This window comes from Megascapheus bottae, chromosome X, assembly GCF_031878675.1.
Source record: "Megascapheus bottae isolate mThoBot1 chromosome X, mThoBot2.hap1, whole genome shotgun sequence".
Classification (NCBI taxonomy): Eukaryota; Metazoa; Chordata; class Mammalia; order Rodentia; family Geomyidae; genus Megascapheus; species Megascapheus bottae.
The window spans coordinates 28,498,926-28,784,208 of NC_143547.1; the positions used below are offsets into that span (position 1 = coordinate 28,498,926).

The 285,283-nt window shown below is 42.5% G+C and overlaps 5 protein-coding genes, 1 long non-coding RNA gene and 1 pseudogene across 14 annotated transcripts; 4 read left to right on the forward strand and 3 right to left on the reverse strand.

Annotated features, from left to right (window-relative positions):
• Positions 1 to 8,581: 8,581 nt before the first annotated feature.
• Positions 8,582 to 19,713, reverse strand: LOC150040663 (uncharacterized). Its single transcript, XM_090325686.1, has 6 exons — positions 19,330 to 19,713; positions 16,393 to 16,437; positions 11,894 to 12,130; positions 11,166 to 11,312; positions 9,706 to 9,800; positions 8,582 to 8,734 (listed from the first exon to the last, which is right to left on the reverse strand). The coding sequence occupies exons 3-6, from the start codon at positions 11,899 to 11,901 to the stop codon at positions 8,610 to 8,612; spliced, it is 375 nt and encodes a 124-aa protein (XP_090181812.1). The 5' UTR covers positions 11,902 to 12,130; positions 16,393 to 16,437; positions 19,330 to 19,713; the 3' UTR covers positions 8,582 to 8,609.
• A 21,966-nt stretch (positions 19,714 to 41,679) lies between these two features.
• On the forward strand, positions 41,680 to 50,680 carry LOC150040664 (ferritin light chain pseudogene; annotated as a pseudogene).
• Positions 50,681 to 61,230: 10,550 nt separating this feature from the next.
• LOC150040665 (uncharacterized) lies at positions 61,231 to 75,940 on the reverse strand. Its single transcript, XR_016533819.1, has 3 exons — positions 75,836 to 75,940; positions 64,350 to 64,419; positions 61,231 to 61,930 (listed from the first exon to the last, which is right to left on the reverse strand). It is a non-coding gene; the product is annotated as an uncharacterized LOC150040665 (long non-coding RNA).
• A 787-nt stretch (positions 75,941 to 76,727) lies between these two features.
• Positions 76,728 to 189,990, forward strand: Jade3 (jade family PHD finger 3). The gene is made up of 14 exons (XM_090325613.1): positions 76,728 to 76,840; positions 77,681 to 77,762; positions 92,542 to 92,627; positions 94,715 to 94,756; positions 138,744 to 138,801; positions 140,226 to 140,311; positions 151,982 to 152,139; positions 155,908 to 156,098; positions 159,684 to 159,895; positions 166,035 to 166,202; positions 169,874 to 169,990; positions 180,749 to 181,219; positions 185,466 to 185,583; positions 188,869 to 189,990. Exons 4-14 carry the CDS (start codon positions 94,754 to 94,756, stop codon positions 189,780 to 189,782), a joined length of 2,496 nt encoding a protein of 831 aa, XP_090181739.1. The 5' UTR covers positions 76,728 to 76,840; positions 77,681 to 77,762; positions 92,542 to 92,627; positions 94,715 to 94,753; the 3' UTR covers positions 189,783 to 189,990.
• A 15,777-nt stretch (positions 189,991 to 205,767) lies between these two features.
• Rgn (regucalcin) lies at positions 205,768 to 224,351 on the forward strand. 2 transcript variants are annotated; one of them, XM_090326084.1, is made up of 7 exons: positions 205,768 to 205,878; positions 206,410 to 206,587; positions 211,201 to 211,383; positions 217,743 to 217,958; positions 220,465 to 220,596; positions 222,314 to 222,468; positions 223,841 to 224,351. In XM_090326084.1, exons 2-7 carry the CDS (start codon positions 206,425 to 206,427, stop codon positions 223,889 to 223,891), a joined length of 900 nt encoding a protein of 299 aa, XP_090182210.1. In that variant the 5' UTR covers positions 205,768 to 205,878; positions 206,410 to 206,424; the 3' UTR covers positions 223,892 to 224,351. The 2 variants fall into 2 exon arrangements, with proteins under 2 accessions (XP_090182210.1, XP_090182209.1); XM_090326083.1 differs by having other exon boundaries at positions 205,769 to 205,878; positions 206,407 to 206,587.
• Positions 224,352 to 243,592: 19,241 nt separating this feature from the next.
• Positions 243,593 to 245,249, reverse strand: Ndufb11 (NADH:ubiquinone oxidoreductase subunit B11). The gene is made up of 3 exons (XM_090326531.1): positions 244,752 to 245,249; positions 243,903 to 244,033; positions 243,593 to 243,789 (listed from the first exon to the last, which is right to left on the reverse strand). The coding sequence occupies exons 1-3, from the start codon at positions 244,956 to 244,958 to the stop codon at positions 243,663 to 243,665; spliced, it is 465 nt and encodes a 154-aa protein (XP_090182657.1). The 5' UTR covers positions 244,959 to 245,249; the 3' UTR covers positions 243,593 to 243,662.
• Positions 245,250 to 245,483: 234 nt separating this feature from the next.
• Rbm10 (RNA binding motif protein 10) lies at positions 245,484 to 282,856 on the forward strand. 8 transcript variants are annotated; one of them, XM_090326526.1, is made up of 24 exons: positions 245,484 to 245,780; positions 247,567 to 247,708; positions 266,376 to 266,559; positions 268,323 to 268,553; positions 270,513 to 270,582; positions 272,397 to 272,470; positions 273,882 to 273,968; positions 276,408 to 276,468; positions 276,599 to 276,775; positions 277,252 to 277,412; positions 277,577 to 277,674; positions 277,789 to 277,876; positions 278,817 to 279,003; positions 279,113 to 279,252; positions 279,358 to 279,475; positions 279,564 to 279,655; positions 279,742 to 279,906; positions 280,940 to 281,089; positions 281,185 to 281,250; positions 281,331 to 281,519; positions 281,605 to 281,679; positions 282,184 to 282,290; positions 282,377 to 282,506; positions 282,589 to 282,856. In XM_090326526.1, exons 1-24 carry the CDS (start codon positions 245,711 to 245,713, stop codon positions 282,712 to 282,714), a joined length of 2,988 nt encoding a protein of 995 aa, XP_090182652.1. In that variant the 5' UTR covers positions 245,484 to 245,710; the 3' UTR covers positions 282,715 to 282,856. The 8 variants fall into 8 exon arrangements, with proteins under 8 accessions (XP_090182652.1, XP_090182653.1, XP_090182654.1 ...); XM_090326527.1 differs by having other exon boundaries at positions 277,252 to 277,409; XM_090326528.1 differs by lacking the exon at positions 268,323 to 268,553.
• The last annotated feature ends 2,427 nt before the right edge of the window (positions 282,857 to 285,283 follow it).

The following is a 285,283-nucleotide window of genomic DNA, read 5'->3' on the forward strand; positions in this document are numbered from 1 at the left end:
GCAGGACTCATCAGAACTTAAGGGGATGTCCAAGTCCTCATTCTCTTTTTGATGGGAGCAGAAATTCCTGGGTCAGCTGCTGTTGGGATATCTGCATTAGTCACAGGGGACAAAACCTTCAGAGAACTAAGTTCTCAAATAGAAACAGGTGGTAGCCTTGAGCTAAAGAGCTCAGGGACAGTGCTCAGGCCCAGAGTTCAAGTCTTATGACCTACAAACAATAAGAAAAAAGAAAAAAAGAAAATTCTCTTTCCTGACTGGAGATCCAAGTAGATTCTTTAGTTGAAGTGATCCTTCACAACCACTGAGGACTGGACGTAATCTTCATGAAACAGGGCGGTCTCTGCATGGCCCTAGGGGAGACTTGTTGCTTTTATGCTAATCAGTTGGGAGTTATGAGAAAAAGCCTTGCCCTATTTAGAAATAACTTAAAGGAGAGAGAAAAAGAAGACATGAATCACAGCTGTTATCAGTTCTATTTACTTGATCTCCCTGGCTTATGGCCTTCTTGGCCCAAGCATGCCCTTTGGCCCTCTTGTTCTTAGCCTTAACAGTAGGACTGTGTTTAATTAACTGCCTGTCAATTATGTTTTTTTTTAAAAAGAGTAAATGTAGTAAAGCTAATGGTCATAAGAAGTAACTATAACCCCTTGCCCCAGTGTGAATTCATGATATGACTCACTCACATAGATCCAGTGGGGGATGTAATAGGGATTATAAATTTCATCTTCTTAGAGTTTACTCTTAGCTTCTTTAGCTCCAGTTTGTTTTTGTGACTTCACCTTAAGAGGGCTGCACCCCACCCATCTCACTAGTTCCTCATAGTTTGGCATTTAAAGATATATGTAGCCTTTGTGTCTTTCTGCATAGTAGTGAGTTATAGAAATGATCATAGTAGTAGCCATAGAAATGCCATTGTAACTGTTGGATTGCCCCACTTATGGTTGCTTACTGAATTGTTTTAGCCTGTGTATACTTGCTTACAATATTGTTTTAGCTTCTGTAACTTCATGCCTGTCTTGCACTGTAGGAAAGAACCATTGCTTACTTACCTCCCCTGAGCAAGTAAAGGTTGGGGAGAGAGGGCTTTCTGCTTTAAAAGGGTCCATGATACCAGACAGGGAACTGCACTTTTTGGACACTGACTGTCCAGTGTAGTCTCAGCTGGTAATAAAGACTTTCTTTGGGCTGTATTCTGTGCCTAGTGGTCTTCCCTGGAGGTTTTCCCTACAGAACAAGAACTTGCCAATCATCTTGGTAGTAAAAAGCTAAGGTTGTCAAGTGGGGAGGGGAATAGTTTAAAATCCAAACCCCGGAGCTTGCCCTAGTGGTAGACTGCTTGCCTAGCATGCACAAAGACCTGGGTTCGATTCCTCAGTACCATATACATAGAAAAAGCCAGAAATGGTGTTGTGGCTCAAGTAGTAGAGTGCTAGCTTTGAGGGAAAAGCCCAAGAACAGTGCTCAGGCCCTGAGTTCAAGCCCCAGGACTGGCAAAAAAAATCCCAACCCCCTGTATCTGCTCAAAGCCTCAACTTGAAGTGTACTTGGGGCTGACACCAGCAACATTGATACATTTGTTTAAAAAAAAAGAACATTTGTAGGTCGGAGCTTATGTCCCCATTGAGAGCTGTCTAAAAGCCATTAAACTTCAGCTTTGTTAGGGTCACCAAAGACCAGATTTCCAAGGTAGCCAGGGGAAAGGCTTTCACATGCCCAGAACTCAGTCTCCTGTGTTGTTAGGATTACAGGTGTGAACCACTAGGTCCAGACTCTGCTAGGGCTTTTCCTGTCCACAGTTGCATTTGTGCTGTGATGACCCTATTTTAAGGCTTCCCATCATGCTTACAATTACAGGAGTGTGCCAGCAAGTGGCAGCAAGTTAAGTTCTCTAAGACTTTTTTATACTGGCTTGCCTTGAACCCCCATCTTAGCCTTCCAAATTGTCAGTGGCTTACATATAAGCCACTGGTATGTTGCTAGAAGTTATATTTTTGCTTGTGTATGAGTGGGTGCCTGGGAGTTTGTGTGCATGTGCTTCTGTGTGTGTGTATGTATGTTGTGTGTGTATGTATGTTGTGTGTGTGTGTGTGTGTGTGCATGTAGGAACTTAAAGCTTTCATGTTAATGACTGGCATTCTGAACTTCATCTCAGATCTGTCATTTTAGGGGTTTTTTTGGCAGTTAACTGGAGACAGGATTGTTTAAGACTTCTGCTCCAGCATGCTCTATCCTTCATGCTCTATCCTTCATTTCTCAGCCTCCTGAATAGTTATGATTACAGGCATGAACTGCCAGTGCCTACCTCATTTTATTTGTCATGGATTAAATTGTGAAGTATATTTGAAAATCAGTAGGTGCTACCTACAATCCTACTAAAATCTGAGATACCCAGTTTGAAGGCAGCTACAAAGGAAAATCCATGAGACTCCAATTTCCACCTAAAGTGCAAAAAGAAGTGGAGCTGTGGCTCAAGTGGCAGAGGACTTGCCTGAGCAAAATAGTAAAGAGGCAGTGCCCTGACCTCGAGTTCCAGCTCTAGTACCAGCAATTTAAGATAAAATATAAACCTAAATGTACTTTAATGAAAAAAAAGAGTTAAACTGGCACATCCTTACTATAGAATGTCATTGAGCTGGAAAAGGAATGAACTGATATTAGGAAAATCTCAAAGTTGTATTGGGATTGGCCTTTGACAACTGTGGATAGTGGAGAGTTTGTGTTCTGCCATGTTCTGTGACAAAGGGGTGGAGAGAAACACAGACTTCCAGAAAGCTAGCTTTCCTCAGAATGAAGTGGACCCAAGGGAGAGGAGGGGCTCAGTGTTGGTGACCCACCACCACTGTGAACCAGCCATGTCCTCCACTGGTAGGAGCATGGGTCTGGGTGGTGGCCTTCCAGTATTGGAGAGCCACAATTCACCCATTTCTCTATCTGGTTTTGTGGCTTCCATGATCATCACCACACTTGTAGTGCCATCTTCAAAGTTTTGCAGTCTCAGGGAAATTCCTAGGACAGCATGGTATGGAGGGCTCTCTTTCACACTGGGAAGCAGACCTGTACTTAGGCTTTTGGGCCCCATACCTTGTGTAGTAAAAAAAAGAAAAAGATTTGGGTGGTTTATTTTTGAGAATGTTATGTTTTGTTTTTGTTTCTTTTTGCTTTTATTTTGGCCTTTCCTCTCTTTGTCTCTTCATGTGGACCAGGTATTTGAAAGGGCAGACGGTAGCAAAAGTTGTACTGTGCAGATTGTTGATATGTGATTATAGGAGAAACTGATACCTGGGATGGGAAATGGAATTGTAGATTCACCTCCCTTCCCTCCAGTTCAGAACCTGTTTCTCCTTTCAAATATGTGATTGTACTAGCTCTTTTCATATGAAAGAACTCTTCCTTATTTAAATAAAAAAGTTAAAAAATGAAAGAAAATCTCAAAGAATTGTTACTCACTGACTAAAAGGATATCAAAAAAGTATGATTCCAGTTCTCTAATATTCCCAAATGAGAACATTACAGAGATGGTGAACATGTTAGGGCTGCCAGGTGACTGTGACTCTAACTGTGGCAACAATGACTGTGGTAGGGAATCTACACATGCAGGCAAAATACATAGAATTACATGCACAGATCCAGATAGGAGTGCATGAATTTTAAATAAGCACTGTAGATTGTACTAATGCCATTCTCTTGATTTTGACACTGTTCTTAACTATATTAGATATAAACTTTGGGAAAAATTTTAGGTGAAGGGTAGGTGGGACCTCTCTGTATTATTTTGTTTTTTATAATTCCCTTCAAAATAAATTCAATATAATGACATGAAGTGTCTTAAATGCTATGAATATTTTATAATTCATATATCAGCATATTTTATTAAATGAAACTCAACTTTCATATGGAAAATAGGAAAAATACAAAAGAGCCTAATGTTATCATGAAACTGTTAATGATAATGAGTATATGTGAGTTCCTTGTAATGGCATAAGCTACATTGACAAAACTCTGTTTTTCTTTGCCCTTCTCTGTGTATGTGTCTCTCTCTGTCTGTCTCTCTCTGTTTCTGTCTCTCTCTCCCCCTCATTCTTTCTCTCTCCTCAGCCTTGAAGTAAAGGTTTTCCAAATAATTTGTCTAGTTTCCCTTAGATAATCTTAGATGATCCAAAATAATCATTCCACTACTGTAAATCAACTGATTAATGGGTATTTTATTAAATATAACCACTATACCTCTAACTGTAACACCTGTATCAGTGACTCATTGGGAGAAAACTAACAAATTGACATGAAAAAGCACTCACATCCTCAAGCATGTGGCTTACAAAGGGATTCTTGGGTTGCTAATTGTCCCTTGGTTTTATTACAGGCTCTCCAAGCCTCAAGCACCACAGTCAAGAGTGTGCTTCGAGGTTTTATGCACGCACAAGCCCTTTTCCTACCTTTTGAGTCCACTTGGAGCAAGTGAAGCAGGGTTGGGTTTGGACAAGACTAAGGCTTAGGCATCTGCACCTGGTGGTGTCTGGAGCCTAGTTGGACTTTCAGCTCATAAGTAAGCCTCGCTGTTCCCTGCCCCACCATAAGAGGAGCAGGAGATCAAAGCTGAAGCACAGAACCCAGCTGTGAGCTGGATCAACAGGGCAGAGCCTAGACAGGAGGCACTGGATCCCCAAATCAGTCCTGCAGAAGAGAGCAAGGATGGCAATAATACAGGCCAGGCATAAAAGTCTCTCAGATTCTTATCTCCAGTTAGACAGCCAAAGGCTGGAAGTACAGCTAAGGTTCATGTGGCACAGTGCCCTCTCTGAATAAAAAAGAGCTAAGGGACAGCACCTGGCCCTGAGTTCAAGGCCCAATCCTGGCACAAAACAAAAACAGACAGAAAAAAGAAACAGAGTTAGACAAACTGTGTGACATTTAGCAAAAAAAATACCTAAAGTAAATTTGTTAAAGATAATGATAAACTCTAGGTTATTTTAAAAACCTGATATATGGGCACTTGGAGCTCATGACTATAATCTCAGATACTCAGTAAGCTGAGATATGAATGGTGATCTTTCAGACCAGGTAGGAAAGTGAATGAGACTCTTATCTCCAATTAATCACCAAAAAAAAGAGTAGAGCTGTGAGTCATGTGGCACATTGATAACTTGAGCAAAGAAGTTCAGGGACAGCATCCAAGACCTGACTTAGGCCTCAGTACTGGCATAAAAGAAAACACACACACACACACACAATAAAACCATGAGTGATCTTGTTTTCATTAGATTTGCCATTCTTCACTTACTTCACAAGTATAATATTGTGTTTTTTCCACTTGTGGCCTATCACAGGTTAATCAGTGATTAGATGTTCATAGGCTTTCCTGCCCAGACTGACTTGAAATCATTATCTTCAGATCTCAGCCTTCTGAGTAGCTAAGATTACAACCATGAATCACTGGTAGTTCCCATTTCTTTGCATTCTTTTTTGAACAGAGTCTGAAAGATCCATTCCCTCCACAATGGAACCAGTACTATCAGCATCACCTTGAAACTGGGTGGACCCTTGTGCCCCACTCCACATCTGCTGACTACTACTTACTAAAAAATATTCATGAAACTCATGTGTACATTAAAGGTTGAAAAGCCCATCCTCTTTTGTTAGTCTTGAATCGGGATTCAGATATATTTATATTCTGAAGATCAGGAAAAGGTATATATATATATGTAATATTTGTATTAAATTCTTCACAACTCAGCCATAAATCTTAATAACTTGTGTAATTCCTCCCTTCATGTACTCTCCTTGATTGGGTTTGCAATGAAAAAAAACAAAACAAAATGATACTGAATTTGCCCAGAATTCAACTCAAGTGAAAACAAGACTTACCTTTCTTCATCCATTGTGGGTGAAAGGGTATAAATAATTAATGTCCATTTGTAGAACAAATAATCAAAGCTTAACAAATGAAATAGAGAACAGGATTTGTGGCCTATAATGTATCCTCCCTACTGATTGTGATGTTTCTGCAGTAAATGATATTCTGATTGTTCTTTCAGAATTAAATGTTAACCACAAGACTCATAGTAGGTGTTCATTGTTAAAGGCTCTTGTTTCCCCATTGTAAATTTTGTATTTGTGACCATCACTTTAAAATTTTTATTAATACTTATCCCCAAAATTTATTATCAACATATACTTTAAACTTTAAATTATTTATTAAAATAACCACAAAATGAACTGTACAGGAACTTTACTACAAACATAAGTTATGCACTCAATATGGCCTTTCACTATGCTTTTGCTCTGTCCCTCCTACCCCTTTCTAGCCAGTCTACATGTTTCCTAATAATCTCTGTTGAAATATACATTCAGGAGGGAGATGCCTGAAACACGTTTTGCTTTCTTTAAAGCATTCAGTATGCACATATAAAATCTAAACTCTACCTCATTTGCCAAATGTATATATTTTTTCTGTCAGTTTAAACATGAAATCTCTCCCTTGCTCATGTCTTGGTCTCCACTATTTGAACTATGCATCCAGTCTGGCTTTTTGACAGTTATTTTAGAGTTGAAGGCTAATAAACATTTCTCCCAAGACTGGCCTCAAAATACAATCTACCATATTCACAGCCTCTTAGTACACAGAATTAAAAGCAAGAGCCAACAGCACAAATCAACAATATAATAAATTTGAAAATGTGAGTACAAACTAGCTTTTGAATTAAAATAACATTGTGAGAAAAACAAACATACACAAACTTACACACAGCATATAGCTTCAAAAATACTCCAACCTTCAAAGTTTACATGTCTGCAAGATATATTGTCTGGTAAACAGTATCACTTTTCCCAGAAATTTTAACATAGATTACTTTGGGAATTCTCAAGGAAAAAATGCTTTCTTAGAATAGGCTTTGTTTTCCTTTGCGGTACAGATCCCTCAACACTCTCACACGTACTCTGATACTTTCTCAGTCTGATGGATTGTTTTTTGTGACAAGTCAGGGAAGGCTGATACCACAAGACTTCCAAAACGCTGCTCATATGCAAGGGTGTTTTGGTGTCCTCTAACATGGCAGTGGTCCCTGAGAATTTCTAACAGCAAGGAAATTTATGGGATCTCTAAACAGGGTGAAAGAAGAAGACCATACTTTGCTCTATAAGCTTTCCCACAATGAACACACCTCAAAAGTGGTTCTCTAGATGTTTATTTTCAGGTGTCTCTTAAGATTGGATGGTAGGCTAACAGTATTTCAATGGTGACCACGCAGAGTATTTTTCTGTCTTATGTGGCTTATACACATTAAGGAGAGAGCAAAACAGTTTTGAATGATTTAGCACTCATTGCAGGGAAGTCATTTTTACTCTACTGTGTATTATCTTATGTCTAGTAAGATGATCACACCTATGAAAAGCTTTTCCACATTCATTACATTCATTCATATTCGTGTGTGTGTATGTGTGTGTGTGTATGTGTGTTTAATTGTATTTTATTGATGGGATGATGTAAAGAAGGATTAGTTACATTCATCAGGTAGTGGGTATGTTACTTCTTGAACACTGATAGCCCAATGTTTTTCTCCCAGTTTCCCTCACCCCCTTGCAATCATCTTGTTTTTCCATTCATATTCTTTTTGGTCAGATTGAGATGATTTGTGTTATCTCAGAAGAACGATATAGCTAAAGGTTTTCTTATACTTGGGGCATTCACAGGGTTTCTCCCCTGTATGAATTGTGAAATGTCTCTTAAGTTTTTACCTTTAGCTGAAGCATTTTCTACAACTATGACATTTATGTTGTTTGTTACTAGTGTGGAATTTGAGATGAAACGGCAAAACTGTGGGACACAGGGACATTCTCTAACATTAACTACATTTTAGTAATTCCCTTTGGCTATGGGATTCTCATGTTCTATGAGTTGTATGAATATATTTAGGAGTTTCCCACATTTTCTGCATTTATAAATTTTTGCTCCTATCTGGTTTCTATCCTGCTCAGCTACAAAAGAAATCATGCCAGAGGGATTTGTATCTATTATTCTCTTTGGATCTTTCCTCATTATAAATTCTATATTTTGTGCCTACCATGGGAGGAATCTCCAGGATCAATCTCAGAGTCATTCTAGGAATAGTTTTGCTCTCCACTACACAGGGTTACATTCGGGAGGAATGTGTCCATGTGTTGGCTCCTCCTTGATGTTCAGTGTTTCTGGCTGCAAACTATTTTGAGTAAGTTGTAATGGTTGGGATGTAAGGGGACTCGTCCTACCTGAACAGAAACCTTGAAGGATGTCTCTTTCCATTCTATCCTGTTCTTCATTCTCACTAAGCATGATGGGTTTGCTAAAGTAAAATACTACGTCACACAAGTTCTCATAGTTCTTCAACATCACTTCCCTATACAACTTTTTCTGTTCTGAACTCAGTAAAACCCACTCTTCCTTGGTAAAATCTAGGGACACATCCTCAAACCTTACTGAGCTCCAGAAGGGATAGTGTGTGGTTTCTGCTTCTGTGAACATCGCCTGTTGTATATTAACAGGGGGTTCAGCAGACAGAGACAATACAGTGGGTGGAGTGGTATCTGCCATCTGTCAGAAAGTAAGTACACTCACACAGAAACTAGGACAACTAGGACACTGGCACTGTGTGCTTCAATGATCCGTTCAGGCAAAGTCCCATACACAGAAAGCCACAGGTCATCAAGGGCAGGGCTCCACTCAGGCTGCTGCTTGTATACTTTCCAGTGTGCTTGCCTGTGAAAAATAGAAAGAAAGAGGCTCTCAGCACATATGAATGTGTATAATGTTGTGAGTGCACTTTAGTCAGTGTCACCTCCCACCTTAGATGCACCAGCAGAAAGCATTTAAGGATATTTCAGTTTACATTTTTAAATGATGTGGAGATACAGTAGCTACTTACATGTCAGTATTTGTGTTGAGTTTTGTGTTCGCAATCCTTCAGCAATTAAATAAGCATGACTACTATTCATGTTGCTATAATTGAAGAAACTGAAACTTTGACAGGTTATGTAAGATGCCGCTGGCTGAAGAAACATTATACAAAGAGTCTGGATCCAATGACAGAGAGGGAAATTTAACTCTAAAACTCCTACTTGCAACTACTCTGCTAGACTTCTCAGAAGAAAAATAGTCAAATTCCAGCTGTGTCCTGAGCACCTGCTAGAGTAGCCAGGCATTCTCTTAGTGTTTGACATAAACTCAACTTTTTACCTGTGCCAGTTGAAATGGCAGAAACTTAGCTTAAGAACCTCCTTTATTCATGGGAAAATATTTTGAGATGGGGCACTGGAGGTCTATTTAGTTATGACGTCAACAAGACTTAGTATATATTTTACTAGGATGTTCTAGAGATGGTATGAATTCTGCCAAGATCATCCATTTCCATGATGTCTCGGGGAAAGACCCTTGATCATCCTCTAGAGCTATGGCCTCAAACTCCAGTAGGCACCCATGAGACTGGTGACAGCCATCTCCTGTGCTGGAGAAGCCTGTCCTGTGCTGGAGAAGCCTGAGGCCAACAACACCAAATTCTCAATCAGAATCCTCTATGAAGCTGATAAGAATAATAAGGGCTACAGAAAGAGAATAAACGAAAAGAATATTTCTTCCAAAGCCCAGGAACTTCCATTTCTAGGCATAATGACTACAAAGGGAAGGCTGAGCAAGAGGTTATTTACTGATAAAAGATAGAGACAAGCACTCACTCTTTTTTTCCTCTGAAAATTCAGCCTTCTGTGGCTGTGGTTGTACAGCTGTGGAATCTTCCCAATCCAGATGAATGTTCCCTTCAGACAAGGAGCTGGGAAAAAGAGTAAAGAGCTTTTCAGATGCATTTCATCCAAAGACCAACATTCTAAGAGCCTGTTAGTATGTGATATAAGGGGTACCCCAATGTCTGCACTCTTCAATGATACAGAGTCAGAAAATATCAAATATTCCTAGAAATATATATATGTATATATATATATGTGTCAAAAATGTTACAGTGCTTACATGCAGGTGTTGACTATGCAAATCAATGACTGTGAAGGAATAAATCAAAGACAGCAACAATGACACTATACTAATCAAGAGGTTCAAAACATGAGCCGGCCACAGTGACTCACACCTGTAATCCTAGCTACTCAGGAGGCTGACATCTGAGGATCATGGTTCAAAACCAGCCAGGGCACTAAGACTGTAAAACTCTTATCTCCAATTAACCACTAGAAAATGGGAATTGGTGCTGTGGCTCAAGGGGTAGGACAGAAGTCTTGAGCTGAAGACCTCAGGGACAGTGCCCAGGCCCAGAATTCAAGCCCCACGATGGACAAAAAAAAGGTTCAAAACATACCCCCAACTCATTCTTTTGCTATTGAAACAAAATAGTACAGTTAGAGTCCATCTCCAAGACTGATCTTGGAGCCCGTGGGTCACAGAAATAATTCTCCATAATAAGGAGACTGAGATCTATTTATTTTTTTATTCAAGGCTACTGCTCTGCTACTTAAGCCCTGTCTCTACTTTCTACTTGATTGGGGGTTAAATGGAGTCCAAGGGACTTTCCTTAATGGGCTTCACTCCAACCATAATACTCAAATTTTAGACACCTAAAGAGTAAGTTTACAGATGTTGAGTACCACCCACGTTGTAAAGGTGATCTTTAAATCGTGCTCCAAATTTTATGCTCTGATAATATACCAAGAGAACAGCTCAGTGTCTCTACCACCCATCCTCTTGTTTTCATGGCCTCATCCTGTATGCTGGGTTCCACTCATACTTTTTTGACTCGATCAGTCTTCTATCATGGTCTTGCATTAAAGGGATTATATAATTTCTTCCTCCTGGACATCTCCTATTGTATGGGAAAAGAGCACCCATGTGCCCGCACACTCCGGCTCATGCCTGTAATCATGAGATCCAAGGATCATGGTATGAAGGCATGCCGGGAAAGAAAATATCCATGAGAGGCTTATTTCCAGTTTCCACTAGTGAATGGGCAATGGAGCTGGTGATCTAACTGGTAGAGTGCTAGAACTAAGTGAAAAAAAATACTCCAGGGACAACCCACAAGCTGAGTTCAAAACCTATGAACAATTTAAAACCAAAAAAAAACAAAACAAAACTAATAATACCCATCAACCCTGGACCCCCAAAACTGCAGTTTTCATTCAATCTTCTTTACCTGATGGCGTCTTCAAAGGACCACGTGAGGACCGGACCTGTGGACTCGGCAAGGCAGCCAACAGCCAGGCGACAACGTGGTGGGCACCCGCACTGCCAGCGGAGATCTCGGGAGCCCTTAGGCCTCTGCGCCCCCCGCCGGCGGCGTCTGTGGAGGACCAAGGCCCAGAATCAGCGCGCACGCAATGTCTCCACTCCCCGTCCCCACACGACCCTCCCTCCTCTCGGGGTGCATTCGCTGAGGGGCCCCAGGTCCCCACGCGCCCTAGGGACATCCTTTCCCCTCCACCGCCCCGCGGCTCCGTCCAAGAGCCAGCCGCACCCCAGTGGCTCCAGGCCTAGGGCCGAGACGCCTTCTCCCCTACGGCTGCCATCCGGGGGTCCTGACAGGAACCCCGACGGCCTAGCCCGCAGCGCCAGAAGAGAGTCTCCTCCCCACTCGAACCCCGCTCCCACACAGCCCCTGGTCACCGCTCTTCTCTCCCTGCCCGCGTCTTCAAACGACCCACTGAAGTTCAGGCCTCTGGAGACTTCGCGCGGCCGACAATCAGGCGGCAATTACCTCAGCGCTCAGCACTGCCGGAGAAGACCACGCCCACCTTTAGCGCCCCCGCCGGCGCCTGCGCACTATGCAAGCCAGGCTCACGATCCTACGCACACACATGCGTAGTCAGGACCCTGTAGATAATCTAGATGCCCGGATTTACGACACTCCACCCTGCCACTTACCTTCCCATGTACAGTGTGATGGACCAATCACAGACAGGAGGTGGAGAAATGAGGGGTTGAGGCTGTGCACAGATTCAGTTGTGTACTCACAACCCAGCACTGTACCACTGGATGCACATTCCCAGTCCTTTCGTTTCCTTAGGATTTCCATAATGTTTCACAATTATTCTTGAGCTGACTTCTGCTTTTGTATGAGTGAGAGTTGTACCACCATGACAAGCCACTCTGTCTGTGTGCCTGGATGCAAGAATTTTCTGCCTCAGTTTTACTTTCTTCTTTTTAGTTGATATTATTGTATATTGGTCCATGCAAAAAATACACACAACCACTTTTTGGAAAGACTGATTCTATACCATACATTTGCTTGGCTTTCCCTCCTCCCTCCCATATCTATGTCATGGGATTGGGTACCATAGAATAACCACTTTAACAAACACAGATCAATGTAAAATACAGTTTCACTCTGTCACCAATTAATTCTGGCTAGACTTCTGTCTCCATTTGGTGATATAGCTGGGTGGATGAACTGAATTCTTCCATTCATACTGCATTTGCTGATATTCTGGGGGAGGGCCCATGGTGACAAGCATTCTGGGCTTTCAATTTCCTCTTACACAGCCTGGTGCCTGTATCTTAGGAGTGGGAGCCGTAAACACACCCCAAAGGAGAATACGACAGGTCATTTTGCACAACTACTGGTACACATAGATAACCAGAGAAGATTCCACATTGTCTGATCCTGGACCCCAGAGCAGAAGCCAATAACCACAGTTGAACACCTGCATCCTTCTCCCAAACATGCACTTTTCATCCCCTTCCTCTCCACATGGTGGCACCACCAACAGACCAAGGAATGAATCTCTGGATCTGGTTTCTGGCAAAGCAATAAGGCCATTTCCTCTTCTCTCTTGTTTCCAAGTCAGAACCCTGTGTGGCTGCTACCTCTAGCACTCAAAACAGTCATGTGCAGACAATGCAGGTAACTGGTCACCTCCAAAATTACTGTTGTGGCACAAAAGGACCTGAGACTCTCATCTCCAATTAACCTCTAGAAAATGGGAAGTGCAGCTTGGCTCAAGAATAGGGCAGTAGCCTTGAGGTGAAGAGCTCAAGGACAATTGCCTGGGCCCAGGGATAGGGCAATAGCCTTGAGATGAAGAGCTGAAGGACAGTGCCCAGGCCGAGTTAAAGCCCCATGACCCACAAAAAAAATTACCATTGTACCACAGATGCTACAGCACAGTCCCTTCGTGTTTCATTATAATTTTAATAAATTTAATATTTCCTCTAATTTATGATTCCATTCAAGCACAAAGGGCCTGGACACTCTGACAGCATTTGAGTGTGAATTTTGTGTGTGTACATGACTACATGTGTCTGAGTGGGGTGGGTGAATGTGAGACTAAGATTCATGGATTTACTCATTTCACTTAGCTTTCTTGCTTTGGGTGCTTTTGGTTTTTTTGATAAGATTGAGGCTAGGAGAAATTTGTCTTGCAGGTCACAAATTCTGAGTCCCTGATTTGGTTCCATAAATAGCTAAAATAATGAGATCAAGTCACCATACATAGCATAAACCTTATTGTGACAAAACACATCCTACAGAATATAATGGCAGCATCACAGACTAATCATAGAGTCTCAAGTCTAAAAGAACCTTTACTGGTTGAAACTAGCAAGTGAATGGGGAGTAGAGAATCTCATCTCTCCCTGTACAAATCACTAGCTAGGACTGAGTGGACTACCAGTGACAAAAGGCAGCCTGGAGAAATATTTTACTCCTGTACCAGTTGTCAATATGATCCAAGACTGAGGATGAGTCAAAATACAGAGGTGTATTCTATCAACTACTCTCATTAATACATACCCAGAGGTGATCACTTCCTGCCTCACCCCTACCCATAGAGGACTCACATACACAGATTTGGCACTTGAAACCTACTCTCAAAAAGTACTTGTAATCTCCCAGATACCAAGTCAACACTCACCTTCCAAGCACCTTCCCAAATAAGGATCCTACATCTGAACGTGACCCAAGGCCATCACTACTAGTCGATTGTTTCTGTCACTGTAGTGTCAGCAGAATCTCACGAGCTAAAGACTTTCATCATGTGCAGATGATGCAAGCCAATGTAATAGACCTCTCCCACCCCCATGCCCAATATTTCCATAGATGTGATGAGTGCTTAGAAGACCAAAATTGTACAAAATGTGCCAGAATTTCCTCATACCTGTCAGACTCCCTAGCATAGTGAGGAACCCATCACAGTCTGGTAGGCAGACAGAAATCAGATTTTTTGTTTGGAGTTGGGGTGGCAAGGATTCCATACTGTAGGTTGCACTCATAAGCTTACATGGTAACAGTTGGGTGATAGCCCCAACTGTTTATGGTTTATTTATATTTTGAATTCGATCTTCAAGTATTTCCTACACACCCTGATGTTTCCTATCAAGGCAGAGGTGAAACATAATGATGAATGCGTGTGTGTGCTGATGTATGGATGTATGTGCAATGCTCATAGGAAAGCATTCAACCATTTTCTTCCTCTTTCTGCTTTTTTTCTTGCTTTAAGAAGGCATCCAAACTGGTACTGGGGCTTGGTTCAAGGGTAGGACGGTAGCCTTGAGCTGAAGAGCTCAGGGAAAACGCCCAGGCCCAGGAGAAGGGTGGTAGCCTTGAGCTGAAGAGCTCAGGGAAAACGCCCAGGCCCAGGAGAAGGGTGGTAGCCTTGAGCTGAAGAGCTCAGGGACAGCTCCCAGGCCAAGTTCAAGCAACATAACCCACAAAATAAACAAACAAACCAACAAATAAATGAAAGAAGGCAACCAAGCTGAGCACCAGTGGCTCACACTTATTATCCTAGCTACTCAGGAGGCTGAGATCTGATTCAAAGCCTACCTGGACACAAAAAACAGAAGTGGGGGCCGGGAGTTTTGCCTAGTGGTAGAGTGCTTGCCTAGCATGTATGAATACCCGGGTTCGATTCCTCGGTACCACATACATAGAAAAAAGCCGGAAATGGTGCTGAGGCTCAAGTGGTAGAGCTCTAGCCTTAAGAAAGTCCAAGGATAGTGCTCAGGCCCTGAGCTCAAGCCCAGGACTGGCAAAAAACAGAAGTAGCACTGTGGCTCAAGGGGTAGGGTGTAGCCTTCAGCTGAAGTGCTCAGGGACAACGCCCAGACCCAGAGTTCAAGCCCCATGACTAACAGAAGAAGAGGAACAAGAGGAACAACAACAAAACAAGAATAAGTAGAAGATATCCAATTTCTTTCAACATTCTATCACATAGAAGAGGTGCTGTTTCCTTGTTGTGGAGACTGTGGGCAAGAAATCTTTCATCTGAGCTAGCTCCAAGCTTAGATTCCCACATCCACCTTTACTTCCCCATTACCTAAGAGAAGAGGAATGGGATACAACAGACATTAGAAACACCATTTTAACCACACAGGCCCTAGTGCCACCTGGGTCACTACAAACTAAATACAGACATTGGCTCTTCTGGGTGCAGAGGCAGCTGAGAGGACCTTGTTCCTACCTCAGGGAGCAGTCACCATGTTTCAGTTGGGACACCCAGTGCCACTAAGCAGCCTGTGGTCATTCTTTCCTCTTCTGTTTTCTGGAATCAACAACCAGTAACAAGCTGGAGCCTCAACTGTACCACCCATAGAGGGGAGGTGTCTTCTGCCCAAGTTCTAGCATTAGTGGATTTCTGGAATGACCCCAGACCCTCTGATCACATGACTTCAGAGTAGCAGCAATAGGTAGCCAGAGTTGGCACTTTATCCCTTCTCCCAACCAGTGCACACACATAGACCTAATTAAAAGTTTTCATCAGTCAGGCATGTAATCCTAGCTACTCAGGAGACTGAGATCTGAGGATCAAGGTTCAAAGCCAGCCTGGGCACAAAAGGACCCGAGACTCTTGTCTCCAGTTAACCTCTAGAAAATGGTAAGTGGGACTTGGCTCAAGGGTAGGGCAATATCCTTGAGCTGAAGAAGTCAGAGACAGCGCCCAGGTGGAGTTCAAGCCCCCGTGACCCACAAAAAAATCAACCCCATTTTCTGCTGGTATCTTCACCATACCAATCCCACAACTGACTCTCCAGGCACTCAGCTATGGAGCAGTTTCCTCCTCCTCAATGTCGTTAGCAATTCTCTCCTGAATGGAGAGATTCTTTATGCTCCTGCACAAGAGAATCCTGTAGGCAATGCATACAGGCCAGGTGTTGCCTCTGCCTGTCACTGTTACCATGTCAGAAGACACAAGACCAACCAGTACTTCCATACAATGTACCAGGGGATACTTGGGTCCCTCATCTTTCTAAGAAGAGCAGAGAATGGGGAAAGATAGTCTTTAATTATTCTTCTCTGAATGTCAATCTCTGGACTTGAAGTCAAGTACTAGACATTGTCTCAGAACTTTTGGGCTCTAGGAAGACCTCCACCACTTTCAGATTCTGTTGGCGGTTAATTGGAGATAAGTGTCTCAGAGGCTTACCTAATTTGTGTGGGCTTCCAAATTCCATCCTCCAATCTCAGCTTCCTGAAGTGGCAAGGATGACAAGCATGAGACACTGTGCCTGGCCAGTTAATTTATTTAAAGAAAACTCTTATTGATCACTCTTCACCAGCATTAGAAATTATCAATGGGGCCTTGAGTTTGGCCTAGTGCTAAAGTGCTTGCCTAGCAAGCACAAAGCCATGGATTCAACTCCTCAGTACCATATATATAGAAAAGGCTGGAAGTGGTGGTATAGCTCAAGTACTAGAGCTCTAGTCTTGAGAAGTCCTAGAACAGTGCTCAGGCCCTGAACTCAAGACCCAGGACTGGCAAAAAATAAAAATAATAATATACATTAAGGTTACATCGTGATGACTACACAAGCTGTTTTTCTGGGTTTTGTGGAACCAGTAATCCAAAATGAGAAAATTGACCCTACTTGTAAGGATTGAATTGGAGAAATGAAAAGTGTTCAAGTCAATGATTGTGAAATTTTGATCACTTATTTAGTTCCGAAATTGACAAAATCTCTAAGCTGATTTACTTTCCACAGACTGAATCTTAGATACTCTAAAATTCATCAGCTTTCCAGCTTAGCTGTTTTCTCCAATCAATTTGATTGAGCAGAAAGTTCTACTTTATAGACTTGGAGTCTTTGTGACACTCCTCCTAGGCTAATTTAGTGGGAGGGTGATCTGCTTTGTGTGTCACACTCTAAGGAGATAGCTGTTCCTGTAGCTTGGAGTTGCTGGGAGGAAGCTTGAGTGTGGGTGGGGTTGTGGCCTATCTGGGATCAGTGGCTTTTCCCTGAGGTCCTAGCTAATGAGACTCTTTGGCCTAGCCTGGAGTTTTAGTTTTCAACTCCTGCAGCCAACTAAACTAATTAGTAACTAAGTAGTGTATTGCAAATAAAACTCTCATGGATTTTCCTGCCCAGGTTGGCTTTGAAATATGATCTTCAGATCACATTCTACTGAACAGCTAGAATTTTGCAGTTGATAAAAGAACTGTATGCTAAGTGATTTTGTGTTTGCAACCTTTGTGTGTGCGCACAAGAGTATCACAGAGTGTGTAAGTTTAAAAAAATTGACATCTAATTCCATTCACTAATGGTTCATAACTGTAATCTGAGCTAATAAAGAGGCTGAAATCTCAGGACAAAGACCCAGAATCAGTCTGGGCAGAAAAGTGAATGAGATTCTTATCTCCAAGTAACCAGTACAAAGCTGCAAGAGAAGCTGTAGCTCACAGAGTGCTACTCTTAAGAAAAGAAAAAGGGGGGCTGAAGAGCTCAGGGACAGCTCCCAGGCCAAGTTCAAGCAACATAACCCACAAAATAAACAAACAAACGAACAAATAAATGAAAGAAGGCAGCCAGGCTGAGCACCAATGGCTCACACTTGTTATCCTAGCTACTCAGGAGGCTGAGATCTGATTCAAAGCATGCCTGGACACAAAAACCAGAAGTGGGGGCTGGGAGTTTGGCCTAGTGGTAGAGTGCTTGCCTAGCATGCATGAAAACCCAGGTTTGATTCCTCAGTACTACATACACAGAAAAGGCTAGAAGTGATACTATGGCTCAAGTGGTAGAGCTCTAGCCTTGAGAAAGCCCAAGGACAGTGCTCAGTCCCTGAGTTCAAGCCCCAGGACTGGCCAAAAATGGTTAAGCAGCAGTACATAGGCACAGGGTTATAGATACCATCTACAAACACAAATACCCTTAAACAATCTACAATTTGTTTGGCTCAGAAGGAATATATTCAATAGTTCTCATGGAAAGAGAAGGGTATTTTGTGTTTGGGTTTGTTTTGTGCCAGTAGTGGTGCTTAGAATCAGAGTTTGATCTCTGTCACTGAACTATTTTGTACAGGCTAGTGATCTACCACTTGAGCTACAGCTCTACTGCTGGCCTTTTGGTGGTTAAGAGGAGGTAAGAATCTCACTGACTCTTCAAATTGGTTTCAAATTGGGATACTTAGATACCACACTCCTGTGTAGCTAGGATTTGAAGCAGGACTCATTTGCACCCAGCTATCACATTAAAGTTAGAGAAGCTCATCCTATACTGTTAGGTCTCCAAGATCCAGAATCAAGTCTTCTTCAAAACCCATTCTAGAAAATAGTTCCGTTCAAAACAGAATTAAAAAAAAAAAGCTAAAGGGGCCAGGGATAGAGTGTTTGCCTAGCGTGCACAAAGACCCAGGTTCAATTCCTCGGTACCACATACATAGAAAAAAGCCAAAAATGGTGCTGAGGCTTAAGTGGTAGAGCTCTAGCCTTGAGAATGCCCAAGGACAGTGCCCAGACCCTGAGTTCAAGGCCCAGGTCTGGCAAAAAATGATGAAAATCCACATAAATATGATTTTGCCCAGGGCTCAACTCCTCTAATGAAAACAAAACTTACCTTACTTTATCCATTTCAGGTGACAGAGTCTTAGTAACTTTCTTGGAATTAGCATGTATTTGGAGAACAAACTATTATAACTTATGGGCATTCTGTACATAGTGCAGTACCTGAGGCCTATATTGTGTCCTTCATACAAAATGTGACAGTGTTGTTGTAAATGTTGTTCTGATTGTTATATAAGCATTAAAGTTCAACCACAAGACACACAGTAGGTACTGTGTGTTGCATCGCCCTTGCTTCTCCTCTGGAAAATTCATATCTGTGACTGTCACTTTTAAAACTATATTATTCTCCACATAAATTTTAAATTTTAGGTTGTTTATTAAAATAAACACAAATCTACCCCTTTACAGCCAGCCTACATGTTCCCTAGTAATTATTCTTAAAATATACACTCAGGAGTGGAACATGATATGATTACTTTAAAAACTTTTAATACACACATATAAAATTCAAATTCTAATGAATAATAAACCTTATACAATTTTTGTGGCAGTTTAAGCTCAAAATCTTACCCTTGCTCATACCTGGCACTCCTCCATTTGAGCCATGCATCCAGCTTGGTTTTTTGATGGTTACTTTAGGGATGAAGTCTACTGAACATCTGTTCCCAGGCTGGCCTCAAACTACAATCTTCCAGGTGTCAGACTCCATAGCAGTAAATTACAAGGGAGAATCACCAGTACGTATCCATTATATAACAAATTTTAAAACATGAACCCATGCACTCTATTTTTAACTAAAATGACATTGTAAAACACACACACATACCACAGATATAAATTCAAAAAGATTTAAAAATTCAATATTTACGTTTATCCCAAGGATATGTTATCTGCTGAGCAGTACCATTTTCCCTTGAAATTTTTCCATAGATTTCACTGGGAATTCTCAACACAAGTGTGCTTCTTTCTTTCTTTCTTTCTTTTTCTTTATTTCTTGGCCAGTCTTGGGGCTTGAACTCGGGGCCTGAGCACTCTCCTTTAGTTTTTTTCCTCCCAAGGCTAGTGGTTTTCCACTTGAGCCACAGTACCACTTCCAGCTTTTTTCTTTTCTTTTTTTCCTTTTATTTCTATTTTCCTTTTTATTTCTTTTTTTGCCAGTCCTGGGGCAGGAACTCATGGCCTGAGTATTGTCCTTGGGCTTTTATCAAGGCTAGCACTCCACCACTTGAACCATAGCACCACTTTCAGCTTTTTTTCTATGTATATGATAAGAAGGGTCTTAGTGCATGCTAGGCAAACACTCTACCACTAAGCCAAACTCCTGGCACCACATGTGTGCTCTCTTACTAAAGGCTTTGTTTCCCTATGAGGTACAAGAGCCCTGAACACACTCACATATACTCTAACACTTTTTCAGTATGGTGGAATGTTTTCTGTGACAAGTCAGAGAACACTGATACTGCAAGTTTTCACACAGCTCACATGTAAAGGGCTTTTCTCCAAGATGGATTTTTAGTTGTACTCTAAGATGGCAATGTTCCCTGAAGGATTTCTAAATGCAAGGGTCATTTATGGGGTCTCTATCCACTGTTAAGTTTTCTGTGTACAAGAAGACCGTGTTTTGCCCTACAGGCTTTCCCACAATGAACACACCCCATAGGTGGTTCTCTTGATATATACTTTCAGGGGTCTCTTAAGATTGAATGGAGGGCTAAAAATGTTTCCACTCTATGTTTCAGTCTTATGTGGATTATCTTATGTTTGATAAAGAATACAACAGTTTTTCTTCTTTTAGCACACACATTGAAGGGAAGTATTTTTTCCTCTAGTGTGTATTAGTTTATGTATGGTAATATGAGAACATCTATGAAAAGATTTCCCATATTCATTACATTCGTATTGCTTTTGTTCATAATAAATTATTTTGTGTTGTCTCAGAAGACACATAATTCTAAAGCTTTTCTTACACTCAGGGCATTCATAGGGTTTCTTCCCTATATGAATTGTGAAATATCTGTTAAGTTTGTACCTTGAGCTGAAGCATTTTCCACAACTATGAAATTTATGTTGTGTGTTACCAGTGTGGACTATGAGATGTGAATGCAAAACTGTGGGACACATGAATGTTCTCTCACATTGATTGCACTGTAGTAATACATTTCTACTATACTATTTCTCATGTTCCATAAGTTGTGAGAATGAACTGAAATTTTCCCACAGTCCCTGCATTCATAAGGCTTTGCTCTTATCTGGTTTCTATCGTGCTTAGTTACAAAAGAGATCATGCCAGGGGGATTGGTATTGCTATTGTCTTCTTTGGGTCTTTTATCATTTTTAACTCTATTATGTGGCCTACCAAGGGAGGACTCTCCAGGATCAACCTCTGAGTCATCCCATGACTGGCTTTTACCTCCCCTATTCATTTGCCTACTCTGAGCAATGGTAGCTTCTGTGCACAGGGCTTCACCAATAGTAGAACCTTCAGGAGGATTGTTTGCATGTGTTGACTCATCCTTGGTGTTCATTGTTTCCAACTGCAAACTATTTTGTGTAAGTTGTGCTTGTTGGGATGTAAGGTAAGTCATTGTATCTGCACAGAAACCTAGAGGAATTTCTCTGTCCATTCTCTTCTGTACTTCTTCACTCTGAATAAGCATGATACGTTGACTGAAGTAAAATACTAAATGACACAAGTTCTCATAGTTCATCAACATCACATTCCTATTCATATTTCTCTGTTCTGAACTCAATAAAATCCATGTCGGCCTGGTGAATTCTAGGGCACTGGGTTCATTCAGGCAAAGTCCCAAATGTAGAAAGCCAGAGGTCCTCAAGGGCAGGGCTCAGCTCAGACTTGTATACTTTCCAGTGTGCTTCCCTTTGGGGAAAAATAGACTCATAGCACATATGCAAGTGTATAATTCTGCGAGTGCAATTTTCTGAGTAAGTATAATCCTCTAAATGTGAAAAGATGTCTCCCCACCTTAGATGAAAAGCAGAAAATATTTAAGGATATCTGTGTTTAGGTTTCTGTTTTTGTTTTGTGGGTCATGGGGCTTGAACTCTGCCTGGGCGTTGTATCTGAGCTCTTCAGCTCCAGGCTACTGCCCTACCCTTGAGCGAAGCCCCACTTCCTGTTTTCTAGGGATTAATTGGAGATCAGAGTCTTGGGTCCTTTTGTGACCACGCTGGCTTTGAACCTTAATCCTCAGATCTCAGCTTCCTGAGTAGCTAGGGTTACAGGTGTGAGCCACCACACCCAGCTGTGTTTAGGTTTTAAAATGCAAAGCCCACAGTCTCATTTGAAATCCTCTTCTATGAAGGTGACAAAAAATAATGACTGCTAGACAAAGAAAAGAAATGAAACAAATGTTTATCCTAAAGCCTCGGTGTTTCTGCTTCTAAGCTTTATGACTATAAAGTAATGGCTGAACAAAAAGGCCATTCCAGACAGAAGATGGAGACAGGTACTCACTTTTTATTCCTCCTGAATGTTCAGCCTTCTGGTCTCTAGTTCAGCTTGCTGCTGCAAAATCTTCCCAATCCACTTGAATGATCCCTTTAGACAACAAACTGGAGAGAAGAGAACTCCTCAGCTACATTTACCCCCACCCCAAAAATGACAGCACCTGTAAGTATGTGAGACATGGGGTACACCAACATCTTTAACCTTCATCCACCACTACATAGGAAACAATGTCTCAAACATTCATAGATAGATAGATAGATAGATAGATAGATAGATAGATAGATCTAGATTATATATATATATATATATATATATGGAAGTTGTAATGTCTACAGATGATGAATACACAAAGCATTGGCAGTGAATGAACAGGTCAAAGATGGGAACAATATCACAAAAGTTAATATGATGTTCAAAACAAGATCCCCAATCATTTTCTTCATATCGAAGCAAATAATGCTTTTAGGTTCCAATTCCAAAAGTAAGCTTATAGCTTGTGGGTCACAAGAATAATCCTATTTCATAAGGAGGCTGAGATCTGGGGTTGAAGATGGAAAGCAGCCTGGCCAGAAAAGGCTGAGAGTCTTGTTTCCAATTAATCAGAAAGAAGCTTAAAGTGAATGTATAGTTCAAAACATGCACACAAATCCTCAAGTAAATAAGGCAAGTGGGAACTCAAGGCTCTAATTTCAAACGCATGTACCAAGACACAGAAAAATGAGAGTGAAACAATGTGCCAATGTCACAAAAGTTAGAGAATAATTGTACTTGCAATTAATTTTGCAGAAGAAACATTGAGAGGATGAAACAGAAACCAATACTTGTGCCTGTAGCAAGCATGCTGGGGTCCAATAAGGGAATACTAAAATGAAACTTTCAAAAAACTATTGGAAAAAGAGAAAGACGAATGGAATTTTTTACCTTTTATACAGTGTTGACTTATGAACTTAGTAAGTAGATTTGAATTTTAAAATGAATGCTAACAAAATAGGAGAAGTAGTGGGAAAGCAAAAGAGAAAGGAGTCTCAGAGGGTTAGGAAATAAAAGTCCAGGAATAGTTTTCCGAATACCACTTTGGACAGAGCCTCCTGAATGGCTCGGATTATAGGCATGAGCCATCAGCACCTGACTCTTCCATTTCTTTTCTTTTGAGGCAATTTCTTCTTATTTAACCCTGGTGGGCCCTGACCTCTCCATACTTTGTCCTTTGCCTTTCTGTCTTTAGGATTAATAGGTATGCACCAATACATTGATCAAACTAATTTCTTCATATGGCCTCAAACAACATTCCTCAGGGTCTTCACCTCAAGAGTAGTTATGATAGCAGAAGTTAGCCAAGCAGTTAAAAATAACAAAGCTAAAAACCACACAGACCCTAAGGAAACATAAGTCATAATATCACCAGAGATTAAGTGTGGTATAGAAACTTCCATCCCCTATGGATGCTGTATTCAGGTGGAAGAACTGTTCTTTATTTAGGGGGCAGTAGTTTCAGATGAGAGTCCTAGTGGCACCAAGAGCCTAGAATAATATTTTCCTAAAATACTGGCTACCATCATCCAAGAGCCAGCCTGAACCCAAATTACAGCATGTATCAGGGGGTACATACTACACAACTGCTCAAATCATTAGATAGCACAGGAGGAATCCAGACTGCCTGACCCCAGACCCCACAGAAGAAGCAGGTAACCACAGTTAGCACTTTAAACATGTTACCAAAGACAACTCAGTGATATCAGAAAATATCTCATACCTGGTTAACACCCTTCAGCACTCCCAGTGCTGGTCTCAGAAAATGCAAGTAGGGACTCCACAACCCTAACACAAATCCAATTGCCATGAATAGGAAGAGATGAGAATTCCAGATTTGCACACAGACTACCATCCACAGTTCCTGCCTCTCACTCTCCTAATTGAAGCGAGGAACCAAACACAGACTGAAGAACAGGAAAATTCTTGGCTTTAGGCTAGATACACATGAGACAGCACTGAATCATTGGACCTACACTCCTAATCCTTGAAGGTTGCATTACAGTATGAATAAGGTCTCACAATTCTCCCTAGGCAGCCTTGGGCTTCCAGTCTAGAGAAAGAAACAACAAAACACTGTATGTGTGTGTGTGCGTGAGTGTGTCTGTCTGTCTGTCTGTCTGTCTCTGTTTGTGTCTCTGTCTCTGTCTTTGTTGGACATGGGTAACAGATTCAGGGATTCCCCAACTCTCACTTGTCTTTCTACCTTGTGATGGTTGTTCTATCACTTGGGCCAGGCTGAGGCTGGGCCATCATTTGCTTTCATTAGCCTTTAACAAACATCAAGCCAAAGCAATTTTGCTCCACAACTTGCTAGGGTAACAGAATTGGGTTGCCACAGCCACCAGAAGCACCATTTGAACACCAGAGCTCCTACTGAAACATAATGCCACCCTGTCACTCCCTACTCAATAGGAACTACACACTTCAGCATTTTTTAAATAATGCCACCTGGCCACCACACACTCAGAAATCTTCAGTTCTCTTTTAGAAGCTGACACTTTATAAAGGAACCTCATTCCTGGTTTCAGAATTCATTAGCTGAGATTCAGAAGAAAATACTTAGTGATATCAAGAAAACTGGGGCCATATTTTTCTCCTCCACTAACTGGCAGCACCATGCATGATCAAAGTGGAAGCCCAACTTCACCAGACTGAAAGAAATATATTCTGCCCAAATGCTGACATCAGTAGACACCTGAAGAATCATGTTTGCCTTGCCCCAGGACCCTGCAGCAGACCAAGGAAGCCACACTTAGCACTTAAACCTGTTCTTATTCCCCTTTCTGTGCTTGGTGGCCCCATCAATAAACCAATCTGATGATCAATGTGCTAGATGTGTACATACTACTGAAAACAACTAGAAGACCAATTGTTCTATCCTATAAAGCCTGTGATCTGATGGGTGGTTAGGACGGCTGCCCCCGGCAGACAGTAGGAGTCTGTGCAGGTGGAGGCTCACCAGCCTTATCCATACCCCCAGCCCCAACCCCCTCACCATTTACCTTCCTCACACTGCAGAGAATTTACAACTCGGGATTTTCAAACATTTGTACACCAGGAATTCCTGTTAGTCCTCCTGTCAATTAGAATGAAGGACCACATAACAGGACAGAGATGAATGAATCTTTGGTTTGGGATTTTTTTGTTGGCTTGTTTTGCGAGGTATTTTTTTTGCCAGTCCTGGGCTTAGACTCAGTGCCTGAGCACTGTCCTAGGGTTTTTCTCAAGGCTAGAGCTCTACCACTTGAGCCATAACACCATTTCTAGCTTTTTTCAATGTATATGGTACTGAGGATTTGAACCTGGGCTTTGTGCAAGCTAGGCAAGCACTCTTACCACTAGACCAAACTCCTGGCTATTTTTTTTTGTTTTTTATTCAGTATATTCAGTTTTGTACCAACCAAGAACTGTACTAGTGAGGCTATATCCCCAGAACTTCACTGTTTGGGTAGAATTTAAACAAGATCTTATATTTCTGCCTTGGAGAAATTGGGCTTCTGGTGTTGGGATAGGAGAACCATCCCACAAAGCCACATTGGGTGTGTGCTGGTCCTGGATGGTGGATTCAGAGATTCACATACTCCACACAAATGCTTGGTTTTCTCAGATTTTTTGTTTTGTTTTGTTTTGGGAGGGGGAATTCTATCGATTGTGATATGTGACCAATACCTAAGACAGTTTTGGTTTTTGTTTTGAAAACTAAAGTCATGTTAAAATTTTCCAGGACTACCTAGTCTCAAGCAAAGATGCATCAACAGCGATGTTGCTCAGCTAACTTAAGAGGAACAAGCCAACACAGCTTACAGAATCATCATTTTAACATCACAGGCCCTACTGAAACTAATGCACTACTGAAACTAATGAATCTAATCCTCATCGACACAACAATATAAGTAGAGATAGAGACTTCAGATCTTTCATAAAGCTACAGGCAGGTGAGGGATCATGTTCCCCTCTCAAGGGCCATTAGCTGAAATTCAGTAGTGAGGCCCAATAGCACTAGCACACATACTTTCTTCCTCCCATGACAGCAAATAAGTCAGTGGGAATGTCAATTGGACCAGGCAGGAAATGCATACTCGGTCCACCTGTTGGCATTAATAGATATCTGGAGAAGAATCCACATCACCTGACTCTGGATGCTCCAACATTTGAGTTAACCATAGTTAGCACTTAAATCCTACTCCCAAAGAAGCACATGTAATCAAATCTTCCCTATCTGAAGGCGTCTTCAAAGGACCACTTGAGGACCAGACCTGCGGACTCGGCAAGGCAGCCAACAGCCAGGCGACAACGTGGTGGGCACCCGCACTGCCAGGGGAGATCTCGGGAGCCCTTAGGCCTCTGCGCCCCCCGCCGGCAGCGTCTGTGGAGGACCAAGGCCCAGAATCAGCGCGCACGCAATGTCTCCACTCCCCGTCCCCACACGACCCTCCCTCCTCTCGGGGTGCATTCGCTGAGGGGCCCCAGGTCCCCATGCGCCCTAGGGACATCCTTTCCCCTCCACCGCCCCGCGGCTCCGTCCAAGAGCCAGCCGCACCCCAGTGGCTCCAGGCCGAGGGCCGAGACGCCTTCTCCCCTACTGCTGCCATCCGGGGGTCCTAACAGGAACCCCGACGGCCTAGCCCGCAGCGCCAGAAGAGAGTCTCCTCCCCACTCGAACCCCGCTCCCACACAGCCCCTGGTCACCGCTCTTCTCTCCCTGCCTGCGGCTTCAAACCACCCACTGAAGTTCAGGCCTCTGGAGACGCTGTGTGGCAAACTGTGGGGCAGCAATTGCCTCGGCGCTTGGCACTGTCGGAGAAGACCACTAGGACCGTGAGGACCTCAACTGCCCTCGCTGGTGCCTGCATAGGATCCAGGCCAGGTTCACGACCCCAGGCATACACTCACGTCCTCATGACTCTCTCTATGATTTAGAAGCCTGGATTAACACACACTCCACCAGCACTCACTCTGGCCCCTCCTACCATGCACAACAAGGAACCAGTCACAGACAGGTGGAGGTGGGGACATGAGGGGTTGATGTGAGGCTGGAGATAGTCAGGTGTGTACTCACAACCCAGCACCACACCAGTGCATGCACACCCCAGGCCTTCTATGTTTCCTTAGGGTTTCCAGAATGGCTCACAATTATCCCTCAGCTGCCTTCTGCTTCTGTTTGAGCCCCTGTCGTAGCACCATGCCAATCCACTCTGAGTTTGCTGCGCTGGCCTGGGGCCTTGGATGCAGGGTTTTGCTGCCTCAATTTTGATGTCTTAGTATTAGAGGCTGTTTTAATAGCTTTGCCAACATACCACTATTTTTAGATAGACTAAATCTGGACCCTATATTTGCCTGGCCTTGCCCCAAACACAACGCATACGTGTGCGCACAAGCACACACACACACACACACACACACACACACACACACACACACACACACACCTACCTCTATGCCATGGGAGTAACTAGGATAAAAAGTGTTAGTACGACAGTCACCTGAAACACTACAACACAGGCCATACTGAAATATGATGCCACTGTGTCACCACAAATTAGTTCTGGCTAGAGCCTTCTGTCCCCATTTGGTGTCCACAGCCTCGTGATGGAACTACATTCTTCCTCTCCAGCGGCATTAGCTGAGGTTCAGCAGAGAGACCCCATGGCACCAACCGGTCTGGACTCATATTTTCATCCATAACTGACTGGGGGCATTATCTTAAAAGGAGTTGAAACCCAAACATTCCCCTTCCTTTCCACCTAGTGGCACCATCAACAGATCCAGGATTGAATTTCTGGTTCATGCCTCTGGCAAACAGCTAGAAAGCTATTTCTTGCTGCCAACTCAGTGCTTGTGAACACCTACAATCTCTAGCGCTCAAAATAGGTATCTGCAGACCATATAAGTGGCGGTTCAACAATGTTTAAATGCCCTAAGATTCAAGCAGTAGACCAGCAGAAATCCCTGACCCTCATTTTCCTACTTGGGGTGAGGGGCCAGTCAGAGAGAAGGACAGGGAGAAGTGACTGTTTTTTCTTTTTGGAGGGGTCATAGTTTAATTTAGAGTTGTACTCTGTACTGACCCTGTACCCACACAGCCCAGTCATTTGCATTGGGTTATATTTTGAATGGGGTCTCACAGTATTCTCTTGACCATTTGGAACTTCAAGTCTACCAAGAGGAGTACCACCATTCCAAGATGCTTTGTGTGTCTGGGCTGATTCCAGGTCTTGGATTCAGGGATTCCCCACTCTATCTTAAATTTCTTGTTTTGGAAGTTATCCTATTCCTTGAGCCATGACATCAGTACTCACTGACAATTGTGGGAGGAAACTGAGGAAATTTTTTACTTGGACATAGATAAAAGCAAGATTCACCCACATTGGCCTTTGCTCCAAAGTTATATAGTATACCAGGATTGGGCACCAAAACCAACAAAATAACATATGGACAACAGAAGATCTACTGAAACAAAATGCTACCTGACCGCCCTCCACATACTCAGTAGGCACTAGAGATTTTGGAATCCTTTTAGTATATTAAGACTGGTGCAAGAACCATGTTCCTCTCATGTGTATTAGCTGAGATCAAGTGGTACCTACTGGTGGTCTCAGAAATACTTTCCTTCTTAACTGGCTGGCATCCAAATTCAAGAATTAGATGGGGGCTGAGAATTTGGCCTGGTGGTAGAGTGCTTGCTTAATGTGCATGAAGACCCAGGTTCAATTTCTTGGTTCCACATATACAGAAAAGGCCAGAAGTGGTGCTGTGACTCAAGTGGTAGAGCTCTAGCCTTGAGAAAGCCCAAGGACAATCCTACTCCTTGATATTTACATGAATGTCCAGAAACAAGCACATACTAATCTTACTAGCACAACGATGTTCACTGCAGCATTATTTGCAATAGCTAAGATATGGAACCAACTCAGATGCCCTTCAGTAGATGATTGGATCAAGAAGATATGGTACTTATACACAATGGAATTCTAGGCTGCCATCAGAAAGAATGACATCACCCCATTCACAAGGAAATGGAAAGACTTGGAAAAAATCATATTAAGTGAAGTAAGCCAGACCCAAAGGAACATAGGCCCCATGGTTTCCCTCATTTGTAATAATTAATACACATCTAGGACTCTCCTAGTAGAGGATTACAATAACTCAAAACCTAGGTAAATAAGATCATATAGGATGAGGCTAAATAAAAGGAACTCCTGGATATGGAAACAGCTTTATCTTGTATGATTGTTATTAATATACTATGTTGTTTCTCTTCTCTTTTGGTGCTGTTTGGTTATTCTCATATTGTTACTGTATCTGACTTTGTCACCTGGTATATTGTATATATGTTTATTTATTTGAAATAGGAAAGGGAATGGGGAAACAAGATGATTGGGAGGGGGTGGGGGGAAGAAGTGGGGACAAAAGCATGAGAAGGTGTATCAATGTGTGAGAAGTAATGCGCCTACTATCTGGCAGATGTAACTGTAACCCCTCTATACATTACCCCGACAATAATTTTAAAAAGAAAAAAGCCAGCGTGGTAGCTCACACCTGTAATCCTAGTGACTCAGGAGGCTGAGATCTGAGGATCAAGGTACAAAGCCAGCCCAGGCACAAAAGGACCTGAGACTCTTATGTCCAATTAAACACTAGAAAACAGGAAGTGAGGCTTAGCTCAAGGTTTGGGTGGTAGCCTCCAGCTGAAGAGCTCAAGGAGAGTGCTCATGCCAAGTACAAGCCCCATGACCCACAAAAATAAAAAATAAAACAAATAATGAAATTTAAAAATAAAAAGAGACGAAAAGCAGGAAAAAAGGTTTATCTTTGCAATTGTTCTTCTTAATATACTATGTTATTTCTTTTCTCTTTTTTCTAATGGTTAATATCATGTGCTTACTGTATTTGACTTTGTTTCCTGGTATATTGTATATACGTTTGTTTATTTGAAATAGGGAAGAGGAGAAAACAAGATGATTGAGAGGGGTGGGGGAGGGAAACAGGGACAAAAACATGAGAAGTGTAATCAATGTGTGAGAAGTAATACACCCACTACCTGATCAATGTAACTGTAACCCCTCTATACATTACCCCAACACTAAAGTAAGAAAAAGCCCAAGGACAGTGCTCAGGCCCTGAGTTTATGCCCAAGAACTGGAAAAAATAGATGGAACCCGAACTGTAGCAAGCAAGAGGGACAGGGGTGTTCTGATCAACTACTGGAATCAGTGGACACCTAGAGAGAAACCAGAAGACCTAAGGTCAGGAACCCACAGCAGAAATGGATGGCCACATTTGGAACTTTAAACCTACTCCCAAACAGCAATTGCCATCCCACTCATCTCTACCTGTGGCCTCACCATGAAAAACCTGAGGAGCAGAATTGTGGACTACATGACAGGACAAAATACTAGGAGGCAATTCCCTCTACCTTAGTGGTACCAGAATAGAGCTTTTGTGCATTTTGGATCTATAATACCCCTAGCAGGCATCAGCAATCATTGCAGGTGAAATCTCACACCACCAATCCACCTTGCCTGCTCCTATGGAGTCTTTTGTAGCCTGGATTCAAATAGCTGTACAAACTCTGACACTTGGGCCTACATTCCCAATCCGTTTAGAGACCATTCAGAGACAATAGAACAGAGAGAAATACAGTATTTTTAAAGGAAGGGGGAGGAAATTGTTCTGTTTCAATTCCTAAGCCAACATTGTACCACTGGAGTGACACCACTGTTCATTACAGATTGAGCTGTATTTTGAATAAAGTCTCAGAATTTTCCTGACATCAGTTTTTGCTTCCAATCAAGCACAATATGCACCACTACTCTGACATACACTATAGGACTAATTAGCAATTTTCATTCCCACTTGCTGCTGCTGCTAACTTTACCATCCCAAGGGAGGAACAAATCCCACACCTGAGTCTCCAGGCAAACAGCTAAGAAGCAGTTTCCTCCTCCACAAATGTTGTTAGTAATTTCCTTGGGGAGGAGATCCCCCCCACAGAGAATTCTGTGGGGGATGCACACAAACCAGACATTCCTTCTGCCTGTCAATGTTACCATGCCAGGAGTCACAGGACAAACCAGGACTTTCATGGAATGGTGTCAGAGCAGAGCTTGCGAAATATATTTTTTGGGTCAGTCATGGGGCTTGAACTCTGGGCCAGGGCACTATCCCTGAGCTCTTCAGCTCAAGGCTACCACCTTACCTCTTGAGCTACAGCACCACTTCCGGTTTTCTGGTGGTTAATTGGAGATAAGCATCTCACAGTCTTTAGTGCCTGGGCTGGCTTTGAACTGTGATCCTCAGACTCAGCCTCCTGAGTAGCTACACTTAGGGAAGGATATTCTGTAATTATTCTTCTGTGAGTGCCATTCTTGGGACATGATGGCAAAGTCTGCACACTGTCCCAGAGCTTTTCTAATCAAAGTAGCTCTCTACCACTTGATCTACAGCTATACTTCTAGCTCCTATTTTTTTAAGATAAATATCTGAGGGATCTCCTATTTCAATCCACCTATCTCAGCTTCCTGAGTGGCTAGAATGACAGGCATGAGCCAACACACCTGGCTCAATTTTTGTAAAGAACAGAAAACTATTTAGTGCCAGGCACTGGTGGTTCATGCCTAAATCCTAGCTACTCAGGAGGCTGAGATCTGAGGATCATGGTTCAAGGCCAGCCTTGGCATAAAAGTCTGTGAGGCCCAGAATTCAAGCCCCACAACTGACAAAAAAAGAGAAAACTTTATTGACCAATCTTCACCATTATTTAAAATTAAGTAAATAATGTTCGATTCCTCAGTACCACATACATAGAAAAAAGCTGGAAATGGTGCTGAGGCTCGAGTGGTTGAGCTCTAGCCTTGAGAAAGTCCAAGGACAAGCCCAGGACTGTCAAAAAAAAAGAAAAAAGAAAAAAGGAAAGTGTGCAAGTCAATGAGTATAAAACTGTGTCAATCATTTAGGACAGCAGGCCCTACATAGTCAAAAATCTCCAAGCAGGGGCTGGGAGTTTGGCTTAGTGGTAGAGTGCTTGCCTAGCATGCACGAAGACACGGGTTCAATTCCACAGTACCACATACATAGAAAAAAACAGAAGTGGTGCTGAGGCTCTAGGGCTAGAGCTGTAGCCTTGAGAAAGCCCAAGGACAATGCTCAGGCCCTGAGCTCAAACCCACAACTGGCCAAAAATAAATATCTCCAAGCAGCTGATTCCTTTTCTACTGGCTGAGCCTTAGGTACCCTAAAACTCATGAGCTTTCAGAATGCACACTCCAATATTCTGATAAGTAATGGGTCACTACAGAAACTTTTCCAAGTCTAATTTGTTTTGTTTAGCTAATTAAAGGAAATCAAAATTTATATTAATTTGTTCACCTGATTGGTGAAGTTATTGGTAGTAAAATATATTCCCTTCAAAAATTTTTTTTCTTTTTTGCCCATCCTGGGCTTGAACTCAGGTCCTGGGCACTGTTCTTGAGCTTTCTCAATGCTAGTGCTCTACCACTTGAGCCAAAGCACCACTTTCAGCATTTTCTGTATATGTGGGTACTGAGGAGTTGAACCCAGGGCTTAGTGCATGCTAGGCAAGCACTCTACCACTAGGCCATGCTCCCACACCAGAAAATTTTTCTAACTACCTATTAAATTTACATTTCTATGGCAGAGGCATTTGGACCTAAAGTTTGTGGTCAGCCTGATACCTGCCAAGATCAAGGCCAGCATTAGCTGCCCAGGGACCCAGTCTCAAAAACAGAACAGGGGTCAGGGATGTAACAGAGTGATAGATAATTTCCCTGAAATATGGTGTGGTGTCCAGTACCTCGAAATAATCAAAATCTCCAAAAAATGTGAATGTGTTTTGGGTATACACACAAAACAATTGGGGTGGTCTTTCAACACAACAGTTAAAGACTGTTATTCTGATTAAGTAATGACTGAAAAAAAAGTCTACCTAACATTTAAAATACCTGTTCTTGAATACTGAGGAAATATAGCCTGGAAGTAAATATTCTTTTTTGAGAGGAAAAGCAACTCCAGAAAGCCTTTATTATATTTTGTGCCAAAAAAATCTATAGAGCACCAAAAGTATTACTTTCAAAACCAACATATGAAATTTACTTCATTAGAATATAGTTATTGTTTCATAACAGTAATGCAAAATGCAAGATTATATATATTTATATTATATATTTATATATATTAATGAAAAAATAATGCATTTCATCTCCCAGGCCAATACAGTTTCCATTCATAAAAAGCAATTACAAGTTGAGTGCATTAAACATTAGCCTCTTTTGCTAGCACCAACTCAGTTTTGTCTACATTATTCTATTTTATGAGGAACATCAATACTCCAGTATTTTTTGTGGCACTAATTATTTGTTCAGACTCAAGACCCCTAGCAAAGCCACTTGCTTTATCACTAGCATCTCTACTATTCTGTGATGTGCTATCATCAGATTCACTGTCAGATAAACCAGCTTCTTGAGGGTTTATAAAAGACTCAATTAACTCTGGACAATTTAAATATTCTTCCAGTTCCCAGGTATTATCAGCATCTGGATATCCCTTCCATTTTAGAAGCTATTCTAACTGGCCAGCTAATAAGTGCTGGTCCACTATTTTTTCTACTTCATATTCTTCACTCTCTGCTCCTTCAAATTCTTCGAAATTTCCATTCTGTTTCTTTCTTCTTTTCAGCTGTGTAGTTTCCTTAGAGGCCATTTTTTTGCCAGTCCTGGAGCTTGAACTCAGGGTCTGAGTTCTGCCACTTGAGCCACAGCACCATTTATGGCTTTTTCTATGTATGTGGTACTGAGGAATCAAACCCGGGTCTTCATGCATGCTAGGCAAGCACTTTACCACTAGGCCAAACTCCTGGCCCTGAAGGATAGTTTTTAATTGTAGATTTGAGGAGCTCTTATTAACCACCTCAGAGGCTCCAGGTTGTGATCCTGCAGCAACTCTGGCTCTCTAGCCTCAAGCTCCAGTCACCCCCAAGGGACTTCCGTTAAATTTCTATAGTAAGTTCTAGGAAAAGAAAAAAAAAACCAACAATCCAAATTAGTTGTGAAACTTCACACATCACCATGTCTGCAGGTCTAAAACTGTTCATCCATATGGCATCTCCCTTAGCTTCAAACTGGCTTCTGAGTAATAGACAAACAAAGCAGACCAGTTAAACACTGCCAAGGTGTTAAAAGCTAAATTGTTATTGGAAGCACAACCACAATATAGGCCAGGCAACTCCAAAAATATCCATAACAAGACACACATAAGCAATCTATCAAAATAAAGATTTTTAAAACTCATAGCATTTAGAGAGAAATATATATTATCTACAGAAGAACATTGATTAAATGCCACTATAGCACATTCCTCTTTTGAATTCAGAAAAGTCTGGAAGGAAATGGGATACTTTTCAAATGTAAAGAATCATCAACTCTGAATTCCAAGCTCAGGAAAATATACTTCAGGGATTGTGGGGAAATAGACATTATCAGATGACAGAAATTTTAGAAATGTGTCACTAGAAGATGTATCAATAATGAACATCTAAAAGAAATTCTCCATACAAAAAAAGGAACAATACTAGAAAGTGGCAGGAGGACCAGGTGTTTGGCCTAGTGGTAGCTTGCCTAGCATGCACAAAGACCTGAGTTCCATTCCTCACTACCACATACATAGAAATAGCGGGAAGTGGTGCTGTGGCTCACGTGGTGGAGCTCTAGCCTTGAGAAAGCCCAAGGACAATGCTCAGGCCCTGAGTTCAAGCACCAGGACTGGAAAAGAAGGAAGGAAGGAAGGAAGGGAGGAAGGGAGGAAGGGAGGAAGGGAGGAAGGGAGGAAGGGAGGGAGGGAGGGAGGGAGGGAGGGAGGGAGGGAAGGAAGGAAGGAAGGAAGGAAGGAAGGAAGGAAGGAAGGAGGAAGGAAGGGGCAGGAAACTTTAGAATGAAAACGAAGAAATAAGTAAAAATCAGGGTGAATGTAATTGACACATATGAGCTGGAAATGTAGCTTAGTGGTAGAGGGCTTACCTACCATGCATGAAGCCCTGGGTTCGATTCCACAGTATCACAAAAACAGAAAAAAATAGAAGTGGTCCTGTGGCTCAAGTGGTAGAATGCTAGCCTTGAGCACAAGAAGCTCAGGAACAGTGGCCAGGTCCTGAGTTCAAGCCTTAAGACTGGAAAAAAATACATATACCTACCCTTGTGTAATTGTAAATCCTGTTGAATTGTTGAAGGAAAAGTTGTAATACCATCTGATTTGAGGCTCCCTCTATATAAAACAAATAGTTAAGAAATTTATATCCAAGAGAAGGATTATGGGAATAAAATGTTAGAACAGCTGTCTAGTAAACACCAATCTCTGAGTTCAAATCTCAGTATCACCAAAACAAAACACATCCCCCCAGAAGGAGGATAAAAAGACAATCTAGGGGCCAGGATTTGGCCTAGTGGTAAGAGTGCTTGCCTAGCATGCACAAAGACCCGGGTTCGATTCCTAGGTACCACATACATAGAAAAACTTGGAAGTGGTGCTGTGGCTCAAGTGGCAGAGTGCTAGCCTTGAGAAAAAGCCCAAGAATAGTGTTCAGGCCCTGAGTTCAAGCCCCACGACTAGCAAAAAAAAAGGACAACCTATGTAAAAATACAGTAACTTCTATCTACTTTAGTAGAACTCAAAAATAACAAAAACAGTAAACTAGTTATATGTATATATTTTCATAACTAGAATGACAATAAAGAAAAGTATACAAAGTCTACTCAAAACACTAAATAGGGACTGGGAGTGTGGCCTAGTGGTAGGTAGAGTGCTTGCCTAGCATGCACAAAACCCTGGGTTTGATTCCTCAGTACCACATACACAGAAAAAGATGGAAGTGGTGCTGTGGCTCAATAGAGCACTGGCTTTGAGAAAGCTCAAGGGGTAGGATGGTAGCCTTGAGCTGAATAGCTCAGGGACAGTTCCCAGGCCCAGAGTTCAAGTTCCATGAGTGACAAAATAAAATTACAAAATAGCTAGCCAAAAGTGGGGCTGGTAGAGTGGCTCAAGTGTTAAAGTTTGGAGGTCTGGATTAAAACCCAACACTGCCATAAACTAGAAAACAAAGAGCTGTACATAAACCCCAAAATGATATTCATGCTAAATGGTCAAAATAAAAGCATGAAAAGTTATTCACAAAGTATTTCTTTTTTTAAGCCCCTATAGGATAAATGCTCTTCTACCTGAATCATGCCCTCAATCCAAAAAATAAAGTCTTTATAAATATAGTCTTTGCTCTGTACAGCAAAGTCTCTTGAGGAATAATAGCATAGACAAAGTATTAAAAGACAGAGAACACTTGGGCCGGGAATTTAGCCTAGTGGTAGAGTGCTTGCCTAGCATACACAAAGACCCCGGTTCGATTCCTCGGTTCCACATACATAGAAAAAGCTGAAGTGGTGAAGTGGCTCAAGTGGCAGAGTGATAACCTTGAGAAACGCCCAAAGACAGTTCTCAGGCCCTGAGTTCAAGCCCCTCGACTAGCAAAAAAAAAAAAAGGACAGAGAACAGTATATAGCATATAAACCTGAATTTTCAAAGGCCAGAATAGCTAAATATTTATATCAGATTTCTAAGAGGCCTCTCCCAGCAGTCACTTAGGATGTGGGATTCCTCTAGCAATAAGTCCTATGTTATAACATGAATGAATTTTTTTATCAGAGAAGCTTGGTATAAATTCAATTCCTGAGACATTTGTTAGGGATTAGTTATGTGGACATCCCTCCCTAGCACTTGATAAAATGTCAGATTCCTAGTTGGAAACCATAGCATAGACACAATGTTATACAAATGGCTTGAGAACCACTAAATCCTAAGTCAGATCTAGTGTGAACATTCTCCAAATCATGCCCATCCAGAGATTTGAACATTCTCCAAATCATGCCCATCCAGAGATTTGTATTACTATGAGGCATTTCAATGTAGAGCTGTCAAGCCTGCTGTGGTAACTCTTTTCCACACAACTTGGGAATCAAGAGATTTCTTATTTCAAGAAAAACACATTTGTGCAAACTATGCACAGTGAGCCACTCTGACCAGTTCGGCAAATGGTAAGACACTCCTAAAATTCAAATTCCTAAATGTTCAGAGGTTTTGCTCTCTTACACTTAGTCAGCATAACTTCCCACACTATTTTATGAGTGCATAATTACCCTAACAGCAACATGAGACAAAGACAAAACTGCAGACTTTTATTGTCCCTGAGCTCTTCAGCTCAAGGCCATCACTCTACCCCTTGAGCCACAGCACCACTTCTGGTTTTCTGGTGGTTAATTGGAGATAAGTCTCAATGACTTTCCTGCCTCCGCTGCTTTGAACTGCGATCCTCAGATCTCAGCCTCCTGAGTAGCTAGGATTACAGGCATAAGCCACCATGCCCAACTGAGAGTTATTTTTAAAATCAGACGTGAATGCTAAATTTTTTCAAATGTAATTTCTTAAACCTGTGGTGATTGCATTCAATAAATATTAGCTTTTGAATCAACTTTGCATAGATGGAATACAATCTGTATACGGATGGTCAAATTGATTTTTAAACCTTCACAGAGTTTATACTACTAATCTTTTGTTGCAGACTTTTGTGTGAAAGTTGATGGAAGGTGAGCTGGGAATGTGGCTTAGTGGTAGAGTGCTTGCCTGGCATGCATGAAGCCCTGGGTTCAATTTTTTTTTTAGTTTTTTTTTGTTTTGGTTTTGATTTTTGGTTCTGGTCCTAAAGCTTGAAGTCTTGGTATGGGCCTCTCTCTGATTTTTTCCCCAAGGTTAGTGTTCTACCACTTACTTGAGCCATAGCTCCACTTACAGATTTTTAGAAGTCAATTAGAAAAAGAAAGTAGCATGTTTTCAAACTGGGGTCCTCAGATCTCAGTCTCCTGTGTATTTAGGAATGCAGGTGAGAGCCACTGGCACCTGGCTTTGCTAATTTCTTTGTTTTCATTTTGGGGTTTTTTTTTGCTTTTTTTTTAAGATTAAGAGTGTTAATTCCTGACAAGAGTGCACATGTGCTGTGCTGTTGCTGTGCTGTGCTGTGCCATGTCTATTTTAGGCTCCTCTTCATATTTAGGATGACAGGAATTGGCCACCAGGTGGCAGCTCTCAGTTGCGTGCTCTAAAACTTTTCTACACTGACGGGCCTTGAAGCATAATTTTCCTCATCTCAACTTTCCAAGTAACTAGGCTAATACATGTGATCCACTGGAACCTAGCTTGCAGTTTTTGTTTGCGCTTGTGTGTGTGTGTGTGTGTGTGCAAGACTTTAAGCATTCACTTAACTCTTTTGTTAACAGAACAACAGCTCCAGTCTGTCTTTTTGGCAGTTAAAAGGTACTTGTGCAGACTTTTCTGCCCCAGCTAACTTCTAATCTCAGCCTCATCAGTAGTTAAAATTACAGGAATGAGTCACTAGTGCTTAGCTCATTTTATTTGTAGCAGATTAAAATGAGAAACACATTTGAGAGTCAGTGGCTCACATCTACAATCCTAGATAGCTATATGGAAGACCAAATTCTGAGACTCCCAGTTAGAAACCAGCTAGGAAGGAATGTCTATGAGATCCTTATTTCCAACTAACCAATAAAAAGCCAGAAGTGGAAATGTGGCTCGAGTGGTAGATCACTTGCCTGAACCAAACAGTGAAAGGACAGTGTCCTGCTTCTGAGTTCAAGCTTCAGTATTAGAGAGAGAAAGAAGGAGATGCAAAGGAAGGAAGGAAGGAGGGAAGGAGGGAGGGAGGGAGGGAGGGAGGGAGGGAGGGAGGGAGGGAGGGAAGGAAAGAAGGAAAGAAACAGATTCAATGTAAACAATGCAAATGTGCTTTAATAAGCAAAGAGTTAAACGGGTATATCCATACCAGTCATCTAGCAGTAAAAAGGTATGAACTGCTGTACTTGGAGAAATCTTAAAAAAAAAAGCTTAATGAGTAAAAAGATATACCAAAAAATGTATGAGTCCTCATTCCCAAATGAGAACATTACAGAGGTGGCAAACATGCTAGGGGTGCTGGGTGACTGTGACTCTAACTGTAGCAAGAATGACTGTGGTAGGGAATCTACACAAGCAGGAAAATTGCACAGAACTACATACACAAATCCAGATAGACGTACATGAATTCTAAATAAGCTATGTGGACTGCACCAATGTCATTATTTTGGATTTAATATAGTGTTCTAACTATATAAATATGAACTTTGGGGAAAACTAGCTGAATGATATGTGGTAAATATCTGCAATAAACTATTTTTACAACTCATTCCAAAATAAATTCAATATAATGAAGTGAGGCAAGTCTAAAATGCTACAAATGTTTTAGAATGCACCTATCAGTGTATTATGAAATGGAACTATTATGTTTAATATGGAAAATAGTCAAAAGACAAAGAGCCTATATTAATGTTCACTGTAAAATGGTTTATGAAATTGAGTATATGTGAGTTCGTCACAATTTCATAAGCTACATTTACAAACCCCCCTCTCTCTTCTCTATCGCCTCTCCTCTCTGTCTCTCCTACCCCCTTCCTCCTTTGGTCATCTCTACTCTGTCCTTAACCTCCCTCTCTCTTCTCTCCCCAACTCCCTTCCTTTCTTGGTTATCTCTCCTCTGACCTTGACCTCCCTCTCTCTCCTCTTTTCTATCTTATCTTTCTCTCCTTCCTCTCCCTGGTTCCCTTCCTCTCTTAGCCATTAGTCATCTGTCCTCTGACTGCCCCCCTCTCTGTCTCTCTGTGTCTCTCTCTCTGTGTCTCTCTCTGTCTCTCTGTCTCTGTCTCTCTCTGTCTCTGTCTCTCTCTCTCCATCCCTCCCTCTCCTTCCCTTCGTCCCTCCCTTCTTCCCCCTCCCTCGAGTTTGAAAAAAAGGTTTTGCAAGTGATTGGGCCAGTTTCACTTAGATGATCCAACCTAAACGCTCTACTTTTTCTTTTATTTCTTTTTTGTTGGTCGCAGAACTTGAACTCTGGGCCTGGGTTCTGTCCAAGAGCTCCTCAGTTTAAGGCTACCGCCCTACTCCTTGACTCACAGCAACACTTCCGGTTTCCTAGTGGTTAACTGGATATGAGTCTCACGTTTTTCGTTTTTTTTTGGGGGGGGGGGCGGTCATGGGGATTGATCTCTGGGCCTGGGCGCTATCCCTGAGTTCTTCAGCTCTCTTGAGCCAAGCCTCATTTCCCGTTTTCTTGAGGTTAATTGGAGGTAAGACTCTCACAGACTTTTTAGTGCCTGGGCTGGCTTTGAATCATGATCCTCAGATCTCAGCCTCCTGAGTAGGTGTGAGCCTAGTTTTAATCAACTGAATGGTAGTTGTTTTTTTAATATCAGCAACATACCTCTTCAGCAACACGTGGTCCAGTGATTCACTGGGAGAAGACTGACAGACTGACGTGGGAAAGCTCTCGCATCCTCAAGCAGTTGGCTTGCGAAGGGGCACTTGGGCTGCTAATCGCCCCTTGGTTTATTATGGGCTCTCCAAGCCTCAGGGACCGCAGCCAACAGCGCGTTTCGGGAGTTTTGAGACACCACAAGCCCTTTCCCTACCTTTCGAGTTCGTCGGGAGCAAGCGGAGCAAGGTTGGATTTCCACACCCGGGAGGCGTCTCCACCTCGTGGTGTCCAGCGCCCGCAAGGGAAGCCGCGCGCTTGCCCGCCCAGCAGGAGGAGCGGTGGAACCCACCTGAGGCGCCTCGCGCGGCTGTGGGCGGGGAAGTGGGCGGAGCCTGGGAGCGGGAGGCGCTCGCAACCTGGCTCAGCCCGCCAGAAGACATGCAAGTCTGCAGTGGTGATGGCGGCCGGCAGGTGGCGAGCAAACACCTTGTGAATAGTGGACAAGCATACAGAGTGGCATGCAGGTGGCTGGAGTGAGTGGGTAGTAGGTAGGTGTGCAGGGTTGCACGAGGCAAGCAGACCTGCGAGTGGCGGAAGGGCTGAGAGAAGGCCGGAAGGGGGTGCAGCCAGTCAGGTAGCATTGAGCAGGGTCGACAGGAGAGAGTGGTGTGTGCGTGATATGTGATGGAGGGGAGTGTGTGCATGTATGTGTTGTGGAGGAAGAGTGTATGTGTGTGATGGACAGTAGTGTGTATAGAATAGAGGTATGTGGGGGGCTGGTGTGGTAGTGGTGGTGGTGGAAGTGAGTGTGGAGGCCAAGGTAAGGGAGGAAAGAGGTGGAGCTTGGGAGGGCACAGACACCAGTGTTCCCTTTGCTTTTCCTTGAACCCCTTGCTGCTGCTGCTGCTGCTGCTGCTGCTGCTGCTGCTGCTGCTGCTGCTGCTGCTGCTGCTGCTGCTGCTGCTACCCGAAAAATCCTGCCCTCCACTGACAAAGCGACAGTCAGGCAGGGCACACGATGACCAGGTCAAGAGAGGACAGAACGTATGTGTATGTGCGGGGTGGGAGGGTCCCAATGGCGTCCGTGTGCATCTATGAGGTAGGTAGGGGCGTGCGGGAATATTAGAGGGCAGGTACAAGGAGGGGAGGGACGTGAACGGGCAGCGTGAGGATCAGTTATGACTCCTGAATGTACCTGCAGTGCAGGTTTCTAGGGCCTCGTGTGGAACTCCATGAGGCTCCAAGACTAATTCTGATTGTGGTTGGGGGATGGGCCAGGAAACTGGAGGACTAGAAGACAAATCAGAAAGACATTTATCAGCAAAAAGCTGGAAGTAGAAATGTGGCTCTGGGAGGTAGAGTCCCAGATTTCAGTAAGAAAATAAAATACCAAATAAGACCACAGGCACCGAGTTCAAGCCCCAATCCTGGCAAAAAATAAAGAAGGCCACTACTTTACAAAAATTAGCATACCATAACAAAAAAGGCCATTTTGCTTTATATATGGTGAAATTGTATTGGTATGGATTCCATAGAAAATCTAGAGATTCATATTCAAGGACATGTGCACACGTTACATACAGCCACATGCATAATAATATCTGTAGATTAACAAAGAACATGAATCGGATGACTTAGAGGAAGGGAAAAAGAGAATGAGTAATTTTAAATATTATTGCAAATACATATGAAAACAACATGAAGAATCTCAATGAAAGTTGTTATCACTAGGTGGAGGCAGAGAAAAATAAATTAATAATACATGCTACAGACTAAATAGCATAAATGATGTATTTGAATTTTGCTTCATAATAAGCTTGTGATTTTCTTTGGCCGTAGAGATGTATGTTTGGCATTTTCAGGTTTCAGCATTTAATTTTGGTTTTTTTCTTTTTTTTTAAGTGTGTAGAAAAGGACACAGCATGTAAAGATGTAGGCAGCTTCTACAACTTTGCAGATATTCAAATGGAGTATGAAGCAGTGGGACCAAGATGCTGGCATTCGGGTGTTTTCGACTTTTGTATGATGAGTTTAATACTATCACCTTTGGTGACTATCAAGAAAATTAGAGACAGGTACCAGTGGCTCATAATTATAATCCTAGGTACAGAAGAATTTGTAAACAGTTCAAATCCAGGCCAGGTGCAGAAGTTTCTAAGACTCTTATCTCCAAGTAGCCAAAAAAAAATGAAAAGAAAAGACAGTTGGAAGTAGAGCTATAGCTCAAGTGGTAGAGTGCCATCCTTAAGAGAAAAAGCTAAGGGATAGCACCCTGGCCCTGAGTTTAAGTGCCAGACACAGCACAAAAACAAAAAGGCAATGGAAAGTTAAATAAAACCATTTACCATGTGGTATTTAGCTAAGTAATAGCTAAAGTAAGCTAATTAAACTTGATAAACTTTCTAAGTTATTAATTTTTTTTACCAGTCCTGGGCTTAAGCTCAGGGCCAAAGGACTGTTCTTGGATTTTTCTCAAGGCTAGAACTCTACCACTTGAGCCTCAGCACCACTTCTGGCTTTTCCTAAGTATGTGGTACCAAGGAATTAAACCCAGGTCTTCGTGCATGCTAGGCAAGCACTCTACCACTAGGCCAAACTCCCATCCCCAGTAAGTTATTTTTTTAAACTTCATAGCCGGGCACTGGGAGCTCATGGCTGTAATTCTAGCACTCCGAGGCTGAGATATGAGAATCACCATTCAAAGCCAGCCAGATTGGAAAGTCCATGAGACTCATGAGAAATAATACGAGCAAAAAAAACTCAAGGACAGCACCCAGGACCTGAGTTGAAGCCTCACTACTGGCATATTTTTCAAAGCAAAAATCATGATTGATCTGATTTTCATTATCTTTTTCATGTCAAGTACTACTCAGGTACAGCATTTTTATTTCTTCAAAGAATTTTTTACCAAATCTACATAATGATAGCAATTTGCTAGAATCAGGGGAGAGCCTTACTAGATCAAAACTGTCTATTCTTGGAGCTGTTTTCTGGGCTGACCACACTCATTATGCAAGGGAAACTGTAACAGGTGATCCCAAATAATCAATTTAGAAGGTGTCACTGGGCTAATTGAACAGATACTGAGTAGGCCATTCTTAGCCATATGACAGCTCCTAGGGAAAATAGTCATCAGACACTGGTTTGTTGGTGGGTTTTTTGCCAGTCCTAGGCTTGAACTCAGGGCCTAAGCACTGTCCTTGGGCTTTCTCAAGGCCAGAGCTCTACCACTTGAACCTCAGCACAGTTTCAGGCTTTTTTTTTCCATGTATGTGGTACTGAGGAATCGAACCCGGGTCTTCGTGCATGTTAGGCAAGCACTCTACCACTAGGCCAAACTCCTGGCCCTGACACTGGTTTGTTTTCTTTATTCTTCCTCTGGTTTTTTCTTGTTGTTGTTGCTGTTTTGCTTTTGTTTTTCTTTTTGTTTTTTGTTTTTGCCAGTCCTGGGGCTTGAACTCAGGGCCTGAGCACTGTTCTTGGACTTTTTCAAGGCTAGAGCTTTATGAGCCACAGTACTACTTCCAGCTTTTTCTGTTCATGTGGTGCTGAGGAATCTAACCCAGGGCTTCAAGCATGGTTGGTAAGCACTCCAGGGCTAAACTACATTCCCAGCCCCACAGACTGATTTTTTTCTTGCCAGTCCTGGGCACTGTCCTTGGACACATGTTGCCCAAGGCTAGCCCTCTGCCACTTGAGCCACAGTGCCACTTCCAGCTTTTTCTGTTTATGTGTCTCTGGATAATCGAACCCAGGGCTTCATACATGCTAGACAAGCACTCTACCACTAGGCCACACTCCCGGCCCTTAAAGGAATTTACAATTCTGTTTGATAGAAAATTACCACTTGTAAAACTTCTATTTAGGATGAATATTTGACATGTATTCATGTATTTTCATGGTTAAATCATTCTGGAGTTATTCTCAAATGAACCTTTAACTGTTATATTGAACTGTGGATTTATGTACAGAAATCATGCTTTGTAAAACTTTTGACTTTTAGCAGCTTCACTGAGCCTAGCTTTGGGCTCACTGCTAACACTGCAATATTGCTTTTAGGAAAGCATTTTGTTCTATAAAGTCAATATGGTTTCATAAGGGCAAATAAACACTGCTGACAGGTTTTGTGTAACTTCCATGATAATATACCCACAATCTTTGCAAATAGTGGCCAGAGGGTGTTGACTTTTCTGTTAGTTAACCAAGTTAAGCATATGCTCCCTGTCTTGTTTGTATTATTAAACACCACTAATCTCAGCTAAAATGAAACAGTAATTTTGTTTAGTAAACTAAAACACAATGTTCTGTAAAGCTATAAATGAATTTTTTTCATTTTTCTATGGTATTTTAGCAAAAATGCAGGAATAGAACATGCAAGGGAGATACTAAATTAATATGATAACCAAAGCCTAAACCTTTGTATTGTAGTTAAATTGAGCTAAAGCCAAGAATGAATTGTCATTAAAATTGCTTGTTTATCTTCAAAATGTTCAATTGATTTTTAACTAAGTCATGCAATTATGGTTGTTTCTGTCACTTTGTGAAATAGTCAAAATCAGAATGTATGATATTTCTGAATAGGTTTTGAATTCATGAAAATTAGCAATGAATACTTAGGGGATTTTTGCCTCGTGTGGAGCTGTACCTCAAGTAGTAGAGTGTCAGCCTTAAGAAAAAAAGGTAAACAAAAGTGCCCAGTCCATGAGTTCAAGCTCTAGTTCACACATACAGATATACATGCTTACTCATGCACCTGAGCACAAGCAAGCACACACATCCTTTTTTTAAAAAAAAAAGAAAAAGAAAAAATAAATCCCATAACCTCTACAATTAATATGTGCTAATAAAAATATGTCCTCCAAAAAAACCTTTTTTGCCAGTCCTGGGGCTTGAACTCGGGGCCTGGGCACTATCCTTGAGTTTACTCAAGGCTAGAGCTCTACCACTTGATCCAAAGAACCACTTCTGGCCTTTTCAGTGTATGTGGTACCAGAGAATAGAGCCCAGGACGTTATAGAGGCTAGGTGAAGAGTCTACCACTAGGACAAGCTCCTGCCCCTCCCCCAAAAGCCTTTTTGGGGGTTGGGTATTGGGCTGTATTGGTTGAGAACATGCCCAAAACTCCACATGCTTCCCAATACTGCTAAACAGAAACATAATTTGATCTAAGGGACTTCCAATAGTAGGGTTCCTTTAGCTAAAAAGTCACATTTCTCTTTGAGGGAATACGTGCTAAGATAAGGATCCTCCATATTTAAAACAAGAACTGTGTTATACATTCAGGATTATACACATAGTCCTTATTTTTAAGATATTACTAAAACTACTATCATTTGTTTCTCATTTCTCCCTCTCCTTGCCCATAAAGCAGAAATATTGAAAATACAGATTTTGTTTCGTAAATAACATGGATTGCTTTTCATTTTTACTTATCAAGATTCTACATGGCCATTGAAAGTATTTAGAGCACTGGGAAGAAATATAATAGGATAATTTCTTATTGGATAATTCTCGGTATTTACAATTTGTTTCTCTCAGAAGGGATATTTTCAGGGGCTGGGAGTGTGGTTAGTGGTAGAGTGCTTGCCTAGTATGCATGACCCCCTGAGTTCTATTCCTTGGTACCACATACATAGAAAAAGCTGGAAGTGGTATTGTAGTTAAAGTGGCAGAGCTCTAGCCTTCAGCGAAAATGCTCAGGGACAGTGTCCAGGCCCTGAGTTCAGTTCCCATGACTGGCAAAAAAAGTGATTTTTTTTCTTTTTGCCAGTCCTGGGCTTGAGCTTAGAGCCTGAGCCCTGTCCTTGGACTGTCTCAAGGCTAGAGCTCTACCACTTGAGCCTCAGCACCACTTCTGGCTTTTTTCTATGTGTGTGGTACTAAGGAATCTAACCCAGGTCTTTGTGTATGCTAGGCAAGCACTCTACCACTAGGCCAAACTCCTAGCCCCAAGAAGTGATATTTTTAATAATTCTCTACTGAAAAGAAAAGAGGACACATGTACACATTAAAGGGTGTTTTGTGTTTTTATTTGCTTTGTGCTAGTCCTGAGGCTTGAAGTCAGATTCTGGACTCTATCCTGGAACTTTTTTGCTCAAGATAAGTGCTCTACCTCTTGAGCTACAGCCCCACTCTGGCCTTTTGGTAGCTCACTGGATATGAGTCTCATAGACTTTCCTGCCTATACTGGCTTCAAACTCCAATCCTCAGATCTTAGCCTCTTGAGTAGCTAGGATTTAGAAGGGGAAGACACAATTGCCTGGCTAAAGTTTGAATGGCTCATCTTACACTGTTAGGTCCCCAAGCTCCAGAATCAAATCTTCCAAACCCATTCTAGAAAGCAGTTTCTCACTCAGAACAATGAAAAGCTAAAGCATTGTATAAAGCTAAAGCTAGAACACTGTGCTATAGTTTGGATCTGGGATGATCAGCCTGAAGTAGTATTGTGGCTCAAGTGGTAGAGTGCTAGCCTGGAGCAAAAGAAGCTCAGAGACAGTACCCAGGCCCTGAGTTCAAACCCTGGGACTGGCAAAAAAAAGAAGGTACAGCAGCTACATACATGTCAGCCTCTGTGTTAAGCATTGTATGTCTTCAATCTCTCACCAAGTAAAAAAAGACGCTACTACTCTCCATGTTATTATGATTGTAGAAATTGAAGTTTTGACAGGTTAGCTAAGATAACTGTGCCAAAAAGATGTTAAGCAGAGAGTCTGGATCCAGCGCCAGAAAGGGCAGTTTAACTCCAAAATTCCCACCTGCAAATGCTCTGCTATATTTCTCAGCAGTAAAAATAGTCAATTATCAACTGTGAACTAAGCACCTGCTAGTATTCTAACAGGGACTCTCAGTATTTTACATAAACTGTCACTCAGCCTTCATATCAAAAGTGTGAAGACCATAGTGTCTGTCCCACTATACCAATGGAGGAAGCAGAAACTTAGGTCAAGGAAATGCAAATCAAAACAACTCTGAAATTTCATCTCACCCCACTTAGATTGGCCAAAATCTTAAATTCTAAGAACAAATGCTGGCAGGGATTTTGGGGGAAAAGAAATTCTCTTGCAATGTTGGTGGAAATGTAAAGTAGTACAAACACTCTGAATCACAGTCTGGAGGTTCCTCAAAAAACTAAGCATAGACCTTCCCTAAGTCTCAGCCATATTGCTCCTGGGAATCTACGCTGAACATCACAATCCAGGATACCATAGAGACACTTGCACATCCATGTTCATTGCTGCATCATTCACAATAACCAAATTATAGAAACAGCCCAGACGCCTTACAATGGATGAGAGGATCCAAAACATGTGGTACCTATACACAATGGAATTCTACACAGCCATTAGAAAGAATAATACTACGCCATTTGCAGGAAATGTATGGACCTGGAATAAATCATCAAGTAATACAAGCAAAAAACAGAGACACAGGGGCTGGGAGTTTGGCCTTGTGGTAGAGTGCTTGCCTTGCATGCATGAAGACCTGGGTTTGATTCCTCAGTACCACATACATAGGGAAAAAAAGCCAGAAATGGTGCCATGGCTCAAGTGGTAGAGCTCTGTTCTTGAAAAAGCCCAAGAGCCCAAGAACAGTGCCCAAGCCCTGAGTTCAAGGCCCAGGACTAGGAAAAAAACAAACAGAGACACACATGATACATATTTTCTCTCATGTATGGAAAGTAGATCCTAAATATACTGGGATATAATAACTTATACAGGACTCTAGTATATACATACAGTGAGGATAAAGGAGAATATTCTAGGAAGAACATAAAGGTAAAATGCCAATATCTATCTGACCATATAAAATAATATTTATCAAAATTAACTCAAGAAATGGAATCAAAAGTTTTTCTTCCTTGCTGTTTTCTCTTATCCTTATATTGTTTGTTCATTTATCTGTCTTTAGGAGGGTAATGAGGCATAGAACTGGTGGTACAAAAAATGAACAAATGCCAACAGTGGTATTCACTGGACACTATTTTTTTGCCCCTTCTGGGGCTTAAACTCAGGGTCTGAGTACTGTTCTTAGACACTTTTTACTCAAGGCTAGTGCTCTACCACTTGAGTCACAGCACCACTTCTGGCTTTTTCTGAGTATGTGGTACCCAGGTATCAAATGTTATGCAAGCACTCTACTGCTAGGCTATGCTCCAGGCCCTGTTTTTTTTTTTCTGTTTCTGTTTCTTTCTTTCTTTCTTTTCTTTTTTTTGCCAGTACTGGTACTTGAACTCAAGGCCTAAGCACTGTCCTTGGGCTTTCTCATGACTAGGGCTTTACCACTCGAGTCACAGCACCACTTCCGAATTTTTCTGTGTATGTCATACCAAGAAATTAAACACAGGTTATCATGCATGCTAGGCAAGCACTCTATAACTAGGCCACACTCCCAGCTGACACTGTATAAAGTGGGCAGGGACTGGAAGGAAAAACTGGAAGAGAGTGAGAAAAGGGGTGACATTGTCCAAAAAGAAATATACTCATTATCTGAGATATGTAACTGTAACCCTTCTGTATATCACGTTTATAATAACAATAAAAACTGAAAAAGAGAACCTCCTTGTTCAGAGCCATATGTCTGAGGTGGGTCAATGGGGGAATCTATTAAAGCATGAAATCGACATGACTTAGGATATATTTGAGTATGAATTCTGCGCAGATCTTCCATTTCCATGAGTCCTCAGGAAGAGGCCCTTCTAGAGCTTTGGCCTCAAACTCCAGTAAATGCTCATGGGGAGTGAGACTGGTGATGACCATCTCCTGTTCTGGAGAAACTGAGGCTTGCAAAGCCCACATGCAAAGTACAAATTCTCCTCTAGGAAGGTGAGGAGAACCATGAGTGCTACAGAAAGAGGATATCTGAAAGGCACATTTCTCCCAAAGCCCCTGTGCTTCTGCTTCTAGGCACAATGACTACAAGGGGAAGCTAAGCAGGAAGTCATTTCCAGACAGAAGATAAGACAGGCACTCACTCTTTATCCCTCTGAAAACTCTGCCTTCCGTGACTGTGGTTCGGCCTGCAGCTGTGGAATCTTCCCAATCCAGTTGAATGCTCCCTTTGGACAAAGAGCTGGGGAGAAATGAAAAGAACTTCGCAGCTACATTTAGTCCCAAATACTAGCAGTGCCAGAAATTTTAAGTATGTGAGATATGGGGTTCCCTAATGTCTGTACTCTTCACCAAGGGAACACGGTTTCAAATATTCTTGGGCGTATATATCTAAATCAGGAAATTACAAAGCTTACGTATGTTAAATATAAAAAGCAATGACGAGGATCAGCGTGTGCCATCCCTCGGATCTGTCTCAACAGTGTTTGGACGGAACAGACGCAGGGACTCCTCTTTCCCACCAGTGACTACCTTAGGATCTCCTCTCCACTCACAGACTTCTGGCCCTTATCTTCTCACCCATCTCCTGCTTCCAGGGCCAACCAACGCCTTTGTGCGTGCGTGCGTGCGTGCGTGTGTGTGTGTGTGTGTGTGTGTGTGTGTGTGTGTGTGTGTGGTTAGCTCTACACCAACGACTAGCCCTGAACTCCCAGATTCGAGAGAATTATTCCACCGAGGTGGAGGCTGCTGTCAACCACCTGATCAACCTGCATTTGCGGGCCTCCTACATCTACCTCTCTCTGGGCTACTATTTCGATCGCGACGATGTGGCTCTGGGTGGCATGGGCCACTTCTTCCGCGAGCTGGCGGAAGAGAAGCGCGAGTGTGCCCACCGCCTCCTGAAGATGCAGAACCAGCGTGGCGGCCGCGCGCTGTTCCAGGATGTGAAGAAGCCCTCTCGAGATGAGTGGGGTAAAACTGCGGAAGCCATGGAAGTCGCCTTGGCCTTGGAGAAGAACCTGAACCAAGCCATTCTGGATCTTCATGCCTTGGGTTTTGCCCGCAGAGACCCCCATCTCTGTGACTTCCTGGAGAACCATTTCCTGGATGAAGAGGTGAAGCTTATCAAGAAGATGGGCGACCATCTGACCAACCTCCGCAGGCTGGCAGCCCCTCACACCGGGCTGGGCGATTATCTCTTTGAGCGTCTCACTCTCAAGCACGACTAGAAGATCCCACAGTCCCCAGCCTTTGAGAGCTATCTTTGCATCGCCTGGCATCAGGATTTTCACCTGAGCCTCCCCCTCTAGCCATTGGGCAACTTCCTCAGCATGTATTCCTTTCCAAGCCGTGGACCAAATGAAATACAGCTTTTTCCAGCAATCAAGGGGGAAAATAAAACCAGGTCAGAAATGGGAACAATACCACTAAAATAAGCATAAGGTTCAAAACAGAGCACCCAAATTTATCTCTCCCCAAGAGAGAGCCATGAGCCTGTGAGTCACACCAAAATCCCAGCTACTGAGATAATCTGAGATTTGAGGATGGAAGATGGGAAGCTTCCTGAGCAGCAAATGCCCAGAGACTCTTTATCTCAAATTAACCAGAAAGAAGTTGGTAGTGAAGGTGTGGTTCAAGGGGTAGAGAGGCAGCCTTGAGTTAAAAAGCTAAGTGTGGGGCCGGGAGTTTGGCCTAGTGGTTAAAGTGCTTGCCTAGCATGCATGAAGACCCGGGTTTGATTCCTCGGTACCACATACATAGAAAAAAGCCGGAAGTGGTGCTGAGGCTCAATTGGTAGAGCTCTAGCCTTGAGAAAATCCAAGGACAGTGCTCAGGCCCTGAGCTCAAGCCCAGGACTGGCAAAAAAAAGCTAAGTGTGAGCTTGAGACCCTGAGTTCAAGCATCAGTACCAGTGTGCATGCACATGTGGACACATGCGCGTGCACAGACACACACGCACACACACACACACACAAATGAGAATGGAACAGTGTGCCAATTGCAGAAAAGGACAGAGAATAAGTGTTTGTGCAATTAATTTTGTTCTGTGGTAATGAAAAAGAGAAAGTTCCTTTTCACAGCCTTATCACACTTTTTGTATCCCATTCATTTTTCCTGACTCCATCAGTCTTTTATCACAGTACTGAGTTGATGACTTTTCTATTTCTGTCCTCCTGGGTATCCCTTTGCATGGTAAAAACCATCCATGTGTAGACCACAAACTTTTGTTAGATAATTAGATATGAGTCTTTCCTGCCCAGGATGGCTTTGAACAGCAATCCTCAGGTCTCAGTTTCCAGAGAAGCTAAGATTACAAATGTAAGTCACAGGTACCCGGCTTAAAAATTGTTTTTTGAGGGTTAATTTTATACCCTGCTACCCTTCCAAAGTTTTGAATCAGCTCAAGGAGCTTGGGAGTAGAGTCTATAGGATTCTTTAAATACAGGATCATGTCATCTTTTAAGAAAACCTTCCCTGAGATTTAGGGTTATGGGCATTGCTTTGACTACTTAAAAAAGTGGGGGAAACCAGGCACTTGTGGGGCATGCCTATAATCCCAGCTACTTAGGAGGCTGCTATCTGAAGACTGAAGTTCAAAGTCATTTCCAGCAAGAAAGTCTATGAGACCATTATCTTAAGTTAACTACCAAAAAGTCAGACATGCTGTGACTCGAGGTGGCAGAGTACTATCTTGAGAACAAAAGCTCAGGGACAGTGCCCGGTCCCTGAGTTCAAGCCCCAAAGTTGGCAGAAAAACAAAAACAAAACAAAAAGTTGTGTGTGGTGTTGGCTCACCCTTGTACTCTCAGCTACACAAGAGGCAATCTTGGGAGAATTAAGGTTTGAAACTAGCTTTGGCCAAAAGAAAGTTATAAATACTGCATACAGGGATTCACTATCCCTAACACAAATCCTATTCCATTCCTCATAAGAATTCAGAAGCTGGATTCCTAATTAGAATGGGGAACCAAACACAGACAGAAGGATAGGAAAATTGGTGCTTTATAGTTTGTACCACTCATGAGCCAGCAATGAAGCACTGTACCTACACTCCTTTTAGGTTGCATAATACTTTGAATAAGGTTTCATAATTTCCCCTGAACAGCCTTGGACTTCCAGTCTAGCAAGAGGCACAGCAGCACATTGTGCATGTGTCTGTCTGTCTGTCCATATCTGTGTCTCTGCCTGTCATGGGTAGTGGATCCAGGGATTCTCCCACTCTCATTTGTCTTTCTTCTTTTTTGTAGTTGTTTGATCACTTGGGCCAGGCCTGCAGGGCCATATCCACTTTTCAGGAGAGACTGAAGCTGTGCCTCTGCCTGGACTAGCCTCAAATAAATATCAACCCACAGCAACTTTGGTCCCCAGGTAGCTAAAATAACACGAGTGGGTCACCACAGCTACCAGAAACACAATTTGAACAACAGAGGCCTTACTGAAACATAATGCCACCCTGTTACTACCCACTCAATAGGGACTCAGCTTTCTTTAAATAATGCTGCTGGGCCACCACAGTCTCGGAGAGACTAGGAATCTTCAGTCCTCTTTTGAAGGCTGAACCCTGGTGGAGGAACCTCATTCCCAGTTTCAGAGCTCATTAGCTGAGATTCAGTAAAATTGATGATGATGATGATGATGATAAAGACCAGTGGGACCAGGAAACCTGGGGCCATACTTTTCCCCTCCACTGCCTGGCAGCGCCACCCATGAGCAAGCTGGATCTGGAGTCCCAACTGTACCAGTATGTAGGGGCAGATGTATTCTGCCCAAATATTGACATCAGTGGAAACTCAGGGAAGAATATCGTTCCCCTGATCCTAGGACCTCACAGCAGACCAAGGAAGCTACAGTTAGCACTTTAAACCTGTTCTCTAAGAAGCACTTGTCACACCCCTCTACCCCACCTGGTGGCTCTATCAACCAATCAACCTGATCCTCAGATCAGAGCAGTAGACAAGACCATGCTGGAAACAGGGGGCAATTTCATCTGCCCATACAGCTAGTGAAGAAGAACTCATGAATAGTTCGGGCCTCTGTCATTACCAGCAGGCCTCAAGAGGCAATGTAGGATAAGACTCACCACCACCATTGTTAATCCCTCCCCCACCACACACCTTCCTGACACTGCAAAGGATTTATAAGTCTGCACTTTCACATGGTTTGCCAGCAACATCTCTTTATTTCCTGCCAGTTCTAAGGCTTGAATTCAGGGCCTGAGCAATGTCCTTGGGCTTTTTCAGGGCTAGCGCTCTACCACTTGAACCACTTCTGGATTTTTCTGTGTATGTGGTACTGAGGAATCAAACCCAGGGTTTCATAAATGCTATACAAGCACTCTACCACTAGGCCATACTCCTGGCCCCTTCTAGCAACATCTGGTGCCCCTCCCTTTAACAATCAGAATGACAGATTGTGCCAAAGAACAAGGAGGAATTTTGTTTGTTTTGTTTTATAATGGGAGAGGGGTATATTAGGGTTTGAGATAAGCTGGAAATATACCAGTGGTGCTACACCCCCAAGCCGTAGAATTTGAACACGGTCTCACATTTTTCCCTACACCACCTTGAGCTTCCAGTCTCTGGAGAGGAGAATCATCACAATAGGCCATATTATGTATGTGCTGGCCCTAGGCAATGGATTCAGGGATTTGTTAGCTCTCAGTTTTCTTTTTCTTTCTTTTTTTTAGAATTGTATTTTGTTGTCAGGATAATGTATAGAAGGGTTACAGTTACATTCATCAGGTAGTGGGTACATTGCCTCTCAAACCTTGATACCCCTACTCATGGTTTTCTTTTTTTGTTGTTATGTATAGAGGAGTTACACTTATACTCACCAGATAGTAGGTGCATTACTTCTCACACATTGATACCCCTTCTCATGTTTTTGTCCCACTTTCCCCCTCCCCCTCCCAGGCACCTTGTTATCCCCCTCTGGCTCTCAGTTTTGCTGGCTCTCAGTTTTCTATGATTTTGGGGGGGAGGATGTTGCATGATGGGCCATACTGTGTTCTTTTGAAAATTGAAGCTATACCAAATTTTGTGTAGGATGGCCTCAAATAAGATCCAGCCATGGGCCAGGAGCATGACCTAGTGGTAGAGTGCCTACCTAGCACGCATGAAACCCTGGGTTTGATTCCTCAGTACCACACACATACACACACACACACACACACACACACACACACAAAAGACAAAAGTGTTGCTATGGCTTAAGTGATAGAGCACTAGCCTTGAAAAATCCCAAAGACAATGATGAGGCCCCGAGTTAAAGCCCCAGGAATGGAAAAAAACAAAACAAAACAAAACAAAACACCTACAACTACCTTTGTTCCTCAGTTAGCTAGGATAACAGAAATGGGCCATGACAGCCATCAGAGGCATCATTTTAACACCCCTGACCCTGCTGAAACATAATGTCACTAGATAAATACACAATAAATAGGGATAGAGACTTCGGATCTCTTCTTGAAGCTGCTGGCAAGTGGAGGATCATGTTCCCTCGCAGAGTACATTAGCTGAAATTTGGAGGGGAAGATCAGTAGCACCACATGTCTGAGGACATACTTTCCTCCTATGACAGCAACCAGAATTGAGTGGGAATGCCAATTGGATCATGCAGGAAGTAGAGGTACTCTGCCAACTGCTGAGATTAGTGGATACCCAGAGATAAATACAGATTACCTGATCTTCTGCATCAACAGAAGAACTAACCACAATTAGCATTTAAAACCTGCTCCAAAACAGGCACTTGTCATCCTGTCTTCACTACGTGATGATGACTTCAAAGGACTAACTGACGACTAGACTCAGCTAGGTGGCCAACAGCCAGGCAGCAATGTGATTGGTGCCAGTACTGCCAGGGGGATCTCAGGAGCCCTCAGGGCCTTGGTGCACCCTGGCAGTGTCTGTGGAGGATAAAGGTGAAGAATCAGCATCTAGGTAATGTCTCTACTCCTTGTCCCCCCACCCACAGGTATCTTCCCTCTTCTCAGGGTGCATTAGCTGAGGGAGCCCAGGGTCCCCACATGACCTAGAGACATTCTTTTCCCTTCACTGCCCATACCAAATACTAGTAGGCAATTTCTTCTGTAACAGTCATGTCAGAAGAGAGCTACTGCATGTTCGGTACCTACAGCATCTCTAGTAGGTGTTTGTAGGTGCTGCAGGTAAATGCTCACATCTCCTAGCCCCTGGACTTGCCACTATGGAGTCTTTAGTAGCCTGGATTTTGCATAGCCTTGAAGCAGGGAAACTTGCTCTCTTAGTCTCTTAGACTAGGGAACAGTCACAAATAGAACAACAAGGAGAAATACAAATATTTTAATGGGGGTGGGGTAGAGATATTCAGGTTTATACTCCTAAGGCAGCATGGTACACTGGAGCTATATCACTGTACTTTTTAGGTTATATTTTGAATAAGTTCTCAGAATTTTCCCTGGACAAATTGTTCCTTCCATTCAAGCACAACATGCATTACCATACTGATATCCTGTGCGTGCGTGTGTGTGTGTGTGTGTGTGTGTGCATGTGTGTGTGTGTGTTTGTGTGTTGAGACATGGATTTAGGGATTTGCACAGTATTGCTTCCCTTTCTTGCATTTGGGGGCTGATCCATGCTTGGGGCATGCCTACACCCAACTTGAACATGGCTTTTTTTTGTTGAGATTGAAGCCATGCCAGCACTTTTGCTGTTCAAATGAAGAATCCCAGATTTTGTTCCCTAAATAACTAGCATAATCAGACAGAGCCACCATACCTAGCAGAAAACATATTTTGGCAGCACTAGCCCTACGGAATAATAATGTCACTGTGTCATCACAAACAAAATGGGGTCTCTAGACTTTGGGCACTTTTTCTGGCTGCAGCCATTGAGGGAATGATGGAGGAGAAGCTTGCCTCCCCTCTTTAGCAATCAAGGAACTGCAATTGGGTGGGGAATCCTGATGCCATGAAGGAGCCTAAGGAAGTATTTTCCCCATGTGGGTGGCATAATCCATGATGGAAGCTGAAGCAAAGTACAGAGGTAGACTCTACTAACTACTCTCATCAATATCACAGCCTGCCTCATTCCCACCCCTATGGCAGAATCACCAACACAGATTTAGCACTTGAAACCTGCTCTCAAACAAACACTTGTCATCTCCCAAATCCCTAACTAACAATCTACATAACAATCACCAGACCAAATAAGGATCTGACTTCTGAACTCTAACTGGTGGCTATGATTACTAGTCAATTGTCTCTAGCAGTGGTGCCAGAAGAAACTCATGGGCAGTTAGGTCCTCCATCTTATGCAGATGATGCAAGTGGGCATAATGCTTCTGCCCATATCGCCCTGCATGTGAAGAATGATTAGAAACTGACAGTTAGATACAATGTGCCTGCATTATCTCATGTCCCTTGGCCTTCCAGTTATAGTGAGGTACCAATCACAAATTGGATAGCAAGGAGAAATCAGTGTGTTCTAGGGAGTGGCAAGATGATACATTGTAAGTTGTATTCAAGGTTGGACTCATCTCATTGGAAGTATACACTAAGTCCCTTTTCATTTAGTCACAGTTTGGATAAATTCTCCCAAATTTCCCTAGACAATTTCTAGGGCTGAGTGGCTGAGTATGGGGTGTGTGTGTGTGTGTGTGTGTCAAAGGACTTCCATTCAAGCATTCTCCTACTCTCCCTTGGCTTTCTTGCTTTCGGGGGGCATTCAATCACTTGAGCCACGCCTCTTCTCTGAACAGGTGCTTTATATTGTTTAGATTTTGCCAAATATTTTCGCCTGCACCGAACTCAATCCACAATCCACCCTCAGCTGCCTTTGCTCTACAATTATCTAGGTCATCTAGAATGACAGGAGAAATTCTATTTTAACAGCACAGGCACTATTAAAACATAATTCCATCCTGTCCCTCACATTAGAGGGACTAAAGACTTCAGCCCTCTTTTGGAAGCTGCAGGCAGGCAGAGGAACTGCTTTCTCCCTCTCAGAATATATCAGCTCAGATTCACTGGGGAGGCCCAGTAACACTGAGCAGCCTTCACAGATACTTTCTTCCTTTCCAATGCCCAATTGCATAGTACAAGGGCAGGCCAGGGACCCAACTGTACAAGACTGTAGGGCAAAAGATATTCTACCTAACTGCTGACATGAGTGGATTCCCAGAGAAGAACCCAGGACACTGGAGCCTTGACTCCACAGCAGAAGAAAGTAACCACAACACTTTAAATTAGATTCCAAGAAACACTGTCATCCCAGTTTTTGTATCTGAGAGTATCTTTAAAGTACCAACTTAAGATTAGACCTCTAGAACTGGCCATTCATCAAACAGCTAGGTAGCAATTTCTTTAACCCCATTGCTGCCAGTAGAGATCTCATGGGCCTTAAGGATTTTAGAGCCCCCAACCAGCATCTGAAGATCATGCAGATGGAATCACTGTCATACATCGTCCTGAACTTGAAGAGGATTTAGAATTCCAGATTTTTACAAAACTGGCCAGTAGCAACTCCCTCCCCCCATTAGAGTGAGGGACCAATCATATACAAAAGAACAAGGACAAGAAGAAATGATTTATTTTTTTCTGTGATGGGAGGAAGGGTAATCAATGTTTTGTTCATAAACTGGAGGAGTTGTATAAGTGGGTCTATAACCCCAGACCTTTTACTTTTTCCTATTTGTTTAAATAAAAATCACAATTTTCACTAGATTGCCTTCTGCTTCCGGGTCAGCAAGAGGTGAACCACGAGGACATGCTGCTGTGTGTGTATGTAGGTCATAGGATGTGGATTCAGCGATTTGCCTCTCTTAGGTTTCTTGTTTTTGTGGGAGTGAAACAACACTTGGGACATGTTACCAGTACACACATTGCTATTTCCTCTGCCCCAGTGGTGCACAAGAGAATTCCTGCATATTCGTACCAATCACAACCCCAGCTGAAATTTGCAGATGATGCCGGCAGCGGCATGTGTTGAGTCTTAAGCAACTCAGATTTTCACACTGTAAGTAGCAACTCATGTCCCCCACCCATTCAATTAAAGTGAGGGGCCAATCACAGACAGTATGATGGAAAATGAACTTTTACAGGGAAGTGGGGTCTCAAGATTTCGGGCACCTTTTCTGCCTGCATCCAGTGAGAAAATGGTGGAGAGGAAACTCGCCTCTCCCCTTAGAACTCATTAGCTTAGATAAGAATAAGGAATCTCAGTGACACAGGAAATATTTTCCTCTGCTATTTGGTGGCATTACCCAAGAGAGAGGCTGAACGAGAGTACAGAGGTGTACTTTATCAATTACTCTCATAAATACATACCCAGAAATCATCATAGCCTTCACATGGTATTGTTTCTGTTGTTCAGGAAATCTTTTTGCCTGGGCTAGCTTCAAGCCTAAATCCACCCACACTCACCTTTGCTTTCCAATTTGCTAGAACAGGAATGGGCCACCACACTCCATTTTAGCTACACAGGTCCTAGTGCCACCTGGGTCACCACAGACTAACTACAGACTTTATCATTCAGGGGCAGAGCCTCCTAAGGGGAACTTGTCCTTCTCCTCAGGAATCAGTTACTATGCTTCAGTTGGGACACCCAGTAACAGTTCCCTGGGGCCATACTTTCCTGTTTATTCCCTGGTATCCTCAACCAAGAGAAGGCTGGAGCCTCACTTGCACCAGGCACAAAGGGAAGAAATCTTCTGCCTCAAGGGCTGGAGTGACCCCAGAATCGTTGATCATATGACTTTATCAGAGCAGCAACAGGTAACCAGACTTTTGTACTTTAACCTTCCCCCAACTAGTGCACCTACATAGGCCTAATTAGTCATTTTTCTTCCTCTTTTACTGCTTTTACCTCCATCATGTTGAGTAAGGATCCGACTCTATATACAGTCTCCAGGCTCACAGCTAAGAGGCAACTTCCTCTTCCACAGTGTTGTCAGCATTTAGCTGGTTGGTTGGGAGATTGCACGAAAGAATACTGCGGAGAATACACACAGGTCCTCACTCCTCCTGTCATTGGTACTATGCCAAGAGACACATTAAAGGCCAGGATTTTTCACACAGTCTGCCAGTTTAGACTTGTGCCTTTCTCATCCTTCCAAACAGAGAGAAAGGATGGTTGCAAATAGCAAAATAGCAGAGCATGTTTTTCTTTTCTTTTTCTTTCTTTCCTTTTTTTTTCCTTTTGCATCAGGCTTGGGGTTTGAACTAAGGGAATGGGTCCTGGCTCTGAGTTTTTCTACTCAAGGCTAGTGGTCTATCACTTGAGCCACAGCTCCACCTCCTGCTTTACTTTTTTTTTGGAGGGGGGTAATTGGAGAGAAGTGTCCCATCAACTTCCCTCCCCAGGCTGGCTTCAAATGACAATCCTCATATCTTAGCTTTCTGAGTAGCTAAAATGGCAGACATAAGCCATGGTGCCTGACTCTTAAATTTTCATAAAGGAATATTAAACTATGTATTGATCACTAGTTACCATTCTTTTATTAAATTTTTTGGTCAGCTGGGAGACTTGAACTCTGGTCCTGGGTACTGTCCGTGAGCTCTTCAGCTCAAGGCTATCACTCTACCACTTGAGCCACAGAGCCACTTCCATAGTCACCATTCTTTACAATAAAATGAAAAATATACAGGTAACATTCTATATACTAAAAGGTTGTATTTCTGGCTTTTATGGAACCAGTAACCTGGCATTTAATAGACTGATCATATAGGTAAGGAACGGATTGAGATTTATAAAAATACATTCAGGCAGAATGAGACTTAGTGGTAGAGTGCTTGCCTAGCATGCATGAAGCCCTGGGTTCAATTCTTTGATACTACATAAACAAAAACTAAATAAGAGTATTTTTAAAGCATCCAAATTAATAATTAAATTTTGTCCACTCATTTAGGCCAACAGGTCCTAAACTGTCAAAATCTCTAACCATCTGATTACATTTCCACAAACCGAATCTTAGATATCATCCCAGGATTCACAAGCTTTCAGGACAGATTTCAATATTCTCTATAGGATTAGCTCACTACAGAAACTGTTCAATATACACTTAGTTTTGCATAGCTAATTAAAGGATATATGCTTGTCTTAATTTTCCCATCTAGGTTGGAGAAATTTTTAAGCAGTAATAAATAGTTTTCATTCAGGATACTTTACAAACAACCTATTGTATTTAGATATCTATGGCAGAGGCAGGAGGATCTAAAGTTTGAGGCCAGCTTTTCTATCTAGGAAGTTCAGTTCCAGTAAGGGCTGCCTAGTAACCCTGTCTCAATAAAATAAAATAAAACAAAACAAAACTAACAAATATACCCCCCCAAAAAAGGGCCATGAATGTCACTGAATGATATACCAGTTGCCTAGTGTATGCAAAAATCTGGGTTTGGTGCCTAGCACCTCCAAACAAGTAAAATCTCATAAACAAAAAACTATCAATGTATAATATATATACATATATATACATACATATACACACACAAATAAAAATTCAGAATGGTCCTTTAACACTGCAGTTAAAGACAAATTCCTCTGATTAAGTAATGACCATAAAAACTTGCCTAACAGTTGAAGAAACTTGTTATCAAAAGAAAAGGAAATAGACCATGGAAGCAAATATTCTTTTCTGATAGAGGAAACAACTACAGAAAAGCCTTTATTATATTTGTTCAAAGTATTGATGCAAAAACAAAATCTCAACAACATGTTTAATACTACTTTCAAAACAAAACAGCAAAAATTAAAAATTGAACATATAAAACTTGAAGTTTCACTATTCGTTCAAAAAGCAAGACTCAGAAAAATATACTTATATCTATACATAATATGTATACATATATATGTATATAAGGATTTCAACCCATTAACCGGATTCATTTTCCGAATCCCAAAGGATTCTCTCTTCATAAAAAGCAATTACAAGCTGAGGACATTTCACATTTGCCTCTTTTGCTGGCACCAACTCAGTTTCTTCTAAATCTTTCCACTTCATGAGGAACATCAATACCCCACTACTTTCTGTGACAGCAATTATGTGTTCAGGCTCTAAACCCCTAGCAAAGCCAGTTGGGCTGTCACCAGCATCATTATTCTCTGATGTACTATCATCCGACTCACTGTCAGATAAACTAGGTTTTTTAGAATTTAGAAAAGCCCCAACTAACTCTGGACAATTTAAATTTTCTTGGGGTTCCCAGGTATTGTCGGCATCTGAATACCCCTTCCATTTCAGGAGATATTCTACCTGCCCAGCTACAACCCGTCGGGCCACTATTTTCTCCACTTCATATTCTTCAAGCTCTGCTTCTTGAACTTCTTCAGAAGTTCCATTCTGATTCTCTCCTCTTTTTGGTATTGTAGTTTCCTTGGAGGCCATTTTTTGATTGCAGATATGAAGAGCTATTATTAACCAACTCAGATGCTTCCAGTTGCAATCTTGCAGCAACTCTGGCTCCACACACTCAAGCTTCAGTCACTTCCAGTGGGGATAGCCGTTAAATTTTTATGGTAAGTCCTGGAAAAACAAAAATCACCAGTCTGACTCAAATGTGAAACTTCCTAAATCACCATGCCAGCAGCTTGAAAAACCGTCCATCCGTATGGCATCTTCCTTAGCTGCAAGCTGCCGTCTGAATTATAGACAACAAAGTAGACAAGCACTGCCAGGGTGTTAAAAGCTAAACTGTCATTGGAACCACAATTACAAAAGTAGGCCAGGCAACCCACCAAAATATCCATGCTGAGACACATCATAAGCAACTTCTGAAAATTAAGACTAAAAAAATAACTTCCCAGGGCCAGTAGTTTGGCCTCGTGGTAAAGTGCTTGCGTAGCATGCACAAAGACCCGGGTTAGATTCCTCAGTAACATGTACATAGAAAAAGTGGGAAGTGATGTTGAGGTTCGATGTTTAAAGTCAGCCTAGGCAGGAAAGTCTGTGATATTCTTATCTCCAATAAATCACTCAGAAAAAGCCAGAAGTGATACTGTGGTACAGTGCTAACTTTAAGCCAACACAGCTCAGGGATAGCGCCTAGCCCCTGAGTTCAAGCCCCAGGATGGGCAAAAAAAAAAAAAAAGCAAGCAAGCAAGCAAGCAAGCAAGCAAGCAAGAAAGAAAGGAAAAAGAAATGTTAACCTTCTGTACATTACATTTATAATTACAATAAAAATAGCTAAACAGGCTGGAGTTTGGTCTAGTGCTAGAGTGCTTGCCTAGCATGCATGAAGACGTAGACTGGATTCTTCGGTACCACATATACAGAAAAAGCCAGAAATGGTGCTGTGGCTCAAGTGGTAGAGCTCTAGTCTTAAGAAAGCTCAAGAACAGTGCTCAGGCTCTGAGTTCATGTTCCAGGACTGGTAAAAAAAAAAGTGAAATAAAGTTTAAAAATCTCTTCCCAGCAGCTAGAGAGAAATACAATTACCAACAAGAGAATATTGATTTAAATGGTAGCACATTTCTCCTATGTATCCAGAAAAGTCTGGAAGGAAGTAGTATATTGTTCAAATGGCAAAAGTAAAGAACTGTCAACTCTTAATTCCAGATTCAAGGAACATATCCTTCAAAAACTGTGGAAAAATAAAGACATTCTCATGTGACCAAAATTTAGAAACATTTCACTAGCAGTCTAAAGGAAGTTCTCCATACAAAAAAGAAACAACACCAGAAGGAGGCTTGTAACTTTAGAAAGAAAACAGAATTATATTGATATCAGGGTGAATATAATAGACACATTTTTCCTTGTGCAATTTTAAATCATGTTGAATTGTTGAAGGAAAATTATAATACCATTTGATGTTGGGTACCATGAATATAAAAGAAACAGACGATAGCTGTAACCACTCTGTGCATCTCCTTTTTAATAATAATAAAAACATTTTAAAATTAAAAAATAAAAGTACCAAGTTTGTGACTATAAGGAATTTTAGAATAAAAGAATTTTCTACATAAAAAAGAAATAGATGAGAAATGTTGGGGCCGGGAGTTTGGCCTAGTGGTTGAGTGCTTGCCTAGCATACATGAAGACCGGGGTTCGATTCCTCGGTACCACATACATAGAAAAAAAAAGCCGGAAGTGGTGCTGAGGCTCAAGTGGTAGAGCTCTAGCCTTGAGAAAATCCAAGGACAGTGCTCAGGCCCTGAGCTCAAGCCCAGGACTGGCAAAAAAAAAACTTTCAGGTCCTTTTGGGGCCGGGAGTGTGGCCTAGTGGTTAAAGTGCTTGCCTAGCATGCATGAAGACCCAGGTTCGATTCCTCGGTACCACATACATAGAAAAAAGCCAGAAGTGGTGCTGAGGCTCAAGTGGTAGAGCTCTAGCCTTGAGAAAGTCCAAGGACAGTGCTCAGGCCCTGAGCTCAAGCCCAGGACTGGCAAAAAAAAAAAAAAGAGAGAAATGTGTATTCGAAGAGCTGGATGTGTGGAGGTAGGCGAAGAACTGCCTATGAAACAAAACAAAACAAAACAAAAAAAAACAACTCTCAGTTCAAATCTCAGTGCCACCAAAACAAACCACATTCTCAAAGTAGGAGGATAAAAGTACAATCTAAATGAATATGAGGTCTCTCCATGACTAGACTTTAAAAATATCGACAACAGGGGGCCAGGAGTTTGGCCTAGTGGTAGAGCTCTTGCCTAGCATGCATGAAGACCCAGGTTCAAATCTTCAGTACCACATATACATAGAAAACAAGCCAGGAATGGTGCTGTGGCTCAAGTACTAGAGCTCTACCCTTGAGAAAGCCCAAGGACAGTGCTTGGGCCCTGAGTTCAAGGCCTAGGACTGGCAAAAAAAATAATATTGACAACAAAGCTGATTGCAGGTGACTCATACTTGTAATCCTACCTGCTTTGGGGGCTGAGTTTTTAGGATCACAGATCTAAGTCAGCATGGGCAGGAAAGTCTGGGGCACTTTTATCTCCAATTACTCACCAAAAAGCTGCAAGTGGAGCTGTGGCTCACATAGTAGAGCACTAGCCTTAAACAAAAGAAGCTCAGAGACCTGAAACAGACAGAAAACAAAAAATAATAAAACATTAGACTCTGCTAGATATCAGTGGATCATACCTATAATCTTAGTTTCTCTCTCAGTATCAGATTTCCAAGAGGTTTTGCTCAGTAGAGTCCATAGGATGTGCTATTCCTCCAGCCAATAAGTCCTAACAACATTAGTGAAATGTCATCTGTCACAGAAATTTAGGCATTGGCGGCTCAAACTTTGTAATCCTTTCTATACAGAAGGCTGAGATCTGAGGATCACGGTTCCAAGCTGGGGCAATCAAGTCTTTAAGATTATCTCCAATTAATCACAAAAAAGTCAGAAGTGGTGCTGTGGCTTAAGTGGTAGAGTGCTACCCTTGACTGGGATCAGAGGTCAAGCCCTAGGAACTGCAAAAAAGGAGAAGCAGAAAGAAGAGAATATGGGGAGGAGGACGAAAAAGAAGAAGGAGAAAGAGAGGGGGAGGAGGGAGGGAAAAAGGAAGGGTAGATGAGGAAGATAGAAGAGAAGAGAAAAGGAGAGAAGAGAAGAGAAGAGATTCAGTTCATGAGAGTTGGGAGTTGGTTGTATGGACACCTTTACCTAGCATTTTACAAAATTTCAGACTCCCAGTAGGAAACCACAGCATAGCCACACTGTTTGTACAAATGGCTTGAGCGCAGATGAACAGTTACATAAGTCCTAGTGAGAATTGGTAGAAACATTCTCCAAATCTAAGTTCCATACCCATCCAGAGGTTTGCTTTGCAATGAGGCTTTTTAAAGTTCAACTGTCAGACCTGCTATATTAAGTCTTTTCTATCCAGTTTGGAAATTAGAAGAATTTCCAGGGTGAATCACATTTGTACTAACAAATTATGCACAGTTCTTCAAATGGTGAGACTCTACTAAAATTCAATTTCCAAAAGGCCCACAGAGGCTTTGCTCTTAATTTGAATAACTTCCCATATTATTTTATGATTGCAGAATTATACTAACACCAATACCAGACAAAGATAAAACTAAAGACTATTTTTCTTGTTGTTGTTGTTTTACCAGTCCTGGGCTTGAGCTCAGGGCCTGAGCACTCTCCTTGGGCTTTCTCAAGGCTTAGAGCTCTACCATTTGAGCTACAATTCCACTTCTGGCTTTTTCTAAGTATGTGGTACCGAGGAATCGAACCCAGGTCTTCGTGCATGCTAGGCAAGCACTCTACCACTAGGCTAAACTCCCAGCCAAAACTATAGACTTTTATCTGTCATCAACTTTCACACAAAAATCTGCAACAAAAGATTAGTAGAAGAGAATCTGCCAAGGTCTAAAATTTAATCTGACCATTTCTACATGAGTTATACTGTATCTATGCAACGTTGATTCAAATATCAGTATTTATGTTCTCTCTGATATGTAAAAATTAGATCTAAAATACACTTCAATATGATAAAATATACAGGATTCTAGATATTCACACATAATGAGATTTAAAAAAAGGATACTCTTATGAGAGAAACACAAAAGCATATTGCCTAAGAATTCACATAAAATAACATGCACACTGAAACAACCTATAAGGTATGTTAACAAGAGATCCCCTTTTTCTTTTTTCTTTTTAGTTCTTAGCTTTGGATGATTCTGTTTTCTTTATCTTATATATGGTGTATTCAGTGTACATCTTGTAATTGGTTGTGGGGAGGATATAGACCTTGAGGGAAAAGGGTGAAAAAGTACAGCATTGGAGCTCAATGGACATTGAAGAAAGTGAATTATACAACTCATGGGTGGAGACAGGAAGAAGGGAATGGAAGAAAATGAGGGAACAGAAGACATTGCACAAAAGAAAATTTATGCATTACCTGACTTGTAATAATAATCCCTCTGTACATCACCACTACAATAGCATCAAAATAAATTATTTTTTTAAAAAAATCAATGTTTAATGAGGGGCTGTTAGCTCATGCCTGAAATCCCAACTACTCAGGAGGCTGCAATATGAGGATCACAGTTGAAAGCCAGCTCAGGCAGAAAAGTCTGTGAGACTCTTAGCACCTATAAGCTACCCAGAAAAAGCCAGAAGTGGCATTATGGCTCAAGTGGTACAGTGCTAGCCTTATACACAAAGAGGCTCAGTGACAGTGTCCAAGCCCAGAGTTTAGGCCCTGTGACCAGAAAAAAAATCAACGTTTGGTTAATGCAATCTACCACAGATTAAAGAAATTACATGTGATAAAATTCTTCATTCACAAAAAACACTGTACTAAATATACTCACTATCTTACTCATGTAATTGTATCCCTTCTGTGCACCACCTCTGTAACAACTGGCAAATTATTTTTGCCACTTCTGGGGCTTGAACTCAGGGCCTGGGCATCATCTTTGAGCTTTCTCAAGGCTAATGATCTACTATTTAAGCCACGGCACCATTTCCAGGTTTTTCTGGATATGTGATAACCAAGGAATTGAACCAAGGGCTTCATGTATGCTAGGCAAGAACTCTACCACTAGGCCACACTCCTGGCCCCAAGCAAATCTTTTCAAAGTAATAAAACAAAAACTCTCAGGAAATTATGGATAGAGGCCTTCTTTTTCAACTTCAGAGACTATAAGAAAAGCTTTAGTCAGAGTGGAAAACTTGGATCAGAGAATAAGCAGAGTTTTTTAAGTAGTTAAAATAAATATTATACACTCACCTCCCAAGGTACATGTAGGGAGGGAGTCCACACGAGCACCAAGGTCTGACTGACATTGACTGACATTTGGGGGATCCTGGTGATTGCTTGGATGCATCCACAGCCCTGTCCTCAGTACCTATTGAGCTTGGACCTTGCAGTCCAAACTTGTATATGCAAAAGATGGTCAAACCTGATTGCCCCTCCCCCCGCTGTGTCAGCCCTCTTGTTACCAGCTTCCCAGACTTTTCTGCAACAATAATTCCTTCTTGCTCCACCAGAAATTATGGGCTGCCTGCGAGGGAGGAGGCTTTCCCAATCTGACTGAGCTGCAGCTGCTTCCAAACTGAAGGCCCCTCTCCCACCTTCCTCCATACTCGCTACTTATGTATAAGACACACCTCTGGGTTTTCAGCTTTCTCATTCAAACCTAGCACTCTACCACTTGAGCCACAGTGCTACTTCTGGTTTTCTAGTAGCTGACTTGAGATAAAAGTCTCTCACAGGTTTTCCTGCCCAGGCTGGCTTTGAATCACAATCCTCAGATCTCAACCTCCTGAGTAGTTAGGATTGCAAGCTTAAGTCACTGGCACTCAGAATCTCTGGGTTTTTTCATTTGGAGCTGTAAAGTTGGGGTTGAATTTGAAAATAACTTGCTTCCTTGGGAATTAATAATATGTGTTAGCTTTAAGTGTTTGCCATAAATATCAAGTTTATATCTGGTTAAATCCTGAGGCCACTTCGAATTTCCTGATGTTTATCCAACTCAGCTAAGTGATTTTAAGGTTTTCTTTTGTTTTCTGCTCGTACTAGGGCTCTCCCTTGGCTTTTTAGCTCAAGAGGGAAAATCTGCCACGTGAGCAACACCTTCTGTTCCAAGCTTAACAAATTTTCTATGCCATATATAAATACCTAAATATATGCATAGATATATACATGTGTATACACAGTTTACACAGAATATTTATTAATAAATATGTGAATATATAAACATATACTCCAGTTCAGATGTGATCTAAAATATGTAAATAAAACTGAATTTCACCCAACTTCATCATTAAGATCAGCCTATCCAGTGAATTCATGTTTAATGTTCTTCCTTGTCATATTTAGAATTGGTAAAGATTGATCCATTCCGGAAAGCTTTGGTTTTCTAGGGTTTTTTTTTTCTTTCAATGTTGCTTTTTTTTGCCAGTCCTGGGGCTTGGACTCAGGTCCTGGGGCTTTCTCGAGGCTAGTGTTCTATGACTTGAGCCACAGCACCACTTCCGGCTTTTTCTGTGTATGTGGTACCAAGGTAACAAATCCAGGGCTTTGTGCATGCTAGGCAAGCACTCTACCACTAGGCAATGTTCTTGGCCCCTTGTTTTCTAGTTTTTCATTGTCAGATTACCATCACATTTATTCAATGGTAGTGCCACATAATTAAAAGTGTAGAAAATCAATTGGAAAATTTGTTCTATGTAGACAAAATCCAATGTACCTTCTATTTTAAAAATATTGTGTTTACAGACAGTTGCTGGTGTCTCACTTGTAATCCAAGCTACTAAAGAGTCTGAGATCTGAGGATATCAGTTTGAAACCAGCCAGGGCCAAAAATTCTATGAGACTCTTATCTCCAATTAACTTCCAAAAAAACTTAGAAGTGAGCTGTGTCTCAAGTGATAGAGCACTAGCACTGAGTAAAAAAAAAAGTTGTAAGACAATGCCCAGAGTACAAGCCTAAGAACAGGACAAAAATACTGTTTAAAAATGGGAATGGAGGGCCTAGAATGTATCCTAGTGGTGCCATCGCTCAAGTAGCAGAGCCACCAGCTTTGACCAGAAAGTGTCTAAGAACAGTGCCAAGGCCCTGAGTTCAAGCTTCAGGACTGGCAAAAAAATGAGAATGTTAAATAATATGACCACATTATATTTTGGTTTGCCCCTTACAGTATGAGGTTGCTGTGACTGTGGTAGTTAGAAATTTACTAATTTAAATACAGTTAGTTTGCATTGATTTCTAAGTTAAAATCTTAAGAGATTATTTTTTTAACAAAAAAATAATACTTAACCTATTTCCCCCTCTGGAAAAAAAAACCCTGCAGCTAATATCGTAGTAGTGATAAATGAAAAATGTTTTGCCCTATTGGGACAAAGGAAAGATGCTTACTCTTACCACTCTTGCTCAACAGAGCCCAAGTGCTTTAGCCAGCACAATAAGGCAAACAAAAAACAAAAATAAAAGTAACATGTTTGGAAATAAGAACATAAAGTTATCACTATTCACAAACAAACTTGAGTTTCTACATAGAAAATTCTGTAATCTATCAAAACATTCCTATAATGAACTGAATTGAGCAAACCACAAAGCATAAGATCAGTAAGCAATTTGTCAAAACACTGTATATATGGAACTATCACAGTGAAATCCCTTTGTCCAATTAATAAATACTAATAAAAATAAATATCAGCAGAAAGTGAGAAAAGGGGTCAACACATAAACATAAATCTCAATTCTTACACTAACAACTAACAACAAATATGGAAGCTAAAATTTAAAACACAATACTTAGCTGTGTTAGTGGTTCATGCCTATAATACTAGTTTCTCAGGATGCTGAGCTCTGAGGATGGTTAAAGGAGCCTAGAAAGGAAAGTCCATGAGACTTTCACATCAAATAAAGCAGCAAAAGTCAGAAGTAGAGCTGTGACTCAAGTGGGAGAGCACTAGCCTCCAGTAGAAAAATCAAAGAAATGGTGCCTGGCCCCAAGTTCAAGTTTCAGTAGTGGTGTGTACGCACGTGTGCGTGCGCACACACACATACACACATACACATAATAACACTTAGAATTATTGTGCAGAAAATTAAATATTTAGGTGCGAACAAAATCTATACAGAATGTGTATGCTAAAATATCTGAAGTTCTGATGAAGGATTGCTTAAATAAACAAAATTTGGACATACTATGCTTGTGATTAGAAAGCCATATAGTAAAGATAGTGCAATTCTCCCTTAGAATTCAAGTAAGATTGGCCAGGAGTTTGGCCTAGTGGTTAAAGTGCTTGCCTAGCATGCATGAAGACCCGGGTTCGATTCCTCGGTACCACATATAGAAAAAAAAAAGCCGGAAGTGGTGCTAAGGCTCAAGTGGTAGAGCTCTAGCCTTGAGAAAGTCCAAGGATAGTGCTCAGGCCCTGAGCTCAAGCCTAGGACTGGCAAAAAAAAAGAATTCAAGTAAGATTTAACAGATCAAATGATTATAAGCAAATATATGGACCTCCATTTTAGAATGGAGTATATTAGAAAAAATAATTCAAAATAAATAGTGGATTGAAGTAGATCATATATCTTGTGAAATTAGTATAATGAAACTTACTAAAAACTGTTTTAAAAGGGATGAAAAAAGAGGGTCAAAAAAGATTAGTATCAGTCAGGCATCCATGTCTCATGCCTGTAATCTTAGCTCCTCAAGAAACTGGAGAACTGAAGAGAACCTGAAGAGAAAAGTCTACTAGATTCCATCTCTTTAAAAAAAATCAGGGCTGGGAGTGTGGGCCTAGTGGTAGAGTGCTTGACTAGCATGCACGAAGCCCTGGGATTGATTCCTCTATACCACATATACAGATAAAGCCATAAATGGTACTGTGGCTCAAGTGGCAGTGTGCTAGCCTTGAGCAAAATAATGTCCAAGGACAGTGTCCAGGCCCTGAGATCAAGCACCAGGATTAGCAGAAAAAAAAATCAGTACCAGGCACCAGTGGTTCATGTCTGAAATCCTAGTTGCTCAGGCGGCTAAAATATGAGGAATGTGATTTGAAGCCAGCTCAATCAGGAAAATGTGTAAGATTCCTATCTCCAAATAATCACCAAAAAAGTAAGAAATGAGGCTGTGGCTCAAGTGTTAGTGTACAAAAAAAGCTCAAGGACATCACTCAGACACCGAGTTCAAGCCCCAGAAATGGCACAAAAGATTAAAATTTAAAAAAAAAATCAGTAAAAAAGCTGTTTTTGCTCAAAGCGAATGTGTTCCACTTTTGGCACTTTGGTGGTTAACTGGAAACAAGAGAGTCTCATGGACTTTCCTGCCTGGGCTGGTTTCAATCCCAGGATCCTCAGATTTCAGCTCCTGAGTAGCAAGGATTGAAGGCAAGAGACTCCAGCACCTGGATTTGATCTGTGTGTGTGTGTGTGTGTGTGTGTGTGTGTGTGTGTGTGTGTGTGTGTGTGTGTGTGTGTGTGTGTGTGTGTGTGTTGTTATTGGGGGGCTTGATATCAAAGCCTAATGCTCTTCCTAATTGTTTTCGTTCATGACTTAAGTTCTACCACCTTAGCCATGCCTCCATTTCCTGGCAGTTTCTTTTCCTTTCTTTTTTAATTTTTTTTTGGGGGGGTTGCGGAGTTGGCAATGGGGCTTGAATTCTGGGCCCGGATGCTGTCCCTGAGATCTTCAGTTCAAGGCTAGTGCTCTATCACTTGAGCCACAGCACCACTTCCAGTTTTCTGGTTGTTCCTTAGATAAAAGGGCCTCCGGGACTTTTGTGCCCAGGCTGGCCTTGAACCATGATCCTAAGAACTCAGCCTCCAAAGTAGTAGGATTACAGGCCACTGGCACCCAGCTTTCTTCAAAAAAAAAAAGAATTTTAGGGGACAGAGCGTGGCCTAGTGGTAGGGTGCTTGCCTAGAATGCATGAAACCTTGGGTTCAATTTCTTGGTACCACATACATAGAAAAAGCCAGAAGTAGTGCTGTGGCTCAAAGGGGTAGAGCTCTAGCCTTAAGAAAGCCCAAGGATAGTACCCAGGCCCTTAGTTCAAGACCCAGGACTGGCAAAAACATAAATAATTTTAGTCCAGGAGTGTGGCCTAGTGGTAGAATGCTCACCTAGCATGCGTGAAGCCCTGGATACCACATACACAGAAAAGGCTAGAAGTGGTGCTGTGGCTCAAGTGACAGAGCACTAGCCTTGAGCAATAAGTGTTTAAGGACAGTGCTTGGGCCCTGAATACAAGCCCCAGGAATGGCAAAAAAAATAATAGTAAATTAAAATAAAAATAATTTTAATTCGCTTTTTCATTTTGAGTTTTTTTTTTTTGCCAGTCCTAGGTCTTGAACTCAGGGCCTGTGCCCTGTCTTGGGATTTCTCAAGGCTGGTGCTCTGCCACTCGAGCCACAGCAGCACTTCCTGCTTTTTCTATATATGTGGTACTGAGGAATGGAACCTGGGTCTTCATGCATACTAGGCAAGCACTCTACCACTAGGCCTCTCTCCTGGTCCCTGAGTTTGTTTTTTATTTATGTAGTACTGAGGAATTGAGCCTAGAGGCTTAGGCATGCTAGGCAAGTCCTTTCCCACTAAGCCACATTCCTGGACCAAATAATTTCCCCCCCTCCCTTTCGTCAAGGAACTTGAGCACAGGTCCTGGGCACTGTAACTGACCTCTTTTTACTCAAGTCCAGGGCTCTATCACTTTGAGTCACAGAGGCACTTTTCCTGGTAGTTTCTTTTAGCACTAAAAATATATTTATCATTCAATGCATGCAACACTGAACATACACTTAACATCTGGCCAGCAACAGCATTTCTGGGTATTTAGCATGAGGAAATGAATTTATGAGAGCACAGAAAACTATAATGATATTTATAGCCCCTTTTATTATTTAATTTTTGCAATACTTGAGGAGCTTGAACTCAAAATGCCTCAGGCTTGTTATACAGACTCTTCTGCAACTAAGCCACAACTTTGCCCCTTTTTGTACTTTTATTATGCCAGTCCTGGGGCTTGAACTGAGTCTAGGCACTGTCCCTGAGCTTTTTTGCTCAAGGCTAGCATTGTACGACTTATGCCACAGCAGTATTTCTGGCTTTTTGGAGATAAGAATCTTAGGAACTTTGCTTAGCCTCCTAGGCGAAATGAACTCCAGAATATGTAAACAAGAGGGTTATCTTTGTAATTGTTGTTCTTAATGTACTATGCGAAGTTATTTCTTTTTCTCTTCCCCCCTTTATGGTTTATCTCATGTTGTTGCTATATCTGACTTTGGTACCTGGTATACTGTATATGTTTATTTGAAATAGTGAAGGAAAGGGGAAAACCAAGATGACTGGGAGGGGGGAGAGGGAGGGAAAGTAGGAGAAAAACATCAGAGGGGTTATCAATGTTCAAGAAGTAATATACCTACTACCTAATGAACATAACTGTAACCCTTCTATACATCACCCTGACAATAAAATGCAATTTAAAAAAGTCTTAGGGACTTTACTACCGAGCCTGACTTCTGACTTCCAATCACAATTCTCAGATCTCAGCCTCTTGAGTAGTTAGAATTACAGGCATGTGTCACCAGTGGGCTATCTGTGCAATTCTTGCCCAGGGGTGCATTTGCATTGTGCTAAGTCATTTTAGGCTTCCCATCATAATTAGAATAACAGGAGTGTGCCACCGAGTGGCAGCTCTCAATTGAGGTCTCTAAAACTTTTCTACACTGGCTGGCCTTGAACCACAATTCCCATCTCAGTATTCCAAGTAGCTAGGATTATACATTTGAGCCACTGACACCCAGAAAGCTGTTTTATATTGTGGATGTGTGTGTGTGTGCATGTGTGTATATGTGTGCATGCGGACACACACGTATATACATATACACATGCATACACACGGGACTTTTAGTTGTCATTAGGATGTTTTGCTTAAGGCTGGTGATCTATTCCTTGAAAAACAGTTCTAGTCTGGCTTTTTTGGCACTTAGTTGGCGATAGAAATCTTGTAGCCTTTTCTGCCCTTACTGGCTTTGAGTCTCCCTTTTCCAGGTCTCAGCCTCCTGAGTAGTTAGGATTATAGGCATGATCCCTCGGCACCTAGCTCACTTTTATTGTTAGTAGATTAAAATGGGAAATATATCAGGGACCTGGTGGTTGTTGTCTATAATCCTAGCCAGATAGGAGGCAAGGATCTGAGGATCCCAGTTCAAAGCCAACCTGGAAGGAAAGCCTATGAGATTCATATTTCCAATCAACCAGAAGTGGAGCTGTGGCTCAATTAATAGAGTACTAGCGATGAGCAAAATGCTTTGGGACAGCGTCTAGACTCTGAGTTTATGCTCTAGTACCGGCACAAAAGCAAATTTGAAGCAATCCAAATGCCCTTTAGTGGGTAAACAGTTACACTGGTACATCTATACTGTAGAATGTCATTCAGAAGTAAAAAGGTATCAAACTATTAAACTTGGGTGAATCTCAAAGAAATGATGCTCAGTTAAAAGAAAAACCGTAAAAAGTATGATTCTGTTTCTACAATATTGTCCAAATAAGAAATTACAGAGGTAGTAAACATGTTAGGGGCTGCCAGGGACTTGAAAAAGTGATTGTAACTCTAAAGTTTAGTAAGAATGATTGTGGTGGAGAATCTACACAAGTGATAAAATTGCATAGAGCTATATACACAGATCCAGAAGTGAATGCATGTAAAATTACTGAAATCTCACTGGGCACTGGTGGTTCACCCCTGTAATCCTAACTACTCAGGATGCTAAGATATGAAGATCCAAGGTTTGAAGCCAGCCCAGGCAGAAAAATCTCATTGAAATGTTTATCTCCAATAAACTATTCAAAAAAGTCAGAAGTGGTACTGTGGCTGAAGTGATAGAGCAGTAGCCATGAGCACAAAGAGGCTGGAGACAGCACCCAGGCACTGAGTTCAAGGTCTAAGACAGGCAAAAAATAAATTTAAAAATTCATGAAATCTAAATAAGCACTATGGACTGTACTAATATCAGTATCTTGGTTTTGATATTGAATTCTAACTGTAAGATATGATCATTGGAAAAAATTAGGTGATGGCTATGTAAGACCTCTCTGTAATACTTTTTTCTTACAACTCCTTTCAAAATTAAGTATGAAGTACTACAAATATTTTAGAATTTACTCATTTGCATATTATAAGATGGAAATACATTTTTAACATGGAAAAATAGCCAAATACAAAGGAGCCTAAATTAGTTTATCCTGAAATACTTGATGAAAGTGAGTATATGTGAATTCATCATAATTGCATAAAGTACATTTGCAAGGCTAGAGAGGTAAGAAAAAAGTTTGCTGTTAAACATCTGTATCACTCAGCATTCATCAAAAGGATTAGAACTAGTAATATATAACTACACATCTCTCTAACTATAACATAATATCTAGAAATATTTCCCACTCAATCAATTCAAAACTATCATCTTAATGAATTTTGATGCTGACTAAGCAAATACACAATCTGCAGGGCATTCAGAGAGGCTGGAAACATTGGGCCCAGACCTAAGCACTCACCTCAAGAAATCGCTTATATCTATTACGGTCTCGATTTCCATAACAAACAGGATAGAGATACATTCTCTATCTCCCAGTTTCTTCCTCTCTCTCTCCCCCGTGTCCTTTTCTCTGTCTCTATCTCTTCTTCCTCCTCACCTCTGTTTTTCACCTCAGTCTCCAATGAAAGTTTTTTTTTTTCCAAGTGATTCATCAGTTTCTTAGATGATTCGAGAAGATCTCTCCCCTACTTATTAACTGATTCGGAGTTGCTTTTTAATATCAGCAACATACCTCTTCAGCAACACGTGGTCCAGTGATTCACTGGGAGAAGACTGACAGACTGACGTGGGAAAGCTCTCGCATCCTCAAGCAGTTGGCTTGCGAAGGGGCACTTGGGCTGCTAATCGCCCCTTGGTTTATTATGGGCTCTCCAAGCCTCAGGGACCGCAGCCAACAGCGCGTTTCGGGAGTTTTGAGACACCACAAGCCCTTTCCCTACCTTTCGAGTTCGTCGGGAGCAAGCGGAGCAAGGTTGGATTTCCACACCCGGGAGGCGTCTCCACCTCGTGGTGTCCAGCGCCCGCAAGGGAAGCCGCGCGCTTGCCCGCCCAGCAGGAGGAGCGGTGGAACCCACCTGAGGCGCCTCGCGCGGCTGTGGGCGGGGAAGTGGGCGGAGCCTGGGAGCGGGAGGCGCTCGCAACCCGGCTCAGCCCGCCAGAAGAGCGCGCGGCGGGCAGGCGTGCAGTTGGCGAGCAGACGGGCTGGCGGTGGCCGGCCAGCTAGCTGGATAAGAGTGAGCCCTACTGTCGAGAAGGAGAGGTGTGCGTGTGCGTGTGTGTGTGCGCGTGCCTGTGTGTATGAGGGAGTGAGAGAAAGAAAGAGTGTATCTGTGTTGTGTGGTGGTGGTGGGGAGTGGGGGGGGGGAAGGAAGGAAAGGGAAGAGGCGGAGCGTGGGAGCGCACAGTGTCAGGATACAATAGTGCTCGGCGCCGCCTTAGCCTCAGCCGCTGTTGCTGCTGTTGCTGCGGCCGCCGGCCAAAGCCTCCTGAGAACTGAGAGGCCTGATGGGCTGGCAGGGTGAGTGGGGGCGCCTGGCGGGAGAGAAAGCGGGTGTGCGAGGTGCGGGGGCGGCCGGGTGGACCTTAGAGGGTTTCCAGAAGGAGGGGCTGAGGAGAATATTAGGGGGCAGGTGCGAGAAAGGGAAGTGAAGAAAGCGGGCGGCGTGGGGGGCTGTTACCACGCCCACCCCCCAACCCATGATTGGCCTCGCCCGGCATGTTGCGGGGGGGAGGCCCCAGTTTGGAACTCGGCGTGAGGAGCCACGAGCTCATTGCGCCAAGGTAGGCGTCACAGAGGGCGGACCCAGCGCGAGCGTGATTGGGGGCGTTGGGAAGCTAGTGGAGTGCCGGCCTCTCCGAGTGAAGAGCGGGTGGGCACGGGGCGAAGCGTCCCGGCTCTGCTTCGCGACTCCACATAGCGGTCGCCTTAGGTGTCCCCAGAGCCGGTGAGTGGGGAGCTTGTGTGAACCTAGGTAAAGTATTTTGGGGCTCTTCTACTGACTTATGTGACTAATAGGAGCGGGTGGCTGGGAATGGGGCAGGTGGGGTGCGGGTGGCTGATACGTGCGAGGAGTGGGGTGTGTGGGCAAGGAGTGGGGGGTGCGGGCAAGGAGTGGGGGGTGCGGGCAAGGAGTGGGCGGTTGCGGGCATGATGTGAGGCCGTGTGGGGGAAGAGTGCGACCTGGGGGTGTGGAGACAGGGCGAGACCAGGAATTGGGCTTCAGTTGCTAGTTATCCTATGAGGAATTGAACCCCGTAACAATTAAAAGCTTGTTCCTTTGGGTGTCATTTTTTCGGTGCTCCCTTCTCATTGCAGTTCTGTGCATGGTAGGGAGCTCCAAGCTCTAGCCCGGTGGCAGGAGGGCTTCCATAGGCCCCAGGCTGCAGAACACTCCATGGAGAGGAGTGAGGGTGCACCCTGGCTGTTACGGAGTTGATAAGCGGGAAGAAGCCTGTGTAGAGTGAAAGAAGTGGTGGGCATTGCGGGAGAGCAAGGAGTGACCCCTCTGAGAAATAGCGCGGATACCCCGCTGACTGGTACGCTTTTCTCTTTACATTGTTGCGAGTTGCAAGTTTGCAGGCACCTGGAGCGCTCCAGGAGATGCTTTTTTGCAAGTTGCAAGGAAATTTTCCCACAGCCCTCCCTCGAGCCCCTCCCCCCACTGCCAGAGAGTGGAATAGAGAACTTTTTGGCCACTCCTATTTTTCGAATTCTGCGGGGGTGGGAAAGAAGTCATAGATACATACTTGAAACTTTTAAATCTTTTTTCCCTCCCATTTTTCAGAGGGTAGCCAAGGACATTTACCGTGAAGTCTGATGTGCACCAAGAAACCTGTATTTATTTGGAAGAAGGGGCGGGACCTCAAGTGAGTGATCTTAATTTTGGTTCGTGGAGGCATTTTTAAATTTATATGGTTTATATAGCTGTGCTACGCACATATGCAGCTTATAGAGGTTTGGCAAAAATTTTGGCCATTCTTTTTGCTTTCTCAATTGAAGGAAGTCAACGGCCTTAGATGTGCACTGGGATTTTTACCTCCCTTACCCAATGAGATGCATTTATATGTGAATCTGAGGATGGGATTCCCGCCCTTATCTCTCCACAATCTGGTTAGCATAAGAAATAAAAACAAAATTCCAGCACTGTGAGCATGGCCTAATGGTAAGAGTGCTCACCTAACATGCACAAACCCCTTGGGTTTGATTCCTTTAGGTACCACATACATAGAAAAAGCCAGACGTGGTGCAGTGGCTCAAGTGGTAGAGCTCTAGCCTTGAGAAAGCCCAAGGACAGTGCACAGGACCTGAGTTCAAGCCCTGAGTCTGGTGAAAAAAATATAAAAGAAATAAAAACTACCATCTGAGCATCACAGTTCAAAGCCAGCCTGGACGTGATCTAGTAAGACTCATCTCCTATTAACCACCAGAAAACGTGAAGTGGCTCTGTGGCTCAAGTAGCAGAGGGCTATCCTTGAGCTGAACAGCTCTGGGACAGTGTGTTGGCCCAGAGTTCAAGCCCCACGATGGACTAAAAGAAAAAATAAATAAAAACCATGTTAATGGGCTGGGCGCATAGCCTAGTGGTAGAGTGCTCACTTAACATGCATGAAGCCCTGGGTTTGATTCCTCAGTACCAGATACACAGTAAAAGCCAGAAGTGGTGCTGAGACTCAAATGGTAGAGCCCTAGCCTTGAGAAATCCCAAGGAGAGTGCTCAGGAGGACTGCCAAAAAATGTCAGTGGTGATTCCAGTGGCCTGGAGAGAAGGGCCACCTCATTCCCTTTATTCAGTATGATAAAGATAATTAAGTCTAAACTCAGAAAGTAAGGGAAAAACATTTAGGTAAGAACTGGTTGCTGACAAACCAAAATCCATTTTTCCAGAGTAGTTCTCTTAAATACTTACCCTGCAGGCACTTGTCAAACAGGGGGGTAGGAAAGTGGGAATGAGAGCAAACCTACTGAGGAGGTTGAGATTTGAGGATCACAGTTGGAAGCCAGCCCTGGTAGAAAACACCCTTGCATTCTTGTCTCCAATTAATCACCAAAAAGCTGGTACTGGAGCTGTGTCTCAAGTAGTAGAGTACTACTTAGCAAAAACAAAACAAAACTAAGGGAAATTGCTCAGGCCCTGAGTCCAAGCCCCAATACAGGCACACACACACACACACACACACAAACAAATGCAGTCTAAGCACAAATACTTGAATTATGAAAGGATAATACCATGTCTTCAAGGATTACCCAGTATCAAGTTCTCAACCAGTGTTAGATAATATTGTTACCTTTTGTCAATTGACAATGTTATTAACCTAGAAAGGAGCTCTGAGCCCATTGTTGATGACTTTAAATGATTTCTGAAATTTTCGGGTCAGCCCTAATATAATCAGAATTCTTCTATTCTGGTTCTAGAACCCATACATTGTCTCCCCTCTCTTCTGAGTCATGTTACTATGCCTTGGAAATGTGATATGAGTATTGGTCACAGGTAAGGCAGAGTAAAGAAATGTTTCCTATTCTGTAGGGTACTTGTGATCAGCTAGGAGCCAAGAGTGAGTAATTGGAAAGTAGTCTTTGTGCACAACTGAGTAACCTTCTGGACTGCAGAGGACATTTCCAGGGCCAAGTCAAATGATGGTTTAGAATATTTATCAAAAACTGGTATGAATTGGTAAAAATTGAACAACAATGATGTGGAAGAAATGTTTATTATTGTCTTTTTAAATAATGTTTATCTTTTCCCTCTCTTGTATTCCAGTAACTGTAATACTCCTACCCCCAGGACACACAAAACTATATATTGCCTTTTCCTTAAAGAATAGCTGGAACTAATTATTTGGTGAGTGGTGAGAGTATAGGAGGCATCAAGTATTTGTGAAGATGTAACATTAGAGATAAAGAGAACAAGACTTACATTGTCATAGAACATAATGTTCCCACCTCCTCATAGAGTTTACAAAAGTACAGGAGCTAAAGAAGACTGACATTGTATGCTGGCTAACATTAAGAAAATCTTTCATGAGGTAATTCACTGTTACTTTTACTAGCCCCACTTTATAAATGTGAAGTTCCTGTTGGCATTATCCCAGTAATTTTTTGCAGGTCCTGGAGCTTGAGCTTTGGGCCTGGGCTCTGTCCCTGACCTTTTGCTCAAGGCTAAGGTTCTACCACTTGAGTCACAACTCCACTTCTGATTTTTTTCTCAATAGTTTATTAGGGATAAGAGAATCACAGACTTTTCCTGCCCAGACTTGCTTCAAATTGTGATCCTCAGATCTCAGCCTCCTGAATAGCTTGAATTTCAGGTGTGAGCCATTGCACGCAATTTTTTGTGTGTGCTGTTAAACCTAGAACCTTACACTGAACTGTCAGATGTGACATGTGCCTAAAATGAAGACACTAATACCTTCAAAAGTTTCTAGTCTTGTAGGTATAATGGATAGGAAAGCTGAACCATCGTCTGCATGGTTGGGAAGGAGTAAAGATGAGTAGTTAGAAATGATGAATATAAGAGTGCTAGCAAGTGGCCATTGCCGACTACGGCCTTGGGAAAAGGAAGATCAGAATTTAGACCACTTACCCCTCTGAGCATGAAGATAGCTTATGGTTTGTCCCCAAGGTGGGGAAATTGTAATGGGGCTTTGACAAAGAAGACATATAAGTTCTTGAATATTCTTTAAAAAGGTAATTTCATTTCAACCCTGACTCAGAAGCCATGACTATGCCCTGCTACCAAAGCAGCTCTTTGTCGTTTGATACTGGCTAATAGGCAAGAAAACGTAAGCCTTAAATGTATTTTAGGAACAGCTAACAATGAATATGGTACCAGCATGACCAGTACACTAGACCTTATTGTTCAGATCTTCTGGGAAGCTTTCTAATAGTATTATCAAAAATGTAGTTTTGATAAAATATTTTAAGTACAAATATGTTGCCAGATTGGTACAAAAAGCTCACTGTATTCCCTTTACCCAAGGTCACCAGTTATCAGCTATTTATTTTCATTTATTTTATCATTTGTTCTTTCTGTTTCTTTTCCCAAATTTCAGCATAATTAATGAGAGATTGGTGCTCGCCAAGGCCATCCTATCTTTAAGTGTCTCATATGTAGCCACTAGTATAGCAGAACATTGATGGTGGGACCTGACCCCCAGGGATAAAGTATTATGTATATCCGTGAAGCACACATTTATAAATCACGCGGAGTCTTCTGTTGCTAGATAAAGAAATCACTGTAAGGGCTGGAAGTTTGGCCTATTGGTAAAGTACTTGCCTAGCATGCATGAAGACCTGGGTTTGATTCCTCAGTACCACATACATAGAAAATCCAGAAGTAGGCCGGGAGTTTGGCCTAGTGGTAGAGTGCTTGCCTAGCATGCACGAAGACCCGGGTTCAATTCCTCGGTACCACATACATAGAAAAAAGCCAGAAATGGTGCTGAGGCTCAAGTGTTAGAGCTCTAACCTTGAGAAAGTCCAAGGACAGTGCTCAGGCCCTGAGCTCAATCCCATGACTGGCAAAAAAAAAAAAGAAAATCCAGAAGTGGTGCTGTGACTCAAGTGGTAGAGCTCTAGCCTTGAGAAAGCCCAAGGACAGTGTTCAGGTCCTGGGCTAAAAGCCCAGGACAGGCAAAAAAGAAAGAAAGAAATCATTGTAAATGTATTAAATATAAACCTCTTTTTTTTTCAACATTCTTGTTAAGTTTGTCCCTAATTATGTCAAACTTTATTGTTAGGAAAGAAAATTTACTCCTTAACTTGGTGACCACAATATTCTTTAATATTTTTATTTATTCCAGCAAATGTGTCTTAACTTCTGTTTACTGAAAGAGTTGGAAGATATTTGCACCCTTAAAAAAGCTCCATATTCAGTTGAAAGAGGGTAAGGAATATCAAAATTCAGGGGAAGAGTGTTCTGTTGAAAGGACTATCTTGGAAGCAAAGGATGAAGATAATGGCTCAGTTTAGGATCTGGAGTATAGGTGCTAGTGAGTTATTTATATGGATCTCCCATATTTTTGAAGCTTTGCTGCTCTTAGATGATGATGTTCATGATTTAAGGAAGCTTTTGGTGTCATACGTACCACAGGTATGGTACCAGGCTAATTTGAATTCTGGCTCTTTCCCTTTGATCTAGCCAATTACTTGTGTCTCTGTTTCTTCATCTACCAAACCACATCTCTAGATGGTATGGAAATGTAATTGAGGCAATAGTTACTCTGTAAGTGCTCATTTTATCTTCTGCAAAGATGAAGTATGCAGTGAATGGCATTAAAAATATTAGGTATTAAAGTGAGAACCTACTTTTTGTTTGTTTTGATAATGGGGCTTGAACTCTGGGCCTGGGCGCTAACCCTGAGCTAGCTCAGGGTTACTGCTCTGCGTCTTGAGCCACAGCGCCACTTCTGGTTTTCTGGTGGTAAGTGAAGAAAAGAGTCTCACGGACTTTAGTGCCCAGGCTGGCTTTGAACCGTGATCCTCAGATCTCAGCCTCCTGAGTAGGTAGGATTATAGGCGTGAGCTACTATCCCAGCTGTTTTTTTTTCAGCAAATAACTAATTACTATCTGAATTAAACATAATAGAGGGCTGAGAGTGTGGTTTAGTGGCAGAGTACTTGCCTAGCATGCATAAAGCCCTGGGTTTGATTCCTCAGTGCCACATAAACAGAAAAAGCTGGAAGTGGCTCTATGGCTCAGGTGGTAGAGTGCTGTTCTTGAGCAAAATAAGCTCAGGACTGTACCTCGGCCCTGAGTTCAAGCTACTGGACTAGCAAAAATATGAAAAAAAATGATAGAAAATACCATATAATATAATGAAAACAGCAGCAATGATTTATTAACCATTTTTTCTTTACTAGGCACTGGATATTTCTCTTACCTGAGGATATATTTCCTGAGGCAAAAGATTTAGAATGGTAAAACAGCTAAATTACTCAAGGTCAAACAGCAAAGAAGAGGTAGAGTTTTTCTGTGAGGGATACTAGAAGGGTGCCCTTGGAGCCTCAAGAATGAGTAGGAATAATATATAAACAAAGTAAAAAGTAGAGAGAAGGGATTCCCAGGAAGAGGGAACAGCAGGTGTTGTTATGGCACAGAGGTGGGAGAGAGATTTGGAAAGAATCCACGGAGCATTAGCTAGGATCTGGAGAAAGAGGTTAGGTAGGCAGGAAAAGATTGACAGTGCCTTATGGGACCTCATTAAGGATCTTCTGTTTTATTCCAAGAACAATGAGAAGCTGTTGGAAGGTGTTTTTAACCTTTTCTTAAACCACACGTGCATGCATGTATATAAAATCCAGAAATGAGTGCATGTAGTCTAAACAAAAATGATGTAACAAAGTCTTCAATGTCACACTTTGTGATGTAATGGAGGCAGTGTGTCTGGTTCAGATGTGTAGGTATTAGCAGTTTTTACTATCTACCATGAACATTTCCTAACGAATTGCTATGATGCTGTAAGAAGCTGGATTCAGAATGCTTCTATAAAAAGGTTTAATCAGACTTATATATCTAATAGATCATTCAGCTTTGCTCAGTCTTCTTGAATGGATTAAAAAATTGAAGTGTTAAGGAGACAGAAATCCAGATTTCCATCAACCTTGGAAACCTGGGTTGATGTTCAGTGATAGAAATGAAACTGTCAGGTCTGGGAGTTCAGCTTAGTGGAAGAGTGCTTGCCTAGCATGCATGAAGATCCAGGTTCGATTCTTCGGTATCACATACATAGAAAAAAACTGGAAGTGGTGCTGATGTTCAAGTGGTAGAGTTCTAGCCTTGAGAAAGTCCAAGGACAGTGCTCAGGCCCTGAGCTCAAGCTCAGTACTGGCAAAAAGAAAAAAGAAGAAAAAAAGATGAAACTGTCAGAGCTGGGAGTAGGTGGCTCACGCCTGTAATCTTATTCAGGACACTGATATCTGAAGATACCAGTTCAAAGTCAGCCTTGACAGGAAAGTATGAGACTCTTTATCTCTTAATAACAAAATAACCCAGAAGTATAGCTGTGGCTTAGTTGGTAGAGTGCTAGCCTTGAATAAAAAATAAGATCAAGGACAGCACTTAGGCCCTGCAATACCTGCACACAAAAAAAAGAAAAAGAAACTTTTAAGTACAAGACTGATTTAAGCATAGCATGATGAATATATTTCAGTGACTAACTGAAAAGTTACATCTTTTTGTTTTATATGTGTATGTTTTCTGTGATGACAGTACATATTTGAAGATTTGGGAACTTACACATTTTTTTCAATGCTTATATATTTATTTTTATCTAGGTATTGGAGGTTTTTATGTTTTAAATTATTGCTTATGTGCATAGTAATTTTATGGGAGGAAAACCAGTGTTCTTATCCACTTGCTGTATTCACCAGGCCACTAATGTATTTACTTTTAAGTAGTAGCTGATAGAAGCTTTTGCAGGAGCAGAGAGTGGTTAGTTGGTGACTGAATTGTCTAAAGTAGGTTTATTCAAACATTTACTAACTGGCAGGCTGGTTAGCCTAAGTAGTAGGACCCAAACTAAGATGGATCATTCCACTCCATTGGTTCTTTCCTGTAGCTGGCAGGTCTGGACTTGTTAGTATGGTGGTCTCAAAGAGTAGCAAATGAATGCAAGCACCTGGCCAAAAGCACCTTTCAAGTATCTGCTTATGTCACACTTGCTATTGTTCCATCAGCTGAATCACATACAGGCTTCCATGGACAACCGAGTCATTGTGAGAGAGGACCATTGAAGGAGGTGAATACAAAGAAATGTGAAAAATAGGAGGCCTTTACTATATATAATGATTCATAATAATTAGTAATGAATATTTGCACTTAGAATGGGGATATCGCTCAGTAGTAACTTCCTAGCTAGCTTTGCAAATCCACGGTTTCTATTTTCATTCCTTTAAACAATGCTTTATAATTCTGAATTTCTGGAAATTTAAGAATTGTTTCCTTGTAGTTAGTATACAAAAACATTACCAGTGGCTTTATTGTTTTTGGTATTATTTTGCTGGTATTGGGGCTTTAGCACTTATTGAAGATAAGAGTCTCAAACTTTCTTGCCCAGGCTTGCTCTGAACCTTGATCCTCGGATCTCAGGCTCCTGAGAGGAGAAGATTACAGGCATGAGTCACCAGCACTACACTGTAATTATTTCTTTGCCAGTCCTAGGGCTTGAATTCTGGTCCTGAGCTACTTTTGGCACTCTACCCCTTGAGCAACAGTGCCACTTCCAGTGTTAGGTATTCTTACTCAATTTTTATTGTAATACATTCTGCTTGTACATTACTTTTTTGCCAGTCCTGGGGCTTGAACTCAGGGCCTGAGCACTGTCCTTCAGTTTTTTTTCCCCTGTGGCTCATGGGGTTTGAACTCCACCTGGGCACTATCCATAAGTGCTTCAGCTAAAGGCTACCAAGCCTACCTTTGTGCCATGCCCCAGTTCCCATTTTCTACAGGTTAATTGGATATAAGAGTCTCAGATCCTAGGGCCAGAAGTTTGGCTTAGTGGTAAAATGCTTGCCTAGCATGCACGAAGTCTCGGGTTCAATTCCTTGGTACCACATATATTAAAAAAAAGCTGAAAGTGGTGGTGAGGCTCAAGTGGTAGAGCTCTAGCCTTGTGAAAATCTGAGAACAGTACTCGGGCCCTGAGCTCAAGCCCAGGACTGGCACACATACATACACAGAAAAAAGAGTCTCAGATCCTTTTGTGCTCTGGCTGGCTTTGAACTTGGGATCCTCAGATCTCAGCCTCCTGAGAAGCTCAGATTACAGGCATGCGCCACCATGCCTGGCTCAGCTGCTTTTTGTTCAAGGCTAGCATTCTATCACTTGAGCCATAGCACCACTTCCAGCTTTTTCTGTTTATGTGGAACTGAGGAATTAAACCCAGGGCTTCATTTATGCCTAGGCAAGCATTCTACCATTAAGCCACATCCCCAGTCTGTGCAATAGTTTTTAGTGTTAAAATTGTACTTTCTTTTTTATTTACATATGCTTAGTAAATATTTGTTCTTTGTCTCTTAAAAAAACTTCTCTGTTAATATGTCTGGCAAATCTTGTTAAAACCCATTTCTGATTATAATATATTCTAGAAACTAATGTGAATAAACTATTAGGATCTTCACATCTTCTACAATGTGTGAAATAGAGTGATGGTTTCTATGAAAGGAAGCTAAAGAGAGACTAGGTTCAGATGTAAGTATTCTTGTAAGTGGCTTATCTGCTCATTGATCTTGTGCAACTTATCTAAAGGAAGCCTTGGGTTTCCTCAGACCCTGTTAATGCTATCACAAGAAAACCTAGTGTACTATATTGTACTCTTAAGTTTTATAATTAGAGAGATTTACTTGGAGAATCTACTACTATTTAAGAAATGAGAAAAAACATTTGTAACCTCTAGTTGCAACCTTTATGTATTTTATAATTTTTACCTAAGAAAGCAGTTTTTATTAGGGCATTGTGAAAAGGACAAAAGATTTTCTATAGGTATATTTTATTTGATGAAGATTTAAAAATCTTGTGGTTTCAGTGAAGAATCTAGAAATGTACTGTGAAGTATTTAGTGGCCAGAAACAACCAATTTGAGACATTGGCTTTTGATCTTTGCTCTGTCTGCAAGATCTCAGATAACATTCTTCACATAACTAACATAGGCTTCACAACAACTTAAGCACTGAAATTAATACATAAAAATGCGACTAGATCCTGTGAGGTGCATGTGGGAAACTGTACGAAGGGTCACAGTGGGCATCTCAGAGGTGTACATTCCTCTAGAAAACTACTTGGTGATAGAATCTTAGCTTCTCCATGGATATAAAAAGTCCCTAACATTGTAAAAATCAGTGACTTCAAAAAACCCATTAAAATGTATTTTGTTAGCCAGTTGCGGTGGCTCATACCTGTAATCCTAGCTACTCAGGAGGCTGAGATCTGATGATGGAGGTTCAAAGCCAGCCCTGGCATGAAGTCCAAAAGTCCATGAAACTTTTATTTCCAATTAACCACTAGAAAAATCAAAAGTGGTGTTTTGGCTTAAGGGTTAGGGTCATCTCCCAGCTCCAAGGTAGGGTGGCAGCCTTGAGTTGAAGAGCTCAGGGACAGTGCCCAGGCCCAGAGTTTAAGCCCCACAACCGACAAGAAAAAATTGTCAGACACTGGTGACTCACACGTGTAATCCTAGCTTCTCAGGATGCAGAGATTAGGAGGATTCCAGGTCAAGGCCACTTGGGCAAAAAGTTAGGAAGATCTAATCATCAGTAATTGTGCACGGAGGTATACTTCTTAACCTAGTTATGGGGGAAATGCAAATAGGAGAATCAGGTTCCAGGCTTGCCTCAGCATAAAAGTTCATCCCTAGCCAGATACTTTTTATCCTAATCATTCAGGAGGCTGAAGTCTGAGGATCCTAGTTTGAAGCCACCCTAGGCCAGAAAGTCCATGAGACTCATTGCCAGTTAACCAGCAAAAAAGCTGGAAGTGTAGCGTGCTAGGCCAGGCATTTGACCTAGTGGTACAGTGCTTGCCTAGCATGTGCGAAGACCCATCCAGGTTCAATTCCTTGGTAATACATACGTAGAAAAAAGCTGGAAGTGGTGCTGTGGCTCAAGTGATAGAGCTCTAGCCTTAAGAAAGTCCAAGGATAGTGTTCAGGCCCTGAGCTCAAGCTCCAGGACTGACAAAAAGTAGAGGGGGCTGGGAGTTTGGCCTATTGGTAGAGTGCTTGCCTAGCATGCAGGAAGCCCTGGGTATGATTTCCCGGAACCACATACCTAGAAAAGCTAGAAGTGGTGCTGTGGCTCAAGTGGTAGAGCGCTAACCTTGAGGGAAAAGCCCAAAGATAATGCTCAGGCCCTGAGTTCAAGACCTAGGACTGCCCCCCCCCCAAAAATGTGTAGAGTGCTCCACTTCTGGCCTTTTCTGAAAGTTAATTGTTTTTCTGCTCCAGCTAGTTTTCAAACTGACCCTCAGATTTACTGGCCTGAGCCACCATCACACTGCAATATGTACATTTTTGCTGACATAAAGTACTTCTGAAAGTCTGTTGAAGACATTGATAGGCTTGGCATACATGCCCAAGGGTCAGTGGATAGGAAGATATTTCATAATGTTTATGTATATGTTTTGTGTTTTAAGCTATGCAAATTTCCCTGTCTCAAATGAAACACAGGCTGGGCACCATTGGCTCAAACCTATAACCCTAGCTACTCAGGAGGCTGAGATCTGAGGATCACAGTTCAAAGCCAGCCTGGTCACAAAAGTCCCTGAGACCTTTATCTCCAATTCACCCAACACAAAATCAAAAGTAGAGCTGTTGCTCAAGTGGTAGAGCACTGGCCTTGGGCTGAAGAACTCAGGGACTGTGTCCAGGACTAAGGTTCAAGCCCCAGGACTATCCTACACACGCACGCACGCACGCACGCACGCACGCACAGAAAAAACATGATAATGATGATGGGAATTTTCATGAGCTCTTTTCCAAATTGACCTGGTCAGATCTATTCTGGTTCAAAAAAATATATGCAGTCAGGTTTTTCCCTAAGAATGCCTTCATAATGGTATACTTTTGGTTTTTGGTTTGGTTTTTTTCATATATTTTTATTGTAATTAATAGAAGGGTTACATTATATTTGCCAGATAGAAGGTGCATTCATTCACATACATTGATACCCTTTCTCTACTTTTGGTTTTTATGGTAGCCAAGGGCTTTTTTTTTCTAGTCCTGGGCTTGAGCTCAGGATCTGAGCTCCACTTCCAGCTTTTTTTCTGTGGACGTGGTACCAAAGAATCAGACCCAGGTCTTTGTGCATGGTACGCAAGCACTCTACCTCTAGGCTAAACCCCAGCCCTTTTTTAAAATTGTTTTATTTTTTGCTGCCCTGGAGATTGGACTCGAGGCCTGGGCACTTGTCCTTGGGGTTTACCACTTGAGCCATAGCACTTCCAGCTTTTTCTGTGTATGTGATACTGAGGAATTGAACCCAGAGCTTTGTGCATACTAGGCAGGCTCTCTACTACTAGGCAACTCTCCCGGCTGTGGGCCCAAAGCTTTGTGTATGCTATATACACACACACAAATCTTTAACCATAATCCTGCCTTTTCCAGAATGCCATGAGTAGAATCAGAAATCATACAAAATATAGCCCTATGTTTTTGGCCAGTCCTGATGCTTGAACTCAGGACCTGGGCTCTGTCCTTGGACACTTTTTGCTCAAAGCTATCACTCTACCACTGGAGCCACAGCGCCACTTCTGGCTTTGTGTATGTGTGTGTGTGTGTACGTGTACGTTTGTACGTGGTTCCAGGGAAAATCCAACCCAGGGCTTGGTGCATGAGGCCAAACACCCAGCCCAATATATCCATATTCTGAGTTAAGAGCCTAATTAATTTTCTTTTTAGTCACTGAATATTCTAGTACATGTACCAATTCTTTTGAAAAACATACAGGATCCTCATATTTTGGTGATTATGACTAAAACTTTAAAGTTAGCATATAAGATCTTTGGGTAAAAAAAAAAGATCTTTGGGTAGACATGTCAGTTTCTGAGAACTGTTTTTTTTCTCAATTATTCTGCCTCACTCTGATTTTTCTCCTGGATTTTACTGGTAAATTTATTATACTGTTACCTCATAGTTCTTAAATACTACTTTTTTTGTTTACTCTTTTGTGTCTTTTAGCTTTTATATGTATTTACCAGATGAGGAAACATCTTCAAGCTTACTGATCCTTTTCTTGACACTATCAGCTTTATTGTTGAACTTACTGTTTGAGGTTTTTAATACTGGTTTCTTTGTTTTGGGGGATTCATTTGGGCAGTAGTGATAAGGAGGATTGAACTGGGCCTTGTATTTATCATTTGGTAACTCCTTAGTCCTTTTTAAAAAACTTCTAAAAAAATATTTCTACGATTCCCTTTTTACTTCATCCTTTTTTCCCCCTTGGTAGTACTGGGGTTTGAATCTGAGGCTTTGTTTTTGCTAGGCTGGCCCTTAGCCACTTGAACCATGTGTCTAGCCCTTTTTACCTTATTTTTTCAGATAACGTCTCTTTTTTGCCAGTCCTGGAGCTTGAACTCAGGGCCTGAGCACTGTCCTTGGGCTTTCTCAAGGCTAAAGCTCTTCTACTTGAGCCACAGCACCACTTTTGGCTCTTTCTATGTATGTGGTATCAAGGAATCGAATCTGTGTCTTCGTGCATGCTAGGTAAGCACTCTACCGATAGGCCAAATTCCTAGTGCCTAGGCCTCTTTTTTTGCCCAGGACAATTATTGGTCTGTATTCTCCTGTACCTATTGCCTCCCATGTAGCTAGAATTACAGGAGTACATTACTGTGCCTGGCTTGTTTGTTGAGGTAGAAATTTTCAAACTTTTTGCCTGTGCTGGTCCCAAACAGTGATCCTCATAAATCTGTACCTCAAGTAGCTAGGGTTACAGGCATTAGCATGTTTCTACCCAGTAAGAATGTTATTTTTCTGTAGTACTGGGATTTGACTTCAAGGATGTTTGCTCTCTAGTTAAGAGTGCTATGACTTGATCCATACTCTCAAACTAGATTCTTTTTTATAGCTTTCATTCTTTTACTGAAATGATGTCTGGTCTTGCATATGATGTGGTTTTTCCATTCATCCGTAATATGGAAATTGTAGTTCTTATTTTGCACTAGTACTAGAACTCTTCACTTGCCTTTTTTCCTCTTAAGGCATACACTTTACTACTTTTAAACTACACACCATCTCCAGCTTTTGCTGATTAATTGGTGATAAGAGAGACTGAAAGACTTTTCCACCTGATCTGGCTTCAAACCATGATTTTCAGATCTCACCTTCTTAAGTAACTAGGATTATTAGGTCTGAGCATTGGTACCTGACTTAATTATGCTTTTAACTTCTCTTTATGGCAGTACTGGGGGTTTGAAGTCAGTTCTTTGGGGTTGCTAGGCAGGCATTCTGTTGCTTTAGCCACATTCTCAGTTTTATTTTTCATTTAGTTATTTGCCCGAGAGAATTTCATGGTTTTGCTCAGGATTAGCCTCTCACCACAAGCCTTCAGTGCTCCTCCCTATACCTTCTTGAATAGCTAGGATTCATAGGCATAAACCACTGTGCCCAGCCCTAATTTTTCTTTCTGATTTATTTTTTTACTGATCCTGGAGCTTTAACTCTTGGCCTGGTTGCTCTCTGTCCCTGAGCACTCTACCACTTGAGCCACAGCTCCACTTCTAGCTTTTTTGTGTGATTAATTGGACTCAGTCTCAGACTTTCCTGCCCGGTCTGGCTTTGAGCTATGATCCTCAGATCTCAGCCTCCCTTGAGTAGCTAAGATTATAGGTGTGAGCCACCAGCACCTGGCTTAAATTTAATTTTTGATAGTCCCCAAATCTGTTATACTGAAGTTTGATATGATCACTTTATAACTTGAAATATTTTCTTGCCTATGTTATACCTCATAAAATGATGAAAGCTAAACAGAAGATGCTATGCAAGTATTTGATGTATTTGGAGGAAAATATTGGCTCAGAAATGATATCTTTAGTGTGGGAGTTTTCTGTTAATCTAATTTAGGATTTGGCGTGTTTTTGCTGTAGACACCAGAGATTTCAATTCCTCTAGTGATTCCTTCGTTTTGACTCTTTGCTTGGCTTTAAAGTTTTCCCTTATGATGCTTCTCAAGACCTGTGGGTTTTTTTGTTTTTGTTTTTGTTTTTGTTTTTATTCCCCAGTTACTCATAGGTAGTTAATTTGCCAAGTATTTGTGGTTGGTTAGTGGAGGTCAGGGTGCAAGTTCTTACAGTTTTGATTAAGCCTGAGATTTAGGCACGTATTTGAACCCAAGTCTTGAGTGTGACACTGACAAAAAAAATTCTGTTGTTCTTTCAGGGGTGGAACTTCTTTTTCTTTTTCCCTTGGTTCACTTTCCCCAGCTGTGTTGGATATCTTTCAGTGTTCTGTGGCTCTTAAGTCCTTCCCCCTTGAGGATTACGCCTTTTGTTCTGTACTAGACATAAAAGAAAGGAGTCTAGGCAAGTTTCACAGTGGGTACTTCATGGTTGAGCCAGTTGGCACCACTCTGGGAGCTATGTGAAGTTTTCCTTGGTCTTCACTTGAAGACTTCATTTCCTGTAGGAAAATCTTTCAAGAGTGTGCGAATTTATGTGTCAAAACCAGGAGCTTCCTTCAATTTCTGGCCTTCAGTAATTTGTCGTAATTTCTAGTCTAATCTTCCTATTAGCACAGAACTGAATCTCTGCAAGCCCCTATCGCTAGTTCAAACTCAGTTCTCTCACAGGTCCAATAAAAGTAGCTGCCTTTCAGTATATCTAGCTTCTTTCTTTGTTACAAGTGTACAAATTATGGTTTCACAGTGCTTTATATGTCCAAAATGAAACGAGTCCTAAGGTAAGTTTTAATCTATATAAATGTCTAATGTAGTATATGGTATAGAGAAACTTGATACAGATTCATTTTTTTTCTCTTTGTTTCTTAACTCCTTAAATGTTATAAGGAGGCAGAAACAATTATATATGCTTTGTAGTTATTGAGCATGTTGTTAGCACTTGTCAATTGCCTAATTAAAAATTATAGCATGATTTAGTCTGTTTAGATTGTTTTGTTAGTGTTCATAATAACTATCATTTTTTCCCCTCTGCATTGCTAGGTACAATTGAGTTAAGCAGTCATTGGTGGAATATCTCCTGAATTATGAGCAAGACACTACATTCTGAATAGAATACAGCCTATCTGGTAAGTAGAATGGAGAAAGATTGGTTCCCTAAGGGCAGTGAAAGGGTATTATAACTTGCAAAATACCAGAATCGTGTGATAAATATTTGTCTTTAAACGAAGGAAATGTATAAATGCAGTTTGGGATATATATGAATATAAATGTAAGTTTATTTAAGTGTAGTATATGTACCCTTCGAAGCAAGTGGGAAAATGTTTTAAGGTAGTCATCTGTGGTGAAAAGTTTAGGATCCTGTGTGATGTACAAGAGTACCATATAACATCCAAAAGTTGGTACAAACATTCATTTTTGATGGCCCTTAACTTGCCCTTACAGTATAGAAAATTCAGATTCAAAAAATTGGGGAATCTGGGCCGGGAGTTTGGCCTAGTGGTAGAGTGCTTGCCTAGCATACGCGAAGACCTGGGTTCGATTCCTTGGTACCGCATACTTAGAAAAAGCCGTAAGTGGTGCTGAGTTCAAGTGGTAGAGCTCTAGCCTTGAGAAAAATCCAAGGACAATGCTCAGGCCCTGAGCTTAAGCCCAGGACTGGCAAAAAAATTGAGGAATCTTACCATTATTTCATACAAGAAGCTACAAAAAGTTGAACAGAGGGCCAGGAGTTTGGCCTAGTGGTAGAGTGCTTGCCTAGCATGCACGAAGACCCAGGTTTGATTTCTCGGTACCACATACATGAGGAAAAAAGCTGGAAGTAGTGCTGTGGCTCAAGTGGTAGAGCTCTAGCCTTGAGAAAGCCCAAGGACAGTGCTCAGGCCCTGAGCTCAAGCCCAGGACCGGCAAAAAAAAAAGTTGAACAGAATCAACGCTTATTGAGTGCTTGCTGTCTAGATGTCAGGTTCCAGATGCTGTAGTCCTCAAATCCTCAAATTTATTTCCCATAGAATAAGCAGTTTATAAATCACTAAGCTATATTTTATATGTTTTATTTTTTGGAGATGGGGGTTGAAGCTGAGATTTTTGGACATGCTAGCCATGCACTATACTGCTGAGCTATATCTTCTATATTCCTAGTCCCCATATATATTTTTGCCTTTTTATTACCATACATTAATTATACAACAGGGTGAGTTCATTATGATTTGTTTTTGTGATACTGGGGATTGAAGTCAGGGCCTTGCAATCACATTAGACTTTTTTACTCAATCCTGGTGTACTTGTGCCACATCTCCAATTCTGGCTTTTTACTTGTTAATTGGAAGTAAGAGTCTCATGGATGGTGCCAGGAGTGTGGCCTAGTTGTAGAGTGCACACCTAGCATGCATGAAGCCCTGGGTTCGATTCCTCTGTATCATATACAAAGAAAAAGCCCAGAAATGATGTTGTGCCTCAAGTGGCAGAGTGCTAGCTTTGAGCAAAAAAGTGTCCAAGGACAGTGTCCAGGACCTGAATTCAAGCCCCAAGACTGGTAAAAATAAAAGTCGTAGATGATTTTTCTGCTAGAGCTGACCACAAACCTCCACAATGATTTCCATAGTGTTACACTAATTTATATTCCCACCAACATTGTTTAAAGGGTCCCTTTATCCCTATATCTTTGCCAGCATTTGTTGTTTGGAAAACATTCTGACTATAATGAGATAAACTTATAGTGTAGTTTCAGTTTTCATTTCCTTATGGCTAAGGATGTTGATCATGTCTTTATATACATCTGAGAACTGTCCAGTCCACATTATTTGTGCATTGATTAGTTGGGTTATTCTTTTAGTATTTACCAAATTTTTTAAGTCTTTGTATGTTTTGGATGTTAATCCTTTATTCACATTAGTGGCTTGTCTCATCATTCTGGTAATTGTTTCTTTTGATGTGCAAACCTTTTTAATTTGATGTAGTCTCATTTGTTAATTCTTGCTCTTATTTACTGGGCAATCGTCCTATTCAGACAATATTAACCTATGTTTTTATCTTTAAATATTATACCATAGTAATTTCAAAGTTTTAGGTCCTACTTTAAGATCTTTTACCTATTTTGAATTGATTTTGGAACTATATAAGAGGCAGCCGATTAGTCTTTCAGAAGTTATTGAAAAAGATTGTTCCAGAAGCTCTGATTTCTCACATCATGTATTAAAACCTATTTTTTTTATAGACAATCTCCCCGATTTTGAGAAGAACATTGAGGAAAAAAATGGTATGCCTACTCAGATCTCTCTCTAAACATCTATATTATTAGAAAATACAACAAAGATCTCTTTCTTACATGGGTGCTCTATAGTATGGCCTAGTTCAGTTTGAGCAGACACCTAAGGAAGAGAAGATAGTTTCTTTCTGGGAAATTTTCCCTATGCTGTAGAACACGTGTATAAAGTGCCACTTATTTTCCCACCAGGAAATGTCTTGTTTGTTCAGTTTTTATGTTTTCAGATAACACAGTTCAACTGCAGATAGTTCTTCACCTGTGATTCCAAGAGAATTAGGTGGATATAAGAAGTCTCAAGCACAATCTTAAAAGGTGTCACCTATGAGCTGTTTTCCTTACACTTTTCATACCATCAATGATCCAACACTCATGCTCATGTTCCTTAACCCTCTTCTCACACCAGCAACATCCTTCCCACTTTGCCTTGCCAAGCCTACCTGGAGCGTTTCTTCTAAGTTTCTACAAATTCTAGTTCTGCAAGAAACACACCACTCCACTTTCCCAAACTTCTCTCTTACAAATTATCCTTTAATCTATATTCTGTCATTCAATACTGTCTTTTCTGTTGCCATTGGCACCTGACGTATATTTCCTTACTCTGTGACAAATTTCTTACATGTATTACTTGCAGTTATACAACTAAACTTACTACTTGTAGCATGATAAGAAACCATCAAATTCTGTATACATTATCTCTCTGAGATTCATGACAGAATATTGCTGCTTGCTCTTCAATTAACAAATATTACAGAACTATGCTAACGAACATGAAAAGAAAGGGTATTTGTTACTCATTGCATATACTGATTTTCATACACTAGTTAGTATTCAATTAACAAACTGAGCATTAATTCTCATGTATTGTGTTCTTAGAGCCACATAAGTCCTATGGAAAATAAGAGTTTGGAAAATAAATGTACATTTGCAGATAGTTTTATCTATTGCTTGGTCATGCTGCAACTGTGAAAAGTGTGGTTACATAGTCTGCCTAGACAGAGTCAAAATTAGATCGCAGGCTACATTACCTAGTGTAATCATGGTTTCTATTCTTCCTTCAAATTTCTTCCATACTTAAGATGTTTTTTTTTTAGAATACCCAGAGGGCCAGTAGTTTGGCCTAGTTGTAGAGTGATTGCCTAGCATGCATGACAACCTGGGTTCCATTCCTTGGTACGGCATACACAGAAAAAGCCGGAAGTGGTGCTGTGGCTCAAATGGCAGAGCACTAGCCTTGAGAAAACCCAAGGACAGTGCTCAGGCCCTGAGTTCAAGCACCAGATCTGGCAAAAAATACCCAGAAATTTTACATCTTCAAATATAGATAAAATTTAACTATAAAGAGCTATATCATATTTGTTCCATGAAATTCCCATCTTATAACAGTTAGGTATGTATGAATATCATAAGTATGGGTCTGTGCTCTCTCAAGTCTGCTCTCTTGCTGTGATCTCAGTAACAAGCATCACCTTCCAGTCCCAATTTAGCTTCCTTCTAGACTACTATAGTTATACATTGTAAAGGTCTCTTGCTTACACATTGATGATTTCCCCTGCTATTAAACTACCACTGACCTCTGGCTATCCATTGCACAGAAGTGCCCTTACTCTTGAGTGTCTGATCGTCCTTTTGTAATGTTTCTTACCATATTCATCTATTCTCAAGTATTTTCTACCCACTCTATCCATGTTTTCATTCACTAGAGTTTGTAAATGCACCATACCACTAGTCATCGTAGTCCTTACTTTTTAATGCTTTTGCCTAGAAGGTTCTTCACATTCCTCCAGGTTTTTTCCATACATATTTCTTAAGAGCTTTATCTTTTCCAATTCACTGGTTCCTTCCACCTTTGAAGCTCCTTAGGACTAAATATGCTTAATGTACACTACTCAAATGAAATGGTGTGAGTACTTAATAGCCATAATGTTATTTCATCTTTTGAGCCCACCCCTTTTACAGTGTAACTTTGTAGCTCCTCCTATCAAGAGCTGGAGTCTTTATTCCTTGTGACTTGCTTTGGCCAATAAAATACAGCATGTTATTACTTACTTTGATATTGCCACTCAGAATTCCTCTGAGTGGCAATATACTGTATTTTAGCCTACGTCTCAAGAGGTGTGATAGCTTCTCTCTTGTCTTGGTCCCTGAGAGGCATGTGAAGAATCCCCAGGTAGCTGGGCACAGTGGCTCACACCTGTAATCCTCTCTACTCAGGTGGCTGAGATCTGAGGACCATGGTTCAAAGCCAGCCCTGGCACGGAAGTCCAAAAGTCCATGAGACTCCTTTCTCTAATTAACTATCAGAAAACCGGAATTGGCGCTGTAGCTCAGGAGGTAGGGTGCTAGCCTTGAGCTGAAGAGCTAGGACAAAGCCTTGTCTCTGTTTAAATCTCATGAACCCCCCAAACACACACAAAAAGAACCCCTACCTAGCCTGCTGGAAGAAGAGAGATGAGGTGGAGAGAGGGACTCAGTCAACATGCAAACATCTAATGTATAAATGAATTCCAATCCAAATTGCTAACCTACAGAATTGTGTGCAAATAAAATAGTTGCTATTTGGCCACTAAGATTTAGTGTGATTTACAAAGCAATAATTGAAAAGACAGGGTTTATCCACTATCCAAGACCTTGTAGGCATGTCTATGGTAGTTTTCCCAGTAAGATTGTGGGTCACTGTCATTGTGATGTCACTGTAGTGTCACTTCTGTCTTTGCTTAATATAAAAACCAGGTTCTCAGTCCTCATTAATCATCCTGGCTCTCAGGATAGTTCAAAGTTTGACCTCAACACATTTTTCCAAAACAGTTTCATCGTTTATTCCACTGGACCAGAATTTATTCGTTTACTCAATCACAGCTGTTCCATCATGACAGTTTGTTATCTCCATCAGCTCCTTGTTGCATCCTTCCTACTAATCCTTGTTCAGTTACTCTAAAGAAACCACCCACTGATCACCTCAGTACTAGAAGTCTGTACTTGGCATTGTCAGCCTCTAGTTACAACTCTGAGTTCTTACTAGCTGAATATGTTGTTATAATTTTGACCTTAGAAATGGGAATATCCTGTCCAGTTGTAAAGACAAAAGAAGGTTGATAGTAGTGTCTAAGCTAAAATTGACATCTTATACAGATTATTGCCTAGTTATTTATCTTGTGCTCTTCTATTACATGTTTTGATCAGGTGTGTTTTAAAAAAGAAACTGGGGTAATGGCTAGGAGTTTGGCCTTGTGGTAGAGTGCTTGCCTAGCATGCACAAAGGCCCTGGGTTCGATTCCTCTGTACCACATACATAGAAAAAAGCCAGAAGTAGTGCTGTGGTTCAAGTGGGAGAGTTCTAGCCTGGAGAAAGCCCAAGGACAGTACTCAGGCCCTGAGCTCAAGGCCCAGTACTGGCAAACAAAAAGCAAAAAAACTGGGTTAGGGTAGTATCCTTGAACTGAAGAGCTCAGGGACAGCACCCAGGCCCAGAGTTCAAGCCCCATGACCGAAAAACAAAACAACAAAAACTGCATTGATAATTGCACTATGGAAATTCTTTGGAGGGGGGCAAACCTTTCACTTTTTTTATTCTTCCCCCTTTTTATCCCCAAAGACTACCAGTGACTAATACACGCATCAGTAGTCAGTAACTAGTGGTTGATTAATTGATTTTAAAGGCAATTATGCTTAGTATTGTTCTGTATCTTCTTTGTAGTGTAATTACAACTTCATTTGCCAACTTGAACTTTGTTGGAATGGGTTATACTGTATATGTTTTTAATTAAGATATAATTAACAAAGCTGGTTGCTGGTGGCTCACACCTGTAATCCTAGTTTCTCAGGAGGCTGAGATCTGAGGATCAGTTTGAAGCCAGCCAAGGCAAAAGAGTCCATGAGAGTCTCATGTCCAATGAACTCCTTAGAAAAAGCTGGAAGTGGAGCTGTAACTCAAGTAGTAGAGTGCTAGCCTTGAGTACCAAGAGGCTCAGGAACGGTATGGACAGATAGGTAGATAGACAGACAGACAGATAATAGATATAGCTAAGTGTATGTTACTGTGTGAAATAAAATTTGGCCCTGTGAAAATAAACTTGCACATAATAGGCACTCAATAAGGTAAGTTTCTTCCTTCCATGCATACAAATGCTTTATGATCATCTTTCAAAGTGACTATGAAAGCTGCCTTGTAGGAGAATGCTGAATCTTAGATGATTTCTAAGATCCTTTGATTGGTTTGAAAGGTAAGTAAATATTTTAGAATGCTTATGGAAAGTAAAAACTTAAAACAGAGCCACACTGTTGTAAAAGGTGGTCATACCCTAGGACTGTAATTTTAATTTCAGAGACTTAAACTTGGATATAAAATATACTATTACCCCCTTAATAACAGAAATCATTAAAAAATTAAAAATAAATAAAGCCAGGCAATGATGGCTCACACCTATAATCTTGCCTACTCAGAAGGCTGAACTTACAGAATAGAGGTTCAAAACTAGACTGGGTAGACAAAACTTAGATTTTTTTTTGCTAGTCACAGCCTTGGACTCAGGGCCTAAGCACTGTCCTTGGGCTTTTCTCAAGGCTAGAACTCTCCCACTTGAACCACAGCACCACTTCTGGCTTTTTCTATGTATGTGGTACCGGAGAATCAAACCCAGGCCTAAAACTTAGATTTTTTTAATCCATGTAATCAACAAAACAAAGTACACCAGCTGTGACTGAAATAGCAGAGGCCACAAAACCTTGAGTTGAAGCATAAATAAACAAGTTAAAAGGGCCAGGCTCAGTGGCTCAAGCCTGTAATCCTAGATACTCAGGAGGCTGAGATCTGAGGATCACAGGTTCAAAGCCAGTGTCGGCATAAAATCCCGTGAGAATCTTATATCCAGTTAACTTCCAGAAAACTGGAAGTGGCACTATGATTCAAGGGGTAGGGTGGTAGGTAGCCTTGAGCTGAAGAGCTCAGGGACAATGCCCAGGCCCAGAGTTCAAGTCCCACAACCAAAAAAGAAACTTAAATGGATAATGGAATGTCCTTAAAGTCTTCTGCAGGTATTCAGCAGCACTAGCTAAGATACCTAGTCAAGAATTACTAGTTTCCTAGGATATTTCATCATTGTTTAGACCATTGCTTACTAATTATTGGGTCTAGACTTCCAAATTGCTTGTTAGCCTAGGGACTTTTGTGTAGTAGAAATGAAAACGTTTCTGTTTGTTAGAAGAAATGATCTCAAAGACTTTGTATTAACTTTTCTATAGGGCATAACTACTTTTGTACATACTTTAGCAATCTGTTCTAGCATTTTTACTTTTAATAGGGATATATACTAAGTCTGTCAAAAGTATGCATTTTGCTAGCATTACAGATTACGGTCTATGTTCTCCTTTAAATCTTAGAAATGTTTTTATTCTGTATATTTTATGCATCACAATTTTTATTTTGAAAGTTATACATGTGTGTATAGATGTTTGCACACGTGCACGCGCGCGTGTGTGTGTGTGTGTGTGTGTGTGTGTGTTGCTGCCATACTGGGCTTCAACTCAGGGCCCTAGTTGCTGTCCCTGAGGATTTTTGCTCAAAGCAAACGCTTGACCACTTGAGCTTCGGCTTCATTTCCAGCTTTTTTGGTAGTTTAGTGGAAGTAGGAGTCTCATAGACTTTCCTGCCTGGGCTGGATTTGAACCACAATTCTCAGATCTCAACCTTCTGAGTAGCTAGAATTACAGGTGTGAGCCACCAGTTACCTGGATGAAAATTGTATTTTGCTCTCCTATATCCTACAACACTGCCTGTAAATCATTCTCAGCCTACACAAAAATCCCTGAAATCCACCACTAGGTTGCTAGGGCCTTAACCTTGTTCCTCTTTCCTTTGCTTTCTGGGATTATAGGCACAAGCTGAATCCACACCCAGTATCCACACCCATCTGGATACTAGTTTTGACTTGGTGTCAGGTCCTTCAAATACTTTTTGATTATGAAAGTAATTGGAGAGGTCTTCACAGGAAAAAGACTAAACTCTTCTGCAGATACTCAAGAGCAAGGCAGAAAGATTTTCTAGGACTACTCTCATAAGAAGGAAAACATATTCCTCATGTTCTTAATATATCAAAACTGGGAAGATGACATTAAGGATTCTTTTAGGAGTTCTAGAGGCAGGCAGTACCCTTTCCTATCAAACACTATTTCTGTAATATATTTTGGCCTCTAATGGCTATAAAATAACACCTTAAATAATTAGTAGCTTTGGCAAATTACACTACAACTTGTAATTTAGCCTCGGGTTTTATTTTAACCCTTTGCTTTCACACTATTGAACAGCATAATCAAATCAATAGGTCATAAAGTGCCCAGTATGTTGTGGGCCCTGTGTTTAACCCTGTGTACCACTCTTCCCAATCCTATGCAGGCTCCTCTAGTCCTCAGTATCAGACACTAGTGTGCAGTTGTCAGTTTGACAGACCATACAGAGCCTCAGTGGAGAGTTGCAGCCTGCCTTGTCCGCTCCCGCAGTTCTCAAAATAGATTTAAGCAAAACAGTAGATCTTTTTCATATTAATAAAAAGCTTAGTTATCTACAAGACCATTGAATACTAAATAAAAATTTGAAAATTCTTAGAAGCAAGAAGAGCAAGTTAAAATATACTTCACCAGATTTGTATTTACAAATAATGAATCTGCTTAACAACTTCATTGAAAAAGGTATAGAGCAATCTTTTTGTTCTTGTTCAAGGCTAGTGCTCTACCACTTGAGCCACAGCTCCACTTATAGATTTTTTTTCTTTTGGTGTTTTATTGGAAGTAAAAGTATCGAGGAGATGGGCACGGTGGCTCACACTTGTAATCCTAGCTACTCAGGAGGCTGGGATCTGAGGATCATAGTTCAAAGCCAGCCCGGGCACTAAAGTCTGTGAGACTCATCTCTAATTAACCATCAGAAAACAGGAAGTGGTGCTGTGACTCAAGGGATAGGGTGGTAGCTATGAGCTGAAGAGCTCAGAGACAATACACAGGCCCAGAGTTCAAGTCCCGCCACGGCCAAAAAAAATAAATATCAGGGACTTTCTTGCCCAGGTTGTATTCAAACCATGATCCTTTAGATCTCAGCATCCTGAGTAGCCAGGATTACAGGTGTGAGCCATTGGGACCTGGCTAAAACAGATACCTTAAAATAAAAATTCAGACAGAAACAGTCCAGTATGGGCCTATTCATACAAAAGATCAAAGTACCAAATTTTCATGCAATACAAATTTTTATGAAAAAAAAAATGAAGCAGAGTTGGAAAATATCCACGTAGAGGAGAACATGGACTGAACTGGGGGGTATGTGCTAAGAGTAGAAGAAAAATTTCAGCCTACTTTTTTCCTGGTGATTATCTTAAAGCAAAACAAAATTTTAAAGCCTTTTTTAAAAAGATTTGGTTTATTATATTATTATTATTATTATTATTATTGCTCCTCAGGTCTACCTCCTGAATAGCTGTGATTATAGGCATTTGCCATAGACAACCAGCTGGCAATCTCCCATTTATTTTTCTTTTGCTGATTTTTGTTTTATTTCCTTTTTGTTCAGGGCATAAGTTCTTTATGATTTCAATTCTTACATTTGGGCCAGTTTGTTTTACTACCCCAAATAAGGTTCTTTTGTTAGAACATCTTTTGGGTTGGAGTTTTCTATACATGTCAGCTTAATTACATTTAGTTCAAATAGTGTTTACTTCATATATCTTCTACCTGTTCATTTTTTGTTTGTTTTTGGTGTTACTGGGGATGGAACTCAGGACCTTGCTAAGTGACACTTGATCCATATCCACTAGTTGTCTACTTATTCTTTATATTAAGGAGTAGGTATATTTGAATTTTTTCTTTCTCACAATAAGTCTGAGAGTTTTCTGTGACATATTAAAGCACTGTAAACTAGGTATAGTCCTAGTCTCTTCACAGTATTATTTCATGTATTTTATACAATTCTTTTCGGTCCTGATCTTCCTCATGCTAGGCAAGTACTTTACGACTGATCTGAACTCCCAACCATATCTGTACTTTTAAAATTAGCCCTTCAGGAGAAATTAATAGGAAGAAAAGTAAGAGCTTGTTTCTGCCTAGTTATTTGAAAAAGTTTGAGATTTAGGAAGACTTTTCTTATATGGAGAAATAAAGGCTTTTATTTAAAACGGTTTTCCTGGGGCCGGGAGTTTGGCCTAGTGGTAGAGTGCTTGCCTAGCATGCACAAAGACCCAGGTTCGAATCCTTGGTACCACATACATAGAAAAAAGCCAGAAGAGGTGCTGAGGCTCAAGTGGTAGAGCTCTAGCCTTGAGGAAGTCCAAGGACAGTGCTCAGACCTTGAGCTTAAGCCCAGGACTGGCAAAAAAAAGTAAAATGGTTTTCCTACTTATGAGTTAAGATCTGGTTACCTAGTTGTCTTTCTCTTGGGTTCTTTTTTTTTTATGCCAATTTTAGGTTTGTACTTGGGGCCTGGGTACTGTCCCTGAGCTTTTTTTGCTCAAGTTAAGTGCATTATTACTTGAGCTATAGCTTACTTTTAGCTTTCTTTAATGTTTAATTGGAGATAAGAGTCTCAATGACTGTGCCCAGGCTGGCTTTGAACCACAATTGTCATATATCAGCTTCATGAGTAGCTAGAATCGCTTGAGCCACTGGTGCCTGGTTCTCTTGGCGTTTTTTTGAGGGTGTATCTTTGTGGCTAGTGAAGGGCAATGGCTGGTCACTTTCATTGAATAGGAAAACCTAACTGTGATCCAGCATCCAGCTTAAAATTGTCTTCAGCCCTGTAGCATATCTTTCTTCTAGGCCTGCTGCTGGCAACATTAAGATGTCCATAAACAGTTTCTCCCAACCTTTTTCCCTTTTCTTTCCAATTCAAGGAACAAAAAAACCACTTCTGTATTATGTATGTGTTTAAGGATCTTTTAAGCAGAAGTTACGTTCTATTACCCATTGAAATTTAAGCTTTTTAACTGGATAACCTAAGAAACAATCCAGAAAGTACCATCTTGAATACACATTAATTTTAGGGCTAAAAATATTCTCTTGGTTTGGAAATTGTTTGGGTAAGAGGACAAATGAACGTATATGTGTTTATATACATATACGTATATATGCATATATATTCCTGTCTATTCCTTTCCATTTCTGAAGTTTCCAACTGGTTATTATTTATACCATTTTCTTGAAAACGTTATTTTAACTTTACAGCAAGTGATTAGGATTTTTTTTTGCCTGTCGTGGGCTTGGGCTCAGATCCTGAGCACTGTCCTTCGACTTTCTCAAGGCTAGAGCTCTACCACTTGAGCCTCAGCACCACTTCTGGCTTTTTTTCTATGTATGTGGTATGGAGGAATCGAACCCAGTTATTCGTGCATGCTAGGCAAGCACTCTACCACTAGGCCAAACTCACGGACCCTATTTTAGGATTTTTGTTATAGCTTCTTTAAGGTTTGTGGTTGGTTTTTGTTTTTATTTTTTAGGTAATTTTTCAGCATTTGGGAAGCCTGAATCTCTGGTAGTCAGTGGTGCCCTCTATTCTTTGGTCCCTTTTTCCTTCCAATTAAAACTTTTGCCTGAGGAAAAGAATAATAATTTCAGCATTTGTGTAATCTCTGTTGGCATTTGTTGTTTTTTCCCATGTAAATTACCCTTTTTGTGGTTCTTTGTATACCAAATTATTTTAGAATTTTCCCTGTCATTTTAAATATTGTAAGACTGAATTTTGTCTCAATGCAATAAAGGATGTTGGTATATTTATTAGCAGCAATCAACCTAGTCTGGTTTGGGCTCTGACTTTCAACTTTCTTTCTTACAGTTTCAGTTCAATAATGTCAGTGCTATAGATCTCCTCCACATGTTTCACCCACTGTTCAGTCAGAGTCTGGGTGGTTAACTCATTTCTCCAAGTCTTTGATGCACTAATTATAATCAGTTTACCTGTAGCAAATGGAGATGATTTCAGGACTGTTTAGAAACATCTTTATAAGTTTGCTTTTCAGAGTTCTTCCCTCTGTTACTTCCTTGGCATTTTCTGGTTTCCTAGGGCTTTCCTCTTAGTTTCTTCACTAAAAAATGGCCCGTTTTTACACTGTAACATCTATGGGCCACAGGAGACAAGTGAACAATGAGAAATTGTTGTAAGAAGAAAGTAAGAAAAAAAATGAAAATTGGCTTTGCTATAGCCATTAATAATACCACCAATTGAAATGGAAGATTTCTCTCCCTCAGAATTTTAGTCCCTATAGTCTCCCTGTGTGAACCATTGTCGTTGTTGCTTCCATCATAGGAATTTGCAAACATGAAAATACAGGAGAAAAAGAGAGAAAAGAGGGAATTTGTCTCTTCTTTTCAATAAGCATCTGGCCCTAGTATTTCCTTTTTTTAAAAAAAAGAAAAGTCCAGGCACTGGTGTCTCATGTCTGTAATCCTAGCTACTTAGGAGTCTGAGATCTGAGGATCATGGTTCAAAGTCATTGGGGCACGGAAGTCCGTGAGACTTTTTCACCAATTAACTACCAGAAAACCAGAAGTGGCTATGTGGCTCAAGTGATAGAGTGCTATACTTGAGCTAAAGAGCTCAGGGACAGAGCTCAGACCCAGAGTTAAAGCCCCATGACTAATGAAAGGAAGGAAGGAAGGAGTGGGAAGGCCGGATTTGGCGTAGTGATATAGTGCTTGCCTAGCATGCACAAAGACCTGCATTTGATTCCTCAGTACCACATGCATAGAAAAAGCTGGAAGTGGTGCTGTGGCTTAAGGGGTAGAGCTCTAGCCTCGGGAAAGCCAAGGACAGTGCTCAGACCCTGAATTCAAGCCCCACAAATGGCCAAAAAGAAAAAAAGAAGAGAACATCCCTTTTAAGCCAGGTGCCAATTGCTCACACCTGTAATCCTAGCTACTGCAGAAACTGAAATCTGAGGATCATGGTTGGAAGCCAGTTTGGGAAGGAAAGTCTGAGACTCTTTATTTCTTTTTTATATATATATATTTTTTATTGTAATTAATAAAAGGGTTACATGATATTTGCCAGATAGAAGGTGCATTAATTCACATACATTGATACCCTTTCACATGTCTTGGTACCCATTACCCTCCCCCCCCCATCTTTGTTTTCCCCCCTTCCCTATCAAATTTCAAATAACCAAATACAAATAAATTCAATATATCAGATAACAAAGTGAGATACTGTAACAATATGAGATATCCAAGGGACAGCAAAGGAGATGAGAGGTAACATAGTACATTAAGGACAACAGTCATTCGTTATTTGGCTTTTGTTTCAATATCCTGGAGGTCTTTTCAATTAGCTTCATACTATTTGGCCTTCTGTATCAAGGTTTTGCTCTATTGCAAATCTCTGCTAGGAGAGCCCAAGGTTTCTACTGATTATGACAAATGAGGGAAACCATTGAGCCTAAGTTCCTTTGAGTCTGGCTTACTTCACTTAATATGATTTTTTCTAAGTCTTTCCATTTCCTAACAAATGGGGCGATGTCATTCTTTCTGACAGCAGCATAGAATTCCACTGTGTACAAACACTACAATTTGTTGATCCACTCATCAACTGAGGGACATCTAGGTTGGTTCCATATCTTTGCTATGGTGAATAATGCTGCAATGAACATTGTTGTGCTAGTGAATTTAGTATGCCCGAGATTCTGGATGGTTGGGTAAATGCCAAGTAGTGGAATTGCTGGGTCATAGGGGAGTTCTATGTTTAGACTTTTGAGGCATTGCCATACTGCTTTCCATAGAGGTTGAATGACTTTGCACTCCCACCAACAGTGTAGTAGTGATCCTTCCTGGCCACATCCCCTCCAGCATCTGTTGTTCGTTTTCCTGATCCTGGCCATTCTAACTGGAGTGAGATGGAATCTTAGAGTTGTTTTGATTTGCATTTCTTTTATGACCAGAGATGTTGAGCATTTCTTCATGTGTCTATAGGCCATTTTTGTTTCTTTTTCACAGAAGACTCTCTTTAAGTCTTTGGCCCATTTTTTAATGGGATGGTTGTTACTTTGGAGATTAGTTTTGGAGTGATTCAATGTTTTGAGGGGTTGATATATTTTAGATATGAGGCCTTTGTCTGTTGTTTGGTTGGTGAAGATCTTTTCCCACTCTGTAGGCTTCCTAATTAATTTACTAGCTATGTCCTTTGCCATACAAAAGCTCCGCAGTTTAATGCAGTCCCACTTATCCAGCCTTTCTCTGATTTGTTGTGATTCTTCGTCCTTATTAAGAAAGTTTCGACCTGTGCCAAGGAGGCCTAGTCTGTCTCCTATTCCTTCCTGTAAAGTTTTCAGTGTGTCAGCTTTTACCTCCAGGTCTTTGATCCATTTGGAGTTAATTCTAGTGCAGGGTGACAAAGAAGGATCCAACTTTAGTTTTCTGCAGGTGCTTAACCAGTTCTGCCAGCACAACTTGTTGAAGAGGCTGTCTTTCTTCCATTCTATTTTTTTGGCTCCCTTGTCAAAGATTAGGTGGCCATAGGTCTTCAGGCCTGTTCTTGGGCCAGTACCAAGCTGTTTTGATAATTATAGCCCTGTAAGAGTCTAAAGTTTGGAATTGAAATTCCTCCAGCGCTGTTCTTTCTGCTAAGAAGTGTTTTTGCTATACAGGGTCTTTTATTATTCCATAGGAATTTTTGAATTGCCTCTTCTATTTCTTTAAAGAATGCCATTGGGATATTGATGGATATTGCGTTGAATTTGTAGATAGCCCTTGGAAAGATTGTCATTTTCACAATGTTAATTCTTCTAATCCAGGAGCATGGGAGGTTTTTCCATTTCCTTAGTTCTGCTTTAATTTCCTTTTTCAGGGTTTTAAAGTTTTCATCAAAAAGGTCCTTTACATTCTTAGTTAAGCTAATTCCTAGGTACTTTATTTTCTTTGAGGCTATTGTGAAAGGAGTTGCTTTCCTGAATATTGCCTCGTTCCTCTCACTGTTGGCGTAAAGGAAGGCAGTTGATTTTTGAGGGTTAATTTTATAGCCTGCTACCCTTCCAAAGTTTCGAATCAGCTCAAGGAGCTTGGGAGTAGAGTCTATGGGATTCTTTAAATACAGAATCATGTCATCTACAAAGAGAGATAGTTTTATTTCCTCTTTCCCTACTTGGATCCCCTTTATGCTTGCTTCTTGTACTGGCTAGGAATTCTAATACTATGTTAAAGAGGAGTGGAGAGAGTGGGCATCCTTGTCTGGTTCCTGATTTTAGAGGGAATGGCTTTAGATTTTCACCATTAAGTGTAATACTAGCAGTGAGTTTGTCATACACAGCCTTTATTATATTGAGGAATGTTCCATGGATTCCTCGTTTCTCCAGAGCTTTTAACATAAAGGGGTGCTGGATCTTATCAAATGCCTTTTCCGCATCTATTGAGACAATCATGTGATTTTTGTCCTTGCTCCTGTTGATGTGTTGAATTATATTAATTGATTTGCATATGTTGAACCAGCTTTGACTCCCTGTGATGAATCCAGTTTGATCATAGTGTATATTTTTTTGTTTTTATTAACATTTTATTAGCATATATTAATTGTGCAAAATAATGGATTTTATTAACACTTTTTTAAAATTTTTTTATTGTAATTAGTAAAAGGGTTACATGATATTTGCCAGATAGAAGGTGCATTAATTCACATACATTGATACCTTTTCACATATCTTGGTACCCATTTCCCTCCCCTCCCACCCCCCCACCCGTCTTGGTTTTCCCCCCTTCCCTATCAAATTTCAAATAACCAAATACAAATAAATTCAATATATCAGATAACAAAGTGAGATACTATACCAATATGAGATAACCAAGGGACAGCAAAGGAGATGAGAGACAACATAGTACATTAAGGACAACAATCATTCATTATATGGCTTTTGTTTCAATATCCTGGAGGTCCTTTCAATTGCCTTCACATTATATGGCCTTATGTATCAAGATTTTCCTCTATTGCAAATCTCTGCTAGTAGAGCCCAAGGTTTCTACTGATTATGACGAATGAGGGAAACCATTGAGCCTAAGTTCCTTTGAGTCTGGCTTACTTCACTTAATATGATTTTTTCTAAGTCTTTCCATTTCCTAACAAATGGGGCGATGTCATTCTTTCTGACAGCAGCATAGAATTCCATTGTGTACAAATACCTATTGTGACATTTTTCTGCATGCATTTAATGTAGATTGTAGTCCAACTCTTATTTTTCTCCCCTCTATGATAATTTATCCTTCTGCCCCCTGGCCCCCTTCCTGTTTTACTTTCTACTTTCTTTTTTTTTAATTGTAATTAGTAAAAGGGTTACATATTTGCCAGATAGAAGGTGCATTAATTCACATACATTGATACCCTTTCACATGTCTTGGTACCCATTTCCCTCCCCCCCCACACACCCCCCACCCGTCTTGGTTTTCCCCCCTTCCCTATCAAATTTCAAATATCCAAATACAAATAAATTCAATATATCAGATAACAAAGTGAGATACCATACCAATATGAGATAACCAAGGGACAGCAAAGGAGATGAGAGACAACATAGTACATTAAGGACAACAATCATTCATTATATGGCTTTTGTTTCAATATCCTGGAGGTCCTTTCAATTAGCTTCACATTATATGGGCTTATGTATCAAGACTTTGCTCTATTGCAGAACTCTGCTAGTAGAGCCCAAGGTTTCTACTGATTATGACAAATGAGGGAAACCATTGAGCCTAAGTTCCTTTGAGTCTGGCTTACTTCACTTAATATGATTTTTTCTAAGTCTTTCCATTTCCTAACAAATGGGGCGATGTCGTTCTTTCTGACAGCAGCATAGAATTCCATTGTGTACAAATACCACAACTTGTTGATCCACTCATCAACTGAGGGACATCTAGGTTGGTTCCATATCTTTGCTATGGTGAATAATGCTGCAATGAACATTGTTGTGCTAGTGGATTTAGTATGTCCTTGTTTCTGGATGGTTGGGTAAATGCCAAGTAGTGGAATTGCTGGGTCATAGGGGAGCTCTATGTTTAGCCTTTTGAGGCACCGCCACACTGCTTTCCATAGTGGTTGAACAAGTTTGCACTCCCACCAACAGTGTAGTAGTGATCCCTCCTGGCCACATCCCCTCCAGCATCTGTTGTTCTTCGTTTTCCTGATCCTGGCCATTCTAACTGGAGTGAGGTGGAATCTTAGAGTTGTTTTGATTTGACCAGAGATACTGAGCATTTCTTTATGTGTCTATAGGCCATTTTTGTTTCTTTTTCAGAGAAGACTCTCTTTAAGTCTTTGGCCCATTTTTTAATGGGATGGTTGTTACTTTGGAGGTTAGTTTTGGAGTGATTCAATTTTTTGAGTTGTTGATATATTTTAGATATGAGGCCTTTGTCTGTTGTTTGGTTGGTGAAGATCTTCTCCCACTCTGTAGGCTTCCTATTTAATTTACTAGCTATGTCCTTTGCCATACAAAAGCTCTGCAGTTTAATGCAGTCCCACTTATCCAGCCTTTCTCTGATTTGTTGTGATTCTTGGTCCTTATTAAGAAAGTTTCGACCTGTGCCAAGGAGGACTACTGTATCTCCCATTCCTTCCTGTAAAGTTTTCAGTGTGTCAGCTTTTACCTCCAGGTCTTTGATCCATTTGGAATTAATTCTAGTGCAAGGTGACAAAGAAGGATCCAACTTTAGTTTTCTGCAGGTGCTTAACCAGTTCTGCCAGCACAACTTGTTGAAGAGGCTGTCTTTCTTCCATTCTATTTTTTTTGGCTCCCTTGTCAAAGATTAGGTGGCCATAGGTCTGTGGTTTAATATCTGGGTCCTCAGTTCTATTCCATTGGTCTTCAGGCCTGTTCCTGTGCCAGTACCAAGCTGTTTTGAAAATTATAGCTCTGTAATAGAGTCTAAAGTTTGGAATTGAAATTCCTCCAGCACTGTTCTTTCTGCTAAGAAGTGTTTTTGCTATACGGGGTCTTTTATTATTTCATATGAAATTTTGGATTGCCTCTTCTATTTCTTTAAAGAATGACATTGGGATATTGATGGGTATTGCGTTGAATTTGTAGATAGCTCTTGGAAAGATTGTCATTTTCACAATGTTAATTCTTCCAATCCAGGAGCATGGAAGGTTTTTCCATTTCCTTAGTTCTGCTTTAATTTCCTTTTTTAGGGTTTTAAAGTTTTCGTCAAAAAGATCCTTTACATTCTTAGTTAAGCTAATTCCTAGGTACTTTATTTTCTTTGAGGCTATTGTGAAAGGACTTTCTTTCCTGATTATTGCCTCGTTCCTCTCACTGTTGGCGTAAAGGAAGGCAGTTGATTTTTGAGGGTTGATTTTATAGCCTGCTACTCTTCCAAAGTTTTGAATCAGCTCAAGGAGCTTGGGAGTAGAGTCTATGGGATTCTTTAAATACAGAATCATGTCATCTGCAAAGAGGGATAGTTTTATTTCCTCTTTCCCTACTTGGATCCCCTTTATGCTTGCTTCTTGCACTGGCTAGGAATTCTAATACTATGTTAAAGAGGAGTGGAGAGAGTGGGCATCCTTGTCTGGTTCCTGATTTTAGAGGGAATGGCTTTAGATTTTCACCATTAAGTGTAATACTAGCAGTAGGTTTCTCATACACAGCCTTTATTACATTGAGGAATGTTCCATGGATTCCTAGTTTCTCCAGAGCTTTTAACATAAAGGGGTGTTGGATCTTGTCAAATGCCTTTTCCGCGTCTATTGAGACAATCATGTGATTTTTGTCCTTGCTCCTGTTGATGTGTTGAATTATATTAATTGATTTGCATATGTTGAACCAGCTTTGCCTCCCCGTGATGAATCCAGTTTGATCATAGTGTATAATTTTTTTGATGAGTTGTTGTAGACGGTTGGCCAGTATTTTGTTGAGAAGTTTTGCATCGATGTTCATCAAAGATATAGGTCTATAGTTCTCTTTCTTTGATGAATCTGTCTGGTTTGGGGATCAGGGTTATACTGGCTTCATAGAATGAGTTTGGTAAGGAACCTTCATTTTCAATTTCGCTGAAGAGCTTGAGGAGTATTGGTGTTAGCTCTGCTTTGAAGACCTTATAGAATTCAGCTGTGAATCCATCTGGCCCTGGGCTTTTCTTAGGTGGAAGTTCTCTAATTGCCATTTCTATTTCAGAGCTTGAAATAGGCCTGTTGAGTTGGCTTAGTTCTTCTTGGTTCAGTGTGGGTATGTTAATATTGGCTAGGAATTCATCCATTTCTTCTAGATTCTCAAATTTGTTGGCGTAAGGTTTGAGAAGTATTCCCTCATGATATTCTGGATCTTGGTAATTTCTGTCATGATATTACCATTTTCGTCTGCGATTTTGTTTATTTTGATATGCTCTGTTCTTTTTTTGGTAAGATTTGCTAAGGGTTTGTCAATTTTGTTAATTCTTTCAAAGAACCAACTCCTTGTTTTGTTGATTCTTTCTATAGTTTTTTTTGGATTCCAAATCATTTAATTCTGCTTTGATTTTAAAAATTTGCTTTCTTCTACTGGGATTAGGGTTGGTTTGTTGCTCTTTTTCCAGGAGCTTAAGGTGAGACATTAACTTGTTGGTTTGTCATTTTTCCAACTTGTTGTAGGCACTCAGTGCTATAAATTTTCCTCTGAGTACTGCCTTTGCTGTGTCCCAAAGGAGTTGGTATTTTGTGTGCTCCTTATTGTTAAATTTCATAAACTGTTGGATTTATGTTCTGATCTCTTCGATGACCCATTGGTGATTCAACAATGTGTTGTTCAGTCTCCATGAGTTACAGGGTTTTCGTTGGTGGAGATTTGTGTTCAGTTCCAATTTGATGCCTTTGTGGTCTGAGAGCGTGCATGGAATAATTTCAGTGTTTCTGAATCTGTCCCGGTTTGTTTTATGGCCTAAGATGTGGTCTGTTTTGGAAAATGTTCCATGTGCTGCTGAGAAAAACGTATATTGTGTTGTTACTGGGTGGAATATTCTGCAGATGTCTGTTAGATCTAGTTGGTCTATATAGTTGTTCAGTTCTAAGGTTTCTCTGTTGAGTTTTTGCCTTGTTGATCTGTCCATAGGTGAGAGTGGTGTGTTAAAGTCACCAACAATCATTGTGTTTCGATCTATGTATGGTTTCAGTGTAAGTAAAGTTTGCTTGATGAAGTTCGGAGCTCCGGGATTAGGTGTGTAAATATTTAGGATCGTTATGCCTTCCTGGAGGAAAGATCCCTTTAGTAGTATGTAGTAACCTTCTTTGTCTTTTCTTACTAATTTTAGTTTGAAGTCTATTTTATGTGATATAGGATGGCAACTCCAGCCTGTTTATGGGGGCCGTTAGCTTGATAGAGTTTATTCCAACCTCTCACTTTCAAAAGATGCTTGTTTTTTTGGGTAGGATGTGTCTCTTGAAGACAGCAGAACGATGGCTCTTGCTTTTTGATCCAACTAGACAGTCTATGCTGTTTAATTGGGGAGTTGAGTCCATTGATATTGAGAGTTAGGATTGAGAGATATTTATTAGTTCCTACCATTTTTAAAAGCTTTTATTTGGGCCTGTGTCTTGACAGTTCTTGTGGTCCTTAGATGGTATGCTGTTTAGGTGCTATTTCTTTCCCTATATTGCATTTATTTTGGTTTTCTATGTATAGAACCTCTTTGAGAATTCTCTGTAGTGTTGGTTTTGTTGCTACATATTGTTGCAGCTTTTCCCTGGAATGGAATGTTTTTATCGTTCCCTCAGTTACGAATGAGAGCTTAGCTGGGTACAGTATTCTTGGTTGGTAGTTATTTGACTTAAGGGCATGACATATGTGCTTCCAGTCACTTCTTGCTTGCATGGGCTCTTCTGAGAAATATGGGGTTATTCTGATTGGTTTGCCTTTATAGGTTATTGATCCCTTTTCCCTGGCTGCCTGTAGGATCCTTTCTTTGGTTTCTATTGATCCAGTTCAGATTACAATGTGGCAGTGGGATATTATTTTCTGGTCAGGTCTGTTTGGGTTCTAAAAGCTTCTTGTATCTGGATGGGCCTGCCCTTCTGGATATTTGGGAAATTCTCTGAGATGATTTCCTGAAGTAAATTTCCAATACCATTGACCTCTTTCTCCAGACCTTCCTCAATAGCCTTAAATTAGGCTTCCTGATTGTATCTTGGACCTCCTGAAGTGCTCTCTCATATTTCTAGATTTGGATTGACTCGTTTTCTGTTCTTTCTCTATAATAACTAAATTATCTTCAGCCCCGGAAAATCTCTCCTCTGCATTGTCTAACCTGCTATCAAAGCTATCTACTTTATTTTTCATCTCCCTTGCTTCTAATTGCTCATTTTTGATGCCTTGCATCTCTTCTTTTAGATCATGTATGGATTTCTTTAGCTCCTTGATTTCCATTTGAGTGGTTAGCTCAGTAGTTTTATTTTCTTTGGACATTTGCTGGAGTTCGGTCACCTTTTTAGCTGTGGATTCTATGAATTCATCCATCTTTCTTTGAAAAACCTTTATTATGACCTCCTTTATGGCTTCTTCTTTTTCACTTATCACCTTGTTTATGGTTTCCTCTTGTTTAGCTATGGCTTCCTCCCCTATTTCTTTCTTTATATTTTCACATTTTTCATTAATGATGTTTATGAATTGCATTTGTATAGCACTTGGAAGAGTCTCCTCTAGGTTTGCCAGTGACTGTTCCATTGTCTGTTTACATTGGGTGGGGGATGTTATTTCTTTATTTGACATTTTTCTTGAGATTCTTATTCTTCCCATTTGAAAGTGGGAGCAAGATTAATACTGAACACGATTATAGTTTTTCAGATATAACCAACCTAGACCTCTGTAGCTGGCAGACACTAGATGTTCACAATTTTTGATTGGTGTTATCACTCTTCCTTTTTGTGCACTTACAGACCAGTCTAATACAACCACTGATCAGCGATTTATACCCAAAACAATAAGCCTCTCAATCCAATCTTTATTGTCTTTAAGTCCCTCTGAGCCTAGAGAATAATTAAACACCTAGATATACAGTATTGCTCAACAACCATCAAGTGTAGATCCATGCATTATAAGGGTTGAAAGATCAACAGAGGACCAGAGATAGAAAAATAGAATGAGAGAGGTCAGGGGAGGTACAAGAGGATTAACGTAGGAGTGTAAGAATATTATCGTAATGAAGAAAAGGTATAGCGTAAGGATAACTGACCTAAGTTGGTAAGTATGTAGCGTATTTGAGTATAAAGTATTAGAATGAAACTTATGTGTTGCTGCACGACTAGCTCTTAGCCCAATCAGTGGCCTCACAGTGGACCATGGGATGGATCTGCGAGCTTCAGCATGAGCGTGCTGAGCAGACGTTTTCCTGTGCTGCTTCCAGGGGCGGCCCCAAGCCAAGGGTCTGGGGTTTGAGAGTTTCCAGGGCCTCTCAGTAGGACCAGCAGGAGACTGCTCTGTCCCCAGGGACGGGGCCCAGCTCAGAACGTGGGCTCCAAGGGCGGAGCCGGGCCTTTTTGATTCTCAGAAGGCAAGCTGGGCTGCTGGTAGGCCCTTCAGATCCTTGCTGTGTTTCCACTGCAGTCTGTGACTGTGGGGGGCCCCTCGGTGCTATCTTGCACAGGATTCCCAGCTGGAGGATGCCCCGCTCAAGAATTGAGGGGGGGCAGATGCTGGCTCCTATTTTCCCCGCACACCCTACCCGCTGTTGTAAGGCAGGGTCCCAGCGCCCTCCACTCTCTATATCCAGTGCTCTGGGAGAGGAGCCTGGTGGGCGGGTGGGAGCTGGGACAGCTCTGCCTCCCCTCATGGGGTGCTGAGTCTTAGGTAGCCCGCCTGTCAATCTCCAGTCAATGGCCTGAGGGAGGGGGCTGTTGAGGGAAGGGACAGGATTCTAAATTCCTTGCCCCCCCTGTTCCTGCCAGTCTTTCTCGGGCGGGGTGTTGAGGTCTGAGTTAAGTTCTATTGCTTGGCCCCAGCTCTGCTTTCCCGATAGGTTTGGGGACCCGCTGTATTACTCACGCCTCTGCGTTCCATCTGTGGGTGTTCCACGGTGATGGGGAGTCTTTCACTCCCCTCGGGTCTCCTCTGCCACCTGTGTTCTGTGTCTGGGTTCCGCTGCTTGCTGTTCTAGTTCTGCGTCTGGGTTCCACTGCTTGCTGCTTCCACGCTGGCCCGGTCCTATGCTGGTTTCTGCAGTGGTTGGGCTGGCCCGGTGCCCTCTGCTGCCCCTTTTCGTGGCTTGGAGCCGGCGGGGAGGGGTGGGGGAGGGGTCCTTGCGTTCCGAATTCTTTGAGAAAGTTGGATGTAAGCTTTGTCTGGATTTCTTTTCTGGTTTGAGTCCTGCTCTCTTGCTTTTTGAGTTCGTTGTTGTGGATTTCTTAAGGTAATTGGCTGGTGGGACTCCCTGGTTCTCTCTTTTTGTGAGAGAGAGCTGGGCAGCGTCCCTATTGTCTCGGCGCCATCTTCCCTATTCTCGAGACTCTTTATTTCTTAACTAATCACCAAAAAACTAGAAGTAGAACTATTTCTCATGTGGTAGAGCATTATCCTTGAGCAAAAAAACTTAAGAGACAGCACCCAGACTCTTGAGTTCACACCCCAGGATAGTCACCAAACATGGCTCTAAGCACAGTGATTGCCTTCAGATTTTGTTGTGTTGAGTTCAGGCCAGGGAATGGTGGAGGAATAAAGGTAGTAAAAATTACTGCACGTTTAGTTATATTTGTATTCTTTCCTGATACTCTACTGTTACATACTTTGTATGTAACCATTGTGCATTCTGTGTTTGTATATGTCCATGTGTGTACATGCATATATATGGATACTGTGGATTGAACTCAGGGCCTTGATCATGCTAGGCAAGGCCATATCCATACATATTTTTTTTGGTTTGTTACAGATTTTATAGTTGTATTTGGTGGATAGAAGAGTAGACATGTTTGTTTATCCCATCTTACCTGGAACCAATGTCTTTACTGATTTTCTTTTGCCAGTTCTGGGGCTCGAACTCAGGGCCTAGGCACTGTCCTCAGCTCCTTTTGCTCAAGGCTAGTCCTCTAACACTTGAGCCACAGTGCCACTTCTGGCTTTTCTTCTTTATATGGTACTGAGGAAGTGAACCCAGGGCTTCATGCATGCTAGGCAAACACTCTGCCACTAAACCATATCCTCAGCCCCTTAACTGATATTTTAATGAATATTTGGAATACTAGTTTCAGATTTGTTTTTATATAAATGGATATGTTATCTTGAAACCCCTTGTACAACTATTTGAAGATATTTTTTCTAAGGAAAATGTAGGGCTTAGTGTTACTAGGTAGACAGAAGTTGCTAAGGGTAAGCCCAAGAACTGTACTTCCCCTGAAAAACAAAGCCAGTTTTCTGAAAACATACATGATAATCCCATTCTCTTTGGAAGTCTGGTTCAAGGATTCTTTGTCCTAATCTAGTATATCATTGACTTGATCATTTTCCTTGTCTTACCTCTCTGTCACACTCCCTTCCTTCTATTCTGCTGTTTTCTAGTAACCTTTGTCCTCCAGAACTTCATTCATTTCATTCCCCCTACCTCCTATCCCCCCTTCATCTATGGTTCCCTACACTTTCCTTTTTTGGAACTTCACAGTTGTATATTTTATCACCAAACTCTGCTGAAGATAAATGAACTACTCTAGAACATTTATGACTTTAGTGCCTGAGTTCGAGGAATAGGAGTAGTAGTAGTCTGGAAAGGTTGGGTAAGAATGGGTATACAATTTTTGATCATAGGTTAGGGCTAGAGCTTTGTTACTGCAAGGCATTATAATAGTCTAGCCAGATGCTTTCCTACCATATTAGGACTTTTCCTCTCACACAGCATTTCTGGTGACTAGTGGGGATCAGGACATATGAAGCTCCAGTATAGCCAGGAATGTGGGTATAGAAAGAAAATAATATTAAACCACTTTAACCTGATTAACTTGGGAATATGAGAACCTTGTGGGCTGGCTTTTGGTTTTGTCTTTAGTCTTGAATTTTAATCTCATTCAGTAGAACAAACTACTAAATAACTGTAACATTAAATAAAATTTTCGTTTGGGAAAAAAATACATTGGCACGGGGCTGGGAGTTTGGCCTGGTGGTAAGAGTGCTTGCCTAGCATGCATGAAGACCAGGGTTCAATTCCTCAGCACTCCACATACATAGAAAAAGCCAGAAGTGGTGCTGTGGCTCAAGTGCTAGAGTGCTAGCCTTGAGAAAGCCCAAGGACAACGCTCAGGCCCTGAGCTCAAGCCACAGGACTGGCAAAAAAAAAATACATTGGCAGAGCTGGCCTGACATCAGTGGCTCATGCCTATAATCCTTACTCCTCACAAACCTGAGATCTGAAGGTCTTAGTTCAAAGTCAGCTCAGGAAGGAAAATCCATGCGACTATTATCCAATTAACTAACAAATATGCTGAAATTGGAACTGTGACCCAATTGGAAGAGTACTAGACTTTAGCAAAAAAAAAATAAGCTCAGGAACAAGGCCTAGGTCCTGAATTCAAGACTCTTAAAATACTTTAAAAATAACCAAAATAACAAAGGGCTGGAGGCATGATTCAAGTGGTAGAACACGTTCACTACCTTGAATAGGACCCTAAGTTCAAAAACAATCTAGTTCTTTCAACAACTTCGTGTGTGTTTGTGCATGTGTTTGTACACATGTGCATTAGTACTGCAGCACTGGGCCAAGGAGCTCTCCCTTAGCTTGTTGTTAATTGGAGATACAAGCCTCAGAGAGTTTCCTTCCTGGGCTGCCTTTACACCACATTCCTCAGATCTCAGTCCTGAATAGCTAGTATTATGTGTGAGCCACCAACACCTAGCTCAACAACCTCTTATTTCACTGTGATGAGCACTTATATTCAATAGTAAATGTTTTATCAGTAAGATTTTGTCACTTTTACTTTTTTTGGGGTTCTGGTGCTTGAACTCAGGGCCTGGGGTAGCACTTCTATCACAGTCCCACTTTGGGCTTTTTCTATGCAGTTTATTGCAGACGCAAGCCTCACAGACTTTCCTACCTGGGGTAGTTTTGCACCACAATCCTCAGATCACAACCTCCTGAGTAGCTGGGATTAGAGTCATGAGCCGCCAGTGCCTGGCTTTTATTTTTGTTTTCCCACATATTTTATTAGCATCAATTACTTGTAAAACGAGGTTCTACTTCGACATGTCCTATATACATACAGTGTGCCTTAACTAGATTTACCCCATCCTGTCATTTTATTTGTTTTAAATAAGGAAATGAAAACAGGGAAATGTTTATTTTCCCCTTTAGTTGCCTCCTTTAGTGTTTTACTTTCTCCTCAGTTTAATACATACATAAATACATAGATTAAGCTCAGAGAGACCAGTGGCACCTGCTTTATCTCATGTTGAAGCTATATCTAAAATACACTGGGACATGATAAATTATACAGGACTCTAGGCATTTACACAGTGAGACCAAAGGAAGGTATTCTTAGGGGGAGGAACACAAAGTGTGTATGTGCCTCTGATCATGTAAAATAATACTTGCTGAAACAAGTATTATTTTTATCTGTTTAAATTTAAATGGTGCTGTTATAAATATTCATGTTTTTTCCTGTACTCTAAAAGCTCCCTGGATCTTTTCATGTTTCCTATTATATTTGAATACCATATATTGTATTGATCTTAACACTGTAGTACTTGGGGCTATCTGACATTTGGGCTTATGGTAGGAGTTAGCTCCTGTCCTTTTTAAAGTTACGTGCGGCCATGTGATTGTTTTGGTCAATGAAATGTCGGTCAAAGTAGTAGGTGTTCCTCCAAATGGAACTTTTAAGAGACACATCTTATTCCTCTGGTGGATAAAGATGGAACCTCTAACTGCTTGAGTCAAGAACAAGTGCAGTAAGCTCTCATTCCAACTCACTTGAAGAAGTTTGTAGTGTAACTCTTTGTGTTAAGACACTCAGATTTTTAGATTCCTGTCAAACTATTCTATTGATACACTTACTGAATTTCCTTTTATAAATAATTGTGTTTAACACTGTGCAAATTTGGAGGTGGTTTCCAGGATATGTATTTTAAATAGGATTGCTGGCTCATATTTTCAATTTTAGAAGACTGTCATCTCTACAAGTCATCCTTTTTGCCTTGCCTGGCCTTTTTATTTCCCCTCTTGTTCCCTCCTCTTCTCTCCTCTCCTCTCTTCTTTTCTTTCCTTTTTTTTTGCCAGTCCTGGGGCTTGAATTCAGAGCCTGAGCACTGTCCTTGGGCTTTTTTCCCTCAAGACTAGTACTCTGCCACTTGAGCCACAGCACCATTTCTGGCTTTTTGTTATGTATGTGGTACCGAGGAATTGAACCCAGGTCTTCATGCATGCTGGGCAAGCACTCTACCACTATGCCAAACTCCCGGAACTCTTCTTTTTTTCCTTTTTTTTTTGTGCGAACAGTGAATTGAGTTCAAGCTCAAGGCCTGAGTTTTATTCCTTAGATTTTTTGAGGCTATTACTCTAATGCTTGAGCTGCAGCTCCACTTAATAGTTTTTTGCTGGTTGAGATGAGTCTCACATACTTGTCTGACCAAACTGTCTTTGAACCACAATCCTTAGATCTCACCCTAAGTAGTGAGGATTATAGGCTTGAGCCACAGCACTGAGTAGTTATTGCTCTTTCAACTGTCATTTGTGTAATGTGATCTTCAAAACTTTTTCTAATCTTAGTTGCTCTCTGGATACACTCTGTGTGTGTGTGTCTGTGTGTGAGTGCGCATGCATATGCACACATGTGCATGTGCCAATGTGCCAATGTTCTGGGATTTGAACACAGTGGCCTTGGTGCTATCCCTGGACTTTTGCTCAAGGCTTAATGCTTTACCAGTTAAGCTACAGCTCTACATCTAGTATGTTCTGGTTAACTGGAAGTAGAATGTTGAACTTTTCTGCCCTGGCTGGCTTCAAGACATGATCCTCCAGGTCTTAGTCATCTAAATATCGAGGCCAGCTCCAGTTACTATTTTTGTGTAAGGACTCTTACATACACATGTCAGAATCCTAACTTAAATTAGCCTAAGGAACAAAATGAGAATTTACTAACAAGTGAATAGTCCATGGACTTATGCCTTAGAGTGGTTTGCATTCATGCATTCATTGCATCCCTAAATTTCCTATTCTTGCTTTTTATTCTGATTCAGTTATTCCAGCCAGAATATCTGCAGCATATACAATGCCTCTTTCCCAATAGTTATATCAAAATCCTCAGATTCAGTCTGGGTAGTACATATATATATATGCCTTAGACTCAGAAGGTATGTATGTTTTGGTGAGAGATTACCCTCACTCAAATCACATGCACTGTGAGTGAGCCCTCATTCATTTTTTATTCATACCTCTTCTGAGTACTCATTATGTGCTAAGTGCACTCACTGTTTTAGGCTCTGGAATCCATTAACAACACAAATATGATCTCTGTTTTCTTAAAGTGTAGATAAATTAAAAGATAAATTTTAATGTGCTCCCAGTGATCAATGTGAAGTTACTTGTGAATGATCAACATTTTAACCTATTGTGGAATGAGAGAAGGCTGTCCTGAACAAGTGTTTGGATTGCAGCCGGACGTGAGTGGAATTGAGTTATGTGAAACAGGACAGATTAATAAACAGTCCAGAGTGGGAGGATAGTACAGTATATCCAGAGAGAGCCATGGAAGAAAGGAGTATATGTCAGGCACTGAAAATAGGCCAGGATGATTACATCACAGATACTAAATTGTGGGACTAGAGAAGAAGGTTCGGCACCAGCTCTCACAAGACTACCTAGTTTGCAAAAGGCTAAGGAACCCTAATGATTAATAGCTCCAGTTCATGTAGGTATCTCCCTTTGTGAGATACAGCTTCATCTAATTAATTAGCTAGGTTTACCCACTTGATTGGGATTTAAATCTAAGAATACCACAATGTCCTGTCAGGTGTCCAAGCCTAGCTCAGGCATTTCCTCTCCCAAGAAGTATTCACTACTACTCATTTCTCCTACTTTTTTGCCACTGAGAGAGGAATGCCCTCCATTCTTGTAGCCTTAGTCCCTGTTTGGAGTACAGTTAGTTTTGTTTCTCCTATTCAAGTCTTGGAAAGTTATCTGAATGCGTACCAAAGCTAATGATTGTCATCTGAACCTCCCCAAAATGTATCATCATAGCATGATTGACTTTAGTTGTTTTAGTGTTATTCTTGTTGTTGTTGTTTTGCCAGTTCTGGGGTTTGAACTCAGAGCCTTGAGCTTTCTTGCCTTTTTCCCTCAAGGGTGACACTATCACTTGAGCTGTACTTACACTTCCAGCTTTTTGCTGATTAATTAGAGATTAGTGTCTCCCAAATTTATCTGCCTCAACTCACTTGGAACTGCAATCTTCAGCTCTTAGCCTTCTGAGAAGTTAGGATTACAAGTGTGAGCCACCAGTGTGATGCTGCAGGCTTGACTTTGAAAGGCCTGTTTATCTTTTTGGCCCTAGACTGGCATCTAGGAACTTGGTTTTCAGGAGGGCTCTGTCATTCACACATCTGATAAGGATAGCATACTGTACCTTAACTGTTTATATGCAGTGTGGTTTGTATTGGATGCCTGCTTTCTTTTTGGAGTCTAGAATTTTAATATGTGCCACACAGAAAAGACCACTGCAACCATTGCCAGTAAACCTTTGTCACAGAGTCTCTCTGGTGAGGTTCATAGTAGGTTTTATTTCATGTATTGTCACAACTTGTTACAAGGCAAATTGTGTTTTGTGTATATATACTGGGAGAGGACTTTTGGAAGATTGTGCCGTGTCTTCACTAGACTTCATTTTATGCATCTTCTATTTTCTAATACTTTGTGACCTTTTGCTATACAAGTCGTATCCATGAGTGATTATATGCCAAACCCTGTACGTCTTCTCAGTAAACTACCAAATCTGAGGGTGGTCCAAAGAACTCTACATAGCACCCTTACAAAACCATTGTTAAATATTTACTGGATGCATTTTTTTTGAGACAGAGTCCTGCAATATATATTAAGCCAGGGTTTCCTGAAACTTACTATGTAGCCCAAGCTGGCATCAAAACCACAATCCTTCTGCCTTTGCTTCTCAAGTGCTAGGATTATAGGCTGGTGCTTCCATGGCCAGCTTGTTGAACACTCATATTTGCTTGTTTGTTTGGTGGTACTGGGGCTTAAACTCGAGACCTCATATTTACTAGACTGGCACTTTAGCAAGTAAGCCATACCTCCAACTCTCTTGTGAACTGATTTTTTCTCTCTCTTCTTTTTTTTTTGGTCGGTTGTGGAGCTTGAACTCTGGGTCTAGGTACTATCCTCGAGCTCTTCAGCTCAAGGCTAGTGCTCTACTACTTTGAGCCATAGTGCTACTTCTGGTTTTCCGGTAGTTGGTTGACAATGAGTTTCACAGACATTTGTGCCCAGGGTGGCTTTGAACCATGATCCTTAGATGACAGTCTCTTGAGTAGCTAGGATTACAGGTGTGAGCCACCAGTGCCCAGCTGAACTGATTATTTTAAAGAGAGTTTCACCCCCTGTCCAAGTACTGGAGATTCAGGCCTACTTTCAGCTTTTTGTAGTAGCTAGGATCACAAACATGCATCTAGCTAAATTCCTGTCCCTGGAGATGAAATCTTATGAACTTTTCTGCTCAGGAATCTCGATCTTCCCAAACTCAGTCTCCCATGTAGCTTGAGGTGACAGGTGCATACTGATTTTCCTGGCTATAGGTAAAAGGGGTCTTGTGAACTTTTCTTCCTGGGGTGCCTCTAATCATGATCCTCTTGATCTCAACCTCCCACGTAGCCAGTGTTACAGGCATGGGCCACTGGCAGCCAGCTGTTGTATGCTTTTTTAAAAGAGAAAATGTGCCTGGCAAGGAACCAGGGCAGCTGGTGATGGGACTGACTCACCCTCTGAGCAGTTAGCTTTGGCTCTAAATGTGCACACTCCATTCTGTAAGCTACTCCTGGAAAGGAGTCTGTGAGCCCTGAGCAGCATTAGAAAGGTTTATACTGAATGTCATTATCAGATCTGCATTTTGAAAAGACTAATACTCAAGAATCAGAAGTTTGCTTTGTCAGATTTAAACTTAAAGCCAATACAATTTCTTGAAAAAGTTTGTCATAGATAAGAAATTTGATCTAATATCTAAGCATTCCAAATTCTAGCCCAAGTTCCTTCATCAAATCTTTACTGAGTTCTTCTTTGTGCCCTGTGAGAGGGAATTTGTGAGATCTAGTTCCTCTTTGGCTTTACTTCTAAGCTGGGTCCTGCAAAAACAAGCATCATTTATACTGTTTACAACAGAATACTCTGAACTTGTTTTTAGGTGGTTGTGATTTTGTAAGCTTTCAAAATAGGAATGTAGAGTTCTTAATTTAGAACTTAGGAAAACAGTAAGTGAACAGGAACTTTTAATTCGTTTCCTATGATATTTTATATCACTGCATATTTATCTATGTGATAGTTTTCACATTTTAATTTTATAGTCTTTCAGTGAGTAAAAATGAAATAGTTTCCATAATTTGCCATCATTGTTTTTGTCTTTCTTGATGAGTCAGGTGTGGCACTTCCTAAGGGAAAATTTAATTAGACTGTGCAATAATCTTGAAAGTAGAAAAAGCTGGTTTTGTACAATAAAGTAGATTTTAAAAATTTATAAAATCTTTACAGAAGTAAAGTATCCTGTACTGAGTGAACAGAGGTTACTGTCTCTGGTTTGCATGTCTAACAGTAAGCTTGAAAGCACAGGATCTTCTGACCACTGAACCTGAAATTCTGTATGCAGTGTTTTTCATGAAATAAGCTTACCACGAGAAGGTTGCACTTATATTTGTCTTGGGTATTCCAAAATTTTCTATTCAGAAAATTTCTTAAAATATTGATGCAGAAAATTCAAGATGCATAAGAACATGCAAAAGCATCACATTGATTACATGTCTGTGTATTGACTAATCTTTTAAATAGTGTCTCAGAAGGATTAAAATTGAGTCTCTGTTCTGAGCATGTGGTGTTGACTGTAGCCTGGGAGTGTGCCAGTTAGCCGATGCACCTGTGCCTTCTCACAGGGTTTTGTTGTGGCTGCCCTGGAAGATGGCAGGGAATTGCCTCACTATTCTAATCACACATTCAGGGCAAGGAAAGCTGCCTATGAGGTTTCTCCTGCTCTGACTGACAAGAGTCCCAGAGATGACAGTCTAACCATCTGGTTGTAACTCTAAAGGCAGGGGAAACAGAAGAAAATAGAATAAAAATCAAACACACACACCCCAACTGCCACTAAGCCCATATTGATCAGAATACTTGTCAACGATATCTTTTTGCACTAAACAACACTCTGAAATCTGGGTATAATGGCCTATTTTCAGTGTGCAAATAGAACACAGAAACATGGTGCTCAGATCTGAGATAGAAATTTGAGATTTAGGTAGAGAGACTTAATACCACACTGGGGACTGGCAGGCCAATTACTTTGGGTCTAATAAGTTGAATACAACTCCTAAAGGAAGCTAGATGTTTTGAACCAGAGAAAAAATGTACTTATGAAAGGTTTCATGCATTTCTTTCTTTGTTTATTATAAGTCCTCCAAAGTTTATATGAATTAAAGTTCTCTAGGGCATATGAGGGCTTTGAAGAGAAAAGGAAAGGGGGAAAATAGTTGCTTACATTTGAACAAATATCCTACGAAATTGTTAATATTCAAACATTGTGACCTATGATAATAGTGATTTCATAAAAGTGAACCTAATATGAGCTCATTTCATCATAGTTATTTTTCTTGCTGGTCCTGGAGCTTGAACTCCTGGTGTTTCTACTTATTCTGCTCAGAGACCCTACCAATTGAGCCACATCTCCACTTTTACTGGTTAATTAGAGATGAAGAGTGTTGCAAATTATTGTCCCCAGCTAGCTTTGAACCTCTGTTTTCAGGTCTCGGCCTCCTGAGTAGCTAGGATTATAAACATGAGCATTTAACTCATGACATTCAGTTGCACAAATGTTTTGAAAATATTATCAGCTTATTATATTAGACTTAGCATCATCAGAAGTGGGAAGTGCTCATAAATTCTTAAGTGCTCATAAATTCTTGGAGGCTTTTTGATTTTTTGAGCCCAAGTCTAAGAAATAGAAGCTGTCCTGGAACCAATTACCAAGTGTTGGGATTACAGGCATATATTACCATGCCTGGCTCTAAAATATCTTTATTCTTTCTAATAATGTGTGACATTATTTGCCTGTTATCAAACTAGTATTTGTTTTTAATGTAGGTATCCTTGGGGGAAAAAATTCAGAACCCCAAGATATGCTCACTAAAGTACAATAGCATTGTAATCCATGGTGTAGCTAAAATGGAATAGCTAAGAATTGCTAGTTTTAATATCTAGGTTGTTACCTGTGTCCCTCTTAGGCAGTCATTAGGTGCAACCGTAAAACAATATTTTTCCAACATTTCTTAACCTTATCCTTAAAAAAATACTTGCTGGAAGCTTGCTATTATTCCCTGACTCAAAATATTTGTGGTACTCCTATGGAAATTGCTTTCAAAGTCACTTTATTATGAGCCATCAGTTTTGAAACCTTCAACCACAGCATTGTAGAGAGAATCATTTTAAATCACTTTAAAGTTTAATAAGATTTTTCAAGAAGGAACATCTAGCACAAAATAAGTTCAAGCTCACACCTGATGGGAACTCATATTTTGATTGGAGATTAATGATATTTATTTGTGATAAAGAAGTCCAGGTTAGCCAGGTGCCAGTGGCTCTTCCTTATAATAGTTGCTTAGGAGGGTGAGATCTGAGGAATCCCTTAAAAGCCAGCTGGGGCAATAAGTTAAACTCCTGTCTCCATGTAACTACCAAAAAGCTGGAAGTGGAGCTGTGGCTGCTCAAAAAAGTAGAATGATAGTCTTGAGGACAAAAGCTCACAGACAGTGCCTACACCCTGAGTTCGAGCCCCAGGATAAACACAAAAAAAACAGTCCAAGTTAGTGATATTGTTATACACAGGCCACTCTGACAGAATATTAATGTTGAGATTATCAAAGTCCTAGCCAAAGAAAAGAGGCCAACAAACTTGACTTTATGGTGGTTGGTTTTTTTCCAGTCCTGGGGCTTGACCTCAGTGCCTGAGCACCATCCCTGGGCTGTCTCAAGACTAGTGCTCTACCCTAGAGCCACAATGCCACTTCCAACGTTTTCTGTGTATGTGGTACCAAAGGAATCGAACTCAAGGCTTCATGCATGCTAGGCAAGCACTCTACCACAAGGCCATGCTCCTGGCCCCAGTTTATAAATTTTTTAAAAAATATAATTACATTATAAATAAAGTTTTGTGCAGAGGGATTACCATTTTGTAAATCAGGTAAGGAGGACATTCCTTTTGGGGGTAATGTCACATCTTCTCTTTCCCCCAGTTAATTTATAGATTTCAAAAATAAGGCGCCTAGGCTGGCATGTAGCTCAGTGGCAAAGCCCTTGCCTAGCAAGTGTAATGTCTAGAGTTCAATGCTCAGTACCAAAAAAGAAAAGATTTTTAAAAATACAGTTAAAAAAACACAAACAAAAGTAAGGATCCTTTCACACTGGAACATACAGGACTCTAGACATTCACAAATGTCCAAAGGAGCAGAACTTTCTTAGTAGATGAACATAAAGGCAAAATACTTACATGCATCTCATCATATAAAATAATACTTACTGAAATGAACTCCAGGAAGCAGAAACAAGAGGGTTTTTTTTTCTTTTTTTCCTGTTCTCTCTTTTTTGTCTTATTTCTCTTTAGGAGGGTTAGGAGAGGGAACATAAATGGAGGACAAAGGGTGAACAAATGAAGCAATGATACTCATTAGACACTCTTGAAAATGAACTATACAACTTTTATGTGGAGATATGAGGGAAAAAACTGGATGACAGCAAGGGATGGAGTGATGTCACATTGTCTAAAAAGAAATATACTCATCACTGTCTTATATAACTAACCCCCCTATATACCACTTTTGTAATAATTTTTAAAAATAAAGAACCTTTCAGAGTTCCACAGTAAAATAAATAGGAAAAATCTTACTGTGGTGTTGGTTATTTACTTTAAAATAGTTTATCAGAAGCTGAAAGCGGTATAGAAAAATTGACAGTTTAAAATCTGATAGTTATATGGGTGGCATTTTTACCATTCTCTCTGCCTTGTGCTTTAAGGTTTCAAAACGTTTTAAGTAAGGAATCTAGATGTAGGAATTGTATATGCATATATTGTAGAACTATAGAGGTATATCATCAAGCATAAAATTGGGTGGACAGTAGTTATGGATAAAGAGGAAGTAGAGCCAGGTGTAGTGGCTCACACCTATAATCCTAGCTATTCAGGAGACTGAGATCTGAAGATCTCAGTTCAAAGCCAACCCGGGCACTGAAGACCATGAGATCTTATCTCCAATTAACCACTAGAAAACCGGAAGTGGTACTGTGGCTCAAGGGGTAGGGTGGTAGCCTTGAGCTGAAGAGCTCAGGGACAGCACCCAGGCCCAGAGTCCAAGCCCCACAAACGACAAAAAAAAATAAAACAGGAAGTAGATAGACATTGATTGTGCAGGGCTTTGTTGGCCTTGATGGGGACATTAATAAATATTCCAGGAGCCAAGGGCAGCCATTAAAATCTCAGCATGAAAGGAAATATCCAATTTTTTTTTAAGGATGAGTCTCTAGAGAGTAACTTTGAGGAAAACAAGATCAAAGTCCTAGAACTAGTTAGGAAGCTGCTGTTAGATTCTAGATTTGAGACTATGTACTAAACTTAAAGTGTTGTGTTGCCTAACATAGAAAAGTAATGTTGATTTAGATTACTTAAGCAGTTAACTTAGATGATTGGTTGATTCTCTGTGGTGAGGTAATAGAGTCAAGATACTTCTCTATATTCTGTGACTAATATGGGGAGGTGCCATAATGAGACCACTAAAAGGGAAGAAGAGCCAGGGGAGAAAAGTTCATTGTCTCAGTGTTGTTCATCTTTCACATGGTTGTATCCGGTTGGCAGGATTTTTTCTCCTTCCTTTCCTGTTCTCTTACTTCCTCCTTTCCTATTCTTTGTTTTATTTTTTCCCCTTCCTTCTTTTCTGTTATTTTCCTTCTTTTTCTTTTTTATTTCCTTCCAAATCTCTTATTCTACAAATTCTAGACTGGGTGATAGACCTTGTAGGACAATTCAAAGAATCACCATCATCTACAAAATGGTTGCAGGAAGTGGTGCTTTTGGCTCAAGTAGTAGAGTTCTAGCCTTGAGCTGAAAAGCTCTGGGACAATGCCCAAGTCGAGTTCAAGCCTCACAACTGAACAACAACAAATAACTATTTCCCCCAGTCGCTGGTGGCTTATGCCTATAGCTACTCAGGAGGCTGAGATATGAGAATCAGGCTTCAAATCCAACTCAGGCACAGAAGTCTGTAAGACTCTTATCTACAAATAACCACCAGAAAACCAGAGGTGGCGCTGTAGCTCAATGTGGTAGAGTGCTAGACTTGAGCTGAATTGCTCAGGGACAGCACCCTAGGCCTAGTGCTCAAGCCCCATGATTGACTAACCCTCCCCCTGCCAAAAAAAAAGATGGTTACAAAAAGGAAAGAGGAAAGTTTGTTAGAGAGTAACACAGGAAACATGAATAAAAAAGCTTTTGGACGTTAAATAAGTTGTTTCAAGAGGGAAAGATAGAGTAATCAACGTGTCAAAACAGCACAGGGGTACTTACTGATGAGGGCTGGGGGGGAAGCATAGGCTGTTTTTCACGAATTCTGCTGTGTAATGTAAGCCAGTTAAGGTGAGACAGACTGTGGATAGCTTTTAGGAATTTTCAAGTAAGGAAATTGTATACTTGATGGAGAAAAATGTATTGGGGTCAAGAAGTAATTTGAGGATGAACATAGAGATTTGAATTTAACAGTTATAAACTATAAAGACAGAATTCTCAAGGGAAAGGGGAGATTTTTTTTTTCTTTATGTAGAGAAAATTTGGAAATGTTAAGACAGTGGAATGACTTTTTTGTCATGCAGTGAGCTCCCTGTCAGTGGAATAGTCAAGTGAAGATTTGAAGTCTTCTGGGAAGTTTAGCTTATGTTCAAATCCCAGCAGTTTTTTTCCCCCCAAGGTTGCTTTAAGTATTGCACACTAATGAGCTATTCAGTAGACTTTCTTTTTCTGGCAGCTCTCCAGAGATTTTATGGAATCACTGAGCCAAATTAGTTTGTTTGCCTTTGATCTTGAGGGATGAAATTAAACTTTAGATTCACAGATAAGAAAATATTGAGACTTAGGGTCTGGAAAAGCATCGTCATCAACAATGAACCATGCTCTGAGCTTACAGGTACTTTGGTCAAGGTAGTCAGTCACACTTTCTACACTCAAAGGTCTTTTGTTTAAATTCTTTTAGTTTTATCTGTCCATATTTTTGTAAAACACTGTTACTTGGAATAAGTTAAATAACACTGAAAGGACAGGAGAAGTGCAAAGGAAAGCAAAATTTGCTTTCTTTTTCTTGCTTTGCATATTTCTGCTTGGGGTTTTTTTTTAACTTTACATAGAGTTTTGTTTTTCTAAGGACAACAGGAAGTAATTAGGTTTTATCCAAGTTCTCTAGCTTTTATATTAGATCCTGTACTGATTGCTTTGGGTAGCATTTAAAACCATTCAGGGGTAACTTTTGCCGTTTTGTCTCAAATGTCTTAGGTGCTTATCTTTATCCAAATCTGGCTTCAAGGGTTACTGGAGCATGAACAACATAAATGACTGAACTCAACTAATTTTCAGAAAGCTAGATATTACTCATTATTTTCCAACGTTCTCATTCATTTGTTTTACAGAATCAGTAATAGTATAACTGATTGAAGTTTTATTTCTTCTCAGAAGTATCTTGAATTCTGTTTAAAGTAAAATGGCTGAGGACCAGGAGTTTGGCCTAGTGGTAGAGTGCTTGCCTAGCATGCACAAAGTCCCAGGTTCAATTCCTCGGTACCACATACATAGAAAAAAAAGCTGGAATTGGTGCTGAGGCTCAAGTGGTAGAGTTCTAGCCTTGAGAAAGTCCAAGGACATTGCTCAGGCCCTAACCTCAAGCCCAGTACTGGCACAAAAAAAAGTAAAATGGCTGAATCTAGTCATGGAAACTAGAAAATACAAGTACTGGAAAAACAACTTCCTGTTCCTGAAGAAAAATTGGGACCATCAGATGTGATAAATACCTTTTGAGAATAATATATAATATATATAATTCATATAGCTAGCACCTCATTTGCTTTTTTTTCCTGGTGCTGGGGCTTCAACTCAGGACTTGGGGTCTGTCCCTGAGCCTGTCTGTGCTCAAAGCTAGCACTGTACCACTTGAGCTACATTACCACTTCCGGCTTTCTCTGAGTAGTTTATTGGAGATAAAAGGCTCACAGACTTTGGTGGTAGGGCTGACTTGAAACTGCTCCTCAAATCTCAGCCCCCTGAGTAGCTGGGATTACAGGTATAAGCCAAGAACACCCAGCTCATTTACTTTTTTAAAGGCCCATAAATAGGAATTCCACTTCCCAACTAATTCTAAGCCTGCAGATTTTACCTGTTTCTTTGTTTCCAAGGAAAGTAAAGTACAGAAGTTGGGTCATTTCCTTTCCGAAATAGATAGATACTTTTCAAATGTGTTAGGAATCTGATTTAACTGTCCTTTTTTTTTTTTTTGCCTGTCCTGGGCCTTGAAATCAGGGCTTGAGCGCTGACCTTGGGCTTTCTTCCAAAGAGTAGAGCTCTACCACTTGAGCCACATCACCACTTCTGGTTTTTCTATATGTGTGTTACCGAGGAATCAAACCCGGGTCTTCATATATACTAAGCAAGCACTCTATCACTAGGCCAAACTCCCGGCCCTTCACTGCCCTTTTGTATGCTTGTTTTCTTAAAAAACTTTTGAGATAATTTTTTAGTTGTAGTATGAGATTTTGAGATAGTAAATTCAGACAGGAGTTGGACATATAGTCTTAGAAGCAAACTTGTAGCCAGGTACCAGTGGCTCACACCTGTAAACCTAGCTACCCAGGAAGCTGAAATCTGAGAATCGTGGTTCAAAGCCAGCTGGGCACAAAAATCCATGAGACCATCACCATTTAACCACCAGAAAACTCAAAGTGCCGCTGTGGTTCTATGTGGTAGAGTGGTAACCTTGAGCTGAAGAGCTTAGGAACAGTGCCCAGGCCGAATTCAAGCCCCATGACTGACCAAAAAAAAAGCAAACATCCCGTTCCAAAGAAGGCAGTCAACACATCTTACTCTATTCTGGTTAAATGTAATGTTATAAGGCTTTAAAGAATGAATGAGGCCCAGTGGCAGAGGCTCATGCCTATAATCCTAGCTACTCAGGACGGTGATATCTGAAGAACACAGTTTGAGGTCAGACAAGTCAGGAAAGTTCATGAGACTCATATCTTCACATAGTCACCAAAAAGCCAGAAAGAGAGCTCTAGTAGTAGTGGTAAAGTGCTATCCTTGAGCAAAAAAGGCTATGCCACAGGCTGTGAGTTTTCAAAAAAAAAAAAGAAAGAAAGAAAGACCAATTTTAAAAAGGCAAGCAAAGCCTGGCTCCAGTGCCTCACTGGAATCACTATAATCCTGACTGCTTATAAGGCTGAGATCTTACGATCAAGATGTTCAAAGCCAATTCTGGCAAGAAAGTCCTTGACACTTATCTCCAATTAACCACCCCAAAGTCAGACTAAGAGCTATAGCTCAAGTGGTGAATTGCTAGCCTTGAGCAAAAAAATGCCCACAGAGAGCTCAGGCCCTGAATTCAAGCCCAGGACCAGCACAATTTTTTTTTTATTCTGGATGCTGAGTTTGGTAGTGTATGTCTGTAATCCCTGCATTCAGGAGGCAAAGACAGGAGGAATGTAAGATGAGGCCAACCTAGGGTACATAGCAAAATGGTATTCCAAAAATAAAAATAAAAAGTACTTGGCCCCGGGAGTTTGGCCTAGTGGTAGAGTGCTTGCCTTGCATGCACGAAGACCTGGGTTCGATTCCTCTGTACCACATACATAAAAAAAGCTGAAAATGGTGCTGAGGCTCAAGTGGTAGAGCTCTAGCCTTGAGAAAGTCCAAGGACAGTGCTCAGGCCCTGAGATGAAGCCCAGGACTGGCAAAAAAAAAGTACTTGAGGCTCTTACCTCCAGTTAATCATTAAAAAGTAGTGTGACTTAAGTGTTACAACTCTAAATAGAAAAAGCCAAACAAGGCCCTGGAGTTCAAACCCCAATACTAGAATAAAAGAAAAAAAAAGTTTGGAGCCAGGAGTTTAGACTAATGGTAGAGTGCTTGCCTAGCATGTATGAAGACCCAGGTTCGATTCCTTACTACCACATACATAGAAAAAAGCCAGAAATGGTGCTATGGCTCAAATGGTAGATCTCTAGTCTTGAGAAAGTCCAAGGATAGTGGCCAGGCCCTGAGTTCAAGGCCCAGGACTGGAAAAATAAAGTTTTGAGTATCTTGAGAAAAAACTATACATATTTTATAGTAAAAATGATTCCTAACATGCGAAGTCTACATCAACGTGTTAAATTGAAACTCCTTAAAGATAATTTTGAATTAAAAGGATGTTAAGCCTATATACCTAGGTTCTTAATTTTAATGTATATATAAACATTAAAAATAGAATAATGCAGATTTTTCAGAAGCTACCACAAACTGGAGCTTTGTCTTTCAGATTTTAATTTAGAATAAAGGTAAAAACCATTAAAATCTGTTAAAATAACACTAGAAAATAGGCCATCCAGGCCTATTAGAGGTCTTCCAAAGAGTTCTTTATTATCCATAGTGAGCTAAGAGATTAGAGATAGAAATTAAATTGGGAGGGTATAAGGAGAGTGGTTGGTAATTCAGTTATTACTGTTGCAGTTCTCAGTACACTTTCACTAACAGAAGGTTTCTTATCATTTAGACCAAAGTTTAACAAATTGGTTTTGTAAATCAGATCTAATTTGTCACTTGTTTTGGTATGTCCTATGAACCGTGAAGAATGGTTCTTATACTTTCAATGGTTGAAGAACAAGGAAAGTATAATATTTCATAACACATGAAACTTATATAAAGGTTAAATATAAGAATAATAAATGGCCAGGAGTTTGGCCTAGTGTAGAGTGCTTGCCTAGCATGCACATGCACGAAGACCTGGGTTTGATTCCTCCGTACCATAAAAAAAGCCAGAAGTGGTGTTGTGGCTCAAGTGCAAGCGCTAGCCTTGAGAAAGCCCAAGGACAGTGCCCAGGACCTGAGTTCAAGCCCCAGGACTGGCAAAAAAAAGAATAATGAGATTTTTTTTAGAATAATGAAATTTTATTTATCATTTTAACTTGTTTATGTACTGCTTTCATGCTATAATGGCAGATTTTATTAGTTCCAACAGAGACCATATGGTCCACAAAAAAAAACCCAAAAATCTTCCCTACCTGGTCCTTTACAAAAAATGATAACAAGGGCTGGGAGATTAGCCTAGTGGTAGAGTGCTTTCCTAGCATGTATGAAGACCTGGGTTCGATTCCTTGGTACCATATACATAGGAAAAGCTGAAAGTGGTGCTGTGGCTCAAATGGTAGAGCTCTAGCCTTGAGAAAGCCCAAGAACAGTGCTCAAGCCCTGAGTTCAAGCCCCATGATTGGCAAAAAAAAAAGTTTAGCCAGCATGCTTCCTTGGCTGAGACTACATCTTGTGCTATACCTCCAGACACAGCTTTTCACTTGTTAATTGAATATTAATGACTGCTTCGTGGTAGGTGGCAGTAATGCTTGTTGGTTGATATAAATTTATGTTTTCTTATTTACTTTTTTGGTCAATTATTAGTATTTTTTTACTGGTCCTTGGGCTTGAACAAAGAGTCTGGGCACTATTGCTGGGCTTTTTCTGCTAAGGGCTAGAACCTGCATTTGAGCTTAATGCCTTTTTTTGCCAGTCCTAGCGATTGAACTCACTGTTCTTGGGCTTTTTCTCAGGCTGCCTTTTTCTGTGTATGTGGTACCAAGGAATCAAACCCCGGGTCATTGTGCAGGAGAGGGAAGCACTCTTACCACTAGGCCAAACTCCCGGCCCTCACTTAATGACTTTTTGGTGGTTAATTGGAGATTAGACTCACAGACTTTCTTGCCTGGGCTGGCTTTAAACTTCATCCTCTGATTTCAACCTCCTAAGTAGCAAGAGTTACAGGCATGAGGCATAAGCCACTGTCCTTTTAATTTTTCTGAGGGCTTTGTTAGACAGTTGGCCTCTAGGAGTGGTTAGGGGATGTGGATAGAAAGCAAGAGACTTGAATTCAAATAACTGACCTTCAGATGCCTAATCTGGGCTCTGGAGACTAGTGAGTCACATGATGTATGTTTAAAAAAATTGATAAGACAAAGATGGCTTTCATTTAGAAAGTACAGCAAAGTTTGTTTTTTATAAATATAAAAATTTGGGGGGGTAAGAAAAAGCAATAAAATACATATCATGTGTTATTTTGTGATGTTTGTTTTGTTGTGTTTCTGGATAGATATTTATGATCTAGCTCTCTGGACTACTGAAATGAAGAATATGTGAGGTAAACAGACATGAAGGTGAAAGGTTGTTTTCCTGTGACAATGAAGCAATGATAGGTTGCCTTGTTTTATATAGAGAGATAAATTTGGAATTAAAACACAGACATGACTCCAGTTTGATATTAGTGTTACCCTCAAAGCAGAGGCAGTCAGCTCAAAGGACACATTTATAGCACTCAGGACTTTAAGTAGAAGTTTAAAAGTCTCTTTGTTCACATGGGCAGGAGTTGGCTGGTAAGGAATAAGAAAGGAGCTAATCTTGTCTGACCATTGGTCAAACTAATGTCTACCTCTCATAATGAATATACAGGATATATTTTCCTACAAACCTAAGGATTGCGACCGTCAGATGCTTCTTTACTTAAGGATTTCTTTGAAGTACAAGATTTATCCTCCCTGGTTTTAGCTTAGTCCTTCTTGAACCTGTTTACATTTTCATTTTGTTCCACTTCTTGAGCTGATGAGTCCTCTTAAGTTCCATGAGCATTGTTAAAGGTCCTGTTTTCCTTTCGATAAAATTGTCTTTAGGTTTCAGGCAGTGCTCCTTTGTGACTTAATTGAGTGATTAAGTGCAAATCAATCATTTCCATACTCTTCTTGATGCTTATTAATTTGTTTCATAACTTTAGAACAACATTTTTCAAATTTGACACTTGACATTGGCCATTTAAGTCTGCGCATTGTAAAGGGACTGTCTCGTGCCTTGAAAGGATACATCTTGCCAATCCTGGGGCTTGAAGTCAGGGCCTTGGCACTGTCCTTATGCTTTCTCAAGGCTAGCGCTCTACCACTTGAGCCACAGCACCACTTCCAGCGTTATCTGTGTATATGGTGCACAAGAATAGAACCCAGGGCTTTGTGCTTGTTTGGCATGCACTCTACCACTAGGCCATGCTCCTGGCCACCCTTGTGGGATATGTAGCAGTAATCCCAGATGCTGGCAACCGCAATTACAAAATGCCAATTAATGTCTTCCGAATAGTCCCAAATGCCCCCTAGGTTTGGAAATCAAAATTGCCTTCCATTAAGAACTATTGCTTAGATTCTTGGATTTTCTATACTGCAAACTTGTACTTTTTTGACTATCTTCATGATATAGAGATTTCTTTATCCAAATCACTGCATGTTCTTAATTTTTTCCAGTTCTGTTAGTGTCTAACTTAAATGACAGTGACATGTTTCTAAAGTTTCAGTATTTCAGGGGGATCTGGGTTTTGAAATTCAAAGCTAGACTGGGCTGTATAGCAAGACCCTATGGCAAGGAAAAAAGGTGTAGTTGAAAACATTCATGTTTAATAATATAAGGACTGTTTCTGTGCCTGTATTGGTGTTTGAACTCAGTACTTAGATGCTGTCCCTTAGTTTTTTACTCAAAACTAGTGCTCTTACTACTTGAGTCAGAGCTCTACTTCCAGCTATTTGCTGGTTAATTGGAGATAGTCACACAGACTTTCCTACCCGGTTTAGCTTTGAACTAAAGTGCTCAAATCTCAGCACACTGAGTTGCTAGGGTTACAGGCATAAGCCACTGATATATAAGGACTATAAGATATATATGGACTTTAAAAAAACATTTCTTCAACTTATATGTAGTTACGATTTCAGATTAGGTTACTCCTTTGAACGATGAGAACAGGGAAAGAAAGTGAGAGAAAAGACATTCAGAAAAGCAGTGTGATGATGGCGTGTGTGTGTGTGTGTGTGTGTGTGTGTGTGTGTGTGTGTGTGTGTGTGTGTGTGTTCCGGTCCTAGAGCTTAAGCTCAGAGCCTGGATACTTTCCATGGGCTTTTTTTTCTCAAAGCTCATATCCTGCCACTTGAACAAAACCTTTGTTTCTGTATTTTTTTGGCCATTAATTGGAGATGAGTCTCATAGAGTTTCCTGCCCTGGCAGGCTTCAAACTATGCTCCTTAGATCTCAGCCTTCAGAGTAGCTAGAATTACAGGCATGAGCCACTGACACCAGGCTTGCAGTCATGCTCTTACAGATGGCAAAGATATGGAACCAACCAGATGTCCTTCAGTTGATGAATGGATCAACAAGATATGGTATTTATACACAATGGAATTCTATGATGCTGTCAGAAAGAATGACATTGCCCCATTTGTAAGGAAATGGAAACACTTAGAAAAACTCATATTAAGTGAAGTAAGCCAGAATCAAAGGAACATAGGCCCAATAGTCTCCCTCATTTGTCAAAATCAATAGGAACCTTGGGATCTCCTAGCAGAGATTCACAATAGAACAAAATCTAGATACATAAGGCCATATAGTATGACGCTAAATTTGAGGACCTCCAGGATATAGAAACAAAAGCCATATAATGAGTGATTGTTGTCCTTAATGTAGTATGTTATCTCTCATCTCTTTTTCTGTCCCTTGGTTATCTCATATTTTTACAATATTTCACCTTGTTATCTGATATATTTTATGTATGCTTAATTGGTTGTTTGAAATAGGAGAGGGAAGGGTGAAATCAAGTTGTGAGGGGGGGCAGGGGAGGGAAATGGGAAACAGGACATGAGAAAGTATATCAATATTTGTGAAGTAATGTACCTTCTATCTGATGAACATAATGAACCCTTCTATTAATTACAATAAAAATATGAAAAAAAAGATGGGATGTGAGCTGGGCGCCAGTGGCTCACACCTGTAATCCAAGCTACTTAGGAGGCTGAGATCTGAGGATCTCAGGACTAAAAGTCTGTGAGACTCATCCCCAATTAACCACCAGAAAACCAGAAGTAGCACTGATGCTCAAATGGTAGAGCCCTAGCCTTGAGCTTGATGATCTCAGTGACAGTGCCTGGGCCGAGTTCAAATCCCACAACCAACCCCTCCAAAAAATGGGCTGTATTTCACTTACTATTTCTTCGGCCAATCATATCATTCAACCGTGGCTGTTTTTCCCTGGTCTTAGAACTTGAACTTAGTTTCTTCACCTCTCTGCTCAAAGCTAGTGCTCTTCACTTGAGGCACAGCTCCACTTCTGGCATTTTCTGAGTAATTTATTAGAGACAAAGAGTCTCATGGACTTTTCTGCCCTTGGATGGCTTTGAACCATGATATTTCAGCCTCCTGAGTCACTAGGATTCACAGGAAGGAGCCACCGGTTCCAGTCGCAACCTAGGCTTTTGACAACCCTGTCTTCATGACTGCTTTGAGAGCTAGCTACAAACAGCCCCAGTGGCACTTATACTTTATTGCTTCAGCTCTATATGTACCTTCACCTAATCTTTTAACACACTTTATACTGTAGGACTTGATGGTATTTTTTCCATTACCCTAGGACATTTGAGATTGTTCTTAGAAGAAATTACTCACTTTGTATAATTTGATGGCTGCTATGTATGGGGTCACTGGGACAGTGTCAACTGCCCTTTGGGACAAGTGTAGATTGATTGTTTAATTCAGTTTTGTTCTCTTCTCTAGGATACTCGCAAGATGAAGCGCAATAAGCCTTCTAGCAGCAGCGAGAGTTCCGACGATTGTGAGTAGGACTGGCTGGCAGCTGGTAACCTCTCTATATATGTACCCATTGAGAATTTTGTGTTTGACTTGAAGATAATCCATTTCATACTTCTTTCAATAGTTAAAAATGTTTCAGGGAAGAAATCTCCAGGGTCTTTTTAAGCTTAAGTTTAATTAGTGAAAGGCAATTTAGGTATAAGTATTGGTTTTAGCTGAACATGGTTGCCATGCTGTAACCCTAGCTACCCAGGAGTCTGAGATCTGAGGATCGTGGTTCAAAGCCAGCCCAGACACTAAAGACCATAAGACTCTTTCTCCAGTTAACCATTAGAAAACCAGAAGTGGCACTGTGGCTCAAGAATAAAGGTAGTAAGTAGCCTTGAGCTGAAGAGCTCAGGGACAGTGTCCAGGCCCATAGTTCAAGCTCCACAAAAGACCAAAAAAAAAAAAGAATTGTTTTTGTGGCTGGGAGTATAGCCTAGTGTAGAGTGCTTGACTACCATGCACGAAGCTCTGGGTTTGATTCCACAGCAACAGGAACCACATACACAAAAAAAATCAGAAGTGGTGCTGTGGCTCAAGTGACAGAATGCTAGCCTTGAGCAAAAATGTCCAAGGACAGTGCCCAGGCCCTGAGTTCTAGCCCCAGGACTGGGCAAAAAAAAGAATTGGTTTTGTATGACATATAACATTTGGTATTTACTCTTTATTTAACCAAACAATAAAAGCCAAGTCTAGTTTTACTATAATAGAGCCTTTATGGAAAGGGAAAAAATGAGAAAATAAACTGCAGGCCCTGATTCTACTTGCATGTAAGGTTCCAGTAAGAATGTTTGATTAGTTAGTAATGTTTGATTATGGGTCAATTACTTGTAAAAAGCTTTAATACTAGCCTTCAATGAAGTACTTAAGTTACACAGATAACTTGCTCCACATTTTTATTTATCTAGCTGTTTCTTGCAGATATATTTTTCAAGATGGAATATGAAATGTATTATTTCAAAAACTGTGAGGTGTTATACTAAGGTTCTTTTTAGCCTTGACATTGTTTGAAATGTTTGTCTTCTGGGAGATGACTTACAGATATGATTAAACGTCATATGAAACTGTCTTATTTTCTTTAGTAGTATGAGACCATGGTCTTATTTATCATATTCTTTTTTTTGTCAATCCTGGGGCTTGAACTCAGGGCCTGAGCACTGTTCTTGTGTGCTTTCTTAAGGGTAGAGCTCTATCAGTTGAGCCATAGCACCACTTCTGGCTTTTTCTATGTGTATGGAACCAAGAAATTGAACCTAGGTCTTCATGCATGCTAGCCAGGGATTCTACCACTAGGCCAAAATCCCAGCCCCTTTATTATGTTCTTCATAATTTTCTTGGATGACATTTAGTTACAGTAGTAGCTATTACATTTTGTTATTTTTTTCTAATTGTCTTTTTCAGGTCCTTCTACTTCATTTTTTCCTGGAAAAATATATAAAAACAAAATCAAATCAAAAACTGAAAAAGAACAAAAGAAACCTGCTGAGGTGAGATCAGTTATTCTGTTTTTAGACTTAAAAAATAAACAAGTTATGTCCTACCTACATAATTATAATACCCAGAATCTGAAAGCATACAAAGTAACACATATACCAGTGGATTTGCCTTTTATATTCGGAAGCTGATTTTAGATGCCTACACATTTAGAAGTATTTGCTTGACCAATTGACACTTTTCATCATAATGTGATCTCCTTGTCTTTGGTAATTTCATTTTCTCCGAAGTCTTGGGTCATTTTTTCTTTTTAATTCACTGCATCAATCTTTCTGTTTCTTTTTTTTTCTCCCTGTCCTGGGGCTTGAACTCAGGGAGGGCCTAGGCACTGTCCCTGACCCTGCTTGTGCTCAAGGCTAATGTTCTATCACATGGCCACAGTGTCACATCTGACTTTTTCTAGGTAGTTTTTTGAAGAGGAGTCTCATGGACTTTCCTGCCCAAGCTGGCTTTAAACCATGATCCTCACATTTCAGCCAACTGAGTAGCTAAGATAACAATAAGATTACAAGCATGAGCAACCAGCACCCAGCTCGATTTTCCTTTTTTTTGTTATTTCCTTTTTTTGTTTTTTTGCCAGTCCTGGGCTTAAGCTCAGGGCCTGAGCACTGTCCTTGAATTTTTCTCAAGGCTAGAGCTCTACCACTTGAGTCTCAGCACCACTTCTGACTTTTTCTAAATATGTGGTACCAAGGAATCGAACCCGGGTCTTCGTGCATGCTAGGCAAGCACTCTACCACTAGGCCCTGTTATTTCCTTTTTGTTTGAAAGACTTCTTTAGTCTTTCTTTAGTCTTTTTTGGGGGGAGGGGTCAGTCATGTTTTTAAATTTTTCTTTATAGTGCATATTTCTTTGCTAAGACTTTCTATTTTTGTTTCCAAGTGTTTATGATTTCTTTTTTAGATAGATTAATTACACAAAGGGATTTCACTGTTATTATTTCCATGTTTATACAAAGTACTTTGAGTAATTTCTCCTCTTCATTATACTTTCTTTTTTTCTTTTGCCAGTCCTGGGGCTTGAACTCAGGGCCTAAGCATTATCCTTGGGCTTTCTCAAGGCTAGAGCTCTACCACTTGAGCCACAGCACCGCTTCCGGCTTTTTCTATGTATGTGGTACCGAGGAATCGAACCCAGGTCTTTGTGTGTGCTAGGGCAAGCACACTACCACTAGGCCAAACTCAATGCTCTTTATTATATTTTCTTAACCCCCACTCTTTTTTTCAAAAAGTGTGCCAGTCCCAGAACTTGAAATCGAGGACTGGGCATTGTCACTGAGCTTTTGTGCTCAAGGCTAGTTCTCTACTACTTGAGCCATAGCTCCACTTCTGTATAGGAACTTCATGGACTTTCCTGACCATGCTAGCTTTGAAATGCAATCTTTGGATCTCAGACTCCTGAATCCTGTAGCTAGGATTACAGGCATGAGCCACTGGTGCCCAATTACAAGCTGTTTTTATTGAAGTAATTTTATCTATTTGCCAGATAATTCTGACATCTGTTCTTGATAGTCTTTTCTCATTTCCAGTTACTAGGATGAATGATTTTCCTCTTGTACCCTGGACTTCTTTTAGTATATTACAGGATGTTGAGTGTTACTTAAATCTTCTCTTTTATCAATACCCTGCAGTAATCAGAGCAGTGGTATTGACCCTACCAGTTGAAGAATACCTAGGTTCCCTGTTTATGCTCTGATTATCTCTCTAGAAAACAAGTTACTACTTGGTGGGGAGGAAATTCATACCTTGTTGCCTCTACTAATAGTAGAGGCAAGGATAGTGAGAGGTACTGTGCATTGTCGATTAACAATAATAATAGCCCAGGCTACAGACCTATCTCTTCTAATATCATATTGAGGGTAATTGGTTCCTAACTATTGCTTGATGAGAATGGATGTAAATACCTCTCAGTTGATACCCATGATACCCATTAATGTAATAATTACCCTTTAAAAAAAAACCAAAATGATGGGGCCCGGAGTTTCACCTAGTGGTACAGTCAGTGTTTGCCTAGCATGCATGAAGACCCGGGTTCAGTTCCTCAGTACCACATACAGAGAAAAAGCTGGAAGTGGTGCTGTGGCTCAAGTGGTAGGGCTCTAGATTTGAGAAAGCCCAAGGACAGTGCTCAGGTCCTGAGTTCAAGTGCCAGAACTGGAGGGAAAAGTAATGTTTTTACCATGATTCTGCAACAAATTCTCATAGCAAATTACCTATTTTGTGTGTCCAATTTGTGCCTTTTAGTTTATTCACATTTGGGTAGGCATCACCAACTAAATTTAGAACCCATTCTAAATTTAGAACGTATTTATCACTCCAGAAAGAAAGCTCCTAATTCGACTTTCCTATGTCCAGCTCCTCATAACCTCTGATCTATTTTCCATCTCTATGAATTTTCTTATTCTGGATATCTCCTATAAATGGAGTGATACAATGTGTGTTCCTGTCTTGTTTCTTTGATTTCATGTTGTGCTTTCAAGATTCATCTGTATCATAGTATAAATTAGTGCATCATTTTTGTGACCAAATAATATTACATTGTATGAGTATACCACATTTTTTGTCAGTTAGAGGCTTAAACTCAGGGTATGGGCACCGTCCTTGAGCTCCTTTTTTTTTTGCTAGTGTTGGGGCTTGAACTCAGGACCTTGAGCTCTCTCAAAGCTAGCACTCTACCACTTCTGGCTTTTTCTGTGTATGTGGTAAAAAGAAATCAAACACCCAGGGCTTTGTGCATGCTAGACAAGCACTCTTCTGCTAGGTCATACTCCTGGCCTCCTGTGCTCTTTTTTGCCTAAGGTGGTTAGTACTCTAGCACTTTGAGCCATGGCACCACTTGTGAATTTCTGGTAGTTAATTGGAGGTAAGAAATCTCAGGGACTTTTCAGCCCAGGTTGGCTTCCAGTGACCCTCAGATCTTGGCCGCCTGAGTAGCTAAGGTTACAAGCATGAGCTACTGGCATGCAAATTATACTGTTTTGTTCATCAGTTGATGAACATATGGTTTGCTTCTACCTGTTAGCTGTTATGAGTAGTTCTACTATGGACATTCATATCCAGGTTTTTGTATGAAGATATTTTTCCATTTGTCTTGGACATACATATGAGTAGAAGTATTTGATTATAGTTATTTTTTGCCAGTCATGGAGCTTGAACTCAGGTTCTGGGTACTGTCCTTGGACTTTCTCAAGGCTAAGCTCTACTATTTGAGCCACAGCATCACTTCTGGCTTTTTCTGTGTATGTGGAATCAAACCCAGGGCTTTGTGCATACTATGCAAGCACTCTACCACTGGGCCACACTCTCAGCCCCACAATTAATTATTTTTAACAATTGAGGAACTGCCAGACTGTCTCCTAAAGTAGTTTTGTCCTTTCTGAGTCCCATCAACAAAAGGAATTCGAAATTTGTTATTAATTTGGGCAGTAGACTTTAGAATTCGTGTTTTTTTCCTCTCTTGGCTGTAGAGTGGTTTATGTTTGTCTTCAAGAAACACTGTCTCTGACAGCACCACCAGCTGTTAGTCTTTGTTATTATAACTGGAGGCTTTCACTTGGTAGAAAGGTCTGGAGGAGACATATTTTCTAGTCTCTGAGTAATTCCTCATTTTTGGAGTTCGTAAGTATCCCTGAGTGAAAGGTATGAGGAGATGGCCTTCACTGGCAGAGCATTTTTGCCTCTCCCCCTATGAGTTAATCTGCATTCAGCAATGATCCTATAGTGTTCTCAGTCTTTGTTCCGAGCTTCTCCTTACATAGATGTGTTTCCCATAAAGTAGCAAGGGTTTTAAGTACCAGACACCCACCAAGCACCAATCAAGAGTTTTCCTCAGGCCTTTACCTCCACCCATCTTCCCTCTTGGTTGAGTTCTTGGAAAAAGTTTATAAGAAGGCACAAACCCCCTTATGCCTACAGCCCTCAAAACCTTCATTATTTAGCTTGTAATCCCCATTTGGCCTCCAGCGATTCATCAGAATTTCTAGTTGAAAGTTCCTAGTGTGGCTTCTGCTTTAGGTAAGCAAGTATTCTTCCCTGTGTCTCCCTGCAGATGCCTGTCTCTGAGCTGGCAGTTTGGCGTGTGGCTTCTCTGACAATTTGTGTAAAGTTTCTGCTTTGCTTTCCTGTGTTGCCTTTATTGTCTTACAGAGTTGGGGATTTATTTTTTTTTTCTGACGCTACAGGTCTGGGATGACAGTGGAAGTCTCAAATCCTAAGTTTTTTTTACTAGGAGTTAGTCATTGAAGAACATGAATTATTCTTTTTGTGTTGGGGCTTAATTGCCTATATAATTTCTTTTTCTTGCCAGTCCTGGGGCATAATCACTGTCCTTGGGCTTTCTCCAGACTAGAGCTCTGCCACTTGAGCCACAGCACCAATTCCAGCCTTTTCTGTTTCTGTGGTACCAAGGAATTGAACCCAGGGCTTTGTGCATGCTAAGGCAAGCACTGTACCACTAAGCCACTCTCCTAGCCCTATGTAATTTCTTTGATATTTATTACACCAGTGCAATTCTTTTTTTTTCTTTTCATTAGTCCTGGCTTGAACTCAGGGCATGAGCACTGTCCCTGGGCTTTCTCAAGGCTAGAGCACTACATTTGAGCCATAGCATCACTTCCAGCTTTTTCTGTGTAAGTGGTAACTGAAGAATGAAACTGGGTTCTTCCTGCGTGCTAGGCAAGCACTCTACCACGAGGCCAAACTCTCAGCCCCTCCAATGTAATGGTCTGAGCACTGTCCTTGGGCTTTCCTCAAGACCAAGGCCAGTACTCTACCACTGAAGCCACAGCACCACTTCCGCCTTTTTTCACTGTATGCAGTACTGAGGAATTGAACCCAGAGCATCATGCATGCTAGGCAAGCACTCTACAACTAGGCCAAACCCCCCGGTCCCCAATGTAATTCTTATACCATGCTTCCCCTGTAATTTATCCTCTAAAGTTTCCTAGGGCTGTATGATTTCCAAGTATGGTTTAGGGTTTTTGTTTCTTTGTATACATTCTGAAAATTATATACAAGTTTTAAGGGTGTATGTGTGTGTACTTTTTTTTTGCTGGTCCTAGGCCTTGAACTCTGAGCCTGGACACTGTCCCTGAGCTCTTTTGGCCAAGCTAGCACTCTACCATTTGAGCCACAGTACCGCTTCCAGCTTTTTCTATAGAGTCTGCTCCAGGCTCGCTTTTGAATCCTGTCAGAATAGGATTACAGGTGTGACTACCTGCACCCAGCAGGTATATTATTTTTTTCCCTCAGTCATGGGGGTTGAACTGTGGGCCTGGGCATTGTCCCTTAGCTCCTCAGCTCAAGGTTACCACCCTACCACATTGAGCCACAATGCCACTACTGGTTTTCTGGTGGTTATTTGGAAATAAGAGTTTCATGAACTTTTGTGCTTGGGGTGGCTTTGAACTATAGTCCTCAGATCTCAGCCTCCTGAGTAGCTAGCCAAGCCCAACAGGTATATTCTTTATATATATATATATATTATTGTAATTAATAAAAGGGTTACATGATATTTGCCATATAGAAGGTGCATTAATTCACATACATTGATACCCTTTCAGGTATATTCTTTTTTTAGTAATGTTTTTTCCATATATTTTTATTGTAATTAATAGAAGGGTTACATTATATTCACCAGATAGAAGGTGCATTAATTCACATACATTGATACCCTTTCTCATGTCTTGGTCCCCATTTCCCTCCCCCCCATGCCCACCCCTCATCTTGTTTTTCCCCCTTGCCTATCCAATTTCAAATAGCCAAATACAGATATATCCAATATATTAGATAACCAAGTGAGATACTGTAACAATATGAGATAACCAAGGGACAGCAAAAGAGATGAGAGATAACGTAGTACATTAAGGACAACAATCATTCATTATATGGCTGTTGTTTCTATATCCTAGAGGTCCTTTCATTTAGTGTCATACTGCATGGCCTTATGTATCAAGGTTTTGCTCTATTGCAGATCTCTGCTAGGAGAGCCCAAGGTTTCTACTGATTATGACAAATGAGGGAAACCATTGAGCCTAAGTTCCTTTGAGTCTGGCTTACTTCACTTAATATGATTTTTTCTAAGTCTTTCCATTTCCTTACAAATGGGGCGATGTCATTCTTTCTGATAGGAGCATAGAATTCCATTGTGTATAAATACCACGTCTTGTTGATCCACTCATCAACTGAGGGACATCTGGGTTGGTTCCATATCTTTGCTATGGTGAATAATGCTGCAATGAACATGGTTGTTCTAGTGGATTTAGTATGTCCTTGTTTCTGGAAAATTGGATAAATGCCTAGTAGTGGAATTGCTGGGTCATAGGGAAGCTCTATGTTTAGTCTTTTGAGGAACTGCCATACTGGTTTCCATAGTGGTTGAACAAGTTTGCACTCCCACCAACAGTGTAGTAGTGATCCCTCCTGGCCACATCCCCTCCAGCATCTGTTGTTATTAGTTTTCTTGATCCTGGCCATTCTAACTGGAGTGAGGTGGAATCTTAAGAGTTGTTTTGATTTGCATTTCTTTTATGGCCAGAGATGTCGAGCATTTCTTCATGTGTCTATAGGCCATTTTTGTTTCTTCTTCAGAGAAGACTCTCTTTGTCTTTGGCCCATCTTTTAATGGGTTGGTTGTTACTTTGGAGATTAGTTTTGGAGTGATTCAATTTTTTGAGTTATTGATATATTTTAGATATGAGGCCTTTGTCCGTTGTATGGTAGGAAGCCCATTCTGTAGGCTTCCTAATTAATTTACTAGCTATGTCCTTTGCCATACAAAAGCTCTGCAGTTTAATGCAGTCCCACTTATCCAGCCTTTCTCTGATTTGTTGTGATTCTTGGTCCTTATTAAGAAAGTTTTGACCTGTGCCAAGGAGGCCTAGTGTATCTCCTATTCCTTCTTGTGAAGTTTTCAGTGCCAACAAGTATATTCTTATCTGGACATTTTTTACCTGCAAAAGCAATCTGATTGTCTAAAGGATCCATATTCTTTAAGATATTTTTAATTGCTAAAGAATGCACATAATACTAAATAACCTATTTGTATATATTACTCTTCCATTCTTCTCAAAACAACCCTGCATATTTTCAGCTAGTATTAAAAGGTTGACTACATATAGTCTGGACCTAGGGTCTCATTTTTAATCTAAGACTGTCATAACAACAAAGTAAAAGCTCCTATATTTAATTTTAGTAAGCTTTTTTTCTTTTAAAATTGTATTTTATTGTAAAGCTACTGTACAGAGGGATTACAGTTACATAATGAGTACATAGCTTGTCGAAAAGTGTTTTACTCCATTCCCCCCCTAATTTTAATAAGATTCTTATTAGCCATTAGATGTTCAACATGTGAATGGTTATGATGTGACACTTTCATGTATGACATGTACCCCATCAGTCTGATAATCTTTCTATCACTCTCCCTTATCCCCATTCCTTGCCTTCTTAATTTCAACAGGTTTCAAAAATGTATTTTCACATATACATATAAAATGTTTCAACTATATTCACCCTTCTTTATTCCACGGATACTTATTCCCAACAGGAAATTCTTTAAAAAAAAACAGAGAACAATATATATTCAAGAAAAGTTTATTTATATCATTTTGCCTATATTTCTAAGGAGCCTAATTCTTTTGCTTTTTGACCTATTACCAATAGATAAAACATTAAACAGTCTTTTACACAAAAAGGGTCACTTAAACAATGACTTGCAGGGCTGGGAGTTTGGCCTAGTGGTAGAGTGCTTGCCTAGCATGCACGAAGACCCGGGTTCAATTCCTTGGTACCACATACATAGGAAAAAAGCCAGAAATGGTGCTGAAGTTCAAGTGGTAGAGCTCTAACATTGAGAAATCTAAAGACAGTGCTCAGGCCCTGAGCTCAAGCCCACAACCGGCAAAAAAAAAGACAGTTGGAGGAATGAAAATTTAAGATTTACAATAACAAAAAGAATATAAAAAAAGAATGACTTGCAAAATAAGCCTCCAATACCATCTCTTGTGTGCATTTTTTCATATATTTTTATTGTAATTAATAGAAGGGTTACATTATATTTGCCAGATAGATGGTGCATTAATTCCCATATATTGATACCCTTTCACATGTCTCTTATGTGCATTTTGCTTAGTTCTCCAAGTCTGACTTAACTGTTTCCCCTTTTTCATTAAAAGAATACATGTTGTATTCATTGGTTTGTTTGGTTTAAGGTGAATGGAATAATACAACTTAATCTAAGAAACCTAAAAGTATATTAGTTTATAGTCCTTAATATTCCCATTGTTGTCATCATGACTATCAAAATATTCATTTATCAGGGCTGGGAGTTTGGCCTAGTGGTAGAGTTCTTGCCTAGTATGAACGAAGACCAAGGTTCAATTGCTTGGTACCACATACATAGAAAAAAGTTGAAAGTGGTGCTGTGACTCAAGTGGTAGAGCTTTGGCCTTGAGAAAGCCTAAGGACAGTGCTCAGGCCCTGAATTCAGTCTCTGGGACTGGCAAAAATAAGTTAGTTTATTTCTTTTGTGGTTCCAAGGATTAAACTTAGGACCTTGGGCATGCTGAGCAAGTACTCTACCAAAAAACTACATTGAAATTCAGGGACAGAGCCAGATGTGATATGGCTCATGATTATAATTCTACCTCTCAGTAGTCTGAGGCAAGAAGATCATAAATTCAAGTCCAGGTTCAACTGTAATATATAATAGCAAGACTCTGTCTTGTTAAGTTTACTTTATGTGGTTGATTCATATAGGTAGCCTGAAAATATTTTTTTGCCTTAAGATTATAATTGAGGTCAGTGTCCTTTGTTTAAACATAATAGCCATGTTTACAGCTGTTTTGTATGTTTGGGGTGACAAATAGTTTGTGGTCATTTATGTATGGTTTTAGATGTAGGTGAATATGAATTGACACTGATATATCTCTCTGCTCTATTGACCTAGGCCAGAGCACATCTCCTTTGTATCACATGGGAAGTAAATATGTTTTAACTTTTCCTCTGAAAAATGTTACACAATTGTTCAAAGTAACTGTGCTTTTAAAAACTGTCCACTGAGAGATGTTAATGAGAGCAATAAATGCCAGACTTGTCCATGAAGGGCATTTTCATTTTGTGACTTTGGCGGGTTAAGCATTGATTTTTTAATTGAATTCACAGTGAGACCTTCTTTGTTTCTAAAAGCATCTGAGAGGCCAGATGCACATGCAGTGTTGGATTTGGCATAGCTTCTAGATTGTATGTTAGCCTGTGAATCCCCCCTTTGACCATAAATGAGTAGTTATCTGCTAACGACAAAGCCTTTTTGTTTCAGGAACTTTTGAGGAAACCACCAGTGCATGTAAAATAGGCACATGATTAAGAACCTGTAAAACTTCTCAAGTTTATTACCTAGATAGATCACTGTCATATGCCTCATTTGTGATCCTTTTAAGATTCGCAACAATTTCCCATGCTTTGTTTTGTGAAGTTTCTTCTAGAATGTTAGTTAACATCCCTGATAGGACACTTTCTTGACACTCCTGAAAGTTTTTACAGATAAATTATGAGCACTTTGGGCTGGGAGTGTGGACTAGTGATAGAGTGCTTGCCTAGCATGAGCAAAAGCCCTGTTCAAATTCTTAGTACGACATGCACAGAAAAGGCCAGAAGTGGTACAGTCATTCAAGTGATAGAGTGCTAGCCTTGAGAAAGCTCAAGGACAATGCCCAGGCCCTGAATTCAAGCCCCAAGACTGGCCAAAATAAAAGAACACATATTTCTCCTACTCCATCATCAGTTATTTTATGGATTAGAGCTCAACTATATCTTTTATTGTGATTTTAGAAGGAAATCTGAGACATGATAATAATAAAATTGTTTCATCTAGTATTTATTTTAGCAGTTACAATTCTCCCAATATCATGCTATATACACAAGATTGCCTGGTTTAAACCCCTGTGAGATATGTGTTATTACTGTCTCCATATTAAGAGTCTACACTGAGATTGAAACTTTTGGTAATTTGCTAAAAGCTACCAAATAATGAAGCCATTAGACTAACCCAGGTAGCTTATCCCAAAGCCCACATGTATGTTCTTAAAAAAAAAAAAGTTGGGGGCTGAGAGCATACCCTAGTGGTAGAGTGCTTGCCTAGCATGTACAAAGCTCTGGGTTCGATTCCTTGATACCACATATACAGAAAGTGGCTCATGTGGCAGAGCTCTAGGCTTGAGCAAAAACTATCCAAGGACAGTGCCCAGGCCCTGAATTCAAGCCCCAGGACTGGCAAGAAAAAGAAAAAAATTTGCACAGGGAGTGTTAGAGTGCTTGCCTAGCATGCACGAAGACCTAGGTTTGATTCCTCGGTACCACACACATAAAAAAGCTGGAAGTGGTGCTGTGGTTCAAGTGGTAGGTTTCTAGCCTTGAGAAAACCCAAGCACAATACTCAGACCCTGAGCTCAAGCCCAGGACTGGCAAAAAAAGAAAAAAAAGAAATTAACAAGAAAGGAAGGGAGGGCGGGAGGAAGGAAGGGCCAGGAGCATAGCCTAGTGGTAAGATTGCTTGGCTAGCATGCATGAGGACCTGAGTTTGATTCCTTGGTACCATATACTAAGAAAAAAGCCAAAAGTGGCACTGTGGCTCAAGTAGCAGAGTGCTAGCTCTGAGCAAAAAGTATCTAAGGACAGTGCCCAGGCCCTGAGTCAGGCCCCAGTAGTAGCAAAAAAAAATTAAATTAACTTGGGCTGAGAGTGTGGCCTAGTGGAAGAGTGCTTGCCTAGCATGCATGAAGCCCTGGGTTTGATACCCTGGTACCACATACATAGAAAAAACCAGAAGTGGTGCTGTGGCTCACTTGGTAGAGCACTAGTCTTGAGAAAGTGCCAGAACAGTGCTCAAGCCCTTAGTTCAAGCCTCAGGATTGGCAAAGAAAGAGTGATTAGTGAAGCATAGACCACTGTATGTATGCTTTTATGTGACAGCCTGTTGTTTAGATGTTATTTAGACTTTTGTTACTGAACTCATTTCTGAGCTATACCAGCTGTTTTAAGTGACCTATATTGTTGGTTTAAATTCAAGGAGCCTAAGAATAATTCAAAAAGGATTTCTTCTATCAAGACTAAGCTGGCTTTGGGCCAGGAGTTTGGCCTAGTGGTAGAGTGCTTGCCTAGCATGCACTAAGACCTAGGTTCAATTCCTGAGTACCCCATATACGTAGAAAAGGCTGGAAGTGGTGCTGTGGCTCAAAAGGTAGAGCTCTAGCCTTGTGAAAGTCCAAGGACAGTACCCAGGCGTTGAGCTCAAGCCTGGGACTGGCAAAAATTTAAAAAATAAGTAAGAATAAGCTGGCTTCCGCTGTCAGTACTTGAACCATTTCCAAACAGAAATTGATCTAGCTCTTGAGTATTGGAGATGCTTGTCTTGTTGAAAATAGCTGTAGAGAATGGTCTTTTTGAAAGAACATTAAAAATAGCATTAATTTCGGGGGGAGGGAAACGGGTACCAAGACATGTGAAAGGGTATCAATGTATGTGAATTAATGCACCTTCTATCTGGCAAATATCATGTAACCCTTTTACTAATTACAATAAAAAAAAATCTAAAAAAAAAAGAAAAAGAAAAAAAATAGCATTAATTTCATAGGGATAGTTTTCTAAGGTATGTTCAATGTATCCCCCCAGGTATTCCGGAAGGACCTCATCAGTGCTATGAAAATTCCAGATACTCATCACATTAATCCTGATAGTTATTACCTCTTTACTGACACATGGAAAGAAGAATGGGAAAAAGGAGTCCAGGTCCCAGCCAATCTGGACACTCTGCCACAGCCTAGTATCAGGTATTTGCATAGTTACATCTTTTATTTAGGATATGGATACTCCTATAGCTATATGTGTTTTGGGGCTGGGGACTTGTTCACATATGCCTACCAATTCACCAGAGCTGGTGACACATTGTATCAAGTCACAATAGATCAGTAAAGTCAAGGTTATTCTTCAAAAATGTAATATGAGTCCATTTATGACATGAAATTAAAGTCCAATCTAAATTAATGATAGGGTTTTGAGAAACGAGATTTCCAAATCTGACTCAATAATCAATATTTATCAGGCCTTGAATAAAAAGATCATTAATGAAACCTTTCTCGTAGGAAATTGTCTCAATATAATAGAAGCCTTTGGTGGTGATATAAATATATTGCCAGGACCGGGAGTTTGGCCTAGTGGTTAAAGTGCTTGCCTAGCATGCATGAAGACCCGGGTTCGATTCCTCGGTACCACATATAGAAAAAAAAAGCTGGAAGTGGTGCTGAGGCTCGTGGTAGAGCTCTAGCCTTGAGAAAAGTCCAAGGACAGTGCTCAGGCCCTGAGCTCAAGCCCAGGACTGGCGAAAATAAATAAATAAATAAATGTATTGCCAAAGTAAAGAGTTTATAAATTTTGAACCTAAATAAAGGGATACTAGAATAATTTGGTTAACTATAAGTACATGTCTTTTTATTTATGAGAAGTTGATAAGGTAGTTCAGTAGAAGTGGACCTTGATTTTATGTAAGGGAAAGATTTTTTCTACCAGAGTAAGTAATCATTTCAGCTCAAGAGTAGTAGCTGCATGTTTTCCTTCATATGTGAAAGCAAGTAAAGGGCTGGGATGTAACTCAGTGGCAAAGTTCTTGCCTATCAAGTGCAACAACCTGGATTCGATCGCCAGTACCAAAGAAAGAAAGAAGGAACGAACGAAAATAGTTTTTAAAAAAACATAAGTAAATATGTTTGGTGGTGTGCAAATGTGTACCAATGTATTAACTGGAAGATTAAATGGAGAATTAAAATAATTTCTTAGAAAGGCAAAATCAAACAACCAAATAAACACTAGGATTTAGGTTCTTGAAATGGGTAGGGTGCGGTCAAGGGGAGAGAATACAGTAAATAAATATTTCTATGTATAGCCGGTGGCCATGGCTCATGCCTGTAATCCTAGCTACTCAGGAGGCTGAGATCTGAGGATCAAGGTTCAAAGCCAGCCCGAGCATAAAAGGACCTGAGAATCTTATCTCCAGTTAACCTCTAGAAAACTGGGAAGTGGGGCTTTGCTCAGAAGGGTAGGGCAGTAGCCTTGAGCTTGATCTCAGGGACAGTGCCCAGGCTGAGTTCAAGCCCCATGATCCACAAAAAATATTAGATTCAATGTATATCCTGCAAAATTAAGAAAAGGAAGGGCAGGGTAGTGAGTTGAGAAGGGATGGTTAATAATGTTGAAAGGGGTGACATTGATCAAGATATTGTATTCATAAACTGCTTTGTTAAATGACAATTCCTTGGTAGAATTACTTAAAAATAATTTTTGAAGGAGTAGTGGCTAGTTTGGGGAAACATTTCTTTTACTAGTCTTTATGTTCTCAGTATTTTACATAAAAACGTTTAGTATAAACTTGAGTGAATGAAGGAATGAATAAATAGAACATAGAGCTCCTGGCATAAAAGTTAGTGGGACCTGCTGGTTGCTATGAGAAACTGTAAATCTCATGTATAGCTCTGTCTACCCCATATTAGGCTTTTTTGAGACTATGCTTATTAGGCTGACCCCAAAACTCGTGACCGTGCCTCAACTTCCCCAAGTACAAGGACACCAAAGCTGTCATGTATTAGGTTCTTAAAGTGCATAGATTTAACCTTCTTTGGATTCTTTGTTCCTAGTAGCTAATTCTTAGGTCCTAGTCATGCTCCGAAAATGCTGCTGAATCACTTTTTAGCAATCCAAGGTGTTGCAGTTCACAGAGAGCTTGTGTACACTCTGAAGGAAAATTCCACTGACTTCTTCAACTAACTTCCAAACTCCACTCATTTTCCAAGCTTTACTTGTCATTTACACCATCTTCTGCCTCCTAAATATCAGAATAATATGAATGAAAACAAGAGTTGGGCATTTTTGTGTCCTTCCTGTCAGCATTTTATATAAATAAGGCAATCTTGCTTTTCTTCCATTCTATTGGATTCGAATGCTGGAGAATTATCCCAATCCAAGGATTGTTGAAATATCTCAGTCTTGGTTTTGATTCTAATGCAGTATCATTTGTCACTAAATGAGGTAATTTTATTGACAGGTTAAATGAGAAATGTCACAGGTACCAAGTAAGGGAATAACATTGTATAAAGAGTAAATTTATATAAGGTCTCAGTGCTCCATGTATTCTGAGCATCGAAAATAGTTACCACTAGTGCTGTGAATTTTCTGCTAAATCTCTTATTTCTTATAGTTGTTTGCCTGTCATAGGAAATCTTTCATTTTAAATTAAGCAAAGCAAACCAGTTATTAATAAATAAAGTTTTTAACTAATTGTTCTTGATAGGTAGAATATATTGTTCTCTGTTTCTTAGAAGGCATCAATAAGGATCTTTCTGTAGTATACAAACCTTCCTTTAGAAGAACTATTCATTCTCAGGGTTTAGGGTAAATCAGAATCTCATGGAGGACTTGTTAAACTCACCCCAGTGTCTTTTTTGTAATAATGGAGTTTAGAACTCAAGATTTTGCACTTGTTAGGCAGGCGCTATCACTTCAGTCACACTTCTAGCCCAGCTTATTGTTTTGTTTTGTTTGACTTGTGGTCTTCTACCTAGGCTGGTCTTCAACTCCTGGGCTCACGTGACTTATGATTGCTATCACTTATGATTGTTAACTGCTTTGAGTTTATAGAACTGGTTTTAACGCATCTGCATAATGAAAATAATACATTTAACACTCACTCAGGCTGCTAGCACCAGCCAATTAGGTTTTTTGCTATATATTAAGCCATACATATTATTTCATGTAACAGTCATGCAAGTTTGGTGTTAATCATAATTTATCATTATCCCTACTTTTTTCACTAAGAAAGCTGAACCTTAAATCACTTGCCAGAATCACCATACAAGTGAATGACAGAAAACCAGAGGCTTGTGTGAATCAAAAGCTTGTGCTTTGTTCCACCATCTGGTATTGTCTCCATGGCAGGCAGAAAACTGAATTTGGCTCATATCTTTGATGTGAAATCTGGCCATATCTTTTTGCAGTTATCACCTTCTCTCATCTTTCCCTTTATAAATATATTTCATCGGGGCCAGGAGTTTGGCCTAGAGGCAGAGTGCTTGCCTAGCAAGCATGAAGACCCTGGTTCAATTCCTTGGTACTACATACATAGAAAAAGCCAGAAATGATGCTGTGGCTCAAGTGGTAGAGCTGTAGCCTTAAGGACAATACTCAGGCCCTGAACTCAAGCCTAGGACTGGCAAAAAATAAAATAAATACACTTCATGACCCTTGCACCAAGAACAAAATAATACACAGTGGCATTATAATACAATCCTAGAATCTATGAAGGTGAATGAAGCATATAATTAGTGGTGAATTCACAGCAAAGCAGAAAACTGAATTTGCAGAACTTTTTGTTTTCTAGAAAGAGTTCTTTCATACTTCCCAAAGGGCAGTTCAAGTCATATAGCCAGAGTGTAAAAGATGCTGCCCCAGCTCCACCCAATAGTTGAATGTTGGTCCCATTCAATCAGTGCATGGGACCTGTTATTTATTGATCTTACCAGTTTTTTTCTTTCTTTTCCTTGCTTTTCTAGGATTATATCTGAGAAGATAAATAGTGTTCCCTTTGTCCGACCCCGGAAATACATTCGTTGCTCCACCTCAGACTCTGAAGAGCCTGGCTTTGTCAATATCATGGAGTTGTCGGCGGCTACATGCCGCTATGATCTGGATGACATGGATATGATTTGGCTTCAAGAACTCAATCATGACCTTTCAGAAATGGGTAAGTTGTCTTCTTACAAGTTAAGTTTTGACTCAAACCCCTAATTTTTTTTCTCAAAGTTGTTGGGACCTTTTAAATTTGCCTTCAGGGGTTTTTGTTGCCTTTGTTTTCTAGACATTTCGTTTGATTTTTCTCTTTGATCTCATCTTAATGACATATTATTTGAAATGTATAATTAGAATAGAACAATAACATTTTGATCTTACTTCTTCTTAGTAAGGTATAAAGAGCAGATAGTGGATGGTACGTAAGTTTCATAACGTTATTCTCTAAGATAAAGAGGGTAGGTCAATAGAGGGTAGACACCACAAAGAGAAGGGAACACTGACAGATGCAGAAAATCAGAATATGAATAAGAGTATCCATTAGACTGATGGCCCTGGATTTGTGCTTTAGGAAATGTATTGTATCCAGAGATCACAATTCTTACAATACTGCTTTTAGCATGAAATTATGGGAATTTCTTACATTTAGATGAGGCTTTTAAAATAAATTTCATATTTCATAATAGTTTGATTTAGACAGAAGTTATACATTCAGTACAGACTCTATCCATGGACATAAAGCATTTTCAGTTTTCCTGATATTACTTATATTACTTTGCCATGCTTTATTTGCCAGCACAGGAAGCTGGGTGCTGGTACTCACATCTGTAATCCTAGCCACTCAGGAAGCTGATTCTCTTGCCAGCCTGGGACAGGCAAGTCCATGAGATTCTTATCTCCAGTTTAAACACCAGAAAGCTGGTAACAGCTGTGGCTCAAGTAGTAGATAAATTTTGACCAGAAAAGGCAAGCAAGAACATGAGGCGCCCCAAGTCACAAGTTTGTAGTACTGGCACAGGTACATACACACAGACATAGAAAAATGAAACTCGACCCATAGGTATTTTGCCATTAAATAAACTAAATAACTTAAATAAGTATATAATGTATTTAATGCCACAAACAAAGGATTCAGAGTTATAAAGCTTGACAATTTACTCCCACAATTGAAATGTGAGAGTTAAGAGGACCGGCTATGGAAAGAAAATTGAAAGGGTCAATAATAAAAAAAAAAAACTTAAGGAAACAATGAAATTTATTTCTCCTTTTGTGTGTCAATCACTAATATTGTTATAGGTAAATATTAGAGAAGCATTATTTTTTTTGCCAGTTCTGGGCCTTGAACTCAGGACCTGTGCACTGTCCTTGGGCTTTCTCAATGCTAGAGCTCTACCACTTGAGCCACAGCACCATTCCTGGCTTTTCTATGTATGTGGTTTGTACCAGGGAATCAAACCTGGGTCTTCGTGCATACTAGACGAGCACTCCACCACTAGGCCACACTCCTGGCCTAAGAAGCATTATTTTAAAAAAATCTTCGAGGCCTGGAACATGGCCTAGTAGTAGAGTGCTTGCCTGGCATGCACGAAGACCTGTGATGGAGTCCTCAGTACCTTGTACACACTCCAGTTAGAATGGCCAGGATCAAGAAAACTAATAACAACAGATGCTGGAGGGGATGTGGCCAGGAGGGATCACTACTACACTGTTGGTGGGAGTGCAAACTCATTCAACCACTATGGAAAGCAGTATGGCAGTTCCTCAAAAGACTAGACATAGAGCTCCCCTATGACCCAGCTATTCCACTACTTGGCATTTACCCAACTGTCCAGAAACAAGGGCATACTAAATCCACTAGCACAACGATATTCATTGCAGCACTGTTTACCATAGCAAAGATATGGAACCAACCCAGATGTCCCTTAGTTGATGAGTGGATCAACAAGATGTGGTATTTATACACAATGGAATTCTATGCTGCTGTCAGAAAGAATGACATCGCCCCATTTGTAAGGAAATGGAAAGACTTAGAAAAAATCATATTAAGTGAAGTAAGCCAGACTCAAAGGAACATAGGCCCAATAGTCTCCCTCATTTGTCATAATCAGTAGAAACCTTGGGCTCTCCTAGCAGAGATTTACAATAGAAAAAAAATCTAGAGACATTAAGCCAAATAGTATGACACTAAATGAAAGGACCTCTAGGATATAGAAACAACAGCCATATAATGAGTGACTGTTGTCCTTAATGTACTACGTTATCTCTCATCTCTTTTGCTATCCCTTGGTTATCTCATATTGTTACAATTTTTCACCTTGTTATCTGATATATTTTGTATGTGCTTAATTGGTTATTTGAAATTGGATAGGGAAGGGGGGAAATCAAGATAAGCGGGGCGGGGGATGGGTGGGAGGGAAATGGGGACCATGTCATGAGAAAGGGTATCAATGTTTGTGAAGTTATGCACCTTCTATCTTGTGAATATAATGTAACCCCTCTATTAGTCACAATAAAAAATTATTTAATAAAAAAGTCATAAGTAGTGCTGTGGCTCAAGTGGTAGACCAAAAACCTTGAGCAAAAAATGCTAAAGAGGAATACTCAAACCCTGAGCAAAGAAAAACAAATCTTTGAAACCTGGTGATTTAGTACAAAGATGGTTTCATCCTTTAGTGTTCTACAATAAAGACACCCCTCCTGATTATAAAAAAAAAACATTATATTCTTTTAAAAATGCTTAAGCACCAGGCAGGCACCAGTGGTTCATGCCTATAATCTAGCAACTCAGGAAGCTGAAGTCTGAGGATTGTGGTTCAAAGGCTTCCCAGGCAGGAATATTTTTAAAGCTTTTATTGCAAGTTGACCAGCAAAGAGCCAAAGTACAGCTGTGGTTGAAATGGTTGAATAGAGCAAAAGATCTCAAGAACAGTGCCCAGAATGAGTTCAAGCTCCCAGACTATCACAAAAAAGAGCTTAAAATCCAATCCTGGCATGGTGACTCACAACTGTAATCCTGGCTACTCAGGAGGCTGAGATCTGAGGATCAAGGTTCAAAGTTCAAAGTCAGCCCAGACACCAAAGGACCTGAGAGTCTTATCTCCAATTAACGACTAGAAAAACGGGAAGTGGGGCTTGGCTCAAGGGTAGGGTGGTAACCTTGAGCTGAAGAGCTCAGGGACCGTGCCCAGGCCAAGCTCAAGCCCCATGATTCACAAAAAATAAAAAATTCCAGGGCTGTGAGAAAGGCCTACTGGTAAGAGTGCTCACCTAGCATGCACAAAGCCCTAGGTTTGATTTCTCTGTATCATATACACAGAGAAAGCTGGAAGTGTTGCTGTGGCTCTACTGATAGAGCTCTAGCCTTGAGAAAGCTCAAGGACAGTGCCCAGGCCCCTGAGTTCAAGGTCCAGTACGGGCAAAAAAAAATTCAGTCAGCCACCCAGTGGCTCATGCCTGTGATCCTAGCTACTCAGGACGCCGAGATCTGAGGATCCCAGTTCAAAGCCAGCTTGGGCACACAAATTTGTGAGACTCTTATCTCAGTTAACCACCAGAAAACCAGAAGTAGCACTGAGGCTTAACGTGGTAGATTGGTAGGTAGCCTTGAGCTGAAGAGCTCAGGGACAGCACTCAGGCCCAGAATTCAAGCCCCACAACTGACCAAAAAAAAAAATCCAACCCACTTTTACACTAGCCACACAGTAGGTGACTTAGTAATAACAGTTGACTGATGGCAATAATTGTTTGTATTTCTATACAGGTCAAGAGTCAGTTAATGAAACACTAATGGAAAAGATCATAGAAGCCCTGGAACGCCTTTGCCATGAACGCATGAGCCATGCTATTAAGACAGTGGAAGGACTAGGCATAGAGTATGATGAAGACGTAATCTGTGATGTGTGCCGTTCTCCAGACAGTGAAGAAGGCAATGATATGGTATTCTGTGATAAATGTAACATCTGTGTGCATCAGGTTAGTAAAATTGGAGACTGTATCCTCCCCAATGAAATTTATTTCTCCTTTAGTGTGTCAATCACCAATATTGTTATAGGAAATATTAGAGAAGCATTATTTTTTTTGCCCGTTCTGGGGCTTGAACTCAGGGCCTGAGCCCTGTCCTTGGGCTTTCTCCAGGCTGGAGCCATAGCACCATTTAAGACTTTTCTATGTATGTGGTACTGAGAAATCGAATCCAGGTCTTCATGCATTCAAGGCAAGTACTCTACCACTAGGCCAAATTCCCCACCCCCAAGTCGGAGACTCAACTCCAATTAACCACTAGAAAAGTGGAAGTGGCAGTGTGGCTCCAGGGGTAGGGCAGTAGCCTTGAGTTGAAGAGCTTAGGGACAGCACCCAGGCCCAAAGTTCAAGTCCATGATACACACACACACACACAAAACTGTCTTTTTTTGGTCAAGCTTGAACTTGGCCGGGTACTCTCCCTGAGCACTTTTTGTCAAGATTAGTCCCCTTCCACTTTGAGCAACAATGCCACTTACATTTTTGTTTGTTTTTATAGTAGTTAATCAGAGATGATTCTCACAACTTGCCCTACCCAGGCTGGCTTTGAACCACCATCCTCAGATCTCAGCTTCTTGATTAGCTGGGATTATAGGTGTTAGCCAGTAGGACCTGGCTTAAAATAATGCTTTTACTCCTTTCTTGTATTGTTACATACAATACAAGAAAATGTTATATGAACTTACCTAAGTTCTCATTCTACCATACTGCCTGTTAATAATGATGTTAATGGTATCAAGACTCATTTCAGCTTTCTTTCCCCAAAAGTGTATCAGTCAATATTGCTGATGCTGTTTTGTCTCCTAACTCCAGCTGTCAAAAACCTTCCAAGATCAAGTTCACAGTTTTTCTTAACCTTTATCTTAAGTGAATCTATTGTGTTGTGTTCATATTATTGATTTATGCAAGAAACACTGTAGATATTCAACACCATTCATGAACCTGGACTGTACTGCATGCTGAGGATAATCAGTGATGAAGAAGCAGACATACTTTCTGCCCCCCAGGAAGAACATAGTCTGGTGTAACAACTACAGGAATTGCCAGTTTAGCATAGTATTCCAAGGTGTTATTTTAGGTAGAAATTCATGCTTTTGTGTAAATACATGGAAGGGCAAGGAAAATTTCCAGGAAGTGATATCCCTGCCAAATCTTAATGACCAATAGGAGATATATCAGGTAAACCAGCAAAATAAGAGAACACATTGATAGGTAGTAAGAGTGGGAAAAATTATGTCAAATACACTTTGGTTTACTTCAAAATGGAAAGATGGAACAGGGAAGGCCTGAAAGACTGACAGGAAGGCAAAGTGAATACATGTGAGGGACCTTCTAACAAACTACTGAATATATTTTTTTTCCTATCAACCCTAAAAGACATGATTTGTAATATAGGAAAACAATTATTTTTAAAAGACTAAAATAGGGTGCTGGGTAGGGTGGCTCACACCTGTAATCCTAGGTATTCAGGAGGCTGATATCTGAGGATCACAGTTCAAAGCCAGCCTGAGGACAAAAGGACCTGAGACTCTTATCTCCAATTAACCTCTAGAAAACAAGAAGTGGGGCTTGGCTCAAGGGTAGGGTGGTTGCCTTAAGCTGAAGAGCTCAGGGACAGCGCTCATCCCCAGAATTCAAGCCCCACGACCAGAGGGGAAAAAAAAACTGAAATAGGGGGCTGGGAGTATGGCCTATTGGTAGAGTTCTTGCCTAGCATAAACATAGCCCTGGGTTTGCTTCCTTGGTACCACATGTACAGAAAAGGCTGGAAGTGCTGCTGTGGCTCAAGTGGTAGAATGCTAGGCTTGAGAAAGCCCAAGGACAGTGTCCAGTCCATAGGTTCAAGCCCCAGGACCATCAAAAAATAAGGAAAATACTTACATAATATAGGAGAGATGGAGAGAGAGATCAACCAGCACTTGACAATTTAACTCTAGGGTCACCTAACTTAACTCTTTTTATGTCAAAATATATTCAGAATTTTCTGTAACCAATTTCTTCATTTCTCTGTGTCCTTTATTTTTTGTTGCTCTTGGCGGTCCTGGGTCTTGAACTCATGGACTGGACACTGTCCTTAGGCCTTCTCCAGGCTAGCACTCTACCACTTGTGTATTACTTCCAGCTTTTTCTGTGTACATGGTACATAGATTCAAACCCTCAGCTTCATGAATGCTAGGCAAGCAGTCTACCACTAGGCTACACTCCATGCCTCACTCTGTGTCCTTTAAAATTGTGAATTTTGAAATTTTTTGTGCTTTATCAATTATTGCTTTCACTAAGAGCAGAAAGGTGTTACCATTTAACTATGAACTTAAGTATTTGGTAGATTTCACCGTCCCTTCCCTGGAATTTCAAAATTAGAAAACACTTCATGGCTGTACTTTTGCCTGAAATTCTATACCACACTTAATTTGTGAACAGCATCAGAACTAAGCCATTGTGAGGCCATTTATATTATTTATTCATTTTATGCAAAAACTAATGTTTTGTGGGGGTAGTTTTGGTTACTTTTATTTTTGCCAGTATTGGGGCTTGAACTCAGGACCTGGGCACTGTCCTTGAGCACTTTTACTCAAAGCTAGCACTCTGCCACTTGAGCCATAGCACCACTTCTGGCTTTGTGTGTGTGTGTGTGTGTGTGTGTGTGTGTGAGACGGAGAAATCAAACCCAGGGCTTTCTTCATGCTTGGTAGGCACTCTATTAGTAGCCCACACTCCTGGCCCAATACTAATGGTTTTTAGAGAAATATTAATGTATTTAATCATGTCATGCTGCCCTTTATGTCACTGGTAGATAGGTAGTATTCCATGTTATACTATATATCCTAAAATCTGACCAATTTTAAACTTTCCCCTTTATCTTCAAAGGGATTTCAGATAAATGATTATAGATCTGCTGTAGGCTTGAGGGGAATAGGGCAAAGCTTATCTATATATTCTGTAGTTGCCTTTTACATTTGCGACTTTCAGATTTTTTGGCTTAAAAATTAAATGTAGTGTAATTCTTCCCACGATTATGCTTGTTTTTAAAGTATTCAGTAATTGCTATAGCGAGAGCATGAGATTATTCCTGAGATTATTCTGAAGAGCTACTTAGGTTAGAGCTCCCTCTGTTGACTGAAAAGTGACTTTAGAACAATTTTGAAGATGTAGTTTGCTCTCACAGAATAGGGAGCAATAATTCATATTTCATATTGCCATCTGAAATCATTAAGCATAATTTTTCTTTATCATATCCTGTGCAATGTTTGTTCCTCAAATGAAAAAGATATACTCACTGTCAATACTTTAGAAGTATGTATCAGTACCTTTAGATTTTAATATTCAACTAAAATGTTAAAAATTGTGAAATATATGGAAAAAATGTGAAAGTTAAGATCATTCCAAGTCTCTTTCATACCCATTTTCTACTTAGCTAAAATACGAACCCTTATATTAAAAATGGAGTTAAATTTGCGAAAGTACATGCTTATGGTTTTTATATCATGAATATAATATTTGACACTGATTTTATTGACACCTTGAAATTAAATGTAAAACTATAGAGTTTTCTTAAGTTTAAGCGAGCTGAGGAGGGATGATAAAGGTCTGACTACACAGAGAAGACCATGTGACATGTAGCACACAAAAACTACCTAGACAGATACACAGACATGATAATTTAAATGGCCAATTATGGAGAAAGATGCCTACATAATCCAAATTTGTGCTGGGGAATGGGAACAAACAGTACGATATTTGGACCTGTAGGTTTTAGGTCAGAAGTCAGAAAACTTTAAAGGGACAGAAATAGTTTAGATGTTACCAGTCACTTTTTTTCTTTTTATCATCTTTGAAAAATATAAAACTAATCTTATTGTTGGCCTTTATAAAACAGGTCTAGGAACTGAGCGCAGTGGCTCAGGCCTGTAATCCTAACTACTCAGCAGGCTGAGATCTGAGGATCAAAGGTTCAAAGCCAGCCCTGGAACAAACGGACCTGAGACTCTTATCTCCTATTTAACCTCTAGAAGTCTGGGGGTTTTTTTGGTCGGTTATGAAGCTTGAACTCTGGGCCTGGGCATTGTCCTTTGCTCTTCAGCTCAAGGCTAGTCCTCTATCACTTGAGCCACAGTGCAACAACAATTTAACCTCTAGAAAAGAGGGACGTAGGCCTTGGTTCAAGGATAGGGCAGTAGCCTTGAGCTGAAGAGCTCAGGGACAGTGCCCAGGCCGAGTTCAAGCCCTATGACCCACAAAAAAAAAAACAAAACAAAACAACGGCAGGTCTAGGGCAGTAGCTAGTTTCAATGAGGGAGAACCAAATGAAGGCAGAAGAAATCTGAAGGGTTTTGAATGCTGCGCAATAATATGAAATCTTGGGTTTTGTGAGAAGAATCTAGTAGCTAAATAGAGGAAAGATAAGCCAGAGCAATGCCTCAGGCCTGTAATCCTAGTTACTCAGGAGGCTGAGATCTGAAGATGGAGGTTCAAAGCCAACCCGGGTATTACAAAGCCTACAAAACCATGAGATCCTTATCTGCAATTAATCACTAGAAAATGGTAAGTAGAGCTGTGGCTCAAGGGTAGGGCAGTAGCCTTGAGATGAAGAGCTCAGAGACAATGCCCGGGCCCAGAGTTCAAGCCCCATGACCCCCACAAAAAATATAGAGGAAAGATAGAGGGTGTGAAAGTGAAGGAAGAGAATTTAGAATAACCCAAGCACAGTGGGATAAGAACTTAGGTGAACAGTAGTGGTAGGGGTGACGATAGAGATAGTAGCAAGGAAATTCAGAGTCTCTGGACCACTCTAAAGGGAAGAATAGCAAGCTCCAGGGCTACTGGATGAAGGTAAGTGGGTATTATAATCCAAAAGTTTCATCTGGATGATCTGAAGGAAGCATGGCTAAATATGGAAAGGAGTTTGGAAACAGGTTGCAGGAAGAGAGGTGGGTGAATGGATATGATGGTAACTGTTCTTACTTGTATCTGATGAAAGGGAGAATCCCCTAGGACCTGCAGAAGTTTTGAGGCTATTATGTTGAATCACTTGGTGATAGTAGGTGTGCTGCACCACCAGGAGAGAGCCAGGTCTCTTGTTTTTATTCTAAATACAATAGAACTGTAAGGAAGGAAAAATGGGTAAACTTGGAGATTAGAGATATCAAAGTTTGAAAGGACTAGTTTGAGGGGCATATTTTAAGTGGTAGAGCATTTTCCTCAATAAAGGAATAAACTCTCGTGCATTTTGTAAATTGTAATCTTCCATCTCATTCATTTTTTTTATTTCTGCAGTTTAATTCTATAAAGAATTTGGAGGAGCCTTCAGAATTCATGAATTATTGCAATTTAGGATAGTATTCTATTCAAGATTAAATCCAATTCCCTTTATCTTCAACCTAAGCAAATACTACAATTTGCTGATTTTTTTTGCCAGTCCTGGGCTTGAACTCAGGGCCTGAGCACTGTCCTTGGACTTTCTCAAGGCTAGAGCTCTACCACTTGAGCCTCAGCACCACTTCTGGCTTTTTTCTATGTATGTGGTACCAAGGAATTGAATCCAGGTCTTCATGCATGGTAGGCAAGCATTCTACCACTAGGCCAAACTCCTGGCCCCATGTTGAATGTTTTTTATGCACCAGGCACTATTAAGCCTTTAAGACATTAGCTTATTTGCTTATCAGAAGCTGTACTGTTTATTTCTTAACACTTTTTTCTTGATCTCTACTATGTGGGACATGTAGAAGTTGTTCAATAAGTGTTTAGCTTACTAATTATAATGCATAAACATCAGAGGAAGTTTAGAAAACAGGCCAAGTAAAATGTCTGTAGTCCTAAATCTCAGATGACGAACTAGCAACTGAGACTACCCCTTCCTAATCTTGGTCCGTTGTCCTTAAAGTCAGTTCTTAGGAACAGATAATGCTAATCTTCTTTTAAAATACTGATAATTACTTTTTTGACTGCTTTTAAATGAATTAATCCTGTATGGAAGCCTTTTGGCCTTAATTTGTCTTCCTAACAAAAGCAAAGGGTGCTCTGTTGACTATGTAGTGCATATTAGTGCAGGTGTGTGGGTGTCAACTCTTCTCTCTTCAACTTATGTCTCCAGGCCTGCTATGGTATCCTCAAGATCCCACCAGGCAACTGGCTGTGTCGTTCCTGTGTTCTGGGTATTAGTCCAAAGTGTCTATTGTGTCCAAAGAAAGGTGGAGCCTTGAAGTCTACCAGGACTGGGAGTAAATGGGCCCATGTCAGTTGTGCCCTATGGATTCCAGAGGTAAGAAAACATCCCAAACCTAATAAATTAGTCACTTAAATGGCCTGGAGAGCTAAGGAGAGACTTCTCAGAAGAGGTAAAATGGCAAAGAAACATTATCTCTGGCCATAAAGGAAACGAAAATCAAAACAGCTCTGAGATTCTATCTCTCCCAAGTTAGATTGGCCAACACTGAAACTGAACAACAAATGTTGTCAAGGATGTGGAGACAAAGGAACCCTATAGCACTGGAGGTGGGAAATTAAACTAGTATAACCACTCTGGATAGCAGTCTGTGGAGGTCCTTCAAAAGACTTTATAAACATAGACCTTCCGCCCAGCGCCTGTGGTTCACGCCTGTAATCCTAACTACTCTGGAGACTGAGATCTGATGATGTTGGTTCAAAAACCAACCCAGGCCTGCAAGGAAAGTCCATGAGACTCTTACCTCCAAATAACTACCAGAAAACTGGAAGTGGCACTGTGGGATAGGGCAGTAGCTTTGAGCTGAAGAGCTCAGGGATAGTGCCCAGGACCAGAGTTCCCACCACTGACGAAATAAATAAATAAATAAACAAATGAATAAAACATGGACCTTCCTTCTGACCCAACCATATCACTCTTAGGCATCTACCCTGAATATCATGAGCCAGGATATGATAAGGACACCTGCACATCTGTGTTCATTGCTGCACTATTCATAATAGCCAAGATGTGCAAACAGCCCATATGCCACATAATAGATAAGTTTATCCAAAAAAAGTGACCTGTATACAATGTAATCTTACACAGCCATTCAAAAGAATAAAATAGTCATTTTCAGGTAAATGGCTGGAACTAAATCAAATCATGTTAAGTGAGGTAAGCCTAGCTCAGAGACACAAACAGTGCATGTTCTTTCTGATAAGTGGAAATTAAATCTAGAAGACACTGGGATATGTTGTTGCACAGAGTTCTAGATACTCACAGAGTAAGACTGATACCCTTAAGAGAGAATAAGGCACAATGTCGACATACTTCATATTTATATAAAATTATAGAGAGAGAAAAAAGAGAAACTTTTAAGATAGAGGAACAAGAGACCTTTTTAAAATTTTTTGATGATACTGTCTTTATGTATGATATAATCAAGTGTTTATCTTCGGGATGGTGTGGGGAGGTGGGAACAGAATTCAAGGGGAAAAGGGTTAAATTGCAGCAGTGGAACTCATTGGACATGGAAGAAAGTGAACTGGTGGGTGAAGGGGCCGGGGATGTGGCCTAGTGGTAGAGTGCTTGCCTAGCACGCACAAAATCCTGGGTTCAATTCCTTGGTACCACATACACAGAAAAAGGCAGAAGTGGTGCTATGGCTCAGGTGGTAGAGAGATAGCCCCCTTGAAAAATCCCAAGGACAATGTTCACACCCTGAGTTCAGGCCCCAGGACTAGCAAAAATAAACAAAAACCAGTGGGTGACGACAGGAGGGAAGGACTTGGGCAGAATGGGGGAGCAGAGACAGTATGAAAGGAAATATACTCATTACCTGATTCATGTGACTGTAATCCCCTCTGTATATCACCTCTATAATAACAATAAAATAATTTTTTGGTCAGTCTTGGGGCTAGAGCTCTGGGCCTGGGTGCTGTCCCTGAGCTCTTCAGCTCAAGGTTCTAGTGGTCTACCACTGGAGCCACAGCACCACCTCCAGTTTTCTGGTGGTTAATTGGAGGTAAGAGTCACGGACTTTCAGACTTTTGTGCCTGTGCTGGCTTTGCACCATGATCCTCAGATCTCACCCTCTTGAGTAGCTAGGATGAGAGGCGTGAGCCACTGGCGCCAGGTAAAGAAGCTTTGTGGGTTTTTTTGTTGTTGTTTGGTTGATCATGGGGCTTGAACTCGGGCCTGGGCATTGTCCCTGTGCTCTTCAGCTCAAGGCTAATGCTCTACCACTTAAGCCACAGCACCACTTCCTAAATTAATTCTTTAAAAAATTAAATACAGAATATATGGTTTTTACTAGCACAACAATGTTCATTGCAGCACTATTCACCATAGCAAAGATATGGAACCAACCTAGATGTCCCTCAGTTGATGAGTGGATCAACAAGTTGTGGTATTTGTACACAATGGAATTCTATGCTGCTGTCAGAAAGAATGACATCGCCCCATTTGTTAGGAAATGGAAAGACTTAGAAAAAATCATATTAAGTGAAGTAAGCCAGACTCAAAGGAACTTAGGCTCAATGGTTTCCCTCATTCGTCATAATCAGTAGAAACCTTGGGCTCTACTAGCAGAGATCTGCAATAGAGCAAAATCTTGATACATAAGGCCATATAATGTGAAGCTAATTGAAAGGACCTCCAGGATATTGAAACAAAAGCCATATAATGAATGATTGTTGTCCTTAATGTACTATGTTGTCTCTCATCTCCTTTGCTGTCCCTTGGTTATCTCATATTGGTATAGTATCTCACTTTGTTATCTGATATATTGAATTTATTTGTATTTGGATATTTGAAATTTGATAGGGAAGGGGGGAAAACCAAGACGGGTGGGGGGTGGGGGGGGAGGGAAATGGGTACCAAGACATGTGAAAGGGTATCAATGTATGTGAATTAATGCACCTTCTATCTGGCAAATATCATGTAACCCTTTTACTAATTAAAAGAAAAAAAAGAATATATGGTTTTTACAAATGCTTGAACAGCTTATAAAATTTTATGTTAATAAAATTTAATATATTATTATAATTTAAAAAAAATTAAATACAAACTGGGCACCAGTGGCTCATACCTGTAATCCTAGCTACTTAGAAGGCTGAGATCTTAGGATCACGGTTCAAAATTACCTGTCTTTCAAGTATCCCTTTCCTTTTATTACTATCCTAAAAAACAATTTTACTTTGAAGCTACTTTGGATGAGGGTATAGAATCACCCAGTAGTAGTTCGTGGTTTGAAATATTTGACTTCATTATGTTATCTTTATTTCTATTTATGTGCTATAACTTCTTATATAAAATTGCTGCTGCAGTCTAGCAATATTGGGCTTTGTAAAACAAATGTAAAGATATATTATTGCCAGTTTTTATCCTTAGCTGATTAAATGAATCAGAAAAAAATGTGACACCAATCTCTAACACAGGACAAATGTTACAGGGTTTGTGAAGTTGAATTCTTTTCCTTAGCCTTCTAGGTAAATATGGATATCTTTGATTCATTGGTAACTGTTCAGTCTACATTTTTACCCTTTTATCCCATATGAGCCATTCGCCTTTATGGACATGATTGAAAGACTGAAAAGTAGTTAGAAATAGTGTCTTATTTATTCTTGGTTCCATACTAACCTAACAAGTTGGAGCTTACCTCACTGTTGCAATGTTCTGAGCTTCATATATTATATCATTTGTGGCTTATGAAAGATATTCTTTGGAGATTTTCATTTGTTTGTTTTTGCTGGTCCTAGGGCTTTAACTCAGGGCCTGGGTGTTGTCCCTGAGCTTCAATCTGTTCAAGGCTAGCACTCTACCACTTCAGCCATAGCATCACTTCCAGCCTTTTCTGATTAGTTTATTGGAGATGAAAGTCTCATGGGCTTTCCTGCCTGGCTGACTTCAAACCACAGTCCTTCTCCTGAGTAGCTAGGATTACAGGAATGATCCACTGGCATCCAGATTAGTTCTTCTGTCTTACGGTGGTATTTTATTTGTAGGTCAGCATTGCTTGTCCTGAAAGGATGGAACCGATCATAAAAATATCACACATACCACCCAGCCGATGGGCTTTGGTTTGCACCCTGTGCAAATTGAAAACTGGAGCTTGTATTCAGGTAAGTCTCCATGAAAAGTGTTGGAGTAAGCTCAAAACAGATTGACCCTACTCACCCTCATTAGACAAAAAGTTACTCAGAGGTGTACACTTAAGAGTACTTCTACTGTTATGCCAACCACTTCTAGAAATGGTTAGTCTTTTTATTCAGAGTAGTATATACCTGGAGACACCTGTAGGTCCAACTATTGAAGCAGTTGAGAGAAGATCACTTTAGCCTGGGAATTTGAAGCCAGCCTGTCTTAAAAAGTATTTGTAGTAGTAGTTAATCTCTTTTATGATCAGAGCTGATGAGTTAACTGAATGATAAAAATAAGCTAGATAGAACTCTAAAACATGCAGCCTATGATACCGTCTTACTTACTAACTGTAAATGAATTTTAGATCTGGGATTATTTGCTAGATGGTTCTGTTACTGGGCTGAGTGATCATTTTGGTAGGGAAAAAAAGAAGCACTTAAATGGATAAAGTGTGGTGGTTACTTTTGCAGGTCATTATCATAAGAATATTTGTTGTGTATGGTAATATAAGTAAAACTTTCTGAAATGTCTGATTTAGAGGGATACAGATGAAGTAGAAGTAGTTGCTATGGTGGCAACCAAAAGCAGCAGTTGGGAGATAACAAAAGAATAAGATGGAAAGGGGAGGGGTAGGGGGAGGGAAATGGAGACAAAAACATGAGAAGGGGTATCACTGTGTGAGAAGTAATGCATCTACTACCTGGCAAATGTAACTAACCCCTCTATACATTACCCCAATGATAGATAGATAGATAGATAGATAGATAGATAGATAGATAGATAGATAGATAGATAGATAGATAGATAGATGATAGATAGATAGATAGATAGTTAGATAGAGATAGAGAGCTGGCACGATGGCTCACGCCTGTAATCATAGCTACTCAGGAGGCTGAGATCTGAGGATCAAGGTTCAAAGCCAGCCCAGGTATAAAAGGACCTGAAATTCTTACCTCCGATTAACCTCTGGAAAATGGGAAGTGGAGCTTGACTCGTGGGCTGAAGTGCTCAGGGACAATACCAAGCCCAGGGGTAGGGTGGTAACCTTGAGTTAAAGATCTCAGGGACTGTGCCCAAGCCAGTTCAAGTCCCATGATCCACAAAAAAAGAATAAGATGGAAAGCCAGGCTACAGTGACTCACACCTTCTCAGGAGGCTGAGATCTGAGGATCCTAGTTCAAAGCCAGCCCAGGCAGGGAAGTCCATAAAAGCCAAGATTCTGTGACTTGGGCCTGGCAAGAAATAGAATACCTGTCCCTTATTAGTATTCAAATAATGTTGAGTACATACATCTTCATTTTATTGCACCATAGATTTTTTTGTGATACACATTTCCCCCACTAAAAAGTAAAATGTTTCTACATTTTCCTAATCATTTTTTACAGACATTGAATTATTGTCCTTACTCTGGTAAATGCATTTCCCATTATTTTTGCTGTTTTAAAACATCGTTTCTAGCCAGACACTGATGGCTCATTTCTGTATTCCTAGTGACTCAGGAGGTTCAAAGCCAGCCCTGCCAGGAAATTCCATGAGACTCTTATCTCCAGTTAACCAGTAAAAAAAATAAAACCGGGGGTGTAGATCAAATAGTAAAGAGTTAGCGTTGAACACTAAAGCTCAAGAACAGCACCTAGTCCCTGAGTTCAAGTCAAGTACCAGGACTAGCACACACACACACACACACACACACACACACACACACACACACACACATAATCAATACACCAGTTGATTAGTTGTCTGACTGTAGTAAGGAAAAACATAGGCTTTGGCACTAGCAGTCTTGAGTTTGCACTCCAGCCTTGACATACCACATTCTGACTTTCATTAGTTACTCACCTATGATTATTTTTTGTGGGTCAGGGGTCCTGGGCCCTGTCCCTGAAATCTTCAGCTCAAGGCTACCTCCCTACTCCTTCAGCCAAGCCCACTTCCCATTTTCTAGGGGTTAATTGGAGATAAGAGTCTTAGGTCCTGGGACCAGGAATTTGGCCTAATGGTAGAGTGTTTGCCTCACATGAAAAAAGACCCGGGTTCGATTTCTCAGTACCACATACACACAGAAAAAGCCGGAAATGATGCTGTGGCTCAAGTGGTAGAGCTCTAGCCTTGAGAAAGCCCAAGGACAGTGCTCAAGCCCTGAGTTCAAGCCCCAGGACTGGCAAAAAAAAGAGGCAGGGTTGGGATGTAGCTCTGTGACAAAGCACTAAAAAAAAAAAAAGAAAAGACAAAAATATACAGTTAAAAACAAGAGTCTCGGGTCGTTTTGTGCCCGGTCTGGCTTTGAAACTTGATCCTCAGATCTCAGCCTCCTTGAGTAGTTAGGATTATAGGCGTAAGCCACAGTGTCTGGCTTCACCATGACTTTTATCTTTCCAAAGATTCTATAATCTCAGACTAGATTTCCAACACACTAATACATGGCAAACACACTATACATTGTATAGTGAAGAATAGATGTATAAATGGAACTTTCTCATCTGAAGGGCAATAGTTATTTTCATTATTTTGAATTTAGATTCTACCTACACTTATTAGGCAAGTACTTTACCACTTGAGCCACACCTCCAGCCCTTTTTGCTTATTTTTTGTTAGGTGTGGGGCTTGAACTCAAGACCTGAGCGCTGTCTCTGAACTGACAGATTTTCTGCCCAGGCTGGCTTTGAATCCTCAGATCTCAGCCTCCTGAGTAGCTAAGATTACAGGCGTGTAAGCCACTGGCTTTCGTTACATTTTTAATAGAATCTTAGTTTTTGTTCCAGAGAGTTAAGACTACAGTACTGGGCTGGGAGTGTAACCTAGTGGTAGAGTGCTCTCCTAGGATGCACGAAGCCCTGGGTTTGATTCCATAGTACCACATACACAGAAAATGCCAGAAGTGGCACGGTGGCTCAAGTAGTAGAGCACTAGCCTTGAGCAAAAAGTGTCCAAGGACAGTTCCCCTTCCATGACCTTAAGACCCAGGACTGGCCAAAAAAATAGTTTCATGGATTTTTCATACCTGGGATGATCCTCAGATCTCACTCTCCTGTGAAAGCTAGGATTACAGCCATAGCCACTGGTTCCTGGCCTGCACACAGCTTTTTGATTAGTCAAGATATGGTATCACATATTTTTTTCTTTTTTGGCCAGTTCTCTTGAACTCAGAGCCTGGGCACTGTCCCTGAGCCTCTCTGTGCTCAAGGGAAACACCCTACCATTTGAGCCACAGCACCACTTCTGGCCTTGTCTGTTTATGTAGTACTGAGGAATTGAACCTAGGACTTCATGCATGCTAGGCAAGCACTCTACCACTAAGCGACACGACTAACACTCATATAATTTTTATTTGGGCTGTCCTCAAAACACAATCCTCCTAATCTCAACCTCCCCAAGTAGCTAGGACTACAAGTGTGAACCATGGTGTCCAGTCAAAATTGAAACAATAGTTTTTAGCAATACTAAGATTTGACCTCTACTACTTAAGCTTGCAGCTTCTTTTTGTTTTAGGTTATTTTTCAGATAGAGTCTCATTGGCCTGGAGCCAGTCTCACCCACTGATCTTTCTTCTCATGCCTCCCTAGTAGCTGGGACTAAGTTACATATACCACCATATCTGTCTTGTTTATTAAAATGAAGTTTCACTGACTTGCCTGGACTGAACAGGATCAGTTCTCCTGATCCTGTCTCATGAGTAGCTAGGATTGCTACTAGGAGTCAGTCACCATGTCCGGCTTTTTTTTTTCAGTGCTATTAGGTAAAACCCAAGACTACATGCATGTTAGACAAGTATTCTGTCACTAACCTATCTTCCCAGTCCAAACTTCTGATTATATGGAATTGCATTTATCCAAGGAAATACTTATGGGGCTGGGAGTTTGGCCAAATGGTAGAGTGCTTGCCTAGCATGCACTAAGACCCCAGTTTCTTTTTTTTTTTTCTGTATGCCACCGCTCCTTTTATTGACTTGTTTTAAAATAAAACACATTTCTACCAAAACCCACCATTAGGGTCAGAAGAAGCAAGCATCACTAGGCTAAACTAGGCGTGGTTGGGTCTGAGGTCGGGAATATCAGAAGGTCGCTCTGACGCCTGGTCTGAGGCTCGGTCCTGCATGAGGGTGGCGGGGAAGCGGGGGGGGGGGGGGGGAAGGACTGAGGCCACGGGGCAGAGCCCCCTGGGCCACAGCAGGGGATCCCGGCAGAGGCCACGGCTGCAGTGTCCACAGGACACATCCAGTGATGTGAGACCTGTCCATTCCCAGCCAGACTCGTGGGTCCTGGAGACCCGGGGGTGCCTCTCGCGGGATCTAGGGATGGGGGGCCCGGGGCTAAGACCCAGTTTCTATGTATGTACTACATACATAGAAAGAATAAAGAAAGAAAAATGTAGAGTTCAGTAGAAAGATAGGAAATGTGAGGCAAGGAGTATGAGTTACAAGTTTAAGTCAAGGTGGCATGGATAGATTCTATCTTGGAGGTAGGTGGCATTTGAGCAAAGATTGGAAAGCAAGAGAAAAAGCAATGCAAATGTTCCAGATGATATAAGTGTTCCAGACAGTGGGAATAGTCATTAAAAAGACTGTGAGATATGAGTGTGTCCAGCCTGTTTGTGCAACAGAACAGTCCAGCAAGATCAGAATGTGATATGTAGAAAGAGAAGGTCAAAGAGATTACATGGCATGGTGGCATAATTGGTTAGGGAAAGGGGATAGCAGATTTATATGTGACAAGATAACAAATATGGTAGGCTTTTTGAGTTGTATAGTCTCTGTCACAACTACTTAGCATGATATTTGCAATACAAAAGCAGCTACAGATGATACTTCAAAGGAGAATTACTGTATTGTAACTGTCCCTATTCCAACAAAACTTAAATTTCTCATGTTACAAAATATTCTTTTGATTTTCCCCCACTTGCTTTCCTTTCTTTCTTCCTTCCTTCCTTCCTTCCTTCCTTCTTTCCTTCCTTCCTTCCTTTCTTTCTTATTTTGCGAGACTGGGACTTTGCTAATGCTCTACCAACTGAGCCACACCTCCAACCCGTGGGGAAAATTATTTTTTATGTTATTATAAATGTGATGTACAAAGGGGTTTCACTTACATAAGTTAGACAGTGATTGCATTTCTTTTTAGACAATGTCACCTCTTCTCTCACCCCATTTTTCCCTCTCATCTCTACTCACAACTTGTATACTTCATTTTCAACATAGTGTCTAGTGAGTTACCACTGCTACATTCATTCACACTTTGTCCCTCCATTTCTATGTGGAAATTGTTTGATGTAAAACTGAACTGCAGATACAGCTTATTAGTAGAGTATTTTCCCAGCATGCACAAGGATCCCAGGTTCAATTCCAGCACCACAAAAAAAGTAAAAACTTCTTATCTCATAGACAACATAAAAATGGGTGACTGTCTTCGTTAGGCTTTTGGTCTCCTAATAAGATCTTTTAGTAACTTTATATAAGATCTTTGGTGGGTTTTTTGGTTTTGTTTTGTTGTGGGTCATGGGACTTGAAATCTGGGTGTGGGCAATGTTTCTGAGTTCTTCAGCTCAAGGCTATCACTCTACCACTTGAACCACAGCACCACTTCTGGTTTTCTGATGGTTAATTGGAGATAAAAGTCTCGTGGATTTTCATTTCCTGGCTGGCTTTGAACTGTGATACTCAGATCTCAGTCTCCAGAGTAGCTAGGATTACAGGCATGAGCCACTAGCACCTGGCTCCTTGTGGGTTTTTTGTTTTTTACGAGTTTAAGAAGGAGCAATTTGGCAGATACTGTGCAGATAGATGAAATAATTTATGTTTCAGAAAAGATTATGAAGAATAAAGATAAAATAAGATCAGCCATATGCCAATAATCATTGAAACTGAATGATGTTACATAGACTTATTGCTGTGTTCTGTTACATGGGTCTTATTTTATTTAAATTGGTTTTTTAAATTGCATATTAGCAGGTTAAAAACAAATCCAAGCCAAGTATTGCAGTACATACCTGTAATCCTAGCACTTTGAGTTCAGCCTAGCTGACATAGTGAGTGGCAATCTGGGATATAGGTAAGTGAGAGTTTGTCTTAAAAACAAAACCAGGGCCAGGAGTTTAGCCTAGTGGTGTAGAGTGCTTGCCTAGCATGCATGAAGACCTGGGTTTGATTCATCACTACCGCATACATAGAAAAGGCCAGAAATGGTACTGCGGCTCAAGTGGTAGAGCTCTGGCCTTGAGAAAGCCCCAGGACTGTTAAAAAAAAGTTGATGTCTATAACCCTAGTTACTCAGGAGACAGATTTGAGAATAACATTTCCAAGCTAGTCCAGACAAGAAAGTCTGTGAGACTTTTATCTCCACTTAACTACAAAAGGCTGGAAGTAGAGCTGTGGGGTAAAGGCTAGTGCTTTACCACTAGCCTTGACCAAACTAGCTCAGGGACATTGCCCAGACTCAGAGTTCAAGCCCTATTACACACACACACACACACACACACTCAGAGAGAGAACCATTTTGACTATTTCATTCAAAATAGACTGAAGACAAATTTAGAAACAAGAAAAGCAATTGTGAGGCTCTTATACAATTCATGAGAAAATGGTTGCTTTGACCACAGTGGTAGCACTGAAGGTCATAAGAATTGGCTAGAATCTCCCATGAATGACAAAGGTGGAATAAACAGGAACCATTATGGATCAGATAGTAAGTGTAAAAGAAAATAGGTGTTAGGATGACATCGGGATTTTAACTCAAAACAATGGAAACAGCAATGATATAGCAGAATATTGGCAACCAGGAAGATGATATTGAGGGCCAGCCACAAAGAAATGGCTAGCCATCCTTTGTAGCCAACCTTAGTCTCAGGTCCCTCCAGAGGCCAGGCTGATACCGCTAGGCCCAAAGGCTTCAGCATAAAATACCATGGGTAACTTAGACCATCTGATTTGGCCCAAGGCATTCAAGTAAATAAAAATATCTCTTTTGGCTCCCAGGATAAGTGAAAACACACAAAGTTTTTGTACAGGTTTTCATAGCAACATTATTTCATAAATGCCCTCAAAAGTGTAAAGTACCCTGATATACATTGATTCATGAATGGTTAACAGTGGAGTAGGTGTTTTGGGCCATGAACAATTTAATTTCTAATACATGCTACAACAAGGATGAACTATAAAAGCAGTGTTACGTGCAAAAGTCAGACACAGTCATATTTTAAAGACTCCACATGTATGAAATATTCAATAAGGACGAATATGTAGAGGCAGGAATTTGATCAGGAACTTCATGGAGCTAGGTTGGAAAAAAAGGAAAGACTGCAAATAAGCATGGCATTTCCTCGTGGGATGATGAAAATGTTCTGGAATTAAGTAATGATGATTACACAGCTCAAAATTACCACTGAAATGCAGAGTGAGGTGCATTTTGAGCTTTTGCCTTAGCATGCTTGAGACCCTGGGTTCAGTATTCAGTGTCTGAATGAATGATAGTATTATATATAATACCAAAATGTCTACACCCATACATTCTTCGTGTGTTTGTGTTAATTTGATCATACAGATACTTACACAGTAAGGAAAACCTTATCTTCATCTCTTGCTCTAGATAACATGAGGCCCACCAGACACACACCTAGTCTAAGTGGGAGGGAAGCCAGAGCTGCCTCCATCCCACATTTCACCAGAGACTGCTCAGAGTATGTAAGGCTGGAGGGAGAATAGCTTACACTTCTGAGCCCTAGAAATCCTTTTATCCTCTCTTCTCAGGAATCTTTGGGGTTTTTACCCTCATGACCACTTCCCACTCTGGTCACCAGCTTGAGGTTCTCTCTAGGTTAGAAGTACCACTATAGGGCTTAGAGTTACAGCCAGTCCTTATTACAAGGAGAGAAGGCTGTTCTTGAAAAAATGTCCCAAATTCAACCACCCCCAAGGCAAAAAGAAAAAGTAGTGTACATATGTATACACAACCAAAGACACATACATGAACACATGCACACACACCTCGCTTCATGAACACAGACAACTTCTTTCCAAACCTATGATGCTCCCAATCTGGGCTGAAGCTAGCCTCACCTCTAGGATGTTAGATACTGGTGATCCTGCTCAGAGGCAACCTGCCATGTATGAAGGTTCTAAAAAGGGCAGAAAAACTGCCCCCCCCCACTAGACAGGGAGTACAAAGTAACTCTAGGCAGTTCTAAGAAGCCACACCAGTTCAGGAAGGGAAATACCCTCCTGTGGCTCTGATGAACCCATAGGCTACGCTTCACAGATCAAGTACAAAACTTGGCCCTCTGCAAGGAGCTTACCTCTCCTCAAGGATATACACAAAAAGAGTGTTCTTGGAAAGGCAGCCAATGTACCTGAGATATTTAATTTTCCAAGAAAAGTTGCCCACAAACAGGAGGATAAGTAGGATGGCTGACAGGGCCAGGACTGAAGGTGGCTAGTGAAAGGTCTGCTGAATTGAGGCATAAAACCTGTTCTGGGAAACAGGAAGGGCACCTGGTGTGAGTGAGTGGTAGTTGAGGGTGCCAGCTAAAGATGAGCTGCTTTGAGGCCATGAAAAGGAAGAATAGCTCAGCACATGTGCACTCCAAAACGGCAGTGTCCTGTGAGACACAAGGGCCCTCCGACAAAAGCCATCATATGGCCTGTATGGTGGGACCCCAGCAGGGACTTCCCTTAGCTCTGCTAGGGAATGGGAACTCGTGTGCATAGGAAGTGTATGCTTCAGAGAAGTACTGGCTAACCCAGCTGCATTGCTCTTCTAAACAGGCAGTGTCTCCAGTGAGCCAAAGCTTTGGGCTTGGGAGAAGAGGAGAGGTGAGGGGGGAATTTCCTACAAGCTTTTTTCCCACAATCATGTGTTTAAGCACAGCCCCAACTGAGCATGGTGGCTCACGCCTGTAATCCTAGCTACTCAGGAGGCTGAGATCTTAGGATCAAGGTTCAAAGCCAGCCCAGGCACAAAAGGACCTGAGACTCTTATCTCCAATTAACCTCTAGAAAACAGGAAGTAGGGCTTGACTCAAGGGTAGGGCAGTAGCATAGCTTTCAGCTGAAGAGCTCAGGGACAGCACACAGGCTAAGTTCAAACTCCATGAACAAAACAAAAACAGTCCCAGAAGAGGATAAGGACAAACAACACCACAGTTTTTTTTAAGAACTCACAGAGACAGGCAGACAAACAATCACCCATACCCAGCCTTCCTGGACCCCTTATATCCACATATCTCCTTGGTCTCCCTACTTTCCTCACCCCCAGGGAAACATGGGCATATATAACCACACTTTCAGATGGAAATGTTTTATATCTGTGCTACTCATAATGGTTGAAATGTTGATACTAGAACCTAAACTTCATCCTTAGCCCTTGCCTGGCACTCTATTGCTGGACCATGTCTCTGGCCCTACAAGAACAATTTCAAGCTAGGCATGATAATTTACACCTGTAATCTAGTTACTCAGGCAGAGATTAGGAGAGCCCAGTTCAAAGTTAATCCAGGCAAAAAAAATAGCAAGACTCTGTCTCAACATGTCCTATAATTTCAAGTGCATATGGGAATATGTCACAGTCCCAGGCCAACCAGGCAATAAGAAGTACAAGAGCACCAGGTGCAGTGGCTCACCCCTATAATCCTAGCTACTCAGCAGGCTGAGAGCTGAGGATCAAGGTTCAAAGCCAGCCTGGGCACTAAAGAATGTGAGACTCTAATTGTCAATCACTAAAAAAACGGATACTAGGGCTGTGGCTCAAAGGGTAGGGAGGTAGCCTTTAGCTGAAGAGCTCAGAGACAGTGCCCAGGCCCAGAGTTCAAGCCCCATGAAGTACAATATATCTGAAAAATAACATAGAGAAAAAGGGGTAGTGGATCTGCCTAAGAAGTACAAGGTTCAAACCCTAGTATGAGCAACAAAAAGTAATAATTTCAAAAGTTAGCTTAATATTACAGAAACTAATGAAATATTTTCTAAATTTAAAAGTTAGGTTGCTTTGTTATTATAGTCGATGCAACCATTTTAGAACCATGGTGGCCCTGGCAATAATTACTTCATTTTAAGAATCATTTTTTGTGTGGGTTGTGGGACTTGAACTCTAGGCCTGGGTGTTGTCCCTGAGCTCTTCAGCCCAAGGCTAGCACTCTACCACTTGAGCCACAGTGCCACTTCTAGTTTTCTGGTGATAATTGGAGATAAGAGTCTGATGTACTTTAGAGCCCAGGCTGCCTTTGAAGCGTGATCCTCAGATCTCAGCCTCCTGAGTAGCTAGGATTATAGGCCTGAGCCACCACACCTGACCTTTAAGAAGCATTTTTTTAATCTACTGATTGTACCACAGTTGATGGCAAAGCCAAAATGAATGGCACTGCTTCTGTCTTTGAGACCTATGGCCAAAGATTTGACAGTTACATTATAGGTACAATGCAAAAAGTAGCACTGTAAAACTTTGTGCAAGGTGATATGAGAGGCCTAGATAAGAGACTATGTAACTTTATAGGAATTAAGGAAGGCTTCTCAGCAAAACTCAAAATTCAAGGTTTAAATGCTTGAGCTGAAACCTTAAAATTGGATTTTTTTTGCTTCTGTATTTTGTTGCTTTCTATAAGAACAGGTTTCCTAGGTTACTCATAAATCATTTGTTATATCATACCTTGTCCTTCTCATACCTTGGCTACCTATAAGTTCAGTATATGCAAGACATAGAGCTCTACCTGCCTCTCACCACTAAGTCTGTTGCCTTAACCCATCCTTTCTCCTGCAGTGCTCTGTAAGAAGCTGTACCACAGCTTTTCATGTCACTTGTGCCTTTGAGCACAACCTAGACATGAAGACCGTCCTAGATGATAGCGATGAAGTGAAATTCAAGTCGTTCTGTCTCAAGCACAGCCAAAATAGGCAGTCCCTTGTGGAGGTTGAGCCCCACAACAGCAGAGCTGCTGAACCAAGCCAGACAAAGAGTGAGAAAAACAACGTGAGGGCCCAGAAGCTCCGTGATCTGGAGGAAGAGTTCTATTCCTTTGTTAAAGCGGAAGATGTGGCTGAGGAATTAGAGCTACCTCTGGAAACCGTGGACTTTATCTATAACTACTGGAAACTCAAGCGCAAAAGCAACTTCAACAAACCATTATTTCCTCCAAAGTTGGAAGAAGAAAATATTCTGGTACAACCAAAAGAAGAAAATATTCACACTCGCATGAGAATGTTTATGCACCTGCGACAGGACTTGGAGAGGGTAAGGAAACTGGCTCTGACTAGCGTATAGATAATAATTTGGATAGATATAAAAGGTACTACCTCCAGTTTAAAAAGGACAACCTCAAGAGTCTGTGCACTCCTGGGTCTTTGCTTTTCTTCTGATTTCACTATGGTCCAAGATACTGGGGCTCCTTTGAAATTTTGATTAGCACATTCAGGGAATTGGCAAGGTCTCCTGTATATGATTTTTGTTGTTTTTTCATTATAGTTTACTATATTTTTCTGCTGATCCTGGGGCTTGAACTCAGCCTGGGTGCTGTCCCTGAGCTTCGTTTGCCCGAGACTTGTTCTGCCACTTGAGCTACAGCTTTTTGTGTGGCTAATTGGAAATAAGAGTCCCATGAATTTTCTTGCCCCAGGATGGCTTTGAACCTTGATCCTCAGAACACAGCCTCCTGAATAGTTAGGATTGTATGCATCAGCCACCCATACTCAGCTTTAGTTTACCTTTTCATTGACTATTTTGAGCCTAAATTGGCTTGCCCATATTTACTTACACAGTTCAGAGACTGCAAGCTGAGGAAACAATGAAGTTTAAGTACAAGAAAGTACTTTCTGCACTCTGGGTATTTTAGACTGGATGGTACGGATTGTATAATGTGGGGCACTGCCTTCAATGGTAGGAAGTAGTATAAGATACTTAGAGCCGGGCATGGTGGTTCACGCTTGTAATCCCAGCTACTCAGGAGGCTGAGATCTGAAGACCAAGGTTCAAAGCCAGCCTGGGCACAAAAGGACATGAGACTCTTATCTCCAATTAACCTCTAGAAAATGGGAAGTGGGGCTTGGTTCAAGGGTAGGGAGGTAGCCTTGAGCTGAAGAGCTCAACAACAATGCCCAGACCCAGGGGTAGGGCAGTAGCCTTGAACTGAAGAGCTCAGGGACATTGCCCAGGCCGTGTTCAAGCACCATGACCCACAAAAAAGAAGAGATACTTGACAGCATTTCTATCCTTCCCCACTCCATAAACTTGGTTGTGTGACCCACAGCTAAGGACAGCTCCAGGTTCCTGCAGGTCCCCTGGGGTCAGAATCACCTCAAGTTGACAGCCACACCACCCGATAATTTAACTCAGGATACATTCATAAAGTATCCACTAAGTTAGGTGCATTGGGAGTTCAAAGGTTAACTAGGTGCTATGTTTAACCTGGAGAATCTTTAAATTGATTATGCAATTGTAGAAATGGCTTTCTGGCAGGGGAATTCCCTTCTGCTATCAAACTTAGAAAACTGGGCCAGGAGTTTAGCCTAGTGGTAGATTGCTTGCCTATCATGCACAGAAACCCAGGCTTGATTCCTCAGTACCACATACATAGAAAAAAGCCAGAAGTGGTGCTTTGGCTCAAGTGGTAGAGCTCTATCCTTGAGAAAGTCCAAGGACAGTGCTCAGACCCTTAGTTCAAGGCCCAGGACTGGCAAAAAATAAAACCTTCAAAAACTATGAGATCTAAAAAAAAATTGGCAATCCTGGGGCTTGAACTCAGGACCTGAGTGCTGTCCCTGAGGTTCTTTTGCTCAGCACTTCAGCCACAGTGCCACTACTACTTGCTCTTTCTATATATGTGGTACTGAGAAATTAATCCAAGGGGCTTCCTGCATGCTTGGAAAGCACTTTACCATTAAACCATATACCCATCTCCCCCACCCAAGTTTATTTTTTATTGTAACAGTGATGTAGAGGTGTTAGAGTTATATAAATTGGGTTATTGAGTACATTTCTCTTTTGGGGAGGGCAGTCCTGGGCTTGAGCTCAGGGCCTGAGCACTGTCCTTGGACTTTCTCAAGGCTAAAGCTCTACCACTTGAGCCTCAGCACCACTTCTGGCTTTTTTCTATGTATGTGATACCAAGGAATCAAATCTGGGTCTTTGTGTATGCTAGGCAAGCACTCTACCACTAGGCCAAACTCCCAGCCCATATATTTCTTTCTGAATAGTGTCATCATCTTATTTTATGCCAGTGAGATCTGAAAAAAAAATGGCCGCTCTCGGGGACTGAACAAAAGGCCTGAGTACTGTTCTTAGGCTTTCTCAAGGCAGAAGCTCTACAACTTGAGCCTCAACACCACTTCCGGCATTTTTTCTATGTATGTGGTACCAAGGAATCGAACCCAGGTCTTCATGCATGCTAGGCAAGCACTTTACCACTAGGCCAAACTCCCAGCCCACATCCAGCTTTTTCTATGTATGTGGTCCTAAGGAATCAAACCCAGGTCTTTGTGCATGCCAGACAAGCACTCTATCTCTAAGGCAAACTCCCAGCCCCTAGGTCTGAATTTTTTTAATATACACATAGAGTCTGTGTTATTACTGTTGTTACCAACACTATTCTAAACATTTTATATGTATTCTTTTATTCTTTTTTTGCCAGTCCTGGGCTTAGGCTCAGGGTCTAAGCACTGTCCTTGGGCTTTCTCAAGGCTAGAGCTCTACCACTTGAGCCACAGCTCAACTTCCAGTTTTTTTTCTTTCTTTCTTTTCTTTTTAATGTACAACTTTTCCTATTTTTTTTGTTAAGTGGTTAATTAGAGGTAAGGGGCACATGGCCTTTTCTACTAAGGCTGGATCTGAACTGCTGATACTCAGATTTCTCAGCCTCCTGAGCAGAAAACGGCGGTTTTTGCTGACACCTTCAGTTTAGTCAAATTTCCATAGCCACCAGTGGAAAAACTTCCTCTCTCATGCTCACCTGGTTCTGTGATTAAGTGTTTTCTTCCATATTCCAGGTTAAGAATATGGGCTGGGAGTTCGGCCTAGTGGGAATTTGGCTAGAAGTGGTGTTGAAGGATAGTGCCCAAGAACTGAGTTCAAGCCCCAGGACCCACACAGGGGGAAAAACAAAAACAAAAAAAATGGACCAGGAGCTTGCCCTAGTGGTAGACTGCTTGCCTAGCATGCACGAAGACCCGGGTTCAATTCCTTGGTACCACACACATAGAAAAAGCTGGAAATGGTGCTGTGGCCCAAGTGGTAGAAAACTAGCCTTGAGAAAGCCCAAGGACAGTGCTTGGGCCCTGATTTCAAGCCCCAGAATTGGAAAAAGCAAAACAAAACAAAAAATGTCCTTGCAGGCCGGAAGTTTGGCCTAATGATAGAGTGCTCACCTAGCATGCATGAGGACTGGGGTTTGATTCCTCGGTACCACATATATAGAAAAAAGCCTGAAGTGGTGCTGAGGCTCAGGTGGTAGAGCTCTAGCCTTGAGAACGTCCAAGGACAGTGCTCAGACCCTAAGCTCAATTCTAGGACTGGCAAAAAAAATTTTAAAAAGTCCTTGAGACACTTATAAGCCGAGCACAGTGGCTCACACCTGTAATCCTAGCTGCTTGGAAGGCTGAGATCTGAGAATCAGGATTCAAAGCCAGCCCAGGCACAAAAGGATCTGAGACTCTTATCTCCAATTAACCTCTAGAAAATAGGAAGTGGGGCAGCGCCCAGGCGGAGTTCAAGCCCTATGACCCACAAAGACACACACACACACACACACACACACACACACACACACACACATCTGGGAGCTACTTTATCTATATTGCAAGCAGACTTTCCTTCTCCTCGCCCATCATTTGTACTCTGGGACTGAAAAGGCTAAACCCTCATTCGTTCTTCCAGTCTGATCCTGCACATAAATATCAAGGTTGTAACACCACAAAAAGAATAGATTTTTAAAGTTGGGCACAGTGGCTTTATACCTATTAATGCCAACTACTATGGAGACCCCAGAGATTGAGAGGAGGCTGTCTAGTGGCCAGTCTGGGGAAAAAAAACTGAGACCCCATTTCAACACACCAGGCATAATGATATATGTCTGTAATCCCAGCTACACAAGAGGCATAGATAGAAGGATCATGATCCAAGACTAGCCCAGACAGAATACATGAAGACCCCCATCTGAAAATAGCTTAGAGCAAAAATGACCAAAAGGTATGTAGCTCACGTGGTAGAATGCTTGTCCAGCAAGTGCAAGGCCTTGTGTTTAAACCTCAAAGTTGCTGCAAAAGAAAACAATAGCTTTCAGAAGCTTTGGAGAATGTTGCTTTTGCTACTGATTAATGTGGGAATAATGCCCCATGATGAATTGCTGTCAGTGTGTGGCTCTTGAGTCCAGTGATCCTTCTCATCCATCCCCTTTCTCAATCTTAGTCATCTTTATTTTAACTGAATAATTTCAACTGTCAGATTGTGTTACTATGCCAAACATGTTTGCTTGGGATTGGGCTTTTAGGTCCGAAATCTGTGCTACATGATAAGCAGAAGGGAGAAGCTGAAACTCTCACAGAACAAATTACAGGAACAGATCTTCAACTTGCAGGCCCAGATTATACATGAAGAAATTGCTACAGGTAACCTATATGTTAAAATTATCCTAGAATATATATAGATTCTGGTTATATCCTTTTTAATAATTCAATTTTACCAAATGTTCCATGTAAAATATTTTTAAATGCTTATCAGATATTTCATTTGTTTCAGTCTAGTCCTATTAAGACCATGGCTCAATTCTCTGTTATCTCATGAGGACAAAAATCTCAGGACAGAATTAGAAATTGCAAGTCTCTAAACCCCAAACAGGCATGAAGGTTTTTTTTTTTGGTAATGATCCAATTCATTAAAAAAAAATTCTGGGCAGGGAGTTTGGCCCAGTGGTAGAGTGCTTGCCTAGCATACACGAAGACCCAGGCTCAGTTCCTCAGTATCACATACATAGAAAAAGCTGGAAGTGGTGCCGTGTCTCAAGTAGTAGAGCACTAGTCTTGAGGAAAGCCCAAGGACAGCATTCAGGCCCTGAATTCAAGCCCCAGGACTGGCAAAAAATCCAATACAGGATGGAAATGTGGCTTAGTGGTAGAGTACTTGCCTGGCATGCATGAAGCCCTGGGTTTGATTCCTCAGTACCACATTAACAGAAAATCCCAGAAGTATTACTGTGGCTCAACTAGTAGAATGCTAGCTTTGAGTAAAAGAAGTGCCCAGGCCTTGAGTTCACGCCCCAGAACTGGCACAAAAAACAGAAAACTTAAGGAATAAGATCCCATCTATAATCTTAGCTACTGGAGTGGCTGAAGTCAGAGGATAGTGGTTCAAAGCCAGCCCAGGTAGGAAAGTCTGACTCTTCTTTCCAGTTAGCCATTAAAAAGCTAAAAATGGGGGTGTGATAAAAATAATAATAATAATAATAGGATAAAATTGGATCTCAGTTTCCAGAAAGCATTTAAGTCCAGGGTTATTCACCAATAAGTAGTCTATTCAATCTTAGCCAAAAGTTAAAGAGAACTATGACTTGTCTTTTCATTTATTCACTATCATTTGTTGAATACCTACAAGGGACTAAGATCTAAGCTAGGCACAATCCTAGCTGGAGTGATGACAGTCATTCAGAAATACTGTTCCTCATTTAACAGATAGATGACAGGGCCTAGGCCACTAGAGGTCACTGAAATAGGTGTGCAGAATCGGCTCCTTCCTGGTGGCAGTAAAGTGGTATAGCAAGAAGCAGTGGTACAATTATAGGACAATATGACTGGCAAAACAAGAAGAACAAAGCAAGAGCAAGGAAGAAGCCCTGTGTGTTGAAGAGATCAGTTATAGCTATCTGGCTTCTAATTGTGAAAGTGATAACCTCTGGGTATCTGGCAACATTAATGGGTGGCAAAAATGGGGGCTGAGGGTGTCGCACCCTGCCTATAGGGGTCACCTTTTGGGCAGGCTCCAATGAGATATTACTGGCAAAGGCAAAGGTTAAGTCCACATATGTGGATTCATTTCTTGGTAATTTTTTTTCGGTCGTGGGACTTGAACTCTGGGTGTGGGCACTGTCCCTGAACTCTTTCAGCTCAAGGCTAGCACTCAACCACTTGAACTGCAGCGCCACTTCTGATTTTTTGGTGGTTAATTGGAGATTAGAGTCTCACAGGCTTTCATGCCCAAGCTGGCATAAATCATGATCCTAGATCTCAGCCTCCTGAGTAACTAGGGTTACAGGCGTGAGCCACCGGCTCCAGCTTGTTCTTTGGTTTTTGTTTTTTGTTTTTTGGTGTTTTTTTTGTTTTGGGGGGGGGTTGGTTTTTTTGTGGTTCATGGGAATTGAACTGGGCCTGGGCACTGTCCCTGAGATCTTCAGCTCAGGACTACTGCCCTACCCCTGGGTGCTGTCCCTGTGCTATTTAGCTCAAGGCTACCACCCTACCCTTGAGCCAAGCCACACTTCCTGTTTTCTAAAGGTTAATAAGATAAGAGTCTCCGGTCTTTTGGTGCGCAGGCTGGCTTTGAGACTTGATCCTCAGATCTCAGCCTCCTGAATACCTAGGATTACAGGTGTGAGCCACTGTGCCCTGCTACATATTTTTTTTAATTTGGGAAGTGTTTGACATAATAAAAGATCTATGATCATATAAAGACATAGCCAGGGAACAGGCCAGAGGTATGAATGTAATTATTCTCTTCTAATTCTTACATTAGAACCTCCCTTTAGGCCCCAGTGGCTTACTCCTATAATCCTAGCTGCCCAGGAGGCTGAGATCTGAGGATTAAGGTTCAAAGCCAGCCCAGGCACTAAAGTCCATACGACTCTTATCTCCAGTTACTCACCAGAAAACCAGAAGTGGCAGTGTGGTTCAATGGGTAGGGCCATAGCCTTAAGCTGAAGAAATCAGAGACAGCACCCAGGCCCAGAGTTCAAGTCCCACAACCGACCAAAAATAAAAAAGAACCTCCCTTTAACCTCTATACCATTGTCATTGTAGTCAGGGTATTATTATATGTTAAGAATCTAAATATTGTGCCAGGACTTTGGCCTAGTGGTAAAGTGCTTGCCTAGCATGTACAAAAACCAGGGTTCAATGCCCCAGTACCAGATACATAGAAAAGATAGAAATGGTGCTGTAGAAACCACCCACTTCTAATGACAGATTACAACATACTTGTATTCTTGCTGATCAAAACCTATGCTGCTGCGTTTGTAAGGAAGGCTAGGAGAGAAGGGAGGGATAGATCTGAGATACCTGTGTTCAGGGCACGTCTTTAATAGTGGTGTGCATTTACCTTTGCTTGCATGCATCAAGGCACAAAAGTAGAGAGTGTCATTTCCAAACCATTGCTAGTGAGTGATCTTGTGTTTGGAGGGGAAGAAGGCAGACTTAGGGGTACAAGGAGAAGTATGCTAGTCTTTATAATCCTTTTATAGACAGAAAACAGAGGTAAGGAATTTGGGAGCCATGGAACAGAGTGGCACTACTGAAACAATCTATCACCTTTAGTCCCATCCTGAAGTGCCACTTCCCCCCATTTACATTATGATATGCTTATGTATCAGTGATAGGTCTTTGGTCAACACTAGTAAGAGTGGGTCCATTAACTCCTTTGGCCACAAGCATATACGCTATTACTTAAATCAGTTGTTAAAACAATCTTTAGGGCCAGGAGCATGGCCTAGTGGAAGAGTGTTCACCTAGCATGCATAAAGCCATGGGTTCAATTCCCCACTACCACATACACAGAAAAAGCTGGAAGTGGTGCTGCAGCTCAAGTGGTAGAGCACTAGCCTTGCAAAAGCCCAAGGACAGTGTCTAAGCCCTGAGTCCAAGCCCCAGGACTGGCAAAAAAAACGAAAACTTTATTTTCTATCTCAGGGTCTCCTTTGACAAATGCACTAGAGAACGCACTATTTTCCTCACCATCAAGTGTTGCTGTAAAGTCAGGAGCCAAACCAGTACCAGATGATTGCAGAAATGGCACCACAGAGACTGATCATCGACCCTGCTCCCCTGGCAGTGGCTTGCTTACTCTCAGTAAAAGAAGCCTGCAGGTGCCTGTGCCTGAAGAGCCACTGGATCTGCAAGTGAAATCGAATTCAAGGCCTCTACTAGAAAGCAAGAGTAACTATTCACTGGACAGCCACAACTATTCTCAGAACAAAGTCAACAATTCTAGTCCTACTCAGAAATCTCTATCTTCTGAGTATTCTCATGAGCCATCAGTGGAAGTGGAGAAGTCTCCAGTCTATGAGGCTGTCCCCTATGGACAGTCTTCTACCAAGAATGGGAATAGTCAGCCTAGCTCCAACTCTGTCAACTCAAATGGACTTGAGGACAATCTGTCTGTGAATGTCACCCAGGAGGCTAGTGCTAGTGAAGTGTCCGGTAACCAGGAGCCCACAGTAGGCTCCCAATTAGCCAGTCAGAGTAGCTTTAGAAAATCAACTGTGGAAAAGTTCAGATCCCTTAAAGAGACCGCAAAAATATGGGGGAGGAGCACTGAGGGCCCCCAGTGTTATGTGACATCAACTGAGACTATAAATCCTAAAGAGCAGTTTTGGGGTAGACAGCTTCTCAGGCCGTCCTCCGAGAAAGCTGTATATCCAGAGACTGATGGATATTGCCCAGATTTAGAGCTAAGTGATTCTGAGAGCGAAAGTGATGGGAGTAACGAAAACGCCATTGTGAAGAAAGATAGCCCAGACGAGGAAAGTCCTCAGGATTCTGAACAGGAATGCCATAATGAAAGTGAGAAAAATCCTCTTCCCCATGGTTCAATGCACAGATGATTAGAAACTGCCAGTAGTCCAATATTTGCCCCAGTTACTGGGACAAATCCAAACACCAAAAGGATTCTAGCATGTATTAGGAGGAAATACAGGAAAAGGGAAATTTTCCACAGTAAATTGAATTGCAGTATTTGAAAAGGTTTCGAGTCTTAATTTTTACAAGCATACAAGCACATAGTAAGAATTACAGATTGTCTGGAAGTTGGTTTATAAGGTTTATAAGAGGTTGGTTTGGGAACAGCTAGGTCCAGAGTTATTTGCTCAGTGAATACTCAGGGGCAGCTTTCCAGTTACATTAACCTACTGCTAAGTTTATGGATTATGGATCTTTGCATTGCTTATGGTCTCTGTTTATGTATTAAGGGTCATTACATTGCTAATGGTTTACAAGAGACCATGATTACCAGACACTAAAACTACTTACCATTTGAAACTACAATATGTGATTCCCAGAGCTCCAGTCTCTGGAAAGTTTCTAACTGTACTGGTGTTGGTAAACCCTCTTCAAGGGAGAGACCAGGAGAGATCATCTTTGTCAGATACTATCAAGCTCACTACCCTCTTTCTTTGCTTCTGGCAAGGTGGAGTTTCTTTGACAGTATCAATACTTACCAAGTCAGTTCTCCTAATGCTTGAAGTGTCCAGTGCCTGTTTTCAGACCTGCTTGTTGGGGACACACTCATAACCCTTTTATCCTGCTAACAAGCATAAAAGGCTAACTTGTAATAGTGTTTACAAAAGTACACATGTACTACTTCTAAGGAAAATGCTCTGATTCTCTGTTTCAGGATTTGTGAAGGATCCCAGAGTCTTTCCCAAAGTGAGACCATTTCTGGAATATTTGTACCAGGACAGGGTTTTCGTATGAGTTTGGCTGACAGTTTTTGTATTCCTGCTTTAATGTTTATAAGAAATTTTATTGAGGTATAAGGAAATATAATGAAGTGCACAGAGGTTAAGTATTCTTACCTGCTTTAATTTTGAAACAGAATTTTATTTTCAAACAGAATTTGAAGGCATGTGTTTATCACATGGATATAATTTAGCTTTGTGTCCATTTTGAATCCAAGGCAATTTTCTAAACAAAAAGGCTGGAGCCATTTTTCAAAGATTGTTGATATATCCCGCTCCCAAACTCAGCCTTGGTTCCTTCTTTCTAGAGGAAGAGAATAATTACACTTCAGGGGAAGTAGCAAAACCTGTTTGCTTCCATTTTAAAAAGAGGGCAAAATACCAGTTTTAAAATGTATGGCAAACTGGGATGCTCAGCTCTCTTGTTGTTAGCCTTAAATCAATATTCTCTTTCTTCTAGTTTGAGAAAACATAAGAATTTTCAGACAGAAGAGGCCATTTTCCAGTTTCTAAGATTTTGCACTGGTGAAATAGCCCAGCTCTGGTAATGTGCCAATGAGTGAAGCCTACGCTGGTTCGGTGGCTACAAAAACTCAAGCACTTTGCCTCACCCTACTTTTGTCCTGATGACTTTGTCAGAAAAGGTTCTTCTTCTTTTCTCCCTTTCTGGAAACTAATGTATTTTACCTGTTTCTTCTATGCCTGTGTACAAGTCTGAACATGCCATGGCATGTATGATGTAGTGTTTGGATGGTGTAGAGAATTTTTTCCCTACTCCTGACTAGGCTTCTGTGGATAAAAATTTTACACTTCCATGGTAACAATTTTAAGGGGATTTTGTTGAAAAGGCCTCTTGATGTCAGAGGCCAACACAGGAGTTTACATTCATCCTGTCAGGCCTTTCCAGTTTGTGTGCATGGGAGAGAAAGCAAATGGTAACAATGCTTCAGCTGTTTTCCATATGCAGTGCCATTGGAGAATATTGACTAAGCATCATTTCAATCAGGGAAAGATAGTAATAATATTTTTGCAGCATTTTTCTAAATAAATGAAGGAGCCTTCCATTGTTACATTTCAACTGCCCCAGATTGCATTTGCTACATTTTGTTTGAAGTATTACCTCTTGCTTTTATTACTTTTTTATCTTAGAAAGTCTGGTTTTTCAAGATAAATACAGTCTGTTTTCAAAGTCACCTTTTTATCAATACTTTTTCATTAAATTATGAAAATAACTACTGTTTGTGGTCATTTTTTTATTTTAGCATACTTAAGAAAATTTTCATGTGTTTCTTTTATACTTAAAAATTACATTCACTAAGTAAAAAATTAATGATGGGAAGTGAAATGAAGAAATGAATGTTTAAAAACAAAGGTATATAATTACAATAAAAAATATATTAAAAAAAAACAAAGGTATAGTGCTTGCCTAGCATGCACAAAGACCTGGGTTCGATTCCTCGGTACCACATACATAGAAAAAAAAGCCAGAAGTGGTGGTGAAGTGGTAGAGCTGAAGCCTTAAGAAAGTCCAAAGACAGTGTTCAGGCCCTGAGTTCAATCCCCAAAATGAACACACATACACACACACACACACACACACACACACACACAGTAGTAAAATACATTTAAAGTAACTTAGTTAAAGTTAAAGTAACTTTAAAGACCCACCTCTTGTGGTTGTAAGTCCTATGCAGACCATTGGGGGACTTGGTCTGACACTATTCACAGAGGCTTCTGGGAGTTCCATTCATTTCTCCCCTTCATAGATTGGATCAGTTTCTATTGCCAAAAGATATGGCGATAGTTGTCCTTAAAATGAGTCAAGAGGGGGCCGGGAGTTTGGCCTAGTGGTAGAGTGCTTGCCTAGTATGCATGAAGACCCAGGTTCGATTCCTCGGTACCACATACATAGAAAAAAGCCAGACTTGGTGCTGAGGCTCAAGTGGCAGAGCTCTAGCCTTGAGAAAGTCCAAGGACAGTGCTCAGGTCCTGAGTCCAAGCCCAGGACTGGCAAAAAAAAAAGTCAAGAGTTAAGGATACTTTTCATCTTGTTTAGGTGCATCGGGCTGTGAACCTTTCTCTGGGTCTGACCATCCAAAACTTTTGAGAGTCCTTCCCTCCCCCACATTACTTCTTGTACCCTTTCTCCGTTTCATATATGATCAATGACTAGTCCTTAAAAAGTAGTGGTGGGCACTGGTGGCTCACGCGTGTAATCCTAGCTACTCAGAAGACTGAGATCTGATGATCATAGTATGAAGCCAGCCAGGGCAGGAAAGTCAGTGAGATCTATCTCCAGTTAACCACCAGGAAACTATAAGTGGAGCTGTGGCTCAAAGTGGTAGAGTGATACCCTTGAGCAAAAATGTTTAAGGACAGCACCCAGGCTCTTAGTTGCTGACCAAACAACTGGGAATGTGGCTCAGTGGTGTAGTACTTGCCTAGCATGCATGGAGTCCTGAGCTCGATTCCTCAGTACCACATAAACAAAAAGCCAGAAAAAGTACTGTAGCTCAAGTGGTAGAATGCTAGCTTTGAGTAGAAGCTCAGGGACAGCACCCAGGCCCTGAGTTCAAGCCCAAGGACTGAAAAAAAAATGAGCTAGGCTTTAGTGGTTCATGCCAGTGCTGTGCTCTTAGTTACTCAGGAAAGGCTGAAACATTGGGATCATTGTACAAAGCCAGCCAGGGAAGGAAAATCCATGAGACTCTCCAGCAAACAACTTAAAGGGGGGAAGCCAGAAATTGAGCTGTGGCTCAAGTGGTCTGCACTAGCCTTGATCAAAAAACTTGAGTGGCATTCTAGGTGCTGGTAACTCACACCCATAATCCTAGCTAATCATGGGGCTAAGGTCTATGGTTCAAAGTTCAAAGCCAGGCCGGGAAGGAAAGTCATCTCCAATTAACCACCAGAAAATCAGAAGTAGTTCATGTGGCTCAAAGTGGTAGAGCACTAGCCTTGAACTGAAGAGTTCAGGGACAGTGCACAGACCCAGAGTTAAAGCCCCCTGACCAAACAAAAAATTAATGTCCATGGCAGCATCCAGGCCCTTGGCTTCAGGCCCCAGGAGCCACACCAAAAGAAAAAATATGTCGGAAAGATGAGCTGGCTGGAGTTGAAAGGATTTGCAAAACCCACCTCAGCATAGCTTGTAGGAAGTGTCGCCATGTTGCAGTGAAGCTACTTTCCTAAAGTGTATGTACAAATCATGAATCTCAGTCATTTCTCACATAATTAAAAAGGAAACTTCACTCTAACTTATTGAAATTTGGAAAAACAGAAATTACATTTAGTTAATAAAACTCAAAAACACTTCCAATTGGACAGTTACCATTTCAGATTTTTCAACTACTTAGTTGGGGGGAAAGTTACTATTCCTGCTTTGAATAAGCCTGTGAGGCTAGACCTTAGTGGCTCAAGCCTATAATCCTAGCTACTTGAGGCTGAGATCTGAGGATCATACTTGGAAGCCAGTCCAAGCTTGAGACACTTATCTCTAACCACTAGAAAACCAGAAATGGTGCTGTGGCTCAAAGTGGTAGCATGCTAGCCTTTAGCAAAAAATCCTCAAAGACAGCTCCCAGGCCACAAGTTCAAACTCCATGACCATAAAAATAATCCTGCTAACAGATTTTTCCTTTTGTCACCATAACTTCATTTCTACTTTGCAAACTCGAATCTGTGGTTAAGTTCTTGCCCCTCCCAGTTCTGTAGGGGTAGCCAGAAGGGCAACCTCAATGGTGGTATTCACAAAGCTGATGTTGGCTGACATATTTGCTGACTGCATATCCATGGTAAGCATGAGGAAGGTCAAACAGGCCTTCAGTCTCTGGGCCAGAATCTGTGCAGTTGTCTTGTCCTCCCGTCATCAAAGATGGAAAAGGCTAAAGTCACTTTCAAGACAGCTAATTGGCTAAGTGGCTCAAACCTATAATCCTAGCTACTCAGGAGGCTGCTATCTTAGAATCAAGGTTTGTAGCTATCTCAGGCAGAAAGGTCCATAATACATCTCCAGTTTAAGCACAAAAGAAAAAAAATGCCAGAAGTGGAATTGTGGCTCACATGCAGTACTAGCCTTGAGCAAAAGTCACTCAGAGAGACAAGAAAAAACAAGACTCAAGTACCCATACACAGTGAACAAAAGAGGACAGTCTCCAGAGAAAAGCACCAAATTATAATATCTAAGCACCTCTTCATATGTACATAAAATAATGTACAGTGTGAAAAGAACCCCAAAGAAAAGGCAACAAAGGATCTCTTAATCTCCTATAGTGAAGTAGTCAGGGGTCCCTGATTTGTCCTTCGACCTTGTGTAACGTCCAAGAAATACTTGCTTGGCATTCTAGTTGGTAAAGGTCCTCATCTATTCCATGAGAATGGTTATCTAAATTGCAAGACATAATTAGTAAAAGGCAAAAATTGCTGCTATCAGGCTCAAGAGAGAAAGAAGCCAGGGAAGGACTGATTCCCAGAAAGACTATCAGAGACCTGAGATTGTCTTCTCAATGGTGGATTGGAAACATAGCATGGCACCTGATTCCCCATATCCTGGAGTGGGAAGTAAGATTTTTCCAGCTTTATCTTAAGATCAGAGGAACCTGAGGAGGTAAAGGTACCAATGGGTGTTATAGTCTCTTCCAACTACTTCGTGCTGGCTTGGGGTGTCAAAGAGTCACTGGAGCTGGGGTAGAATCCAGGTCTGCACTAGGCAGGACAGGGCAGTGTAGGTGAAGCCTCCGGTTGTCTATAGCAACAGGATGGCCTTGACTTGATCCCAGATGTTGTTCTGGGTGAGGGTCTATTATCCTGTTAAAAGGGAACTTGAAAAGGTTAAGCAAAAGTCTGTCAAGGTGACAGAACCAGTTAACATGAATGACATAGGAGAACACACCCTGGACATGAGCTAAGCCCAGCTGTGGTCCATTCAAGGTCCATTACAAGGGTTGAGGACAAGAAGGAAGTCTATAGGGTAACTGGGTAGGGGAGAGCATAGTAGACTGGTTAGAAGTAACCAGTGGGGGACTAGGGTTGGATTAGAGGGATGCCTTGGTAGATATCTGGAGAATAGTCTATGCATGGGAGACCCACAAAGCTGTCAAAGCTAAATGTCCTGAGGCTAACACTTAACAGATAACAAAGGCAAGAAAGTAAGTTACTGTCCTGTTACAGACATTAGGTGAACAAGCAACTATTAGTTACTGTTCTGTTATGGAAATTAAGTGAGCAAGCAACTATTCTTTTTTTTCTCTTCCTTTTTTTTACTTTTTTATTTTTTTATTGTCAGGGTAATGTATAGAGGGTTTACAGTTACATTCGCCAGGTAGTAGGTGCATTATTTCTCACACATTGATACCCCTTCTCATTGTTTTTGTCCCCATTTCCCTCCCCACATACTCCCAATCATCTTGTTTTCCCCCTTCCCTTTTCTATTTCAAATAAACAAATAAATGTATATACAATATACCTTGTAACCAGTCAGATACAGTAACAATATGAATTAACCAAAGGGCAAAAAAAGAGAAGAGAAATAACGTAGTACTTTAAGAACAACAATCACACAAGATTAAGCTCTTGTTTCCATATCCTAGAGTTCCTTTCATTTAGCATCATCCTATATGACTTTATGTACCTAGGTTTTGTGCTATTGTAATCTTCTGCTAAGAAAGTCCTAGATGTGTACTAATTATTATAAATGAGGGAAACCATGGAGCTTATGCTCCTTTGGGTTTGGCTTACTTTACTTAATATGATTTTTTTCCAAGTCTTTCCTTTTCCTTACAAATGGGGTGATGCTGTTCTTTCTGATGGCAGCCTAGACTTCCATTGTGTATAAGTACCACATCTTCTTGATCCAATCATCCACTAAGGGGCATATGGGTTGGTTACATATCTTTGCTATGGTAAATAGTAGCAAGCACCTATTCTTCTTGATTTCCCAGCTCTGATTAATTTTGAAAGGACGAGTCTAAAGTGGCTGATATCACCTCGTCTCCTCTTATTCCTCTCCATGGTTCCTCATTGTCAGAACTGACCTCATTGCTGGGATAGCTGTCCCAGTTGGTATTCACAGGGTTTGAACTCAAGGCGTGGGCACTGTCCCTGAGCACTTCTGCTCGAGGCTAGCACTCTACTACTTTGAGTCAGAGTGCCAGTTGCAGCATTGGTCTCTAGGGACAGAATGGCTCTCTGTTGGTTAGTTGGGAGATTTCAAAGCGAGTTTTCTCTGCCCGGGCTGGCTTTGAACTGCAATCAAAGGAGTCTTTGCCACAAAAGCCCTTTTTATTTCCAATTAAAGCAACAAAGAGACCAATAGAAATAGGGCTCCCCTATAGCTTCTCAAGGATCGACCAAGGACTACATGGCAGAGTTCTGCAATGACAAAGCTCACTAGATGTAATGAGAGCTTTTCACCAGCAACTGATTAGCACTTTAGTATTCCTTGGGCTAAGGTATCCTAGCTGCTTGGGGTATCTGGGATTTTTGGTAACCCTACAGTAAACATTTAGGCTAATTCTCCAGGGACCCATGCCTGTTTTCCATGCATTACAAGTGCTATCAAGAATCTAAACTTGGCATCTTTTGTCAAACTAAAAAATAGATGATCACATTATTCCTTTGCTCATGTACTCCTTAAAACACAGTGATTGAGCCGGGTGCGGTGGCTCTTGCCTGTAATCCTAGCTACTCAGGAGGCTGAGTTCAAAGCCAGCCCTGGCACAAAAGGACCTGAAAGTCTCATCTCCAATTAACCTCTAGAAAACGGGAAGTGGGGCTTGGCTCCAGCGTAGTGAGGTAGCCTTGGGCTGAAGAGCTCAGGAATAATGCCCAGACCCAGGGGTAGGGTGGTAGCCTTGAGCTGAAGAGCTCAGGGACAGTGCCTAGGCCAAGTTCAAGTCCCATGACCCCCCCCCAAAAAAAACAGGAATTTGACCACTCTCCTAGGCTCATAGACCTAATGGTTCCTTCTCTGTGCTGTTGGAGGTAAGTAGTGCAGGTGGGTTTGGGATGCATAGAAAAAAAATGCCTGTCCAGAACCTTTATTACATAGTATCTGCTACTGTCAAAGAAGCAGGATACTTACCTTTGTTCCTCATAGGAGCCTAGCAGATTACCGGTAGCTCTGAATGGGAAAGGAGTCTAGAAAAGTAGTTTTCTGGCTTGTAGACCCTGTGGTCTAACTTGTGGGGATTAACATTACTGACAGGTGGAAGAGAACAGAAATGAATAACAGTAAGGCAAAGGGTCATCAAGATGTGAAAGTCTCAGCTTCAGTGGATCTGAAGTGGCTTGTGGCTTCCATCCTGAATCAGCAAGCTTTAGTTGTGTGTGATGGAGCCTGGGTGGGATCTAATAGCATCTCTCCAAGTCTCTTGGATGGATTTTCACACACCTGCTGGAATGCCTGCAAATTTCTACACCGACTTGTTAAGGACATTTGAAATTTCCCGATATTTCCCTGGTTACTTACTGAGTACATTAACTTTTTTGCCACTCTTGGGATTTGAACTCAGGGCCTGAGCACTGTCCTTGGACACATTTTGCTCAAGGCTAGAGCTCTGCCACTTGAGCCACAGCACCACTTCTGGCTTTTTCTGAGTATGTGTTACCAAGGAATTGAACACAAGGCTTATGTGCATGCTAGGTGAGCACTCTACCACTAGGCTACACTCCCGGCCCCTACATTAGCTTTTTCAGACTGGTGCCCCACTGGTTTAGGTGGGGTGACAACTTTTTTAACTGGATATTTTTCACAATACAGCTAGGATTTTCTAGGCAGGTTTAGATAGGTTAAGCTTGTAGCCATCTCCTTCCTGCAAGTATAGACTACAATTTACAGTTTCTCCCTTGGGTTTAAACATTTCAAATCACAAAATCCACACAAACCAAAGGCCAACTTGCCAAGTGTGCTCTTTGTAGCAGCCAAGGCAGTTTCTGAGATGTGCTACCCCATTGCAAACCTGTGGCTAGAACACAACTGATGCTTTTAATCTCACAATGAGAATCACAAACATGTTTCTTAACCTACTGCAAACTTGAAGTTGCAGCTGCAACTCATCCATGATAGGCCTGCTATAAACCCAACTCTAATCTTGGCAATAACTGAGCAATTTGAGGTAGAGCCAGGGCAGAAATGCTTAGCAAAAGCACCAGTGGTTAGACACTGGATGGGCATGGGGAGACACTTGTGATGAGGAGGGTGTGGTCCTGGGCACTATCCCATGCTTGAGAGACAGAGTGAGGAAAAACTGATTGGTCTTTTTACCAGTAGTGAAGCCAGGCAGTTTGGGAGAAGACCATGGAAGCTGCTTAGCCACGGACCACTCTGATCCACGTCGAGTGCCAACCTGCATCCTGAGTCATTACTAACCTCATGCTATTATTTTAGAGCAAAATACTGATCGTGGAGTGGAGGAAAATCAAGATCACACTCAAGTTGTCTATTTAAGACCAACAAACAAGAACACACCCAGCTACACTTCCAAAAGAACTCTGGTCCCTTGACATTAAAAGGTGGGGTGCACAGAAGGGAAAACAGAGCAGCAAAACCTTATTTTCCCAAGAGGTTACCAGGATCAGATGTACAACATTTAACCTCTAGCCTGGATTGACCTTATTAAAGTTACAGCCAACTTTTGGCATCTGCTACATATTTCAGCCTTCTGGGATTCGTACTTTTTTGGTGGGACTTGAACTCTGGGCCTGGGCATTGTCCATGAGCTCTTTGGCTCGAGGTTACAGCCTTACCCCTTGAGCCACAGCACCACTTCTGGTTTTCTAGTGGTTAAGCTGAGTCTCACAGACTTTAGGGCCCAGGCTGGCTGTGAACCACGATCCTCAGATCTCAGCCTCCTGAGTAGCTAGGATTACAGGCATGAGCCACTGTGCCCAGCTGTACTTTATTTTTGCCAGTCCCAGAGCTTGAACTCAGGGCCTGTGAACTGGCCTTGGTATTTCTCAAGGCTAGCACTCTACCACTTGAACTACAGCACCGCTTCTGGCTTTTTCTATGTGTATATAGTACCGAAGAACTGACCCCAGGGCTTCATGCTTGCTAAGCAAGCATTCTACCACAAGGCCATGCTTCTGGCTAAGTTCATACTTTTTGAAGGAAACCATTTTTGTTCCCCTAACTACTTCCCTAGGCCTTTATTTACTGCTTTTACCTTAATTTGTGTTTCGATTAACTTTTATATCCATTTACTTGTACTCGAATCTGATCAACATGGAATTTAAAACTGTCTGGAGTTTTTTGTTTTGTTTTGGTTTGGTTTTTTTGTCATGAGGCTTGAACTCTGGGCTTGGGCAATGTCCCTGAGCTCTTCAGCTCAGGGCTATTGTTCTACCACTTAAGCCACAGCGCCACTTCCTGTCCAGAGATTTTTGTTTAGTTAGGTAACTGCCTCAAGGCAATCGCCAGTGGCTCTGCCCATAAGCAGCCAGGGGCAGATTCTCTGAGCTTTGAGACTGTTGCAATTCTAGTCAAAAGCAAGCAACTTTGGAACATTAAGACAGTATTTTACACACAGACAGGAAGACAGACATGGATATTTTGTGCAAAATCTTTAAGGTACACTTAGATTTTTCTTAAAATCAGTCATCTGAGTTTTCTGGAATTCCAATAGCAAGATGACATTTTTTTGCCCAATCATAATTGAACCACATGGCTAGTTTGAAAACAAAACTTTGCCAGCAAACAAGGTCTTTCACCTATTGTACAGCGAGAAACATTCTGAGAAACCAATTCAACTCCAAGAGCTCAATTGGAACTCCAGGGTGACCAGACAAGGGCCAGGAAGTTAGACAGGACATGAACACTGAGACACATGGCATGCCATCATGGTGCCGGGCCTGCTCCAAGAGTCAGGGCGGGGACAAGTTCACAGCATTCTGACCTCTAAATTGAAATACTAGGCAGTGCAGAGCTTTAAACATAGTGGTTACAGGAGCCTGAGTTTTCATATCCACACCCCTTCCACTAGAAATTTAGGCACACCCATTACCTAACAGGTGGGTGGGGCTCCACCTCCAAGAGTTTTTGGAAATTTTACCCTGCCAAACTGGCTCTTGTAATCCCAGTTTTACGATGATGCCAAGATGGCATCTGCTAATCCCAGGTCTTCATTATGCCACCATGTGGTCAATGCTAGGGAAAACTCAAGATTTAGTCAAGAACAATCAGAATTTCCATCATAAAAACAGCAAAGTTTTCCTGTCCTTTACTAGACAGGTATTAAGCAGACATTGATACCTGTTCCACCCTGCTTTAGTGAGGCAGAGAAAGGGAGAGAGAGAGAGAGAGAGAGAGAGAGAGAGAGAGAGAGAGAGAGAGAGAGAGAGAGAGAGAGAGAGAGAGAGAGAGGAATACAAGTGAGTTCCATCTGTCCAAGCACTCACAGGAAAAGCCAGAAGAGGTGCTGTATCTCAAATGGTAGAGTGCTAGCTTGGGGCGCTATGTCTTAAGTAGTAGAGTGCTAGCTTTGAGCAAAAGACACCCAGGGACAATGTGTAGGCCCAGGCCCTTGAGTTCAAGCTTCAGGACTGACAGAAAAAGAACTTAGATAAAAAGATTACGTTAATAAATTGAATTAATAATATACTTTGAAGAAATTTTGAAACTTGGAGCTGGGAGTTTGTCCTAATGGTAGAATGCTTGCCTAGCATGCATGAAGACCCGAGTTTGATTCCTTGATACCACATACATAGAAAAAAAAAGCTGGAAGTGGTGCTGTGGCTCAAGTGGTAGAGCTCTAGCCTTGCAGAAAGCCCAAAGACAGTGCTCAAGCCCTGAGTTCAGTCCCTGGAATGGCAAAGAAAAGAAAAAAAATTGAAACTTACACCTTCAAAGTAAGAAACAGAAACAAAACACTCATCACTGAACATAATCTTTATTATTATTTTCATTTGTTTGTTTTGCTGTTTGGGTTTTTTCTTTTTTTGGGCCAGTTCTGGTGCCTGAACTTAGGCCTTGCTAATGTCCTTGGGTATTCTAAAGGCTAGTGTTCTCTACCACTTGTGCCACAGCACTACTTCTGGCTTTTCCTGTATATGTGGTACCAAGGAATTGAACCCAGGCTTTGTGCATACTAGGCAAACACTCTACCACTAGACCACACTCAGAGCCCGTGAACATAATCTATTTTTTCTAATTTTTTTGCATTAGTACAGAAAATACAAAGAATTAGCACAGAAGGTACAAAGAATTCGTGGAATTCCAAACCCACAACTATTAAAGCTCTCAGAAACACCTTGACCATCTATATTGTACTTGAAGTCAACAAGATATGCTCCTCTGAGAGTTCCATATTTTTTTTTCTGTATATGTAGTACTGAGGAATGGAACCCGGGTCTTCGTGCGTGCTAGGTAGGCACTCTACCATTAGGCCAAACTCCTGGCTCCAATTTTTTCTGGTGATATTGAGGGCATTTGAACTCAGGCCCTTACACTTGGTTCTATCAGTAAAGCCACACTTCCTACCCTTTTTAGCTTTTAGGCTTTTTTTTTTTTGGACTCTGGGCCTGGGCACTATCTTTGAGCTCTTCAGCTCAAAGCTACTGTCCTACCCCTTGAGCCACAGCCTCACTTCTGGTTCTAGTGCCCAGGCTGGCTTTGAACTGCAATCCTCAGGTCTCAGCCTCCTGAGGCACCATGCCTGGCTAGGTTATTTTTCAATTAACGTCTTGGGAAACTTTTTTTTTGCGGGGTTCAGAGACAGCCTGGGCAGGAAGGCCCTGTGAGACTTTTTCTTTCTTTCTTTCTTTCTTTCTTTCTTTCTTTCTTTCTTTCTTTCTTTCTTTCTTTCTTTCTTTCTGTCTGCCTCTCTCTCTCTCTCTCTCTCTCTCTCTCTCTCTCTCTCTCTCTCTCTTCCCCCCTTCTCTCTCTGTCTTTCTTTCTTACTGTCCCTGAGCTTTTGCTCAAGACTAACACTCTACCACTCCAACCACACTCCACTTCCAGCTTTTTCTGAGTATGTGGTACAGAGGAATCAAACCCAGGGCTTCATACATGCTAAGTGAGCACTCTACTACTAAGCCATATTCTCAGCCCCCTTGTGAGACTCTTATCTCCAACAAACTACCAAAAATCTCTAAGTGAACCCGTAACTCGAGTGGTTGAGCATAAAGTCTCAAGAACAGCACCCAGTCTCTGATTTCAAGCCCCAGGATCATCACAAAGGGAAAAAAAAATGTTTTGCAAACATTGGCCTCCAGCCAAGAGAGATAGGGAGGATTTTGCAAACCAGGGACTGGGATGATTTTGTTTAACTGCTTTGTTCTTTCCATTTTAACCTGTTTGTGTTTAACCAGAATCCTGTTCCAATCAGTTAAGCATTTTAACAACGATTTGTTTGTTTACATAAGAGATAGATTTTAGCTACGTGTCCAAACTCCAAAGCTGAGGTTCACTAGGCCCCAAGCCTTTTGCACCCCTCCCCTCACCCCTCCCCGCCCACCCCTGCCCTGCAATAGCTCTTGCAAGTTTCATTCAAGCTGTGGGAGACCAGAGGTACAGCGTTGGCTGTAGGAGTGGGGAAGGGCGAGCAAGTGGGGTAGCTCATCCCCACATCCCCACAATTCCCAAGGCTGTGTCCCAGGCGGGGGTTTCCCCTTCCCAGGGACTGACCTTCAAACCGCCAGAGAAGTCACCAGCCAAGGGTGAGCCCGGACAGAACCGGCCTCCCCACCCCCTCCTCCTCTAGAGAGCAAAGTCTCTGGCGACAGCTGAGTGACATCTGATCTGCCCAGACTACCAACCAGGGGCAGCCGGAAGGAATTCCACTGCCCTGTGGCTACTAGGACGGCCTGCCGCAGCCCGCCCCAACATCAGGAACAAGGAGGGCTCAGCCTGTAACTTCACAGTGAGAAACCATCACCATCCTTGAAGCAGTAACCTGAAGCTGCAGTAGTGCTTCCAGATTGTGCGAAGACACCCCCCCCTCCTTCACGGTCACAGGTACCCCAGGCGAAGCGCGGGCCCCGAATTTCTGTCCTCAGGGTACCCCTCCCCCTCCCACCCTTGGTCCTTGCCCAGCCACCCCCCTCTCAACCAGTGCTCGGGCAGAAATGGGACACTTGGCAGTCCCAGGTTTGCGATAGAACAGGGCTGTGGGGTTAAAAGTCCTTTATTGCAAAAGCGGCCTGTCTGATCTTGGATCTTATCTCCGATTGATAGCTTGAAGGCCTTTTGAGTCTGAGCCACAATCAATGATCATTCCAGATTCCACATTCTACAATCTTTGGTGACAACCTGTATATGAGCCATGTTTGCGCTGTGTGTGTGTGTGTGTGTGTGTGTGTGTGTGTGTGTGTGTGTGTGTGTGTTTAAAGTAGTCCTTGCCCCATCTGTGTGTGGGACCACCCAGAGGCATCAGGCCTGCCTCTCCCAGGAGGAACTCTTATCTGATCTTATTGTTTTTGCACTCTCTCTCTTTTCAAATTGTTTCTTTTTCTTCTTCCAATTCACTGATTACAGTCTATGGCCTAATGTCCCAGCATAGAATGTTCCTTGCTTGTGCAGTTGTAAACTCCTTGCCAATGTGGCCAGGTGTCTTTCTAGGAAGTTAGTCTCTTCTAAGAGGTCATCAACTACCAACACTGATGGGCTGTGGTGGGGGTAGAACGCAGGGAAGGGCTTTCTAGACCCTGGGTTCTGTTCTACAACACCAGAAGAAAAAGAAAACAGGGGGAAATGTCCAGTTCTCTTCTCCTTTAATCATCTTAATTTGAAAATGGATGTAGGGCCAGGCGCTGGTGGCTCTGTAATCCCAGCTACTCAGGAAGCTGAGATCTAAGGATTGTGGTTCAACACCAAGCAGGCCCTGACTGTGGTCACGTGCATAGTCACATGTGGTGAGTCATGGAAGTCCATGAGCCTTTTACTTCTAATTAACCACCAGAAAACCAGAAGTGGTGCTGTGGCTCAAGTGGTCGAGCACTAGCCTTGAACTGAAGAGCTCAGGGACAGCACCCAGGCCCAGAGTTCAAGCCCTACGAATGACAAAAAAAAGAAAAAAGAAAGAAAGAATGTTGGGCACAGATGGCTCATGCCTGTAATCCTAGCTACTCAGGCAGCTGAGATGTGAGGATCATGGTTTGAAGCCAGCCCAGCCAGGAAAATTCACCAGACTCTACTTCCAAATAACCATCCAAAAGCCAGAATAACATATTTCTTTCTTCATTTTTCTTTACTTTTCTGGTTTTTTTTTTTGTCAAAAATGAGGCTTGAACTCTGGGCCTGGGTGCTGTCCCTGAATTTTTAATTGCTTTGAACCACAGTGCTACTTATGGTTTCCTTGTGGCTAGATGGAGATTAAGATTCTCACTGACTTTCCTGCCCTGGCTGGCTTTGAACCATGATCCTCATATGTCAGCCTCCTGAGTAACTAGTTTTATAAGCATGAGCCACCAGTGCCTGATTGGTAAATATATTTCTAAACACTCTGGGGCTGGGTGTGGGGCCTAGTGGTCGAGTGCCTGTCTAGCATACAGGAAGCCCTGGGTTCAATTCTTTGGTACCACATACACAGAAAAAGCTGGAAGTGGAGCTGTGGCCCAAATGGTAGAGCTCTAGCCTTGAGAAAGCTCAAGGACAGTGCTCAGGCCCTGAGCCCAAGCCCAGGACTGGCAAAAAAAAGGGGGCTTAGGGGGCCAGGAGTTTGGCCTAGTGGTAGAGTGCTTGCCTAGCATGCACGAAGACCCAGCCTCCTGAGTAACTAGTTTTATAAGCATGAGCCACCAGTGCCTGATTGGTAAATATATTTCTAAACACTCTGGGGCTGGGTGTGGGGCCTAGTGGTAGAGTGCCTGCCTAGCATGCATGAAGCCCTGGGTTCAATTCTTTGGTACCACATACACAGAAAAGGCCAGAAGTGGTGCTGAGGCTCAAGTGGTAGAGCTCTAGCCTTGAGAAAGTCCAAGGACAGTGCTCAGGCCATGAGCTCAAGCCCAGGACTGGCAAAAAAAAAAAGCCTCAGATCTCCAAGAGGGAATCAATAGCACCAATTGATAAGGGTTGGAGACAGAAAGAGAAAATGACCTTCAGTCACACCGGATGGCCATCAATAAGGGAGCTGCCCACCTCCCTGCCCCGCCCTGGGGCCAGGGTGCTGGCATAAAGGCAGCCTTGCACCATCTGAGCAGTTTGTTCTCTGAGGGCTACGAACACCAAGGTGTGGACACCAAGGTGTGGATGTCACAGTGACTATTTTTTCCTTCCTTTCAAAAGATAGCTGGAAAAACCTCACTGGTAAGTTATCTCCAATCAGCCCTTCCTTCCTCCTACCTGTCTTCTGTCACGTACATCTTGCTTTGGCTTTGCAAAGCTGACTGGACTTTCCAGTTCTGATTACAGTCAGATCTCTAGGAGGTAGTAAACCACTTTGAGAAAGCTAACTTTGCATCACAAAAAGGAAAAAAAAGACAAAGAATAGGGAACATTTTTTATTTCCAATGCATGTAAAACTTAATTTATATTCTACAGTAATTAACTTTTCAATGGTATGAGGTCCCCAAAAACATGTTACACAGATTAATATGAAAACATTTAATTGCTTAAATAATGCTAAGGATTGTCTGAGTTGTTGGACAAATTGTGTAGATAAATTGGCATGACATAGGATTACCATAAACCTTCCTTTTGTGCAAACTCCCCTATCTCTACCATGCCATTTTTAACAAGAGATGCTGTATCTGTGTTAGAATTATTAGCAGTCTAAAACAGTCTACCGAATTTATTCTCTGCCATTGCATTTCATTTGGTTTCTGTTACCTTCAGTAGGTGTCTCTTGTGACAATGTCTTCCATTAAGATCGAATGTGTTTTGCGGGAGAATTGTCATTGTGGTGAGTCACCAGTATGGGATGAAGCATCCAACTCTCTGCTCTTCGTGGACATTCCTGCAAGAAAGGTTTGCCAGTGGAATTCACTCACCAACCAAGTGCAGCGAATGAGCGTGGGTAAGGATGAAGGCAACGCTCACATTTACACTGTGTGTGTGGCCATCCAGGGCCATCCCAGCCTGCTGTCCCTGAGCTTTTGTGTGCTCAAGGCTAGCCCTCTACCATTTGAGCTACAACTCCACTTCTAGTGTTTTGGTGTTTTGTTTTGTTTGGTTGGTTTTTTTGGTACTTAATTGGAGATAATAGTCTCATGGATTTTCTTGTCCAGGTTGGCTTTGAACCATGATTTTCAGATTGTAACCTCTTGAGTATTAGATTACATTTGTGAGCCATCAGCTCCACCTGAGCTCATGTCATTGTTATCAGCCATCTTTTCCCACCAGATTAGTCCACCCCCTGTGACCCTCTTGTTAAAACACATTGCAAGTATTGTGAACCTTTTCCACTGGCTCCCTCTGTCCTTCATCCATGTCTGCCCCCTACTATAATCCAGGAGAACATGGATGAATTATTCAAACTTTGCTCATTGTCTTCCCAGTTTTGTTTGATCTGCTTGTTTTATTTTTTGCTGCTGAGGATGGAGTCCCAGTGACTACTAGAAAAACACTACCACTTAGCTGTGCTCCCAGTTTTGTTTTGATACTGAAACATTGTATCGATCTTTGCTAAACACACTCAGATTACAGCTTTGAGAGCTGAAGAGCTGAAGACCTGATTGGTGGCAAAGCAAAGGCAAACTACCTTTGGGCCATGTCCAGACATTCATTAAAAAAAACAACATTAAAGTAGCCAGGTGCCAGTGGCTCACGTTTATAATCCTAGCTACGCAGGAGGCTAAAATCTGAAGATCTCAGTTGAAAGCCATCCTGGACAGAAAAGTCTGTGAGACTCTCAACTCCTGTTAACCACCAAAAATGTCAGAAGTGGAGGGGTGGCTCAAGTGTTACAGCTCCAGCCTTGAGCAAAAAAAGTAAATGACAGTATAAAGCTCTGACTTTAAGCCTCAGTCCTAGCAATGCACACACACGTGTGTGTGCACTCACGCGCGTGCACACATGGACACACACACACGGACACCTTGTTTCAGTGGAACAAGAGCTTTTACATTTCAGACATTTCAACTAGGCGTGGATTTGCTGAATATAAAAATGCAAGATTCCTGAAGAAAATATGTGTACATTTTCATATCATTCCAATTCCATTTAGGGCACTGTAGTCTCAAAAGTCTGTTACTTGTGAGTATGTGCCGGAACAGGGGCTTGAACTCAAGGCATCACTCTGTGACTTGTCTTTTCTGCTTAATGCTAGAAGCTGCCATTTGAACAATGTGTTTATTTTGTTTTTTACTGGTTAATTAGAGAGAAGAGCATGAGGATTTGTGTGCCCAGACTGGCTTTGGACCTCAATCCTCAGATTTTAGTCTTCTGAGTCACTAGGATAACAGACGTGCACTACTAGCACCCAGCTCACAGTTTATGACTTTCTGTGGCCCAAAGCAATGGGCTGATGTTGTTATCAATAGACAAGGAAGTTTCTTGTGTTCAAAGGAAGATATACCGTGAATTCTTGAAGTCTTGGGAATCATGGGAAACATAAAGTTTCAGCAATTCTGGTATCTCATCCCATGAATTCATTTGGGAAACTCAAACCTGTTTTGGATTTAGTTGTTGTTTTAAATCCAGGGCTTATATGTGTCACTGAGCTACCCACCTAGTCTAGAATTTGAACTCAAGACCTTCTACTTTCTCTGCTGCCATTCTATCCTTTGAACCACATGGCCACATGTCCTGCCCCTGGGAACAGTTTTTCTTGGTGCTGGTCCTGGGGTTTGAACTTAGGACCTTGGTGTTGTCCTTGAGCTTTGTTTTTTTTTTGCCAGTTCTGGGGCTTGAACTCAGGGCCTGAGCACTGTCCTTGGGCTTTCCTCATGGCTAGAGCTTTGCCACTTAAACGACCGAACCACATCTGCCTTTTTTATGTATGTAATACCAAGGAATTGAGCCCAGGTCTTCATGCATGCAAGGCAAGAACTCTACCACTAGGCCAAATTACTGACCCATCCCTGAGCTTTTTTTGCTTAAAGCTAGTATCCTACCACTTAGGCTACACCTCCACTTCTGGCTTTAACAAAAAATTAAAAGTAATTTTATTGTTAGTATTAATGTGTTGTATAGAGGGGTTACCCTTTTATGAATCAGGTAATGAGTTCATTTCTTATTTTGGAAAATATACCCCATCTCTCAGTTTCTCCGTCTTATCCCTGTCTACAAATTATATAGGTCATTTTCTACATAGTGCATACTGAATACCATGATTACCTTTGTTTTGTGGTTAAAGATTTTCCTGCCCAGAATGGCTTTGAGCCATGATCCCCAGACCTCAGCCTCCTATATAGCTAGTATTAGAGGCACGAGCCATTGACTCCCAGATGGGGATAGCTTTTATTTTTTGTTGTTTATGGGACTTGAACTCAGACCCTGTGCACTGTCCTTGAGCTTCAATGTGCTGAAGTCTAGTGCTCTACCACTTGAGCCACAGTGCCACTTCTAGCTTTGTCTGAGTAGTTTATTGGAGATAAGTGTCTCACAGACTTTCCTGCCCAGACTGGCTTCAAACTGCAATCCTCAGATCTAACTAGGATTACAGGCATGAGCCACCAGCACCTAGCCTTAACAAATTCTAATAAATATATTTCTTTTGATGCTTACCACAGTAATCAGTCTTTCCACTTTAAAAAAAAGTTTTCTTGAGCCCTGTGCTTGTGACTCAGACCTGTTATCTTAGCTACACAGGATGCAGAGATCTGAAGATCTGAAGCCAGCCCACACAGAAAAGTCATTGAGACTCCATTTCCAAATATCAGCAAAAATCAGTGGTAGAGATATGGCTCAAATGGCAGAGCACCAGTGGAGCAAGCCTGGAGTTCAAACCCTATACAGTCAAAAAAAACGTTTTCTTGGAGTACAGACATGGTTAGCAAGTTTGAAGCCCTTAGTTTTTGTTTTGGTTTGGTTTGGTTTTTGCCAGTCCTGGGCTTGAGCTCAGGGCCTGAGCACTGTCCTTGGACTTTCTCAAGGCTAGAGCTCTACCACTTGAGCCACAGCACCTCTTCTGGCTTTTTTCTATGTATGTACTGAGGACTCAGACCCCGGTCCTCGTGCATGCTAGGCAAGCACTCTACCACTAGGCCAAACTCCCAGCCCAGAAGCCCTTAGTTTTAACTCCAGTACTGCCAAAATATATTAGATGAAGAAAATCTAAATTTTGGGGGAATCAGAACAGCATTATTATTTTCTTTAATTCAAGGCTTTTCCCTTACTAGGCAGTTACACTGCTGCTGTGCCATACTCCAAGTCCTTTTATTTTATAGTTGTTTTTATGGATAAAGCCTCATACTTTTGCCCTGAGCCTGTCTTCAACCTCAGTCTTCCTACTTCCCACCTAGCTGAGATTACAGGTATGAAACAACATGCCTGACTTATTAACTGAGATATTTAGTCTTGCTAACTTTTTGCCTGAGCTGTCTGTAATCTTCCTGCTCTCTACCTTCCATAAAACCTGAGATTACAGGCAAGTATGAGTCACTGCCCCAGAGAGCCTCAACTTTAAAGATACAAAATACATTAATATGATGAAGGGATATAATTATATTTCACCTACATTAGTTTTTTTACCAGTCCTGGGGCTTGAACTGTGGGCCTGAGCACTCTACTTGGACAGTTTTTGCTCAAGGCTAGTACTCTACCACTTGAGCCATAGCACCACTTCTGTCGTTTTCTGTGTATATAGTTCCAGGGAGTCAAACCCAGGGCTTTGAGCATGTTAGGTGACCACTCTACCACTAGGCTATACTCCCAGCCCTTTCACTTTTCTATTTATTATCTTTTACCATATATATATTTCCAAAAAAGATTAGAGAAACTCTTTAATTGAATACATTCAAAATGAGACCCTGGAAGAGGTGCTGTGGGTCAAGAGGTAGAGCTCTAGCCTTGATAAAGCTCAAGGACAGTGCCTAGGCCCTGAGTTCGAGCCCTAGGACTGGCAAACAAACAAACATTGCTTGCTCTGTTGTGACCATCCAGGTGTCCCTAGATTAGGACCCCTCCTCTGAACATAGTGTGAGGTTTCCTATGTCTGCTGAAGGATGTTTGCTAGGCTGAGGACCACTAAGCTACACCCTGGGTTCAGCTGCTATAGTTTGGTTCCTTTACTTGTTTCAGGTGCCTGAAAGTTTTCCAGAAGAATGGAGTCATATCTGTCTTTCCAGCTTTGCTATCTAGAATAGGCTGCAGCGGATTTCTCAAGTTAACGGACAACCATAGTCTTTGTTCGTTATTCAGCATGAGTCAGCACACTGCCATTATCAAAGCTGTTAAGAGATAACTGGTGGGCCAGGAGCGTAGCCTAGTGGTAGCATGCTCACCTAGCTACATGAAGCCCTGGGTTCGATTCCTCAGTACCACATACACAGAAAAAGCCAGAAGCGGTGCTGTGGCTAAAGTGGCAGAGCACTAGCCTTGAGCAAAACGTGTCCAAGGACAGTGCCCAGGCCCTGAGATCAAGCCCCAGGACTGCCCAAAAATAAACAAAAACAAATACGAGATACCTGGGGATATGATGGCCACTGGATTGCTGCTTGCCTTCTAATAATAGTTTTTGTTCTACAGATGCCCCAGTCAGCTCTGTGGCCCTTCGCCAATCGGGAGGCTATGTTGCAACCATTGGAACAAAGTTCTGTGCTTTGAACTGGAAAGATCAATCAGTAGTTGTCCTGGCCACAGTGGATAAAGACAAGAAAAACAATCGATTCAATGATGGAAAGGTTGATCCTGCTGGGAGGTACTTTGCAGGTATGATTACAGTGTGTGTGCGTGCGTGCGTGCGTGCGTGTGCATGCACGCACGCACGCGCACCAGTACACCAGTACCAGGGAACTTACGGTCTCACACTTTTTGGTCAGTCATTTTGCTCACATCTGGTGCTCTACCAATTGAGCCATGCCTCCAGTTCATCATTTTCCTACTTAATTGAAGATTTTCAAGGGCTTTTCTACCGAAACTAGCTCAGAATCATGATTCTCAGATCTCAGCTCCCTAAATAGCTAGGGTTACTAGGGTTACAGATGAGACACCAGTGCCTCTGTCTTCATTCATATTCCCTCTCCCTCTCCCTCTCCTCCCCTTTCCCTCTCCCACCTCCCTCTCTCTCTGTCATAGTGCTTGAACTCGGGGCCTGGGCACAATCCCTGAGCTTTTTCACTCAAGGCAACAGTGCTTGGTTCTTATGATTCTTCCTTAGCCCCTGCTTACAGAATTTTAGAGCAAACACTATAACTTCAGATATGCAATAGTCAAATTGTTATTCAAAGGAGTCTGAGTGTGTGTGTATGTGTGCATGTATGTGTAGGGGTGCTGCTTGGGTGGAACCCAGGGCCTTGTGCATGGTAGGTAAGTGCTCTACCACTGAGCTACATTCCCAAACCCCACAAATGAAATAACTTGAGATTAACAGATATATAAAAAAATAAACAGGCAAGAATAGTGCCAGGCACCAGTGGCTCACATTTGTAATCACAGCAACTTAAGAGGCTGAGATCTGAGGATCACAGTTTGAAGCCAGTCAGGGCAAGAAAATCTGTAAGATTCTTATCTCAAATTAACCACCGAAAAGCCAGAAGTGGAGCTGAATCAAGTGAGTGACAGAATGCTAGCCTTGAGTACAAATACTAAGTGACAGCGTCTAAGCTCTGATTTCAACTCCCAGGATGTTTGCGCACGCGCACACACGCGCGCGCAACGACGACGACGACAACAACAACAGCAACAATTACTACTTCAGTATGAATTTCACAAGGAAAATGGTATAGTCTTTTTTTATGCCAGTCCTGGGGCTTGAACTCAGGACCTGAGCACTGTCCTCAGGCTTTCTCAAGACTAGAGCTCTACCACTTGAGCCACAACACCACTTCTGAGGACTCAAACCCAGGTCTTTATGCATGCAAGGCAAGCATTCTACCACTAGGCTAAACTCCCAGCGCACTTTGCTGTTATCAAATTGAAGTGATTTAGCACTGATTCAGTAATTTCATCTGATGTATTTTATTATTTTTGCCAGTCTTGGGTTTGAGCTCAGGGCCTGAGCACTGTTCTTGGACTTTCTCAAGGCTAGAGCTCTACCACTTGAGCCTCAGCAGCAGTTCCGGCTTTTTTTTTCCCCCTGTGTATGTGGTACCGAGGAATCGAACCTGGGTCTTTGTGCATGCTAGACAAGCACTCTACCACTAGGCCAAACTCCCGGCCCCCTGCTGTATTTTCTTTATTCCACTTAGGTTCATCGACCAAACTTATGTCTTTCATGGCCTCTTGCTATCCAGCAGAGGCTACTGTCTAGAATCACGTGATATACCATCTTGCCTTTTCTTCCTCTTACTCTGGAACTCTTCCATGGCCTTCTGTCTTTGTTTTTATGCCATTGCTGTTTTTAGAAGAGTTAGACCAACCCAGCAGTCCCTCCCCCCCACCTTTCATAACAGGACATTCCTCATTTTTCACTGCTCTGATGTCTCTCTGTGATTAGCTTGCTGTTGCACATTCTTGGCTGTATTACTATGCTGGTGACGTTTTGAGCTCTCTGGTAAACTCCATCTGGAGGTACACCATACCCACCTGCTCTCATTGCTGGTGTTAATTGCCATCACCTAGCTAAAGTCTTTGCAAACTTCTCTACAGCTCAGTAATGAGGTTTGAGGAGGAAGTAGAGGAATGCTTCTTTTTGGTTTGAGATAGGGCCTCACTACTATATAACCTAGGTTGGCCTTGAACTTGTAATTTCCTTACCTCTCCCTCTTGTATGCTGAGATTATAGGTATGCATTGCCAAGCTTGGCTTATTTATCCAACTTTAAATGATTTTGAACAAGCCCAATGCCAGACACTCATGAATATAACCCTAATTACTTAGGAAGCTGAGATCTAAGGATTACAGTTCAAAGCCATCCTGGGCAGGAAAGTATATCAGCATATCTCCAATTCATTATCAAAAAGCTAGTCAGGTTCAAACCACCCAGGGCACTAAGGCACCTGAGACTCATAGTTCCAATTAACCACCAGAAAACTGGATGTGGCGCTGTGGCTCAAGGGGTAGGGCGATAGCCTTAAGCTGAAGAGCTCAGAAATAATGCCCAGGCCTAGAGTTCAAGTCCCAACAGAAAAAGAAAAGAAAAAGCCAGCTGGGAGTTTGGCCTAGTGGTAGAGTGCTTGCCTAGCATGCACAAAGACCCTAGTTCAATTCCTTGGTACTACATACATAGAAAAAAGCTGGACAGTGTCCAGGCCCTGAGTTCAAGCCCCAGAACTGGAAAAAAAGAAAAAGAAGAAAGGAAGGAAGGAAGGGAGGGAATTTGACCAGGCATTGGTGGCTCACACTTGTAATTCTAGCTATTCAAGAAGCCTAGATCTGAGGCTCAAGGTTTAAAACACGGTCAGGAAAGTCCATGAGACTGTTATCTCAAATTATTTAGCAAAAAACTAAAAGTTGAGCTGTGACACACACACAAGTAGCAGAGCACTAGCCATAAGCAGAAAAAAAAAGCTCCAGGATAGTGCCCAGGCTATTTGTTGTAGTTGTTCAAGCACCAGCACTAAATAGAGTTAGAACTGTAGTTTACAATTAGATAGCTCATCACACATGTATTTCTCATCTACCTAGCATGAGCTTGCCAAAAAGTAGAGTGCTTGCCTAGCATGCATGAAGGCCTGGGTTCTATTCCTCAGTACTATATAAACAGATAAAGGCAGAAGTGGTGCTGTGGGTTGTGATAGAGTGCTAGCCTTGAGCAAAAGAAGATTGGGGACAGTGCCCAGGCCCTGAGTTCAAGCCCCAGAACTGGAAAAAAACAATTTTTTTAAATGAAAGAGCCAGAGCCAGGCGTGGTGGCTCATGCCTGTAATTCCAGCTACTCAGGAGGCTGAGATCTGAGGATCAAGATCCAAAGCCAGCCTGGTTACAAAAGATCTTGAGATTTATCTCCAGTTAATATCTAGAAAATGGGAATTGGGACTGTGGCTCCAGGGGTAGGGTGGTAGCCTTGAGCTGAAGAGCTCAGGAACAGCATCCAGACCCAGAGTTCAAGCCCCATGACCCACACTAAAAAAAGAAAGCCAGGTTCTGATGGTTCATGCTTTCCATGCTTGTAATCCTAACCACCCAGTGGTCAGTGTGGCACTGACAAGTTCTAGTTCCATTCCCCAAATCTTGGGGAGCTGATTAGAATGTTGACTCATGCATATACAAGTTGGGAATAAGCCTAGGAATTAGCTGTGTGAAGGGACTCCATTTTTTTTGCTGGCCCCAGGGCTTGAACTTGGGGTCTGAGTACTGTCCTTGAGCTTTCTCAATGCTAGAGCTCTCCCACTTGAGCCACAGCACCACTTCCAGCTTTTTCTATGTATGTGGTTCTGAACTCAGGTCTTTTTGCATGCTAGGCAAGCACTCTACCATTAGGCCAATCTTCTGGCCATGGGGCTCCATTTCTGAGCCCTGCCTCTTCACATTTTCTGTATGTTTTCCAGTTCCCTGGAGCCTTCCCATCTACTTCTGTACCCAGAAACTCTTCTTCCACCCACCCCTCGCCATTTCTATGACTGTGCTGCCTTTAGGTCTAAACCACATGAAGACAGGGGAAAAGAACTAAATCCAAAAGCATTTCTATTTTGTGGGTCATGGGGCTTGAACACTGGGCCTGGGCACTGTTCCTGAGCTCTTCAGCTCAAGGCTTCCACCCTACCCGTGAGCCACAGCCCCATTTCCCATTTTCTAGAGATTACTTGGAGATAAAATCTCATGGTGCTTGGGCTGGCTTTGAACCTTGATCCTCAGATCTCAGCCTCCTGAGCAACTAGGATTACAGGCATGAGCCACCACACCCAGCTATCCAAAAGCATTTCATGGGGCCGGGAGTTTGGCCTAGTGGTAGAGTGCTTGCCTAGCATGCTCAAAGACTTGGGTTCGATTCCTCCATAATACATACATAGAAAAAGGTGAAAATGGTACTGTTACTCAAGTGGTAGAGCTCCAAGCTTGAGAAAACCCAAGGTCAGCACTCAGAAAACCCAAGGACAGAACTCAGGCCCTGAGTTCAAGCCACAGTACTGGCAAAAAAAGTCATTTCACTGTACTGTTTCCCTTTGACTTCTGGTTCCTCCAGTTGCTGGCTACTTTGTGTTGTTGCTCCTCTCTCCTATAGAATTGCCTGGAGATGAGTAAGTAAGAGGTGAAGAATGAGAGCTGCTCACACTCTCTGAGATTCATTAATTTCCTTTCCGCTTCTTGGGCCGATTCTGTAGGACTTGTCTTGAGTCTCTGTGTCTCTATACCACAGTCTTTTTCAGTCTTCAGACTATCTTAAGTATAAGCTGGAGATATTGTAAAAGAAAATGAAATAGTCACCACTATTTAGTGGTTCTTTTTTTTTTTAAGGCTGAGGCTGGAACTTGAACTCAAATGAACTATCTTCCAACCCCTTACTGGTTCTTTTTTTAATTTTCTTTTTTTGTCAGTTGTGAAAATTATACTCAGGCCCTGAGCTTTCTTGCTCAAGGCCTTTCTTGCTCAAGGCCAATGCTCTACAACTTTGAGTCACAGTCACAGTGCAACTTCTGATTTTCTGGTGGTTACTATGGAGATAAGAGTCTCACAGACTTTCTTACATGGTCTGGGTTCAAACTATGATCCTCAGATCTCAGCCTCCTGAATAGCTAGGATTACAAGTATGAGCCACGTGCACCCAGTTCTTACTAATTATTTTAATTCTTCCATTCTTTTCTGAACTACCTGCTGATTAAATAGTTGTCATTTTAAAAACATTGTAGAAGCGGGCTGAAAATGTGCCTTAGTAGTAGAGTGTTTGCCTACCATACATGAAGGCCTGGGTTCAATTCCTCAGTAACACATAAACAGAAAAGGCCAGAAGTGTTACTGTACCTCAAGTGGTAGAATGCTAGCCTTGAGCAAAAGAAGATCAGGGACAGTGCTTAGGTCCTGAGTTCAATCCCCAGGACTGACTAAGCTTGGCATATAGTAGCTCATGCCTATAATACTAGCTGCTTGGTGGGCTCATGGTTGGAAGCCAGCTCAGGCCAAAACAATACATGAGACACCATCCAGTCAATAAAAAGCTGGGCATGGCAGCTATCATTCTAGCTATAGGGGAAATTTAAATAGGAGGATCAAGATCCAGGCTGGCCTGAGCAAAAAGTGAGACCCCATTAGAAAGCTAAAGGTAGCAAAAAAGGATGAAGTGCTTGAGTGCCTATGTATTCAAACCCCAATATCAACAAAAGAACAAAACAGACGACCCAGATAGATATTATATAATAATTCCTTTGATTTAAACACTGCAAAAAAATCTTAGTTAGAAAGGACAGTGTTCTGGTGGCTCAAGTCTGTAATCTTAGTTATTCAAGAGACTGATATCTGAGGATCCTGGTTGAAAGGCAACCCAAGCAGGAAAGTCTATGAAACATTTTTCTCTGATTAAACCACCAAAAAAAGCCAGAAGTTGAGCTGTAGTTCAAGTGATAGAGTGCTCGTCTTGAACAAAAAAGCTCAAACAGAGTGCCCAGAACTTGAGTTCAAGCTCCAGGACCAGCAAAAAAAAAAAAAAAAAAGAGGGCCAGGAATTTGGCCTAGCCATAGAATGCTTGCCTAGCATGCACAAAGACCTGAGTTCCATTCCTCGGTATCACATACATAGAAAAAAGCCAGAAGTGGTGCTGTGGCTCAAGTGGTAGAGCTCTAGCCTTGAGAAAAATCCAAGGACAGTGCTGAGTCCCTAAGCCCAAGCCCAGTACTGGCAAGAGAGAGAGAGAGAGAGAGAGAGAGAGAGAGGGAGAGGGAGAGGGAGAGGGAGAGGGAGAGGGAGAGGGAGAGGGAGAGGGAGAGGGAGAGGGAGAGGGAGAGGGAGAGAGTTAGAGACAGAGAGAGAGAGAGACAGAGACAGAGAGACAGAGAGACAGAGACAGAGAGACAGAGAGAGAGAGACAGAGAGAGAGAGAGACAGAGACAGAGACAGAGAGACAGAGAAACACAGAGACAGAGAAACACAGAGACAGAGACAGGGACAGAGACAGAGACAGAATAAATAAAATGTACAAGGCTTCACATGGGTTGAGATGCCCTGGGACTGAGCAAGTGCATTTTGGATTTTGTAGGCACCATGGCTGAGGAAATCTCCCCAGCAGTTCTTGAGCGACATCAAGGATCCCTGTACTCCCTCTTTCCTGACCACAAAGTAAAGAAGTACTTTGACCAAGTGGACATCTCCAATGGATTGGATTGGTCCTTAGACCACAAAATCTTCTATTACATCGACAGTCTGTCCTATTCGGTGGATGCATTTGACTACAACTTGCAGACAGGAGAGATCTGTATGTACTTTCTCATCTTTTTTTTTCAATACTGCTGCTTTAGTTCTTAGATGATTGGGGCTAGGATGTTACCTCTCTTTCAACCATGTGGCTGACCCATACTTGCTTTCCATGGAAAGCCATAGAGTTTTCCATGTTATTCCAATACAATAGTAATTATGCGGATCTGACTAAGCTACCAGTTAAACCATGGCCCTCAACACAATGTGAATACAATCATTAGGGCCAGGGGTATTGCTTAATCATGGAGTGCTTGCTTGCTATGTGTGACATCCTGAGTTCCAGTCCTGAGAACCCAGGTTCTTTCCCCAGCACCCTACCCTCAAACATATGCATATGCACATGCATGACATGCACGCACATACACACACATACATGCACAGCCATATGGGCAGACCCCCAGTATTCTTCCTTTCAAGGGTATCCTGGAAAATAGATCTTGTTCTACCAGAAGATACCTAAAGGTAAATGACATACAACCAAATGTGCAAAAAAAATGAGTTGTGGATTGCTGTTTTTTTATTTGAGCTTTATTAACCATTGGCAAATACTCAGACCAATGAGTAATCTTTGAAAATAGAAAAGCAAAAAAATACTTAGAGGTTGGTTCAATTCCATCAATGTGCTGTAAAGGAGCCATAACTGGAAATTGGGAGGAAAAGAATTATTTAGCAGTGTTTGGAAGAGAGTCCTTGAAACTGTTTGATGAAAGGTAACTGACCAAAAGAGCAAAACCAATCATAAAAATGACTTGAAAAGAAATCACAAGACTCTCCATGTAGATTTAATCAGGGGCAAAATATTCTGGTACAGATGTTTTGCTTTGAAATATGTAGTGCTTTTTTTAAATAGATTTTCTAACTGATTTTTCCTTGCACATGGTTTTAACATTTTCCATTATACTTCAATCTGATTACTGAATTTTGTAGCAAGCTGTTCCTCTAGCTTGCTGTTTTGTTTTGTTTTGCAATGCTGAGGTTCAAACCCAGGACCTCACACATGCTAGGAATGTCCATTACTACTGGGCTACATCCCCAGCACTTCTCTGTTTTGTTTCCCAGTCCTAAGGCTTGGACACTATCCCTGAGCTTCTTTTGCTCAAGACTAGCACTCTACCATTGGAGCCACAGCACCACTTCCATTTTTTTTTCTGTTTATGTTGTACTAAGGAATTTAATGAAGGGCTTCATGCATGCTAGGCAAGCACTCTACCACTAAGCCACATTCCCAGCCCTTTCTCTGGCTTTTTATGTTTGCTTTAAGATTGTTGTTATTAGCTAGACATGGTGGCTCACGCCTGTAATCCTAGCTACTTAGGAGGCTGAGATCTGAGGATCAAGGTTCAAAACCAGCCGGGCACCAAAGGTAGTGAGACTGTTTTGTCCAGTTAACCTCTAGAAAATGGGAAATGGGGTTGGGCTCAAGGGTAAAGTGGTAGCCTTGAGCTGAAGAGTTTAGGGACAATGCGCGGGCCCAGGGTTAGGGTGGTAGCCTTGAGCTGAATTGCTTAGGGAAAGTGCCTAGGACAAGTTCAAGCCCCATGACGCACACACACAAAAAAGATTGCTGTTATTCTCCTTTAACCACTTGGTGGGTTTTAGAATGGTGCTTCTTTCAAAAGCAAGCTCTTCCAATATTTAGTTTTAATATTGCAGAATTTAGTCAGGCAGGAAAAAGAACCCATATGTCCCAGATTTTGTTCATGTGGGACCATTAAGTTGCGTTGTAGACCTTGGGGCTAATCAAAGTGGGCATTTGTGTAATCAAGACAACGAAGGTCTAACCACAGACTGAAGAATATATGATAAAGGTCTGCAGGGCCTCAGGTCAAGTTACCCTCAGAAGGCTATCTATTAGTATTTTATTAACAATTCTAGCCAAGCACAGTGGTTTACTTGTAAGTCTAGCTACTCAAAGGGCAGAAAGCAGGAGGATTATGGTTTGAAACCAGCTTGAACAAAAGTTAACTAGAACCCACCTGAATAGCAACAAAAACAGTTGGGCATGGTGTTGCGGGTCTGTTATCCAAGAGTAAAGAGGAGAATTGTGATCCAGGCCATCCTAGGCAAAAACACAAGATGCTATCGGAAAAAGAACTGCAGCAAAAAGGAGGTGTGGCTTAAGTACAATCCCAAGGTTGTAATTTCAAATCCCTGTACTACTGACCTCCCCGAAACCCACAGTTGTACTATCTCAGTAGTGAAACACTTGCTAGCAGGCACAAGGCCCCAAGTCCCATCTCCAGCACCACAAGACAAAAGAGGTGGGAGAAGAAACAACTTTTTCTCTTCCTCTGCAAGCTTCAACAGATATGTCTGTACCAAAACAAAAGGAAGTAAATCCAGCCCAAAGCATGTGGTCAAAATCCTTTGTTCACATTCCAGACACTAGATAAGCAGAAATGATCAGGCTTGATAACAGACTTGAGAGCTCATGGTATGATTCTCAGTATTGAGTGGCCCTCTTGTTTTGCTGGGTTGGGGGTTTTGGTTTTTTTTGACCACAGCTAACCGCAGAAGTGTTTACAAGCTGGAGAAAGATGAACATATCCCAGATGGAATGTGTATGGATACTGAGGGGAAACTTTGGGTGGCCTGTTACAATGGAGGACGCGTGATTCGTCTAGATCCAGCTACAGGTATGTCCACAGCAAAACCAAAAATTCCTTACCAGCCAGTCATTGGTGGGTCATGCCTGTAATCCTAGCTATTCAGGAAGCTAGGATGTGAGGATTGTTGTTCAAAGCCAGCCCAGGGGGCCGAGAGTGTGGCCTAGTGGCTGAGTGCTTGCCTAGCATGCATTAAGCCTGCGATCAATTCCTTAGTACCACATGCATAGAAAAAACTGGAAATGGTGCTGTGGTTCAAGTGGTAAAGCACTAGCCTCCAGAAAGTTCAAGGACAGTGCCCAGGCCCTGAGTTCAAGCCACAGGACTGGTCAAAAAACAAAACAAAACAAAACAAAAATCCAGCCAGCCCAAGCAGGAAAGTCTACAAGACAGTTATTCCCAATTAACCACCAAAAAAGCCAGAAGCAGATCTGTGTCTCAAATAATGGGTCATTAGCCTTAAGCAAAAAAAAAGCTCAGGGACAGTATTCAAGTCCTGAGTTCAAGTCCCAAGAATAACATTTTTAAAAATCCTGCCAGGGGGCCGGGAGTTTGGCCTAGTAGAAGCGTGCTTGCCTAGCATACACGAAGACCCAGGTTCAATTCCTCAGTACCACATACATAGAAAAAAGCCAGAAGTGGTGCTGAGGCTCAAGTGGTAGAGCTCTAGCCTTGAAAAAGTCCAAGGATAGGGTTCATGCCCTGAGCTCAAGCCCAGGACTGGCAAAAAAAAAAATCCTGCTAGGGCTAGGAATGTGGCTTAGTGGCAGAGTGCTTGCCTAGCATGCATGAAGCCCTGTGTTTAATTCCTCAGTACCACATAAACATAAAAAGCCAGAAGTGGTACCGTGGCTCAAGTGGTAGAGTGCTAGCTTTGGGCAAAAGAAGCTCAGAAACAGCCCTGAGGTCAGTCCCCAGAACTGGCAGGGGAAAAAAGTGTGTGGGTGTGTATACACATATGTAAGTATCTCCCACCTGGAACCCGTGGCTCACGCCTGTAATCCTAGTTACTCAGGAGGCTGAGATCTGAGAATCCTACTTCAAAACCATCCCAGATAGACAAACCAAAAAGATTATTTTTTTCTTTTTGGACAGTGCCCGGGGCTTAAATTCAAGGCCTGGGCACTGTCCCTGACTTTATTTGCTCCATGCTAGTACTCTAACACTTGAGCCACAGCACCAGTTCTGGATTTTTCTGTTTATGGGGTGCTGAGGAATCAAACCCAGGGCCTCATGCATGCTAGGCAGCGCTCTACCACTAAGCCACACTCCTAGCCCCCAAAAGACTCTTAACTCTTATTAACCACCAAAACTCTAGAAGTGGAACTATGGCTAATATAGTGGTATGCTAGCTTTGAGCACTAAAGCTCACGGGCAACACCCAGGCCCTGGGTTAAATCCCAGGAATAGCATATACATACAATCCCTACTAATCCAAGAAAACCCAGGGGCTAGAGGCCAAGGTTGCCAACGAATCAATTTTGAGATATATTCAACAATGCCAATTGGATCATTTTGGAAATGAAGACCAAAGATACATCCCCAAACTGAAAGTCTGAGCTATTCCTCTGGAAGGAAGTCTCTTTGCTCAAAATAAGCTATCTATCTGGGAAGGCAGGTTAAATACATAGAAGAATTCTGACTTCCATGATCTCTTTAGGATTGATGTGTTATTCTACAAAGGACTCAGAAACATTGCATGGTTTGGAAATTGCTAGAACTGAACTTCCAATGTTTGCTGATCTAGGCAAAAGGATCCAAACTGTGAAGTTGCCTGTTGAGAAGACAACTTCATGCTGTTTTGGAGGGAAGGACTACTCAGAAATGTATGTGACCTGTGCCCGGGATGGGCTGGATGCTGAAGGGCTTCTGAAGCAACCAGAAGCTGGTGGAATTTTCAAGGTGATGTGGCTTTGTCTTTTATTTGGAGATGAGGTGGAGGATCCTCTGTTAGGTAACGGAATGACTGATGCTATTGCAACCTTTCCAAACTTAATTCTGTATAGCATGTTAAGTTCATTATGCTGGTCTTACTTATTTAAGTTATCTAGACTGTATAGCTTTGTGAAGTCCCAAATAATAGATCTAACCTCCTTTGTAATATGTTGTGTATGCGTGTGTGCGCATGCGCGTGTGCGTGCACATGTGCATACACGCACTCTACCACTACACTATACTCCTGGCCTATTTCCACATTTTTATTAGCACATAGTAATTGTAAAATGTGGTAGGTTGGTTGTGATTTTTCCATATGTGAATATAATATATAATTTGATTATGTTCACCCCTTCTATTGCTTTCTTACCCCTCACCTCTGCTCTTCCTTTCTCCCATATAAAAATACTTTGCCAGGTGCTAGTAGCTCACACTTGTAAATCCTAGGTTATTCAGAAGTCTGAGATCTGAGGAACTTGGTTCAAAGCCAATTGTGGTAGAAAAGTCTTCAGGACAGCTTTTGAATATATGTCTATCCTTGGGATTGAACTTAGGGCCTGGACACTGCCCCTGAGCTCTTTCGCTCAAGGCTAGTGCTCTACCACTTAGCGCCACATTACTGTACTACTTCTGGCTTTTGGTGGTTAATTGGATATAAAGAGTTTCATGATCTTTCCTGTCCGGGCTGGCTTGGAACCACAATCCTTAGATTTCAATTTCCTGAGTAGCTAGGATTGCAGGCATGAGTCACCAGCACCTAGCTGTCTTCAGGAATTTTATCTCAGGTTAACCAGCAAAAAACTGGAAAACGGAGCAAAATATCTGGGCTGGGAGTTTGGTAGAGTGCTTGCCTAGCATGCACAAAGACCCGGGTTCAATTCCTCAATACCACATACACAGAAAAAGCCAAAAGTTGTGCTGTGGCTTAAGTGGTAGATCTCTAGCCTTGAGAAAGCCCAAGGACAGCGCTCAGGCACTGAGTTCAAGCCCAAGGACTGGCAAAAAAAAAAGCTAAGCCGGGAGTTTGGCCTAGTGGTAGAGTGCTTGCCTAGCATGCACGAAGACCCAGGTTTCGATTCCTTGGTACCACATACATAGAAAAATGCTGGATGTGGTGCTGAGGCTCAAGTGGTAGAGCTCTAGCCTTGAGAAAGTCCAAGGACAGTGCTCAGGCCCTGAGCCCAAGCCTAGGACTGGCAAAAAAAAAAAAAGCTAAGGGTCAATGCTCAGGCCCTAAGTTCAAGTTCTAGTACTCAAACAAGCTAACAAACAAAAAATTTTTAAAGGGTTCTTATAAGTGATCTCTTATCAGAGGTTTTCTTTTTGCTTTTTTCAACAGATAACTGGCCTTGGGGTCAAAGGAATCGCGCCCTGTCCCTATGCAGGGTGAGCAGTGTTGGAGACCACTGGAAAATTTGAGATATCAATTCATAGAAATTTAATCTAGTTTTTACAATGAAACAATCACACTGTTGCCAGTGCTAAATTTTCATTTACAATGGGAGGATCAGGTCAGGGAGGATTGAAGTCAGTGCTTTGTAATGTGCTAAGTCCATGTTCTAATAATCAGCTGCATCTCCAGCCCATTACCTAACAGTTTCTGAAAGGTTGAACATTTTGAACAGGAGCTGGCAGTGATTTTGATTACATACTATAACGCAGCATTCATCTCTCAACTAGTCTATTGATTCTAAATTGCTGAAGGGCTATATCTGTTCTTTTATTCTGCATTCCATAACTTTACCTAGAGCTTCAAAGATGAATGAAGAGAAATTTGCTAATGACAGTGACATCTGTTCCTTTTTGTTTTTATTATAATATGAAATATACCATGATGCTAACCTGCCTTATATGCTGTTTGTTTTATTGTTGGTATTATTTGTTATTTCTTTCTTCTGTTCTTTTACAAAGTAAAAGACTGCCAGAGATCGCACATTCACTGGTAAATATATGGTTCCTGCTGCCACCTACTGGACATAATGTAAATAATGCTTTGGAAATACTTTTTCGCCTTCACTTTCCCCCATTGACTATAAGTTGCTTAGTTCATTTCCCACATAGTGTATATTGAACACTATGATTGCATTTGTTTACCTTTCCTTCCTTCATTTCTTTTTCCTCCAGGATGTTCCTTCCTTTCTTTCTCCCTTCCTTCCTTTCTTCCTTCCTTTCTCTCTCTCTCTCTCTCTTTCTCTCTCTCTCTCTCTCTCTCTCTCTCTCTCTCTCTCTCTCTTTCTTTCTTTTTTCTTTTTTTATGTTTTGCCACTCCAAAGGCTTGAAATCAGGGCCTGAGCACTGTCCTTGGACTTTCTCAAGGCTAATGTTCTACCACTTGAGCCACAGCACCACTTCTGGCTTTTTCTGTGTATGTGGTTCTGAGGAATCAAACCCAGATCTGCGTGCATGCTAGGCAAACACTCTACCACTAGGCCAAACTCATGGCCCCTATTTTCAATTTTTTATTGTTATTATAAAGGTGATGTACAAATGCCTGGGCTGGCGTCAAACCAATATTCTTAGGTCTTAGCCTTCTGAGTAGTTACAAGGTTAGAGGTGTGAGCCACCAGCACCTGGCTTGGAATTGTTTTAAATATGTGCAACAATATGAGAAGTATTGATATTATTTTGACTCTCCCAAACCAGAACATGGCATCTCTCTCAATTATTTAGGTCTTATTCTATTATTTGCATTAGTATTTTGTAGGTTTGAGCACACAGTTCTTGGGGGAGGGTTCTGTTTGTTTGTTGTTTTGTTGGTCGTGGGGCTTGAACTCCGGGCCTGGGCACTGTCCCTGAGCTCTTTGGGTCAAGGCTAGCAGTCTACCACTTTGAACCACATTGCCAATTCTGGGTTTTCTGGTTGTTAATTGGAGATAAGAGTCTCACAGACTTTCCCAGGATGGCTTTGAACTGCAATCCTCAGATCTAAGCCTCCTAAGTAGCTAGGATCACAGTCAATAGCCACCAATTCCTGGCTAGATCTTGTATATTGTTAGAATTTTATATACAACTATTTTATTTAGAAATATTATAAATTGGGCCCGGGAGTTTGGCCTAGCGGTTAAAGTGCTTGACTAGCATGCACAAAGACCCGGGTTCGATTCCTCGGTATCCCACATACACAACCAAGCCGGAAGTGGCAGAGACGAGACACAACCAAACCGGAAAAGTGGCAGAGACAAGACTGCGACGGCGACAGAGAGCGAAAGGAGCGAGCTGAGCTGAAGTGAACAGAGCCCAACCGAGTGGTGGCCGGAGCGAGCGGGGCCGGAGCGAGCAGGACCGGAGCGTGCGGGAGCGAGCCGAGCCAGAGCCAGCGAGGCCGGAGCGAGCGGGGCCAGAGCGAGAGGGGGCCGGAGCGAGCAGAGCCAGGAGCAAGCGAGAGCTGGCCGGGCCGGAGCGAGCGGGGCCAGAGCGAGAAGGGGCCGGAGCGAGCGGGCCAGGAGAGGGCCGGGCTGGAGCGAGCGGGGCCAAGAGCAAGCTGGAGCGAGCCGGGCGGAAGCAAGCGAGGCCAGAGCAAGCGGGCCGGAGGCGGAGCGAGCGGGGCCTGAGCTAGAAAGGGGGCCTAGCCGGGCCGGAGCGAGCAGGGCCGGAGCGAGCGGGGCCAGAAAGAGAAAGGGGCCAAAAAAAAAAAAAAAGAAATATTATAAATTGTATTTTTAAGGGTTTTTTTCCCCCAACTGATTATTCTTTGTCTGTAAAAGTGTGATTGATATGCCAAACTCCTGGCCCTGACTTAATCATAATAGTTTCTTTTGTAGCTTTTCTCAGATTTTTTAATATATACTGTCTTCTATAAACAAATACAATTATATTTCTTCCTTTCTACATGGTATGATTTTACTTCTTACCTTACTACAGTGGCTGACTAGTAGTAGTAGACTGAATGCCAGAAGAGTAAAAGTAAATTTCCTTAACTAAAAAGAAGAAAAGCTGGGCCGGGAGTTTGGCCTAGTGGTTAAGGTGCTTGCCTAGCATGCATGAGGACCCGGGTTCAATTCCTCAGTACCACATACATAGAAAAAAGCCGGAAGTGGTGCTGAGGCACAAGTGGTAGAGCTCTAGCCTTGAGAAAGTCCAAGGACAGTGCTCAGGCCCTGAGCTCAAGCCCAGGACTGGCAAAAAAAAAAAAGAAGAAAAGCTGAGGCTGGGAGTTTGGCCTAGTGGTAGAGTGCTTGCCTAGCATGCACAAAGACCCGGGTTCAATTCTTTGGTACCACATACACAGAAAAAAGACAGAAGTGGTGCTGAGGCTCAAGTGGTAGAGCTCTAGTCTTGAGAAAGTCCAAGGACAGTGCTCAGGCCCTGAGCTCAAGCCCAGGACTGGCAAAAAAAAAAAAAGAAGAAGAAAGGCTGGGGGTTTGGCCTAGTGGTAGAGTGCTTGCCTAGCATGCACAAAGACCCGGGTTCAATTCTTTGGTACCACATACACAGAAAAAAGACAGAAGTGGTGCTGAGGCTCAAGTGGTAGAGCTCTAGTCTTGAGAAAGTCCAAGGACAGAGTTCAGGCCCTGAGCTCAAGCCCAGGACTGGCAAAAAAATAAGAAAAGCTTAAAAGAACAGCTGTAGCTGAGCACTGGTGGCTCATGCGTATAATCCTAGCTACTCAGAAGGTTGAGATCTGAGTATCATGGTTCAAAACCAGCCTGAGTAGAAACTCTGTGAGACTTATCTCCAATAAACTACCTCCCCAAAAGCCAGAAGTAGAGGTGTGGCTCATGCAGTTCTAGAGCATAGCACTACCCTTGAGCAAAAGACGCTCAGGGACAACACCCAGGCCCTAAGTTCAAGCCCCAAGACCAGCAGAAAATCAGAGAGAGAGAGAGAGACAGAGACAGAGAGAGAGACAGAGAGAGAACAGCATAGAAAAGCCTGTAGCCTTTATATCTTCACAATTACTCCATTGTTACCTTTGTGTCGGGGATGATCTTTCTCTGGTTAAGGAAGTCCTTTTAGTCTAATGTGAGATTTTTTTTAAAAAAATCTCTGAGGAAAGTGGCACTGTGGCTCAAGGGGTAAGTAAGGTGGTAATATTGAGCTGACAAGATCAGGGACAACACCAAGGCCCAGAGTTCAAGTCCCATTACTAACCCAAAAAAAAGTCATTAAGGGCCAGGAGTTTGGCCTAGTGGTAGAGTGCTTGCCTAGCATGCACAAAGACCCAGGTTCGATTCCTTGGTACCACATACATAGCACAAAGCCAGAAATGGTGCTGTGGCCCAAGTGGTAGAGCTCTAGCCTTGAGAAAGCCTAAGGACAGTGCCCAGGCCCTGAGTTCAAGACCCAAGACTGGCAAAAAAAAAGAAAGAAAAAATTATTGAGGGCTAGGAATATGGCTTAATGGTAGTGCTTGCTTAGCATGCATGAAACCCTGGGTTCGATTCCTCAGTAACACTTAAACAGAAAAGGCTGGAAATGGATGGCATTGGTAGAATGCTAGCCTTGAGCAAAAGAATCCCAGGGACAGTGCACAGACCCTGAGTTCAAGCCCCAGGACTTGCAAAAGATATCATTGATATATTTTGTCAAATGCATTTTTTACATTTATTGATAAGATCTTGGGATTTTCTGACTTCAAACTTCTATAATAGATTCATGAACTCCTAATATTAATCCACCTTTGGCCATGATATACTTTGTGGGTCTGTGTGTGTGTGTGTGTGTGTGTGTGTGTCTGTCTGTCTGTCTGTCTGTCTGTCTGTCTGTCTGCCTGCCTGTCTGCCTGTCTATCTGTCTCCTGTCTTGTCTGTGTCTCTGTCTGTTTCTGTGTATGCTGGTCATGGGGCTTGAACTCAGCCTGGGCCTTGACTCTAATCTTTTGCACTCAAGGCTACAGCTCTGTCACTTGGCCCACAGCCACCAGTGCCTGGTGGTGAGATGCTTTTATATGTTGCTGACTTCAGTCTTCTGACATTTTGTTGAGATTTTTTTTTGCCTGTATGTTCATAAGAGATGTTGGTCTTTCATTTTCTGCTTTGTCTGGTGTAGTGATCAGAGTGCTATTACCCTTATGACATGAGTTGGGAAGTATTACCTCTAGATATTTTTTTGTTGTTTTTTGGGTTTTTTTGCCAGTCCTGGGTTTGAGCTCAGGGCCTGAGCTTTTTCCTATGTATGTAATACCTCAGAATCGAACCCAGGTCTTTCTGCATGCTAAGCAAGCATTCTACCACTAGGCCAAACTCCTGGCCCTCTGTTTTTCTCTGCAAAAGGAAGTGTGAAATTATTGTTTCTTCTTAGAAATCTTCATTGTTAGGAGTCACTAGTGGAGCAATTTGCTGGAATGGCAGATGAGCACCACCACATCCACCTAATTTCTCCTCCTCCTCCTCCTCTTCCTCCTTCTCCTCCTTCTTTTTGCTTTTACCTACAGAGCACTTTTGTGTGTGTGCTGGTCCTGGAGCTTGAACTCAGGACTTGGGCACCATCCTTGGGCTTTCTCAAGGCTAGCTCTCTGCCACTTAAGCCACAGCACCACTTCCATCTTTTTCTGTGTTTGTGGTACTGAGGAATCGAACCCGGGGCTCCATGCATGCTAGGTGAGCACTCTACCACTAGGCTATACTGCCAGTCACAAGTGACACTGTGGCTCAAGTGGTAGAATGCTAGCCTTGAGCAAAAGAAGATCAGGGACAGTGCCCAGGTCCTGAGTTCAAGCCCCAGGACTGGCAAAATAATTCTGAAAGCAAGGAGAAAGGAATGACAAATTACTTTTCAAGAAACAATTATTTCAACAACCACAGCTTTTTTTTTTTTTTTTTGGAAACAGGAAGGCCAAAAGAAAAGGCATATTTTTCAGGAATTGAATGACTGAAATAAAGAAAAGAACTCCTAAGATGTGAAGTCCATAGCCAATGAAAACAGCTTTCAGGAATAAAATTGAAATAATGTTCTTCTTATTCAAAAGAAAACTGTTGGATGTTATGGCTCATGCCTGTAAATCCTAGCTATTTGGGAGGTTGAGATCTGAGGATCTCGGTTCAAAGCCAACTGAAGCAAACAAAATCTGTGAGTTTTTTTTTATTATATAAATCTTTATTTTATTTGTTTTTTATTTTGGTTAATTGTGAGGCTTGAACTCTGGGCTTGGGCACTGTCCGAGGATAAAGCCTGGAGTTCAAGCCTGGTCAGTAAAGAAAAAAGAAAAGAAGAAAGGAAGGGAAGATGGAAGGAAGAATAAAAGGAAGTAAACCATGAGAATTTCTGACCAGCAAACATTCTTTAAAGGAATTGTTAAACGGCCTTAAGTTTTGATGGCTCATACCTATAATCCTAGCTACTCAGGAGGCAGAGATCAGAGGGTCATAGTTCAAAGTCAGCCCTAGCATGAAAGTCCATGAGACTCTTATCTCCAATTAAGTATCAGGAAACTGGAAGTAGCTAGCGCTATAGCTCCAAGTGGTAAAGCACTAGCCTTGAGTAAAATGTGCTAGTCTGCCGGGGTGTGGGGGGGATCAAGCCCAGGGCTTCAGGGCATCAGGGCTTTAGGACTTCATATATGTTAGGCAAGCACTCTACCACAAAGCCACATTCCCAGCCCAGGATTTTGGAGGTTTTTTTGGTTGGTTGGTTGGTTGGTTGGTTTTTCGTTTGGGGTTTTTTTTGTTTGTTTTTGGTTTTTGGTTTTTTTGTGGGTCATGGGGCTTGAACTTGGCCTGGGCATTGTCCTTGAGCTCTTCAGCTCAAGGCTATTACCCTACCCTTGAGCCAAGCCCTACTTTGTGTTTTCTAGAGGTTAATTGGAAATGAGTCTCAGGTCCTGTTGTGCCCGGGCTGGCTTTGAACCTTGATCTTCACATCTCAGCCTCCTGATTAACTAGGATTCCAGGCACAAATCACTGTCTTTACTTTTAACCCATTGGTTTATACTGTGTCTAGATGTAAATTACTTGGCTTTGCCCTACTTGGGATTTGCTCAACCTCTTGAATTTGGGAAATTTGGGACCATATTGAAATATTCATTCTGTTCCCTTTCCCTCTCTTTTGGGACTCCAGTGATTTTTTTTGCCAGTCCTGGGCCAGAGCACAGTTCTTGGACTTTCTCAAGGCTAGAGCTCTACCACTTGAGCCTCAGCACCACTTCCAGCTTTTTTTTTCTATGTATGTGGTATTGAGGAATCAAACCTGGGACTTTGTGCATGCTAGGCAAGCATTCTACCACTAGGCCAAACTCCTGGCCCCAACTCCAGTGAGTTTAATATTAGAATTTTTGTCCTTGTTCCAGCAGTTCCTAAGATGTTTGAGTTTGATTTGATGTTTTCAAGGTTGTTGTTTGTTTTGTTTTGTTTTGTTTTTGCCAGTCCTGGGGCTTGAACTGAGGGCCTGAGCACTTGGGATTTTTCCTCAAGGCTAGTGAGTGCTCTACCACTTGAATCACAAGAACTTCTGGCTTTTCTATGTATGTGGTACCTGGGAATCTAACATGGATCTTCCTGCATGCTAGGCAAGAACTCTACAAGTAGGCCAAACTCCCAGCCCCTTCGAGTTCTTTTTCTTAATCTTTTTGCATATATTTTATTGTAATTAATGAAGGGTTACATTATATTCACCAGATAGAAGATGCATTACTTCACAAACATTGATACCCTTTCTCATGTCTTGGTCCCCATTTCCCTCCCCCCACCCCCACCCCTCATCTTGTTTTCCCTTCAAGTTCTTTTTACCTTTGTTGTTTTAGTTGGAAAAACATTACAGTCCTGGAGTTGAACTCAGGACCTTGCTCTTGCTGAGTAGATGTTCCACCTACATCCTTTTTTTTCTTCATTACTTTCTGAATTGGGCCTTGTGTATATGCTCTGGCCAACCTGAGAAATCTACAAACTAACACTCCTCATGTAGCTAGGGTGACAGATGTACACACTTAGCCCAGCTATTGTGATGGGGTCTTGTGCTTATGCCTGGACTGGCCTGGAATCAGAAATCCCCCCAGTCTGGGCCTCTCATGTACTTGGAGTGACAGGTGCATGACACAGTGTTCAACCAGTTGGACAATTTTCATTTATCTTCAACTTCATTAGCTCTTTCCTCGTCATCTCTGTTTTGCTATGGATCCCTTCCAGTTATCGTACATTTTTTTTCATTCAGTTCTAACATTTCCATGTGATGGACTTTAAGTTTCTCTTTTTCGTTGGTGGTGGTGGTGCCCTGGGCTGGCCTCTGACCATGGTCTTCCTACTAATATCTTTGTTATGGATGTGAGCAACATATGATTGACGAAGTTGAGTATCATTAACATTTTGCTTGGGCTAGCCCTGAACTTTACTCCTCCCAGTCCCCTGAATAACCTGGATGACAAGTGTGGACCACTGCACCTAGCTTGACAATTTTCATGATTGTTCTTTCAGTCATAGCAGAAAATTCTAACCTCTGAGTGATCTCATTCTTGGTATGGGTTGGTTACCTTTCACCAGTACCAGGGCTTGAACTCCAGGCCTGGAATTCTTGCTAGGCTCTTTTGTTCATAGCTTGCTCTCTACCACCTGATCCACAGTTTTATTTCTGGCCTTTCACTGGCTATTTGGTGGGTCTTGAGGGTTTGTTTGCCCACGCTAGTTTCAAACCTTGATTCTCAGATTTCAACCACATAAGTAGCTAGGATTATAGATGTGAACCACCTACACCCTTAGTGTGTGTGTGTGTGTGTGTGTGTGTGTGTGTGTGCGCGCGTGCGCGTGCACCAATCCTGGGGCAGGGCCTGGGTGCTGCTTCTGAGCTTTCTATTCAAGCCTAGTGCTCTACCAATTTGAATCATATCTCCACTTCTGGCTTTTGGGTGGTTAATTGGACATAAGAGTCTCAAATGTTCCTTCCTGGGCTGGCTTCAAACCATGATCCTCAATTCTCAGCCTCCTGAGTATCTAATGTTACAAGTTTAAGCCATCCACACCTGGCCTTATAATTCTTTTTTATACTAATAACTTTAGATTGTATCCTGGGCATTTTAAATATTAACTTACAATACATAAACTTTTGCTTAAATCCTATAAAGACTGTTGGTATATTTGTTTTAGGGGGCAATCAGTGTAGCTGGGTTCTAACCTCAAGTTCTAGTCTGTCTTCCGTAGATGCGGTTTCCATGTGAATTCAGTTTCACCAGCTTTGCAGTGTTATTCAGCTCTGCTCCTTTCGTGCACCACCTAGTGGTTAGTCTGGGGCTTGGACAGACATTAGCTCAGATCCTAGCCTTTGATATGTTTATGAGGATCTATTATACTCACATACAAGTTGAGAGCTGCAGACAATTTGTTTAAATAAATGAAATCAAGCCCAACTTGGAAAAGCCTTCCTTTTCTTTGGGGCTTCCCAAGGAATATGACAAAGCTGAAGCATCAGCTAAACTGCTTCTCAGCCACGCTTCACTGTCATCCGCTCTCTGTCTGGTCTCCGCCTGGTTCCATCCTATCTCCTTTTCTCAGTGGACAGAATTCAGTATAATGAAGCTAGCACAGGGAGGCTCTCAGGGATCCAAAGATTCCATAGAATTCCTTGTGGTGGACCCTTAAGAGACTAAGGATGAGCCAGTTACTAGGGACTCATGCCTGTAATCCTAGTTACTCTGGAGGCTGAGATTTGAGGACTGTGGTTCAAAGCCAGCTGGGGGCTAGGAGAATCTTATCCCCAATTACACACACACACACACACACACACACACACACACACACACACACACACACAGAAGTATATGAGTACTAGTTTTCATAAAATAAGAAGCTCAGGGTCAGTGTTCTGAGGTCCAGGACACAAGAGGAGAGAGAGAGAGGAGAGAGAGAGGGGGGGGGGGAGGGAGGGAGGGGGGAGGGAGGGAGGGAGAGAGAGAGAGAGAGAGAGAGAGAGAGAGAGAAAGAGAGGATGATGTAAAACTTGAAAGAGAGCACAAACACACCCCTCCCATCCACAATAGCTGGCTAGCCTCTTAAAGGACATCTGGTTGACCTGTAAACCCAGACATAAAGTCAATAATCAAATCAGAGCATCTAGTCAAACCACATATCAAGCCATCTGGTCTAAATTATTTGCCAAACACAATCAACCAAGGTCCCTGAGGGTCCCTGCACATTGTTGCTAGGCATGCCAAGAATGCAAAGCCCTGATCACTCATGGTAGGCTCCCTTGAGAAATCAGGAAACATCTTCACTATAAACGTTGCCTGTTATAAAAGTAATTGCTGGGGACTGGGAATGTGGCTAAGTGATAGAGTGCTTGCCTAATAGGCATGAAGCCCTGGGTTCAATTTCTTGGTGCCACAGAAACATAAAAAGCCAGAAGTGGCACTGTATCTCAAGTGATACAGTGCTAGCCTTGAGCAAAGGAAGCTCAGAGGCAGTGCTCAGCCCCTGAGTTCAAGCCCCAGACTGGCAAAAACAAAAAGAATAAAAGTAATTGATGCATATCATGTGCTCACAACTCTACTCCTCACTACTTAGAAAACTGAGATCTAAGGATTATGATTTAAAGTCAGCCTAGGAGTTAAACATCAAATAACTAAATATTTGTTTGTTAAACATGTCATTTGAAATATGATGTAAAAATCAATGTTAATAAATTCTTTAATAAAAAAAACCCAAATAACTAGCAAAAAGCCAGAAGTAGATGTATGGTTCAAGTGGTAGAGCAACAACCTTGAGTGAAAATGCTAAGGGACAGCACCCAGACCCTGAGTTTAAGCTGCAGTACCAATACCAAAAGAAGAAAATAAATAAAAGCAAAGATTTTCCCTACATGCATTGTTCTCTTATAACATCCCTATTATGTGTGCAGGTAAGGATGTAGGCCTTCCTACCTTACCCCCTTGAGACCTGCAGGGGATAACCAGTCCAAATATGCCAATACTCAGGCTCTCACCCTTGCCTATGTATAGTGAATCTATTTTGCATCCATGGCTGATTTGTAACATTTCCAACTTTACAGTCTAGATAATAACACCTATCTGGCCTGGAGTCTGGAATCTAAGTCCAATGTTTTGCTTAAGAAAAGAATGTCATTTTTTCAGTCATAGGGCTTTGATTCAGGGTGCCATAGCTCCACTTGTGGCTTTTTGGGGGTGGCTAATTAGAGATAAAAGTCTCACCAAATTCTGCCTGGGCTTTCTTTGAAGTGCAACCCTCAGGCCTGGAGTTGGGCCTAATGGTAGACTGCTTGCCTAGCATGCACAAAGACTCAGGTTCAATTCCTTAGTATCACATACACAGAAAAAAGCCAGAAGTGATGCTGTGGCTGAAGTGGTAGAGCTCTAGCTTTGAGTTCTAGCCTTGAAAAAGCCCAAGGACAGTGCTCAGGCTCTGAGTTCAAGCCCCAGGACTGGCAAAAAAAGGGAAGATATCAGATTGTTTAGGGGTAACAGTACTGGGAATTGAATTCAGGGTTTTTGCACTATAAGATAGGCAATCTACCACTGAGCCACCTAAGTGATATTGTCATATGGGATACAAAAATGAATTCAAACTCTATGCTGACAACTAGAAATGCATTTCAAATATAATGATATTCGTAAATGATAGCAAAAGTATGGGGAGGCTAGCATGCTAATATTAGTTTAATTTTTTTGGATCTGGACACTGGTGGCTCACACTTGTAATCCTAGCTACTTAGGAGACTGAGATCTGAGGATCACAGTTCAAAACTAACCTGGGCAGAAAAGACTGTGAGATTTATCTCCAATTAAAAGCAGAAGTGGCTATGTGGCTCAAAGTGGTAGAGTCCTAGCCTTGAACAAACAGAGCTCAGGGACAGCTCTTCTCTCTTGTTTCCAAGTCAGAACCCTGTGTGGCTGCTACCTCTAGCACTCAAAGCAGTCATGTGCAGACAATGCAGGTGACTGGTCACCTCCAAAATTACTGTTGTGGCACAAAAGGACCTGAGACTCTCATCTCCAATTAACCTCTAGAAAACGGGAAGTACGGGCCAGGAGTTTGGCCTACTGGTTAAAGTGCTTGCCTAGCATGCATGAAGACCCGGGTTCGATTCCTTGGTACCACATACATAGAAAAAAAGCTGGAAGTGGTGCTGAGGCTCAAGTGGTAGAGCTCTAGCCTTGAGAAAGTCCAAGGACAGTGCTCAGGCCCTGAGCTCAAGCCCAGGACTGGCCAAAAAAAAAAAAGAAAACGGGAAGTGGGGCTTGGCTGAAGGGTAGTGTAGTAGCCTTGAGCTGAAGAGCTCAAGGACAATGCCCAGACCCAGGGGTAGGGTGCTAGCCTTGAGCTGAAGAGCTCAGTGACAGCACCCAGGCCAAGTTTAAGCCCCATGACGCACGAAAAAAAAGATTTCCAATATTACTATTGGACAAAGTAAATTCTAGAGGTAAGCATATATCCGGGTGCCAGTGGCTCACACCTTTAATCCTACTACTCAGGAGACTGATATTTGAGGATCACTGTTTGAATCCAGCATAGGCAAGAAAGTCTGTGGGAGACTTTTTTTTTGGCCAGTCCTCAAGGCCAAAGCTCTACCACTTGAGCCATAACACCATTTCCAGCTTTTTCTATGTCTATGGTACCGAGGGACCAAACCCGGGTCTTTGTGCATGCTAGGCAAGCACTCTACAACGAGGCCAAATTCCCAGCTCCTGTGGGAGTCATATCTCCACTAAAACTAAGCCAGGAGTGGAGCCATAGCCGAAGGTGGTAGAGTGCTAGCCTTGAGCAAAAAAAAAAAATTCCTCAGAGATAGCACCTAGGCCCTGACTTCAAGCCCCAGATCTGGCATACACACACACACACACACACACACACACACGCGAGCGCGCGCGCACACGCACACACAGAATTCAGTATACAAAACTCTTAACATTTAAAAGCTAAAACAGAACATTAAAATGCATAAAGTAGCTATGTGCTCATAGATATCAAGAGGCTGAGATATGTGGATCAAGGTTCAAAGCCAGCCCAGAGAGAAGAATCCATGAGATTCTTTTCTTTTGCCAGTCCTGGGGCTTGAACTCACCGCCTGAGCACTGTCCTTGGGTTTTCTCCAGGCTAGTCCCCTACCACCTGAGCCACATCACCATTTCCAGCTGAGGAATTGAACCCAGGTCTTCGTGCATGCTAGGTAAGCCAAACTCCCAGCCCGAATCTATGAGATACTTATTTCCAGTTAACTAGCAAAAGACCAGAAACTGAGGTATGGCTCAAGTGATATAACATCAGCAAATGAGCAAAAAAACTGAGCAAGACTGTGAGGCCCTGTGTTCAAGATCCAGTACCACCACACACATACATACATGTATACACGCATGCATACACATGTACATACATACATACACATATGCATACAGTATCAGCACAAATATACACACATACATACATAAATACATGCATACATACATGCATGCATGCATGCATAAAATGCATGAAACAAAAAGAAGCTGTGTGCCAGTGACTCATACCTGTAATTTTAGCTACTCAGGAGGCAGAGATCTGAAGATCATGGTTTGAAGCCAGACAGAGGAAACTCTGTGAGACTCTTATCTCCAATAAGCTACTTTTAAAAAGCTGGAAGTGGGCAGGGAATATTTCTTTTCTTTTTCTTCTTTTTTTGCCAGACCTAGGCTTGAGCTCAGGGCCTGAGCTCTGTCCTTGGGCTTTTTTCAAGGCTAGTGTTTAACCCTGAGCCACTGCACCACTTCCGGCTTTTTCTATGTATGTGGTACTGAGGAATCGAACTCAGGTCTTCATGCATGCTGTGCAGGCACTCTACCACTAGGCCAACTCATGGCCTGGGAATATTTCTTAGTGTTAGAGTGCTTGTCTAGCATGCATGAAGACCTGGGTTTGATTCCTCTGTATCACATACATAGAAAAAAGCCACAAGTGGTGCTGTGGCTCAAGTGGTTGAGGTCTAGTCTTGAGAAAGTCCAAGGACAGTGCTCAAATCCTGAGCCCAAGTCCAGGACTAGCAAAAAAAAGCCATGGGTCTGGGAATTTGGCAAAGTAGTAGAGTGCTTGCCTATCATGCACCCGGGTTCGATTCCTCCGTACCACATACATAGAAAAAAGCTGGAAGTGGTGCTGTGGCTCAAGTGGTAGAGCTCTAGCCTTGAGAAAGTCCAAGGACAGTGCTCAGGCCCTGAGCTTTGGACGTGGAGTTGTGGCTCCAGTGGTAGAGAGCTAGCCTTGAGCTGAAGAGCTCAGGGACAGCCAACTGGGCAGTGTTTAAGCCCCATGACAAAAAAAAAGAAAGAAAGTTGGAAGAAAGGGAGTGAGAGAAAGCAAGCAAGCAAGAAAGAAAGAAAGAAGGAAAGAAAGAATGAATGAATGAATGAAAGAAAGGAAGAAAGGAAGGAAGAAAGGAAGAAGAGATAAAAAGAAATATATATATAGAGAGAGAGAAAGAAAACAAAGAAAAGCAAAAGAAAGGAGAAAAAGGCTAGTAACTCAGGAAGCTGAGATCTGAGAACTAACATTTGAAGCCAGGATGTGAAACTATGTGGCTCTAGTGGTAGAGTGCCAGCCTTAAGTGAGGAAGCCTCAGTGACACTCCCCACGAAAAAGAAATAATAAAACACACCAATTTTACACAACTTTTTGGTGGAAATGTAGTGCCTATGCCCTCCTGGAACAAAAATAGGAAAGGGATAAGAAGAATAAGTCACCAATTCTATATACCTTTTCTCCCAGATATTACGGATTCAAGCTTAAAGAGGAATTTATTGCATCAAAATACATACACTGATTTGTGTGTGTGTGCCAGGACTGGGGCCTGAACTCAGAGCCTGGGCACCATCCCTAAGCTTTTCAACTCAAGGCTAATGTTCTCCCACTTGAGCCACAACTCCACTTTTAGCCTTTGGGTGGTTAATAGGAGATTAGAGTCTCTTGGACTTTCCTGTATAGGGCTAGCTTCAAATTGTAATCCTCAAAGCTTATCCTCTTAAGTAGCTAGGATTATTGGCATGAACCTCCATTTACAGAGGGTTTTTACCCTGGCACTCCATGCACGTAAATATTTTACATTGATTTAACCTCTATGTCTCTTTTTTTTCCTGTCCCTCCTAATGCTCCATATTCTTCAACATCTTTCAGTGGGTTGCCTGATGCCGTCTTCAGACATAGACACAACGAATTTCAGTATTGTTCACCTCACATCATTCTCTTTCCCTCTCTCTCCTCTCTGTGGTCCCTACAAACAGTTCCTCAATTATACTTATGTATATGTATGATATGATTACATCCTTTTTAGTTATATTTTCCAAAGTTTCAATTGCCATCCACTGTGTGTGTGTGTATGCTAGTACCAGAGTCTTGAACTCAAAAGCCTTGAATTTGCTCCTCTCATGCTCTACCACTTGAACCAGGCTTCCAGTCCCATACTTTGCTGGTTAATTGGAGATGAGAGTTTCACAGACTTTCCAGCCTGGACTGGCTTTGAACCTGGATCCTCAGATCTCAGCAGGGGTGAGTTCCAGTTCCTGGCTGCCATCCACTGCTCCATGTGCATCAGGTCCTTCTGCAGAGCTCTAAACACACAAATCTAAGTGCCAACTGAACACTGCCAAAACATTATAGAAATATGCTTATACCTATCTCTAGAGTATAGGTTTTCTGTTTCAGAAGCTCTGTGAAGTGCACATTCAGTGCTGGAATTACATTGTAGGTGAGGGCTCCATCAGTTACTCGATTCTGCTTGATGTCATCAGAGATCATGGATGGTCTACAAAAACCTCAACCTCTTAACCATTACTGATCCCTACAGATGCCCATCCTAGTTCTTGCAAGTACCCATCAATCACCTCAGTCCTTTCATCACAACTTTCCTCCATCCAAGACTGGCAGGACCTAAAAGTCGAAATCAGGTTCCCACCGCCAAAACTGTCTTTTCTTTCTTCCTTTCTTTCTTTCTTTCTTCCTTCCTTCCTTCCTTCCTTCCTTTCTTTTTCTTTCTTTCTTTTCTTTCTTTCTTTCTTTCTTTCTTTCTTTCTTTTTTTCTTTCGTGTGTGTGTGTGTGTGTGTGTGTGTGTGTGTGTGTGTGTGTGTGTGTGTGTGTATTTTCTGCCAGTCCTGGGGCTTCAACTCAGAGCCTGAGCACTATTCTCCTTGGACTTTCTCAAGATTAGAGCTCTACCACTTGAGCCATAGCACCACTTCTGGCTTTTGTCTATGTAGGTGGTAGGGAGCAATCAAACCCTTACGCCACATTGCTGGCCCCCAAAACTGCCTTTTTCTGAGGTTGCTCTTCACAGATACAGTGTGAAGCTGCCGTTTATACCCAACATGAGAAAGCTAAACTGCTCCTGAGTTAGGACTTTTTTCCAACTGAAAGTATCATAAATCTTCTCCAATTAGAACAAGGCTCCATTTTTTACTTCATCCATTCACCCAACCCTGTTCAAGCAGACATGTTTATTGGATGATAAATGAGTCAATCAAAACAAGAACCTCTCTTCTAAAGCCAAACAACTACTGTTATTCAAGGTGTCCCTAACACTAAAGTTCTCACTGGTTGAAAAAGCCTTCAGTTAAATTTCAATCCCTGCCTCCTTTGAGCAGAAAAGGGACTGTCCAAACCCTGAGAATGGGTCCACTATGTAGCTAGCTAGGCCCATCCCAGCACGAGGAGAGCAGCCTTGCTGGCCTGGGAAGAAATGGTGAACCCATTCTGGCTTCTCTCTGCTGGTGCTTTTAAAGTGTCTTGTTCCAGACCCAGGGCTTTGAATAATTTTCATGACTGTAAGTAAACAATGGATCCTAGCTAGAGTCTGAACAATAGCTAAATGGGACAGTGGGGAAAAAAAACTGGGAGAAGGTAACAATGTACTTATTACCTTACCTATGTAACTGTAACCCCTATGTGCATCACCTTTTTTGTTGTTGGTCATGGGGCTTGAACTCTGGGCCTGGGTGCTGTCCCTGAGCTCTTCAGCTCAAGGCTACAGCCCTACCCCTTGAGCCCCACTTCCTGTTTTCTAGTGGTTAATTGGAGATTAGTGCCCCGCTGGCTTTGAACCGTGATTTCAGCCTCCTGAGTAGTAGAATTGCAGGCATGAGTCACCATGCCCAGCTCTGTGCATCACCTTGACCATATAATAAAATTTAACGAGGGGGAAAAGGAGGTGGTAGAGTAGGAGGAGGAGGGGGGGGGGAGGAGGAAACAGCAGCAGCAACAGCAGCTGGGCACCTGTTGCTCATGCCTCTAATCCTAGCTACTCAGGAGGCTGAGATCTGAAGATTGTGGTTCAAAGCCAGACTGGGCACAAAGTCCATGAGACTCTTACCTCTTAACAATCCAGAAAAACAGGAAGTGACACTGTGGCTCAAAGTGGTATATAGCATTATCCTTTAGCTGAATGGTTCAGCAACAATTCCCAGGCCCAGAGTTAAAGCCCATGAGGAGCCAAAGAAGAGACTTCTAGGGGCAGGATCAAAACATGTCAACACTAGGGCGGGGACTTTGGCCTAGTGGTAGAGTGCTTGCCTAGCATGCACCAAGACCCAGGCCCAATTCCTCGGGTACTACATACATAGAAAAAAGCTGGAAGTGGTGCCGAGGCTCAAGTGGTAGAGCTCTAGCCTTGAGAAAGTCCAAGGACAGTGCTCAGGCCCTGAGCTCAAGCCCAGGACTGGTTAAAAAAATGTCAAAACTATCTCTGCCTTGATCACTCTAGTGCATAGGTATTGGGCTTTCACCCTCATCACTAAGGATGAATTATGGTGTGAAAAAATAAATATATTGAAATTTGATTAATCAAAATATTTTACAAAGTTAGATCTGAGAACGATTTCTTTGTACTTGTTTTTCAAAACAAAAGCGCTTTCTTAGGAGAGGTACACTAACACAAATATCTATCAAAATGAACTCCAGGAAATGGAAACAATGTTTCTTTGTTGTTGTTTTTCTTTGCTTTTCTATCTTGTTTGATCCTCTATATGCTTTGGGGAGGGCAAGAGGAGGCATGGAAAACTGGATACTAACTATATAACTTGTAGATGGGGATTGAAGAGAAAAACTAGGAGAGTGTGAGGGATTGTCATTGTTGAAAAAGAAATGTACTTTTACCTAACTTATGTGATTGCAACCCTTCTGTATATCAACTTTATATTAACAAGTAAAAAAGAAAAAATACAGCTTTGATGACAGGCGCTGTGGCTTACACCTGTAATCTTAGCTATTCAGGAGGCGGGGATCTGAGGCTATCAATTCAAAGCCAGCCCCGACACTAAGGAACTCAGACCCTTATCTCTAAATAAGAAAACCAGAAGTGGCACTGGGGCTCAAGTGGTAGAGCCCTAGCCTTGAGCTGAAGAGCTCAGGGACAGCACCCAGGCCCAGATTTTAAGTCCCACGACTGACAAAACAAACAACTTTGCCAGGCACCAGTGGCTCATGTCTCTAAGCTACACAGAAGACTGAACTCTCAGGATCAAGATTCAAAACTAGACTGGGCAGGAAAGTTTGTGAAAGTCTTTCTTCCAGTTAACCATCAAAAGCCCAAAGTAAAATTGTGGCTCAAGTGCAAGTATACTAGCCTTGAGCAAAAATGGATTAGTGAGAACCCAGTCCAGATTTCAAGCTCCAGGACCCATGTGTGTGCAACACACACACACAAAGTAGTTTCCTCAAAGCATATTTCACCAGACACAGGTGGCTCATGCTGTTAATTCTAGCTACTCAGGATGCTGGGATCTAAGGATCATGATTTGAAGCCAGCCTGGGAAGGGACTCATATCTCCCAACTAAGCACCAAAAAACGAGACATGGAGGTATGGCTCCAGTGGTAAAACACCAGCCTTGAACTTAAAAGTTAAGGAAGAGGAGCCAGGAGTATAGCCTAGTGGTAGAGTGCTTGCCTAGCATGCATGAAGCCCTGGGTTTGATTCCTTAGTACCAGATACACAGAAAAAGCCGGAAGTGGTGCTGTGGCTCAACTGGTAAAGAGCTTGCCTTGAGCAAAATGTGTACAAGGACCGTGCCCAGGTCCTGAGTTCAAGCCCCAGGTCTTGTTAAAAAAAAAAGTTGCTGCTTGGGGCCGGGAGTTTGGCCTAGTGGTACAGTGCTTGCCTAGCATGCATGAAGACCCGGGTTCGATTCCTCTGTACCACATACATAGCAAAAAGCCGGGAGTGGTGCTGAGGCTCAAGTGGTAGAGTGCTAGCCTTGAGAAAGTCCAAGGACAGTGCTCAAGCCCTGAGCCCAAGCCCAGGACTGGCAAAAAAATAAGTTGCTGGGTATGGTGTCTCATACCTGTAATCCTAGCTACTCAGGAGGCTGAGATATGAGGATCGCAATTCAAAGCCAGCCCAGTCACTAAGGAATGTGAAACTTTAATCTCCAATTAACCACTAAAAAACAGGAAATGGGGCTGAGGCTCAATGGGTAGGGCAGTAGCCTTGATCTGAAAAGCACATGGCCAGTGCCCAGGCCTAGAGTTAAAGCCCCATGATCCAATAAAAAAAAAATAGGAAGATGGTGAGGCCCTTAGTTCAAGCCCCAGTGCCCATACAATTAAAAAAAACATATACAATAGAAAGGTCTGCTTGGAAATATCTTACAAATATTAGCAATTATATTTATGCAAGCCTGTAATTCTATCTACTTGAGAGTCTGAGATTGAGAGGATGGAGGCCGGGCAGAAAAGTTCAAGAGACCCTTTATCAACCAACCAAAATCTAACACACCTGTCATCTTAACTATAACACAAAGTATAAAACAGATCATTGTCCAGGCACATACTCCCACCCCAGCATAAGAATTGAGACTTAAAAAGTAACCAGTGCAGCTGGGCACTGGTGGCGCACACCTAAAATCCTAGCTACTCAGGAAACTGAGATTGGAAGATCACAGTCTGAAGGCAGCACAGGCAAGAAAGTCTGTGAGACTCTTTAGCCACCAAAAAGCCACAAAAGGAGCTATGGTTCAAATGGTAGAGTGCTAGCCTTGAGCAAAAGAGCTCAATGACAGTACCCAGGCCCTGATATCAAGCCCCAGGACTGGCACACATACAAAAAAAAAGGAAAAGAAAAAAAATGTGCTTGTCTTTTGTTCTTTTCCTCCTATCTGCTGCTGTGGGAGAAAACGGAGACATTTTGCAGACAGGTTTCAATTTCTAACTAATTGTGTGTGAGGGGTGGGGAGGGTGTACAAAAACAACAGCAGCCAGTCAAACTTTCAAGTGCTTTAATTAAATATTCTAAGGAGAAAAGTAGCACTTCTGAGCTCCACTGAACAACTGGTTAGTTCTCATCCTTTGGCAGCTGGATCTTACTGGGGTGGAAGTAGTTGGACTCCATGATGGGGAGGCCATTGGCCTCGCGGTACTTCACCAGCCTCTCAGCTTCTCTGCGGGCCCACTCATGCATCCTGGAGGCAGCAGAAGTGAAAGCAGATGTAAGGATTTGCAACTGGACACCAGCCCAACTCAACTTCCACCCTTGCCTCTGCCCCCTGCCCCTCTCTTGGGAAATCCTACATACCCATAGTCAGGCACATAAGCCACAAAGGTGCTGCCCAAGATCAGGACAATGGAGATGCCGAAGAAGAAAACAGCTCGCATGTTCCAGATGTCCACAGTAGGGTTTTCATCATAACCATGATAGTCTGGGTTCTGTGGAGAAAGACGTTAATGGGAGCTTCCTGCGTCTCCACCAAGTTGTATGCTGGGCCCAGTACAACCTCCTGCTCTCCAATCTCGCCTCCCTCGCTACATTCTTGTTCATATTGTTAGGACACAGGAAAGGGCTATTTATATGGGTCAAAAAGAATTGAATATTGACAATTCCCTATGGTTCAAACTACTAAAACACCTTCCTTCACCTATCCAAATATACATACAAGTCCCTCAACCAGAGGTAAATGTTGACAAAGTACTACTGTGTGCTAGGCATTTTTAAATACAGAACTCCATATCCCAGGTGCAATTGTGAGCATTCTGGTCCATTGAATTATATGAGGCAGATATTATGCCTACTTCAAAATCGAACTTTAAGGACTACATAAATGAATATATATAAAGTGTTTAGAGGAGAGACTGGCTCCGGCAATTGCTCTATATCAGTGTTAAATAACGACGATTGTTTGGCTTCTAATTCACTTTAAACGCCGCCCACTTTACATTAGATTTGTCTGCAAATAAAACCACTCCCGCCTCAGACCCCAGTCCTAAGATACCAGGGCATAAAAGAAGTAAATATGCTCGGTAAAAATCCCCAAGTTAGAACGTTTTGCTATTTGCGCAGTCCTCAATTCCAAAACGTCCTTTAGGATGCTCCTGTCTGCCAGTCCCCAATTGACCCCTCCGACATCCCGTTCCCCGTCCCTCTCACCTTCTCGTAGAGATTTTCGTCCTCTGGTTCAGGGTCCTCCTGCCAGGAAGCGGCCGGATCTGGCGCCCGTTTTCGAGGCACAACAGACTGGGTAATCACAGCCCGGGAGGAGCTGGATTCCCATCGAACGCGAGCAGCAGGGAGCCCTCGAGTCACCGCTGCCGCCAAAAGGCGGCGAGAACACAATCTTAACAGGCCGGACGCCATGACAGATTGTGCCTCTGGGTCTCAGGGGCGGAGCAGGAAATACGTGTGTGCGCAACTGCAGTTAACTACCGTGAGACCATTGTCGCTCCGCCCATCCCTCGGTAAATAGATTCCGAGCAGAGTTTCCGAGTGGGGAGGGGCACTGAGGAGTCGTCTTCCTTGTTCCTGTCAGGATCCGCCTTCTACTCCCCCATTCGTTCTTTTATCTCTGTGAGCAGGCTGAGAAATTTCTGCTTGAATACTCTCACATTCTCCGGTAAAGTGGTGACCATCGGGGAGATCTTAGAGAAAAGAGGTGGAGCTCCCGCTTGTCTTTCAACTTCAAAGGCTAGGCTAGCTGCTAAAAAGCGGGCCTGACAGGATTGGCCAACAGCTACTCTTTTTTTTGGACTTGTGGGGCGTTCTCACGGGTGTAGGGAGGTGGGATGTGACTGCCAATCAGAGAAGATCAGGGCTGGCCCTGGCGGGCGGCGGCCAATAGTTGAAGCTGGCCAGAGCGCGCTCCCTTAGTAGGTGGATGGTGGTCGGAGTGCCGGCTGCCGTCTCCTCGTCGCCATTTTGTGCTGGGTATTGCGGCCGGCTGGGAGTAGGCAGCATTGAGTTTCCCTGAGAGGGCCGATCGTCTGGGAGGGCCGCGTGCCCGGCACTTCTCCCCTCTCCCTTTCCCCCTAATCCGCCCCTTGATTTAATTGCTGTGTATATAGGCCCGACAGACCCGTGAGTTTTGGAGGAAGTGGCGGCGGGCCGAGGTGATGCCTGGGAGCCCTCCCTTGACAGCCCCGGCAGAGAAGGTGAGCATCGCCTCTGGTCGTGGGGGCGTAGGTAAGGGACTGGGGCGGAGGTGGGGTGTTCATAAAGAGGCGCGAAGACGGACTGCGGCCCGGGGATATTTGCAACCAGCCAAGCGATGCATGCGTGGTCCGAACCCGGGAGGGGGTGTCCTTCCTCCCCCCCCCCCTTTATGAAAGCAGAAGCGCGTGCGCGATTGGGACGTGGGGTGAGTGCACGCGGGTAGGGGGAAGGGAAGGACGCTATTAACTGGTTTACTATACATTGCTGTGCTTGCTACGCCGAACTTTATTATTGGGAAGGTAATTGGTGTTACTTTGCTACTTTTGTATCTACAGGGAAATTTCCTGTAGCGTGTGAGGGGTTCGGGGCAAAGGCGAGGAACGGGACTTATTTATCCTTGAGGTGTTGTATATCTTGCTTCTGATCTTTGCCCATCAAGGGGCTTGGCTGTAACTCACTGTGTGTGTATACACGCGTGCGTAAGGATATGTATGGTGACTTTTTCTCCTCAGAAGTTCTGTCTGTGGCACTGATACTTGTATGCTGAAAGAGGGCCTCAGTATATTTGATTACAGCCCCCTATTGTAAGTTCCTTCCGTGATTTTGATCCCTCCGTTTTGGGGGCTGGCATCTGTAAATCTGGCTCCTGTCTGTGTCGTGTGGATGACCGTGCAGTGACTGGCCCTTTGGCCAGAGGTTTTTGTGCCTGATTCTCAGCCCCTGAAGCTTCTAACTTTTACCTATCAGGGAGCAGGTAACTCTGGTTCCTCGCACCAGGAACCAGAGTGGGAAGAGAATTTTGATGAGTGTATTCGGGGAGGAAAGGTGTGGTGGCAACCTAGACTTGGGCAGGTGTTTTAGCTGCCTGGCTTTACCTAGTTCCTATTCAGAGGGTGGGGCCTGAAGACTCTGGAATCTTTCTGACACGGACATGGTCAAATCGTTCTTAAGACTCCATTAGATCTCACGACAGTCCTTGAGAGTTAGATGAACTATCTTTTCCTCCATCTCAGCGGCAGAACACTGTTTTGGAGCAATCTGAGGAAGGGCCCATTTTGTCTCCGGAAAACTTAACCTCAGAGCCCTGGGGAGAGAGGCACCACCTTGGGACCTGGCTTCACCTGAGCGCTGAGCCAGTTGCTGTGTGAAGGCAAGAGCTCTGTTGGCTAGGAATCTGGAAAGGTAGCAGGTATCTCTTGCCAACTTAGCCACTTCATACACACCCTCAAGAGCCTTTCATGCTAGGGTACTCTTCCTGGGAGGTGAAATGGCACCTTGGGCCAGTTGAATGAGTCTGCTGACAATTTGGGGCTGCCATTGTGATATGCGGAGTTTTTTGTTGTTTTTGCCATGTTGCAAATGGCATCCAGGGCCTTGGGAATGCTTGACAAGTACTGTACCATTGAGCTGATAAATCCCCAATTGTTCTGAAGTCTTATCTCCATACCTAATGTGCCTAGTTGGAGCAAGTGGGTCAGTGCTGAGAGACTCCCCCTCGACCTGCTGGGCATACAGTTGGTGGCTTGAACTTGGCAAAACCCAGATTGTAACACTGTTGAATCTTCCCACAGTTCCCTCTACAATATGTTCCCTGTCTGGTCAGGGTTTTGCTGTTTTCTCAGACTGTATGGGGTAGGGTCTAATGTCATGTGGGAAACAGAAGGGAGTGGCTACAAGGGCTAACTTCCTGCTGTGAATCACAGGAACACTAGGAGGTCGGCTAAGGGACAGTAGATGGCCTGGTCAGTGAGAGTCACTCAAGGAAACCCTCTTTGCCCCAACTGCATTGACCCTTTTCTTCTTTCCATCTCCTCAGAATCCCTACAAGAGGCATCACCCAGGCTGGCAGATCATGGTGGCAGCAGTGGGGGTAGCTGGGAAGTGAAACGGAACCAGCGGCTGAAGAGGGGCCCCAGCAGCCCCCGTAGGCCTAATCAGGACATGGAGTATGAGAGGCGGTGAGTTACTCCTGTTCCCATCCTCCTGAGCACTCTAGGCACATCCCCATGTAATAACTGCCCCTGGAAGAGGTTGGAAGGGGCTCTGGGTAGAGGAAGCACCACAGACAATGATTTCTGTTCATTCTTATGTGTTTGGGGCCTGATGTGAGCCAGGATGTGTGTAGGCTCTGGGAGTGCTACAGATGATTGGAGGTCTCCTTTGAGTACCTGTCCGGTACTCAGATCTCACAAAGGAGATCTCACAGTTTTCAGGTGATAACAGAACAGCTTGATATGTATCATGGGTGGATGTAAAGGTGATCACATCACTGGATATATGTGAAGAAATGAAAGGAAGGGAAAGGAATCCAGTCTGAGGCCCAGGTTTCTAGCTTGGGTAGGCTGAATATGAGTGCCATTCACCAAGGTAAAAGCAGCCACTGTAGGAAGAGGCCCAGAGGAGGAGGCATGGCTGTTGCCAGGGGTTTGAGGGGTGGCTGCGAGTAGCATAGTCAGAGCTGGAATTTGCCCAGGAAAAGTATGATGGTCAGATAGTAGAAGACCTGAGGGACAGACTAGGCTGCAGTTTTCATGATTTGTCTTAGAAGGAGTACAGAGAGAGAGAGAGAGAGAGGGAGAGGGAGAGAGAGAGAGAGGAGAGAGAGAGAGAGAGAGAGAGAGAGAGAGAGAGAGAGAGAGAGAGAGAAAAGGAGAGAGAGAAGGAGAGAAAGAACACACGTGTATGTATCCCCCCCAGCCTTGAGCTTGAATTCAGGTTTGGGCACTGTCCCCGAGTTTTGCTCAGGGCTAGCACTCTACCACTTGAGCTACATCTCCACTTCCAGCTTTTTCTGCATAGTTTATTGGAGATGAGAATCTGAGGGACTTTCCTGCCCAGACTGGCTTCAAACTGTGATTCTCAGAGATCAGCTGCGATTACAGGCATGTGCCACCAGTGCCCAGCCAGGGTTTTGTTTTGAGGTTGAGTCTCTTTATATAGCCCAAGCTAGTCTCAAGCTCATGAGCCTTCTGAGTACTGGGATTACAGGAGTAATCACCTCAGCTGTAAAGGAAGGGTAAGTAGAAAGATCATGGTCCAGGCTGGGACCCAGCAAAAACTGAAACAAGGAAAGCAAAGAGGGCTGCGGGTGTAGCTCAAATGATAGCAGGCACAAAGCTGCAAATTCCAACTCTAGCACCACTTTTTAAAAAATGTTTTCTGCCCAGGCACAGTGACTCATGCCTGTAATCCTAGCTGCTCAGGAGGCTGAGATCTGAGGATCAAGGTTCAAAGCCAGCCCAGGCACAAAAGGACCTGAGATTCTTATCTCCAATTCACCTATAGAAAACAAAACAAGAAGTGGGGATTGGCTCAAGGATAGGGCGGTAGCCTTGAGCTGAAGAGCTCAGGACAGCGCCCAGGCCAAGTTCAAGCTCCATGATCCTCAAAAAAAAAAGTTTTCTGTGAGAGGCTGACTACAGAGGCCTACATCTACAATCTCAGTATTGGGGAGGCTGAAGCAGGAGGATCACATAGCAAGACCCTGTCTCAAGAAAAAATATTTTTTTTTTCTAGTCCCGGGCTTGAGCTCAGGGCCTGAGCACTGTCCTTGGACTTTCTCAAGGCTAGAGCTCTATCACTTGAGCCACGGCAACACTTCCAGCTTTTTTCTATGTATGTGGTACTGAGGGATCAATCCCTGGTCTTCATGAGTGCTAGGCAAGCACTCTACCACTAGGCCAAGCACCTGGCCCCAAGAAAAGAATTTTTAAAAGTATTTGATTTGGGGACTGTATTTACTAGAAACAGCTGTGTGGCCATTTCTGAGCTTGAAGAGGTGATACACTTGCCACAGATTTTGAAACAAAGTAAAACCATTGGCTTTTCTTGGGCTTTTAAAGGACCTAAAGTGCAGAGGTGTGAGTTAATCATACTTTTCTAGTTCAAGGTAGGTTTCTATCACAGGTCAGTGAGTGCAAGACCTCCTCTTGCTATGTTTTTTTTTTCATTTTTATTCCCAATGCCCACCTCCGTGGGTAGTGACACTGTTCTGCTGGAAATGTATCTTCTAAAATTGGTAGTGTTGTTTCCAGTGTCTGTTTTCAATTTACACGAACAGCATAGTGCTATAGGCATCCTTCTGTTTCCTGAACTTCACATCACTTAGTGCTGTGTTTAACAGCTCTGTCTTGCCATATTTAAGATTGATTGGGCTCATGATTGCTTCCAGGGGCACCATGGGGTGTGCCTTCTGCATTTGCATTAACCATTCCCCCAAGATACCTGTTCTTTATTTGGATGGGCTAAAATCATTAACTTTTTTGCCTTATAATTTATGCCGTCAAGATATTCCCTTTTCCTGCCCTACGTCACAAAGATTCTTCAAGGGTGTAGTTTTACTTTTCACTATTTGTAGAACTTTATTCTATATAAGAATATGCAGGGTCTAATATTGTATATATGTTTGATTATTTGAAATAGGAAACAGGAGGGGGGGAAACAAGATGATTGGGTGGGGGTGGGGGGAGGGAAATGGGGACAAAAACATGAGAAGGGGTACCCATGTGTGAGAAGTAATGCACATACTATCTGGTGAATGTAACTGTAACCCCTCTATACATTACAATAAAAAATTTTTTTAAGAGATAGAAAAATGTATCCAGGGTCTAGGCAATTAGCTGAGGGATAGTGTATGGTTTAACATATGTGAGGACCTAGGTTTCATCTCCATCATCACACCAAAAAGGTTTTATCAGCCAGGTGCCAGTGGTTCATTCCTATAATTCTAGCTACTCAAGAGGCTTACATCTTAATATCTTGGTTCAAAGCCAAACTCAGTGGGAAAGTCCATTTGTTATCTCCAATTATCCAGCAAAAAGATAGAAATGGAACTGTGGCTAGAACCCAGCCCTCTCATGGACATTTCTACCCCGGCTGGCTTCAAAATGTGATCCTCAGTTCTCAGCCTCCTAAGTAGCTAGGACTATAGTCATGAGCTACTAGTACCCAGCTTTGCAGTAAATTTTTGAAGTTTTTTTTTTCTTGCTGATGTTTTCTAGGATAATAGAAAGGGCTGGGGGCTGGGAGTTTGGCCTAGTGGTAGAGTGCTTGCCTAGCATGCAGGAAACCCTGGGTTCGATTCCTCCATACCATATACACAGAAAAAGGTGGAAGTGGTGCTGTGGCTCAAGTGGTAGAATGCTAGCCTTAAGAAAGCCCAAGGGCAGTGCTCAGGCACTGAGTTAAAGGGCTGGCTGGCTAGGCTGTTCAGTGATCATTGATGTACTTGCTATTTATTTCTAGGCAACCACTTGAGCCATGTTTCTAGCCCCTTGCTAGGTACTTCTAATCATTTACTAGGAATCTTGATGGTCTTGCTGAGTTGAATGCAAAGTGACCTCATCACTTCTGAAGTAGATCAGCCACTTTACTGTCTTCAGTATATTCTATGAAGGCACTGGTAGTAAATATTTTAGGAATTAAAGACAGTACAGTTCCTGTGGCAACTACTGTGACCAAAAGCAGAGAGAGCATATGTAAATAAGTAAAGCTGTCTTCCAATAAAACTTTATTTAAAGTAACTAGATTTTGCAGGCTGGCTGGAATTTGCTGATCCCGAAGCCAGATGGCTATCACCACAGTTTATTTATTGACTAACCCACTTATGTTCCTTCCTTAATTTGAAATGTAAGCTTCAGTTAATTTGAAATGTAAATTTCACGGATGTCTTAGAACACAAGCTTGAACTCTTGGTTTTCCTGTATTCCCTTAGTGATTTTTGCTCAGGGCTAGCATTCTGCCACTTGAGCCATACCTCTACATCTGGCTTTTTGGTGGTTAATTGAAGATAAAAACCTCAGGACTCTTTTTGCCCAGGGTGACTTTGAGCCTCAGATCTCAACCTCCTGAGTAGTCAGTATTACAGAAATGAACCACGAGTACCCAGCTGTTTATGCTGTTTTTTTTAAAATGTGTGTTTTCCTATTCTGCAAACTGTTCAATAATTTACCATTTTTCACTTTTTATTGTTATTATAAAGGTGATGTATAGAGAGGTTTCTGTTACAAAAGTCAGGTAATAAGTACATTTCTTATTGGACATTGTTACCTCTCCCTTATTCTCCCATACCACTCACAAGTTGTATAGTTCATTTTCAACACTGATGTAAATCTGCTTTTTGCTCATAACTCAATATTGCTCCCATGACTTGGCCCACTAAAGACCCTTTTCCCAATGGGCCTTCCCAAAATTCTCCAGGACAGAATCTTAATCTAAATATGAAAGCCCATTTCCCCCCCTTCCCCTAGGTGATAGGCGCCAGAGCTCCTTCAAATGCCAGGGCTGGGGACTTGCTCAAACAATAGGTTTCTTGAGCCAGACCTACACCATAAACTGGTGCGACTCTGAAGCCTCCAGCTACCTGTGACCCTGCCCCCACCCATGACCCTACCTAAGTCCCTCTACTCCCACCCCTAATGGGCCCTGTTTCTCCTGACTCTCCTCAAGTCACCATAACATTCCTTTTCAATTTTCCATTAAAGTTGAGCTGATCTGTTGAATTCGTTTTCTGCTCTATCTTTATTATAGTACCCCAATGACATAGTTTTCTAACGAACAGTTTCTAGTGAGTACCACTGCTATATTTGTTCACGCTTTGTCCCTGTGTTCTCCCTTACCATACAAAAGACAGGTAAATGAGCAAGACAGAAAAGAAATTAAAAACAACAACAAAGATAAAACCCTCTTCACTGGTCTACCTTTATGACACATTTTGATATTTGGTTGAGATTATCTGTCCTTGTTAATCTTTTTTTCACAGAATTTTCCTCATTCTTTTAAGTTGTCTTTTGCCTTTTACTATTTTAAACAAAAGATGAGATGCCAAGATGAACAATATTTTTGTCTCAGTAGAGTTGTGGTTCAGGAATATTCCTCTCTTACAAGGATTGTCCCATTCCTTGCTGGCAATATGGGACATTTCTCAGCCTAGCCAACAGGGTTTAATTGTTACATTTGGACTTCCCTGGGTGCTGTTGGCTCACATCTATAATCCTAATTACTCAAGAAGCTGAGATCTAAGGATCCTGGTTTGTAGATAGCCCAGGCATGAACGTCTATGAAACTTATCTTAAATATAACTACTCAGAAAAAGTCCAGAAGTAGTGCTGTGGCTCAAGTGGCAGAGAACTTGTCTCAAACACAAGCTCAGAAACAGCACTCAGGCCCTGAGTTCAAGCCCCAGGACCAGCAAAATAAAATAAAATAAAAGCCAGACGAGACTCTATCTCCAATTAACCTCTAGAAAATGGGAAGTGGAGCTAGGCTCAAGGGTAGTGTGGTAGCCTTGAGCTGAAGAGCTCAAGGACAACGGCCAGGCCTAGAGGTAGGGAGGTAGCCTTGAGCTCAAGAGCTCAGGGACAGAGCCCAGGGTGAGTTCAAGCCCCATGAGCAACACACACACAGATTTGGACTTTTGTAAATCTGTTGGGTTAGAAATGTCCCGCCATAGAAGTCCTTTATGGAAAAACTTGGAGGGGCTGAGAATATGGCTCAGTATGTAGGCTTCATACCTAGTATGCATGAAACCTTGGGTTTGATTCCTTAGTACTATATAAACAGAAAAGGCCAGAAGTGATGCCGTGGCTCACGTGGTCAAGTTCTAGACTTGAGCAAAATAATCTCAGGGATAGTGCCCAGACCCTGAGATCAAGCCCCAGGACTGGCAAAAGAAAAGTTGGATTCGTGTGTGTAGATAGCCCCTTGTAAGCAGCAGAGCTTTTTATTTTTCCTGAGAATATGCTGGTTTTAGTGACTCACTAGAAAGAGAGAAATAGAAATTTTACAGGAAGGAAGGTGACATTCACCACCTTAACTAGATGATCCCAGTCAGTATCCCCAGAGATCAGTCACGATGATGACCTGTACTACTTACAGTGATGCCATCAGCAGGCCATGGCCCTTTAGTCATATGCTTCTCAAAAGCAGAAATAAAACACCTACAACTCAAGTATTAAGTAGAAAAAATGTCGAGCAAAACCAAGTTGAAGGACATTCTACAAATATCTGGCCAGTTATCTTCAAAAACAAATAAAATATCCAAGGAAGGGCTGAGCAACTTCCACAGGCCAGAGGGCACTTACAGAATCATATTTAAATGTGTGCTGGTACCAGGGCTTAAACTTGGGGCCTAGCTCTCTTGCTCAGCTTGCTTGCTCACAGCTAGCACTCTGCAATTTGAGTCATACTTCCAGTCTGACATTTTGCTGGTTAATTGGAGATGAGTCTCTTGGAATTTTCTGCTCTGGCTGACTTAAACCTCAAACCTCAGATATCAGCTTCCTAAGATTACAGGTATGAGCCACCAGTCACCAGCTTGAGATAGTTCAAAAATAATAGAACAGGGGCCAGGAGTTTAGCCTAGTGGTAGAATGTTTGCCTGGCAGGCATGAAGACCCAGGTTTGATTCCTCAGTACCACACACGGAAAGAAGCTGGAACTCAGGCCCTGAGTTCAGGCCCCATGACTGACCAAAAAATCTGATAAAGGATTCATTTCTAGAATATAGAAATAACTTTTATAATAAAACAGTAGGCCAGTGAAAAAGGACTGATGATGTATCTCAATGATATAATCCATACTTAGCATCCATGAGGCCCTGAGTTCAATCCCCAGCACTTTAAAGGAAAAAAAAGACAAAGCAAGTGAAAGGACATTTCCCAAAGAAGACAGATACACACTAATGGCTGGCTCTATGGCATAGTAAAGAGGTCCTAGAATGTAGTGATAATGGTTAGACAGCAAGTGAATATAGTTAATGCTGCTAAATCCTATCCTTAAAGATGGCTTAAAAGGTAAAATAGGAGCTGGAAGTTTGGCCTAGAGGTAGAGTGCTTGCCTAGCATGCACAAAGATCCAGGTTTGATTCCTCAGTACCACATAATAGAAAAAAGCCAGAAGTAGTACAGAGGCTCAAGTGGTAGAGTTCTAGCCTTGAGAAAGTCCAAGGATAGTGCTCAGGCCCTGACCTCAAGCCCAGGCAGGAATGGTAAAAAAATAAATTAAAATTTAAAAAAAGGTAAAATAATAGCCAGGCACTGATGGTGCATGCCTGTAATCCTAGCTACTTAGGAGGGTGGAATTCCTATTTCCAATTAACCACCAGAAAACCAGAAATGATGCAGTGGCTCAAGTGGTAGAGCCCTAGCCTTGAGCTAAAGAGCTCAGGGACAATGCCCAGGCCTAGAATTCAAGCCTTAAAACCAAGAAAAAAGGTTAAAATTATGTATATTTTACTACTATGAAAATTATTTAGGGGGTACTGGGAGTTTGGCCTAGTGGTAGAGTGCTTGCCTAGCATGCATGAAAACTTGGGTTTGATTCCTTGGTACCACATATATAGAAAAAAGGCAGAAATGGTGCTGTGGCTCAAATGGTAGAGTTCTAGATTTGAGAAAGCCCAAGGACACTGCTCAGGCCCTGAGTTCAAGCCCCAGGACTGCAAAAAATTATTTAGAAGCTATGAATGTGGCTTAGTGGTAGAGTGTTTTGCCTAACATGCATGAAGCCCTGGGTTCAATTCCTCAGTACCACATAAAAAAAGCCGGGAATGGCCCCATGTGACTCTTATCTCAAGTAAACTACTCAGAAAAAGCAAAAGTAATGCTGTGGCTCCAGAAGTGGTGCTGTGTGGCTCAAGTGGTAGAGCACTAGCTTGAGCAAAAAGAAGTTCAGGGACAGCACCCAGGCCCAAGCCTCAGGACCTCCAAAAAAAAGATTTAGGCTGAGTGCTAGTGTAAACTCATGCCTGTAATCCTAGCTACTCAGGAGGCTGAAGGAAAAGGATCTAGGCCTAAAAGCCAGACCTAGGAGGGATACCATGATACTCTCATCTCCAATTAGCCACCCAAAACCAGTGGAGCTGTGACTCCAGTAGCAAACTACTAGCTCAGGGACATCAACAAATCCCTGAGTTCAAGCCTCAGTACCAGACAAAGAAAAAGCAATTTTGGAAAAAATATACAAGAAATGGAAAAATGCCTTTTAATTTTTCATTTCTGAATTTGTTATTTAAAAAATTTTGCCAATCCTAGGGCTTGAACTCAGGGCCTGAGCCCTGTCCCTGAGCTTCTTTTGCTCAAAGCTAACACTTTACCACTTGAGCCACAGCAACACTTCTGGCATTTTGTTTATGTGCTAATGAGGAATTGAACCCAGGGGATCATTCGTGTTAGGCAAGCACTCTATCATTAAGCCACATTCCCTAGTTGGTTTACCTTTATTTTTTGCCAGTCCTGGGCTTAAGCTCAGGGCCTGAGCACTGTCCTTGGATATTTCTCAAGACTAGAGCTCTACAACTTGAGCCTCAGCACCACGTCCGGCTTTTTCTAAGTATGTGGTACCAAGGAATCGAACCTGGGTCTTCGTGCATGCTAGGCAAGCACTCTACCACTAGGCCAAACTCCCGGCCTGTTTACCTTTTTTTTTAAATCGTTAATATAAAGGTAATGTACAGAAGTGTTACAATTACATAAATCAAGTAATGCTACATTTCATTTTGGACAAAGAAAAGGTCCTTGCCCACAAGTTGTATAGCTCATTTTCAACATAGTATCTAATGATTAACATTGTATTTGGTTTTTTGTTTTTGTTTTTGTGCTGGTAGGAGTACTTGACTTTAAGGCCTGAGTGTTGTCCTTTGCTTGTTGCTCAACCCTGGTGTTCTATCCCCTGAACCACAGCTTCACTTCTGGCTTTTTGGTGGTTAATTGGCAATAATAGTCTCACAAACTTTACTGTCCAGGCTGGCTTCAAAGTTCAGGCCTCTGCCTGGCCCGGTGGCTCACGCCTGTAATCCTAGCTACTCAGGAGGCTGAGATCTGAGGATCAAGTTTCAAAGCCAGCCCGGGCTCAAAAGGACCTGAGACTCTTACCTCCAATTAACCTCTAGAAAATCGGAAGTGATGCCTGGCTCAAGGGTAGGGTGGTAGCCTTGAGATGAAGAGCTCAGGGACAGCGCCTAGGCTGATTTCAAGTCACAAGATTCACAAAAAAAAAAAAAGCTCAGGCCTCAGATCTCAACCTCCTAAGTAGCTAGGATCACAGATGTGAGCCACAGGTGTCCCACTATTCAGTGTAGGTTTAATTTTTTGTCAGTCAAGGGACTTGGAAGTCTGGGCTAGAAAACTTCAAGTTTTCTAGTGGTTAATTGGAGATAAGAGTATCCCGGACTTTAGGACTTTAGTGCCCGGGGCTGGCTTTGAACCTTGATCCTCAGTTCTCAGCCTCCTAAGAAGTTAGAATTACAGGCGTGAGCCACCATGCCTGGCAATTAATTTTTTTTTAATTTTAAGGGTTTTTTTGTTGTTGTTTTTGACTAGTCATGGGGCTTGAACTCAAGGCATGGTCACTACCCTTGAGTTTTGTCAAGGATAGTGCCCAACCACTTAAGCCATAGAAAAATCAAACATAAGGCTTTGTGCATGCTAGGCAATTGCTCTGTCACTAGGCCATGATCCCAGTCCTTTTTGTTGTTTTTTGTTGGTCCTGAGGCTTGAACTCTGAGCCTGGTTGCTGTCCTTGAGCTCTTCAGCTCAAGCTGGTGCTCTACCACTTGAGCCACAGCACCACTTTAGGTTTTCTGGTGGTTAACTACAGATAGATCTCATAGACTTCTGTGCCCAGGCCAGCTTTGAACAGCGATCCTCAAATCTCAGCCTCTGGATTAGCTAGGATTACAGGCATAAGCCACTGGTGCCCAGCCAAGCAAAACTTTTTTATTATATATAGTGGAATCTAATAATGTTTTACTCATCACTTTTGGATATGGCTCAAAATTCTCATTTCAAAGCTATGACTGGGGGGGTTGTAGCTCAGTAGTAGATCATGTGCTCAGAATGCTTGAAGCCCTGTGTTAAATAAAGATTATAAGCCAGGTGCTGGTGGTTCACACCTGATCCAAAGTATGCCTGGACAGACATGTCTTTTTTTTGCCATTCCTGGGGCTTGAACTTGGGGCCTGGACACTGTTCTTGGACATTTTTTGCTCAAGGCTAGCACTCTGCCACTTGAGCCACAGTGCTACTTCCGGCTTTTTCTTAGCATGTGGTACCAAGGAATCGAACCTAGGGCTTCATGTATGCTAGCCAAGCACTCTTGCCACTATGCTACACTCCTGGCCATGGATAGACATGTCTGAAAGACTATCTCCCCTTATCTAACAAAAACTTGGAAGTAGAGGGGTGGCTCAGGTAAAGTCCCAACCTTAAAAAAAATAAAGACAACTGAGAGCTCAAGGCTCTGAATTTGAGCCTCAGTGCTAGCACACAGACACAAATTATTCAGGAAGCTAAGGTCTGAAAATAGAATCAAAACCAGCCCTGGCAAAAAAAAAAGCGTATGGACACTTTATGTCTAATTACCACTAACAAAAACTAGAAGCAGACATTAGGCTTAATAATTCGACAAAAGGTCGAACATCTGCCTTGAGGGAAAAAAAAATACTCGAATAGTGCCCAGGCCTAGAGTTCAAGCCCAAATACCAGCACACACAAAAAAAAGAAAGAAAGAAGGGTTGGGGATTTAGCTCAGTGGAAGAGCCCTTGCCTGGCAAGTGCAAGGCCCTGTGTTCGCCCCTCGGCTCTGGAAAAAATGAAAAATATCAATGATTATGAAGAAATTATTTTCATTTTCCCTTAATTTTGCTTTTCTTTTTCATTTATGGTATTATTCCTTCTATTTAAATTGTTGATTCTTTTCAAAACTATGTTACAGCCTATGTAAAGTATACTATGGTTCAATATCAGACCCACTAATATGTATGCACACATACACTGGTCTTATGACTTGAACTCAGAGCATAGACACTGTCCCTGAATTTTATTCCTTAAAAGTAGTCCTTTACCATTTGTGCCACAGTTAATTTATTTTATTTTATTGTTGAAATAATGTATACAGGGGTTACAGTTACATTCATCAGGTAGTAGGTGTATTACTTCTCACACATTGATACCCCTTCTCATGGTTTTGCCTCCATTTCCCTCCTGAGCCACAGTTAAGAATTTCATGGATTTGCCTGCCTAGCCTGGCTTTGAACCACAGTCCTCAGATCTTAGCCTCATGAAGAGATAGGATGATGATAGGTTTGAGCCACTAGCAATTGGCAAAATCAGACCTTCTTAAGGTGCTGTCCCTGAGCTCTTCAGCTCAAGGATACTGTGCTATCCTTGAGCCAAGCCCCACTTCCCGTTTTCTAGAGGTTAACTGGAGATGAGTCTCATGTCCTTTTGTGCCTGGGCTGGCTTTGAACCTTGATCCTCATATCTCAACCTTCTGAGTAGCTATGATTACAAGCATGAACTACTGGCACACAGTCCATTCAAACCTTCTTAATGCCTTTGTAGTCTTTTCTGTTTTCTCAACAGTGATTATCTGAAATCAGATATTTATTTCTATTAATTTTGTACCTAGCATCTTTACTTATTGCTATTATCATAATTATGATTTTATCATACTAAGATTACAATTCAGTATGGTAGACAAGTGTTCCACTACTGAGCTATGCATGCATCTCTTGATTTATTTTTTGTTCAGGTGAAAAACAATTTAGGATTTACAGGGTTACCCAGCTAGAAATAATTGTAATTTGACTTTTACCTTGTGTGTGTGTGTGTGTGTGTGTGTGTGTGTGTGTGTGTGTGTGTGTGTGTGTGTGTATGCACATGCCAGTATTAGGGCTTCAACCCTGGGCCTGGATACTATCTCTGAGCGTTTTTGCTTTAACAAGTATGATTAGAATGTCTGAGAATTGTGTCAATAATGGATATTCTAATGTTTTTTTTCTGACCATTTCCCACCATTGCATATATTTTTAAGGTATGACTTAATTTACTTTTGCTTTTCAGAGCTGTGGATGGAATCTGGAATCTTGTGCATGTTAAGCAAATGCTATACCACTGAGTGCCCCCATCCAGTACTAAGTTTTCTTTTTTAAAATTATTTTTTGTGCCAATTTAGTGCTTGAACTAAGGGCCTGAGTGCTATTCCCTGATGTTTTTTGCTCAAGGCTAGTAATACCTTTACCACTTGAGCCACAGCTCCACTTACAGCTTTTTTGGTGCTTCATAGAGATAAGAGTCTCACTGACTGTCTTGCCTGGATCAGCTTTGAATCACAATCCTTAGGTCTCAACTTCCTGAGAGGTAGTTTTATAGGTATACCCCACTGGCACCTGGCCCATGTGTTTTATTGTTATTATAAAGGTGATGTACCATACTTACATAAGTCAGGTAAAGAGTACATTTCTTTTTGTACATCGCCTCTTCTCTCAGGTTTTCCTACCCATCCCCACCCACAAGTTATATAGTTCATTTTCAACATAGTGTGTAGTGAGTACCGCTGCTACATTTTGTTCACCCTTTGTCTCTCCATTTCTGTTCCCCCTTTACCCTCTCAAAGACAAATACATGAACAAACAAGACAAAAAGGAAACAAAATTACCAACAAACAAAAAACACATTTCTATTTCTTGAAGTTCATTTCGATAAATATTGTATATGATCTGATGCAGATAGGCATTGCATCAGTGCTGTTGCTATGTTTTTTCTCAGTTGTGAGGCTTGAACTCTGAACCTGGGCATTGTCTCTGACCTCTTCATCTCAAGACTACAGCTCTACCTCTTGCCACAGCACCACTTTCAGTTTTCTAGTGATTAATTGGAGATGAGTCTCACAGACTTTAGTGCTCTGGGCTGGATTTGAACCTCTAGCCTCAGATCTCAGCTTCTTGAGTAGCTAGGATTACACTCATGAGCCAACAGCACCCAGCTGTTTTCTTTCCTTTTTTTTGCCAGTCCTGGGCTTGAGCTCAGGGCCTGAGCACTGTCCTTGGACTTTCTCAAGGCTAGAGCTCTACCACATGGGCCACAGCACCACTTCTGGCTTTTTTCTATGTATGTGGTACCGAGGAATCGAACCCAGGTCTTCGTGCATGCTAGGCAAGCACTCTACCACTAGGCCAAACTCCCGGCCCTTTCTTTCTTTTTCTAATGAATGTGTATTGAGTCTGATACCAGTATTCAAACTTACTGTATGACGCATGTTTTTTTCATTGGCGGGTGCTCCACCATCTGAGCCACACCCCACCATTGAATACTTTTTTCTTTCCCTCTTTCGTTCTTTCCTTCCTTCCCTTCTTCCCTCCTTCCCTCCCTCCCTTCCCCCCTCCCTCCCTCCCTCCCTCCCTCCCTCCCTTCCTTCCTTCCTTCCTCCCTTCCTTCCTCCCTTCCTTTCTTGTCCTCAAAAAAATTGTCACTGGGTCCAGGAGTGTAGCCTAGTGGTAGAGTGCTTGCCTAGCATGCACGAGGCCCTGGGTTGATTCCTTGGTACCACACACACACACACACACAAAAAGCTGGAATTCGTGCTGTGGCTCAAGTGGTAGAGTGCTAGCCTTGAGAAAGCCCAAGGTCAGTGCTCAGGTCCTGAGTTCAAGCCCCAGGACTAGAAAAGAAAAATAAACAAACAAACATGAATATGCAGAAAAATTGTCATTGGGTGCTGGTGATTCATGCTTGTTTTCTTAACTACTCAGGAAGCTAGAGATATAAGAGTCTCAGTTCAAAGCTAGGCTGGCAGGCTGGGTCAGGAAGACTGAGTTTTTTTTGTGGGGGTCATGGGGCTTTAACTTGGCCTGGGCACTGTTCCTGAGCTCTTCAGCTCAAGGCTTCTGCAGTACCCTTGAGCCAAGGCCCACTTCCCCATTTTCTAGAGGTTAATTGGAGATAGGAGTCTCAGGTCTTTGTGCCCGGGCTGGCTTTGAACCTTGATCCTTAGATCTCAGCCTCCTGAGTAGCTAGGATTACAGGGGTGAGCCACTGCCAGCTAAGATTGAGATTCTTTTTTTTTTTGTCAGTCCTGGGCTTGGGCTCAGGACTGAGCACTGTCCTTGGACTTTCTCAAGGCTAGCACTTTACCACTTGAGCCTCAGCACCACTTCGGCTTTTTGCTATGTATGTGGTACCAAGGAATCAAACCCAGGTCTTTGTGCATGCTAGGCAAGCACTCTACCACTAGGCCAAACTCCCGGCCCAAAGACCGAGATTCTTATCTCCAATAAACTGCCAAAAAATCAAAAGGTAGAGCTGTGAGTCTAGTGCTGCTAACCTTGGTCAAAGGAAACTCAGGGATAGCACCCAGGCCTAGATAATATGGAGGCTGAGATCTGAGGATCAAAGTTCAAAGGCAGCTCAGGCCAAAAAAAGCACTCAAGGCTCTTAATTTCCAATTAAAGGGCAAAAAGCCAGAGTGTAGGTATGACCTAAGTGGTAGAGCACCAGCCCTGACCAAAAATGTTAAAAGATACCTCTCAGGCCCTCATGTTAAGCCCTAAGTAGTGGGGGGTACCTGTTGCTCACGCCTATAATCCTAGCTACTCAGGAGGCTGAGATCTGAAGATCACAGCTCAAAAGCCAGCCCAGGCAGGAAGGTCTGTGAGACTCTTCAATTAACCACCAGAAAACCAGAAGTGCTGTGGCTCAAAGTGATGGAATTCTATCCTTGAGCTGAAGAGCTCAGGGACAGTGCCCAGGCCCAGAGTTCAACCAACCCCGCCCCCCCCCAAAAAAAATTAACAAAACCCTAAGTACCAACACTCAAAAAAGCCTTGTCTGGGGCCGGGAGTTTGGCCTAGTGGTAGAGTGCTTGCCTAGCATGCACAAAGACCTATGTTTGATTCCTCGGTACCACATACATAGAAAAAAGCCAGAAGTGATGCTGTGGCTCATGTGTTAGAGCTCCAGCCTTGAGAAAAATCCAAGGACAGTGCTCAAGCCCAAGCCTTGTCTGTACCTGCTGTCCCCTAGGCATTCTACCAAATTTCAGAAATAGGATAATGAGTCCAACATGTATTATTTAATTCCTGAGGGTTTTTTTTTGCCTTTAATAAAAAATGTAATTTTTTAACCCTAATGCTGGCATTGTCCAGCAAATTGTAAAGTTAAACTGCTGAAGTTTGTTTACCAAAACCTTGTAATTTCATTAATACTTTACATCTTTGCATTTAAATTAAAAAATCACATATAAGCCAGATGCCAGTGGGCCATGCCTATAATCCTAACCACTTAAGAGGCTGAAATCTGAGGATCATGTTTTGAAGCTAGCCCAGGCAGAATAATCTATAAGACTCATTTCTAATTAAACAACAAAAAGCCATCTTGGGGGGCCGGGACTTTGGCCTAGTGGTAGGGTGCTTGCCTAGCATGCACGACGACCCGGGTTCGATTCCTCGGTACCATACACATAGAAAAAAGCCGGAAATGGTTCTGAGGCTCAAGTGGTAGAGCTCTAGCCTTGAGAAAGTCCAAGGATAGTGTTCAGGCCCTGAGCTCAAGCCCGGGACTGGCAAAAAAAAAAGCCATCTTGGAAGTGGCACTGTGGCTAAAATGGTAGAGTGCCTGCCCTTGAGCAAATGAGCTCAGGCATAGTGCCCAGGCCCTGTGTTCAAGCCCTAGGACTAGCACCTGCACATGTGTACACACACACACACACACACACACACACACACGGAATAACTGCCAATACCTGATTTCTGTCTTTTGTTTTTCCACTTTCAGTCATATACTTAGATAGCTTTTGACCCCATGGGGAAAATTTTTAACAAGTAGAACTACCAATAACAGGAAGAGGTACAAAAATTGAAAATGAAATGTTTCCCATCATAGTGGATTCTTAAGTACATTCTTTGAGTATGTGCCTACTAGCCACATGTCTTTTGGCATAATTGTTACATGTTTATATTGGTAGCACACAGGTTGGTGTCTTGCATATAGTCCTAGCTGCTCAGGAGGCTGAGACCTGAGGGTTGTGGTTTGAAGCCAGCCTGAGCAGGAAAGTCCATGAGACTCATTTCCAGTTAGGTACAAAAAATACAGAAGTGGGGTTCTGCCTCATTTTGGAGTGCTAGTCTTTTCTTGGGGATCAAACCCAGGACTTTGCACTTGCTAGGCAAGTGCTTTGCCACTGAGCTACATCCCTGCTCTGGAATGCTAGGCTTGAGCATAAAAACTCACAGATAGCATCCGGGCACTGAGTTCAAGCCCCAGGACTGGTCAAAAATAAGTCAATGGGGCTGGGTTTCAGCATCTGTAATCCTAGCTATTCGGGAGACTGAGAACTGAGGATCTTGGTTCAAAGCAAGCCGGGGCACAAAATTCTGTGAGAGTCTTATCTTCAATTAACCACCAGAAAACCAGAAGTGGCCCTGTAGCTCCAAGGGTAGAGTGCTAGTCTTAAGCTGAAGAGCTCAAGGATAGTTGCTCAGGCCCCAAAGTTCAAGCCCCACAACCAACCAAAAAAAAGTCAATCTGATAGGCTCCACTTGCCTCTCAGAAAGCACTAATAGCTATGCTTGGAAGCACAGGTCTGTTTCGAGGTAGTCCTGAGCATTTTCTCACACCAGGCACTGGAAAGGGAGCTTGTGATTCTGAAGTTGAGTGATTTCTGATAATGGCTTTACCAGGCCTATAACAATTAGATTTGTTCAACTCTCCAGTAGAGGGCACGCTCTTGTAAACTTTTGTAGGACAGTTTGCTGGGTAGTTTACTGCTGGAGGATTTATGTCGGCCATAGTATAGAGGCTTTACTTATCTTGGTTCCCCTTCAACTGGAATTCAGCAAATGAGAACATACTACAAATAATATTTTTTTATGGTGCTGAGGATCAATTCCAGGACTGACCCTGAACTCCTAGCTCAAGTTTCTTTTAGGGTTGTTGTTTGGTTGTTTTTTGTTTTGTTTTGTCTTGCAGCTTGAGCACTGTCCATGAGCTTTTTTGCTTAAGGCTAGTGCTCTGCCACTTGGGCCACAGCTCCACATTGGCTTTCTTGGTATTCAGTGAGATAAGAGCCTCATGTTCTTTCTGTTTTCCTGCCTAGGCTGGATTCAAACCTTGATCCTTAGATCACAGCCTCCCGCATAGCTAGGATTACAAGTATGAGCCATTTTTCTTTGGCTTTGTTTTCTTTTTGTTTTAGTCTTGGGACATGAACTCAATGTATAGATGACATCCCTGAGCTTTTTTGCTTAAGGTTAGCACTCTGCTACTTGAGCCACAGCTCCGCTTCCAGTTTTCTAGTGGTTAATTTGAGATGAGAGTCTCATGGACTTTACTATCTGGGTTGGCTTGGAACCATGATGGTCAGATCTCAACCTTTTGAATAGTTAATATTACATGCTTGAGTCACCAGTGCCTATAAAATTTATTTTTCAAGTCCTGGAACTTGAACTCAGGGCCTGGGCATTGTCATTGGACACTTTTTGCTCAAGGCTAGTGCTCTGCCACTTGAGCTATAGCACCACTTCTGGCTTTTTCTGAGTATGTGGTACTGAGGAATTGAACCCAGGGCCTCCTTCATGCTAAGTGAGCATCTACCACTAGGCTGTGCCCCTAGACCCCTATAATATTTTTTAATCCTCAAATTCATATTAAATCAACTCAGACAATTATTTACAATTATTGCAGTACCAGTAACTGGGAATATAGCTTGGTAATAGAGTGCTTGCCTAGCGTGCATGAATCCCTGTGTTCAGTTCTTTAGTACCACATAAATAGAAAAGGCTGGAAGTGGTACTGTGGTTCAAGTGGTAGGCCATGTGGTTCAAGCCACATAACTGGAAATAAAGAGTGCCAGTAGTAATACGGTGACTTAAGCAGGTGGCATACACAGTTCAGAGGCATAGAGAAGTCTGAAGGGATCAAACCCTGCAGGCCCACATTTTAGTGTATGTGGACACGTGCCTGTGTGCATGCTTGCATATGTCCACTAGTCCTGGTACTTGAACTAAGGATCTGAAGTCTGTCCCTCAAATTTTGTGTTCCAGACTAGTGCTAGGTCACTTGAGCCACACCTTCATCTCCAGCCTTTTTGGTGGTTAATGGGAGATTAGAGTTTTAGGGACTTTCCTGCTCAGGCTGGCTTCAAACTTAAATCCTTAATTCTTAGCTTTCCAAGTAGCTAGTATTACAAATATGAGCCACTGGTACCTTGCTGGGTGTGTGTGTGTGTGTGCATGTGTGTGCGTGTGTATGTGTGTGTGTGTGTGTGTGCCCATACTGGGGCCTGAATTTAGGGTCTCAGCACTGTCCCTTAGCCTTTTCTCTCAAGGCTTGTGTTTTATCATTTGAGCCATAACTTCACTTCTGGCCTTTTGGTGGTTAATTATAGATAAGGATGCCCCTGTTTGGCTTTGAACTACGATCCTCAGTTCTTAAGTCTCCTAGGATTACAGGCATGTGCCAGTGGTACCCTGCTACATTTGAGTATTTTATCTAGAAACCATCAGGATCCCACCGAAGGGCATTTCATGATTGGGTTGATTGGCTTTGCCTTAGACAATGGTCACATTGGGATTTAAGATACAAGGACAATACTATTAAGGAGACTAATAGAAGGCCCTACCTGATGTGCGGTGGATCAAGGAGCTGGGGGGAGGGGGCTGTGGAAAGTGGGATGTTTAGCTTAGAGATCAATGGAACAGTCAACCCATGCTATATGATGCTGTTTTCAGGGTCCCTGCTGAGGAGTGGAACAGAGGAACCAGAGCACAGAGTGGGGGACTGGGGGCTGAGATAACCCTTGCCTCTTGCAACTTTCAAGAAAGTATATACAATAATCTTATTCTTTCCTTAGGGGTGGTCGTGGTGACAGGACTGGCCGTTATGGAGCCACTGATCGATCTCAGGATGATGGTGGAGAAAACCGCAGCCGTGATCATGACTACCGGGACATGGACTATCGTTCATACCCCCGAGAATATGGCAGCCAGGAGAGCAAACACGACTATGATGACTCATCTGAAGAGCAGAGTGCAGAGGTGAGGGCAGAGCCAAGCCTGGGGGCAGCCTGAAGGGCCTGTATATCTTATTGCAGCGCCAGGTGCAGGCAGTGAGTGCCCTGTTCCTGTGCCTTTGCCTGCTCAGTGGCTTTGCCTCACCTGGATGGCTCTATCCCCTCCTCCTTTCTCCGAGGGCTCCTTTCCAGAGTTGGGTCTCCTGGCTTCCACATGCTTGCCTCTGTATTTCTGAGGGCCCCTGGCCACCACCTCTTTCCCTTCTTGCCTGTTCAGTTTTGGCCTACAGTTCACTGCAAGCCCTATACTTCCTGCTCCCAGCCAATTTAGAGGACTCAAGAGAATATCTTCTGTGGGACCTGATGTATGGGGCTGGGAGGACAACTGAGAGACGGGACATCACTAAGCCCAGCAGCTGTGGGAGGCCCGTCCATGGGAATTCTTAATATTGTTAGAGTCCTCCCTTCGACAGGAAAGATCTGTGGGGGAGCCAGTCCCTATGAGGTAGTTAGCCTTAGCCTAAGGCGTGAAGCCTAATGCTTACCATCAGGGAGCCCACATCTAAAGGGAATATAAAGCCTGTCTGGTAGGGACCCCAGTTTTAGGCAGCAGTCATGGTTCTATTCAAGTCAGGCAGGCAGCTCTCCTGCGTAGTATAAAAAGTGCTCTTTTTTTTGTGCTGGTACTGGGGCTTGAACTCAGGGCCTCTTGCTCTCCACTCAGCTTTTCTGCTCATGATTGATATTCTACCACTTGAACCATACCTCTATTTCTGGCGTTTTGCTGATGCATTGGAGATAAGAGTCTCTGAGATTTGTTTGCCTGGGCTGGCTTTGAATGTCTATCCTCAAATCTCAGCATTCTGAGTAGCTAGGCCTACATGGTTGAGCCACCAGTGCCAGGCTTCAAATAGGTTCTCTTTTATAAGCCCCACCCTCTGGGGAACAGGTTAAGCTACCCTCAATCTTCCCAAGAGCAGATTCTGGTGAACTATCAGGTTTGGTTTGGAGCTAGGAGCTACAGGTATCTGTGTTTCCCTGGTGGTGGCTATTGAGCTGTACCTGGATGTCTCTGGCCACCCAGTGTGCTCCAAGAAGGACCTCTGGCAAGTGTGAGAGGGGAGCATCTGGCGGTCTGGTTCTAGTCCTCCTGTAGGTGAAAGGGTGTAGGCCCAGGTCTAGCCTGCTTAGTCTTGGGATAGGTATGTTGGGCAGCAGTCACAGCCTGTTTGGAAGGAAACTGGTAGTGACAGTGGCCCCTAGCTAGAGGTGAGGAACAGGAACCAACTGGGCCTGCTGACACTTCTGGGCCCATACTTGAAGTGGTTCCTATGCTCCCAGCTTGATGGCAGGGCCCAAACGAAGCCATGTAAAGAACTGTGGGTAGCCATCAGGGACACGGAACAATAATTGTACACATATACCAGCTGAGCAGGCAAGGGAGGAAGAGGAGAGATGTCAAAGGCAGAGTCCAGTACTGACCTCCGGCCACTTGTCCCAAAGAGATTTAAGCTGTGTAATCACCTGCCTTTGGGAGTTCCTCCTCCACATGTATAGCACATCCTTTGAAGACAACCCACCTCCCCCCAAAACATCCCATGGAGTATTTCCAGCCCCCCAAAGGGTTGCAGTCCAAGGCCTACCCACCCTGCCTACCTGAGGCTTTAGCCGGAGCCCGCCCACCCCTGGCTTTCAGAGCCTGCCTGCCTCAGAGAGCCAGCAGCCAGGCTCTAGGCTTTTCCAGACTGACTGCCCGTCTGGTGTCTTCCATCTCATTCTGTCGGCCAGGATTCCTACGAGGCCTCCCCGGGCTCCGAGACTCAGCGTAGGCGGCGGCGGCGGCACAGGCACAGCCCCACTGGCCCGCCAGGCTTCCCCCGAGACGGCGACTATCGGGACCAGGACTATCGGACCGAGCAAGGGGAGGAGGAGGAGGAGGATGAGGAGGAGGAGGAGGAGGAGAAGGCCAGTAACATCGTCATGCTGAGGATGCTGCCACAGGCAGCCACTGAGGATGACGTACGTGTCCCCCATGGCCCTTGGCAAGCAGCAGAGCAAGGAGGCCAGGCTGGGTCTCCTCCACGGCCCTTAGCTTCTCTCCACCCCTCCCTCACTCCCCCAACCTTAGCACCTTCCCTCCCTTCTCCCCACCAGCTCCTGTTGCTCAGTGCTGTCCATCCTCTGTGCAGGCCTCCATCAGCTCTGGGTCTGGAAGTGATGATGTCAGATAGAGGCCAGCTTGGCCCATGGGGCAACAGGTGCAGGGTGGCTGACAGCTGCTGGGGAGAAAAGATCCTCCCTCCTGCACATTCCATTCAATTCCATCTTTCTGTACTTGTGGACCAAGTGCCAAGTCCTTAGCAGGCCCAGTACTGGCAGTTTTGAGTGGCAGAGAGCTATGGAGGAGGGGTAAAGGGGTGGGGCAGGAGGACTCAGGGCTCATGGTATTTTCTGGAATTCTTGTCTCTTACCCACCCCCCTCTTTTGTCAGATGTATGGACTCTTTTCATTGGCCAGATCACAATACCTTGCATGGCTACTGACTGTTGCCCCTCCCTGTTTGCCTTTATGACATTCTCTCCCTTCCATCTTCCTTTTTCTCCTATTCGCTCTTGTATGGAGCGTGTCATAACAAGCCACTAAGTTCCCGAGAGGACTACCAGGCTACATCCTGCCTAGTAGCCTTCTTCTCGATGCCCTCCACCTCTGTGAGTTCTCTGAACAGTGCTTCTCTGACATCTGCAGGCTGTCCAATTTGTGACAGTGACAAGCCCACCTTGTTATGTGGGGGCCTTCAGAAGTCTGGCTCTCCTGCCCCATTAGGGATCAACAGTCACTGGAGAAATTATGGCAGGGTGAGCCACATGCCAGGTCTGATTGAACCCTCACTGAGTCCCTACAGAGAAGGTATTCTTTGTAGTCACTCCTACCAATCCCAAGCAGTAAAATGGCTTGGCTTGTGCTGTACAGACAGCAGGTACCAGAGGGGAATTGAAGTGGGAACTTGAGCAGCTGGACCTGAGCACCCAAATTCTTCCTGCTTCCTCAGCCAGCCTTGAGTGTTTTAAAACTCAGATAAGCTCATCTGTGCATCTTTCCTTTTAATCATTTTCTGTGGGTATGTGTATAAGTCTAATTTCCTGTCATTGAACTCAATGTGGAAACAGGCTCAAAGGCCTGAAGACTCCGCCCCAAGAGCTCTCAGCATAGGTTCTGCACACACCCTCCCTTCCTCCCTCCCTGCTCCCATGAGAGTCTCCACCAGCCTAGAGATGCTGCTCTGGTCTGTTCCTGAGTTTTCCCAGCCACTTACTCGAGGCTCATTCCATCACACTTGCCATATCCATGTCTGTCCATTTCATCTCTGCTTTAAGTTCTTCCTCTTCTCATGGTCTAGAACATGTGGCTAGGATTTGCTCAGGCTCCTGTCCTCTCTTGCTGCTCTTCACATTATGGTCTTAGGATGCAATCCAGGAGAGGGGGCAATCCCTTTGCAAAGGGTTGAATCTCACTCTAGCTTTCCTTGCTTCATAGCTGCCACTGTCTCTTTGTCCTGCCCCCACTGCCCACTGTTTGTGACTTGGTATCTCATTTGTTCTCCTGTTTACTCTGTGCCTTTGGAGTCATCTCAATGCCATTCTTTACCCTGCACTATGTCCCTATCTTCATTCGACTCACTTTCTGCAAGTCCAGGGCTGGAGGCCAAGGCTGAGTATTGGTGTTGGGATGAGGCTGTTGTCACTCTGAAAGATGCAGAGGAGGTGTGTGTGTGTGTGTGTGTGTGTGTGTGTGTGTGTGTGTGTGTGTGTTCATGTTCTTTGGGGGTGAGGCTTTTGTCACTCTGAAAGATGATACAGAAGAGATGGTGTGGGTAGGTGTGGTCCATGGCCCCCAGCCCAAGGTTTGGAAACTTCCAGGTGCCGCACCCATCCGCCCATCCCCTTTGCTGAGCCCCCTGCCCTCTATCTCCCCGTACAGATCCGTGGCCAGTTGCAGTCCCACGGTGTACAAGCTCGGGAGGTCCGGCTGATGAGGAACAAATCATCAGGTGAGCTTTCGTTCCCAGCACCCTCTCCACTGGACAGCCTCAGTCTCCAAATCTCCTGCCTCTGTCTCTCCCTCAGCCTCCTTTCCCCACCTTCCCAACACAGCTGGGAATGGGCAGCTTGAGGGTACCCTTTCTTTTCTCCCCTTCCCCTACTGTCCCAGCTCCAATAGCCTCTATGAGGGGTGACAGGGAGGGGAGTGAGTACTCCCTGGGGGCAGAGCCAGGATCAGGCTTCCTCTTTGGGTCTCAGGATGTCACTAGGTGACCCCCCCCCAGCACATTCCTTTCTCCTCCTTCTTTTGCCCCTTGCTCTCCACATTTTTCTGGCAACAGCCTCTGACCAGAAAGTAGATCTGACATGACCCCACTCCTATGTCCTAAGAGGGAAAGACAGGGGATGGCTCTCATCCGAGGCCTACCCCTTCCTTCCCTCCCTCCCCTCTCTCTTTGCTTCCCTTCCTCCTTCCCTCCTTCCCTTTTGCAGGCTGCTTGGAGCTGGCCTGAGGTTAGAAGGGTGGGGGAGTTGTCTCTGCAGGACCTCTGCCCAGGCTTCCCAAGGCAGGCACAGTGGGGCCTCACTCTGCCTGGGCTTCTCTCTCCATCTCAGTTTCTTTCCTCCCTACACCTCCTCCATCTTTCCTTCCTCCCTTCTCTTCTCCTGTATATCTCTGTCTGCCTGCCTGCCTCTCTCTCTCTCTCCCTCTCCCTTCGCCTTTCCTTCTCCCTCTCCCCCTCCCTCTGATTAGACCAGTCCATCCCCTGTCTATCCTAACAGTGATTCTTGTAGATCAAGTGTTTCCCCAAGATCTGCCATTTCCAAAGCATCCCTCTACTCACCCCTGAAGGAGATGCTTTCCTGAGCCCTCAGCCCCAAACCCCTTTTCCTTTCCCAGTCCTGGCCAGTCCAGGAACCTTTAAACATTATAGTTTGCTCTCACTGACAAACTGTGGGTCATCCTGCAAGGAATCGTCCCCAAGTGTGGCTTCTTGATGGCCCTGAATACTTCGCCCAGACACCCACCAGTTCTTACATCTAAGATCTTCCTGGCCAATTCTGGCCACCGTTCTCCTGTCTAGGAGGATCAGGATATAGGCCACTATATTTTCCCCTCTCTGGCCCTGGAGCAGCTCCCTCGTCAGGCCTGTTACCCAACCTCTGCACTCTGGTCAGATTGAGATTGGGTTGTTTATTATTCCCTATGAACCAGGGGTCCCATAACACACACCAGCTTAGCCTGGATTCTCTTCTGTTCCACTGATTAACCAGTTGCTCCAGGCATCCTTCTAAGCACTTTTGGCCTTGAACTACACCTGCCCTTGAGTTATTTGTGGCCCCTTGTGGAGCCAGAAGCCTGCCCCTTTCCCCCTCCCCTGGAGACAGACTTCCTTGCATCCTTTTTATCCTAGCTACTTCTGCCACTCCAGGCTGCCTAGGCAGGACTGCCTGAGCCCCCCATCTCTGCTCAGTTGGGGTATGACCTTTCCTTTACCCCAATCTCTCTCCTACTCCTACTCTGTTTTCCTCCCTCCCTCCCTTTTAACTGTCCTTCCTGGCTACCTTCTTTGCCTGACATGCCCCCCCTTTCTCCTTCCCTTCCACCCTCTCCATCCCCTCTCTCTCTCTCTCTCTCTCTCTCTCTCTCTCTCTCTCTCTCTCTCTCTCCTTGCCTTTTTTCTCTGCCTTTCTTCCTTTCTCCTCTTCCCCCTTCCCTCTTTGCCCCTGGTCCTCTCCCCTCGGGTCCCGCCCCCGGGAACGCCGCGTATCCAAAGCTGTTGACTAACCCACTGCGTCTGTATCTGAATGCTGTCTCCAGGTCAGAGCCGGGGCTTCGCCTTCGTCGAGTTTAGTCACTTGCAGGACGCTACACGATGGATGGAAGCCAATCAGGTTGCTTTGCCGCACTTGAACCCCCCCCCAAACAAATACTACTTTATAATCGAGCGCTCCCCATCGCCTGAATCTTATGGACACAGATCCCTTCCCTGTGTTCCACCCCCACTATCCCCTCTTTCCCCCTTCCTTGCCCTCACTTCCCATGTGACTCCTCTTCCCATCTCTCGCTACCCAGTGGGCTTTCCATCCAGAGCCAGGCTCAGCACTGGCCCCAACCCCCTCCTCCTGCCAGGCACTAGTGCGCTGCTCTCCACCTCTCCCAGCTGAGCTTTTCAGAGAATGAGCTGCCAGAGTGGGTTCTTTGCCCTAGCTTCCCACACCCCAGAGGGCAGGCGAGTCCCAAAGGGACCTCCCTACCTCTTCCAGTCAGCCAGAGTCAGAAGGGCCACTGGAAATCACACCAGCAGCGAACAGAGCTGTTGGCACACTAACTAGCAAGACTCGTTTTGTCAGCCTTCTCCCTGCATGTGAATTTGGCCCTTTGAGTTCCATGCAGAGGGACAGCACTGCTCTGTTGGTCAAAAGTTCCAGTCAAGTGTGATAGTTTTATTGATAGCCTGGGCTCACTCTGCTTGCCACCCCACCCCCACCCCTAGCACTTCATTCATAAGAGGCCCCACCTCTGCCTTCTCAGCCTGGAGCTCTGCTCAGTCAGCCTCAGAGATTGCCCACTCCCCTAGCCTGGCAAGAGAGTCCCAGCCCTGCAGTTTTGGGACCTTCCCAGATGCAAAGATCTGCCTTGGCCATCCAGTTCCCGCCTTGATTCCCTAGAAGCATCAGAAGAGAAAGAAGTGGCTGTGGTAAAGAGCAGTCCTGGCAGCAGCCGCAGCAACCCAGGGGCCAGCTCTGCTGGGCAGTAGGCTAGTGCCATGGGCCCTGGGCCCAGCCATCCTTGGGAAGGCGGCCTCACGGCAAGAACTTCCTTCTTTAAATATGGCTCTTTCTTTTCCCCCCTTCTCCAGCGCTAGCGCACATGCGCATTCTCTTTCTTTGCCCTCTCCACCTTTCCCTCCCCTCCCCAGTTCCCCTCGTCCCCAAGTATAGCCTATGTAGTGCTGCTGGCCCTGGGTGTGGCCTGCTAGTGTCAGGGCCAAATTGGGGGTTCTCCCTTCTGTCCGGCAGGCATCGGTCAGCCGAGCACTGTGTGCCTGGTAATGTGTGTTCACATTTGGGTGCGTGTGCCCGGAAAAGCTGCCCGGAAAAGCAGCGAGCAGCTGTGCCCGAGAGCTGCGGCACTTTCCCTCCCTCCTCCCTTCCTTCTTCCCTCCGTCCGTTTTCCGACCTCCCTCCGTTCCCTGTCCCTCATCCATCCAGCTGAAGGGCTCGCTCACTCTCTTCTCCTTTGCTGAAACGGTGCATGGGGCACTGCTGCCTGGGCCTCACTGCGCTTTGCTTTTTCCTGCAGCACTCCCTCAATATCCTGGGCCAGAAGGTATCCATGCACTACAGCGACCCCAAGCCCAAGATCAATGAAGACTGGCTGTGTAATAAGGTACAGAGAGGTGGTGGGCAATGGGTGCCATGGAAAGAGGCAGCTCCACAGGGGTGGCTCATATTCTGGTCCTACCAGGAGGTGTGGTGTTGAGGATAGGCTTTCTAGTGCCCAGCCAGCCAGGCTCTGCCCTTACCAATCTATAGCCTTGCCTGGTGGCCCAGTAGGCTTCTATGTGGCTTATCAGTGATAGTGAAGGCCTAACCTGGCATATGGGAAGTTGCCTTAGGAGCCAGGCTGCCTACAGAATGTGTCAGATCAGCCTTAAATGATAGCTGATAGTACTTGTTCTGTCTCTGCCTCAATGTCCTCCACTCTTTTTATTTCATTTTTTTGGTGCCAATCCAGGCGCTTGAACTCAGGGCCTAGGTGCTATCTCTAAGTTTAGTGAAGATAATATGAATGTCATAGACTTTCCTGCCCAAGCTGGCTTTGAATTGTGATCCTCAGATTTGAGCCTCCTGAGTAGGTATGGTTATAGACATAAGCCACCAGCACCACTCGTCTGTCCTCCGCTTTTTTTTTTTTTGCCTGTTCTGGGGCTTGAAATCAGGGTCTTAGCACTGTCCGTGAATTTCTTTTGCTTAAGGCTAGCACTCTACCACTCTACCACTTGAGCCACAGCAACATTTCCAGCTTTTTCTATATTTATGGTACTGAGGAATCCAACCCAGGGCTTGATCCATGCTAGGCAAGCCCTCTACCACTAAGCCACATTCCCAGCCTGTCCTCCACTCAAGATGAAAAATGGGAGGGTAATGCTTCAAATGACTCCTGTCCCACAGTCTACACTGTAAAGCCACTAAAGAGAAGCACAGAGTGTTCCTTGGGCTCACATCAGGGGACTCAACCTTGAAGGCCATCCTGATACAGCCACATCTCACCTGGGCCTGGAGGGTACAGTGTGTAGGTTTTCTGGTCGCCCTCATATTTCCTAAGAGGAAGCCGAGGCTCATAGAGGTGGAACCATAGATAAGCCTTTAGCTAGTACTTGCTCCTGATCACAGGGAACAAGGGGTAGCCTCAGGCCTTCCCTAGGAGCCATAGCCCTACCTCCCACTGCCATCTGTCTATCCCAAAGTCTAATGGGGATTCAGATAGCTAGGAGAGGACTATGCCTGCTCTCTGAGAAGCAGGGGAAGCAGCATCTGTCATTCTGTCAGAAGGTGAGGTGCCCGACATGTCTGGAGAGAGAGGGCAAAGTGACAGTGCCACATCATCCCTCTTACTTGCAGGTTTTCCCTGAAACCAGGCCTCTCTCCTCCTTCCTTTCCCCTCTTTTATGCACCCTGTTGCTCTTGGTAACCAGATTCTGTCTTAAGAAATGCCACCATCTCCCTTGCCTTTCCTGCTGTTCGTGCCCATCTTACCCACTGTCACCCTGACAGCACAGGTCATGCCCGCTTTGATATTCTGCCCTTTTTCTGCCCTTACCTCAGTGCAGTTGAAGCCTATCTTGGACAAGGCCCTTCCCTCTCTGTTTAAACCCCTAACAACTCTGAATTTCCACATGCATTCATTCATACCTCCCTTACCTAGCGTCATCTTTTTTTTTTTTTTGCCAGTCGTGGGCTTGAGCTCAGGGCCTGAGCACTGTCCTTGGACTTTCTCAAGGCTAAAGCTCTACCGCTTGAGCCTTAGCACCATTTCTGGCTTTTTTCTATGTATATGGTACCGAGGAATTGAACCCGGGTCTTCGTGCATGCTAGGCAAGCACTCTACCACTAGGCCAAACTCCCGGCCCCTAGCGTCATCTTTTTATCCCAGCCGTCACGTGTGCCTCTCTGCCCCATATACACATCCACATGCAGAAAATCTCTTCTTCCTTCCACTCGGGATTCTTCCCAGCTAACATTAAACTGGGTATCCCAAATCAGATTTCCTTGTTTCTAGGCATACAAGCACAGTGAGCTGTACTTCTCTTGGCCCATTCCCCATCTCCTGTACCCCTATCATGACTCCGTCTCAACAGACTAACCTGTTGTTTACACTGCATCTACCTAACTACTTAGATCCCCAGGGCAGAAGCCACATGGAGCCACGTGGGACATCCTGGGCCTGGCGTAGACATATTGCTTTAGTACCTGAATAGAATGGAGATTAAAAAAAATGGTGAAAACAGGCAAGATCTCTATAGAGGCTGGGAAAAATTTTTCTGAAAAGTAGGATTTGAGTTAGTCCTAAAGATAGAGGAGGGGGGCAAGAAGTTGCTGGCTTCTAGGAGGGAACATTGAGAAGCAAGTCTTAGGAAAGGAACCTACTAGAGAACTTGAGGGGAAAAATACAGGGAGTTGGTAGCACCTTGGAGGCAGGACTGAGAAGCGACAGGAGTTCCAGGAGGCCACCCTATGGGGTTCACCAGGGAATCTAAAGGTCCAAGTTTGGAGGGTGCCTCGGAGAGGCCCGTCCCCCTCTGACCACTTGGCCTATGCCTCACAGTGTGGTGTCCAGAATTTCAAACGCCGAGAGAAATGCTTCAAATGTGGTGTGCCCAAATCAGGTGAGAGACTGTCTTTCCCCCAAAGATCCCAGGACATGGGGGTGTGGAGAAAGGGTGAGGGACCAGGGTTCGGGGGGGGGGTGAAGCAGGAAGACAATGACACCAGCCTGTCTTCTATTGTCCTGAACAGAGGCAGAGCAAAAGCTGCCCCTTGGCACCAGGCTGGATCAGCAGGCGCTGCCACTAGGTGGACGGGAGCTAAGCCAGGGCCTGCTCCCGCTGCCACAGCCCTACCAGGCTCAGGGAGTGCTAGCCTCCCAGGCGCTCTCACAGGGCTCGGAGCCAAGCTCGGAGAACGCCAACGACAGTGAGTCAGTTGTTTCCTCCTCCTCCTCCTCCTCCTCCTCCTCCTCCTCCTCCTCCTCCTCCTCCTCCTCCTCCTCCTCCTCCTTTCCTTCCTTCCTTCATTCTTCCTTCTTCTTCTTCCTCCTTCTTCTTCCTTCTCCTCCTTCTTCCTTCTTCCATGCCCTGAGTTGTCTGGTATTGGGGTGGGGGTGGGGGGTGGAAGGAAAAGTGGTTGTAGGGAGAGCAAAAGGAGCAACAGCCCTCCCCCCAAGCTGACTTTGAGGGTATATTAGCAAGGTTATCAGCAGATGAGTGCCTGGGCTGGCCCCTGTCCTGTCAAGCAGAGGTGCATCTAGGAAGAAGAGGTAGAGAGGAAGCAACAGGCATATGGGCATGGAAGCCAGAGGACAAGGAACAATGTAGAGTCACCAGGTGTGGGGGGGATTTTGTGGAGCAGACTGCAAAAGGTGCCCCCCAACACTGGTCCTCTTCCCACAGCCATCATCTTGCGCAACCTGAACCCACACAGCACCATGGACTCTATCTTGGGGGCCCTAGCACCCTATGCAGTGCTGTCTTCTTCCAATGTACGGGTCATCAAGGACAAGCAGACCCAACTGAATCGAGGATTCGCCTTCATCCAGCTCTCCACCATCGTGGTGAGGGCGGCACAGGGGGGGGGCCGGGCAGCCAGTGTCCCGGCCCCCTGGGTAGGGAGGAGGGACCCTTCCCCCACCATGGCCCCAAGCCTGGAAATGGGGCAATAGAGCCGGGGGCCTCCCCGGGCCTGACCCTTGTGTCCTTGCCATCCCTCCATTCACAGGAAGCAGCCCAGCTGCTACAGATTTTGCAGGCCCTCCACCCACCTCTCACCATCGATGGCAAGACCATCAACGTCGAGTTTGCCAAGGGTTCTAAGAGGTCAGGGCTTCCCCCCACCCCCACCTGCCCCATATGCCCTTCCAGCTTGTGGTCTTCTCCCTCCCCCAATGTGATGCCTCCTATTTCACTCCCCGGCTCTCCTCTCCTCCCCAGGGACATGGCCTCCAATGAAGGCAGTCGCATCAATGCTGCCTCTGTGGCTAGCACTGCCATTGCTGCAGCCCAGTGGGCCATCTCACAGGTACTGGCTCCTCAGCCTCTCAGCACCCTGACACATGGCTTCCTGTCAGCTTATGCTGATCTCTGTCTCAAATGGGTCCTTCCAGCTTGCTCCTGCTTCTAAGCATCCTAGTCCATCGCCGTTCTGTCTTCTGTAGCTGCCTTCCTGGGTGCCCCTTCAGCTGTTTTTGTTGTAGTTGTTGTTTGTTTGTTTTCTGCCAGTCCTGGGCTTGAACTCAGGGCCTGAGCACTGTCCTTGGGCTTTCTCAAGGCCTAGTGCTCTACCACTTGAGCCACAGCACCACTTCCAGCTTTTTCTATGTATGTGGTATCAAGGAATCAAACCCGGGTCTTCGTGCTTGCTAGGCAAGCATTCTTCCACTAGGCCAAACTCCTGGCCCCCTCCTAGGCTTTTATTGACAACTCTCAGGGCTGGTGCTTTGTTCTGTTGCATCCTGAATTGGTGTAGTGTGTTATATATCCTTCATATATGAATGTGTATGTATATGTGTGTATATGCACATGTGTCCTATATATATATACACACACATTATTTATGTGTGTATATGTGTGTGTGTGTGTGTGTGTGTATATATATATATATATATATATTACATGTTCCAGAATAAAAAGGCATTATAGGTGGTTCAAAGAACATTGGGAAAAGAGGATAAAGAAGTAGGTAGATTGGGTGTCTGCCTTGATCTGAATCCCAGCAAGTGTTCCACACACACTGGTGTCATCTCTGGAACTTGTGGATCCATGTGCTTTCTCCAGTCTTCTACCACTGCCCTTAGCTCTACTCACCAGGCTGTGCTCACAGCTCACTTGTCTTACACAGCTACATGCTATTGTATCAGGCACACACCCCAGCCCCACTTGTAGGATAGATGTTTCTAACAGGTCATTCCTCCCCTGGTACCCCTGCCAATTCTAATGAGCCCCTCCCACCTACCCCTCAGGCTTCCCAGGGTGGGGAGGGTGGCTGGGCCACCACCGAGGAGCCGTCCGTCGACTACAGCTACTACCAACAGGATGAGGGCTATGGCGGCAGCCAGGGCACAGACTCCTCCTTGTATGCCCATGGTTACCTCAAGGGCACCAAGGGCCCTGGCATGACTGGAAGCAAAGGGGACCCAGCTGGAGCAGGTGAGCCCTTCCCGCCAAATCTCCCTGAGCCTATGGAAGGGGGGTTTCCATGCATAGGGTTCCATGCCCTTCCATTCATAACTACCTTCTCCCTCTCTCTCTTTGCTAGGTCCTGAGGCTTCTCTGGAGGCTGGGGCAGACTCTGTATCACTACAGGCTTTCTCTCGTGGCCAGCCTGGTGCTGCCCCTGGCCTCTACCAACAGTCAGCCGAGGCCGGCAGCAGCCAGGGTACTGCTGCCAACAGCCAGGTAAGGGCTCCCAGGGTATGCTGGGAAGGCAGGTGGGCATCCTTGGTGGGCTGCAGTGCCATTGGCAGACACTGAGCCTTGTTTCCTCTCTGGCCCCATAACCAGTCATATACCATCATATCTCCTGCCGTGCTCAAATCAGAGCTCCAAAGTCCTACCCATCCCAGCTCTGCTCTTCCACCAGCCACCAGCCCGAATACCCCAGATTCTTACAGCCAGTACCGTGAGTAACCATGGCTTCTGGTAGGGTGGAGAGATGTTACCATGGCAGGGAGGAGGAGTGTGACCTTCCCTACTTGTCCTTCCTGCAGCTGTTCCCGACGTCTCTACCTACCAGTACGACGAGACATCTGGATACTACTATGACCCCCAGACTGGCCTCTACTATGACCCTAACTCCCAGGTGATGGAACAACTCAGGGCAAGCTGGGATGTGGTCCCCTCCTTAAGGTGTCTTCCCTCATGGCCCCTCTTCTCACCTTTCCTCAGTATTACTACAACGCACAAAGCCAGCAGTACTTGTACTGGGATGGGGAACGGAGGACCTACATCCCTGCCCTGGAGCAGTCTGCTGATGGGCATAAGGAGACAGGGGCGCCATCAAAGGAGGGCAAAGAGAAGAAAGAAAAGCACAAGACCAAGACAGCCCAACAGGTAAAACACCCAGCCTGTGTTCTGTCAGCCTTTACCATCTCTTGCTCAGGGAAGTTGGGTGGTTGAAGGGGCATGTACAGTGGCAACAACAGCTGACAGAAGACAAGGCTCTCGAGTGACTCCTGGTGCACACCTGGTCTGCCTATCTGTGAGGAGGCATAATCCAGCTGAGTGAGTGAGTCCTGTTTACCCCGTGAGAGCACTCACGGTACGGTTGATTGCATAATCCCACAGGAATTCTTAAAGACCTACAGAGGGTGGGCAGGAAAAGAGCCACTGCAGTGTTTCGTAGTGGGTAGTGGGAGGGAACTTGGGTCTCTCAGTGGAGAGAGTATGAGTTTAGGACACTGAATTTAGAAGCAAGTGTTGTGTTCCCTCAGCAACCTGGAGAATTCTAAAAATGGTAGTGTGCTGCAGGGAACACACAGAATGAACATGGAATCCTGTCACACATGCAAATTCAAATGACAGATACATAAGGCACTGGGGATGTAACTCAGTAGTAGAGTACCTGTATAACATGAGCAAGGCTCTGGATTCCATCCTCAGTATTACCAAAAGAAATCAAAAGAAGATACATAGGTATGCAGTCTTATATCTTCAAAGGATAGAAAAAGGAAACAGAAACTATAACTGAGTGTTCTACTTGTTAGAAAAGGGAAGGAACATGAATAGGCCTGGCTGCCTCTGGCCCTCTGCTTGTTCTGCCTCCTGGGTGCACCTTTCCCATCTGTGCAGAATGCTGCCCCTGGGCCTTGCAAACCCTAAGGCTGAGTCCTGGGGAATGCTGTGGCTTCATTGTAATAGCTTGAAGGAGGTTGTGTTGGGAGAGCTGGGGAATTCATCGCTTGTAAAAGGATTTTCTGCCAGAAGAGGGCGCCATAGTCCCAGCTGAGAGGCCAAGAGCAGCCCTTTGTTTGCAATGGTTCACTGTAGAAAAGCATGGCTTTAAGGCTGCTGCAAGGTCTTCAGACAAAGCTGGTGGCCCAGCTTGGGGTTTCCCTGGGAGTTTCACCTCCCCTTTCATCCTTAGATTGCCAAGGACATGGAGCGGTGGGCCCGCAGTCTCAACAAGCAAAAAGAAAACTTTAAAAACAGTTTCCAGCCTATTAGCTCTCTGCGAGATGATGAAAGGCGAGAGTCAGCTACTGCAGATGCTGGCTATGCCATTCTGGAGAAGAAGGTGTGTTGCAGGTGCCCAAATATACCCTACCAACAGTCTTATCATTCCTCAAGGCCCTGGAAGGGAGCCCTAAATTTCTGTGTCTTCCACCTTAGGGAGCTCTCGCTGAGAGACAGCATGCCAGCATGGATCTCCCAAAATTGGCCAGTGATGACCGTCCAGTGAGTGTGGACCCCAAAGGGGGCAGGGACTTCCGATCTTGCGCAGACTGACCATCTGTCTACATTCCTCCCTTGTACAGAGCCCACCTCGAGGGCTAGTGGCAGCCTACAGTGGAGAGAGTGACAGCGAGGAAGAACAGGAACGTGGAGGTCCAGAGCGGGAGGAAAAGCTTACAGACTGGCAGAAGTTGGCCTGTTTGCTCTGCCGGCGCCAGTTCCCTAGCAAGGAGGCTCTCATCCGGCACCAGCAGCTTTCAGGACTCCACAAGGTGACTTGAGGGGATGGTTGATAAGGTATGCCAAGCCTGGGTCACCCCAGTCCAACTGCTTCACTCTACCCTGTGCTCCTTGCAGCAAAACCTTGAGATTCACCGGCGAGCCCACTTGTCAGAAAATGAGCTTGAGGCTCTGGAAAAGAATGACATGGAGGTGAGGTGTCATCCACTACTGGGTCTCTCTCTCTCTCTTCTGCCCCTCTCCTCCTGGTCTGCATTCACCCAGGCAGCTGAGCTGCAGGTACCCTTAACCAGGTTCACCTGACAGTCATGCTGTGCGACCTCTTCCCTTTTTTGTTTATTTGGTTAATCACAGGGCTTGAACTTGGCCTGGGCACTGCCCCTGAGCTCTTTTGCTCAAAATTATTGCTGGACCACTTTGAGCCACAATGCCACTTGCTGATTTTCTGGTACCTAATTGGAGATAAGAGTCTCACCAACTTTCCTGTCTGGGTTGGCTTTGAACTATAATCCTCAGATCTCAGCTATTTGAGTACCTAGGATTAAAGGCATAAGGCACTAGTCCCTGGCTGCCTCTTCCCAATTCAAACCCTTGGGATCCTACCCCCGGCCTATCCATGCCTGTGGGTGGGGAAACTTTCTCATGTACATACTTACACACATACACACACAAACACACACACACAAACTTTTACAGCAAATGAAGTACCGGGACCGTGCAGCAGAACGAAGAGAGAAATATGGCATCCCAGAGCCACCAGAGCCCAAGAGGAGGAAGTACGGTGGCATGGCTGCAGCCTCTGTGTGAGTGCCTAGGCCAGGGCACCAGGTGAGAGGGGTCCTGGGGTTCCAAGATGTGACCACTTACACTACACACTGTGATTCTGCAGGGACTTTGAGCAGCCCACACGGGATGGGCTAGGCAGTGATAACATTGGCAGTCGCATGCTCCAGGCCATGGGCTGGAAAGAGGGCAGTGGTTTAGGGCGCAAGAAGCAGGGCATTGTAACGCCCATTGAGGTGAGTCCCGTCCTTGTCCCCAGCACTGCTCCCACTGGCACTCCCTTTCTCTACCGTCCTTAACCTGACCTTCCTCACACAGGCCCAAACACGGGTGCGGGGCTCCGGCCTGGGTGCTCGGGGCAGTTCCTATGGGGTTACCTCAACGGAATCCTACAAGGAGACACTGCATAAGACAATGGTGACCCGCTTTAATGAGACCCAGTGAGAAACCACAAGAAATTACGGATTGTTGGGTTGGTCTGAGGGTGACTCCACTAAATCAATTTTTGAGTTGGTGACTTTTGTTGGGAAAGAAATTGGTCTGGATCATGATTTTTGTAATAAAAGCTGAAAAGCCTGTGTCTTAACATCTCTTTCTCATGCCCTAGCATGGTTTGTGACCCACGCAAACATGAGATGCAAACAAAGGTGGACCTCAGGCCAAACTGAGTGATAGTTGGTGGCATGAAGTGTCTGTCATATTGGAAGTTCCAAGAACATGGGCTTCTGGCTTGCACCCCAACCCACAAAATCTTTATCATCAGTTCCTCTCCCTAGGCAGGGCCCAACAGGTCCTACAATACCAGGAAATTGAGCACCATCAGCTTAGAAGTTCTTATGAGAGCTAAAACTAGGAAACCCCTGTCCCTCGCCCCTCACTACTCACTCCCTTGCTCTTAGCCAGGAACAATGTTCTCAGGCATATCTCAGCAGAAAACAGATACCACATCAGGTGCTGGTGGCTCATGCCTGTAATCCTAGCTACTCTGGAGGCTGAGATCTGAGGATCAAGGTTCAAAGCCAGGCTGGGCAGAAAAGTCCATGAAACTCTTGTCTCCAATTAACCTGTAGAAAACGGGAAGTGGAGCTTGGCTCAAGGGCAGGGGAGTAGCCTTGAGCTGAAGAGCTCAGGGATAATGCACAGGCCGAGTTCAAGCCCCATGACCCACACAAAAAAAGGAAACAACAGATGGCCCTGGCCCAACACCCTCAACATACCCTATAAAGGTAGATGAAGCTGGACCTTCCAAGTTTCCAGTCCAGGAATGGCCCCATGTTCATCCTGTCCCACTCCCACCTCGTCCTCCATGGCTGTTACCGAGCATGACATCCTCCCTGGTTTGCAACCTTTGGGTTTTGGGTGTAAAGGAACATGAAGCTGAGACTGCACTCTCCCAGGCCTGCAGGGTTGAACTGTGAAATGAGACTAGGAACATGCAGACTGAACCCTAGCACATGTGAGTTTAGAAGACAAGAGACAGGGAAAGAAAGTGCTGCTGGAAGAGCTCTTGGTGTGAATCCCCCTGATTAAATCATCATTGTCTTGACACCTCCCTGCATCTGGTGTAGGAGGCAGAGCTAGAAAGAATGGCACCCTGTACATGAGATGGACTGACTTGGGATAAGAGTGGCAGGAAGGAGAGCTGAAGATTAAGGGCCAAAGCCAGATGGGGGAAGGAAAGGACTATGAGATACCTTATTAAGCACCAAAAAGCTAGAAGTAAGAGTTGTGATTTCAAGTGTGTTGAGTTTCAGCCTTAGCCAGGTGCCAGTGGTTCACACCTGTAATCCTAGCTACTTGGGAAACTGGATTTGAAGATGATGAGTCAAAGCCAGTCCAAGCAAGAGTTCTTGAGACTCTTCTCTCCAATTAACTTAAAAAATGGACTCTGAGCTGTGGCTTAAGTGGTAGAGTACCTGCCTTGAGCAAAAAAAAAAAAAAACACAAGAAGCTCAGGGATGGTGCCCACATCCTGAGTTCAAGCCCTAGGATCAGTACATATGCACTAAGTTTCAGCCTTGAGAAAAATGTTGAGGGACAGTGCCCAGGCCTTGAATTCAAGCCCCAGTACTGTCACTGAGTCTCAGAATGGATGATGTACCTTTTAGCAGTAACAACCCCCACATTCCCTTTCTATTCCTGGGCACCACTCAGAAACCCTAACAAGGATCACACATCTTGATGATCATAATGCAAAGTGGCATAGCCACTCTCGAAAGCTGGCTCTCTTGTGAAGGGAACCATGATTTACCTAGGATCCAAAGGAGCACACCTTGATTCTATTTATGTGGTAGTTGACAGAAGAGGAAGTTGGACAGTGCTATTGAGTGGGAGGGTAATAAGGTAGCATTTGAACAGAATCATGAAAACATTGGTGTTGATATTAAGGTGCTAGTCTTGTGTGTATGAAACATCCAACAGGTTGTATAATTGCACAATTAATTGGAAAGACCGCAGAAGCAAACCTTAGGAAATTCAGCTGTTCTATGGTTTCAGTGGGGAATAGGTTCCAAGATCCCCAACCCTTGGGTGTGCAATCCCTTTAGATAAAACAGGGCATAAGAAGCTGGGCACTCGTGGCCCACGCTGGTAATCATATACACAGGAGCATGAGATCTGAGGATCATAGTTCCAATCCAGTATATCAAGAAAGTCTTTGAGACATCTCCAATTGCTCACCAGAAAACTGGACATGGAGCTGTGGCCCAAAGGTGGTAGAGTGCAAGCCTTGAGCAGAAAAGCTCAGGGATAGCATCCATGCCCTGAGTTGAAACCTCCCAACTGACAAGAACAAAAGTCTGTAAATGGGGCCGGAAGCATAGCCTAGTGGTAGAGTGCTCACCTAGCATGCATGAATCCTGGGTTTGATTCCTTAGTACCACACACACACACACACACACGTACACAAAACACAAAAATGGAAGTGGTGCTGTGGCTCAAATGGCAGAGTGCTATCCTTGGACAAAACATGTCCAAGGACCAGGCCCCGAGTTCAAGCCCCAAGAGTGGCCAA

Coding starts and splice junctions, on each gene's coding strand:
- LOC150040663 (XM_090325686.1), bottom strand. Junction 9,801..11,165: donor TCCTTTGAAGACGCCATCAG/GTAAAGAAGATT, acceptor TCTTTTTCCCAG/CTCCTTGTCTGAAGGGAACA. Junction 8,735..9,705: donor ATTTTCAGAGGAAAAAAAGA/GTGAGTGCTTGT, acceptor TATTTTTCACAG/GCAAGCACACTGGAAAGTAT.
- Jade3 (XM_090325613.1), top strand. Junction 152,140..155,907: donor CTGCCACAGCCTAGTATCAG/GTATTTGCATAG, acceptor TTGCTTTTCTAG/GATTATATCTGAGAAGATAA. Junction 159,896..166,034: donor GTAACATCTGTGTGCATCAG/GTTAGTAAAATT, acceptor TTATGTCTCCAG/GCCTGCTATGGTATCCTCAA.
- Rgn (XM_090326084.1), top strand. CDS start 206,425: ATGTCTTCCATTAAGATCGAATGTGTTTTGCGGGAGAATTGTCATTGT. Junction 217,959..220,464: donor CTTGCAGACAGGAGAGATCT/GTATGTACTTTC, acceptor TTTTGACCACAG/CTAACCGCAGAAGTGTTTAC. Junction 222,469..223,840: donor AAGCTGGTGGAATTTTCAAG/GTGATGTGGCTT, acceptor TTTTTTCAACAG/ATAACTGGCCTTGGGGTCAA.
- Ndufb11 (XM_090326531.1), bottom strand. CDS start 244,958: ATGGCGTCCGGCCTGTTAAGATTGTGTTCTCGCCGCCTTTTGGCGGCA. Junction 244,034..244,751: donor ACGAAAATCTCTACGAGAAG/GTGAGAGGGACG, acceptor CTTTCTCCACAG/AACCCAGACTATCATGGTTA. Junction 243,790..243,902: donor GCTTATGTGCCTGACTATGG/GTATGTAGGATT, acceptor TGCTGCCTCCAG/GATGCATGAGTGGGCCCGCA.
- Rbm10 (XM_090326526.1), top strand. CDS start 245,711: ATGCCTGGGAGCCCTCCCTTGACAGCCCCGGCAGAGAAGGTGAGCATC. Junction 266,560..268,322: donor CTGAAGAGCAGAGTGCAGAG/GTGAGGGCAGAG, acceptor TCTGTCGGCCAG/GATTCCTACGAGGCCTCCCC. Junction 281,251..281,330: donor TGGCCAGTGATGACCGTCCA/GTGAGTGTGGAC, acceptor TCCCTTGTACAG/AGCCCACCTCGAGGGCTAGT.